Source organism: Trachurus trachurus, assembly GCF_905171665.1.
Source record: "Trachurus trachurus genome assembly, chromosome: 7".
Lineage (NCBI taxonomy): Eukaryota > Metazoa > Chordata > Actinopteri > Carangiformes > Carangidae > Trachurus > Trachurus trachurus.
The window spans coordinates 25,511,699-25,716,535 of NC_139901.1; the positions used below are offsets into that span (position 1 = coordinate 25,511,699).

The following is a 204,837-nucleotide window of genomic DNA, read 5'->3' on the forward strand; positions in this document are numbered from 1 at the left end:
ATAAAGTGCAATGTGGCATTCAGAGAGAAAGAAAGAAAAAACTACAGAAGGACTCAAAGGGTACGAGGCAAAAAAAAGTTTTGATATCTTGCAACATACTGTATAATGTTTAAATACGCATGGACACTTGATGATCAAAGTTAAGAGCAGTAACAGTCAAAACAAACCAACAAACTTGTGAATAAACTTCAGACACATTTATTTAAATAAAGATTTTAAAGATGAAAATAGCATATGACAATAACAAATACAGAATTCAGTCAATAATTTAAGCCACATTTGGCAACTTGACACAACCGTGTTGTTTCGCTTCAGTGACATTCTTCTGGGAGATTTCATATAAACAGTTTTAAAAGGGAAGGATATGTACAACACAACAGGTCTGTCTGCCAAAAAAAAAAAAAAAGAACAAGAGAAAAACAGTGAAACGCAGGTTTTGCATACCTATGAACTAAAAATGGGATTATTATGACTGTGGATCGGGGCTGCAGGAGGCTGTTCGGTCATTTGTGGTGGAGTTTCATTCAGCACCATCAGATCTGCACCAAACACGACAGAGCTTCTGACAAAAACTTTTTTCTTTTTTAAACTAATTTATCATTTTTCATTCATTAATTAATCCATCAAATCATTTCCTGTTGTTTACCTGGTCCCAGTCCACATTCAGTTCATTAGTTACGTAGATCTCCTACTGGGCAGTTCAGGAAAATGTGATATAATAATAAATAATTCTATTCTCATCTTCCTCACTTTAAACTTTTTTACATTAAGATCCAGGCTTTAAAGTCAATGTGAATGTGAAGAAGGTGAAATGTGTACTATGCTCTGTTTGGGATAGCACAATGCAGAGACATGTTTAATTTAGACGACATGTTGTCACCATCATCACACTCTTCCTCCTCCTCCTCCTCCTCCTCCTCCTCCTCCTCCTCTTCATCAGTGCGGGGTCTTTAAAACCACATCGAGCTCTTCAACACTTCACTGCTCCCCTCGAAACGTCCAGCCGTCACCTTCACTGTGGCTTCTGTCTAATGCTACAAATAAAAAGGTGAGGCGCCCTCCATCCCTCCATCCATCCATCCCTCCCTCTGGGAGACACCAGTCCTGCTCACACTGTTGCTAGGCAACGTGTTAAATTCCAGCGTTCGTCGGCGCATCCAGAGAAGTCCGGGGCTTCTCGGTGCAGACCTACAAATCATCAAGTCTTCCATTAGCCGAGCTGTCAACAGCCGCTAATGCCAGAGGACTCGGAGGAGCCGACACAAGAACAACATCTATAGCTACAAAAAGCAGCAGCGACGGCCACGAGCCGGAGGAAAAACATCAAGAACAAAAAGTGGAGAACGTCAAGAATACTTTGCAGGGAAGTTAAAAAATAAAACTAAAATATCTTTGAGAGAATTACAAGAAAAAAATGGATAAAAAAAAAAAAAAAGACAGGACCAGCCTGTGATTCAATTCATCCTCATCACTCCACCATCTTAGGGACAGATATGGTTGGTGTTGGAGTGGGAGTCGCATAATTAACGACTCTATGAGGTGCGTTCCACATCAATTTCATGTCAGACTGTTGTTTCCTGTTGTGTCTCCCGTGTGGTTTTGTTTAGGGCTAAGCTGTAGGATGTTCTCTCCATCGATACACCAATTCAATGATCAACAAGTAAATACTAAATAGCCTCAATCCAAAATGAACCCATCAATCAGACATTGATACATGTCATCATGCGCCTATGTTTTGAAATTCCCCCGGCAGGTCTGAGTGATGAGTATCACTGCTGCAATCTCATATTTCAGTTGCAATGACGTGTGCGAAGCTAATAACTAAAACTGTCTTGAAAAAAAATTTGGTTTGGGACACGAAAATCGTTTTCTTGTAAAACTCATTAAAGAAGAAAGTGGAACTGGGAAATAAACAGGAGGGTGGCCTACTCTTATTTAATAAAAAAAAAAAAATAGAGTGATTTTCATGTAAATGTCTGGTTGAGCTTGGAAATTAAAATATAAAATAACATTTTACTTTTGTTTTGTGATTTGAAATTAATGGAAGTGATTAGATATTGCCTCATATCGATCACTGATCCGTTAATCCATAATAATGGCAGACATTGATTTACACCCCTACTGAGCTTGGATTATGTTTGGGAATAGTCAGAGTTATAGGGTTAAGTGAAGGTTAGACCACGACCACTTGAAGGTTGGGTCCTTTGTTTAGAAGGCAGCAGCAGCAGCATGTGTGTGGGCCACATTGTAAGGAGCCTTCAAGGTGAAGGGCACAGATACTGTCTCAGTGATTGCATTGTGGGTAATGTCGTTTTGGACAAGAGAGAGAGAGAGTACCAGAATGTGGAATAAAACAAAATGTCAGATACTTTCATACGCTAAATCAGTGGAGCACCTGGACGGAGCGATTGAGGAAAACGCTCCGATGTTTGAGCAAAGAGAAATGCAAAAGAAATAACTTTTTTGGCTTGTATTTGAAGAAATATTAGTTTGATCTAATCTTGTGGTCCATAAAGCAGCTATACAGTCGACAAAGGGCGGATGGATGGATGGGAGGGTGAGATGATGGATAAACAACACTGAACAATTAGCGACTGCTGTGGTGACGGGTGATGAAACAGTGATGTGACAAAAACATCTCGGAGCGTCTTCACGGTTTGTTTCTGTCAGTCACAGCGTGTCCACACGCCCGCCCGCCTGGACCCGTTCCTGCAGCTCATGTGAGTGCTGAGTCACATTGCGCTCCTTCAGATGTGGATGGCGCTCTCAGCAGCTCGCCATCCTCCCACCGCCTCTGTCTTTTACTGGTCCAAGTCCTGCCCCACGCCTCTCTCTCTCTCTCTCTTCCCTGCCTGTTTTCTCCACTGCATTGCAAAAACTCAAAATCTTTCCAAGAATATTTGTCTTATTTCTTGTCAAAATATCAAATTTCTAGTCAAAACGAATCACGTTCCTCTTAAAATAAGGCTCATCACCTAAAAATGTACTTGTTTTTAGATAATTTTTTACATGTTTCAAACAAATTTTCACTTGAAATAAGTAGAAAAATCTGCCAGTGAAAGCAAGTTTTTTGTACTTGTAATAAGAAAGAAAAAATTGCTCCACTATCAGATTCTTCTACTTCATTTCAAGTGAAAATATGCTTGAAAAAAGTCGAAAAGTGTCAAAAACAACCTACTTTTTACATGACGAGTCTTATTTTAAGTATAATGAAATTTGTTTGGACAAGAAATGACATTTTGACGAGAAATAAGACAAATATTCTTGGTAAGATTTTCAGTTTTTGCAGTGTGTCAGCTTTAATCCCCTTGTATGAAATACTGTGAGGGGTCAGCAGAGGGGGGGGGGGTAATTTCCCTCAAGGAGCTGCACCCACACCGCTCGCTCCCTGCACTGTGTCAGGTTACACATTTTATCTAGTCAACTCTCTGCACATATCGTGACCTTGTAGGGGGGATAGGGGGGGGCGTTCAAATCAAGAGATGGATGGAAAAAGAGCGCCGCTATAGAATTTAAAACGGGTCTCATCAGGGTAATGCAGTCGTACGCAGCGTTTTCAACCACTTTCCCCGCAGAAAAGAGGAGGCACTGACCTTTATCTGAGCTGACTCGGTTACAGCAGCCTCTTCTGTGAGGAGGACACAGGTCCGCACCTTTAACAGCCCGTTTGAGTCCGTTTTTTTTTTTTTTTCTCTTTCTACAGGATTATTTAATGGATCTGAAATATTTTTAAACATCAAAACACGTTTCACTCTCTGTCTCTGCGCTGAGTGCTGGTGACAAGTTGCGATCAAAAGTTCAGAATCAGCGCTGAATACAGAGAGGGTGGTGATCTTTTTGAAGTGGTCGAGGGAGTTTAGGGGGCTGCAAAGGAAAGGAGGCTTTGTACACATCCACGTCGATGCTCTCTCTCCCTTGCTGCTGAACAGGCTACAGTATAAGTTCACTTGTCCTTGCTTTCTCTCTTTTCTTTTTCTTTTTTCTTTTTTCTTTTTTTTCGCCCAGCATGATCCCAGAGGTATTCACATGATGGAGCAGCTCCTGGACTTGTCCTTGCTGAAGGTGGAGGAGAGCAGCTCTGTCTTGCTGGGCAGGTTGAGGAGCCTCTTGGAGAGGCGGCGGACGGGGCTGGGTTTGTTGGCAGGCTGCAGTTTGTTCATGCAGGCCAACGCTGCGGTACGGAAAACACTGTGGATGCTCTTCTCTGACGTGAAGGCCGAGCACTCCAAGTAAGCCTCGGCTCCGAGCTGCTTGGCCATGGAGGAGCCCTAAAGTACCAGAGGAAGGATATGGGAAAGGAAAACTGAGTATAGATAAAAATCAAAGTGCCCAGTCTAGACAGAGGAGGAGAAGGAAACAGTAAAGGACAATTCCGGGCAAATTCAACTCGGGGCTGTATTTTCCTAACATTTTAGGTCTAAAAGAAGGAATCTGATACCAACTCTTGACTTGCTTCAAGTAAAAAAAACTTCTCGGTGCATGTTTGAGTCGCCACCTGACACTGTCCGTGGAAAAAAATGTACACCTCAAGCAAGTCAAGAGTTGGTATTCCTGTGTTTATGACACAAACGGTAGCTCCGACTGCACCTGAACACACCGAGCACGGCAACCTGGGTCTCGCACGAGACTCTGGGAGACTTTGAATTAGATCTAGTTTTACAAACATGTCGGCTTGCTTGCAGTAAATAAACTTCTCGGTGCATGTTTGAGTCGCCATCTGACGCTGTCTGTGGAAAAAAAATGCGGCTTTGAGGGATGTAAACAGCCTAAACGGCGGAACTTTCATCCACTCCCATTCATTGCTGCCATGGCGATGCGGGGACAGACACAACTACCGCAAAACAGGAGCAATTAAACTGAAAATCTTCAGATTGCTTCTTTTAGACCTAAAATGTTAGGAAAATACACCCCCGGGTTGAATTTGCCCGGAATTGTCCTTTAATGTCCTGTAACGAACCTGTTCATGGGAGATGGGACTCTGTTTCTGATTGGACAGCTCCATGCGCGTGCATACGTCCGTGCGCAGGTCGGTCTTACAGCCTATTAACAGGATCCGTGTGCTGGGGCAGAAATCCTGGATCTCTGCTTTCCACTGCAAAGGAAACAGAGCCGTCATAAGACTGTCACGTGAAAGATATAAAAAGGTAAAGTGGGGCAGCAGCAAGCACACATTATATGAATAAAGGAGGCCAACACCTGGAGGAAGTGTACATGTGTACTCTTAAATCTGTAAACACGTCTGTTTCAATCCACCATCCGGATTAAAACAATGTTTCTGTTAAAATGTGTGTAAATCTGAAAACACCATCTTATTTCAAAACTGTCCCTGTGGTTTTTGTCTTTCTAAAGGCAAAAAAAAGCCAAAAAAATAACCATTAGTCTGCCCTAACTTTCACTTTGATTATTATTTTCAAATCCATTATGGCTGAATACAAGGCTTTCTAGACTGTGACCTCAGTTTCACATTAAAAAACAAGTTTTATCAGTGCAGCACAGCAGCTCCTGATTGATTTCTGGTTAATATGTTGTGTCCTTAATCAATTAGAAACTGAAAAATATGTAAATGAGTACACAGAACTATTGTGAATTGAACTATTGTGGATTGTATTGTGGACAGAGGTGTTGAGCCGAGACTGGACTGTGTGGCAGCAGAGAGGATGCCTCTCTGTCATCTCCAGTTTTTCCATAACCATGCATTTTAAATATTGATAAGAGCAGCATTGATAAAGTGCATCGATGTTTTGATTGATATTGTCAGACATCCTCCTGACTATGAAATAAAGATTTCATCAGCCAGCTGTCTGTCCTACTGCTGTCCAGATGTTGGCTGTGATGACAATGAGATTTAACTACATTAATGTGTTTCACTGTGGACAGAGCTCTCCACAAAAACAAAAAAAACAAGCCAAACACTTAATGTGAATTCAAACAGATGATTTAGTCTAAAATAACAGATATAGTCTGAAATGAAGCCGTATTGCCGTGGTTGGGTTTGTCGTCCTGTCACGTTCATACCTTCTTCACTGCACTGTCCACTGTGTCTGGTCGGCTGATGTCAAAGCACAACAGCACGGCGTCTGAGTCGCTGTAGCAGAGCGGCCTGACGTTGTCGTAGTACGGAGAACCTAAAGGGACAGAAGTTCAAACCTTATGAACATGTTGTTTCAGAAGTTCAACTTGAAAAACAATGTGAAAAAACAAAACGGAACAAAAATAAAGTGAAAACCTTTAGTTGTCAGAAAGCCCAAATAAAAAAACAAAGTGTCTCTGTCTCTGGTCCAGATGACATGATTATATTTTGTTCTTTCACAGTCATCCTCCTCATATTCACACAGTACAAACACAGACACGTAAACTTCTGCCAAACTGATGAAAGAGCAAATAATTTATAATTTATAATTTAAGTTTAACGCCTTCACACTGAGAGGATGTTTCCAGAAAAGTAAACTAACACAGTGAATCACAGGCAGATTATTAGTATTAACTACCCAATGTCCTGAGAAGGGAAATAATCATCGTTTAAAACTCTGAAAGTAACAGAAGAAAGATGCTAAGTCTGGAGAAAGTAAAACATAATCAATCTAAGCCTCTAGCACAAAGTTTGTGTGGCTCTACCTTAAAGCAGAAGTAAGCGATCCGGTCGTTTTGGCTAATGCTGCGTTCCAGGCCGGCTTTTGAAATCGTAAATTACAGCTTCAAGTCACAACTTACGACTTTGTAGCGTTCCAGGCAACCCACTCGTGTTTTTCCGACCTGTTTTACCGGTGAAAGTCACTATAACGGCCACTCGTAACTTCCGACCGGTGAACTCGTACCAGATCGAACTGGTACGACTTCACGGTCGGAAAAATACGAGTTTCCTTGAACGCACCATAACAGTCCTCGTCCCTACGTCGCCACATTCACGGCGTTCCTTGGCTGCACACACAGCCCTGCATGCCGTTCTCTCTCCTCATTGGATAAAAACTGTAGGATACGATAAATGTTTTCTCCTCGGCTCAGAGCAGAGCAGAGGGACTGAGAGACCCGTGTTTCAGTCCAAACACTCTATGTAAGTGATTGCTGTCGGAAGATATAACTATTTAAGACTTATATTAACACAAATATATCACTCACTTCTGCTTTAATTTAACAAAATCAACAATGACAATTTGCCATTTTGCATTGCGCCACTGGATTTCTGACAACTACATTGGCCTGGTACAAGTTACAAGAGTCTCTTGCTGAATCTACTGCTCAAAGCCAATAAATAATAATAATAAACCATATATTACATGTTAATCAATTAGCTTTGACGGGGCTGGAAGCTGGACTTATAGGGAATTTCTGTTTCTGTTCATCTGTAACAATCTACCAAGCTAACTTAGGGTTAATTGACAAAATAATCCTTTTGTTAACTGGTTATAAATAAAGTAGAAGAAAATGATGATTTGTTTCATAGGTCAAATGCTGCTGCGTCCTGTTGGCCAGTCACTCCCAAACTTTACCCCAGCTGCTCATATCCTCTATTCACTTCACACTTGACAGCTATGATTTCTGCTCAGCCTCAGACAGTGTTGAACACTGCACAAAGATGACCTGTGCCAAGTTTGAAGTAAATCAATGCAATGACTGTAAACTTAGAGTCGATTAAAATGACATCTTGACTGTGCCGCATTGAATTCCTTTGGATATTCGTATGCGTCTATTAGTTTGCAGCCTGTAACAATAATCAGACACAAAGTTGTTGGTGTGTGCTGGCATGAAACCACCACTGCTCACAGAGGAACTATTACACTGATCCCTTGCATGGTAACATCCACAGATTCATCTCCTCACCCTGATTGTGACACATAAAAATGTCACCTTAGTTATGAGAATGTGAATTACAGTGGGAAGGAAACGTATTCTGCTTCCATTTCCATAAACAGCTTCAGTCTTTACAATACAAATAACTTTTTTCTTCTTTTTTTTCCTTCTTTTTTTTTACCTCTCAGGAAGGCTGCTGTGCTAAAAACAGACTGACAGGATGTCTGCTCTCTATTGTCCTCGCTCTGCCACCTAATCACTCCCCACACACCAACACCAAGATTTAATTTCCTATACTCCCATCCTCTGGGGCCCAAAATGTGCGCCAGAAGCTTTCCTTGCAAAATAAATAAGAGAATTTAATTACACGATGAAGGGAGACTTCACATTAACTCACAATTATGATGTGCTGAGACATTCACTGATACTTTTTTTCTAACACACTCATTAGTCAAAAAGCTTTTTCTGGTTTACTCGGTCTTTCTGAATCTTCGACTTCACTCTCCAAAGTAGGACGACTTACACAACTACAGTCTATCAATAACATTTTTTTTATTTTTTATTTATTTGGTGGGAATCAAAGCACCCATCACATAACTATCCAGGGTGATGTAAGGATGGAGAAAGAGGAAGCAGAGAGATTTTTAAAAGAGGACCAAACTTCAAGCACCAACCGACTCCCACTCTTTAGCAGCCCCCCTGCCTGAACACACAAACACACAGAGCACAAACACAAACACACACAAACAAACGCACTGAGCCCTTTAAATTGAGCAAACATGAGCTAATGTAGTGAATCAGTTTTCTCTTCTGCCAAAGAATGTGAATGGAGTGAGTCAAACGACTTTTTATACATTAAAATAAAGATAAAACAGTTCATGTCTTCATAAAAGATGTAACTGAAGTCTGCGCTTCTAAGTGGCTTTTAACTCAGCAACTCATCTTATCATTAATCTGCTCATTATTCGTTTATAGTTTGGTCTATCAAAAGTCAGATAAAGAAAGTTTCCTCAGACTTTTGAAGTGTTGAACTTTCTGTCAAATGACAAATCGTCTCAGCTTCGACTGAGGTGAAGCCTGAAGCCTTTTCTCTGTGGTCCGTAATGCTGAAGATCAATTTTAGAGCTAATTATTGAATTGATTAGTCACTTAAAAGAAACAAATCAGCAACTGACAACTGATTAATCATTTTGGACGTTTTTTCCATTCCTGCTTTTCCAAGGATATATGACAGTAAGTTAAATATCTTCTGGTCTCGAACTTGTGTCTTCAATTTGGACTCTGGGAGGAGAGGATTGATTAATAGACTACTCAATTATGAAGATGCTCATTAGTTGCAGCCTTAGTTGCAACCTTTAACGCCTGAAGCCATGTTATAGGAAGGGAATAAATAAAGGATGAAAGAGAAAACTAAAGAGTGAAGGCATCTGTGTGTGTGCTCGTGTTGCAAATGTAAATAGGTCTTATGCAATTTCTCCTCCTGGAAAAGGGTGACTGTCCAGAAAGTTTTTTTTTTTACTCCGTGGGAGATAAACAGCAGACAAACCTACATCAGTTCAGCTCTGGCTTCAGTTACATAAGACCTTTTTTTAGGCAGCACGCACCATAAGGCAGTGGGGAGGTCATGCATATCTCTTCTCTCAGTATCCCTCACTTGTGCCTTCTGTTCACAGCGACTGTACGGACGGCAAACACACACACACACACAGTCGACACACACACACACACACACACACACACACACACATAGTAAGACAGGACACACACACACACACACACACCTGCCCACTCTCTTCCACCCCCTGCCTGGACGAGGCATCCCCTCTCCCCTGTGAAACCTCCCCTCTGCAGGCCAACTGGCACCGCTCGACTTCCGCCCATAGCACAAAGCCTCAGATATAGGACTGTTATGAAAGAAATCTATAGCTCCTCTATTGATCACGTTTATATAATTTTCCTATATGATTAAGGTTATTATGTCAGTAGGCCACTGTCATTAACCTCTATACGCAGCTTCGAGACAGAAACTTCACACAGTCACAAGCATTTTTAGGCATTTTTGGATCCAAAACCTAAACAAAGGAGAGACACAGAAGTATTTCTGAAGCGTACTGATTATTGTCCTTATCAATTAAAGCAGAAGTAAGCGATCCGGTCGTTTTGGCTAACTTCCTGTCAGCCGATGGAGTTAGCAGTGCACGCGCATCCCTGGCTGCACACACAGAGAGGACCGCCCCTTTATGCCGTTCTCTCTCCTCATTGGATAAAGGTTGTAGGATACAAGGAAAGTTTTCTCCTCGGCTTACAGCAGAGCAGAGTGACTGACAGACCCGTGTTTCGGACCAAACACTCTATACAAGTGATTCCCGTCGGAAAATATAACTATTTAAGACTTATATTAACACAAATATTCCGCTTACTTCTGCTTTAAAGCCCCTGTACAGACTTTTCATTTAGTGTTGATTTTGGCGGCCCCTGTGGACGAAAGCGGCGGAATGAAGACTGCATTTCCCACTGTCATGAAGACGTTTGTCGTGTAGATTTATTTTGGAAAACGTCGGAAAGAAGACTGGACTTGCTTTTTTTTCTTTTTTTTTGCAGTGTAATGTATCTATTCGTATCGTTTCGTCACTGGTCCGACCCGACCATGCCTTCCAGAGGTGTAGACTACTTAGAAATAGCGTATCTTCACATTGATGGGCTCATTTGCTGTTGTAGGTAACAGAGACACATCAGCAGAAACCAGAGACTTTTGCGTATCCAGTTAAAAGCTCCGTACAGGGGCTTTAAAAGAAAGAAGTATTTCTGAAGTGTATGTAATGATTATTCTCCTTATCAATTAAAAGAAAAGTCAGTACAATGATTAATCAGCTAATCATTCCAGCAGTAGACTTATTTCCAGAGCTCCTAATCATTCACAGTGGATCTTTGTTTTAAAAATAACGTTGTTTCTTTGTTGTTTGATAACTCGACTACTTCCACACAGAGGTCAAAGCTCAGGGAGCATCAGACCATTCAATAGGTTGGTTCCTTGATCTGTTGGCATTAACTGAACAAAGAAACTAACACATGCTCTGTCTAAACTCTGTGAAATTAAACTTAAAGACCATTACACATTCAATCCCCACCCTCAACTCTCATCACAGACTATGACTGTTGAAAACTAGCTTTTTTTAGCTAACTCGGGTGCATTTACATTTTTTTTTTTTTTTACAATGTTTTATTAATGTACACTGTCCCTTGTCAAATAAATTAAACTGAAACTGAAACTGACAGTGGTTTTAAATCCATCCACAGCAACAATCAAAATCACTTTTTTTTCAATCCTGGTGGAGGATTTGCTGCTTTTCTCTATTTCAGGCTATATCATGAACTGAATATATTTATATCCAGGACAAGGAATCAGAAGACGCCACTTGAGACTTGAGCAAATTATAATGAGTATTTTTTCGGTAATTTTCGGGATATTTCATTAAGTTTCATCAAGTTAGATGCCAAATGAATGAATGAATGAATGAATGAATGAATGAACAAATACATCAAATAATCCAGTAATATTGTAACTTTTCATCCTAGAAATCTGAGATGTTTCAGAGCAACAAATGATGAAGTTGCTGTTATTGGTTAATTTCTTATGTCAGGGCTTAAATTAGCACTTATGTATTTAAACCTGTTTCCAATAGTGATGGTAATAACCTAACGTATGTTTATCAAACTGGGTCTGTATTTGTGTTTGACCACGCCATCTAGATTTGCCTAATTTAATCATTTAACCCCCAGTAGCCTACTAATCCAGAGAGGGTTTGTTATTCAGACCTCTCAACACTTCTCTCTCAGACTCAGTGAAAAGCTGCTTAACTGCATCAAAACAGGACCGACAGATAGTGACGCCTGAGTAAACAACCACAACACTTTCTGTAAAACAATGCTCATGAGGGGAGGGGTCTTCATTTACAGTTGCCACTCGACTCCGGGCCGACTGTGTTTACTGATGGGAAGGGGGGTAAACAAGTTTCACACATCAGCCCTGTGAATACAGACACTTCACATTGACTGTGACTGACTGGGTGGCTGGACTGTATAAACATTTAGTTTTTTATTATACAACTGTGGGCGAGTTTAATAAAATGAGAGCATCACGCTCACCTGATGTGTCCCAGAGACTGAGCTCCACCCGCTGGTCCTCAAGCTCCAGACAGGCTGTGTAGTTCTCAAACACAGTAGGGACATAAGTCTATAGAGACAGACAATTAAAGAAGCATTTTAATTAATACAAATCCACTTAAAAATGTCATTACATTCATAGAAAAGAGACTTTAGAAGACATTACTGAATCACACTAACAGTGAATATATGAGCTAATATCATATAAACAGACAGATCTTTACATTTGTGAAATACTGTGTTTTCTATAGCTATAAATGACAAAATAAATCAATAACAAACACCTATAAATTACACTATTACATATTAACATATAGGCCTACATAATCCTACAAATACATTATCACATAGGTTACACATTAATTTTCAGTCTGGATATTCTGTGCAGATCTTATGGATAATAAACTACAGTGTGATTGTCTACTGTCAATAATCTCTTGATCCAGTTCAATAATAGAGTTAGCAGTACATTGGTACTATGGCAGTTAATATAGGCTAGTATGAAAATGCCATGTAGCATATAAGACCAATTGGTTGTCAAAATTCAGATTAAGTAGCTATCACTGCCTATAAGATGTTTATAGCCTAATAATACTAATACAAATAGACTCATAAAGACGGAAACCATTGATGCTGTGGCAGCTGAAAGTCTCCTACCTCTGGATAACAGTCCTTGGCCAACACTTGTAACATCGCAGTTTTCCCGCATTGAACATCTCCGACCAGCACTAATTTACACCTCGCTACGAAAGGCGCGAGTCTTCTTTCCTTCATGGTTAAAAACACACACGGAACACAAACTATCAGGAACAGGAGTGGATAATAATAATATCGCCGGTAGCCTTGATTAGTCCCGGTGGGTTTCCAGCTGCGGTCTCTCCTCTCCTCTGCTCGGTCAGTCAGTCAGTGTGTGAGTCCGTGAATGAGGCAAAGCAGCAGCAGCAGCAGCTTCAGTCAATGACAGACTCGCTGCAGAACTTTATATAGACGAGCCAACCAATGAGAGAGGAGCACGAGGAGGAGAAGAGGGGCAGAGCTGCACCAGGTCTTGACTTACAGTAACAATCATGAGCCCCCTCCAGAAAACTGAACAACTTCTATAATGATAGCCTAATAATAATAACTAGAAAGAGAAACGGAAAATGCGTATGAATGCTGAAACCCATTGCTGAAGCCATGCTGAATTAGCAGAAGAAATTGACAAACAGGAGGATTACAGGAATGACAAGTTGCAACACACATTTGAGGCAGGAATTGAAGAACTCATGCCATTACCATACCAACTTTATTTATAAAGCACTTTAAAAACCCAGTGGACCAAAGTGCTGTAAAAATTAAACACAGCACATGAGTAAAAATTAGTCAATAAAATAAAAAATATTAGATTAAAAGACATCAATTTAAACGGAATCAAAGGCCATTGAGAACAGGTGGGTTTTGAGCCCAACATTAGTATTTGTTTTCGCATTGGATAATGCAGGCACACTGATTATACGCCAGCCTGCTCACGATTCATCAGCCACTGATATTGGATCCGTCATCCGTCAATCAAACGTCTGAGACAACACACACACACACCGAGCTCGGTCTCGCCCAAGGGGGCAGTTGTCGGTCTGAGAAGTGAAGCTCACTTCCGCATTCAAAAAGCTGCAATCCCCTCGGCTGTCGCTGGGGGCTGGCTCCAGAAGGGAGCAACTCCAATCGAGCCCCATGTTAAAATAGCCGATTTTACAGCTTAAAAAAACATATTTACAGCCTGGTACATTTTATTTTTTTGGTCTCAATCGATAGTTTCTACCCCCGCACACACTCTGAGGGGGGTGAATTTTTTTTAAACTCTACCGTTTTACTATTATTAGGGTTAAAGTTCTGGCCAATCAGGGCGCAGAACCGTTGAGTGACAGGTCCGGCGACCGCTGCTACGAGGCCAGTGGGCGGGCTCTCGGCCGGCCAACGGCCGCACCGCTCCAAATATGGCAAGTAGAATCCAACATGGCGCGGTTCAAACCCCCGTAGTAGCGGCACAAAACAGACTCCCCCAAACCAATGGGTGACGTCACGGACGCTACGTCCATTCTTTTTACAGTCTATGGTCTCGCCCCAAGCTTTGAATATCCCGCCCGCTCGATAACGACCAATCAAATTTGTTTTCCTTACTCGGGTAAACCAAGGGGGCAGTTGTCGGTCTGAGAAGTGAAGCGCACTTCCGCGTTAAAAAACTGCAATCCCCTCGGCTGCCACTAGGGGCTGGTGCCAGAAAGCAGCATTCTCCATAGACCCCCATGTAAAAATCGCAGATTTTACATCCTCAATAAACATGATCAAAGCCTCGTGCCATCACGTTTTTTGGTCTCAACCAATAGTTTCTACCCCCGCACACACTCTGAGGGGGGTGTTTTTTTTTTTTAACTCTACCATTTTACTATTATTAGGTTTAAAATATGGAAAGTACACTCCCACTAAAATCCAAGATGGCGCAGTTCAAATGCCCAGAGGCACAAAACAGACTCCCCCAAACCAATGGGTGACGTCACAGGTGCTACGTCCATTCTTTTTACAGTCTATGGGGTACACTCGTGCAGCAACTCGTGGAAACTCGGCGCGACAAACAGGACAAACGGCCATTTCTGTACATCTTTAAAAACATGCAGTGATGGTACTTGTCTGATGTCGAGATGCAGGTTGTTCATAGGCTATTATTTCTCATTCATCCTTCCTATAGCATTTACCAGTGAGGAGGACAGGTTATAGGATGAGCAACTTCACACTCATATTCCCAGTTAGAGTCACAGATTCTCCTCATGTGAATGTGGGAGGAAGCTGGAGGACCCGATGAAAACCCACGCAGTCACATGGGGGACACGCAGCTCCACCCATAAAGACTGCTGCTGGCCTGGGAATCGACCCCAGATCCTTCTTGCTGAGAGGCAACAGTGCCAACCAGGCCAGTCACACTGTACAGATAGCCTACCACCGTGCTGCCGTCCACATGACTTTAACACCAGGGCCAGTTCATGGCCAAGGTTAGAGTTAGGGTAGATTAGAAAACCGGTCAATCCAAACTAAGGAAATGTATTGTAGTTTTTAGTGTAACAACAATAATGCCTCTGAAAGAGAGAAAGAGGGTCTGAGAACATGCTCTTTGTTTAATCTCTCCCAGGGTCATTCAGGACAATGAAATACTTTTGATTTCCGATGCAGTCTGACTTGTTCTGATAACCCAAGCTTCACTGCAGGCAGATTTTCTTTACCTTTGAACAGAGATAGGACTGCTGTTTCCTTCTGTTTCCAGTCTGTTTACGAAGCTAAACTTCACATTTAATGAGAATATAGTAGCCTATGTAACACTTGATGACAGTGTGAAGAGAGTGAAAAACTAGATGTATCTTTGATTATCGGTTTTGAAACAAAGACATATAATCATCAACAACCTCACTGTTCATGTTGACATTATTGCTATTCCTCCTCTTTCTGCAGTTTGTGTTTGTGCAACATGCAGTGAAACCAAATCAGGAAGCAGCTCATGTTATCTGACTTGTGTCAATAGTACGGCAGGTGGTTGTGTTTGCTGGTGGTATCTTCGGCACGTGTTTTTAAAGTTTGATTACCTACCTCAAAGTTTTTGGAGTAGCCTATCTCAGTTCACAGGTCAGTTTGGTCAAATGATGAACTGACTGAAAATGACAGTGTCTACACTGCAAAAACTCATAATCTTACCAAGAATATTTGTCTTATTTCTAGTCAAAATGTCATTTCTAGTCAAAATAAATCTAATTATACTTCAAATAAGACTCATCACATTTAAAAAGTAGCTTGTTTTTAGAAACTTTTTACTTTTTTCAAGCAAATTTTCCACTTAAAATAAGTAGAAAAATATGATAGTGGAGCAACTTTTTCTTTCTTATTACAAGCACAAAAAACTTGCTTTCACTGGCAGATTTTTCTACTTATTTCAATTGAAAATTAGTTTGAAACAAGTGAAAACTGTCTAAAAACAAGTTAATTTTTAGGTGATGAGTCTTATTTTTAGTGGAAAGAGATTCGTTTTGAGTAAAATTGAGACATTTTGACAAGATTTTGAGTTTTTGCAGTGTATGCAAAGGGAAATCCATCTGACCAGGGGCCTCATTTATCATTGTGGATACACGTTTTTTTACACGCTCTTTCCCCCGTTTTGTGCGTACGCACTTTTCTCCGCCTAATTTGGGATCTATCAAACCAAAACCTGTCGGGTGAAAGTGCAGAAATTTACGACCAGTCCGACCATGGCGTACCGGCATTTACACGCTTTTTGAAGAACAGGAGGAATTGGCGACGCCGCTGCAGAGTCAGAGAACTGCAGTATGCGAGGGAGAGAGGAGCGCGGACACTGTTTGAAGTAGCAAGTGGTGGTGATGATGAGGATGAAGAGTGTAGATGTTTTGGTCGTACGCACATTTTGCCTTTCCGTTGTACTGAAAATTACAAAGGACTTTTACACCCTCTTTGATAAATGAGGCCCCAGGCTGTTCTCCAAATGTCTCTCTTTGTATTTTAGTGTTTAGCTATCTCTCTGACTAACTGTGGGATCAAGCCAAGTAAGAATTCATACAATTATTATTAATTTTTTTTTTTACATGAAACATATGACCGAGTTTACATGTTTATACAACACGTAGCGAGCAGCGTGCACGGCCTGCACAAGCGTTGCCTGCCAACCCCCAAACACATGACAGATGGCTTCATCAATCTGAAGTATATCGCAGAGAATGTGAGAGTGTGTCAGCCATTTGGAGAGGAAGTGGAGCATGGCGTGTTGTGCTGAACATAAATGGAAACAACTGCTCAACTGTCACAGAGGACCCTTTGATGCCATTAATGTATATCGTCAAACCCTGGTTGGGGAAATCAATTGCACCTGCTGTCTGGTGCAGAGATAAACAAGTAAACTGGGTCCTTCTGTCCTCTGCTTCATTGAAATTTTCTGTCTTTGTGCTGTCCACTCCACTTCACTCCTGTATACACCAATAAGATGCAAATAATCACACTCCCACATGTTCGGTCTTTTCCTCTTAGATAACTGTACATCTGACTTTCCAAATACTGAATACCAGATGATTTGTAACTCAGTCTGCACAGCGAATCCCTCGCTTCCCCCACTCCACTGTGAATAAATCCTCATCTTCCTGTTTGTTTTAATGAACACACACATTCAAACTCTTTGATAAGGTCCTTCAATCAGTTGCAAGAGAGTGGTATCAATAACCCTTTTATCTTGTTTTCAGAAATAACACAGTTGTACAGTTTTTTGGTCACGTGTTCAGAGTGGGGTTAGAGAGTTTTTCTACAGGCCTGTGGTGTTGCCGTTGTTTTCCTGATGAGAGGAGACAGCACTCTGAGATGGTGACACACTTTGGTCATCTGAACTTGCAGCTTTACACACAATCCCCAAACTGTAACTCCTCCTGCATAGAGACTCTGTGTGGAGCTTTAGTGCTGGATAGCCAACTCCGTGGGCACCTCACGACTATCTGACCCAGATTTATCATACACAGCACTTGGTTGAAAGTTGCATTTTCACACTGTGTTTCACTTTTACCCAACTAGCCATACTTATATTTAGCATGTTGGATTTTTTGATTTGTTATATTGGATGTGTGATTTCTACTTATATGTTTATGAGTCACAGGAAACCTCAAATATAACAACTCAGAAATGCTTCATCAATGCTTTAGGTTAAAGGAGCTACGATGTGCAATGTGCATTAATGTGCACCAGAATCATTAACATACATTGGGAATGTTGGCAGAGAGAGACAGAGAGTGGGCATTAATCCCAAGTCCATTTCAAATCATTTCTACGGAAGAACCCAAAAAGGAAAAACTCATCACATCCCCTATGCCTTGAAGCTACCTCATTTGCATAATTCAAGTATGGTCGTGGTTGAAAGCTCTTGCATTATGTAAATTGTAGTATGATTAAAGAATATTACCATAAACACAAGTGCAATCATAAAGTGGAAATGTATCTGTAATACCTGTCCGTTAATTGCTGTTGAACATGGCACAGTTCGGCATCAGTGATCATCAGCCTGCAAACTTGTTCATTATCATTACCATTAATTTAGTGCACTGGCAGGCCACTTCATATAGTAGCATATTATGCTAACAGTAGGGTAATTGCAACGCCTGCATCCACCAATCTAGTGAAAAAATAAATGGAGTGCATAAGAATGGAGGAATGTCAGATGTGCACAACATTGATACGCTAACAAATGATTTGATAGAATACACATGACAGAAACTGCATTGCAATCATATTTGTATGCAAAAACTGTGGAGAAGCCCGTAGGCATAGTGACAGAATGGAGATAAATTACAGAGAAAGCCTTCAATAACAACGAGGGATAACTCAGAAGATGAGACAGCTACAGCTAGTTAATGCTATCAAATGTCATGGAAAAACAGTGCAAAGGGTGAGTGCGTGTTATTTCATATCTGAAGTACAATAACTGAGAAGGGCTCTTAATGCTGCTCAGCTCTCAACCTTCAGTGTGAGCCGCACCACTTCAACGAGATGGTTTCAGACTGGCTGCCTCAATACATGAAAGCAACCGGTGGTAGCTAGTAGCTACCACTTAGTGGGGTTGGGGAGCAAGAAACACCAACAAAGCTGCTCCTTTTTGTCTTGAAAGCAAATGCTGCCCAAAGTTAAATGGCATAAATCTGACCAGGTTAACCAAAACGAGTCCTGCACCTCTACTCCTGTGTCACTGAAAACCTGGGAAGTGAAATATTTTGCTATTTATTTCATAATTTCAATTTGTTTCCTGGATGTAGCTTTTATAAGAAGAATGAACAAAGAGTGTCGTAACATATTATCATGGATGTATTATGCATATTATCCAAAAATTCCTGAAATGGAGCTCATTGTGACAATCATGCTGCAGTATTGTTATGAAACTGTGCTGCCCTCTAAAGGTGAAGAAAAGAAAGTGCAGTGCAAAAGAAGCCATGAAGTGAGAGAGCTCAAAGTACATGGGTGGGCAGTCTGGAAATGTTTTTGTTGGTGTAGCAGTCTATACATAAGAAACAAAAAAATGTAACAGAAACTGTAGAAGCAAACTTATTTGTTTTGCATGTACAAGATGTTAACTCTGCATTTCTACAAAATAAAGCATATTTCCCATAACCTTATATGACATCTGATTTTTGGGGATTTTTTTTGTATTATTATTGTGTATTAAATTAATGGAAATTCGTTTTTTTTTATTTGTTTGGTTTAATTCAATTGACGACTAAAAAAAAGAAAAATATATAGTAAAGTAGAAAAAATGACTACACCTCCCATGATCCTCTTCTCGCTCGGCGACACTTCCGCTTCATCCGTTATAGGACTAGTATTACAAGGTTAAGTAAAACTACGTGTACAAACAGCCGACGTGTTATTTTAATCTTTTAACAGCAACATGTACAGCGGATTAATCATTAAACTTCAGCTCACCTGTGGTTGTTTTGCGTTATTTTCCTCTCTGGTCCCTCAGACCGGGAAACACACAACACACATCTGACACAAAAGAACTTCCGCGTTTGTGTGACGACATTGTCCACACCTTGTCTCATTGGTCCTGTCCGCCGCTTAAGCGTTTTTCCCGCGCTGTAAAACACAGCACCGAGCCTGTTTGTCGCAGCCAACTCTAGCTTTATTTCTTTATTGTTTACACCGGTACCGGGGCTGTTACTTCACAACCAGGCGATGCCGTCTTCAGACTATGACTCGGCCTGTCTGCCGGACCTCCTGCCGCTGTATTACCGGCGGCTGTTCCCCTTCTCCCAGTACTACCGCTGGCTCAACTATGGAGGATGTGAGTATCACTGATCGCTCAGGTTAGGAAGGAGAGGCAGAGTTAATTTACTGAGCTAAGTGACTGAAGGTCTAAAAACATTATTGTGTTAATGGAGACGTAACTAACTGCTTGTTTCATATCAACACTGACTGGCAGTGTCAACAGTGGTTGTTTTGTTTTTCCTTTTGACACCATGTTGTTTTCAGTAATACCAGTTTATTAGGAACACCTAGCCAATACTAATACAATAGTCCTTTAATATGAATCCTGCCTTCATGGGGGAGTTTAACACCTAAAAAGAAGTCCCTTGCTTAGCTAGTTAGTTAGGTTTTATTTTCAAAATGTCATACACCAAAGGTACCCAGCTCTCATGGGCTTACAAGACACTTAAAACATGAATACATGCACGAGCCATACAACAAACAAAACAGAAAGTACAGGGAATGATGCCTCTAAATATGCTTCCATATATACACATGTACAAACATACATGCATAAACATATATGTACATATGTGCATACAAATCAGACAGTAATAGGTATTTGACTACTTCACACATATGATATACTCCTGCCCTGCTCGCAGGCCTTTAGGATGAACTTTGGTAGCAGGAATACCTTTTCTGTAAATAAATACAGACATTAAAAACAAATCTGGACCATCTTCAAGTAAAATTTTACAAAAAAGCCTTTGCCTATGGTCATGATATAAAGGACAGTACAACAGCCCCCATGTTAACGCCTTGTTTCTCCTTCTACCTCAGTGCAGAAGAACTATTTCCAGAACCGAGAGTTCTCCTTCACGCTCAAAGACGACATCTACGTCCGCTACCAGTCATTCAGCACGCAGAACGAGCTGGAGAAGGAAATGCAGAAGATGAACCCGTACAAGATTGATGTTGGAGCGGTATACAGCCACAGGGTGAGACTGCATGTTCCCCGTTATTTGTACTCTTCAGGTGTCACTGTAACAACTAATAGGATTGTATGAATAAAGTTTCATGTGTTTGTCTCCCACCACAGCCGAATCAACACAACACAGTGAAGTCAGGAACCTTCCAGGCGCTGGAGAAGGAGCTGGTGTTTGATATTGATATGACAGATTATGATGATGTCAGAAGCTGTTGCAGGTAAATATGGTTTATGCTGACTGTAAATAACCCATCTATTACACATTGCTTTGACCCAGTCATTTTTACACAGCTGTTACTGAGTTATGGCAAACTCTGATTTTAGTGCTGCAGACATCTGTTCCAAGTGTTGGACCCTGATGACGATCGCCATCCGTATCCTGGATAGAGCACTTAGAGGTTTGTATTGTTTGTCAACCATCTGTTCACCACATTTCAAGGTTTTTCTATTTATTTATTTTGGCAAAAACAGCATCAAACACTTGTTTTATGTGATATTCCAGAGGACTTTGGTTTCCAGCACCTGCTGTGGGTTTATTCTGGCAGAAGAGGAGTGCATTGCTGGGTGTGTGACGAAGCTGCCAGGAAGCTCTCTGTGGCTGCTCGCTCTGCTGTTGCAGAATACCTGAGCCTGGTGAAGGTGACAGATAAATTTTAGTTTTTATCATATCACATGTTGAACATATTTTACAGCTAATATTGCCTCTTTTGCCATTGATTATTCTGTTAATGACTTGAATGCAAGTTCATTTTTGAGATGTCACATACTACATTATTGTTAATTTACAGGGTGGTGAAGACACTGTGAAGAAAGTAGTGCTGACAGATCCAATCCATCCCTTTATCAAGTAAGAACCAGCAGATTTCAGTATGAAACTGTTACTGTATTTGTTGTGTTTTGATGTTTGCGTCTAATTTAACTGATTGTTATTGAGATCGTTGCCTCTGTTGGATGTTGTGGCTTCAGCTGTCTAAGAGCATCTATCTGTCATCCTAACAGGGAGTCTTTTGCATTGGTGGAGCGCTACTTTCCAGAGTACGCACTACACGAGCAGGAGATACTGAGCCGCAAGGAATCTGTAGACAAAGTGCTGGCACTCGTCCCTGAGGATATCCTTTCTACGGTTTCATGTGTATCTCAATAACCTATGCAGTACAACAGCATTTTCTTTCTTGACCTTAACTCAGCTCTTACATGTCAGGAAACAATTACAGCAGGACTTCCAACAAGAGAAGAAACCTGAGACTCGTTGGGCATTGATCAAGGATCAAGCCGCTAAGAAACAGGTTGGTGATTCTGTTAGCGTCCCATTATGACTTTTTTTTTTTGCAAATTACAGTAAGTGGGTTTATGATGGACTCTTTCTTCCTCCAGGCCACTGCCAAGAAGGGTCAGCACTTTGAGAAAGAAATCATGCTGCAGTACTGTTACCCACGACTCGACGTGAACGTCAGTAAAGGCGTGAACCATTTGCTAAAGAGCCCCTTCAGTGTCCATCCCAAAACAGGTAAAACATAGATCCAAGGAGATTAATTAAATCAAGTCCACATGGTAAAGACGTGACAATCGGGGTCTCACTGTGGTCTTCTCTCTTTGACTCTGGACAGGACGAATCTCTGTGCCCATTGACCTCAAAGAATTAGAGACGTTTGATCCTTTTGATGTTCCCACAATCAGGTAAGTGAGGATTCATCGTCTCACACTAGATTATCATATGTTGTATTTGATACTTGATAGATTTGTGTAACTTTTTTCTAGCCTGATCTGCGAGGAGCTGGATCGACCCAGAACAGCAGAGGAGGAGTCGGAAGAAACAAAGGATAAGGAAAATGAGATGGATGCAGCAGAGAGAAGAAAGATCAGAGGTGAAATTACAAATAAATAGCCTTTATTGATAAGTCTAGCAATAGATGTAAGTGTGAGTATGATTGAGTAGTAACTGAATATTTTGGTTCACGCATTACTTATCTTCACAGATTACAAAAGAACCAGTCTGGCAAAGTATGTGAAACACTTGGATCAGTTTCTGGATGGGATGGCTCGTACATGGAAAGGAGAACTTCTCAAAAAGAGTGGTACGTCGTAATTTTGATTGACTACGTGGAGCATTTCAGATTTTTAGACTTTCATTTAATCACATTTCTTTCGTCCTTGTTTCCTGTAGATCTCCAGAAAGACTTCTGAACTGGATCTCAACAGTGGGAGTGATAGTAGTTCACTTCTACCAACTGTAATATATGTCGGGGGCTACATGTTGTGATTGAATTCGTCCATCTTCTGGACCAATGAAAGTTTAATCCAAATTTCTTTTTTATGTAATTCAGTAATAATAAATTAAACATTTGTGAATCCTCTATTGAGGGAAGGATTTTCCTAATGTCAATTTCATTATCATTTGTCAACTTGTTGCCTACATTTTTCTACTGTACAGTCATTTATGAAAATAAATTTGGTATTTCTTCTCTTTAAAAATGTTGTTCTGTGATCCGGTTACTTTGAATACAGACATTTTGCTGGAAAAAATAGAGGGGAGGGTGAGTGCTGCAGAGGCCACAGGAAAAAAAGAGTATGAAAATGTAGAGTGGCTCAAGGTGCTCTTCAAGGGAAAAATAATCAAAATAAATTGAGAAAAAACTGACTGTCTGTGGAAGGGTGGTGGTGCAGTCAAAAAAGAGCTCCTGAGGCACTCTTGAGATGTAGCAGAGATTTTTAATAATTACAAAAGGACCCACCACGTTTTTACGCTGTCTTCATCAGGGGTGTGAAGCACAAGATACCTGGCAACCTTTTTTGAGATACATGGAAGAGCTGCATGAAACAATCTAATCAGGACAACCACTGGCTTTGGTTGAGTTGGACTCTCTATGTCCTGTATTTTTCTTTCTTTTCTTTTTTTAAAGGGATAGTTCAACATTTTGGAAAATTGGCCCATACCTTTAATTGTTGGTGCAAGCTATTTTTAGAACGGTCGAACGGAGCCGCGAGCTGCTCAGAGCTACGCTATGGAGGCTCATAGGGTTTCTTGGTTTCCCTCATCGAATACACAATCCAACAACTCCAAAACGCTCTTGTGGACAAGTTGTGACCTGCACATTCACCACGCTATGAGATAAAAACAGAACGTTACAAGACAGAGTTGTTGTTGTTTTCGAGGTAAATTCATGCAACACCACTGATGCGCGTTCCTGTCGGGGCAGTTTTTTGGCAAGTAGCCTCTGCATTTGTCTTGAAAACAACTCTGTTAATAGCGTGGTGACAGCTGTGCAGGTCAGGGAGGCAGAGAGAGGGGGACTGACACCCCATACTGTACGTTTTTAATGCAGTTTTTTTTGTAACATTGTCTTTCTCTTAATATATCCTCTTTTACAATATACAGTACTGTTTTGTCTTAGATCTACTCATTTATTAGTATTTTATTTGTTTTATTATCTATTTATAAATAAATATACAAAAAATATACAAAAAGTAAATTTACTTTTTGGGGTGGGAGATGGGGGTGGGATTCTGTTTTCTGAGTGTTTCTGTATGTCCATGTTCTGTTCAGTAAAAAGCTCAATAACCAAAGTTAAAACAACAACAACATATGGAGAAGAGAAATTAGTCCACTGTCCCTTTAAATAACCCGGAAGTAGAAACCGAGCTTCTAAAGCGGATATTACCGTGACGCCGGGGTTAGAAGTTCTCTCTCACAGCCATCTTGGATATAGCGTCCCAAGTCGGTGAGTGTCTCCTCTGACAATCCAACATCATCTAGTGGATTTTCATATATTTTCACAAGAATCAAACGCCTCGTGTGTTTGTTTAAAGTCCAGTTAACGAGTCGGTGCTGCTATTACGTCCGTATCGATCCTCTATTTGGTGATTTACGCTCCGTTATGCGTCCGATTACCGGCTCAAAATGGGGGAGGGAACATGATGACTTCCAGTTTCCACCAGCACAGCACAGCCTGTCAGGGGCCAGAGAAATACATGAGGGTTAAGTGGTGTATTAACAACACGTTGGTTGTTTCATGTAGGTCAAACCTGAGGATAAAGTGGTGGTTTAGTTTTGTTCCTGTCGAGACAAACAGCCGGTTAGCTTAGCATCGTGCTAACGGAGAGTTAACGTTATACGTTAGCAGCAGGAGCCTCACGAGCTAAAAGCAGCATGGGCTCCCGTCGTCCGCCGTTTAACTGGTTGTGACAACTACAACTCGTGGTGTGAGCTGTAACCAGTCCGCTAAGTTAGTGGGTCGTGGTGTGTCAAATAAGTTGTCCGTTTAATTCATTGATGTAACGTTACGACGACAACGACACCGGAGTTGGCCTCCACCAAAACGCAGGTTGCACTAATCTGAATCCGTGTTTTTAACCCTGTTTTAGCCTCTGTGGGTTCATGTAGTCAAAAACTGGACTTGTAGTCTTAATGTGGTGGATTTTTGGTCTATACTAGGTCCTTGTGTGGTTTGACTGTTGTTAGAAATAGTATTACATTGTCAGTGTCAGAAAAATGCAGTGAAACAACATTTTTCAGCTAAATTATACTGTTGCGTTGTATGTATTATGATGTTCAAACTTTGTTCAAAAAAATGACTATCTGGCTTGTTGCCACCTGTGTGTCTGTCAGATATTCAATGATTCAATATCTCTAGGTTAGGTTTCTGGCCTGTTGTGACAATATAACTACTACATACAATAGGAGCCCAATAATAACAGACTATGATCACAAAGGAAATCAAACTTTGCTTGTTCTAATGGTCTCTCACTAACTTTATTTTTTTTCCTTTTACAAGCAACCATGCCTGGTGAAGCCACAGAAACGGTCCCAGTTACCGAGCAGGAGATGCAGCAGCCCCAAGTGGAGACTGGTTCGTATATATTTTAACTTCACATGAACATGCATGATGCATTACCATAAAGGGGTCCTTGAACTCTCAGAACATATGATTTGGTCAACAAATAACTACTCAAAGCTGGTCATTTGCTTTTGAGTGAACTCGCAGTACTGGATTACTGGGTCATTATACTGTTCAATGAGTTGACTCAGCTGGCCCGACACTGAGTTGACATAACAGCTGACAGTTATTTCGACTGTCACTGGCCATGTGTTGACACTTGGAGTCAGTAGTTTTGTCACAGAAGAATTTGCTGTGGTGATATTGCTTGACTTCCCTTGAAAAGAGAAATCCAGGACCCCTCTTCTGTATCTGTATACTCACAATGGACTGTAGTGACTTGCACTGGAAACTGGATTTATCACACAATGCATGGTGTTCAGTGTGGATTACCCTGTGCACTATGAATGACTTGGAAAAAAAACACTAATAGGTTAGAAGGAGCCTTGTTGGTGATGGTGTAGATCTTTCTGGTTTTGGTTGGTGACTTTGCTTGCTTCATTTTCATTGTTTATTTAAACAAAGGTTTAATAATATTTGTGAAAAACACTTACATCACTTTATTTTTGTGTGTCACCTTTCACTAAATGGCCGGTAAGTGGGTGGAGGCCCTCTCTAAAGGGTGTGGCATCAGACATTCATACCGACTTATCCATTTGCTGCAGGCACCAGAGACTTGGTCTAACCTGTCACTTAGCAGTAGCTGTTCCTCTACAAGCAAAAAAAAAAAAAAAAATGATCAAGAGGTTTCAAAGATGCATACTACACTGTGTAGCGTGAAAGCACAATTTTGTTAAGAGGTTGTTTCTCAACTATAGTGCGTGCACTACAGCAGCTTTAGGGAAAAGATGCAAATTTCTTTATCTTCTTTAGATGCCTACCATGACAAACTGGTATTAACAGTATAATTACATCTTAAGCAGTACAATACATCCTGTCAGTTGTGGTTTGCATGCATCCATGTGGGAGGACACTAGTTAAAGAATTATACAAATAGTGGTAATTCTGCACATTTAATTCTTGCATTGCATAAACTGCAATTTGAAAGTCGAGTCAAGGTAGTATCAGTCCCTGACACTGATGGCAGATCTTGCTCTACAGGTCTCATTAGTTACTGACAAGTGTTTTCTTAATTCCCCCAATGGCTATGGTTGGGGCAAATATTTAGGCAGCTTCAATCCCGGATAGGTTCAGAAGAGGACATGAGAAGCGCAAGTTGTTTTATAGTAATGTATTTGTGTCGGCATGTCGACCAGCACTCTATTATGGTTTCCCACAGTGCTCTCCTCCATGAATAAAAGGCAGTTGAAATGGATTGCACTGTTTAAGTGTTTAACTACTAATAAAATAACTTAATTACTCCCCATGGTTTGCCAAGAAGTGCAGTGCAGTAACGCAGAGGTTCCCAACCTTTTTATCAGCGCGGACCGTTCACCGGTAGACAACTACACATATCCTAATCCGTCGCATGGTTTTCCATTTACGTTTTTAATTCAATTATTAGGCTACGTTCTTTGCTACAACTCACCATAATATAAAAATATATAGTCAGTCATCTAGGGGTGATGGTCCAGTCTACTCTGTAATCTCGTTTTGCTGCTCGCGCTGCAGAAAACTCAACAATGCTTCACAAAGATATGTTTGTAATGGAAGCAGGTTTTCAGTGCTTTTGTGGCAATCTCAAGATATTCTGCTGTAATCCAGAACGCAGGGAGATAAAAAAAAATTTCCGCAAAGTGATGAAACGGCGGAGAGCCGGACCACATTTATTACGCATGTGGGCTTGGACTATGTGAATCACCTGTTGCAATGAAACCGTAATTTACAGGACTCTTGTTTTTTCTTTTAAATCATCTTTCTTTTTGTTGGCAGTCGTCGGGTCTTTGATCGTCTCATTATTGAGTCTCTCCCTGTGTTTATGCTTGTGAACCTGCCTGTGCAGCGCTGGGAAGATGCACAAACGAAAGTGGCAAAATTTCCAAAATAAAACGACCATTAGTGTTAATTAAACAAAAACGATACCGTACCGGCCGCGGACCAAAGGTTGGGAACCACGGCAATAATGTATCCAGAATTATTAATTAGTGCAGTCTGTTGCAGTATTGATTAAACAGTAAAATGGAGTCATAGGTAATTTTCATGTAAAAGCTGCTGTTTTGGACCAAATCTCTTGGACACTGCATGGAGTTTGGAACGTGGGCACTTTTTTTTTCTTTGAGGGCACCTAACACCTCCTTTGGCATATCAAGAGCCATTTCACATCGTGGAATTTTCTCACAACGCATTGTTTTGTTCACGTGTGGGACACGGTTTCTTTTTCACTTCAGTGTTTTCATGAAGTGCTCCTCAAACACCCCTTCCTCCTGTTACTCCAGTTGCTCTTCCTCCATCAGCCACAGGAGTAGTGAGTTCTTCTCCTGAGACGGCTGTTCCCACAGTGAACAAGGCAGTCCCACTGGAGAATCCTCCAGAAACCTCTGTTCCTGCTCAAGAGATGAGCTCCCCAGAAGAAGCTAGCATTCAAACTAGTGGTGATCAACCAAATGGTGTCCCTGCAACCGCGGCGGATGTAAAATCCGTTACACAGCAAGAAGTGCCTGCTGACCCACCACAGGCTTCGGTTGATTCACCAGCTCCTGAAGAGTCCAAACCTTCTGCTGAGCCTCCAGTTACTGAAGAGTCCAAGCCTTCTGCTGAGCCTCCAGTTACCGAAGAGTCCAAGCCTTCTGCTGAGCCTCCAGTTACTGAAGAGTCCAAGCCTTCTGCTGAACCTCCACTTACTGAAGAGTCCAAACCTTCTACTGAGCCTCCAGTTACTGAAGAGTCCAAGCCTTCTGCTGAACCTCCACTTACTGAAGAGTCCAAGCCTTCTGCTGAACCTCCTGTTACTGAAGAGTCCAAGCCTTCTGCTGAGCCTCCAGTTACCGAAGAGTCCAAGCCCTCTGCTGAACCTCTGGTTAAAGAAGTAGAAAATCCAGAGTTGGTAATTGCTGCTGAAAAACCGGCCGCCAAAGAGGTGGAAGAGAAAATCGCTGTAGAAGAGAAAGTCTCAGCAGAGGAGCCAGTAACAGTGGCAGGGAAAATTCCTGATGATCCAAAACCATCTAGCCCTGAGGACATCAGTTCAAATAGTGAAGATAGTGGGATGGCAGACGGTCCAAAGAACCTCTGTCCGGATGCAGCAGAAGAGCTACTCCCTGGTGAAGCAAAGAGTGACTTGGAAGCTCTCAACAAAGATCTTGAGAAGAAGGAACCTCTTATACTTCTCTCCAAGGCCGTTCAATCAAAGGGGACCTCCAAATGTGAAGGCACACATATTTCCACTAGCCACCTGTCAGGTTTGTTTCAGCTCGGTCTATCCCTCTCCCCCCCACACACTTTGCATTTCTTTAATCCACCTTTTTGGTTGGATTGGGCACATTTTTCACATCAGTCCATGTTTTGAATTCAACATGGAGTCCCAGTACTGACTTTTATGGTTATTGTCTGCATCTAAAGCTTGGTTCATCATTGAAAGGACGAAATATTCATTGACAATGAATGATTTTGTCACCAAGTGTTTTTTTTTTTTTCTCTTTTCTTTCGGTATAAAAAAAAAAATACTTGTCCTGAAATAAAAGGCTGAATAGCTTTGCTCTGCAAGTTTTTCTCCTATGAACATTAGGTTGTTGGGTTAATGTTTTTGTAGCAGTAGCCTATTTTCTTATTGTATTCAAATTAATTTTAATCTGAAGTGCATCCTGACTAAAAATAGAATGGTTTTCTGTGTGGAAGTAGGTTGTGTTTTACTCTGCATTGTGAGTGGCGGTTTGCATCAAAGTCAAGTTTGACAGGTCCTTTTCCTAACCCTGAGAAAAAAAAATGGTTGCGTCTTGGTTTGAGATAATTTAACCCGCATGAGTAAGACCTAGACATTTCCTTCACTGAATTTAAAAGTCTTTCTCTATTCTGCCACACCTCCCGTCCCAGCTTCCTCCCAGCAACCTCAGGCAGCTTCTGGCCCTGCCAAGCCTAAAGGCAAAGGTGCCAAGAATGCACAGGGTTCTTCTGCCCCAAAGGCTGTCCCCGGCAGAAGAAAACGCTCCTCTATGTCTGCCTCTTCATCTTCTCCTACCTCACCAAAATCTACTCCCTCTACCCCCTTGACACCTGTGATATCTCCCCTGGCCTCCTCACCTGCTAGCTCCTCCGCTCAACAGGCTAACCGCTCAGCCCCAAAAGTAGTCAAGGCTGGCAAACAAGGAAAAACTAAGAAAGGAGAGGAATTTGTCCCTGCTCCCACCCCTCAGGAGTGCAAGGTTACTGTAGCTGCCGAGAAGCCAGTAGAGGCGAGCCCCAAGCAAACTGTAGTTGAAGCTAAACCTGCCCCAGCTGAGACAAAGAAACCCTCACCAGCTGCTTTCAAAGTTACCTCAAAGCCTGCAGTAGCAGCACCAGTCTCATTTTCAGAGACTCTTGCTACCAGTCCTCCCAAATCACATGTGGAAGTGAAAGTAGCTTCACCAAAAGCAGTAGCAGCAGATGATGAGCTTCCTCCTCTGATCCCACCTGAGAAGCCACTTAAAATGCCTGTAATTGTACCTCCTGCTACGGTGGAGGTTGCTGTTGAGGCCCCTAAACCAGCTGTAGAGGCCAAAGCTGCTCCCAAGGCCAAACAGGAGGCTGCTAAGCCAGCTGTTGAAGTTGCTAAGCCAGCTGTTGAAGTTGCTAAGCCAGCTGTTGAAGTTGCTAAACCAGCTGTTGAAGTTGCTAAGCCAGTTGTTGAGGCCAAACTTGCTCCTGTTGAGGCTCCCAAGGCCAAACAGGAGGCTGTTAAGCCAGCTGTTGAGGCCAAACCTGCTCCGGTGAAGGCTGCCAAGCCAGCTGTTGAGGCTAAGGTGGAACCTGTTAAAGCTGCTAAGCCAGTGGTTGAGACCAAAGCAGCACCCGTTGAGGCTCCCAAACCAGCTGTTGAGGCACCTAAACCAGCTGTTGAGGCCAAACCTGCCCCTGTTGAGGCTCCCAAACCAGCTGTTCAGGCACCTAAACCAGCTGTTGAGGCCAAACCTGCCCCTGTTGAGGCTCCCAAACCAGCTGTTGAGGCACCTAAACCAGCTGTTGAGGCCAAACCTGCCCCTGTTAAGGCTGCTAAGCCAGCTGTTGAGGCTAAAGTGGCACCTGTTGAGGCTGCTAAGCCAGCTGTTGAGGCTAAAGCAGCACCTGTTGAGGCTGCTAAGCCAGCTGTTGAGGCTAAAGCAGCACCCGTTGAGGCTGCTAAGCCAGCTGTTGAGGCTAAAGCAGCACCTGTTGAGGCTGCTAAGCCAGCTGTTGAGGCTAAAGCAGCACCTGTTGAGGCTGCTAAGCCAGCTGTTGAGGCTAAATCTATCCCCGAAAAGGCTCCTAAACAAGTTAAGGAAACTAAACCTGCTGCTCCTGAGATTGTTAAACCAGATGTCAAACCTGCCCCTGTTGAGGTTGTCAAGCCAGCTGCTGAAGTTAAACCAGCTGCTGCTGAAGCTGCCAAGCCTGCCAAAGCAGCACCTGAACCTGCTGCTCCTGCCCCAGCTCCCCGTAAACTTACATTTGCTGAGGCAGTTGCTAAACCTGCCCCTGCTAAACCTGAGGTTGAGGTAATTGAAACTGTCTCATCCAAACCTGCCCCCACACCTGCTAAAACATCAGCCAAAGTGGAGCCTGTGATCAAGAACGACAAGGGTATTTTCTTCTTTCTCTCCTGTGTGCCATCTGTTTTTCCAACTGCATTCAGGGACTTACTCCATTTTATGCTATTCTCAAGGTTGTTGATGTATCTAGTTGTCATGGATGCACCTGGTTTTTGAAAAAGTCTCTTCTGTGGTTAGATACTTATATGTACTTGTGTGATCACGTCTTAAATTAGTTGAATGTTTTGGTAAATTGGGTATTTAAAGGGAAGAGAGTACACAGTAATTTGGGATTTCAGATTAAAACGCTCTAATCACTATGATTTTGCAGCATTAACTTCAAGCAATACAAACATGATCTGTTCTTGTTCCCCAGGACTGATGCTTCATATTTACAAATATTTATTTTTCAGGAGTACACTTGAAAAGTGCTGTTGTGACTAAATATTGGTCTCTGTTGGTGTTGTGTAGGCTCTGGCACTGAGTCGGACAGCGATGACTCTGTCCCTGACCTGGAGGAACAGGACTCTGCACAGACACAGACACAGCAGGCTCAGGTGAGTGTTCAGTCTGGTCTTCCATATTGTGTTGACTGCTGATTTGAGCCCAAACAAACAAGACCATTGCAACATCTACCAGCTCTGTTAAACGTTTTCAGCAGATGCTGTTGGTCTGTTAACTCTTCTGTGATGATTAACACAGTGACTTTCGTTCTTCTGAGTATACTGAAGCCATCCTTTCTGTCCTGAGAAGAGAAACCTAAAGCAAACCAGTGACTAGCTTCACAAATTCTATCAGCTATGTGTCTCCCTGTTGACATTGAATTTGTTTGAATCTCCCACAGCTTGCCGCAGCTGCTGAGATCGATGAGGAACCTGTCAGCAAAGCCAAACAGAGCCGCAGTGAAAAGAAGGCGCGGAAGGTAACAAGTTTAACCTGATAACAATGTCTGTTTTTAACAACTGCTTTTCTGTGTAGTTGTCAATTAGCCACATTTTGTAACATTATTTCATTTTCTTGCAGGCAATGTCAAAGCTTGGTCTCAGGCAGGTAACAGGGGTCACCAGGGTCACCATTCGTAAGTCAAAGAACATCTTGTTTGTCATCACCAAGCCAGACGTGTACAAGAGCCCTGCATCAGACACATACATCGTCTTCGGTGAGGCTAAGGTATGTAGCCAGTAACAACACGAACCACGGCCACAGACACGTAATCTTTTAAGACCAGCAGAGTGGACTTATTGCGTCCATGGCTGAAATGTCAGTGCCAAATGTTGTATCGGTGTCTTCATTTTGCCATCTTTCTCTCACTCCAGATTGAAGATCTTTCCCAGCAAGCCCAGCTGGCTGCCGCAGAAAAATTCAAGGTACAGGGAGAAGCTGTATCAAACATCCAGGAAAACACACAGACGCCAACAGTACAGGAGGAAAGCGAAGAGGAAGAGGTAAGATACTGTTCTTAGTCCGTTCTGTTTTAATATTTATTATTTCATGAGATGAGATGTTAACACATTTTTTATTTTTATAGGTCGATGAGACCGGAGTCGAGGTTAAGGACATTGAACTCGTCATGTCACAAGCCAACGTGTCGCGGGCGAAGGCTGTACGCGCCCTGAAAAACAACAACAACGACATTGTCAATGCTATTATGGTAAGACCTTACAGACTTTACTCGGTGTTAGTGAAATTGTTTGAATCATTATCAATAAGCCGTCTTAAATGTGTGTGGATATCTCTTCAGTGATGATTAACACAGTGACTTTCGTTCTTCTGAGTTTCTTGAAGCCAACATTTCTGTCCTGAGAAGAGAAAAACTCTGTAAACTGGGTAAAATAATCCTTATAAACCTGCTCTAACAATCCTCTCTTGTTCTCTTTGCAGGAGTTGACAATGTAATGGGACCCTGTCAACGAAGAGTTGAAGAAAGGTTGCTGATTTAAACTAAACTCGTTTATACAATTTATACCCAAGATGGAAATAAAGTTGTGGCTTGATGAAATGAAATTTTGATTCCTGTGCTGTTCATTGGGGAAATGGGGGAGGGAGGTGGATCTGACCAGGGAATCTTGTCTCTAGCTCTTTGCCAACTCCAAGCTTGTATGTGTGCCTTTCTAAGGCGAGGATTACATCTGGCCACTGCCATAAAGCTCAGATCAGTGGGGTACTGTTGGAGTTATCCCATCTCCACATACAATTTATGAAATTCAGCCAGTGACCTCCGGTTCTCAGTCAGTTCTCTTACCAAGGTTCTTCTCCACTGGTTTCTCAGCTGGCTTAATATCCAGCACTAAGAAGAGACCAGGGCCCGTATTCACAAAGTAGCTCTTAGTGATGTAATTCTAAGAAACTTTGTAAAGTAAAAGTTATTCACAAAGCATCTTAGGCCTTGAGAGAGCTCCTAAGGTGACAAACTGTTAAGAGGAGGGAGGAGGACTTTTAAGAGGCCAAATAGTTTCTTAAGCAGAGGTGGAAATGGCAGAAAGACGGAGAGATGGGACAAATATTCTCCACTGAATGACAGCGATTTAATTAAACGCTACATATTAGACTGTGCAGTGATAATGCTTGTGGTCGACCTCCCACTTCGAAATACCGCAGTAACAGCAGAAATGAAGGTTATTGCACCATTATAATGTTTAACTGGAAACATGCACCGATGCAGCAGTGATGACTGTCAAATCCTGTCAGCACAGTTATCAATTACAGCGCTTTTTACAGCCTCATGCTGTTTGTTAATTTCCCACTGGATGTCCACACGTTGCAGGCTCACAACGGACAATCATGGACAAAATCATTATATGCAAAATGACCAGCATGGCGATTAAACATAAATTAATTAAATAATTATCGGCATGTGAACATTGCGCAAGTCTGAATGTTCAAAACAATTTGCAGCTTCCTTTAAATCTGACAGACAATTTATTGAGCTCTGTTGACATAAAATTCATAACATAAAATTATTAGTTCTGTGACCAGTGAATTTCACTGTCCATTAATCACTAGGAGTGCATCTGGATTTTTCCCCTCCTTTTTCTAACAACCAATCAGAGCTTAAAAAAGAATGAGTCATCCCTATCAACAAGGTCAACCACACCTCCTCACTAAGATGAAAGCTTCTATCCCCTCCTTGCACAGAGTTGCTCAGAAACTTCCTAAATCGCTAAGTTGGGAGCTCTCTGAGAGGACTGTGAGAATCTTTGTGAATGCGGGCCGAGGTTGTTGCTCTTGCAATGCATCAAATATTTCCCAGGTTTGTCTCCTGATAAAATCCTGTCTCTGAGCTCTGCAGAAAGCTCCCTCCTCTACAAGACTTGTTTTTTGCTCTAATGTGCAATTTTGGATTTCCCTTCCAAATCGTGTCCAATCAGCTGAAATGACCGTACCACAGATTTACTCCAATCAAGGTGTTCGAAACATTTCAAAGACAATCAACAGGCACAAGAGCCAGATTTCAAGTGTTTCATTTGTTGTAACGGGGCATTGATTGCAGCAACAAGGACTACACTTTGGTAATCTTCCCATACTCCCAGTGTAGCCTTTGATTGCTTCAGGCTTACTCTGCAACCCCAAGAGATAGTGAACACATGTGCAAGCCTGGATCAATTAAGATTAATGTTTTTAGGAAATCAAAAAAACACAACTTCATTGTAAAAGGAAACAGAACAATTGTGCAGGTTTTCCATTAATTAGAGACATAAACATCTTATTAAACATGGAAGTTTTACTTCTGTGCAGGATCATGTATCTGCAAAGTGCTGTTGCCACATCTGCTGATTTTTCCCAGAAATGACAGTATGTACAAGCATGAATTTATGACATCAAAACTAATTTTAAAACAAGTCATTCTTCAAATGTGTATGGTGCAATAAGATGTTAGTTGTGAAATCTTCTTAATGAATAGTATCTATAAATAAAAGCTTACATGCTCATGGAGTCTGGAAGTTTGACTCTTTCATAAGATAATCAGAATTGATTTGCTGAAAAACTAATCAAACAAACTTTAGAGGATTATTATTCCAAGCAAGGGAATTTTATGTGTTTAAAAGTCTGGAGGGGGCACATTGAACCATAGGAGGAATGTTATTTAATGCCAGATATATATTAATATTAATCAGAAAATCAGAAAGTGTATTATTTATATATAATTAATGTCCTATACATCAGTTATAATTGACAAAATTGATTTTCCACAACCTGGCAACCTCAAAATTGTCTCACAAATGTCTCACAACTCATCTATAGTTTGTAAATGGTCAATTTACCGGTAATCAAGACTGTTTGTGTGCCCTTTATAAATGGTATCTTATCAGACTAGATGCCCATATTGATTATTGTGATGAATTTTTATATGCTAACATGTGCACTGGCAAGGGCTTAAAAGGGAAACAAAAAAATTAAGAAAATCTATATAAATATTATTTTGATTGCATTATAATCACTTGTTGGGTCAGGAATACTGTTATCAGAGCTGGCCTAAGGCATAAGCAAATGACGCACCTGCTTAGGCCCCAAAGAGCAATTCGCCTTTTTAAATCTTGTGTAACGTCTCTCAATCCATAGAGAAATCCTTCGTAATTACAAAAAACCATTGTCATCGCACATTGCTATTGCAGTTTATTTAAAACCAAAAATAAAAAAGCAGATGATGTGCTTACAGAAAATGTTTATTTTGCTAGTTTTAGTAGTAAGCCTAGGCGACATTCAGTATCCCACTTAGTACTATATCATTTTGAATTTGAATATTAAGTGTAATCAACCCCAGCCAGGCTGCACCTTTAGCTGAATTTGGTACCATTTCAGATTAAAAACAATAGATGGGTGGCCAGGCTAGAATGATGATTCGTAATTCCAGATTAGGAAAATGAAATAATGTAGTAGGTGTGTAAATGATCAATAATCACTATTACTGGCAGTAATAGAGGGCCCCCGATATAAACATTTTTGCTCACAGATTGTCATCTTGGGTGATCATACTACTGTAGGTGGTGTATCTTTCGCAATTTATCTCATCTGCTACTATTTAGTGTTGTTTTGCTCTGCTTTGTTTTGTTTTTTCCCTCATGAATCCCTATAATGTTATGTTTTTGCACTTACTGCATTTAATTTTCACCTGTATTATTATTATTGTCCTATTTGAGAGTTTGTATTTTCAATTGCTCAATAAAATAAATAAATAATTAAAAAAAAAATAAAGATCATACTGGGTGGTACCAGTACCATAGAAAATCCTTCTCACGTCACCCGCAGCTGTGGCTGAAAAGCTCTAGAAACGTCTGTTACGCCGCCGCTGCGTCAGAACCGCCATTCTGATCCTGAGATACGCAAGAAGATCCGAAGTTTTATTACAGTCCACTGGGGGAGAGGCGGCGTTTGGTTTGCATTGGCTGTGTGGAGCTGTGTGTGTTGTGTGGTGGTGGGTTGTGTGTGGGCAGCATTCCTCTCTTTTTTTTGCACGCATTGCCATTCTTCTTCTCACTAAAGGCTGTCTTATCTGCGGGAAAAGAGGCTCACCTCGCGTCTAAACATGTAAGTGCTTGGACGCTAACGTAAGAAATACTAAGTAAGGGAAAGTGATAGTAAAAAAAAAACACGCTGAGCTAACGTTAGCCACCACCGGACAACATGCTTTCGCAAAGGCGGGAGGTTGGCCTTGCCTCAATGAATTGTAGGGTAGCGGTAACTCGCTAACTTAGGAGGGAAACAGGTTGCAGGACGTAGTTTAACACAGCAGTTATTACAGGCGGCTCTAGTTTTACCAGCATTAGCTATAAAAGCAGCTTACTTGTGCCTGTAGTTGGAGTCAGGTGCACCGCATGGCTTGACTAAACGTAGCGGCTAACGTCAGCGCTGCTAGCTCGACTTAGCACACTGTTCATTGACCATTTAGATTTAGCCACAAAGTCTGTGTCACAAGTCACGATGTCTTATCACAGCCGAAGAATTTAATCAATGATCGTGTGGAACAAACATTAACAAAAAGGTTTATCAGTCGCTAGTGGCTTGATCGCGAAGTTGTAGTGGTGATAAACATTTTTTGTGTCTAATGCTAGCTTCATAGTTGGTCCACCATCATTTGTAAGAGGATTTGGTTAATGAGGCCATCGCTTCAATGCTTAAAAGGAGAAAAGTGTCCATAAATATGCAGCTCACTAATTCACTTTTGCTTGCATAAGAGATCTAAAAGCATCTACATACAGTGAGCTGTTGCTGATTAGTTGCAGCAACAGAGATGTACTAGTACTTGGGTTGGGGAGGGGGGGGTCTATTTCCCGGTGAGGTACTTCAACAGTAATCACAAGACTGTTTATTAATCCCACACATGGTAAATTTGATGGTTGCAGTAGCATTTGTAATATACAAGTAGAGAAATATGTAAATATAGAAATATAAAAACGTTATAAGACAAATAGGCCTATATAGTTATGTACCAAAATGTTTCAAAAATATACAGTTATTTACAAGAACAGAATAAAAAATATATACACAGTGTTGGTAGTTGTAAGGCATAATAAAGTATTGCATAGATGGGGTGTGTAGTCAGTGTTTTCATTTTTGTAGAAAAGATTATGGGCTCTTCCTCGTTCTTCCCACATGTCTTGTTGCAGGAGGAGTTAGACTGATCACTTAATTTAATATACTAGCCATTGGTCTAATAATTAATTAGCAAATGGACAAGAGATACATGAGCAATTATATTTTGTATTTGAACTTTTTTTTGTTAATAACAATCCTGTGTGTTATACGGTACAGTTAATAACTGTCTGTGAAACATGCCCTGACATCACCTTGCTGCTGTATAAACAAAATGGATTTTAAGGAGAACTTGATCCGATCTAATCCAATACACCTTGTTAATTTGAAATCTAATGTTTTAGCACACTAGGATGTTTCACTTTCGAGGTCTATTGGTATAGGAGGACTTTGTGTAACTGGATGCTGTGTGCAACCTGATACATGGAGATGTCGTCGGTGGCAGGCTGTTGGACCTGAAAACTTCCATCTGTCAATAGCACTGATGTATTTTTCATGCAAGTTGTAGATCTCAGCTGTTATACTGTTTAACAATATATAGGAAAACTGTATGGACTGGATCCACCTAGTTTAAAGCCCTCTCTGTGAATATAGTCAGTACTAAATAGGCATATAGCAAATAACCTGTTTGATTCTCAGTTTGTTTTGAAAGCACTTTAGTATTACGTTCTTTAACACACTGTTTTTGTGTTTTCTGTCTTTTCACAGGCATCCAGCAACAGCTAAGTGGTACGACAGGAGGGACGCCGTTTTTATAGAGTTCTGTGTAGCAGACAGCAAAGATGTTAAAATCATTTTTGATAAAAAAAAGTGCGGTTTCAGGTATGTTTCCTCATGCTGGCTTTTAAAACTATAAATGTTTATCTAGTTATGAATTTCTTGTATGTTCAGTACTGTTAGTCTAATTTGTGTGAGTAAAGTTTAGTTTATGACCGAAAGACTTCCCATGATGTAGTATCTGTCCCTGTCAGAGGAGGGAAGCAGAGGATACAGACACAGCCAATTTAAAGAAGCAGCCATTAATCATTTTATCAATGCAATAGAAAACAAGCTTCATGAAAACTGAGAAAATATGAAATGCTGTGACATGCTGTTATATTTTTATTTCACTTCTCTTCTTGTAGTCTTCATCTAACACAGCTGTTGTTATATTGTTGTTCTTCCCCAAAGTAAGTTAATTCTGTCTTCTCCACAGTTGTCTTGGAGGAACTGACAATGCCAAACACGAGAATGAAATAGACCTTTTTGAAGCCATTGACGAAAATGTAAGTGCTGCTTATTGATATGGGCAATATTGCAATGCAGATTATACAATTGTGACTGGAAATTGATTGGACACCACCACTTTTTCTTTTTCCCTTAAATCAGGAGTCCAAACACAAACGTACAGATCGTTCAGTGTTGATCTATTTACGAAAAGCACAGCCAGGGAAGGCGTGGCCGAGGCTAACGAAAGAGAAGGCCAAGGTCAGTTGCACACAAACGATCATTAAAATGTAAAGGACGATGCCATTAATTGATGCACAACGCTACAAGAATATGAATGACATGAGTGAAATTCTCACGAAAAAAAACATTGGTTTTGTGTTTTCACAGCTGAGTTGGCTCAGTGTCGACTTCAACAACTGGAAAGACTGGGAGGACGACTCAGATGAGGAGATGGGCAACTTCGATCAATTCTCAGATGTAAGCACTAGTATAGATTAAAGAATTCATTATTATGTAGGAGGGGTGTCTCTTGAACATAATGGAGATCTTAGGCAAGTTGTTCTACTTACTAGGTGTGTGTGTGGAAAATTTAAATACCATTCTGCAAATAGGGAAAGTGTTGAACATAGTCTATGTCTACACCACACAAACTTAGAATTGCTTAATTTTACGAAACTTAAATGATGATGTGGAAGAGTTTTAGTTTTCTAAAGGAAAGTAAATAACTAGGATTTAACAGTATTGTTGTAATGTTACAGATGATGAACAACATGGGAGGCGAGGATGACCTACCTGATCTAGACGGTGCAGAAGATGTAAGAAAATTTCTTTTTTTTTTCTTCAAAAATAAAATATACACCTTGTGATTAACTCTTCTTAACCCATAACATCAAATGATGGTGTGTAACATTTTCCAACTTTATCTTGTACCTTTCTGTTTGTTTAGGATGAGTCTGCAGATAGCGATGACGAGAGTAAGTGTTTAAAAACAAATTAAAACTGCATGTGATGGTTTAAGTTGTTGGCAATCAGTGCTTGTTTGCATGCGGGGCTGAATGTTATTTCTGCTTTACTTTTACTTTCAGAAATGCCAGATTTGGAGTAGAAGACTGTAAGACTCTGGAAAGAAAATGGAAGAACAAGGGGGAAAGAGGAATCTTAACAAATGTATATCTTGAAATTGAAGGCAGTGACAAACAACTGTACATATGAGTCAGTAGTCATATTTAAATCCATAGCCTCAGCTCCAAAGTCTTGACTGATCAGTCCACTCAAGGTTGATATGCATGGTATTGTACAGAGCAGCTATCTCCACTTCCATTTGCTGTACTGCACCTTTTGGGTATCTTGTTTTACTGTTAAATATTACAACTAAGCACACATTATTTGTTGGAAAAGCTGTATAGTTGTCCTCAGCTGAGCAATACGTGTTATGAGATTTACAATCTGTTTTCAAATGAATTGTGGTTTCAAATGATAAGGCCAACCCATTCCAATGTTGTGGTTTTAAGTTAGTTAACCAGTGTAGTTTATCCCATGATTTAAAAAAAAAAAAAAAAAACACTAGCTATGTACATCAGAAGAATTAGACGCATTTACTGATTGGGTTCCTCCAAAGCCTTCCATGTGCTGTGAATTAGATATCCAGGAAGCCAGTCTTTGTTTCTGTAGCTTAACCTTCCAGCTTACATGTTTCCCTTTACTTCTTGTTTAATGTTCGTTTAAAAAAAAAAAAAAAAATTGGATAATCTGAAATCATCACAGAAACATTTGCATCTTCCCAGTGATCACCTACTTTGGTAAAAAATGAATGAATTCCACATATTTACTATCTTTACTTAACAGTTTCTCCCTGCATACCCACCTAACATGCACCCTCATGTTAGACAACAGACGCAAGGTGAAATGTTTTGCAGCTGACACAGAGGCTTGAAGCTTGGTTGGGGCCTCAGCATCATATGGTTTGTTGCTATCCTCCAGGTTCTTTCCGTTTGTTCATCTTAGAACAGATCCTCCCTCGTTGGTGAGGGAGCGTTGGACCGATACGGCGACGTGTAATGACCAAATTATATTTGCACTGTCAATAAAATGTAAGGGGAGACAAGTAATGTTGAATTACAGTGGAAATTCTTTTTTTATTGTCTACATCTTTCTAATAAACTGTTTAAGAATCATTTATTGCCTTCTTTTTCTAAAAGACAATTGACTTGTGTTTTATTTATTTGCCTCCCTGATATTTTCTTACAAAATATAAGGCGGGTCTAATACCATAACATTGAAGAAAGGATAATTTAGGAGACAAAACATTATTGTGAGAGGAAATTGGTGTAAGTGTAACTGTATCTTTCTCATTTATATCAGGACGACCTCAATCTGTGATTTCATCTGTACATAAATATACATTTAGTGGTTACTTTATTTATTACACCTGTACAATATATTTCAATTCAACAGGTCATCTAGAAACCATAGTTTTACATGGTTTATAGTTTGTGGTGGCGGTTTGCTGGATTAATATATTCACAGTTGTTCCTGACTTAATGTTCTCCCCATTTTCTTCCATGACGGTGGCAGAATAGTATCAAAATACAATATAATGCATCCAATTCATGGGACTATGAGCTTCAAACCCTTTCAGTAAAACAGCGAAACACACGGACTTAAAGCGTCCGTAGTTGTTTTGCATCTGAAAGTGGGTGTTTTGCATCGCTGTTCGTTTTGCATCTTTTTGTGAGTCTATTAACATTGCAGCATCGTGTTGAATTTCTTGAGGTGTTCCTAATAAAGTGGTCACTGTGTATTTTTAATCAATGCCTGTAATATTTCAGAAAACTGCATGGATTAGGACCTTTATAGATCTTCCATTACATTAAAGAGGAAATGTTTGATATAACTGTGGCATATTTATAATGAAATGGTTTTCAGGATCAGTACTGACACGTCCCTGTTGCTCAAACCCGAGAGCAGTTTAAAGCAGTCAAATCTGTTGTATTTAATATAAGTAATCAGATTTATAATGCAGTACTTTACTTGAGTACATTTTGGTGATAACGTAACTTTCAAACCTGCAATTTTAGGCACTAGGACCTAGAAACCTGCAGACTCCTTGGCCCAGAATATTAGCATACTTCCTCTTTGGGCCTGATTTCCTCACTGTCATTTCCGAGAAGATGACTGTAGTAAGCAACACCTATTTCCTGTTGTCAGATTAAGGCAGATTAAAATAAAAGTGTAGATTTGCCAGTAGGTCTGTTCCCATGAGCTGGATAATAGTTGGATGTTGTCCGTTGTTGTTTTGTAATATTAAAAAGATGCTTAAACTAATTAACCTAATCAGACTGGCGCTTTTTATGTTTCTCACACACCTGTTTGATTTGAAAACAGTACGCAAAAGAAAGACTTTTAGCAATACACTCACATCAGTATGAACACTGGCTATCAGTTTGTTAGGTTACTGATAAACCAGTAGGAGGAAATGTAATGTGTCCTGCATTGGAAATCTTATACTCAAGTACCTACTTACTGTGTAAATTGATTCATTATAATATTGATAATATTATAATATTTCATGTTGCAGTTTGTAAAGGTAAGGCAATTTTAAAACTACATCATACAAATGGCATAATTTAAAATGATAATAGTTTATTTGTCAATTGCAAACCCAAATATATAAATAATAATAATTTTTTTTTTTTTTTTTAAAAAGGTGGAAGTCTGGCAAGGGTACATTTCCAAATGTGAGGCGGGGGATGAAGAAAAGTCTTGTGGCACAGTATAGGCCTACATGTGTGAAGAATAAAGCCCACTAAATACATTTAAAAAAGAACAATAAGTAAATTCTGGATGCAGTTATTATTCAGTCAGTCACTAAAGTAAAACTGAAAAGAGGCCACAGGTTTCTATAACAGGACAATACTTCAAAGACCTCAAAAAAAGCCACCATGATCTATTTTATGAACACCAGCTGGTGCTTACTAAGAACTCACTCAGTGGTGCCCCCACATTTGTGAAACTGCCACACTTTATACTTTTTTTTTTCTTTAAAATATATATGTGACTTTTATGTTAGTGCCCAAACTTTTGCATATAATTGTATAGTAGGCTAATATAAATGTGACAGGGGACATTCTTCATGCATAATAAGAGATTTAACTTTTTATATTTTCAGAACATTTTACAAAGTTTTTTTTTTTTTTAGTTATAACTGCAAAAAGATCAACAATGACAAAAAATAATGTATGTATTATTGTTTATTTATTTATTTTTTTAATAATAATAATTATTGGGTGTTTTCTTGTGAAGTATCACGAAGTAATGTGACCGGATGTGTGCGTGGTTGTTGTTGGGAGATTTACTCCGATCGCGCTGTTCTGTGATCATGGCTGCACTGGACCACACCACCAGCCATGTTTGCTAATTTAAAAACCCAAAGGTTAGAGGGAATAGTTCTTTATTATTTATCGCTGTGTGCCCATCTTCACCCGCATATCCGTTTTTAAGACGAAGGTTTTACAAGCATCTGCGCCTCCGAAAACCAAGGAACTAAAAAAAAAGGTTGGGTTAGCTCTGTGAGGAGGAATATATCAGCGAAACTTTTGATGGTGTCAGTGGTGTGGGAGGACGACGATGATGATGATGATGCTCTGCAAAAAAAAGAAAAAAATTGTCTGTGCGTAAACAATGTAACTTCATCTGGCTGCTAGCTCACGTTAGCCCGTGAACAAAAGAGAGCGAGCACGCCTCCATCTGTTAATAAGCGAGTTAACGTAACGTCATTCACTCCCGGTTGATATTTATTTATTTTTTTCCACCCGCTGGACTCTCTTATTAATATTATCATCATCATTATTATTAATGCTAATGGTTATTATGGATCCAAACCAGCGTGGTTGGTTGCGGTTGCGGTACCTGCTGGCTGGCTATCGGCTAACATCGCAGCTTTAAGTGCCCGTACTCACTCACTCTTCTCCGGGTAACAAACGAAACGTTAACGATGCTATGCTATGCTATCGGTTAGCTATCTAGCTAAGTGTGCGTTAGCTAGGTTTCTATTGTGATGCTTTAGCTAAATAACCTTGGAAGTGAAGCGAGGGATGTTTTTTTATGTCTTGATGATGTTTTAACCACCAGTTCAACCTCATTCAAAATGGTTTATATTATTATTTATGTATATATTATCTCACGGTTATATTAACGGTGTCTGTAGTTAGCCGTTAGCACAGCGGAGGAGCAGCAAGCAGCTTTAAAGTGAATTGTTTGTTTGAGCAGCAAACAGCTAGCGCGACTTAGCGGCTGCTGTTTTTTTTTTTTTTTTTTTTTTAACGGCCTTCCTGGTTGAATTAGGAAAATCAAGTGCTATCCATTTAGCTGGCTACTTTGTGTGTGTTTGTTACGACGACGATATATGGAGGTGTTTTAAAACGCTGTGTGGTGTGTAAACGTTAGTGTTGGGGCCGTCGGAGTGACTGTAAATATTCTCACTAATCCTCTCTCCATTGTTAGGCCGGGTCTCTTCTTCCTTTTCTTGGCTTGGCTGCCTGGGCCGTGCGTGTATCATCATGGTAGATTTCATTGAGGAGGCTGTGTGGCTCACGTTAGCAGCAGCAGCAGCGCCTCATCAGCGGTGATGATGAGCTCCTATCGTAATATTCCGGTTGTCCATTAAGGGCTTGCCGGGGCCTGCGACATTTTGACGGTTTATGTCGGAGCGAAATGGGGCTGTCATGAGCTGCTGTTAAAAAATCACACTAGACAGACATTTTTGTTGTTTTTACGAGAGAAATTGTACGTGTTACGTAGCGTCGACTTGTCTTCACAGAATTTGGATGAAAATGAACGAAAATTAAATAAATAATAAATGTACAGTGTGCTTCATGTGGTGAAGCCGTGCACAAGCGTATTAAGCAATTGCAGAACTTGTGTAATAATATTGTTATTGGCTTTTTGGAAGAGTGATTTTTTAATTATTATTATTTTTTTTTAATTTGCGTTTTGTTTTTCAGATGGAGTCAAATAATCATTTCAACTATGGCACCCACTCCTCAGCAAACTCAGGACTGAAACTCTCCTCAGGGGATTCTCTTTATACTAACGGGTCCTCCATGAGTTTTCCTCAGCAGGGGAAGAGTAAGTGTTTCACTTCTTATATTGTGAAAAGTTCATACTTTTATAGAGCCAGGCTCGACTTCCTCCCTCCACCTGACTTATGGTTGTTCATGCTCGACTGAAACCAGTTTAACCCGACTGCTCTTTTTTTGTCTCTACCAGATATGAATGGCGAGATGAATGTGAATGGCGCCACTACTGTACACGGGTCCGGTGTGCCTGGTTCCCACCCAACAACAGCCGCTTACCCACACATGAGCAACCACCACCAGAGCAGCATGGGCTATGACTACTTGTGGGGGGGGCACCCTCAGTACGGTCCAGCCATGGGCGCCTCTCCTGGGCACGGGATGCACCAGAAGCAGCCGACGCCGGGGATGGTGCAGCCTCAGTCACAGCACCACTTCCAGAGTCACGGACAGTACCAACTGAACGGGGGCATTGAAAGCCCCCACCAGCCCGCCGTGGCAGGCCCAGCAAACATGCCTCTCACTGGGAGTCAGTACTGGAACAGGAGTAACCCTGGCCCACAGCAAATTGGTTACAACTCCCACAGCATGTACGGGAGCTACCAGAGTCAGGCGCACCCTGGGATTACACCGTCACAGCATCACCAGCAGCAGCAGCAGCAGTCCTTACAGCCTCCCCCACATCAACCATCACAGCAGCAGCACCTTTCCTCCGCCCACCGCCACCCACACCACCACCACCACCAGCAGCACCAGCAACCTCCACAGCATTATGGCATGATGCCTAATGGGATGCCATACTACCAGCATCAGCCACAGCACCCAACTCTCTCATCTCCTCAGCAGCAGCAGACACCACAGCAGTCGCAGCAGCAGCAGCAGCCTCAAGGCCCGGCTCAGCTGATGCCGCCAGCTGCCCAGAATTTCACTCCTCCACGTGGCAGCCCTCAGCATCACAGTCTGGGCAGAGGGGGCAGCGGCAGCCCTCTCCCCGTGGGGATGACTCCTGCACCCATGATGTCACCGTCAACCGTGCAGGACAGTGGATCACCCAAGAGCCACAGCAGGGATGGCAGCGTGGGGATGCCTTCTGTCATGCAAGGTGACCACTTCAAGTTTAACATTTTTGTAGATTGTTTTAGTCTCACTTGATTACATCTATGTAATGTTGCAGATGTGGGCATTTCTGGTTTTCTATCTACGTAAATCTTACTTCCACATGAGTCAAACTTACACATTTCCTCCTTCATTCAACGCCACCAGTTGAGTGAGTCTCTTTTAGCCCAACTGCCTTCTTCCTTCTTCCTCTTTGCTCAATCTTGACATGGTTGGCATGGCACCCTCTGGTTGCATGAGTTTCATATGGCATCTATGCAAAGTTGTTGTTGAAATACAGTTATTTTCATTCAGTTTTAAACAATGAGCTTTTCCCAACACAACTGCTCATATTTTGTTTTGTTTCGAGATGGACAGTCTGTCTGTATTGGTTACAAGTTGAGTAGTTGATAAATGATAAATCTTTGCTGGTTCCAGCTTCTTCAGGGTGGTTATCTGCTGTTTTGTTCTTACATGATAATTAACTGAATCTTGCTTGATTTTGCTGTTTGAGACAGATAAGAAAAGGCATTTTAATTTGTTAGTTTTGGCTCTGGTGAATTGTGAACTTTTACCTTTTCTGTGACACTGTATAGACTAAATATTGAGAATTGGCAGATTCATTGTTAAAGATATACATGTTGTTATTATACATTGCATGTGAATGTCTGGTATTAGTTCAGTCCTACTGCCTGTGGGATAGTGTCAAGTGTCATACTTTCACCAGCAGATGCCACTGTTAGACCGTGTACTACAGTGTGTGCGACCGGTGGTAGTAAACTGTTGCAGAGGGATAGCTATTTTCATTACATCAGTATTTCTGCATTAAAACTTTATCATGGAATTACCACCTCTGAAGTTATCATAGTATTGATTATTTTATTGATTCTCTTTCAGGCCATACAAGGGAAGCTGTCAAGGAAGTGGACACAAGCTACAACGGCAGTGAGAGGGCACCAGTTGGTCAGAGGCTTCCCAAAACGGACAGTTACCAGTCCAAACCTCCTGCAGCTCATGTCGGATCTACAAGTGATTATCGAAAGCATTCTGATCAATCAGCAGCGGCGCAGTGTCCAGAGATGGCATCTCCTGTCCGAGATCTTAATCCAGCTCCCCAGTTTGTGTCATCACAGCTCTCTCTGTCTCCATCACCTGCAGCGTCGGTGTCTCTCTCCAAGGCCTCTGCAGCTCCTGCTGTGTCTGGATCTCCCATTTCTGTCCCCGGGCCTCCGATTGTTTCATCCTCTGATGCAGAATCTACTCCACCGCACATCTCAGCACCTCCCGGCTTATCCTCGGCTCCATCTGCAGCTCCACCACATGGGCTTTCCTCACCTCCCCTCATGGTGCAAGGCCTCAGGCCTCCCCCCTCCGCTACAACTGAGATAACCCCGGCTGGATCCAAGCATTTGTCAGTGGGTTCCTCCTCCTCCTCCTACCTGCTGGCGTCACCTCCAAAGTTGTCTTCACCTCAAGTTTTAGCTAACAGTGAGCCTAGACTTGCAGCAGTTCCCTCCCTCCCCCCAGTCTCTTCTTCTCCAACAGCCTCCGGATCTCATACCACCATCTCTCCGCCTGCCGCAGTGTCCACGTCTTCTTCCATCTCATCTCTTCAGCAGATGGTTCATGGGTCTAAGTCATCGTGCTTTTCCGATCAATCTGGAGTTCAGCCTGAAAAGCCTGGACCCCCAAAATTGATGACCACCGCTTCATCCGTGGGTGCAAATTCCTCATCAGCTGGTCTGGTTCCACCTCTAATGCCGATATCATCCTCAACACCACCTGGCTCTTGTTTATCAACCTCTGCATCTTCCATGTCTGTGTCCGTTAAACCACCAGTTGGTAGTAAACCTTGTGAACCAGCGCCCACATCCCAGTATCAGACACGCGCTCCTTCAGCAGTCGACACTGGTCTTTCGAATGCCTCTACTGCACCGTCACCACCAGGAGAGGTGAATGTACCCTCTCTAGCAGCCCATGAAAGTCCTACTGTCCAACCTCTGTCTACCCTACCTCTTCTAACCACTCATGCCTCCAGGACTGCACCTGTGTCCGCCCCTCCTGCCTTGGTGTCTTTGCCTCCTGCAATGGGTACGTCTTCTGGAGCGGTCCAAAGTTCTCACTCTGAGCAGCATCCAACCCTCACCACTCCTCCTCGTGCACTAAAGCAGTCGTCTCCCAAGCCAGAACACCGCGGTGACAGCGAGGAAAGGAAAGCGTTCAGCAATGAAAGAAATGGAAAACCAGAGGAGCACCCGCCTCAGCTCGATTCAGGCACAGCGAGGACACCGCAGAAGGTGGAAGTGACCGAGTCTCATAAAACTGAAATTTGCTCTGATAAATCCTTCACTGATCTTCCAGGGAAACCTTTGCAGACCACAGTCGCTTCTGATCAAAAGGCAAAGAGTATGGACTTTGAAAAGCACCACATGCAAAACATCATCAGTGACATATGCGAGACGGACGACGACTCCATGGTGGAGAGCACTCCACTCAGGAAGTCCCCACAGCTTCACAGCACGAGGATCGACCACCTGACTGATGAAGAAAGTTTTGACACCTCGACATGCGACACCCCGTCTAGATTCGAAGTCAGCTCAGTCTTAGAAAAGACGTCTCTCTTAACTGGCGACAGCTCGTGCATGGATGACTCCACTCGGTTTGACAGCACCTCCCATGCTGAGGGGGAACCGTCATTTTACACCACTCGGGACAGCAGCTTCTCGGTGGACGACTCCAGAGATGATACGATGGACTCCACCAGGGAGGGGGAAACCTCTGAGGCAGAGGAGACCAAGAACAGCTGCCAGATGACCGGGGAATCCATGCTGGAGTCTTCCCTTAATGACACCGCAGAGATGGAGGAGCCCCCTGCTGACTCGAGTGATGTGACCAACTCTCAGTCTCAGGCTGATCAACGAGGTAAAGCTTTAAAATTAACGATCATCGAAAATACCATCATATTATTACAAGCAGTGATATGTAGGAAGGTTTATGACTCTCTTTCTTTATCTCTATATTTTTTTCTTTCGTTATCAGAAATAGAGTTAGTTACAGCTCTTCCTGTTTCTCTATGTCATTACCCTGTAGTTGTAATTCATCCTGGCACAGTTTAATGTCAGTCTTTTCATCTTTTAATTAGGACCCGAAGTCGAGTGGGAGCCCAGAGGGCAAGATACACCAGACTCAGCTGGACGGATCAGCATTAAGACCACTGTTAATGAAGCAATGACTCTGCCAAGTTTCAAGATGAGGGATGAGAACTTCATCGCCTTCAGCACCCCAGCAGAGAGCCCTGCTGTGCACCCACTCCAACCAGTTACTGATCAGATTGTGCCGGCTGCGGCAGAACCTCTGAAAACCCCAGGGAAACAACGCAAACCTCGGACTCCTAAGGCAATGTGGATTAAAACAGGTATTTAACATGATGGTTTCTGCAAAATAATATGCGGAATATACTATTTGTTTTTGCATTATAAGTCATTAAATACATTTAGCTGAAATGAAGGCCTTAAATGGCATTAAAAAGCATTAAATTCGATTCCCAGACGTGTTAAAAAAAACAAAAAAAAAACATTTGATGGAAAAATAATATTACCGATTTATTCTTAGTATATAAACATTAATTTTGCACAGAAATTAATGGTGTGATAAACATGCGGAACCAAGTAATTGAGTGTGTGTATGTGTGTATATAGGTTAGTATACGTACACACACATAGTATTTGCCGTTAGTCATGGGCATTAAAAATGTTTGAAATGGCATTAAAAAGCATTAAATTAGATTTGCTGGTACCTGCAGAAACCCTGTGTTTTTTTTTAATTTAAAATTATTTCTTCCCCCTTTTTATTTCTAAGCTCCAGAGAACCAGCGGAAGCCTCGTGCTCGAGCCCCTAAAGTGGAGAAAGTCAAGGCGGCTGAGGAGGTGCCCACGGGCAGAAAGAGGAAGAAGTCCCTCAAAACGGATGTCAAAGAACCATCAGATGTGTCTGGAGAGGCCGGGCCTCCTGCAGAAGAAGTCGACACCATCACAGCCACAATTGAAGCTGTTCTGGCCAGTGCTGCAGCATTCGAGAAACCCAAGAAGGCAAAAAGGGCCAAGAAACAAGACCAAGAAGGAAACGCTGCAAAAAAACCTAAACCAGATGCCGAAGCGGCTGCTGACGATGGTGATGAAAATGATGACGACAGCTCTACTGCAGGTAATGAGGAAGGTTAAGGGAGTCGTGTGTGTGTGGTGGGGGGAGGGAGGACTTGATGTGATGTTTTATGATTAGACGGTTAAGAGTCTAATGCTGAGTCTGGTTTTCTCAACAGGTGAAGCTAACAGGCGGAGGGTTGCCACGGAGGATCAAGTCCAGTTCCCTCTGACGCACGGGTAAATATTCCTTGTAGTTGCATTTTGAGACTAATTTATGAATGAATGATGTATTAAGAGATCCACTCACCTTTTGTAGAGTAGTTGACAGTAAATAAACAAATTTCAGTCTCTGTAAAGCCCTTTGAGACAAACTGTTTGTGAAAATGGGCTATACAAATAAAATTGCCTTGATAGCCTTGATAGCCAAAAGAAAAGGGCGTAATTGGCACATTTGATGAGTTCCCCTTCAGAGATTGAAAGGTTGTGATTATTGAGAATAAAAATGTTGTTACAGTTGAGAATAAGTGATTATCAATATTGAATTTATGAATCAGTTTTCAAAAAGTTTCAAATGTCTAAGTTGCTACTGTTTGACTGAATGTAAAAATGAACTCCACAGGTGGAGGAGGGAGATTCGTGTGAAGAAATTGGAAAATCGCATGAAGGGTGAAACCTGGTATTACACTCCTTGTGGAAGAAGAATGAAGCAGTTTCCAGAAATAGTCAAGGTAAATGATCGAAATGAAGAATAAGAAAAAAAAAAACTGAACCAGTCAATGTTTTTATTTATTTATTGCAAAATCAGTGCTTTTCGATGACGCATACATCAGATGATGCCCTGGTTGTCAAAACAATGACCATTATTTTCTTTGCTTCTCTTGTCTGTCCTGCCGTCCTCTAATTGCCGGGCTCAGTACTTGAAGAGACACACGGACAGCGTGGTCTCCAGAGAGCACTTCAGCTTCAGCCCACGTATGCCTGTTGGAGACTTCTATGAAGAGAGAGAAACTCCTGAGGTTTGTTTATTTTCCCAAAAATCTGCTCATTTAATTATTTAAACAATATTAACACACAATGATGAGCTTAATTGAATTGCTGTTAAGTGAAATTGTTCAGACTCAGACATCTTTATTAGTCCCCCAAGGGGGCAGTTCAGTTTAAGCAGCCGCCTCACATCATTACAGTAATACATTATGGGGATTCATGTTGCAGGGTATGAAGTGGGTCCTCTTGGCTAACGAGGAGGTTCCCTCTATGATCATGGCCATCACCGGCCGCCGAGGTCGACCGCCGAACCCCGATAAAGAGAAACCCCGCCGAGCTCGTGGCGTGAGGGGAGGGCAGGCCCGCCGACCCGGCAGACCTCCCAAACCCAAGATGATCGACCTCCTTAGCAAAGTCGACGCCAAGCTGTTGAAGCGTCTCGAGGCCAAGGGTGAGTGGATGTTGAGTTGGTGAAGTTATGTGTAGGCTATGTGATGTGCGGCTTCGTCTGTAGACAATCTTTTGAAATATATGACGTTGTGTGTAATGTTTGTAATCGTTTGTTTTTTGCTTTTCAGAAGCTCTTACGGAGGAGGAAAAGGAGAAACTTGCAAAAATCAAAAAGAAAATGAAGAGAAAGGTACGCAGTCGCGCCAAGTCTGAGATATTAATAATGCAGTTTGAGTCTTTTATTGATTATGTTGCTGCTGCTCGTTTTTATAGGCAAGAATGAAGAGAAGGGAGGATGCTAAGATTAAGAAGATTCGAGAGGAGAAAAAGAAAGCCAAGGTAAGGTGAAATACCACACACACAAAAAAAAAATGTAGCTGTATCCCCAGCAACATCTCTTCCAACCCTCAACCTTTTCTTCCTTCTTTTTCTGGATTCAGCTTGAGCAGCAGGAGGCAAAGAGCTCGGAAGTGAAGGCTGAACCAACAGACCCAGCTGCCCCACCCGTCCCACAGCCAGCATCAGAGCCCGCCGCCGCGGAGCCCAAGAAGCCCGGCCGCAGAAGGTCGGCCAAGGTTGCGGTTGCTCCACCTGTCCGGCAGACGGACGAGGAGAGGATAGCCCAGGGTAAGAGGGTACTGGGAGCTCGGAGTAAAGCGAAGGCTCTGGCCAAAGCTCAAGCAGAGGCGGAGGCGGCCGCTCAGGCTGCTCTGTCGGCCAAGAGGGCGGCAGAGAGGAGAGCGCAGGCCCAGAGACGTCTGGAGGAACGGAAGAGGCAGCAGCTCATTGCAGAGGAGCTGAAGAAGCCCACGGAGGACATGTGTCTTACAGACCTCAAAGTGAGTTTTAAAGGGATAGTTCAACATTTTGGGGATAGTTCAACATTTTGGCAAATTGGCCCATTGCCATAATCCCTATAGTCATAGCAGTAGGTTCGTTAACCTTTAATTGTCGGTGCAAGCTATTTTTAGAACGGCGGAGCAGAGCCGCGAGCTGCTCAGAGCTACGCTACGGAGGCTCATGGGATTTCTTGGTTTCCCTCATCAAACTCATCAAATACACAATCCAACAACTCCAAAACGCTCTCATGGACAAGTTGTGACCTGCACATTCACCACGCTATGAGATAATAACACAACGTTACGAGACAGAGTTGTTTTAGAGGTAAATGCAGAGACTGCTTGCCGAAAAACTGCCCTCGACAGGAACACGCATCAGCGGTTTTGCATGAATTTACCTCCAAAACAACTCCATCTCGTAACGTTCTGTTATTATCTCATAGCGTGGTGAATGTGCAGGTCACAACTTGTCCACGAGAGCGTTTTGGAGTTGTTGGATTGTGTATTTTATGAGTTTGATGAGGGAAACCAAGAAGGGATTATGGCAATGGGGCAATTTGCCAAAATGTTGAACTATCCCTTCTATTATAAACCCAATCTATTCAAATCATCACTGATGGCGACACTGAGCTTTTGTGAGTTTGATTATGACCTTGGGTATTTGTCTCCACCAGCCCCTGCCAGAGCTGTCCCGTATTCCTGGCGTGGTTCTCTCTGGCACGGCCTTCGCCCACTGCCTGGCCGTGGTCGAGTTCCTTCACGGCTACGGGAAGGTGATCGGCCTGAATATACCCAAGGACGTCCCCAGCCTTGCTACCCTGCAGGAGGGCCTGCTAGGTATGGGCGACAGCCAGGGAGAAGTGCAGGACTTGCTGATCAAGTTGGTGGAAGCAGCGCTCCATGATCCAGGCTTGCCGTCATATTATCAGGTGTGTGATTAGAGCTGAAACATTCAGTCATCAAACAAACATTCACTTGTTTCAGCTTCTCCAATGTGAGGATTTACCGCTTTCCAAGTAAATCTGATTATCTTCCTGACATTTTACTGACAAAACAATCAAGAAAATAATCTGCAGATTGATTCATTTGCAGCCCTGTGTGTCATTTTCTCCATTAATACTATTCCTGATGTATAATCTGGATTCTAATATACTGTACATTGCACTCTCCGTCTTTCTATTCCAACCTCCAGTCTGTGAAGATCCTCGGAGACAAGCTGGTTGAGTTGGAGCTGAACCGCAGCACGATTTCAGAAGTACTCCGCATCTTTCTGGAATCTCATGGTTATGAGACGGAGGTGTGCAACACGCTGAGGACCAAAACATTTCACGCGCTCTCTCCGGACATCAAAGCAGCCATCCTGGGTTTCGTGGTGGATGAGCTTAACAGCAGTAACATTGTGACAAGGTTAGGCCAATATTAAGTAGATTTTCATTCTTGAACCACTCTTGAACGGAAAAGTATATTTCCACATGTCTGTTACTTTGTTAACGTATGCATCTTTTTTTATTCCAGTGATATTGACAGCACGTTGGAAAACATGGCAACCTACAGGAAGAACAAGTGGATCATTGAGGGGAAATTGCGCAAGTAAGATCTCTTGTAAAGCAGACATGTTAAAGGGATAGTTCAACATTTTCGCAAATTGGCCCATTGTCATAATCGCTATAGTCATAGCAGGAGGTTTGTTACCTTTATTTGTCAATGCAAGCTATTTTTAGAACGGCGGAGCAGAGCCGCAAGCTGCTCAGAGCTACGCTACGGAGGCTAATGGGATTTCTTGGTTTCCCTCATCAAACTCATCAAATACACAATCCAACAACTCCAAAACGCTCTGGTGGACAAGTTGTGACCTGCACATTCACCACGCTATAAGATAATAACAGAACGTTACGAGACAGAGTTGTTTTCGGGGTAAATGCAGAGACTGCTTGCCGAAAAACTGCCCTCGACAGGAACGTGCATCGGCAGTTTTTCAGCAAGCAGTCTCTGCATTTGCCTCTAAAACAAGCTCCAATTTGCCAAAATGTTGAACTATCCCTTTAACAATATTACTCTGATCTATTATCAGTCAAAAACGAAGAGCTATGTGACTTGTTGATTGATCCTGATTGTTCCGATTGGTTGTGTGCCAGACTGAAGGTGATACTAGCACGTCGCACAGGACGCTCAGAGGAAGAGCTGTGTTTTGAGGAGAGAAGGCGCAGTGCCAGAGTGGCCGAGGAGGAGAACCTCAGTCTGGAGGACAATGTGGTCCTGGAGAGAGGCAACCGGCGTAACCGCAAAGAAGAGCCCAAACTCAGTGATGTACGTATACCTCCTCTGGTTTTTAGGTTTTTTATTTTTTTATTTTTTTGAATGAGAACTTCATCATTTCTGTGTTTGATTTAAATTCTTTCCCACCACAGAACGAGAGTCCTACGAATGCAAGCATTCCAGAGCTCGAAAGGCAGATAGATAAGCTAACCAAGGTAAGACCAAAACTATGCAGCCAGGGTGCTTCATACGTCCCGGGTTGTGTTGTTGTATTTAACGTTCCTCTGTCCTTGCATCTCCACAGCGCCAAGCATTTTTCCGTAAAAAGCTGCTACAGTCGTCTCATTCCATGCGGGCCATTTTACTGGGTCAGGACCGTTACCGCCGCCGATACATGGCCTTGCCTCACCTCGGAGGAGTTCTAGTCGAGGGTCCAGAAGATCTTTTAAGTGAGTCTAAGGCTACATCCACACAGCTTTTGTTTTCTTTTTTAAAAAGCATCTCTTTTGGTACGTTTCTGCCTCCCGTCCACATTACTGCAGAGTTTTCACGCACAGAAATTGGAGAAACGCTGCTGGCTCCATTTTTTTAGTTTCAAAACTCCAGGGCTGCATTGTAGTTTAGACAGACAACAACCTGCAGAAATGATGAGTATATGATGATGTAGACATCCACGGTCGCTCCCCGATTGGGCTCCCAGAGGTGTAAGCAACACAGATAATGCTCTACAAGTGTGACTGACCTTGTCGTCTTCTCCAGCGGCTGTTGTTAAAATCAACATTTTAACTCTGCAGTTCTTTTTACGTTCTTTGTTTGTCGTATTTTTCGCAACTAACCAACTACTGAGATAAGAAGATGATCTGCTTCCTGTTTACACCAGCTCACACATGCCCGATGTACAAGATTGTTTTCTTGTTTATGTGCTTTTTCAGTTGTGGTAGTTTGGACGGAGATAAATTGGTACTTGGAGTTCGAGAGTGAATGAAAATTTTGACATTGTGCAACCTTTGGCCTGTCGCCTTTAAACACATTTTCCTCCTGTTTCTATCTTGCAGCTTCAGGAGATGTCCTTGTAGCTGAGGTGCCCGTCACCTTCCTCAAAAAGGAACCCAAAGTTGAAGAGATCCCCATGCCTACCACTCCCCCGGCTACTCTTCCTTCCTCTCCCTCCTCTGCGACCCCCGCTCAGGGCCAGGTCTTGTCTCCAGAAGAGGACCCCCTCCCCGGCACTGCGTCCCTCATGAGCAGGCCGAGAGGAAGGGGTCGGCCCCGAAAAATAAAACCAGAAGTGGAGCTTCACCTCCGCACAGCAAAGATCCGCCGCAGGCGTCGAAGTAGCGTCAGGTCTGGAGGCGAAGACGGGCCGGGGTCGCCGAACGGTGCCACACAAGACCTCACTCAGGCGGCTTTCCAGAGCTGGCTCAGCCACTCGCAGGAAGCGGTGACCAACGGCACGTGTTCAGCAGCAGGTGACGCTCCAGAGGGCAACCGGCCGGAGGAGAGTGTGAAGGAGATGGCGGAGAAACAGGGACAGTGGTTCAACCTGCTTCCCAAACAACCGTGTGACGACAACTCTCTCACTGAGCCCCAGATCCCCGCCTCACCCAGCTCGCCCCCCAAACTCCTCCCTCAGATCCCAAGCACTCTGCCTGCGCTCGCTGCTCCACTCTTGCAGGTTTGCCCACCACAATCAATACAAATACGTTTAATTATGCTGTGTCAATACACTTGAAGTATTCTGTGATGAATATTAATTGAAACGATCTCTCACCCTTCAGCCTGACCCACTTTTGCCTGGCTTGGTGCCTGCTGAGCCTGTGACCGCAGCGACACCACAGGACGGTGACGTTCCTGCCGGTTCCCCGCCGCTGCTCCCTCAGCTTGTCCCAGCTCCCGTCCCTCCTGCTCCAGCTGTTCCAGCCGCTCCAGCTGCCCCCGCCACACCTGCCAGGCCAACTCGCCGGCGGAGGAGAGGCAGCAGAGGCAGCAGTCCCGCCCGCAGAGGGCCACGGGCGGCAGCGAAACGCCGCGGCCGCCCACCCAACTCTGTGTTCCAGGAGCTGGAGCAGCAGTATTTCACACAGATGGTGGTCAAACCCATTCCTGCATGTAAGTAGTTAAAAACAGCGACATGAGCAAACTGTCTTGAGATTTTATTTATTTATTTTGACTGCTGCGATTCCTAAACTATAACTTATCTCAGAGCTGATCCTGAGGTTTTATAAATTTCTGCTCTTGACATGTGGTGTAAAAAAAAATAATGCTTTCTTTTTTTAGCAATGGTGCGTGGATGGTGGTGGATCAAGGACCCAGAGGAGCTGTATCACACCTTACAGGCCCTTCATCCAAGAGGCATCAGGGAGAAGGTGCTTCATAAGCATTTGGCCAAACATATGGAGAGCTTAGCTGAGATGTGCACCAAACCTATCAACGGTGAGCGTTTGTTGTTGAACACCATCATCTCGGTTGTGTTTCTCCTGTCGCCCCTTGTTCTTCCTAAAACTGGTCCTGTGTTGTTTGTTTTCTGGCTAGACCCAATATTTGAGTTGAAGGTAGAGCAGAAAGACGTGCTGCTGGAGGCTCTGCAGCAGCCGTGGCAGGTGCAGGAGAAAGCCGTGGAGACGGACATCAGCGCCCTGCAGTGGGTGGAAGATTTGGAGCAGCGGGTCATCGCTGCCGACCTCCACATGAAGGTGAGAAATCACTATTGTGCATATGTATACAGGCGCATCTCAATAAATTAGAATATCATAGAAAAGCTCATTTATGTCAGTAATTCAATCCAAAAGGTGGAACTAATACATTGTATAGATCCATTACACACAGGATGAAATGTTTCATATCTTTATTTATTTAATTTCTTTTAATTATAATGATTATGGCTTATGTCTGTGAATATTCTCATTCATCCAGGTCATCGTTATCTCAAAGTCAACTGGACTTGTATGGCTTCACATTTAATGAAGACCTAAAATTCAATATCTCCAAAAATTTGAATATTACAAAAGACCAATTGAAAAAAGCATTTTTAATATGTAAATGTTGGCCTTCTGAAAAGTATGTCCATCTATATGCACTCAATACTTGACTTGAACGACTGAGTGAGACTTTTCCATGATATTCTAATTTATTGAGATGCATCTCCTGTACATGTAATCTGATCAAAACAAACAAAATGAAACAGAAAATCTGCTTCTTTTGGCAATAATATTATGAAGTGGAAATAAAAATCTCAAATATTTTTAAAAAGTTACTAAATTACAATTATGTTTCTTCAAGGCTCCTCCTCAGAGCGCAGTGAACGATGCTGAAACTAACGCAGAGACACCGCTGGCTGAATTCCAGGTAACCACTAAAACTTTAACACAAATCCTCTTGGGTAAAAAAAAACCCCAACATGAAGCATAATTCCTTTTGTAGTTCCCGTTGTGATTTATGTTTAATCTCCTCCTGTCTTCATTCATCCTGCCTGTTTTCCAGCCCTACACGATCCCAGATCCGGACTCCACACGGGACGACCTCCAGTACTACGAACACGACGCCGACCCGCGCGACGACTGGATCGTGCGGACGAAGAAGGAGTGGTCCGGCCTGCCTCGCATCGCCACGCACCCTCTGGACCTGGCCGTGCTGCGGCTGGCGAACCTCGAGCGAAACATCGAGAGGCGTTACCTGAAGGAGCCGCTGTGGAACCCGGCGGAGGTGATGCGCCTCGCTCCTCTCACCCCCACGCCGGGAGAAGAGCATCCCATGGACGTCATCAGGTGAGGAGAACGGCATGTGGTCTTCACATCCGAACATAGTGTGTATTTTGTTCTTATTTAATCTTATTTCCAATGATTTTCTCCACAGTCTGGAAAGCGAAATCACATCTCGCCTTCGAACATGGCGGCAGGCTCTGGACCGCGTTCGCAGCGCCCCTCAGCTCTGTCTGTGCATGGTTCAGCTGGAGAAGGCCATCGCCTGGGAGAGATCTGTGACTAAAGTGGTGAGGAACTTCATCTGACTTGACTGTGACTCTTTGGTGAAGACTCGGTTTTATGTGGGGTCGTAGGGTTTCTTGTTGTCATTTTCATTTGTTTTACCCTTTTATTTTATTTTATTTTATTTTATAACCACTGTACATTGGAGTATCTTTTCTGGGCAAATTGAATCGTAGGCAACTGGACTTGTATTTGTCTGGGAAGACGGTTTGTCTCTTATTCAAGGGGCTTCATCACTTTGTACGCACCAAGTCTCACTAGTCCGCACTAGTTGGACAAAGAGGAGTAAGTAAGACCCAGGTATTTACTTACTCCACAGTGTCTTTGTCCAACTAGTGCGAAATCCCAGACAAATACAAGTCCAGTTGCCTACGATTCAATTTGCCCAGAAAAGAACGATGACCTGGATGAATGAGAATATCCATAGACATTGGAGTATCTTACATACGTTCTTTGATGTAGAAGACAATCCGATTGTGCAGATTTTTTTTTTTTGTAATATATTTTATTGATTTTACAAAAACAAACAATACAGCACAGACACAGCCAAACTGCAAAACATAAATACACTAATTCACATACATGAATTGCACATCATACAAGATACAAAAATTGACATGGGGACTAGGTATATTGGGAAAAAGAAGAGAACGGAAATGAAAGTGTTCTATGACTTATTGATGAAGGCAAAATATGGTCGCCCTTTCTGAAGCAGGTCAACAAGGTCACCTGGAAGATAATTCAGGAAAGGTTGCCAGACACTATAAAACAAGTCATCGTTGCCCTTTAATGAGGCACTAATGTGTTCCATAGGAAAAACCTTGAAAATTTCCCTGTACCACTGTGTAACTGAAGGGGGATTGTCTTTAATCCATTGAAACAAAACACATCTCCTCGCCAAAAGAAGAAGCTTACCCAATAATGTAAGCTGTTCCGCAGGTATTGAAAGCTGCCTCTTATGTATATTCAGAAGAAATAAGATCGGTTCCACCTTTACTGTTTTGTGAAAGATTGAGCTGAGTTCCTTAGCGATATTTTTCCAATATCTGGCTATCAAGGGACACTGCCAAATACAGTGATAGTATGTCCCTACCTCTTTTTTACACTTCCCACACAAGGGGGAGATCTGGGGATTCATTTTGTTTAGAAGGTGAGGGGTACCGATTGTGCAGATTTAATGTTAAGTTTTTGTTGACTTGTCTTGTCTTTTTCATGTTGTGATTGTAGATGTATGTTTAAACGTACTGGTTTTATATGTGGACCCCAGGAAGACTAGCGGTGCTCTAAAGCGCAGCTAATGGGGATCCTAACAAATAAAACAAAATAAAACCCGGCACAAAGTAACGTAAAAGTTATTTTGACAATAAGCATGTCTTTCCTGTGATCTCCGTTTTTCTAGACTTGCCAGGTTTGCAGGAAAGGAGACAATGACGAGTGCCTGTTGCTATGTGACGGCTGTGATCGTGGCTGCCACATGTACTGCCTCAGGCCCAAAATCACCCAGGTGCCAGAGGGAGACTGGTTTTGTCCTACTTGCGTTGCCAGGGTAAGAACCAGACCTGTGATCCTCTATTTAGCAGCCACTTCAAAACTGAATAAAAACCCAGTGCTGTTGCGAATCTCCGCATTTTTGCAGCATCTGTTCCAGGTAATTTTGTTCTGCTCTACTTCGTTCCCTCATTAACTCACTCTCCGCTTCCTCCTTCACTCTCTCCGGTCTCTCAGGAGGAGGATGAGTCACCGCGCTTGTCGAAAACAAGGGTCAGGGTGAAAAAGAGGAGATACGAAGACGACAGCTCCGAAGACGAGGCATCGGCACGACGCAGCTCTGGCATGGCGACGCGGAACAAAGACGTCGTGGCAACCCCCTCGTCCTCCCGTAACTCCGGCGGCGAAAGTGGCAGCGCCAAACGCCGTCGCATGACAACCCGCAACCAGCCTGACCTCACGTTCTGCGAGTGAGAAAACTTACCCTCATAGCTGATGATGAGCAATTCACACGTAGAATGATCATTTTAGGGATTTAAAAGTCTGAAAAGAAAAACATGTCACTCTACAATAGATTCATGTTAATTGTTTTTTTATTTAATTTCCTGCCAGGATCATTCTCATGGAGATGGAGGCTCATGGAGACGCCTGGCCCTTCCTTGAACCCGTCAACCCACGGCTGGTGCCAGGATACCGCCGCATCATCAAGAACCCCATGGACTTCCTCACCATGAGAGAGAGACTGCTACAGGGAGGGTAAGCAGAACAGAAATAATATTAATAAATACATAAATTACAAATTGAATTATTTACTCTCTTGCACAATAAGTTCAGGGCTGCCTGAGGAAAGGTGAAAAACATCCGCTCTGGTACTTTTCATGACCTTTCTGAGAAATAAGTGGGGGGAAAAAAAACATTACGAAAATATTAGTCCCATGTGGGCGTCCATGTGATCAGTGTGTTTCAAAATCATCTTTTCTTTCACACATTTGTGTAAAAAATCTTGTATACAGAGGGAATATAAAGCAGTGGTTCAGAACAGAAAACAGCATTCATTCTCAAAAATGCAATAAACAAGGCAAAAATCCAGAGGTCAACTAAAATACACGAAACAAAAAGATGCAAAAATAACATCTATTTATGGTCACAGAGAGGTTACAGAACAAGAAACAAAGCTGTTTTCTACTTATTTTCTGTTTATTGCAACTATTTTCTTCCTCTGATAAATGTTTTACACTTTTCCCAGATATATGTCTTTGTATTACTTGTTTATTACTTAGTGATAATCCATACTTACACATTTATAAAACATATATACACCCCCACTTTGGAGAAGTGATTTTCTGTCTTGTTAAACCTTCCCAACTCGACAAGGATTGTTTCTCTCTCTCTGGTCATTTTTAAACATCCGCCTTCTCTCTCTCTCTCTCTCTCTCTCTCTTTCTCTCCGCCTCCTGTTTTCTCGCCTCAGGTATTGCAGCTGCGAGGAGTTTGCAGCAGACGCTCAGCTGGTCTTCAACAACTGCGAGCTGTTCAACGAGGACACGTCGGAGGTGGGGGTGGCCGGACACGCCATGAGGCGTTTCTTCGAGAACCGCTGGGCAGAGTTCTACGCAAACAAGGACAAATAGGAACCTGCGTCGTTCCCCCTGATGGTGGGGCTGTAGACTGTTGGTGCTGTCACCGTCCCAGTCACACACTCTCTCTCTCTCCATTTACTGCTAAGACTGTCTGGAGGTTCTTCCAGCCACGTGTATTCTCTCATGTATAGGTATATATGTATAGATTTTGGCTATTTGTCTGTTATTGTTTCCTCTACTGGCCGAATCTTTTCGAGGCCCACAGCTGAACTGGCTTGAACTTGTACCCATTCCCTCCCCCTCCCCCTCCCCCGAGCCCCCCGCCCCTCATCACAGAGAGTGAGAACATGTCTCTCCTCATTTCTCCTCCCTTCTTTCATGTCTCCTCATCTTCACCCCCCTCATCTGCCCCCCGATTGTGTTTTCCTGTCACGTCCTTTCACCAGCCCCACGTCGTAGCGAGGCCTTTGGTCAAGCCCTGCTGTGGGGTGACGACACGGTCTCAGGCCCTGAGTATTTTGGCTCTCAGACTCGTACCGAAGGTCAGGGACTGATCACACTATTGCAGCCAAACCGCTGCATACTGGACCTGCTTAGCACCGCTCAACGACAAAATGGATCAAAACTCTTCACAGAGCTTGGGCCATTTCTTACCTGTTCAATGGAAATGTAATGTAACGTGGTCTTATGCCTAGAAGTAATTTTTTTGCTCAATATATTTTTTATTATATATTCTATATATAAATATATATAAAGATTACAATAGCTGGGATTATTTAATAGCAATAGCTTGTAGTGAATGTGTACAGATTACCTTATAGAGATGTCTAGATGATTTATGAAAAGGCCAGTTAAACTAAAAGGAATCTGTTCTTGGACTGTCACAAGTAGACGTTGTATAACCTCCACTTAAAGTCTTGCACGCACACATACACTTTTCACCAACACACACACAACATGCACATGATTTCACACACATACCCACCTTTTGCTGCTGTGTGAAAGACACTGGTTTCTGAAACTGGAGGATTTTTAATGTTGGTCAGTCAGTCTGAGCTAAAGACTCTTAATGTTTCACTGTCCCTCCTGTCCAGAGTAAATAAATAATCAGCTAGATGCACCTGGTCTCTGTCACGACCTTGAGAGGATGCTACTGCGGTTTTAGCACCTAGATATTAAATAGTCTGTTTTGAGAACACGACACACACTGAAATTCAGCTCTTTATATACTATAAAAAAGAAATTTCCTCAAGACAAGACGGTGTTTTTGCAGCTTCAAAAAATTGCAGCTGAGTGATTGATCCACGTTTTGTCTGCAACTCGTCTGACCAGGCAAAATAATAATAATAATCGAAAGGTGGTTATATGTGAGGTATCAAATCCTCTCATTTTAAAGACTAGAATTGCAGAGGAGTTCAGATAATGAAGCACTGGGCGCATCATTGCCTAGTTACATTCCTTTTTATTGTTTGTTTTTTTGTTTGATTTTTGTTTTTTGCTGTTCAAGGGCCAATGTACGATGTTGCGCGGCAGGGTTGGTGTGCTATGAAGGCGACAGGTTGACTCCACAGTCCAGGTTTTATTTAAACTTGTTTCTTACACTGAACTCAAGTCCGTTGATAGGAAATAAACTTTGATGTTCCTTATTACACTTAAAGGGACGAGACGTTTTTTCAAAAAAGAAAAAAAAAAAGACATGAAAACCAAATGTGGTGTTAAGTGAATTTTTAATAATGTACAGTTTTGGTGACTTTAAATTTGTTCCTTTATATTTTTAGGACCAATTCATCATTTTTAAGAGGAGGTATTGCAAGACTCTGTTGTATTAAGGTGATGTAACACGTGTGCATCTGTAGAATGTACTGTGAGTTGAATAAAAACCACATCTAGTAGAGCGTATTGGTTTTCTCAGTGCTTGGTCTCTTCTCCGTTTTGATATATCCTCCCACAGCCTGAAGGCATTTAAGTCACCCCTGCCTCAGTGCATGCTGGGAGTGATCAGCTCCTCCTAATCACGGAGAGGTGGATCTCTTCAAGATGCAAATACAGTGTGCGGGCAGGTGTGTATGATTTGTATAAAGTCATTTTTAATATGTGAATATGATTTTTTTTTTTAAATAAAAAATACAGTCATTGTATTAATCAGAATGCATATGAATAGAACTACAATGATTAACTCATCTGAATGTCATTGGCAACTATATCGATAATCTTTAAACATTGTTCCCACGCATCTGGAAAACCTCATGGAAAATCATGGAAAATGAGAAGAAAAGTAAAATGTCCTGGAAAAGTTTGAGTTGTCCTGGAAAATTATTTATCACATTGTGGCATCAGCTACCAGAGCTCTGTTTGACTTTTCCAGACCCTACTAAGGGTTTCTTTTCCAAAAAAAAAAAAGCCTAGCGAGAAAACTAGAGACTTTGAGTTGATGAGTCTTTCCTGTACTAAAAACAAAAACAACGTGTTTGAGTCGTTCTATGATGAAGTTATCATCATTTCTAAGCATGTAAGAGATTATTTTATAGATAATTTTTAGAGCAATAGACTGCACATTTTTAAAGAGGAACTACAGTGTATAAATCTTAAAAATGTAGCATAGTTAAGCTACAAATCCTGCATAGTTTATGCAAAGAATGAGAAAAGAACTGTCGAAAAGAACCCTTCTTCAAACATGTGATAACATGTCTGTCAGACTGTTGCAGCTGAAAATGTCCTGGAAAAGTCCTGGAAAATGATTTCAAGAAAAGAGTGGGAATCCTGTTAAATCAGTTCTTTCATTTTTTCAGAGGCAAAAGTATCAAATATCACCTGCTTTCACACACAAAGTTTCCAGCTTCTTCTGTGGTGATGTGTAGCTGTTCTCTATCATATACATATAGAAGTGAATCAAGCAGCTTCTGATCTTTGACGGATGTTTGGTCAAACAAAACGTGCCATTTTGAAGCCTCTTCAAAATAAGACAGTTTAGTCAGTAATAACGCCCTCAGTTGCTGCACCAAATATGGATATGAATGAGATCTCAAAGCTTTATTTCAAACGATTCCAGTACAGTAGTGAATCATGTCAACTGGACTTCGTTTTTTTTGTCTTTGAAGACGTTTCGCCCCTTATCCAAGTGGCTTGATCAGTTCATAGACTAGACTGCCTAGTCTGAAAAAATGGTGGATGACTCAGGTATTTAAGCTCTGTGAGGTTTGATGTTATTGGCCCAATCCCTGTGAGGGCGCCACCCATGAGAGTCCACACACAAACCAATGAAGCCACTTGGTTAAGGGGCGAAACGTCTTCAAAGACGATGACTTTTGACCTGGACAAATGAGAATTTGCACAGGCAATTCACACTTTGACATATACTGTATGTACTGCTGCCTTGTGAGCAATGAACATCAGTGTAGTAATGAATGGTTATGGGTAAGTGACAAATAAAAATCGAAATAAAGCGAGAATTCTCTGTCATCTGCTCCAGACAAAAGCGTTACATTGATATTTAATACTTAGCACTTATATGTGAGTGTAATTAATCTTATTGGTCAACAACTGAGGGTCCAAGGCCGTAAATGAGATCATTAAAAACTCTTCTTCACAATGCTTCATTCAGCAGGCCTCTCATCCTCACCTCCCTTCGGCCTTGGAGATGTTTTCCTGTCACTGTGGCTCTGTGTGCCCTATGTGCCTTATTGCATTATGAATTAAGCTCAACACAAATCTATATGGTTTGCTTACAAGTTTCAGTTGTCTTTAAACTCAATGGGTTAGTCAAAAATATAAGACACAATATAGGTTAGTTAAAAACATGAGACTAAACTTTACTACTACCTAAAGTGAAAGCATAAACAGGTACATAAATCTTTCTATACGTATGTCCTGGCTCCTCTCTCTCCATGTGTTAACCCTTCGTACCACGGGGTTAATTCTATTGACTCCCTCTCATTCTTCAACAGGACACAACAGCTCAAATACAATTCAGAACATCTTACAGTACATAAAGACAAAAGTTTCACACCACTCAGGATGAACTTTTCCATGTTTCTCACATTCTCTGTTGTAAACTGTTTTCTTGTCTGTAACAACATCTATTGCACGTCTGTCCGTCCTAAAACAATAATTAGTGAGATATATCAAATGTTGATTAATAATCTCAAAGTGGAGAATATATGTTCAGTGTTAGTTCTGATGAGGTAACTGTGTGCAGCTTGTAGAGACACAGGTTCAGCTTTATCTCATCAGTCAGTAAAACATTGGTGTTCTGGTTTATTTGTTAATCAGTGAGGCACAATATTAACTTCAGTTAGTAAAGGTAAATATTCAGTGTTAAGACAGTTTTCTCCCTAACACTCCACTTACCAGCTTTCCACTGTTTAGGTCAAAGGTTAAGATTTGTTTTTTGTTTTTTTAAGTGTTTTTATACGAGAATATAGAAGAATTTCTGCTTATCTATCTATCTAAGATAAACTTTCATTCTCAATAAACTAAGGCACTCTATGTTTTTCCTCATGTTCAGAAATCTATGAGTTTTTCCTAAAGACTAATTGATGCCACAGGTCACCACATACCAGCAGCATACCCGCTTAATGACCTTGTACCTCACTATTTTATCTGATCACATTAAATAGTTGATTTCAGATGAATTTACTGATGTGAAACACTAGTATTTGTGAAAATAAACAGTGTAAGAGTCAGATGATGTGTTGACAGTGTGCTTTTTGTTTAATTGGACAGCACACCTGATAATAAAGTGACACTGCAGAAAACACCGTTGGTTTTATTGGCAGCTGGAACGTTTTCGTGAAAGTGTCACACGTTTTGCATGCAGCCAGTTTCCCCCTCACTCCTCCTCCTCAGGGTGCTACAAAATGTTGCGATTCAAGTAAAAAAAAAAAAGAGAGTTTGAAGCCGTGACGTAAATCATGGTGAAGGGTTTGTCGGAGGGCTCTGCAGCTCCCTGGAGAGTCCTGTCTGAGACACATGCTGCTGGGAACATCCTGCCATCACTTCCAGCTGCTCTATAGTGGTGCACACTCAAGTACAACACAAGCACACACTAATGTTCCACACTTTAATCTACATGCATCAAAAAAAAAAAAAAGTGGATATACTGTGGATTTAAAACAATAAAATGTGTGCACCGTGTCTCTCGGTGCATCTCTCTCTGTGCCCTCTGTCGCTCCCTTAAAACCCCTTAGCTGGCACTTTGTGTGAGTGTGTGTATATGTGTATATGTGCATGTGTGTGTGTGAAATAGTCGGTGTCAGCACTCTGGGTGGAGGGGGCTGAAAACTCCCCACGCCAGCGGGTTCCACCGTGCCCCCCGCCCGTCCCACTCCACACAGTTGGGCTTAGCCCCACAAAAGGGGGGATAACAGTTACACAGTTGCCGTGGAGAGGAGGGGGTAATCCATGGTATAATGGGGCACACCAACACGGCCCCCAACCCCTCCAAGCCCCCCAGTCCAACCAACCAGTTCATTCTGGACTTGGTCTGCCAGATTGAGGGCCCCCGATGCCCAGGAGAGTCAGCCTGAGCTCTAAACATCTCCATTTCACTGCGAGCATCACGTCAGCAGCATCCATTCTGCTGCTCAAATGTGCACATTGAAGTAAATAATAATAATAATAATAATAATATTAATAATAAAAACAACAACAACGACACTGAGATGATGCAAAGCAGCTACAACTTATTTTATTGCGCCCATTTTCAATCAGAGGAATCCTGTGTCCGTTTGCCAAACGTCTTCACAAGGTGTGTGCTCGTTCGATATCAAAGAGTGAAAATGAAAAGCTTGCACAGATGCAGCATCACAATAGGCTCTATGGCAACAGCATCATCAAAGAGTTTGTCCCCATGGTGATGAGAGCGGTACCTCACAAGTAGTTTATGGAGGGTGGGAGGACATCGTATTCTCTCTTTTGGGCAGAACGTCTACATAACAGTGCAGTTATGAGAGTGTTTTTTAACACACAAAGCTCATTGATCCCTCTGCATCCTTTAAAAAAAAAAAAAAAACCTGATTTACCTCCAGGAGATGAGGCAATTAGAGGGCGGAGGGAAGATTTGTGTTAATCTCATGTTTAATTCATGTTGAAATACACACTGTGACATGGTGGATAGTTTCAAGACAGGTGATGGATGATATGATCTGTTGTTGTTGCTGCGGTCGTCCCTCTCTCCTCTAAATGACGTGAGAATCAGGCTGAGCTGCAGTGATGGGTGCCAGGTGCTCAAAAGCAGTTCAGCCCATTATACGAAGGGACAAACATCATTATGTTGTGTTAATGTTATACTTCTATATATAGTGCATATGTATTTATTCTTACCACATGTCAGGAAAATATCAGAATAAACAACAGAAGTAGAAAATGTTGCTCAAAAAGAAGTCAGTTGTGCATTTAATAGGGACTACTTTCAGAGGTGGATTTGTACATGTTTGGATAAATAGTGAGCAGTTACAGCTGCAGGATAAGACGGGACAGAAGGAAATTAAACCACAGTACCCGCATTGATATTAACAGTGTAACTCATTTAAGTGTTTACAACAAATATCAACATCATAATCTATATAAATGTGGAATTTGTGGCAAATCTGTTGTATTTTATTCTACAAAACTGTGTAGTTGCACCTTAGAAATTCACATTTTTCATGTTTTTGTTGACCTATATTTCAGGGGTTATATCTGTTATCTGACTTATTGTCAGTGAACCTCAATGAAAAAAAACCCTTAATGTTTTGATTCTAAATATTTTTAATTATTGTGTGACAGCTTCTGTCTCCACTTGACGATCCCCAACTGTTGAGAGGATGTGATTTAGTTTTTATGTTCATTATTGAGGTGGTTAGGGGGATATAATGTGCTAATCATACTGTATTATATAAATTATTATGTAAAAAAAAAAAAATTCTAATGTGCTTCCCCTCAATAAAGAGACAGAGAAATGAATGCAATGAAAATTGAACACTGTAGACATAGAAATGATGGCTGAGCTGCCTGATTGTCTTTTTTGTCTTTGAAAAGATGACTCAGCCTCCTCTGAGCTCCATCAGAAACATAATTGACACATAACATTTGAAGCATTTGCCGATTGCCTCTGACTGGTTTTGTTACTTAAACTCTAAATGCCCATGTGCTCGTATACTTGTGATCAAATTATTTCAATCATATTCCACAAGTGGTTGTATTATTTTGTCTTTCAACCAGCTTGTGTATTGTGCATTGTTTGTTGTGAAGTGGCCACAATCACTTCAGTTTGGAGGTTAAGGGAAAAGCTCCTCTGATTTTTGTGAAGACGTAATTTATTAAATGGCTCAAGATCGTGGTTTTTTACACGTAGCTACTGTGGTGGAGAGGGATTCCTCGTCTTGGCTGTTAAGTTTGTGCAGAGGAAAGACCTGATGGGGCCTGAGGTGTGGGGTAAGGAGAGGGTGAGGAGGGAGAGAGACCGAGGGGGAGGAGGCTGCTCTCATCAAAGGCTCTTCAAGTTAATGAGGGATGTAGCAGACACCCTGAAGCCCTCAGACCCCGACACACAGCTACACACAAGACAGGAGGACGGACGGACGGACAGAAGGACGGAGCTGCAGAGAAAAAGACAAGAACAAACAAACACCTGAGGATAACACACTCACTTAGTTTTAAAATGACGTGGCGTGAGGTAAGCATCTTAATCTTGTTGTACTTCTGTTTAAATCCCTCACGATTTCAGTTTAGGACATGTGAAAGAAAAAGGGAGTGAATTAAATCAACGTCACTTTCACCATTTAAAGACAATCTGAACTGTTGCAGCAATTAATTATCTATTAGGTATCATTATTATTAGGTCATTTGGGGGTTAATCAATGCATTTGTGATCAGGAACACATGGAGCAGAATGAACTGAAGCACTGAATTCAAGGTTCAAGGTGTCTTTATTATCCCCAATGGGGCAATTTGTTGTGCAGCCAGCAGAGAGAAGAAGAACCACATCATACATAAAAACAACATGAAAACTCACCAAACAGTGGACATAATAAATACAGCACGAGAGTGTGAATTACATGCTAGTGATATGAAACTGACTTGTTTGTGCTCATATGCAGTGATGTCCATGTTTTTTTTTATTGTTTTAAAGGCAACCTGCATCATATCCTTGAAGTTTTTTTTAAGTTTCTGAAACCAATGTAGAGAAAAAGATATAACAACTTAACCATCAGCACATGATATTCAGTCTTTTTAAACCTCTGTGACAATAAGAAATGCATGAAGTATCACTTCCTTTTACATTTTCAATCATAAAAAACTCACAGGTTCTTCAGCTTTTATGTTTTTATTTCCCCTCATCTTTGAAAGTGCTTCGTGGACTAAATATAGGCCATCTTTGTTTATGCCCCCTCTTTTTTTTCCGATTAGCTACGGAGTCGGCAGTTCTGGCGAGCCATGCTGGCAGAGCTGCTCGGCACCCTGGTGTTAGTGAGTGCCGTGCTGGGCGCCTCCGTGCCAGGCCCTGGCGAGGCCCCTCGGGGACCCCTGTACCCAGCTGTGGCAGTGGGTGTGGTGATTGTTGCGCTGTGCCACTGTTTTGGAGAAATAAGTGGAGCACAGGTGAATGTCTCATAGTCACACATTGATTCTGAAATTTTACGTTGTGAACTGGTGGGAACGTTGTTTTTTTGTTTTTTGTTTGGTGGTAACACAACAGGTGTCAGTGGTGGAGGAAGCGCTCAGAGGCTTTATGTAAGGAGAAGGACCGATACCATAGAGTTAACATACTACATTAGATGTGAAAGTCCTGCATTAAAAGGATGTGATAGGGGTTTTATCAACTAAATGTACTTAGAGTATCAAAAATAAAAATAAATAGGCTACTAGCTTGTCATATTGTTTACTGTTAATAAAGTATTGTAGATCAGTTACTATGTCCGTGGTTCTCAACCTGTAGGGTCAGGTGACAGGTCCAGAGTCACTAAATGAATCTGAAAAAGGTTGTGAGATGATTCATAGACAGTAGAATAAAACTCTTTTCCTCATTTTTGTTCTTTTTTCTAATGTTTACCTTTTTTTTTTTAGACATGACATCAGTCCAAACAAAGGGGTGAAAATAAAAAATAATCTTAATAAACTTAATACCGAGAACATAAAATCTAAAATACGAGCAAACAAGATACAACAGATTTAAACTGAAACAAATAAAACAAACAGAAAATCGAAGGAAACTCAAAGTAAAACAGGAGAAACAGAAACACTAAGAAAGATGAGGGGTTTATGTACACAGGTGAAACATAGTATAAGGGGCAGGACAGACCACGATCCACAAGGGAAACGGGACAAGAGAAGAAGACAGGAAGTAAAAATATCCACATGACCCACAAGGAAAGTCTTTACAAAATAAAACAGGAAATTAAGTGCCCAAACTTAAGAAGTCATGAAGCTTAAAGGGATAGTTCAACATTTTGGCAAATTGGCCCATTGCCATAATCGCTATAGTCATAGCAGTAGGTTCATTACCTTTAATTGTAGGTGTAAGCTATTTTCAGTACGGCGGAGCGCAGCAGCTGGCTGCTCAGAGCTACGCTATGGAGGCTAATGGAATTTCTTGGTTTCCCTCATTAAACTCATCAAATTCAACATCCCAAAACTACACAGCGCCTTTGTAGACAAGTTGTGACCTGCACAACCACCACGCTATGAGATAATGACGGAACGATACGAAACGGAGCCGTTTTCGAGGTAAATACAGGGTAAATACGGGGACTGCTTGCTGAAAAACTGTCCCTGAACGCAACGCGCATCAGCGGTTTTGTATGAATTTACCTCGAAAACGGCTCCGTTTCGTATCGTTCCGTCATTATCTCATAGCGTGGTGGTTGTGCAGCTCACAACTTGTCTACAAAAGCGCTGTGGAGTTTTGGGATTTTGTATTTGATGAGTTTGATGAGGGAAACCAATAAATTCCCTTAGCCTCCATAGCGTAGCTCTGAGCAGCCTGCTGCTGCGCTCCGCTGTACTAAAAATAGCTTACACCGACAATTAAAGGTAACGAACCTACTGCTATGACTATAGCAATTATGGCAATGGGCCAATTTGCCAAAATGTTGAACTATCCCTTTAAATACATTTTTTGGGGGGGAGGCAAAAGATGACACATGGAACTTAAAAACTTTATCATCGTTTATCATCATGTTTTTGTCTCACAGATGGATGGAGTGGTGTAGATGTAATATCCTAAACTGTACTATTTGAATAGAAAACAACTACATGGACTTTATAATTGAGAACAGTTACCTGACTGTACCTGTACCTGTGTGATCAGGTGAACCCAGCGGTGACTCTGTCTCTGTTGGCCACTCGGAAGCTGGACGTCCTCAGGGCCTTCGTCTACATTGCTGCACAGTGTCTGGGGGCTTCTCTAGGAGCCGGGGCCCTCTACCTGGCCCTGCCGCTGAAAACCACCGCAGAGCACTTCATCAACAGGGTCGGTTCTCAGGATATTATTGTGAAGTTTGATAAGAGAAATTACATCATTCCTACATATCTTCCTTACTTTTTTAAATGCACTTCCTCCCTTCCTCCTCTCCGTCCCTCAGGTGCCCATAGAGCTGAACGCTGCCCAGGCGTTGGGCATAGAGGTGTTGTGCACCTTCCAGATGGTGTTCACTGTGTTTTCAGTGGAGGACCAGAGACGGAGGGAGAGCACCGAGCCAGGAAACATAGCCATCGGAGTAGCCCACACTGCCGGAGTGATGATAGGGGTAAAGATGAAATTTCCCAAGTTCAAGTTGTTATTTTCTGCCAGAAAAGCTTTGATGAGTCATTGATTTGCAGTAATTACTTATTTAAAATGTTTCCTCTTGTATTTATCTATTTTTTTCTCTGATTCCTTTGACTCAAGGATCTGAGTTTGGGCTGAGATTTTATTTGATGTGACTGTCACACTTGTCTTCATTGTGGTTTGCATTGTTTTGGTGGGAGAGAAGACTGTGATCTCTATATATGTTTAAAAAAGAGCCAGAACAAACATGCATCATAAATATCCTCACACAGTTTAACAGTTTCTGACCATCTGGATATGTTTAACTAACATCCAATGCATGCTGGGAAGAATTTAACTAACAATGTCTCAAAAAAAGGAGCTAGTTCAGTGAGTAAAGTGAACAGTTTACAGCACATTAAAGTCAACTAATGCACTGATAATGTTCACAGGTCAACAGAAGCATCACCTGACACATTTCAATGTGTTGTTTTTTTGTCAGGGCCGTTTCTCCGGTGCGAGTATGAATCCTGCTCGATCTCTGGGTCCCGCCATCATCACCGGCTTCTGGGAAAACCACTGGGTGAGCGAAATAGCCAAAACCTGTCCCCATGGTAACAACATCCAACTGGTCCAAGTGTCCAGTTGTTGTCAACAAAAACCTAATGAGCTTTAAAGGGATAGTTCAACATTTTGGCAAATTGGCCCATTGCCATAATCCCTATGGTCATAGCAGTAGGTTCATTACCTGTAATTGTCGGTGCAAGCTATTTTTAGAACGGCGGAGCAGAGCCGTGAGCTGCTCAGAGCTACGCTACGGAGGCTCATGGGATTTCTTGGTTTTCCTCATCAAACTCATCAAATACACAATCCAACAACTCCAAAACGCTCTGGTGGACAAGTTGTGACCTGCACATTCACCACGCTATGAGATAATAACACAACGTTACCAGACAGAGTTGTTTTAGAGGTAAATTCATGCAAAATCGTTGATGAGCGTTGCCGTCTGGGGCAGTTTTTCGGCAAGCAGTCTCTGCATTCACCTCTAAAACAACTCTGTCTCGTAACTTTCTGTTATTATCTCATAGCGTGGTGAATGTGCAGGTCACAACTTGTCCACGAGATTGTTTTGGAGTTGTTGGATTGTGTATTTGATGAGCTCTAAGCAGCTCGCGGCTCTGCTCCGCCGTTCTAAAAATAGCTTGCATCTACAATTAAAGGTAACGAACCTACTGCTATGACTATAGGGATTATGGCAATGGCCAAAATGTTGAACTATCCCTTTAACAACATGCTTTATTCATGTGTTTTAACAGTGGAGTCTAAGGCATTAAGGGAATTAAGGTATATCAGGTTTGGGCCACATAGGCGACACTGATTGGTTCAGTTCAGATCATTTAATTGTTGGTTTTGTTGGTAAAAAAAACAAACATTTAATATAGTAACCAAGCTATGACACTAATCAGCTGACAGCGTCTCTCTATCCACACACCTCTGTATCATTTTAACGTGCTTTTTTCTGTTGCTCTCCTGCAGGTGTACTGGATCGGACCGGTGCTCGGTGCTGTCCTGGGAGGAGTGTCTCACGAGTTCTTCTTTGCTCGCAGCGCCTCTCGCCAGAAGCTGGTGGCGTGTCTGACCTGTAAGGACATCGAGATCGTGGAGACGGCCAGTATGACGGGATCGTCGCTGTCCACGGTCACGCAGAACGCCATGAGAGCCAAACAGGCCAACAAACAGGAGAACAACTAAAGGACACAAAGAAACACATTCATTCTGCAACGTTATTATGATTTTTATGAAGATGCATAGTGAAGAGTTCATGTCACCGTTATGTAGATCAGGCTTGGCAGTGGTGGGGACCAAAGAATAGGGATATATGATAATAATATGGGCACAATGGCTGTCGATGATCGAAATGATCATACAGTGCCGAGAAAGAATAAATGAGCCCACTTGGAATTATCTGCATTTATGTTTGAATTTGTCCTAAAATACGTTCATATATTGATGAACAGATATATTTTGTCTAATAACCACTGTAATGCTCATGTCCATGTTAAAAAGATCCTTCAAACATTCACAGTGTAGTGGATAGGGTCAGGGTTAGGTTGGCAATCATCCACTGATGTGAAACATGCCTCAGATGTCTGAAGACAGAAATGTTTGATTTGCATGAAGCTGTAAAGGGTCACAAAGTCATCCCAGAGAGGTTCAGTATTCATTAATGGAGGCTTCATTGTACAGTCAACTTCACCCGGCAAAGACGACTCCAAAGACCCAACGCTGAATGCTCAGTGAGATAAACAGGAAATATCTAGCAATGGCTTAAAAGAATCAGTGAAGCTGGTTGAGAGTGAGCACAGTTCATGAAGCACAGTGACCATGGCTGGACGTCACAGAGGAATTACTGTGTTTGCCAAAGAGCAGCTTGACCCTGCACAGCAACACTGGGAGAGCTTTGTGTGGACTGATAAAACTAAGGTTATAGTATGTGGGAGGAACACGCAGCACCATGACTAATGGAGAAACAGCTCTGCATGTCAACACGAAGACATCAGGCCAGTGGATCATCATGCTGATCTGATCAGAAGCGACTGGATGTGTTGGTCTAAGGTTATTGAAGCCCAACAAGGTTCAACCAGTTATTAAGAATGTAGGTGTTTAATGGACATTTTCAATAAATACATGACATATTAGACTATTTCATTCTAAATCAGCTAAAATTCGACCATATTTTATGACAAATAATATAGAAAAGCAGGTAATTCCAGTGAGTTCACAGAGGCCGTAGTTTGACTTCACATTGTATGAATATTATCGGTCAGATATTTAAATGATGAAGTTGAAAGCTTGGTGAGGAAACAATTTAAATTTGATTCAGCTGTAGTGCATATAGCAAACATGATTTAATCCCTGACTCCCCCTGACTGACGTTGAGCAAAAGACTGAACACACATTTGTCCCCAATGTGTGTAGAAAAATGTGGGGCTCCAACTAATGCTGCAACTGCAACTCTTATTACTGCTATTTGTCTTTTTTTTCTCTCTATTTATCAGTTAATCAACATTTTCTATGAAATACAGAATTATAAATTTACTGTATAAAATATCAGGAAAGTATGATGATGATGATGATGATGATTGTAAAAATTCTCCAGAGGGTGAGATGATGCATTCAAATGTCTTGTTTTGTCCAAACAAAATCAGTCAATAACAATCACTAAACAATGAAAACAGAGAGAAAAGCAGCAAAAACTCACTTTTTAGAAGCAGGAACAGAGATGATCATGCTGTTTTGATAATCGTTATTCTTTGTTATTCATTATTGACCGACAGACTAATTGTTTCAGCACCAAAATAAACAAAAAATGTATCTTATACTAGTCTAAACTTACATTACTAAGAGTTAAAAAAGAAAAAAAGAAGGAAAGAAAAAAGATGCATGAACAACAATAATGAAAAACCCCAAAGTGAAAATAGTGTTGGAGACTATCCTACATTCTGCTAAAGTATCAGCAAATATTTTGGTAAAACAAGACTCAAACCTAGAAAAGACACATTTTACGAGTCAGAGCAGGTTAATTACAAACATCAACCACCTGAGAGCACAGGTGTCAATGATGAAACTAACGAGCTGCTGCAGTTTGAAGGTCCTTGTTGTTGATGCTACCTTGACTTTATTTATTAGTCGCACCTGCTTTTATTCTTGTGATTGTGTGAAAAGCCGGTTGAAGCAGAGAGACAGTCGCTCACTGAGCAGGAACATTTTTTTTTTTTTTTTTTTAGAGATTCTGAAGAAGTTGATGTTTTGTTAGAAGGTTTCTTCTCTAAAACAGATACTGTATATTTGACATGTTGTAGACTAACTACAGTAAATACAGAACATGTGACTGAGTGACTGAAATGTATCCATGGAAAATATAGTGGATAAAACATGGGAAGCAGCACAAAAAGGAATAAATGAAAGCAAGATGTCAATATTTTAGGATTTGTTTTCTTTTCTAGACATATGTATAGGCTAAATGTATATATACATATCTAAATGATTAACATGATTGTATACAATCAATATTTTAAAGTGATTTTTAAACCATGTTGGCCATCAAGCTACAATGTGAAAGATGTAATGCTGTATTGATGAGTTTCAGCTCATTGTTTCTCACTGTTTTCTGTACCAGCTCATGATGGAGGTTAATAATAATCTAGGATTTCCCAAACTTTTCCATTCCAAGGACCCCTAAACAGCACTAGGTTATGGTTGAAGGGGGCCCTTTTGCAAACCCCGGATCAATACAACAGCAAATGTGTAATAATCACGTCTTTACATCCATTTATGTAGCACTAACTGGCAACAATAATCATTTTACTTCATTTTTAAACAACCCATAGCCCCCACCCACTTTGAAAACCACAGAAACGTGGCTGATATGAGTTTGTTTCCCTGATGCTGCACATGTGGAGATGAATGTGACCTTCGTGGGCCCTCGCTGCCTGTCATCAGTGTCCGTAAATTGTGCAGCCAATATTGTGAGATTCGTTATTGTTGCTTTCGCATTTGCACATCATTAGAATACATATAATGGAGACTCATTGAAATCCTGCTGAAAAACACCCTTATGTCTCCACCATTTTCAGTTGCATCCCGTGTTTGTGAATGCTTTGAAATGCAAAAGAGGCCCTTGCTCCGTGCTGCAGGTTCAATGAGGCCCTCAATCAGCCCAGCATCTCTCTCATGTCTGTGCCTGTTAGCATCTGTCTCTTGTGCGAGGGCTCCTATTCACAATCAAATGGACCTTCATACCTCTGTAATGGCTCTACAGAAAGAACACCGTCGCTTGGAAATAAGCTTTGTAATTTGAAATGGATATAATGATTGTGTGTTTGTGTGTGTGTGTACGTGCATGTTGCAGCAAGTGAGAGAGAATACTTCTTGAATCCTTTATGAAACCTTTATTCATATTTGTTTTTTTTTTCTCTTCTCTTCTATACGATGTTATATTTGTCGTATATGTTAAAGGGTCAGTTCACTAAACTTACAGGAAAAATCCAACATATTTCCTCAGTGTCTTGTGGTAATAATTATTATTAAGGCATGTAGATCAATAGATGTGGTTGTGATATTCTCAATACACACATTGATGAGTGAGAGAAAACATGTTTTCTGTTTTAACACTGGAGCTGAAACACATTTATCACTGTGTTATCTGGATTTATCTGAAATAAAACCATGTTAGCAACCAGTACCACTCTAGAAGTATAATGCACAGTGCACAGTGCACACACACTCACACTCAAACATGCACACAGTAAACTATTTACACACACACACAGACACACACATAACATGCACAATAGCTATAACTGCCACAGTGCCGCCAGCATTTTGCATTGTGTGTGTTCTTTCTAACATGTATAAAAGGGAGTTAAAAGGGCAAGCTCAGCGTTCTGCTTTCATCACCCCACAGCAACCGCCCAACATACCCCCCCCAACCCCCCACATACCCCCCCACCTCCCTGAACAGTGATGGCTCTCGACTGGTCAGCGCGATGCCCCGGTGCATCTCAGTAACCCCCCCCCCCCCCCCCACACACACACACAACTCCCTCCCACCTGCATCCCTGCAGCACTACTGCACCTCTCTCTTCACACAGGGAACATTCAGGGCTTTGGTTTTACATCCTCCTGCAACACACACACATGCACACACACACACACACACACATATGCATGCACGCACATCACACATTGCAAACCTCGGCCAAGCACCTCCTAGAAGCCCCTGTCACAACAGACAACACAGTTCGCTGTGTTGTGTAAATTATTGTTGACTGGTTTGCTCGTGGCTCTCTGCTTTTTTTTCTTCCTTTCTTTCATTTTCACTGTTTTCTCTTTGCATTGTTGTTTCTCTCTCTTTCACACACATTGGCCAGATTTTCTCCTTCTTCTCCTTCTTCTTCTTCTTCTTCACCTTCTCATGTGTCCACCACCACACGGCGTTGGCAGCGGTGCAGTGAGGCCGGTCGGCCATGCAGCCGGCCAGCCAGCCAGCCAACGCTCGGAGCTCTGTCAAGTTCAGGTTTTAGTGCTCATGATTGCAGGCCTCAGTGATGATGACCCCTGCCCAAGAAACACTTTCCTCTGAGAGATATGATTATCATCAACCGTCTCCAGAGCAGTGAACAGAAGCAGTAAACATGATCCCATGACCTTAAGCCTTAGCGTTAGCATTCAGACGTAGCATTAGGGCAGTTCTTCGCTGGCTGCTGCTCCTGTGCTTTAGTTTAATATGTATTTTTCTGTCTTGTCTCTGTCCATAGGTATAACCCACATGCTTGTTACAGACAATGGTTTCACAGGGTCAGGCATTTCAGTGTATGGGTCAGTTCAGCGCTGTTAGCTTTGAGCACTTCCGTCCGGGGCCCCCAACTGTATTATCTTGCATGTGTGTATATGTGTGTGTGTATGCGTGTATGTATATGTGTGTGTGTGTGTGTGTGTGTTGTGTGCATGTCTTTGTGCATGCATGTGAGTTTTTCTGACCTTGTCCATCAGCATTTGTGTCCCCTGATTATGACAGTTATGATATGTCAACAGATTACATATGCCCCAAAGAAACCTCTCTCCTCTCAGCTGCAGCTGCTCATCTCTGTGGCTACCCCATCACCCCCACCCCAACCCAACCCCCACCCTCCACCTCCACCACCCCAGTTCCCCCACTCGCCCTCAGTGTAACACACAGTCCCTCCCGAGGTCCCTTTCTCTTTCCCTCCCATCACACGTCTTTTCATTTCATGCATGTTCACTCTTTCTTGCCTTTTTCCGTTTCTCCTCTCAGATAAACTGCCTCTTTTGGCCTCAGTTTGTTGTAGGGGGGCGACAGAGGGGTTAAGTTTGTTTGATTTAGGATGTCCCGCACTGCCGCCCCCCGCCCTTGGCCCTACGAGGGGATTATGGCGTCACCTGGGGCCCCTGGGGGGGTATTATAAAGCCCCTGTCTGGCCCTCTCCCCTCCGTCAGAGAGGCTAAAAGGTCCACCGGACACTCTGTCTATCCCCTTCTCTACTTTAGAAATACCCCTGTAGTGTTGATGCCCACCTCCTCTTGACAACTCATCCCACCTGAGATCTCCACCCACACTCCCACATCACCTCACACCTATGTCTTTGCGACAGGTGGACAGAGGTGGCAAGCGAACGCAGCTGAGTTGACTTTGACAACCCAGTTCACCCCGTTGAGTGGATTTCGTCTGTTGACGTTCTGAAATCCTGTTTTGTCTCTGAACCGAGTCTCTGAGTGGTTTTGGTCGGCCGAGTTAGCTGACCGCAACGAGGAGATCCATTTTTTTTTGTTATTTTTGGCATTTGAAGAGGACTGAAAAGGTTCACATTTGCCTTTTCTAGACTTATCCTGATTGATTTTTCTTAAACTTTCTTCATCTGGTGGAGAGCCTCAAGCGAACAGTCACCATGTGGGAGTTCCGGTCCATGAATTTTTGGCGGGCGGTCTTCGCAGAGTTCTTTGGGACCATGTTCTTTGTCTTTTTCGGCATGGGCGCTGCCCTGCGCTGGACCACCGGGCCTCACCATGTCCTTCATGTGGCCCTGTGCTTCGGCCTGGCAGCTGCCACCCTCATCCAGTCCATTGGCCACATCAGCGGCGGCCACATCAACCCTGCCGTCACCTTCGCCTACCTTGTTGGCTCGCAGATGTCTCTTTTCCGCGCCGTTTTCTACATGGCCGCCCAATGCCTGGGTGCTGTAGCTGGAGCCGCTGTGCTGTATGGAGTCACACCTGGTAACATGAGAGGCAACATGGCAATGAACACGGTAAGGGATGTGGATGCTTCATAAAACAAGAAGTGGAAGTCAATGGGGTGAAAAGGAATTTATTTAGGCCTATAGGAATATTTTGAATTTGGTAAAAGAAGATTTTTCCCCAGTGCTATCAGTTCAGGTTACCTTAAATAATCTGTGAGTTTTATGAGGCCAAATAGACAACTGAAAAAACAAAAAAAATGTGTTTTTATAGTTATTTTAATTATTTTTAAATATCTTTTTTCCCCATCTCCAGCTGCAGCCTGGCATCAGCCTGGGAATGGCCACCACTGTGGAGGTTTTCCTCACCATGCAGCTTGTGGTTTGCATCTTCGCCGTGACCGACGAGAGGAGAAACGGACGCCTGGGATCTGCTGCCCTGTCCATCGGATTCTCTGTCACCATTGGACATCTCATGGGGGTGAGACATGTTGGGGGGAGAAAAACACAAAAAAAACAGTGACAAATCAACAACAGACACATGCAACACAACACAGATATACATGCAAATATTCAAAACAGTAACGAGTGCTTTGTGTTTTGTTTTGTTTTGTTTTAGATGTACTACACCGGTGCTGGAATGAACCCCGCCAGGTCCTTTGCCCCTGCTGTGCTCTTCAGGAACTTCATCAACCACTGGGTAAGATCTGACACACACTCAGCAGGACTGACCCCTTCCTCATGTGTGTGTGCAACCAAAATGTTAACACAACCGGTGTTTGTGTCGCTGACAGGTGTACTGGGTCGGGCCTATGATTGGAGGAGCCATGGGCGCCCTTCTGTACGACTTCATGCTGTTCCCACGCATGAGGGGTCTGTCCGAGCGCCTGGCCACACTGAAGGGCAGCCGGCCCCCAGAGAGCGAGACCCAGCAGGACACCCGCGGCGAGCCCATCGAGCTCAAGACGCAAGCCCTATAAACCTGCCCCCTTGCCGCCCCCCGCTTCTTCTACCAACAACTGGGGGCTGAGGGATGAGGGACAAAGGCCCTGAGCTACGCCAACCCCACCTCCACTGCCCCCCCCACCACCACTACCGCCACCGCCACCCATGTCTTCACACACCATCGCACAAGACTAACCCAAATACTCACATCTAGACTAACACGTAATATGATTCTCCCAGTGCCACTGTAAAAAAAACGACACACACACTGCAAAAACTCTTACCAAGAAGAATATTTTGTCTTATTTCTAGTCAAAATGTCATTTCTAGTCAAAACAAATCTCATTATACTTAAAATAAGAAACATCACATTTAAAAAGTAGCTTGTATTTAGACAGTTTTTACTACTTTCAAGCATATTTCCACTTGAAATAAGTAGAAAAATCTGATAGTGGAGCAAGCACAAAAAAACTTGCTTTCACTGGCAGATTATTCTACTTATTTCAAGTGAATATTTGTTTGAAACAAGTGAAAATGATCTAAAGACAAGTTAATTTTTAGTTGATGAGTCTTATTTAAAGTGGAAAGAGATGAGTTTTGACTAGAAATTAGACATTTTCACAAGAAAAAGGACAAATATTCTTGGAAAGATTTTGAGTTTTTCCAGTGCACATACACACACACACACACACACACACACACATATATATATATACACACACACAAGCACACACACTTACAGGTTCGCAACCTTCAACCTCAGCACACAACAAGACTCCTCTTACCCCCGAGTCCTCACTCACTCTGTATTCTGAACTGGACATTGTGTTTTTTTTTTGATAAGTGGTCACCAGAACCTGAACCAGCGGCCGCCTCACCCCCACCTCTCCTCTCTCCTCCCCCCGCTCGCCTGCTTCCTTCCTTCCTTCCTTCCTCCTCCTCCTCCTCCTCCTCCCAGCCAGACCTTCATCATCATCATCATCATCATCTGTGACAACACAAGCAGCTCTGAAATCCAGCTCAGAGGTTTGGCGTTGGAAAGAGTTGGGGGGTTGGGGGTGGAGGGAGTTGGGAGGGAGAGGTGGGGGAGACCTTAAAAAAGAGAGCAGGATGAGGGTGAGACGGGGATGTGGGTATAAGGGTAAAGAGGGCATGGGGCAAGTGAGGGGGGAGTAGAGGGGTGGGGATTGGGGTTTGGGTATAGGGTAAAGAGGGCAACACTCTGGGTTTGTGGTCGTTTCAAGTTGGGTTAGACCAGTGAAGATGGGCATGCTTTTCATTATTCATCTGAATTTATCTCAATTTTATTCTTTTTTTTTTTTTTTTTTTAGGTTCATTTTGTTTTCTGCACTTCAGACACAAGACGTGGATGTATGATACCATTAGATTTTACCAGGGTTTCACTATTTTCAATCACTACATTTTATCTGTGGGTTTGTGTTTGTGTGTGTGGATACCTCTGCAGCACATGTGTGTGTGTGTGTGTGTGTGCAAGTGTGTGCAAGTGTGTGCAAGTGTGTGCGTGAGAGTGAGCGCGTGCATGTGCGTGTGCCTGCCCGTATGTATGAGTGTGTTTGCAAGTTGAGTGTGTGTGTATATGTGTGTATGTGCGTGATCAAGATTGCAGATACAGTACTTTTTATTTCGTTTTATTTTCATTACCGCTCTCCTGTTTCGTACCATTAACTGTGTTCATTTTGTCATCAATTTTTAAGACACGATCATTTCTCCTCCCCTTCACTGTGGTATTTGCTATGATATTCATTTTTACATAAACCATCTGCTTTTTTGTTCTGAACCAGCGCAATCCAAAGGAAATGTTGTATCCCAGGCTTTGATAGTAGGTCTGTTCACTGCAGATCGGCTGTGCAAGCTTTACATTGAGTCTCCTTTTATTATTTGATCCTTAGTGGGAGCACAAGGCGTTTCAATAAAATTTCAATGATAATAAACATAAAAAGTTGATATAAGGTCTGGGTGTTTTCTTTTTTCTTTTTTTTCTGGGTCTGTCTTTCTTTAACCTTTTCACTGTGTTGGGTTTGTGGATGTGTGTGAACACTTTTGGCCAGCAGATGGCGAAAAGAGCACATGACATGACAGACTCTCGCGTCTAAAATTAGGATTAATTGAACCTTAGTCGTAGATCACATTATTCTGAGGTATGTGGAGAGAGATGGAGAATCAAGGGAGGGGCTGTTTGGGTCACACACCCCACCACAGGACTATTGGTGGTGTCTGATAAGAAACACACATTTATCTTCCACTGTCTTCTGTTGTCCATCACAGCTGATAAACTATACAGAGTAACTCCACCTCCAGAGGTTTGAACCAAACAAAGGTCCAGAGTAAAAGGACGAGTCTGGTGATATTCTACGTTTTACTGACCATGAACAACTCCTATAAAAACACCAAAACAAAGAATGAATCAATCAACCTGGATGGTTAAAAAAAAGAGCTTTCTGTTTTGCCAAATCCACAAACACAAAGATTTAAACCTGTGGGATACAAACTACAAATAACACACATCAATAAGCCACATCCTGACATGTCTCTTCATCACCATGAACCTGGGCATTGTAATTTATTTTGACAAGCTGAAAACACTACCAACAAATACAATAAATACTCAATTCTAAAAACTACAGTAACCCAATTTTACACCATTATTTAGCCTTTTTATGTTCCCCTCTACTGCTGCTATAAGAGGAATGAATGAGCTTGAACAGGGGTGAGAGGAGGTGAAGCCAAAGTAATGAGTAACAGAATAATATATGATAATTTTGGTATTTTCATAGGATTTGTAGAGAATAACAGAAGCATAGAATATCACCAGACTAGTCCTTTAAATTTAACATTGAACATGTGGGCAGGAAATTTGTCCAACAATGCCGTCACATTATAGGATGTTGGACAATATAAGAATAAAAAACATTTGAAAAGATGAAATAAAGTAAACATACTGTATGTTGGTAAGGGTTTAGCATACGAACTAGAAACAGGGTAAACATGTGACAGAATACAAATAAACATAAATTGTAACTTACCTGACTCATATGCGCCTCTCCAGGCTCATTCAGCTGCAGTTTAAATACATACATAGATATATAGAGCACTTCATTAAACCTGCAGATAGTAACCACAATAACTGAAATTTAACAACACTCACTTTTTTTTTTTTTTTTTTTTTTAGAAATATTCCTTTTATTTTGCATATTTGTTTTAAATGTGATGTATGGCTTGGTTTATGACTACTAAGCACTGAGAGACTCCAGTACTATCTCTAAAGCGTATGTCTGTGCTCTGCAGCAGGACAAAAAACAAAACAAAGAAACAACTCTGACCAGTACAATGGGCTGGAGAAAAAAAAAAAAGGAGCTTGGTCCTCACTGGTGTATACTGCATCACTTGTGTTTCTCTGTCACACTCACTCACACACACACACACACACACATACAAACAGATACCAAATACACTCACACACATTCAGCAGCAACATATACTTTTCGACACCTACATCCAAACATATTGTACTTGATATGTATCGACACAGCTATGTAATTTAAGTATCATAAAAACCAGATCCAGGCTCCTTTGCCCCAAAAGTTACAGGTCACAAAATATCCTAATAAGCGACTGCAGGGATGTCATGTGATGACTATTATGTTGTAAGTGTTAACAAAGTCTCTCTCAGTAGCAGTATGAAAACAATATACCAGTGTTGTCGACCTTATTCGTGCTCGTTTCATCATCGTAATTGCATATTCTGTTAAACTGTGATTATCACCATTATAATAACTTGTCAGCAGTTGAACAAAAGGGAGTACAGTAACCATTTTGTTCATTTGAGATGAGAGACTAATAAAAATGACAAACTGAACCAGGTACAGAGAGAGAGAGAGAGAGAGAGAGAGAGAGAGAGAGAGAGAGAGAGAGAGAGATCTCTAAGGCCATAGACAGAAACATAACCTTGACGAGGAGGTAATTGGACCTGTGTTTCTGAAAGAGGAACAGGCTCCCAGCTTGGCTAATGTCCAGCATTCAGCTCAGTACCTTTGGAGAAACTGCAGCTGCAGCATCATGTCAAACAGACATATTTTTCATAGTCTCTGCCGATGCGTTCGCCAGCAGTCGGACTGCCTCCAACCTCTGCAATGAGGGTCAACGGTGAGAGACAAAAAGTCCAGTGGATTACCAGTCGTCTCTTTCTATAGTCCCTGACTTCTGTCCTTTTATGAAAAACATTCAGATCTTATGCTGATGACAATAGCAATAAAACATTTATTACAACAATAATATATATATAAAAAATCAGGAATGAGAGTGGTTTCTAAAAAGCCCTTTTTTTTGTTTTTATTAAATCACACCCTCTTCCTGGTGATCCAGTCTCATCCTGATGATGCCGCGTCTCGACAGCCTCTCTCCTCCTACTGAGTCGTCGCTTCATTGGCTCCAGCTCGGCTCACTGCATGCGGTCAGGCTGGTGCAGCGGGTAGTGGAGGAAGGCCTGTGGGGCGGCGGACACGGCGGTGAGCGCGGCCAGAGGGTTAGGGTGGATGGCAGCGGCCGGAGGGGTCGGGGATGCGGTGAGAGCCGGCGCCGGCGTCCCGGGGGAGAAGCTGTAGCTGAGGTAGCCAGCAGAGGGCGACGGTGAGGGGGTGTAGGGGTACTGCTCCAGTCCTGTGGGGGTGTAGTGGCTGTAGGCGGAGCTGTAGTCCAGGTAAGGGGAGGCGAGCGCTGCTGCTGCTGCTGCTGCAGGGCTGAGCTGGGACTGGAGGACCAGACTGGGCTGGAGGAACGCCTGTGGGTAGACGTACTGCTGGGTGAGCCTGCACACACACACAGAGGAGAGGAGAGGAGGAGAGGAGAGGAGAGGAGGGTTAGGGCAAAAAGAAAATTAACCAATTAAAAAAAGAACATCTGACATTTATTTTCATTATTGATTAATCTGCCAATTATTTTCTCAAAGTAATTGTTAGTCTGGAAAACACCAGTGCCCATGCAGCAAAATTAAAAATGCTCATCACAGTTAGAACAAGTTGTTGTCGTGCACAGTCCAAAACGCAAAGATATTCAACTTACTATGATTTAAGAGCAGGAAAAACTCCAACGTTTGAGAAAGTCAGAGCTCAAATGTTTGGTATTTTTGCCTTCTTTTTTTGATCTATTAATTGTTTGAGTACCTTTTGGTAAAGAAAAAACCAAATATGTTGATCACATAATCAACTACATGCTGCAATGACAAAAGCATTTTAGTGTAAGTTTTATTTGTTTAGTTTTTTTTTCTTTTTAATCAAATGCCCAGAGATTTTTCGGCACTCATTCTCAAAATGAATAAAATTAAAATGTTGATCTGACAAAATACTATAAAAACAAGAAAATTTAGATCTGCCATCTTGCACTCATGCAATGGATCTGCGGATTAATCAATAAAAGGAGATAGTCATTAAATGCAAAATGTTACAGATGTGGCTGATATTTTAACTAAGACCCAAGAGTGAGAGAAGTGTTTGATACTGGAGGAAACACACACACACACGCACACACAGGCCTGACCTCATTCATCCCCACGTCTGAATATCCAGTGGCAATGTCAGAGAAATCTGATTTATGTGTGTGTGCGTGTGTGAGATCTGCCCTGATTATTCTGTGTCATTCAAGCAACGACTGCAACCAGAGACACACACGTGTTGCACGTTAAACACTTACCACAAACAGTTTCATACGTGAGCCGTTCCCTTATCCACACATATCAAAAACCAGAGTTTTCCTTTAAGAGCAATTAGCAGCAGTGTTGCCTTTAAATAGACCTCCTCCTCCCTTGTGTTTAAGTTTAATTAGCACACTGCCTGAGAAATTTTCAAAAAGAAACACTTTGTTCCAAATGGAAAATCGATATAGGAAAAGTAAAAAGCTCGATAGGAATTGATTTTGATCACAATCAGTTGTATTTTTCTAAATAAAAAAAGTGATCTCTGAATACAACGGCTGAGCCCACTCACACACACACACATTGAAGCTGACACAACAGATGTAACGTATGAGCTCTTTGGTTCTGTGAGCAGTAATGAGGGGAAAAGGCGCTCCTCTGTCCTCCTGTATCCACTCATGCCCTTGCCTCAGGCTGCTCACTTAACCTGCAACCGCCTCCGTTACATCTGGCAACAGCAACAGTGATCATATCAGAGGAACTAGGTTACGTTGCTGCTGCTGCTTAAGTAAAAACAACAGAACATGACAGTATTTAACAGTTACGCTCTCATGATGGGGGCCGAACAGTGAAAGCCATTAGCCTGACCTGAGCAGAGCAGCGACAGGCGGCGGCTGCTGCTGCTGCTGTTTGGCCCCAAACAGAGTGGGGGCTGAGATCAGGTGTGATTACACAACAAACACTAAGTCTGGGCCTGTACACACCCACTGCTGCTGTGTACACAACACACACACACACACACACACACACACCAGCATGTATAGTACGCCTGCCATTGTATGTGAATACAGTTTAAACTTATTTGACCTTCTTTAAACTTATTTCTGCTGCGTGAAATAGAGCGGTGGTTCTGAAACTTTTACGTCAAGGACCATAAACTGACACAAATTGGACCACAGACCCTGATTGGACTAAATTTTGAGACAAACACCGTAAATACACAAATATTCGTTCTGAGACTGAATTATTACTTTCTTGGTCAATGCACGTTCAAATTAGGACCAATGGCGTGACATTTTGGAAACATTTTTGAGATATATCTGGAGAAAAAATGTAATATTTCTGGGAAAAAGTGGTAAAATGGTCAAGAAAAAAGTGATAAGATTTCAAGAAAATGTTGGGGACTGCAAAAAGGGAACCACCAAGTCTCAAATAGCCTACTTTTTGTTTGACTTTGTTTCTGTCTTTCTTTATCTCTACCAGCTCAAACAGTCCAGTCCAGTTCTACTGGAGGTTTCTGCCTCTTTACTTTAAGTGTTTCCTCAGTTCTGTCGCCAACTGTTATTGGAAATTGTTGGGTCTTGGTAAAGATAAGGAGGTCGGGACTTCATCGATTTGGAAAGCGCATTTATTTCTTCTAAGTTTCAGTTTCTGCACAAGCCCTGACTTTTCAAACAAAAATTGAATTTCCAAAAGTTTTCATATTCAGCAGCTTAAAACATCTGAGTGTGTGAATGTCAGCTGACGCAGAAGTGTGACTGTAGCCTCAGTTACTTCACCAATCTGCACAGAAATATATCATAACAAGCCCATTGATGATTTGGTTTGTTCAGTCATTTTTTTTTGACCCATTCGTTTTTTTAGGTGACATCTCATGGCCACATTATTTACGACAGGAGGGAGAAATGCAGTGATGTAGTATAGAGAGCTAACATCCTTACCAGGAGGTGGATGAGGTGGATCGATGGCTCGATCAGACTCAGGACTCTCATGCAGGAACATGAGGTTTGATTCTTACAAGTCGTATTCATGCAGGCATGATAACGTTGTGTTCATTAACCAAACTGCCTACTGTAAACCTAAAAAACAACAACAACAAAAAACAGCCTCTTTAGTTGTTTAGGTTGAAGAACCTGTTGCTTTTCTTACACGAGCCTCGTCCTAAACTCCAAACTGATGAAAACTAAAATGCATGAATCTCCCATTTGGTCAAACAACCAAAACATATCAAACTGTGGCAGAAGAAAACTTGCTCACACACGACACGTCTCCGTCATTCACAGTAAGAAGCTGATTGAGAAAATCAGTCTTGACTCAGCTGAGAACAAGGCAACAGCTAACCCCCACTAGAGATAAAATCTGCAGACTGATGACATACAACAACATAAAGTCAAAACAAAACTGAAGCTTGTGACACCCCCCTCCCTCTCTCCCCTCCCTCTCTCTCTTTAGTCCTCCATATCCCATCTCTCCTTGCTCCCTGTTAGGCTCTCCCAGAGCAGAAGTGCAGTGTCATTCCCACGGCTGTGTGCTGCTGCCTGCCTGCACCGGCCTGACTGATCCAATGTGACAGTGGCATCGTACGAGAGGGAGCTGCGCCTCGCCTCGCCTCGCCTCGCCTCTCTCCTCCCCGTGCCTAGCTGGCATCATCACTGGCTGTCAAAAACACATACAGTATACACACACACACACATACACACACAAAGTCAAACACACTCAGACATAAATTACAAAGCTCTCTGCAGAAGTGCAAAGCGAGCCTGAGTGAAACAAGTATAATACACACACTCAGTTAACAGGTTCTGTGTCGTCTGTTAAGCGGAGGAGGAGAGGAGATACGGATAAGTGTGTGTAAGTGTGTGTGTGAGAGAGAGAGAAAGAGAGGGAGAGAGAGAAAGAGGGAGAGTGGGGGGTTCAGACATGGCAAGGCTAATTGGCGCAGCTGCATCAGCGTACGCTCACTAACAGACCCATGAGAGCAGAATAACCTCCACTGACTCCCCTCGCCCTCCCCTCCCCTCCCTCCCGGCAGGGTTTACTCCCTCACAGCCAGCTTCCTCCAGCAGGATAAAAGACAGAGGATGTACTGAGTAAGAAGAATAAAATAAAAAAAAGTTGGAAAAAAAAAAACATCCGCTGATTCTTGTGTGTGTGTGTGTGTGTGTGTGTGTGTGTGAGGGTCGAGGTCAGGAGGAGGAGGAGGAGGACTGAGCGAGAGAAGGGAGAGATGCTGAGAGGTGAAGGATCAGCCATCATATCCTTCATGCCTTAGGACAGCCACGCTTTTAATAGTTCGGATGAGGGATGTGACGAGGGTGAGTCAGTCAAAGATACAAACACACACTCATGGACACGCACACGGATGACCCTCCGTCCTCTCTCCACGAACACACACACACACACACACACACAGACACACACAGCTGGAGGGAGGGTGAGTGATAGAAAGGCCAACATCAGCGCTGGACACTCAGCTCTCATATCAGCAAGCACAAGCTGCACTTTCACTTGATTAAGGCAAATGAGGCTGCGATAAGTTTACTGGATGTTATCATGTCAGTCAATATGTCTCTGATTGTCTGTGCTGAAAATGACTGTGTTAATAAAAAGTCCTTCACTTTTTTTCACTTTTTGTTTGTTTGTTATTCTTGAATGAGTGGAAACAAATATGTAAAAGTCAGATTATTATAAAGGTAACACTTTATTTGATGCCTTATCTCTATAACGCATTATATCATTTATAATGATAATTATAATATAAAATATAATTATATATCATAATGCTTTATAACAATAATCATAACACACTATAAAGCATTTTATCATGACTTATAAGGTCAGGTATTATAATACGTTATAATTGTTAGTAACTCGCTGACAATGCCCACATCGATAATGCATTATAAATATAGTTATAATGTGTTATAATTGGCTTATAAACGTGTATAACTATCATTATAAACACTCATAAATTATCATAAGGCTTTATAACAATAAGCATAACACATCATAGAGCATTATAACTCTATTGTAATACTTGACCTTATAAGCCATTATAAAATGCTCTATGATGAGCGTTTATAATGATTGTTAAACATGTTTATATGCCAATTATAACACATTATAACTATATTTGTAATGCATTATCAATGTGGGCATTGTCAGCGAGTTACTAACAATTATAACGTATTATAATACCTGACCTTATAAATCATGATACAATGCTTTATAGTGTGTTATGATTATTGTTATAAAGCATTATGATCATTTATGAGTGTTTCTAACTAGTTATACAATGCTATAACTGCATTATAACTCATTCTGGTTATAATGCATCATAGAGATAGGTGTCAAATAAAGTGTTACCATAAGGATTGTGTATATATAAGGATGCAACAAAACAAAATGTTCAAAGACCTTTTGAATGCACTGTATTGGCTATTTTTCTTCTGATTAGAGTGAGATTTCCCTCGATCAGTTAAAACTGAGAGAAACCACAAACCTTTGACCCATTAGATTGAGAAATGACTCTGTGTCAGTGTCCGGCTATGATCGTGCATATGATAAAACACATCATGTGCTTCAAATCTTGGCTCTTGATGAACTTTTATCCAGTTGTGACTCAGCAGCTGTTTGTTTAACATCGAGTGTTAAAACACTGAGTGTCTACAGTACCTCCCTGCTTCTTTTCTTCCTTTTCTCCCTGTCACATTCCTGGCAGATGAAACATTGTTGGTGTGATGATGATGATGAGGAGGCGCCTGCAGCCACCGAGTTAATCTGAAATGTTCAGTCATTTGTATATATTTTTTTTTAATGTATGTTCTTGTCAGTGTCTGTTTACAGCTCCATAAAGCTCAGTGAGCAGCGGGGGGGAAAGCAGGAGCTGAGGATAGTAAAAAAAAAAGACTGCAGATCAAAATGTGTGTCATCTTTTAACAGACAAATGAGCAAAATGGGTTATGATGAGCAGCTTCTAACATGATCTTCTTTTCTTTTCTTTTTTTTGGTTTATCCTTTTTATTTCAAATGAGGCTTTTCATGCGACAGAAGCGCCTCTCTCCTAATTGGGTCCCTGGGTAAGAGAAACCTACACCTGAGGGTTGGCCATCTACCTGCACCCCCCCCGACAGACAGAGAGGAACGACGACAGGCTGAGACAGAGGGAGGGGGAAAGAGAAATATACAGCTCTGGAAAAAAATTAAGAGACCACTTCAAAATGATCAGTTCCTCTGGTTTTACTATTCATGTGTTTGAGTAAAATGAACACTTTTGTTTAATTCTATAACCTACTGACACAATTTCTTCCAAATTGGAAACAAAAATATTGTCATTTAGAGCATTTATTTGCAGAAAATGGCAACAGGTCAAAATAACCAAAAAATTCTGGTGTTTTCAGACCTTGTATTGGCTAATGCAAAGAAAACAAGTTAATTCTCATTTAAAAACAACACAACACTACTTTTAAACTTAGGAAGAGTTTAGAAATCAACATTGGTGGAATAATCCCAATTTTTAATCGCAGCAGTGTTTCAAAAAAAAAAAAAAGTATTTATAATCTTTCTTCCTCATTAAATATGATTTGGTTCAGGTGATCAGCTAAGTAGAGTGAGGTACATTGAACACTGGAATCGATGGCTGCCATACATGTAGAGAAGTTGATTTATTAAGAACATTTTGGAGTGGTGGTCTCTTTATTTTTTTCCAGAGCTGTAATTCAGGAGGGCAGACAGAGAAACAACAAGAGACATAATGTAGAGAGAGAAAACACAACAGTCAGTGGGAAGGGGGGGGGTTGAGTGTAGTGTAGGAGTCGACATAATGGCGCCGAGACCATAAATGCATCTTGCAGACAAAAACAAAATGTGTGTGTGTGTGTGTGTGTGTGTCCACCGCTGAAAACTCCACGAGGCCACAGGTGTGCTGTTAGTCTGTGTCTCCCCCACCTCACCCAACACCCCCCTCCCCCTCCCCCTTCCCCTCCTCCTCCTCTCTGTCTCAACAGGAAGTGCTACTACCCCTGCTGCCACCACCCTGCTCCTCTCACCACCACACATCCATCCCCTCCCTCGACTTTTTTTCTCTCTCTCTCTCTCTCTCTCTCTCTCAAATAAAAAAAAAAACCCAACAAACCACAACATTAAAAAAAAAAAAGAAGAGAATTTCACTTCTCTCATTTCTGCCAAGCGAACACATTGGGCGCTAAAAAAGTCAGACCAGACAGCAGGCAGCCATAGGCGACAGACGCCCCCACCCCCCATCACCCACACCCCCCCTCCCTCATATGAGACCTTCCTCTGCCGACTTTAACTCTGAGCTACATTTGGCATCGGCTCGTCCTCTGTCATCTTTAAACTTAGAGCAAACACGACTGAGCTCTGCTGTGTTTGAGTTTGCCTTTTTATTTATTTGCAGTTGTTTACTCTGTAGTGTGTGTGTGTGTGTGTGTGTGTGTGTGTGTGTGTGTGTGTGTGTGTGTGTGTGTGTGTGTGTGTGTGTGCGAAGGTGGTGCCATGTGTGAGCGTCAGACACTGAAAGCCCCCCCCCCCCCCCCCCCCCCAGGAGCCCCACAGCGGTGAAGACGGAGAGTGACAGATGGATTTAGGGAGAGTTTTATGTTTAAAGGAACAGTCTGACATATTTTGGTAAACATGTATATTCACTTCCTGTAAATGAAGATGGGAAGACTGAAAAGCTTCGCCACTCACTGATGCAATTGTCAAAGCTGATTTAGTTCTGCAAATAAAACCCCCACATTAACACACAATGCGTTGTTTTAAAGGACAATTACAAAAACAAACAGCTTAGATGAGATATAACGTGAGAACTGGAGAGTTTCAGAGGTGTTATTGTGTTATTCATCCTGAATAAGGAGTTTATTTGAGGTTTAATGTGACAAAAGCACAATCAACTTTTATTCTACTATCATTATTTTTATTATGATTTCCTCCTTAAATTGTCAGATCAGTAGACTGGCAGCAGTAGCAGATGTTATTGATTCACCTCCTCAGTTACCTCAGATTTCCTTATTAAATGACCTTTGAGATGTTGTATGCTCTGTCTGTCATTACAAAGAACATCCTATCTTATAAAAGTCTATCTACGGGACATTTTTATTTGATTTGAGTAACATATTAAAGCCCCAGTACAGACTTTTCATTTAGTGTTGATTTTGGCGGCCCCTGTGGACGAAAACGGTGGCGTTTTGCCGGAATGAAGACTACATTTCCCACTGTAGTGAAGACGTTTGTCAGGCCGGAGCGTGTAGATTTGTTTTGGAAAGAAGACAGGACTTGCTTTGAAAACTTCTTCTTTTTTTTAGCAGCTATCTGCAGCGTGCGTAGTAATGTATCTATTCATATCGTTTCGTCAGTGGTCCGACCCGACCATGCCTTCCAGAGGTATAGAAGTACACTGTTAGCCTTTTTCCTGCTGTTTTACAATAACATACTGGCAGCACCGTTGCCTGCTTATTATTGTAAACGACTGTTACAGTAGTTACTGTAAACGGCTAATACAGTATGAAGCAGGCAACGGTGCTGCCAGTATGTTACTGTAAACAAAAACTACAATATGTTACTGTAAATGAAAACTACAGTATTAAGCAGGCAACGGTGCTGCCAATATGTTACTGTAAATGAAAACTACAGTATAAAGCAGGCAACGGTGCTGCCAATATGTTACTGTAAATGAAAACTACAGTATTAAGCAGGCAACGGTGCTGCCAGTAAATTATCCTTACTGTTATACCGTTTTACAGTAAGAAATGTATTACTGAAAATATTGATGTATATTATTGAACTGCAGTGGCCTGTAGATTACTGTAAAATAAAAAATACTTACAGCGATATGCAGTAAATTCAAATTCTTTATTTAAAAACATACACACAAAAACAGTACAAATTTTGCAATACATAAACTTTTTTAAAAATCAAAACAGTATCAAATTCAAGTATGAAATTCATAGTTTCACTAACAACAGTTGTAGAATTTCGTTACAATTAATTCAATACAACAATACAATTCATACAATATGAAAGTACAAAGTGCTTACAAATGTTTGAAACATAAACACTTTTCAAAGAGTTAAAGACTGAATCAAATTTTATGCCATGTACTAACTTAAAGGGACAATTAGGAGTTTTGGAAAGCGGAGTGTTTTCAGACTACATTTCCCATGAGCTTACGCGCGCACGGTGAAATTCTTGGACCGGCACAAGATGGAAAAAAGCGAAAACATTTGCTAAGAATGTTTTCATTGATCAAGAATAAAATTCGGAGGTTCAAAGACGATCAGATACCGTCGTAGTTTCGACCATAAACGGTGATTCGACAGCGTTATTCCCATGACCCGCCTGTTTGCGAAACCGAAAGTAGGAAATGCTGGGCGAGCCGACCACTAAATAATATCAAAATTACTATAAAGACAAAACAACATATTTATTGAAAATTGACCCATTAACAAGTGGTAACGTAGATTCATCCACATTAATATTTGACTCCTCGTTGTCCCTTTAAAAAAAAATAAAAAATTCCCAGGAAAGGTTGAACAATACCTCTAACGATGGGGCAAGGGGCCAGGGGAGGCCACAGACCACAGAGCTTCGTTTGGTGATGGGTGTGTCGATCAGTGGGATGTTGGAAGGACTTCAGTGGAGAGTATCTTTCTGAGGTAAATGAAGGAGATAGTTAGATGGAGAAGATGTGTTTAAAGATCACCTGCCAAGGGCTGGTAAACTACACTACACTGAACACACAGATGCCACACTATCCAGACCTTAATTTGTGTAAGATTTTATCTGGTTTGATTTAGACAGACATCTTTCCCCTGTTAACAAGGCCACATCACTGTATAGATGAAATTTGTTCTTTACAACCACAAATTTCAGAATGTGTGAGATGGTTGAAAGTTTTCCTACCTATGAAATTTATAGCTGGAATTCAAGTGTGTGTGCATGTGTGTGACTGTCTGAACATTTCAGGCTAACTAACATCATTCAGAGTAACGTCATGCTAAGCAAATGTTAATTCAAGTCAAGTTTAATCAAGATGTTTAATTTGTACAATACAACTTACCAGAATCTGACGCTCTGGTTAGACAGCCCAGTGCCAGAGGCCCCTGGCCAGTCTAAAGGTTCCTCTCTCCTGTCTGGATTTTTCTGGAGCCTGGTATTCACCTGCTTCTCTGGAAGGTCCCTTCCTGCCTCCTGATGCTACAACCAACACAAACAAACAGACACACACATTAAGCACATACACAATTGGCTGCGCCACTTATCAATAGCATTTCCAATTTATATTTTTCCTTACATAAAAACTCTCTGGTTAGACAGCCCAGCACTGGAGTTGCATGGCCAGCCTAAGGTTCCTCTCTCTTGCCTGGACTCTCTTGGAGCCTGGTACACACCCCCTTCCTTGGAATGTCGCTTCCTAATGCTACAAACAACAAATTAAACAGATGTATAAAGCAACGTATAGATTCAGCTGCACCACTTAATTTATATTCACAAACTACCATACAAAAATTCGATCACTTTCCCATATCTTTATATTTTTTCCAAAAATAAAACTTTCAATACTTTGATACTTTTGCCACAAATTCTGTCAAACTTTTAAGAATTTCAAAGACCTAAGGGAACCCTGGGAGTGTAGTGATCTTTTCGCTTTTAGGTGCTTTGTATCACCTAATCCAAACTACGGTACATTACTAGAAAATACACAAACTGTTGTTTACTGTAAATTATCTATAACAACTGTTATCAACAACGGTACCTTACTTGAAAATGTATTAGTGTAGTTAACTGTAAATAATCCAGTAGGTAACCATTTTTGCTTTGTGGGCCCATGATGCATTGTATAAGAGACCAGTATCATACCGTATTTTTGAAATTATACAGTTTTGTACTGTTTTCAATGTTTCTAAGATTTTTACTGGGCATTTTAGTTGACAGTCAAGGCTTTCACAATGGTATTGAATCAAATTAATATTACAGACGCACACACAAGATTATAAATCATAATCTTCTCGACAAGAAACGTGACTGGGCTGGCTGCCTGACTCTCTAAACAGAGTGAGCGCAAGGGACCACAATAGCAAGTAGGCTAAGGCTATCCTAGCATGCTACTAAAGCTAGGACATTAGGGACAAAAATAAAAATATATATATTTTAACGGACTCAAGTCTGCAGGACTCACACGGGAGGGCTTGGGTGTTACACCGAGCAGCATACAGCAGTTTGGCCGCATTCAAATGATCATATTGTATGAACATTTATCACCAGAGAGCACATAGCCTAACTAGCTACTTAACGTTACCTCCTGCCATGAAACACAGACACGCACGCACATAGACCCAGGCAAATTAATAATGTTTTGGTGTCTAGTGGTGTCTATCTAGATGTTAATCTTCTACATGACTTTAGCAGTTACATAATGTTAGCTAACCTTGGTCAGTAAGTAGCTATGTGTTTGTGACTGTCTGAACATCTCAGGCTAATAACATCATTCAGAGTAATGTTAGCATTATGCTAAGCAAAGGTTAAATCAGGTCAGGTTTAATCAAGACGTTTAATTTCTACATTTAAACTTACCGCAACGGTGTAGCCTCTCTCCACCAAGGTTGATGAATGAACTTTACTTGTCCACCGTCTTCTTCGTCCTCTTCTTTTGTTTAACGTAACTGGCAACTGGTAAATGGCTTTTAGATGCATTCCCGCCTAATCCAAACTACAGTACCTTACTAGAAAATACAAAAGTGTAGTTTACTGTAAGTAATCTAGTAAATAACTGTTTTTGTTTTGTGGACCCATGCTACAACAGTATACTACTGCATTTTTTAAATTATACAGTAATATACTCTAGTTTATAATAAAACTCCCATGATGCAATGCATGTTACAGTTTTATACTGTTCAATGTTTTTAAGTTATTTTACTGGACATTTTAAAGTAATTAACTGTAGGTTTTACAGCAAAGGCTAACAGTGTAGACTACTTAGAAATAGCGTATCTTCACACTGATGGGCTCATTTGCTGTTGTAGGTAACAGAGACACATCAGCAGAAACCAGAGACTTCTGCGTATCCAGTTAAAAGCTCCGTACAGGGGCTTTAAGTAAGAATAACCCCCAAAAAAGTGACTATCTTTAACAGCACATCACGTTACATATTAGTGATAAAGATCAAATGAGGAAGAGCAGCGGTGTCAGTATCATCATGAGAGGAAACTGATGCTGTACATCTGGTTCTTATAATCTTTATCAGGCCTGTTGAGACCTTGAGCTTTATCTTTCAGATGTCTCTTTAAAAAAAAAAGAAAAAAAAAGAAAAGAACTCCTTCACCTTGCCAAGAAATGTCTGAAAGTGACTGCAGTCATACTGATCATGTCAAAGCCACATCCAGCCTGGCAGCAGACTGATCTGATCCGGACAGATGTGCCCTTTGCATGTACTAAAGCTGAAAAGCAGAACAATTTAACACACTATAGGTTTGTTTATGCCTCGTTTGAATGTGTAGGTTTTTTGGATTTAGGAGGTTTTCCCACCTCAGCTCTCTCTCTCTCTCTCCTCTTATCATCATGATTTAATGCTGTTGTTGTTGTTGTTGGGTGCAAACTACAGACTGTGATTTCCTACATTCAACCAGAATGACAATGGCAAACCACAGACAGCTTGATTTACCGTGTGTTCATTTTACGTCGTCGTGCAAGCGGAGGGAGAGAGAGAGAGAGAGAGAGAGAGACGAATACCAGCGGTGACAGCAGCAGAAGCAGCAGTTTGAGTTTCCTGTTGTAAAGACGCGAAGCTGCCATTCACTCGGAGTAAAACACCTCGTGCAGCTGTGCTGTGCTGAAATCTCCTGAGGTTACGGTTGTTGGTATCGCTTCTTCTTCAACAACTGATTCCCCCCCCCCCCCCCCCCCCTTCAACGCAGCTTAATAATAAAAAAACAATGAAACTGACGCAGGTTTGTGAGAAACATTGTTGTTTTTGTTGGAAAGGAAAGTGAATGCGCCAAAAGGATTCAACAACACACTGAAGAAGAATCATTCCTCTCATTTCCAACATAACGATTGTCTTCTTTCCTCAGTTTTAGATCAATAGTCATAATTATCTTCATCATTTTCATTTTCCCCAATTAACAGATTAATTGTATGCATCACTTTATTTATTTAACTCAGCTTCTTGTTCCATTTATTTCCTCTTATTCACTAGGCATATGCAATACCCCTTCTCTTTTGTACCCAGAATTTCCAAAGAAAATGGTCGCAGGTCTTTTCAATACAAAGCGCCAACTGATTGGAATAACCTTCAGATCCATTACTTCCCTTCACTGTTTTAGGTCATCTTTATTTTCGTATGTGAGTACAACATGTTCATGTTTCTAATTTGAGTAATAATCTATGTACAATATTCAGTTCAATGTATTCTCTTTTCTCCGCATATTATTTGAGGACGAGGTTGTGGGTGGGAGGGGTGGGCAAAGAGCAAGCATCTGCTTCATTTGTTTTATTTAATTGTAATTTGCTTTTCTTTTTTGTTTTGTTCTGTTTGTTTTTTTGTCTTTTTATTTGTGTTTTCTGTACTGTCTGTTTTGTAATGTTGTTTTGTGGAATGTACCTATGTTTGTACACCTGGGACCCCTCGTAAATGACATGTTGCATCTCAAGGGGCTATCCCTTAATAATAAATTCAAAATATTTTTCTTATTCTATTCTCTTGTTTTGTCCTAAACCCCAAAACATTCACTTTACAAAGACAAAACCCTCCTGTGTAGACACTGACAGCTTAAACACACAACTGTTACACACATCTCAACGCTTAAATGTGTGTGTGTGTGTGTGTGTGTGTGTGTGTGTGTGTGTGTGTGTGTGTTTGCCTTTCAGGCGTGTTAGTTGGTGTTGCTGTTCCAGGTGTGATGCTTTTGCCTCTTTCTAGGTGTCGACGCTACATGTGATTCTCCCCGGGAGCGCAGATTAAAAAAAGAGTGTCGACGACTCCCTCGGCTTCTCTAACGTCCGCCCTCGCCGTGGTGGGAGTCTTTCAATCAGCCCATCATCACTCATTCATAGACTCATCTGGGTCAGCCTCAATTCCCCCATCACTCATTCAGAAATTGAGGACTGCAATATTAATAGCACTCAGAACAGTTGAGGTTTTTAATGGACTTTCCTGTAGCCGCAAGGATCAGAACTCGTTGTCCTGCAGCGAGTCAAGTTTTGAAGGGATCTTTTTCCAAAACCACCACCTCCCTCCCTCCCTGTGTGTGTGTGTGTGTGTGTGTTTCTTAAAATACCTCCAAAAAACAGAAGAACCCATCCGTAGAAAGTTACAACATGAGTTTCAGAGAAGCCGGGCACACCTATCCCAAAATAGCAGAGATTTCATTTCAAAATGACACTTGCAAAATCAACAGCAACTCCCACAGAGCAGCTGTGACACCGGTTGATAATATATAAACTCGTCTGCAAAAACCGCCTCAGCAACAGTGATACGCACAATAAGAGCAGTCAGTCAGTCGGTAGAGTTGGACATGCTCGGCTTATACAACAAGAAGCTGCTGGGTTTCGACCTGCAGAGTCTCTCTCTGTAGTCGTTCTCTCTCCCTGGGAGTGAATCACCCTCCATGCTTCACTCGGGGACTGAGTCATTAAGGCTTCGTACTGTGTTCATACTGAAACTCAGGGAGACAGGATGAAGAGGCAGACGCCCTTCACATGTGGATTACTGTGAGCCTCCGAGCAGCTCGAGTTTCTGAGCAGCTATACTGCCTCTGCTGCCAATCTGCTCTCCATGTACAATGGGAGTGGGTGATCTGGGCAAAATCCTTTATCACATTGAATATGATTTGATTTAGTTAAGAAAATCTGACACTAACCAGCGGATTTAATAACTGACAAATGAAGGTACTTCATATCTTTTAAGGCTCCTCGTTGTTATTGATTAATCTGCTGCATGAGAAAAACAAATAAACTATCCTACATGAAGCATCAGGCCGTGTCATACTTTAATTATACTTCCCATGTTAACTCTGTGTGCACTATGTGATATTTCATAGAGAGATGGTAGCTTCTTCACTGCTTTGTCTTGTTACTGACCGGGAGACTTACTAAGGTTTATGTTATGTTGCCTTCAGTGGGACAGAGAGCTGTGTTGCTGGTTTGCAGTAAAGATGCAGCATCAGTCTTTCCTCATCTTTTACAACTTCACCCTCACTATCAGCACAAGACAACTAAACTTCCCTGCAGCAGTTTTCACCGACGATGCTCCAGTGTAGCCATAATGTATTGACATATGTTATAGGAGAGGCCACAATCCCATCACTTGAGAGATATTAAAGAGGAACTATGCAAGATTTTTTTTACCTTGATTTAACATCTTCGGAGTAATTGTGATGGTTGAATGACTTGTTATATCGAGAATGGAGTCTCTCTGCCTTACACATCACGTCTCTTGGCCAAAAACCAAACTTGCAACTAAGATCAGCTCCTCTGACCCGTTGTCCTAGCTCTCGTCTCACGAGAGAAACACGGACTGCATTATGGGGTAACACTTTATGATAAACACACTATTAAGCATTAAATACTGAATTCATCATTTATAACACATGAATACACATTAGTATGTCATTTATAAACACAGTAAAACAGGTTTTACTCATCACTGATAAACACTAAACTGCATTAAACTACATAATAATGAGTATTCGTGCGTTATAAATGAAGAATTCAATATTTATTAATGCTTAACTAATGTTTAATAGTTTGTAATTATTATAAAGTGTTATTGTTTATGGCAGTCTCACACGCCCGGTAATCTGTAATCTCTTGTTAACGTTACAACGAATGAAACAAATGCACATGGGGGTTTGCGTTGAGTTTTTATGACAATAAAAAAATATGCACTCTGAAACTGTAGGGATGAGCTCTGCAGAGAAAAACAAGTGACCGAAACGGCGAGAAAGCGACAGACTTGCATAGTTCCCCCTTAAAAAGATGTAAATATATAACAACACCTACTGTATAGAACTGACAAATTCATGTTACATTGTGGTTTGTATTAGTGAAATCTCACAACCCTATGAATGATAAGGCAGACGGTTGATGCAACAGTCTCTGTATGAAGCTATGTGACAACAGCATTGTGTGTGTGTGTGTGTGAGTGCAGAGAGGAAAAACAAAAGAGATGGATGGAAGTTGAGGCTTGTTACACTTGCAGACAGTATAAAGTCCAAACCATGCGCGAGTGAAAATCAGAATTGAGCTCCTCATGTCTTAAACGGAGCAGAGCGACAGAGAGGCAACAGAAGACGAATCCAAAACACGACATACAGATAATAATAACGATGAAGAACGTGCATTTGGATCGTTGCAGAGTTTTTAAACAAGCATCATTAAGTGCTGTGCGACAACGGCAGAGTGGCACTTTACCCACCACCACAGCCCGAGTAAAGTGCTCACAGATGTCAAGGGCGGAGGAGTGAAATGTATTGTGTTGAAGAAGAAGAGGAGGAGGAGGAGGAGGAGGAGGAGGCAGGTGAGGGAGACAGGTGGAAATAGAGGTATTGATTCTTCTCCATCTTACCCATATTGCCTCTGAGCCCACGTAGGATGGACTTGCTGAACTCCGACAGAGAGACCTGCAGACAAAGACAAAGGGAAAGAGAGAGTGAGAGAGTGGTGATAGAGGGAGTTGGGATATTTTAGCTATCGGCAGCACACACACACACACACACATATACACACACACACACACACAACAAAAAGAGACGAGTAGACAAGGACAGAGCCGATTCTCTCTCCCTCTCTGTCTCTGCTGGTTTGTCTCAGATGTTAGCACGTATACCGGGGTATCAGAGGCGGACGGTTATTCCCTCGGCACACACACACACACACACACACACACACACACACACACACACACACACACACACACACATAAACACACATGCACACACACAAACATGCTCCAAACACTCACACAAATAATGATGCACTCTCTTCCTCACAAACATTTGTGACCTGGCTGCCTCCAGAGTTCACCAGGAATCAGCTGAGGCTGAGTAAGAAAGGAGCAACTTCTCCTCCTCCTCTTCCTGCTGCTGCCTTCCTCCTCCTCTGACTTTATTTGTCTTCATTCCTCCAGCTATTCACTCCTCTATTATTTCTCCCTTTCACTGTGCTGCCATGACTTCATCAACCCTCCTCTTTTGTTCAGACGTATATCTAAATGCACATTTTCTTTCTTTTCCAGGACAAAGACGAGACAGACGCTCTGTTATTCCTCGCTCTTAACAGTCCCGTCCCCTCTCGCTCTTCTTGTCCTCTCTCCTATTCCTATTCTCTCGCTCCTCTCAGACACAATAACAAAATACCAAGCGCTGCCATCTCCCATCAAGCTGCGCGCTCGGGGAGTTGCGTCGCAGGCCCAGGAATAGGGACACGCAGTCAGTTGTTGTTGGCGCTGCTGTTTGTCAATCACACCTGCACTCGGCGGTATTTCAGCGAGTGAGTCTTAAATAAAAAGCAGAGAGGGAGGGAGTGAGGGAGGGAGAGCTACTGTCAAGGTCTGATGTGCACCGAGACGTCAGAGCATGCACACTGGTGATGCACTGAAAAAAGAAACCCTGCAGCATGAACACTGTGCATTAACTGGAGTTTGTAAAGGGGTGAAATGTATGAATGTATGGTGGGGATGAGCAGAGACTGTTGGCTGAGTGACGAGCACAGCAGTGGTTTTTATATGTTTTTATCCCATCAACATCAAATTTGTGCATTTATTTGTCGGTTTATTGATTTTCTGCAGCTTTCAATTTGTTTCAGTGAAGCGGGAAAAGGCTTGAGATGCAGCAACAACACTTAGTTTCTGTTTTTAACACTTAAAGCAGAAGTAAGTGATATATTTGTGTTAATATAAGTCTTAAATAGTTATATCTTCCGACAGCAATCACTTACATAGAGTGTTTGGTCTGAATCACGGGTCTGTCAGTCACTCTGCTCTGCTCTGCGTCGAGGAGAAAACATTTATCGTATCCTACAGTTTTTATCCAATGAGGAGAGAGAACGGCATGCAGGGCTGTGTGTGCAGCCAAGGGACGCCGTGAATGTGGCGACGTAGGGACGAGGACTGTTATGGTGCGTTCAAGGAAACTCGTTTTTTTCCGACCTGTGAAGTTGTACCAGTTCGATCTGGTACATAGACTGTACAAAAAGACGTACTGGTACGATTTCACGGGTCGGAAGTTACGAGTGGCCGTTATAGTGACTTTCACCGGTAAAACAGGTCGGAAAAACACGAGTGGGTTGCCTGGAACGCTACAAAGTCGTAAGTTGTGACTTGAAGCTGTAATTTATGATTTCAAAAGCCTGCCTGGAACGCAGCATTAGCGAAAACGACCGGATCACTCACTTCTGCTTTAAACGCTGAGTTTGGCTTCACTGGTTACAGCGATACGATTTACCCAGTTTTGTTTTAGTGTGTTGATCATGTTTAAATAATTCACCATCACATTTGTTCTAATGAACACTAGCTGACTAACTTGAGCCGATAACACACCTGCAAGATAAAAGCACATAAACGTGGATAAAGCGTTTACATGTGGCACTATCGGAGGTTTCCACCGTCCATTATCCAGGCTTCCCAAATCAAGATGTTGAGTTTACACATAACAGAGGAATTCAAACACCTTGTCGACTAATGCACATGTAAACACAGCTAGTTTTATTGGCAGCAAGGAATATTATGATTTTACAGTTGGCGTGTGTCACTTCCTGTGCTGTGTGGGATGCTGGGACTTCCCAGATGTGAGAGACAGCTTCTGAACATCAGCCTTAAAAACACACATGGGAAAGATTCACACTATCTTCGTCATGACGTCCCTGCTGTTCATGAATGTCAGTGTCACGACTACAGCGAGATGAAAACTTGCAGCAGGAGGACACCATTTTGGATATGATGCCCCCCCCCTCCTCTCTCTCTATCTCCCTCTCTTCATCCATTTATTCAACCACTCTAAAATTAATTTGACAGCAGCAAAACTTTGACTCCGATCCAGAGGATGAAATATTCACTCCTCCTGCGTTAGAGAGCTCAAGCAAGTTTGACTTTAAACATGATGAAACATTTCCTCTCACTTTAAATGTGAAACATTGAACTCACCAAAGAACAAACATAATCATGATTCACACATCAGCATGCAAGAGGTTTTTATGACTCATAAACTTAACTGCAGTTTGACACTGGTTTGCTTAACTGCGTTCATGAGTTCAAGACTGCATAATGTAATAAAATTGTTGTGTGTGTGTTTATGTGTGTAGCGGCTAAATGATTTTGTTCTTAACCTCTTTTTTATCACCATCAACAGAGATTCTCTGCAACTATATCCTGGTATTTGCCTCTTGATCCAAACATCCATCCAAAACATCCAAGATAGAGAAAAAACATCAATGAATTCATCTGATCGCTGTTATTTCTACTGAACAAGTGTTGTCTAAGCAGTCAAAGCCTTTGTGCTTTAGAGTTTCATTTTAAACCAGAACGTATCAAGTCGGCCAGGGTTGACATGTTCCTTCACTTCCTTAAACATGGGTCCTGTAGTTTGTTTCTAGTTGATCCATAATACACATCATCCTGCTGTTACGAAGGCTTAACGGCAGACAAACTTTCAACAAATATACAATATTCACACACCTGTTGAGGAAAGGTTTGCTAAAACATAGTGCATGTCTGTGTTAGGGAATAGTTTAGTCTTACAAAGTGGAACAAATGCATGTGTGACCTGTTTTTAAAGATGTGCAGAAACCACAAAGAAACCAACAGGCTCTACTACCTACTATATGTTATTCTATAGATCCTCCTGTGTGATCGATCGACACTTACTTGTCTGCGAGCTGCGGGGCTTCGCTCCCAGATAAGCCAGGTTCACGTTGGCCTTCCTGCCGTCGATGATGGGGTTTGCGTCTTTGCACGCCCTCTCCGCCGCCCCTCTGTCCACCATGGTCACCTGTTGACAAGGAGGTCACAGCATCTCTGATTAGTATCACTCCTCCTCCATCATGTGAAAGCTGCTCTATCCGGTGTGAAGTGAAAGGGAGTGATGATCCCAACATGAACTCCCTGATGAAGCGCCGGGCTCAGAGCAGAGCAGAGCAGAGCAGAGCGGCCCCTCGGGGAGCTGCTGCCTTTGTTTCACCTCAGATGATTCAATCTCTGAGCTGAATGCAGGAGGAGACACTGACCCCCCCCCCTACCTCTCCCCCTCCCCAACACCAACACCACTACATGAAGGGAGCAATCAGTGTGTTTTACTGACTGGTAAAGTGGAGCACCGGCTGTGTGTGAGGTTGGATGTGGGCTGATATGTGGGAGGCAGACACAGACTGGACTGGCGAGGATGAGATACTGGAGTCTACCTCGAGGGAGTGAACTGAGGAGTGGGCAGAAAGCAGTGGGAAGGGGGGCAGTGAAGGTTAAGACACACACACAGACACACACAGCGCTGCCTGCCACATGCAGGCTGCAGACAGCACACAGCTCCACTCCAACAATAAATGGGCCATTGGAAATGAAACTGCAGAGCTTGCTTTCATTTCACAGCATCAGACTCTGGACTCTCATTGCAAACGGAGGCGAACGCATGGTTTGAAATCGCTGGTGTTGGGAGAAGCTGCTGCTGAGGGGGGGGATGAAACAAGCACGCCATCCCAAAGAGGAGAAAACAACTCACACACACACACACACATACACACACACACACAGTGGTCACCTCAGCTGATTGACTATGCAGAAGCAGCAGAGATAATTTGAGGTCAGTCCAGTACACATTAATCCGCTCTCTCTTCTTATCTCGCTGTCCTGTCGCTTTCTCTTTAACACACAAACTCACAGTCACACTTACACAAACAGCCAAAAACCATCCAAGCAGAGGGGGGGAGGAGGGGGAGGAGGGGGAGGGGGAGGGGGGCAGGGGCGAGGGGGGAAGGGCTGTGAGGGAGGAAGTCAAAATGAAACTACTGCAGCCTCTTATCTTGCAGAGCCAACTGACATGTCACACCTCTGTGACCAAAGACTCAACCCCCCCCCCTCTCTCTCTCTCTCTCACCCACAGCCCCCCTCCCCCCTTCTCTAACCCCCCCCTTCACACACACACACACACACACACCCACACACAGCAGAAAGAGAGAGCGAGAAAGAGAGAGACATCTGTCCACAGCTGCAGCAGCTTATTACCAACTCAAGTGTATCTGTGTGTGTGTGCTTGTTGCTGCACACAGAGCAGCACAGTGATCCCTTTACTGTGTGTGTGTGTGTGTGTGTGTGTGTGTGTGTGTGTGTGTGTGTGTGTGTGTGTGTGTGTGTGTGTGTGTGTGTGTGTGTGTGTGTGTGTGTGTTCATTTGTACTTTGGGGCAGCAGAGATAATTGATGACACACTTATATGAAATAACCTGCTACTCATGCTTGGAGCATGTGACTGCCACCACCAGACACACTGCACATGGCTGCTGCTGAAACAAAGTGCCAGTATGTGCTGCCACCAAGGCCCAGACACACACACACACTAACACACTTACACAAACACACTAACACACAATCCTGCAGGAGATTGAGATTGAGAACAGGAGATTTAAAGAGAAATACAATTAACCATACAGATAAGGTCGCTTTAAACTCATTACAGGCTGCAGCAGACATGATCTAGTGTGTTTTAAACCCTCTGACTATCTAATTGAGTCAGAGGAGCTGATAAGAGTTTAATTACAACCCACTTTTCACTCTGCATGTGTACAAGTCCTCGTTTTTTATTTTTTTATTTATCTCCTTCTAGAAAACACTTGATGAACTTACGAAGCCGTATCCTCTGGATTTTCCCGTCTGCTTGTCCGTGATCACCACCGCCTCGTCGATGTCCCCGAAAGTCTCGAAATATTTCCGAAGTGAAGCGTCGTTGGTGTGATAGGGCAGCCCGCCGACAAAGATCTTGGTGTAAGTTGTGTCTTTCTCCATGGTGGGGTGCATGATCTCTAACGGAACCCCGACGAGCTGACCCAGGAACAGCGGTGAACTCATGCGGCTTTGGAGAGGAGAAGAGAGAGAGAGAGAGAGTGACACAAAGAGAGAAAGAAGAGAAAGAGAAAGAGAAAGACAGAGAGAGAGAAAGAGAGGGAGAGCAGCAGAATAACTTTACGCTCCGCGGCCACCGATCGAGCGCCTATAGTGACGATAACTGAGCGTCCATGGCTTCAAACGCGCAGCCTCCAGATGCCTCACATGTAACAGCTGGATGTATAGTCCTCCTGACAGGTGTCTCGGACCCTCTTGTCTTCTGTCCCGGAAAAAAAGCAAAGTCTTTAAGCCTCGGTGGGCGCGTCTTGTGTGCGCTGCGTCCAATGGACGAGCGGTGCGTCTTTTCCATTGGCGCATCCCGCCTCCTGCTCCACCCTATCGCGCGCTCTCTCTCTCTCTTTCTCTCTCTCTCTCATACACACACACGCGCGCGCGCGCACACAGACACACAGGAAACCCCCACATGACAGCTGAAATACTCAACTGCCAGTGAAATGAAGAAACAGATGAATTATTTGAAATCTACTGCAGGAAAGATTAGATGTCACCAAAATATGATTCATAGGCAATGTCATCTAAAATATCAGTGATATATATATATATAATATAATATAAAATATATATGACGGGTTTAGTGGAGAAGGGGAGGAGGCTGTAAAACCACTGACTGAGACCAGGCTGATAAAATCACACAGCAAACTTTGTGAATTTTGTAAAAATTCACAGGCCTGGTTTGAACATGTTTCACCATTTGCCTCATTATTAATGTATGATTTCATGAAAACATTAATATCTTTTCATTTATTTATACATTTAACTGCTACTGTACAACTGCTGTTTTAGGAACAGGGAAATCTTCATCTGCTGAGGGGGTTTGCACAGGTGGGACGGAGCAAAGCTGATCCTGACATGGTCCGACACTCTCACCGTGTTCTGTCAAGTGTCAATCTCCAGAGTCAGAGCAGAATTAGATTAATAGGTTGTAAAGACTCTGTCCATCTATTCTTCCAAGCAGAGGACGACCTGCAATTTAAAAAAGCGACAAATTTAAGTCACTTTCAAAGAATCAAGAATGTGAGGATGTGATTGCTTCAACTTTCCTCTCTAACATCTGTTTGTGCAACATCTGCAGTTCTGTATCTGAGCAGTTTCAGAGTTTCTGGTTTTCAGGGTCTGAGCTCCACCACAAAAATAAAGATGATGGGTATACCGCTAAATCTCATTTTTAATTTGAGGAACTTTACATCAATATAAAAATAACAGTGTTAACACACAATGACATTTATGAGTAATGACTTGGTACTGAATTTAACTACTGAGTTTTATTAGGCAGATGTGTCGTTTCAACAAAGCTCAAACACGCCTCAGAGGTGAGAGAGAGTTTGCGTGTGAGGACAGGGATGAAAGACATGAGGAAAAGTCTGATTGATTTACAACCCACAGCAAAACAAAATGGAACAATGGAAAATAGGAAATGACAGAGAAATAGTTCCAGGCGATCTCATCTCAGTGGTCTTGTTTTCATCATCCTCCAAAACATTTATTGTGTGTCAGAAAGATGGACTTAAAGAAAACAATAAAAGAGAAGTACCATGCTCTGAACAGTGGAGGAAATTCCCCCAAGGACGTCAAAAGCAAAGGTTTATTTATTCAGTTGTGCATGAAAGTTAAAGCTATAGGGGGAAATCCAGACACACAGAGTTTGGACCTCTCTTTATCTCACTGTTTTGGCAGGTACACGTTTTAGAGACTTTTCTTCATCAGTGCCTGTCCCTGCACTTCAAAAGACTAGAGGGAGTCGTGAAGGTGATGGATGGCATTATTGTGTGGGTTGAAGAGACAGATTGAGGAAGATTGAGGAAGCTGAATAAAGACAAAAGGCAAAAACAAAACAGTGAAATAAGTTAAGGCAGGGCGAGTGCTGCAAAAAGGACAGAACGAAACTTGACATGGACACAGTCAGTGCAAACCATAGAAGACATGCCAGAGCCCAAGGACGAATCAGAAACAACAGAGCTTCACGGCGATGGTGCAGCAAAAAAATCATCCCAGTGTTTGTGCCACTCAGGAGGCGACTGGGAGAAAAACAATCTGACAACAACTGAAGAGCTTGAAGCAAGTGAAAGAGCCAGTGAGTAGTAACACAACAGTGTGTTTAAGGATTCAGGTGCTGTGAAGCCCGATGCAGTGTCAGATGAAGGCTAGAAAAACTCAAGGTCATGAACAGACTGTGAGCATAAATACACTCAGATGGAAAAAGAGCAACTAGTAATCACAGCTGCAGCAGATGTCAATGAAACGGGACACATAGAGTCTACAGGTGAGTCTGGTGAGGAAATACAGAAGTACAGTAGAGAAAAACTCACAAAGCTCGTATGAAACTGTGATGATTAAAGAATGAGACACCAGGAAGCTGTCAGCTCAGTGTCCAACAGACAAACAAAACAACAAGCCATTGATATTTCATCCAGCTCCTGGAAGAGCACAGAGATGTCAACAGATGGATTAGATATAATCAGTTTTAATAATGCATAATATTATTTCTGCATGAACTACTACTGTAAATTTGCAGAGATTTCAAGTTGTGCCGACTGCACGCAAGCTCATCATCATCACAGCACTGAAGTTGATACTTGCACGACATGGAGAACCTGATGAACTCCACTCAAACTACAGAACCACTTGGTGCAACGATGAAGGGCTTTCTAACTGCACAAGTCTCCTCAATCCAACACACGAATGAAAAGAGCTGCTCAAATGAATCAAGACTGGACAGTCTCAAGACACTACTCCTCTGCAATTAAGAGCTTGTTAAAACTAAGAGTGTAAAAACATTCAGAGAGCAGAATGATACACAGAGAAAACAAGAAGAAACACAACTTTGACAGAGAAACATGGACACTTTGTGACAGGAGGGAAGAGTTAAAGCTGCATTTATGGCAATCTACTGAAGAAACATGGACAGTGAATGTTCAGAGCAAATCTACAGAGCGAACAGGAGACACATGCAATCACAGGAAACCTGGATGTGTCTGATTGGCGACAGCTGATGGAGAAAGTGCGGCAGCCTGCAGGAACAGTGTGGAGTGGATAAACAAGAAAGACGACCACCTCCAAAACCACAACCAGGAGAACTGAGATCTCAAACACTCAGTAGTAAAGCAGTGTAAAAACTTCTAAACATCTGGATCTGAGCCTTTTACTCCTGATTCGTGTCTCCTCCACAACTACCACCAGCCGGATAACGATTAATTACAATAATGATGCAAATAGAACACCACCAAACTCATTAAAAAACCTTTATCTGTATCTCATCAGTTAATATCCATTTATATAAATTAATGTTGAGGTTTAAAAAAGCCATGCTGCAACTCTTTTATTTACAGATATAAAGTCTTAATTAGCTGCTTAGTCTTTTTGTGATTAAGCTGCAACGTAGTTCTGAATTATTCATAGCGTAACATTTGATCATAGGGTGAGTTATAGCTGACGACTGTCTGTAAACGTTGGAACAGTGATAATGAAACTAAAGTAGAAACTTGTGTATCGTAAGTGCATTTACATTTTATTACCAGTGACACTCAGGCCTGTAAAGGAAGAGATGACTTGAGGGAAGAAAGTGAGAGGATGAATAACAAAAGCTCACCTAAGCTCTCACTTCATGCAGACTGTCAGGCTCTGGTCATCATCATCATCACATTTCTTTAATACTCAGATGAGAAGATCTTGTTCTTGTGTACGTGCACTTGAAGCTCGGTTGCTGCAGTTAAACACACTTTCATCACAAAAAAGGCAGCAGACACAGTGTAATGTTTAAATATAAATTTGTATTTACATCAATATTAACATCAAGAAACAAGGTAAGAAAAAAATGCAATAGTATTTTACATCCTGTAATAATGACTGTTTGATTCCCAGATGTGTCTTCTCTTTTCTTTAGCTCTGGGTTTCTTTCCTTTAAAGCAAAACAAACAACAAACTTTTTTTTTTAATATCTGTAGATCAATCTTTCATATTCTTCATTGAGATCGGGATTTTTAAAAACAAAACGACAAAACCAAAAAAAACAGAAAAAAAAACAAAACAACAACTCCGAGCTATTATTCTTCTGAGACATAATGACATCGATCATGAATCCTCTAAAGAAAGTCTCGACATTCTCTGGTGAAATTAAAACCGTTTGCAGCACCACAATTCAACTGGCCGTGTAAATTCTACAGAAAGGAAGAAACAATCACAAACAAAAACTCAAAACCACCTCAGCAGAACCAGACTCGTCTCTACTCTAATGTCATACGGATGCGCATATAATATATGCAATTAAACATATTTTAGTTCAATGTATATTATAGGTTATGTGCAACAGTTAAAGCACACATGAGTACTTGCACGATCTATGTCAGGAACTGTTTTCTACTCACTGCAGGATGACGAAACAAAAATCTTTGGATTGAGCATGTGTTCAAAAAGGTACATTTTCTAAACAAACACCTCATAGGAAAATACGATGGAATAAAAAAATCAAAAGGCAAACTCAAAAAAATGTCGCAAACAAAAAAGAAAGACAGTTAAGTCAGGGATTTAAATGCTTTCTTATGTCGGATTAAACATCTGTGAAGAAACAAATAAGACTTATAGACAGGTATACAGCGGCACTGATTTCCAAAGTCTCATATCAGAGGATGAAATCAGCAGAAGCCGAAGCGCAGGAATCTCAGGAGTGAAACTTAAAAAGAAGTCACAAAGGGAGGCATGAGGTTCGGATCATAAAATATCAACCCCACATACTGGTAAGACATCTGGGCCCCTAGAAGCCAAACACAATCATGTGTCAACTCTTTTTTTTTTTGTATAGGCATTTTTTGTGTTTTCTTTTTGTTTTCTTTTTTTGTTTCTTTTAATTTTTTGTCAAAAGAAAAATAATTTATTTTAAAAAATGTACTCACTAGCACCTCTTCAGCTAAGACTACAGTATGTCCTCAGAAAATAAAGAGAAATTCATGATTTGAAGATCACAAATAAAAAAAGTGCTTTCTACACGTACTGCTTTTACAAAAAAAAAAGAAAAAAGAAAAAAAGAGGCCCTTCCTTTTCCAACCAAATGGTTTTTTAAAGTACTGAAAATAAAAGCTGACCTATGACGGAATAGGAAAATTACACTTTTAAATATCAAGCCTTACAATCTGTGCAAAAACAGTATGTGACCTACAAAAGCATATATATATTTATATATCGTACATTTGAAGCGTATTTACAATTCATATTCACAGACGAAAAAGGGAAAAAAGAAACAGCTCCAAACCAGACATCATGTCTAATACTGCAGTAACTGTCGCTTTGAGTAAATGATGCTTCAGCTTTGTCCTCAGAGGGAAAACCAGGAGGAAGGATTATTGCTAGAAATCTGCACACCTACTACCGAAATCTAACACTTTTCTCTTAGTGTGAGCTAACACAGACATCAGTTTTTATCATCGACAATCAATCAATCAATCAATTTCTGCACGTATAGTAGAACACTGTAAATCGGTGCAAGGTAACCAAAAATATCTGCAACATTTGGATTTAAAAATTACCTCTGGAATGATAAAATGACCTCCTCGTGAATCTGTATAAATATAGGTGGAGTTTTGAACATTAATCCAAGTCCTGTTAGTTTCACAAGAGAGATTTTTTTTTCTTTTTCAAATGATTTACAAACTATGAATTTTTTTATTTTTTTTAATCTCTTGTCGTAATAAATCGTTTTGCTGTAGAAGAGAAGATAAAATCTGTGCTTTCTGCCTTTCTACTGGTTCCCACTTTGGAACAAAGATCATCACCCATACCCATTTCCAATCCACAGCCCCTGTTTTCTCAGAGAGGAAAACTTGGAGAACACACACACACACACACTCTTACACACACACACACACAAAAATAAACAGTAAATGTCTGCTGCTATGCGTTATTTCTTGGGTAAAGGCCTCTATATTGCCACAATCCTTTTGATGTTGGCCTTTCCTTAAAGTGCAATCAGCCAACAAATAATTCAGTCGTACGTTAGCCCAGCGGCGCCCTGGAGGACGAAACAATGTGCTACTGCTTAATGACATTCATCTGAGTGTCACAATCTGTTGGCTCATCATCTGGAAAAAAAAAAACCTGTTTTACTTTTTTGCGTCGCAGAAATCTTCCAGGAGCAGCAGATAGACGACAGATAAAAAAAAAAAAAAAAGGAAAAAAAAAAATCCCACTTAGTTCAGAGACGAGAGAGAGAGAGGAATCCCACATGTTTAGATCTGCACACAGCTTCGTGGTACATTCGACGAAGGAGAGAGGGAAGTCTGCACACGTTTTGTTCAAGTCTGTGATGCACGTCAAAGGTCTGTCCACCACCGTCTGTTGTTTGGTCCAGCGAGCAGCGAGTGTGTTTACTGAGGCACACGCACCGCTCATGAAGAGAGGAATATTCAACTACAGTCTACGAGAGGAGCCACAGAGCTGTCGGCCGGACAGTCCGTAAGTGTGTTAATGAGTCACAGTGTGTCTAATTTCCACCAGCGTTGTACGTAAGCTGTCGTGTAACTCCATTATATATGTGTGTGTGTGTGACTGTCTTGTCTTTTCTCTCCTCAGGTTTGCCAGACTACTACTGCTGCTGCTGCTGCTGCTGCTGCTACTGGCCCAAAAAGGAAGTTCACTCCCCCTTCTGGTGGGAGTGCAGCACCACACACAGACACACACACCACCTGGTTGTCCACACACTCCAGTGCTGCAGCTGCGTCCTATCTCTGCACGGAGATCTCAGTGAGATAAACGAGTCTCTCACGATGTTCAGCAGTATTTCTAGACGGCAGAGAGGAGAGGAGGGGAAACAGGTGAGTCACAAACATACATGAAACATTTCAGTTTCACATTATCCACCTGTACGAGAGACTGCCAAAATGTTGAACTATCCCTTTAATGAACATATAAGTCAGTGCTGCTCAAATAGTCCCATTGCCATAATCCCGATAGTCATATCAGTAGGTTCATTACCTTTATTTGTCGGTGCAAGCTATTTTAGAACGGCGGAGCAGAGCCGCGAGCTGCTCAGAGCTACGCTATGGAGGCTAATGGGATTTCTTGGTTTCCCTCATCAAACTCATCAAATACACAATCCAACAACTCCAAAACGCTCTGGTGGACAAGTTGTGACCTGCACATTCACCACGCTATGAGATAATAATGGAACGAGACTGAGTTGTTTTAGTGGTAAATTCATGCAAAACAGCTGATGCGCGTTGCCTTCAGGATCAGTTTTTCGGAAAGCAGTCTCTGAATTTACCTCGAAAACAACTCTGTCTTGTAACGTTCCGTTATCATCTCATAGCGTGGTGAATGTGCAGGTCACAACTTGTCTACTAGAGCCTTTTGGAGTTGTTGGATTGTGTATTTGATGAGTTTGATGAGGAAAACCAAGAAATCCCATTAGCCTCCGTAGCGTAGCTCTGAGCAGCTCACGGCTCTGCTCCGCCGTTCTAAAAATAGCTTGCACTGACAATTAAAGGTAACGAACCTACTGCTATGACTATAGGGATTATGGCAATGGGCCAATTTGCCAAAATGTTGAACTATCCCTTTAAATGGGATACTGGCCGCTATAGTCGTTTCTATTTGTTCTAATTGTTTCTCAAAGCCAATGTCAACTGAGCATCGGACATTATTACCTTTCACGTCTTATTTCATGCGAAACTAGAGTTCATCTCAAGTTGACTTAACAATGAAAATATGGCAATAAAATGTTGTTATATTACACATTACATTCAATATTTTCAACTGCTGCTGCTCCTTTCTTTGTCTATTATTGCACAGAAAAGGCTTCAAGACTGTTAAATGCACACTGATTCGCCTCAGCTGAGCATAGAAAAATGTTTTTGCAGTATTTCTGTTGTTTTTTCCATACTGAGCCACAGCAGAGAGAGTGATACAAATTAGACATTTGGTATTAAAACACTCAGATTTAGGTGATGCTCACTTGTTTTACCAAACTCAAGACTAAATTTGTCTGTTACGTACATATATGATCAGTATTGTCGTAATATAAAATCCAAAACCTGAGCCTCTGCTCGTACCTGATCAGGTCCCATCGGCATACGTCCCATCACCATCGGGTTCATCCCCATCTGTCCTCCCATCTGTCCCATGTGTCCTCCTCCTCCACTGGCCGGTATGCCCCCGTTCATCATCATGCCTCCATACTGCCCTGCGTTACCCTGCTGCCCAAACTGCTGCTGCCCCGGAGGTCCTTGCTGCCCAAACTGCTGCTGAGGGTACGAACTGAGGAAGAAGACGGACAAAGAAGGAAGACGGGGAGGAAGAAGAGTTAAACTGTGAACACATTCGGGAAGATGAAAACCTGAAGCCAGACTCTCCACCGCTCGGCTACGTGAGGTGTGGAAGATGTTTCTCGTGGTACCTGCTGCGGCCCATGCCTCCCTGCGACCAGCCTTTCATTTCTGCGCCCTGGTACATGGGACCTCCCTGCGGGTGCTGTTGCATCATGGGGTTTTGCGGCCCCATGCGGCCCGGCATCATGGCGTTAGGAGGACTCCCGCCTGAGGGGCCAAACGAGGGGTCTCCTTGCTGTCCCATCCCTGTGGAGATCAATCATTCAGCCTGAGCTCACTCACAGGAAATAGCTAATAGATAATTGATACACATGTTAAGAGAATACATGACCATCCTAAAGCCTGGGAGTGTGTTCAGATACTTACTATCCATTTAAAAACAATATTTGGTCTGACTATAAAAAAAACAGAGACAAGAGAGATGTACACAGACAACCCTTTGATGATTTAAGTTTTTTTTCTTCTTTTTTTAACATAAACTTCATTTTTACATGAACCTGCAGCGCTCAAACTCACCACCAGGGTGCAGCATTATTCTACTGGGCACCCGGCTCTGTGAACTCACCATAGTTCCCACCATAGCCAAACTGCTGGGGGCCAGGCTGGCCCATGTTTGGCCCTCCCATAGGGTTGTCCATGCCGCCGGGGGCCGTGACGTTGGGCGGGGGGCTGAAGCCTCCTGCGGCTGCAGCGGCCGCCGCCGCCGCCTGCTGCTGCTGCTGCTGCTGCATCAGCATCATCATGCGCTGCCGCCTCATCTGCATGGTGACCATCTCCCGGCTGCGCTGAGCCATCATCTGAGCATTGAGGAAGCCCGGCTGCACAAAACAAACACACAAAATATTTAAAAGGTAAGATGATGTGGACACAGGGTGGGATGCATTTTGTGCATTTGTTCTAAATTTAACTCCACTACAGCAGTCAGAAGGATGAAAGTTGTATCAATGGCTTTAACCTTTAGGAGGAATTCACACATCTAAAGTTAACAGACACAACGTCAGCCGTCGGCCTCATCTGACACAGAGATGAATCTGCGAACAGACAGGAGGGTGAACCCCTTGTCCTCTGGTGTCGTCACAACTTGGAACCGATGCATTAAATGTTGAGATGGTGGCAGATTCCAGCAGGAGGTAACGCAAATCCTTTAACCATACTTTAGTAATTGTGGTTTCACGAGTGTGATGTCGTGTATAAAACCTGCAGTGTCCCTGGTTCAGATCTAACTGGATCTTTGTTACATGACATCCTCTCTTCTCTCTCTCTCTCTAGCTTCTGTCTGCATCTTGTCAGTATAGTTTTACCTAAGGCAAATATGCCAAACACATATAAGAATAAAAATAGGCCCCTTTCATAAAGGTTTAGTGCAGTGTCTTTCAACCTTGGGGTTGGGACCCCACGTGGGGTTGTCTGGAATTCAAATGGGGTCGTCTGTAATGTCTAGTAATTGATGAAAAAATTATCTTCTTTTTAAAATTATGATTAAAAACACAACACACCATCTTAAACAACTATATTCAATACTTTAAATTTCTCAAATATGAATCGAGTTCAAATAAAATGCAGCATATAAATATATCTGAGCTTGTGCATCTTGATTAACGGTCGCGATCACGTGACTGCACATGGTTGCTACAAATTTGTGATATCAAAATGGGGTCATGAGCCAAAAAAGGCTGAGAACCACTGGTTTAGTGTATAAGTTGAAACTAAAGACATTGATAATGGTGTAGATCACTGTGATTATCATGAATAAGAACAATGATTCTGGATGGGAAGATAAAGATGTTGGTAATACAGAAATAAATAATTGTGAGTTTCACAGTTTTCAAATAGAAAACCAAGTCTGCATTAAATGTTAGTTGTTATTTTGGGGACTGTGGTTGTGGTTCCTGCTAGAAAGGGACGTCCTGATTAATCAAAGACCTAAAAAGTGAAGTATCCTACATAACAGGAGGAGAAACCAGCAAACCCCACAGCTGTTCTCATTAATGGTCGATTTATTTAAATGAGATTTATTAACCATTATTAAAGCAATTAGTTTAGTTTAGTTCTTGCAAACCTTTCATAAAGAATGGCTTATTACAAAACTGCACTAAAGTACCATCGGTGACATCACCCCCATGGGTTTGGAGATGGTCGGGGGGGGGGGGGTTGCAGATTGTTCACACCTGGGCCGTAACCGATTTGATTTTCTTCTACAGGCGCTACGTTTCTTTACTTCGTTCCACAGGCCTTGAACACAAATCTAGTGATTCATCAGGTGGATAAAACTTAAGTGTTTTTGTCGCCTACCTGTGCTCCCATGCCCGGCTGCATGCCAGGCCTCATGCCAGGGTTTCCTCCTGGGTTCTCCATCTTCATGCCCATGCCCTGCCGCGTCTGATTCATGAACTGGGGATGGAGAAATAACATAAAATGTAGGATTTGACAAATATTACCCAAACAGTGTCCCACATTTATGACATATTCACAGATAAATCTAATACTAAAATTGATGGTGCACTATTTCTGCAGTTACAACAACATACAAGTCATCTACTGCAGGTGCATCTCAATAAATTAGAATATCATGGAAAAGTTTATTTATGTCAGTAATTCAATTCAAAAGGTGACATTATATAGATAGACACAGAATGAAACATTTAATCTCTTTTGATTGTAATGATTGTGGCTTACATTTAATGAAGACCTACTGTAATATTCAGCATTTAAAAAAAATTTGATTACAAAAGACCAATTAAAAAAAGCATTTTTAATATAGAAATGTTGGCTTTCTGAAAAGTATGTCCATCTATATGCACTCAATATTTGGTTGGGGCTAATGTTCTTTACCATGTTATTCTAGTTTATTGAGATGCAACTGTACAGAGGTTGTAAAATCTTTTGTAGTAACAGAAAATTACATCGCTGATTTGTTACAACTCTAGGGTGCAATCATCATTTAAGCAGATAAAATACATCTTTCTGAAGTTATACTGTAAATCTGTGTTATTTCTGACTGTATGTAAAACCTCCACTGATTTCCATCTGCATGTATCTGCAGATGTAAGTGCTCCAGTATGAACACATTAATACACTAAACATGGCATTAGTTTTACTGTATCCTCACCTGCTGTCCCTGCAGCCTCTGTTGCAGCTGGAGCCTCATGGGCTTGTTGGCACTCATCATCCTGGGCCTCATCATGTTCGCCCGAGGGTGCCCCATGCCCCCCATCCCACCCATACCAGGGAAACTGCCACCTTGGCCCATCTGTGAGAGCATGGGCCCAAACCCCCCCTGCTGGGCCTGACCCTGCATGGGGTTCCCTCCGTAGCCAGACTGCATCGGCATGGCGGGGGGTCCGGGATAGCCCTGTCCGTACAGAGGCTTCTGGTCGAGCACCATGGATGCGTCCTGTCCGGGGAAAGGCTCCATCTGCTGCTCTGGCCCCTGGGTCTGGAGTACATAGTATAGGACAAGAGGACAAAAAGAGAAGTTTGTCAAACTTCTCCATCTCATTGATTAATTTCCAATTGGGTGGCTCCGTAATTGTCTTTTTCTAAGCAGAACAGACGGATCCCTCTGGGCTCATCTATCTCCGCTCAGTGACAGAACAGTCTGAACAGAGTGAGTCATGACCGAAATATCTAATGCGAAGACGAACGCTCACTTCTGAGTCATGACGAGCGGACTGATCTTACCTACTTTCACGTCACTTCTAGAAGCATCTACAAGAGGACAGAGCTCCGCATGTTGTTTATCCGTCCTTTTCTCAGTTCTTCTGCTGTGACCTCACCTGACTGACGAGGTCGGGGATGCCGAGGGCTCGGTCGATCTCCTCCAGGGCGATGCCGTCCGTGTTGTTCAGCAGAGAGTCCAGCTGGTCCAGCAGAGCCCGCTCGTCGCTCTGACCCTCACTGGTGGTGGGAGGCACCAGGAGATCGTCCAGGGTGTTGCCAAACTGCCGTCTACATCGCATAGAAGCTCAGCATCAGTTTTGAGGAAAAATTACTTACTCAGGCCACTTTAAAGGGATAGTTCAACATTTTGGCAAATTGGCCCATTACCATAATCCCTATAGTTTTAGGAGCAGGTTCGTTACCTTTAATTGTCGGTCCAAGCTATTTTTAGAACGGTGGAGCAGAGCCGCGAGCTGCTCAGAGCTACGCTACGGAGGCTCATGGGATTTCTTGGTTTCTCTCATCAAACTCATCAAATACACAATCCAACAACTCCAAAACAGCATTTTGCTCTGCATTTGCCTCCAAAACAACTCTGTATCATAACGTTCCGTTATTATCTCATAGTGTGGTGAATGTGCAGGTCACAACTTGTCCACCAGAGCGTTTTGGAGTTGTTGGATTGTGTATTTGATGAGTTTGATGAGATAAACCAAGAAATCCCATTAGCCTCCATAGTGTAGCTCTGAGCAGCTCATGGCTCTGCTCCGCTGTTCTAAAAACAGCTTGCACCGACAATTAAAGGTAATGAACATATTCCTAAAACTACAGTACAGGGATTAAGGCAATGGGCCAATTTGCCAAAATGTTGAACTATCCCTTTAACTCATTAGTTATGAAAACAGACAATGAGGAAAGTTGGACTCACCTGTTGCCCTCCATGCCCATCATTGTATCTGGCCAGGACGGCGACTGGTTGGGCTGCCCCTGCTGGTTAAAGGGGCTCATACCCATACCCATGTCAGCTGAGCCTCCTACACCAAAAAGACAGAAGATTTTAATTTGCACAGAAAGAAAGCACAGGAATAAGCACATCACAAAGGTTTTCACACATTTTTAAACACAGACAGACAGAGGATAATGCAGTTTAGTCCACTGCTATTACATTTATTACAGATGTTCATGATTTCTAGATCTTTCTTAGATATTCAAACATAAATGTCTTGAAATACGTGGGGCTGACGACTTGTGTAACGACGTACCCATATCCATGAGCTGCTGCTGCAGCATGGACCTGGTGCCTGGCACGCTGTTGGAGCGGCTGACCATGGGTCCAGACATCATGGCCTTGCCGTTGTTGTACTCCATGCCCGGGCGCATCATGGCTGGGTGTCCTGCTGAGCCCACGGGACTGGCACTGGAGCGCGGCATGCCCCATTCCCCCGACCCCCCCATGGGAGACCTCTGGGGGACCATGCCCCTACTCATTGGTCCTGGTGTTGAATAAACATCAGATGCGCATATATCAGTACTATTATAGTGTTAAGGAAGAGCATGTGGCCCAGTCTTGGTCCTTAAAGGGATACTTCACCCAAAATCGATAATTCACCAATTTTCTACTCACCCTCATGCCAAGGAAGGGTTCGGAGAACTTTCTGAGTCATCAAAACGCTTTTGGAGTTCCAGGGGGGGTCCGGCTGGCAACGGATTTTCATATAATGGCGGCAGATAGAGTTTACTTTTGAATCATCGAAAACACACACTATGAAACATCCAGATACCTCCATACTACTCGTCCGTACTGACTCAAGTGTCCTGAAGCCGCCACATGAAAAAGTTAATTTGATCTCTGTTATTAGCCTTGTTGTAGTAGTAGCTCCCATGCAGTGGCTCTGTTGATGTTTGTGCGCATGCGCGAGATTTGCCGTGAGATGTTCGTTCATCGTTGTAAACCATTGGATGTTTGATGTAAACACGGAAGAACATCTCGCAGCACAACAAGGCTAAAAACAGCGGCTTCAGGACACGTGGGTCAGTACGGACGAGCAGTATGGAGGTATCTGGATGTTTCATAGTGTGTGTTTTGGACGATTGAAAAGTGAGCTCTATCCACCGCCATTATATGAAAATCTGTCGCCAGCCGGACCCCCCCTGGAACTCCAAAAGCGTTTTGATAACTCTCCAAACCCTTCCTTGGCATGACGGTGAGTAGACTGGTGAATTATCAATTTTGGGTGAAGTATCCCTTTAATATTTACCATGTCTAAAATTTGTGTTTTTTGTTACTTTATTTGATCAAAAATTTACCACAAATTCAAAAAATACTGTCAAGAACCTGAAGTGGGAAACACAAACTCTGACATTGGTGAGAAAATGTGCAGAAATTGAAAGTTGGGCCACTTGAGCACTCACCCATGTTTCCTGGGTAGCCGTCTGGGCTGCCCATCACGTTCTCCTGCTTGATGAGCATGGGGCGTCTACCTGCTCCCCCAGGCCCACCGGGGGGCTTCCCGTCCATGGACATGGCCCTCTGGAAGGGGCCCCGGGGTCCCGGACCCATTCCTGGATTCCCTGTAAACAAAAACATAAACTGATTGGTTAACTTCCTCAAAAGCAGGAGCAGCATTGTCTGTGTTATGTGTGAAATTAGGAACAGGTGATGTGGTAAACTAACACCTGAAATCTAACAAGATTATATTCTTTCCAGTTTTTTTATAATAATATATTCTTATTGATTCAGAAATTAATTAATACATGAACAATTGTCACAGTAAACAACCACAAATAATTAACACTGCTTTTGTAATGTGCCTGTCTGCGCACTTTGCACAAACAATATGCTAATACATTCATTCACCTTTTCAGCCTCAACAGTGAATCATCATTTAGAGAGTGAGGGTGTAAAGGAAAAAACACTTTTAAACCATCAAGGTTTATATTTGCAGACACATCCATAGATTTTCTACTTGTTGGTGTTGTTGTTCCCATGAGAGTGATTAGAAGCAGAAATGTTTTCATGCTGTAGCTGCAGCAGACACGTGGCCGTGGGACAGATTCAGATTCTGACAACCAACACTTTTATTGCCAAAAGCACTTTTCAAAACTAAAGTTTTACTTTTTTTTGCTGCTGCTTTGTCAGAGAATCTGTTAAAAAAAATGTTGCAATGTAGAAAAACAGACGTCATTCCAGCTCAGAGAAAAACTTCGGCTAGGGAGAGAAAATATTGAGGCTTACATGTGCAGTCAAACGCCACAGAGGCAGCACACAATGACGCCAGATGTTGTTTCACTGGCATTTTATATTGATATCATCACCTACCCTGCAGGCTGTCGTCAAGGCAACCCTGAGGTTTGGTCCCTGTGTCGTTCGCCCCTCCACCTCCAGCCTGATCTGGGTAAAAGTCAGAGCTTGAACCCCTCAGATCTCCCAGGATAGACTCCAGGTTGTGCAACTGAACGTTAAAGATAATGCAAATTAGTCTTTTATGTAAATGTCAGGTGGTGAATTCAAGGAAACAGCTCAGATATATATGTCATTATAATGATTATAAATGAACTAAGACATAATCTTACATCATCAGGTGGTTCTGATTTGATTTTGCTCTCAGGATGCTCGGGTGCAGGGCCCGTCCCGGAGCCGGCGCCGTTCCGTGGCGGACCGCCAGCGGCCCCCGGAGGCCCCTTCCCCTCCAGCTCTTCGAGTTTCGGCTTGACGTCCACCGGCTCTTTGGAGTCGTCCTTGTTTAGGAGGTAGTGGAGGAGGGCGTGGGTCTTCTCCTTCTTGGGGCTGTGCTGCTCCTGCTTGGGCTCCGTGGTGCCCCCAGGCCCGGTCCCGGCCCCCGCTCCCCCCGCCCCGGCCTCGCCACCCTCCTGGCCGCCGAGCGTCACCTTCCCCGTGGCCTCGGCCGTGATTTTAGCTACTTCGTCTGGCGTGTTTCCGTTCTGAAGAAGCTTGTGGAGGATCTTGTGCTTCTCTTGTAGCGAGCCCGAGTAGTGAGCCGACGATAACGACGTCGACACTCCCCCCGGCCCGGTCGCCTGGCCTGGATTGGCACCGGCTGAAGAGGAGGAGACCCCGGTAGACGAGGGGCTCGTCATGCCTCCGGTCGGGTCCTTGCTGTCCGATCCTGCAGGAGTGCTGCTGCTGGTCGATGGGGGCGGCACGGGGGGACCTGTTGGCCCACTGCCACCGATTCCCAGCTCCTCGGTGGGCGAAGTCAGCAGCTGCAGCAACTTCTTGTGCCCCTTACTGTCCGGCACTCTCCGGGGGGGCTCGGCACTCGCCACGCCCGCCTCGTTGCTCCCCTCCGCGGACTCTTTAGTCGCCGTAGCTGCCTGGCTGTCTGGTCGGTCTGCAGAGCTCTCGGCCTGCGGATGCTGCTGCTGATGATGGTGGTGATGGTGCATGGGGTGGTGGTGGTCACCGGGCCCGGGCCCTAAGCCGCCTGCCGGGCTTTTGGAGCCGTCCTGGCCCGGTTTGGCAGGTTGAGTGGGCTGAGCGGAGGAGGAGGAGGAGGAGTGGATGCTGGGAGAGCTGTCTGGTTTGTGGGCTGGAGAGGGGGATGTTAGGGTGGAGGGGAGCGAGCTGCCGACTCCTTCGCTGATGGCTTGTAGGGCGTTTAGGGAGCTGCTGGAGAAGGTGGTGGTGCTCCCTCCGCTTCCGCCGCCGCCGCCGCCGCCGATACCGCTCATTGGAGAGTGGATCCCTGGAGCAGAAACAAAGCGCATGAAATCAAATGAATCCAATCAAACAGGTAAATTATTCACTTCATGAAATCACACTGATGCTAAATCACGGTACCCCCAGGACTTTCCAACTCAAATTTAAGACTTTTTAAGACCTTTTTAAGACCACCCTCGCATCTATTCAGGTGTGCAAAAAAATCTGTCAGAATAACTATGAATAACAGAATAACATTAACTTTTTTTAATAAACAATACAGTGTTCATGTGCATGTCTATGTGCAAATGTATTACAATGGAGCAGACACCCTTCAAAACTCTGCTGCAATCTCTCAACACTGTATTAACACAATCAAAACCATAAGAGGAGTGTGTGTGTGCATACATCAGTCACTTAGCCACAACGGATTAAATCGGCACTTGGCCATGTCGAAGTTGCAGCGTGAGCAACGACCTGTACTGTAGATGTTGTTTTATTTAATATATACTTTATAAAACTTTTTTATTTATTTTCTCTCTCTGACAATGGAGATTTTGTTTCATGCATGTTCGAAATAAAGATTTTAATTCAATTTAATTAAAAAACAGTGCACTGGAACGCCACCTCATGTTGGAGATCGTTAAAATCACAACGTCCAATGATTTTCTTGTTTGTTTACTTAGTATACAGTTATGTTGTTGCACTGTATCATGCTGATAAGAAAGGGAAAAAATAAGACCTTTGAGAACTAAATTTAAGACTTGTAAACAAAATTTAAGACCTTTTCAAGGGCTTAATTTACGGTTATCAAATTTAAGACTGTTTCAAGTTTTTAAAGGAATAGTTCACCAAAAAATGAAAGGCCCCAACACAAAAACATCCATAAAACTACACAAAAACCATTTAATATTCCTCCATACTGCTCGTCCACTGCAATCCAAGTGTCCTGAAAGGATATAGTCCAGAGTTTACTCGAAAGGACGTAATTCAAGACATTTTTACAGCCTAAACAGTCCTGTATTGAATTTGCCTGGGGCACGCTCTCACTGCAGCGGACGAGGAATAAGGAGGAAGATTACAAGGTTTTTGTGTAGTTTTCTGGATATTTTTGTGTCGGGGCCTATTGACTCTCATATGAAGTTTTCGTTGGACTACGAACCGGCCTCCCGGGTCTCCAGATGCACTTTGAGGAATAAAAAACTACTCCGGAGTATTCATCAGACTGAGGGTGAGTCACTAATTAATGAATGAGTTTAATTTTTTGGTGAACTATTCCTTCAAGACCCCGCGGGTACCCTGTGAATGTCTGAACGCTGATCGACCTACCTCCAGGTGAGAACTGGTTGGCGCCCATTTTGGGGCTCCCTCGGTTCCGTGGCGACATCAGGAGACCCTGCTGGGGGCCGCCCATCCGGGGGCTCCCCGACGGGCTGTTCATGCCGCTGAGCCCGAAGCCGCCGCTGCTCTGGAACGGCGGCTGCTGAGGGTGCGGCTGCTGCATGCCTTGGCCCGGGTGATTCATGGGACCCATCTGATTCATGTGCCCCACCTGACTCATCGGGCCCATCTGATTCATCTGCATCATGCGGTTGCCCATGCCTCCCCCTCCTCCTCCTCCTCCTCCGCCGCCGCCCCCTCCTCCTCCTCCGTACATGGAGCCGCCTCCCATCGGACCCATGTGACCCATGTGGCCTTGCTCGCTCATGCCGAAGCCCCTGTTCATGCCGCCCATGCCCCCCATGCCCATCCCACCGCTGGCGTTCATGTTCATCTGGGCGTTGGGGTTGGGGCCTCCCATGCCCTGTTGTCTCATGGCGTTCGGCATCATGTTCCCACCCTGAGCGGAGCGGTAACCGTTTGGTTCTCTGCGTGGAGGAAGAACAAGTGCAGGGTTTGAAAACTGCAAAAACCTTGATACACTATGAAGCTAAAATAGCAGCTCCTGTGTGGAGTCTTTTCCCTGCTCACAGGACATCGGTGTATAAAAGCTACTTCAGCTCCTACTTCAGCGGTTTGTATGGTATGAATGCCTCGGGTGCCTCGCATACATACGGCCGTGCTTTTTGTTGTCAAGTGCATTTTGTTGTCAGTACAGTAAATGGCGTATGCTTTTCTGTGTTTGCATCGAGCGTGTGCATCGTCAGTTTTTTTTTTTTCTTACCTTTGTAGTAGGTGAGTGGAGATGAAGCCTTGCGGCTCGTTGCTCATGGGGTGGCGGTACAGTTTGCTCTTGGTCTGGGCCGTGACCGGAGTGCCGTCGGATAGCGAGAAGCGGTACAGGGGCGTCTCGGCGTGACCCTGCAGAAAGGCTGCGCGGAGCGATGAAACGACAGATTAACACCGTGAAACACTTAATCTGATAACAAAGGTCATCAATCACTGCCTTCATGTTAAAACCAACTCTATGATTACAATGAGGATCAATGTTGTAGAGGCTCCGACATTCATATTCATGAGATCAATACTGATGCACTAATGCATGAGGTGTGTGTTTATATATTAAACCAGGAGGTCTCATTGAGATTCAGAGTGTCTTTCTAAAGGGAGTGTCTGGCCAAGGTAGGTAGCAACAGTTAATTAAAAACAAATCATTTCAGTCAGAGAATACACTGCTCATAGCTGCGAGTATAGTTTGTAAGATAGAAGTCTGAATACACAGTTAATTAAATGCAACGACATCCTGATGCTTTTGCCTCCAGCTCTTTCATTGTGGATTGAACAGCTCTTAACAAGGTGAATTCACTAAGTTTGAGTGGTGTGTATGTGTGAGTGTGTGTGTGTGTGAGACTCACCCTCATGGTAGTGGCGTTTGTGTGACCATGGCTGCCCGTCGCTGTGTTGCAGAAACATCTGAATGCAACGCCTCAATAAATCCTCCCAACCGGGACGCATCGACGCTCGCAGAGAGTTCTGGTCGATTTGGATCAGTTTACCTGGGAGTGAAACAAACAAGGAAACAATCAAACTTGTTCATGGATAAAAAAAGAAAACTTTATGTCATGTGTTATGTATATAAGACCCCTCACCTGAGAGCTCATGCCGGGTGTTGAAACTCTCCGTTCTCTCCATCGCTGTCACCCGACGGGCCACACAGATCATACATGACTGCAGGTCTGAAGGTGAGAAGAGATGAGTGTCAGTCATTTTTCATGATCAGTGCAAACTGCTTTAAGGTTTTAACTATAAAATACACAGAGCAGACATGAATGTGAAGGTGGTTTGTGACCCTGAAGCCTCTGAACTGTGAATAATGGTCCCATGGCATAAATGTTCATAGTCATATTTTTCATATGTAGCAGGTTGAGACTGATTCATGTCAGTGTGTGTGGGTATTTTCTCTCTGACATGAATCCAGTTTTACACAGACTTTATGTGTCTGTGTCTCCAAAATGTCAAATGCCTTGCATGATAAAACATAGTTTACATTTGGCGAGTAAATGGGACATGAGGAGATAAAAAAAGGAAATAAAATACAAGTGAGTTTCTTGTAAGTCAGTGGAAATGAGAAATAAATGAGAAACCGTTCCTCTATAAAGTTGATGCTCTGAAAAATAATTTTCACTCATATTTAAATCTGACTTTCACTTTTTAACAATATCCTCTGGGTATGTTTTAGTTTTTATGTCTGATGTGTTTTTAACATTAAAAAAAACGTTTAAATACTTTGTTAAAATTACATTTACATTTCATACCAAAGTCAAGAATGAAATGTTTTACTGTTGGACACAAGACATCCTCTATTCCCAGTCGGTGTCCAGTGGAGTTTTCAGGTTTCCACATCACATTTACATAAATCTTAAGTTGTATCCTGGCCTATTATTTACCTCCAGACCAGCTGTGATGTCTAAAAACTCCTGCTTATTGATATGAAATGAAAAGGTAATTTGTTTTCAGTAATCATAAGAGAAATTTCCCACTTTAACTGATGAAGTAGAAGGAAAACACATATCTATGTGGAGTGGAGAGCTATTTCCTGCTAAAAAAAAAAAAAATGCCAGAAATACTTTATTTCAACCTATAAAATAATGTCTCCTTATCACAATTTTAAAGTGTGTACTGTAAGTGTGTGTGCCTGTGCCAGCGTACCTTCCCCCTCCTCAATCATGGCCTTGGGCTGGGTAAGAGCAAAACACTGCATGGTCTCGTAGCGGGGCCCCGCTGGCCCCTCCTCCATGGGGCCGTGGACATGGCCGAATTTGACCAGCATCCGGCAAGTGAAGGTGTGACTCTTCTGTCGGGCCGCCTCGCTTCCCCACGACACCCCATTTACTAAAAGGAAAACACGAGCACAAACAAACACATCACACATCTGCTGCTGCAGCTGCTGACAGAACTTTACACTGGAGAGTAAATTGGAAACGAGCTACGAAAAACTCCCAAGACTGAAAAAAACAAAAAACAAAAACCCACTGCAGCTATGAGCGGATAGCCTGTAATCAAAAAATCTGAAAATGCTCACACCCTATCCTGCCACTGATCCACACAAACACACATACAGTATAAAAGACAGCAAACAAACAAACAAACAAACCACAGAGCAACATGAATTTTCCCTCTTAAATTGAGAAGCAGAAGCCTCCCCTGCTGTTCGGATCCCCGGCTAAATGGACCATAGGATTAATGTAGCCAAGGTGTCGATTTCCAATATCTCTCCCTCTCAGTCTGCTCTGCAGTGGGCAGAGGCCAGGGACACTCAGCCATCTATCCTCATTTAGACCCTGACTCCTCATCACAGCACACAGCGCACACACACACACACACAGAGACACAGACACACACATACATTTCAGACAGGGTCACCTTCACAGGGGAGAGGGAGGAAGAGGAAAAAAAGAAAAAGAAAGAAAAAAAGGGGGGAGGCAAACTTCAGAGAGACATCCAACTGTCCTCCAAGGTCTGTGTGAAGCCTTATCAGGGCCTTGAGTTGGCTGGAGGTCTCTGTCTGGCAGGTGCAGGGAGGATACAAGAGAGAACCCAGGAGAGCGAGACATGTCGAGGGGGTAGGATGGGAGAGGAAGGGGAGGGAGGAGGGAGGAGGGAGGAGGGAGGAAGGAGGGAGGGAGGGAAGGAGGGGTGGGCCTAACTGATAGTGAGAGGTGATTTAACAAGGCCTTGGCTTTCTCTCCTCGACAGAGAAAATGCAGCAGCGCCCTCCCCGGGGCCGACATCTCCCCTCAGACACACTTAGCAAACAGCCAGGCAAGACAAGAAGGGTCAAAACACACACTGGCCAACAACAAAAGCTCACTCCATGTTTTGTGCACGAGTGTGTGTGTGTGTGTCTGTGTTATCTGTGCTTGTGTGTATGTGTGTGTGTGTGTGTTTAACAGTAGCTGGCGTGGTCAGCGGTCATCCCACAGGAATGTGCAGAGAGAGCATATTTCATTCATGGGTCCAAAAGATAATGAAGAGGCAGAGCAGCAGCAGCAGCAGCAGCAGCAAGCCGAGCCGAGCCGAGCCGAGAGAAGCAGGTTGAGAAACAGACAAGCACAATATTCATCTTAGTCGGCAGCCATATTAAGTATGAATGAAGCTGAGAAAGAGTGAGTTGAGAGAGTGGCACAAGGGACGCTCGGAGGAAAAGTAGATAAAAGATGAGTCTTGAAAGATAAAGGGAGTGAATGAATAAAGGAGTATGCATGCGGAGGGGAGGGGAGGGGGGGCACGAGGAGGAATAAGTGAGAGAATGTGTCAATGACATGTTGGAGCCGCCGCTGCTTAGGAACATTACGGCGAGTTAATCAAGTAGCAGGTTCAGTCGAGCACATATATCCATAATTAATCAGCTTTATAAATAGTGCTCTGTGCACATGCTCATGGGTTTACACACACACACACACAGAGGGAGACACACACACACACACAAATGCAGCACTATTACTGACACAGGCATGTAAATAGACGCGGCGAAACATACATATGCACATGCAAATACACAGCGAATTAAGTAGAGGAAAGTGTGGAGGTGCATTATTCAGCAGTAAGTAGTTTCCAGATGGCTGCCATGGGATCTGAATAGAGCTCCCGCCTGTTTTACACTGTCTGGACCACTGAGTGTGACTGACAGCTGCGCTACGCTCTGCCTGCTTAGCACCGAGTGGGTGGGTGGGTGGGTGCGTGCTTCTGTGCACGAGTGTTTTGTCAGGTGTGTGTGTGTGTGTGTGTGTGTGTGTGTATATATGTGTGTGTGTGTGTGTGTGTGTGTGTGTGTGTCTTTCTGGAAACCTCTCATGCACATGAACAGGCTTCCCAGGAGCTCCTCATTATAATAAGAGCAGGAGTTAAGAACGGAGGAGCATGAATAAATAAGTGAGTGAGTTTACACTGACGTACAAGCCGAGTTGTTGTAACCTCTCAAAGTTTGTTTTATACCTCGGCCCTGTGGAAGATGTCAAGCCGAGGTGCAGCTTCCCTGTGTGAGTGTGAGTGTATTCATGTGTGTGTGTGTGTGTGTGTGTGTGTGTGTGTGTGTGTCTCTCACTGTTGGTCTTGGGCAGGTTCTTGTGGAACTCCTCCCTGTCGTCCTCATGGAGGATGTTGTACACGCTGGTGTTGATGAGCTCCTCCTGTTTGTACTGCAGGTACTGTGTCACGTTGTCCGACACAAACACGATGCTGCCCTCCCGGTTCACCACGAACAGGAAGCCGTCCAGCGCCTGAGAGGAGGAGAGGAGGAGGAGGAGGAGGAGGAGGAGGGGAGGAGAGGAGAGGAGAGGAGAGGAGAGGAGAGGAGAGGAGAGGAGAGGAGAGGAGAGGAGAGGAGAGGAGAGGAGAGGAGAGAAGGAGATGAGAGGAGAGGTGAGGAGAGGAGAGGAGAGGTGAGGAGAGGATGGGAGAAGACAAGAGAGAAGAGGAGACGAGAGAGAAGACAAGAGAGAAGAGGAGAGGAGAGGAGAGGAGAGGAAAGGAGAGGAGAGGAGAGGAGAGGAGAGGAGAGGAGAGAGAAGAGGAGTGAAGAGAAGAGGACAGGCGGAGAGGAGAGGAGAGGAGAGGAGAGGAGAGGAGAGGAGAGGAGAGGAGAGGAGAGGAGAGGAGAGGAGAGGAGAAGAGAGGAGAGAAGAGAAGAGAAGAGAAGAGAAGAGAAGAGAAGAGGACAGGAGGAGAGGAGAGGAGAGGAGAGGAGAGGAGAGGATTTAAAACCTCTGAATAAATACTGTCCCATGCAGCAGCAGCAGCAGCAGCAGCGGCGGCGGTGTGGGGGAGCAGGACTCACCTGCAGCAGCAGCGGACCCAGGTGGTCCTTGTCGATGACCCCCTGACCTGTCGAGGACACGTCTGACTTCTGCACATCGTCGTCGTTGGATGAAGATTTTCCTGCAGGAGAAGAAAGAGAAGAGAGAGGCTTTGAAAAAAAAAGAAAGAAACAAACAAACAAAAAAAAACAGCCACTCGAAGCTCGGCTCGCAGCTGCAAAGAAGCTCCAAAAAACAGCAAAGTGAAAACGCAAGGTGAGAGCATCGATACCTGAAACCAGAGGAAAACAGTCAGTTATCCACTAATCCAGCTGCACCAGCAGGGGGCAGCGTTTCTCAATCTTCACTTTCCTTTCTTTCCTCTCTCGTTTTTTTTTTTTTTTTTTTTTTTTTCATTTAAAACTACAGGTGAGGAGGAGGGAGAGACGGACTGAGGCAGGTTTCTCTGAGGAGCCCATCAGGAGGAGTTGGAGGGCTGGGTGCATGTGGAGCAGGTAGCAGCCGTCCTCATGCTTTATATTCAGTGTCAGACTCTGAGGGACTGTCTGGTAGGCTGGGGCTGAGTGAGAGAGAGCGAAAGAGAGAGCGCGGGAGAGAGCTGGAGAGGCTCTGGATGGAAGCTGTAATGGTGCAGGGGCAGGAGCTGAGGCACCTGAATTAATGGAGGCGGCTGAAGGGAAAGAAAGACAGACAGACAGACGGATAAAAGTGAGAGAGAGAGAGACAGGATGGACCGAGGGTGAGACAGAGTGGTGATATTATGGACGGAGATGGAGCTTAAGAGAAAAAGGAAAAAGAAAAAAAACAACACGGCCGGTGTTTGGGCTGTTGTATTAATACAGGGTTTGGTCTGAGTAAGAGGCGGAGGCTGCTCAGCTACAGGAATCATTCTATCTGATTAGCTCCCAAGGGGCGCAGATACCCACACAAAGAAAAAAAAAAAAAAAAAGAGCCATTGCTGCCTACAACCAGGGCTCTGTGAAGTTAGGTAAAGAAGGACTGAACGAAAGAAAAGAGGGAAAGACAGAGGAGAGAGAAGGAGGCAGAGAGACAGATAGAGAGAGAGGCTGCACTCCATCAGTTCACTCAATATCTTAAGATGCTGGGGGCAAACCTGAGGATGCTGCAACTCATTGTGCTGCAATACAGATGAGACATGAGGGGAGAAAAAAACAGGGAAGCAGAGGAGGAGGAGGAGGAGGAGGAGGAGGAGGAGATACAAGAGCAGGGTACATTAAATCCAAGTGAGATGAAGAACGGGAATGGCTGTAGTAGAGAAAAGAACAGAATGAGGACTGGCAGAAAGCAAAACTGAAAGTGAGAAGAGGAGAGAAAAGGAACAGGTAGAAAGAGAGAGAGAGAGAGAGAGAGAGAGAGAGGGAGAGAGACGAGTCTAAACGCCCGTGTCATTATGTCTTCACTTCCTGTAACTATGGCAACCTGTCAGCAGCCAATCAGGGCCAGCTGTAGCCTCTTCCCCTTCCTGTCGAGATGGCAGACACTGACTGAGCCGAGCGAGAACAAAATCCACCGGCGGCTCTCTCACCCTCCGCCCCGCCGCCCGCCCACCCACCCACCCCTTGATCTCCCAGAAATTCACCTTGAACAGTGAAAATGTGAACTGACACCAGCGTGGACGCACTGTAGGGCTATACGAGTTGGAAATGAAATGTCCACTCTGCTCTGACGGAGCATCTGCAAAGCAAATGTCTCAGCCTGCAGCTTCTGAAAACTGTTCACTGCAGAAATGACCGCTGCATAATGGAGACAGGACTGTGACAACAGCAGCTGTAACAGAACTAATAATTTGGCAGTTCAGCAGAATGGATGGGCATGTGATTACCTGCAAACGTCCAATTAAACAGCCCCTGGCGAGGCCAGCACACAGCTGTGCATGCCCATAACACACACACACACACATGCACACACACGCACTTGCACACACTCACGAATGACAGGTTCACAAAGCATTGCCAATGTTTCCTCCCAAACATAAACAGTTGAGGCTGTGAAATTTGTGGGAGATGAATGACTGATTCGTCCTTGCACCTGGGCTCTGAGGCGTGTGTGTGTGTGTGTGTGTGTGTGTGTGTGTGTGTGCAAACCCCAAGCTGTCTCCTCACCCCTCTCTCTCTCTCTTCCTAACACCTCACCCCATGTTTCCCGTCTGACTCGCAGTGCAGCTGACTGGCTCCAGCCGTGAGTGGCCTTCAGGATCTCAGACAACTGTGTCCACTCACCCTGCTCTTTGATCTGGCGGATCTGGCGCACCGTCTCTTTGAGGATGGCACATTTGTCTGGTTTGACGTTGAAACTGTCGATGTCGCTGAGGTTGGCCGAGATCAGCTCCGCCAGCTCCTCGATGTATTTGCTCTCCTGCTCCCGACGCTTCCTCTCACACCTTCGGGGAACAACGTGCAGAGATTAGAGCTACGCTAACACTGCTACTCCGCTTTTCTCGAATTTACAGTGCTCCTTATTTATATATATATATTAATACAGGGAAGCCCTAAATATTAAGCTGCAGCAGGACATGATTAACTCAACCCAGTGTTTCTTGGTTCAGTCCAAATTGTCACTGTCATATCTTGGTTTTGATAGTATTTAAATATAGATATATAATGTATGTGGATATTCTCATTCATCCAGGTCATCGTTATCTCATCGTAATTGAATCAAAGGCAACTGGACTTGTATTTGTCTAGGAAGACGTTTCACCTCTTATCCAAGGGGCTTCATCAGTTCGTAACACATCGGTCTGACAAAACAGTAGAGAAAGACCCAAGTATTTAACCTCTTGGGTCTTTCTCCAATGTTTTTGTCAGACTAGTGAGGACTAGCCAGACCGATGCGTTACGAACTGATGAAGCCCCTTGGATAAGAGGCGAAACGTCTTCCTAGCCAAATACAAGTCCAGTTGCCTTCGATTCAATTGTTGCCCAGAGATAGATATATAATCTATAAGGTTTTTGATTAGTTGGTTGTAGAGTTTTCACTTAGACAGAGACAGGTTAGCTGTTTTCACCCAGGAGCTGACTTCTGGCTCTATAGCTTCATATTTAGTGTGCAAACATCAGTGGAATCAATAATCTTATCAATATTCTTATCTTATATTAACACCGAAGAAGTGAATCTATGTGCATTTCCCCCCCCAAAAATCAAACATGTTTTAAATGACTGCACAAATTGGACAAAAATTCATCTTAAAGTTGCTTTTTCTACCACAAGCTACACACAAAATCGTTCTGACTGTAAATTGTCACTGCACATATCAGCAAACTGACCCAGTAGCCCACTTTCCTGCGTTTACCCCCCTCTCTCTCGTTTTTTTTTTTTTTTTTTTTTTTATCATCTCGACACACTCACCCTAGACCAGGCGTGTCGCAAGTGGAGAGCTTGCGTTTCCGGTTTTCCGAGCTCAGAGGCTCCATGGAGTTCTCCCCCAATCCGCTCATCGTGTACACATATCAGCACCTGAGAGGAAGGAGCAAGATATACACACACAGGTCTGAATAAGGGGTTTAATACAGACAGAGGAGGGGGGATTACATAGTCCCTATTAGGCTTTTTGCTCTGATTATATTGGTAATTGTGAGGGGAAGAAGAAGAAGGCATGTGAATCTTCCCTTTTGAACTCAGCAAAAATAAGCAACACGAAGGCAAAGTGCAAAAGAGCAAACAGCAGAGTAAAATATGCTTACATCATGCAAATCATATTCTCCTGGCAGACTCTGACGAACATAAACATGTCTCGCCGGCCTCCTCCTCCTCCTCATTGGAGAAAATGAGAGTGAGTCTGTGAGGTTGTGTTTGTTTGTTTGTGTGTGTGTGTGTGTGTGTGTGTGTGTGTGTGTGTGTGTGTGTGTGTGTGTGTGTGGGCCCTGCATGTATGAGTTCATTAGCTCATATGGTGCACACACACACACTCACTCAGGATTAGCAGTGTCTCTGATGATAAGCCACGCTGCACAACTAACCCCGTTAGACAGCCGTCTGTCTCCCATAATGCATCACGTTTTCGTCTCCAGGAAGTGAGCTGATAAAGGTTGTGGGGAAGAGAGAGAGAGAGAGAGAGAGAGGCAGATGGGACAAAAGGAGGTGAAGAGGAGGAGGAAGAGAGGGAATGAACTGAGGGAATAAAAAGAGGGAGGGAGGGAGAAGCCGGTGTTGTGAAGAGAGCTCTGATTGGTCACTTTCTTTGCCACAGTGACAGCAGCTGACACTGGGGAAAGGTAGGAGGGAGGGAGGGAGGGAGAAGAGGATGGAAGGAGGGAGGGATGAGAGGAAAGTAAATGACAGGGAGAGAGAGAGAGAGGGAGCACAAATATAGTGGGAGACAGAGGATATAAAGAGAAAATGCAGAGAGGAGGGGGGGTTGATCAGAGCAAAAAGAGGTGCAGGCATAGAGATAGAGGCAAGATAAAGGCATGTCAAAGAAAGACGGGAGGGAAGAGGAACAGGTGAGAGAGGAGGAGGAATTAGAGGAGGAGATGTAACATTCAGACTTGTCTTGGTGCTGCTCTGGTGGTGTGTGTTTTGAATGCATGTGTGGCGGGCGGCACAGAGTGGGCTGAAAGCCTCCGGTACCCCTCTTAACCTTCACAGCCAGAGCAGCTTTTTCATTCCATTGATTACATGGTTATCCTCTGACCAGAGCACTGCCTCTCCTGCATAGCAAATCAGGCCGACGGCAGGGGAGAGATGCCGGCCTGTTATTTAATCATCATGCACCATCATCTCAGACTCCTTCTTGTGGGATCAGAGCAGTCCATGAAAAACGTCTGATTGCATTCGTTTTCTCTCTCTTTTCCTTTTTTTTTTTTTTTTTTTGAGGGTTTCAATATGTAGCTGCGTGCACGTGGCTCACAACAAGATCATATCCGGATAAAAACAAGAAGTAAACACACCTCCTTATTGAGGCAGGATCAATAAGAAGGGCTGCTCCTTTCATATATGTCTCCCCCGCCCCAACCCCCCCTCCCCAAAAAACAGGTGAAACACATGTGTATTCCCTTGCAAGACAACAGCGGGGAATACTCATGAGTCTTCTTCTAAAAGCAAGAGGTGCTCTGAAGATGCACCGATCCTCTTGCTCGGTGCCTCCTGCTTTGAGTTTCTTCCAAATTTCTCTTTAATCCCTCCCTTGAGTCCTTCCCATCTGACTGTCTGTCTGTCTGTCTGTCTTGTTGCCTTTACCTGCATCTCCTCTTGCCTTCCCTCCTGTCTGCCTCCCCATGTGCCCATCTATACCTGCCTCCCCGTCTGCTGCTCATCATTAGACAACCCCCCCCCCCCTCCCGCTTGCTGTTGTCTGATGAAACCTACCACAAGGGAAACGACGCAAAGAGCGCAGAGGGGGGATGTACAAAGTCTGATGGGTTCAGGATTCAAAGAGCCAAAGCAAAGTTGAGTGAAACTCCATCTTTGCTCTCTGCCGATCGAGCCCGCCCGCCCGCCCGCCTATTGATGGAGTTCTCAAAGGGGGAGTTGCTCTAATTGCGGAGTGAATGAGGTGGCCCCGGAGAATGGTTGATTAGGAGGCTGCTGAATGCCCCAGGGAAATGGGTCACCTCCAGCCTGGCGCGGGCCGCCCGCTTTTCCAGTGCAGGGAGAAAGTCAATTACACGCCACAGGCAATGGGGCCTGGTGGCACAGAGGCAGCGGGGCTGCGGTGGGTACAATACAGCAGCAGGGGGCGGCGGAATTGAGACGCGTAAAGGCAGAAATGGGAGACGGGAGACGGCAGCATGGAGGACATGCAGCAAGAGGGAGAGGAGAGAGAGAGACGGGCACTATGATGGCAATTTAAAGAAGAGAGACTGAGATGCAGGAGATGTGAAGTAGTAAACAGCATGCTGCTCATTTTTCTGCACATATAGTGTAGGCGAGGTCACGTTTTGAATTAGAGCGCAGGAGGAGCCTGAATAAAAAACGCTTGAAATTAAAACCTTGGCCGTCAATGATGAGAAGATGCAAATGATTTTATGATGAAAACACAAATATTGTCGGAGGATGGAGTGATTGAAAATGTCGACTGTTTCTTCTTGTGTGTGTGTGTGTGTGTGTGTGTGTGTGTTTGTGTGCTCTTTGTTTCCATTTCCCTTTGTCACAATTTCAGATTTGTCATTTCCATGATATACTGTAGGCTACATTTGTATAAACACGTAAGAGCAAGATCAATACAACACCTTTTCCACCTGAGCCATGCAGCACAACTTTGACATATTCAGAGACTTTGGGGGAATTGATCACTGCTCCGATGTGCACATTGAAAATGCCCATAAAAACAGGTAAATGGAAACACAGCAATATGATTGGATGACATGCAGTGCATTTATTCCCCTAAAACCACTCTTTTGACAGTCTTACTCCATCTACAGAATATTATAGTAGATAATGGAAACATACTTTGATTCTCATGCGCCGCAGCACAATTTGTTTTTGACATTTACTTATAATTTTCCTCAGCAGATTGAAACTTATGTGGCTTTTTCTCGTCTCCACGTCTCTACTGACATGGAAACACTGGAAAAGCAGCAAAGAAAGACGTCATTCGTGACACAGCAGCTTAGAGTCAACAGAAACGAACATATTCCCCCAGGCTATACGACGACGTCCACGCTCACTCCTGATTGGCTGCTGCGTGTTCACTTCAGTCTATAGACTAAAACATTTAGTTGAAGATGACTCAAAAGTATTACGCAAAGCCAACAGCGTCAGTGGGAAGCTGATAAACAGAGAGCGTCGGCTCAGCCAGGAAAAACAAACGAGAGCAGGACAGAGAAGTTTCAGCGAGGTCGACTGAGCCATCATGAGTCGACAGGTACAGGTGAGAGCAGCCATGCAGGTAAACACAGCACTGGATCTCCAAACTGAGCTGCATGGGCAAAGTTTTGACCTGTGTCTCAACCCTGACTTTGACCTGTGTGATTTTAAGGGGTCGGCACCTTCCCGCTGACAGTTGACCCACATATTTTCCGGGTCATTAGACAGGCGTGAAAGGAGGATCACTCGGGTCAAACTGCGCTGTGGCATCAACCTGGGGTGAAGCTGAACTCCCGAGGTCCGCTACAGGACAGCAACCTGCCGGTGACCCCGCGGGGCCCAGTGGGAGCACGGCTCACCAGGAACCACACCGGCTTTATGGCAAAACCAGAGGAAACGGCTCCGCTCATAAATGAGAAAGCATGCAATCCAACCCCAGTTAAGTTCACATGCTACAGGACGTGAGCAGAAGGAGATCTGATTCTCACACGCTGGCATCTAGAAAGGTTAAAGTCCAGGTTTCTATGAAATTCACTGTCGATAGATATTCATAATCCCCAGAGGACGGATCCAAATGTTTCTCCCTGAACCCCTGACTGTCCTGTTAGCCCCATAATCAGGCCAAAGTGACATCTTGCACACAATATCCCAATATATATTCAAACTGAAGTTCCTCCAACTCCTATTAACCCCCATGTTACAGCTGACGGGGTGAAAGTTGAGAGCTGAGGATCTGCCATGAGAGGAATCTCCTCCATACGTAAAATAAGCTCATTCACGGTCAATTAAACTGCTTTGAATTTCTTAAAATATTAGAGATAATTAAGAGTTGCATTAATTGCTGTAATCTTATTCCTCTTTGTGCATGTTTAACCTTGCTGCTGCTGCAGACTTCACATTAATCTGACACTCTTCACTCCAGCCTTGTGTTGACAGTGGAACAGAAATCTTTGTAACCACAGTCACAAGTTCCCCAGAGGATAGATCATCTCCACTCTGATGATCCACCAGCTCATCTTCTGTCTCCTTCACGCTGACTTTGACATTTCAGCCTCACCACTGGGTCCTGCTCAAAAGAACGGAAATTGTTAATACGTTGCCTGTTTTCGTATAAATGGGATGCGTGCAACTTTTTTTTTTCGAGCCTCCAGGCTTTCTTGTTTGGTTTCTTTTTTGCGAATAATCGCAAGGTGTTTTATTAAAGCAAAAGAAAATGAAATTTGCAAAGAGATTTTATTGTTTCTAACAATAGCAGTGAAAAGGCTGCAGAGCTTGTAAATTAAACATTGAAATATGAACTACTCATTTCATGGATATCAGTCAAATGATATTTATTTCATAAACTGTGGATTTAATTTTGAAGAGGTGGAAAAATGTTTTTGTGAGTTTAATTTTTCAAGTTGACTGACTGATGAGCATAAACCTATGTACAAATGGATGGACAGATCATTAAGGCCAAACAATATCAGAGCCGTAACATCTTTCACAATTGCGGCTTTGCACGGTTTCACTTTCCACTCAGTGAAATGTTTTCCAATAAACATGTTTGTTGAAACACTGAGTTCTGCTTCAAAGACGCTGGTGAGTTAAAGTCACAGACTCCAGGGGGAAACAACTTCAAATGGATGAAGAAGCAGTTAAAAACTGAAAGCAAAAAAAGAAAGAAGAGAAAATATATGTTTGGCAAGACAGAAAACATCGTGGAGAGGCGACAGACCTCCCACGACAGAGTGAGTCACAGCGGAGGGGGAAAAAGAAAATACACACACAATGTAACAAATAAGAACATGTCGGAAAGAGTTTCTGGGGGCTGATGATGAGCGCATGGGAAAAAATGAGCAAGAAAAAAAAATACTACCTCGACCTATCTTTAATCTGTTGTTGTTGTAAACAGGCACTTTTTTTTATTATTCCCATCTAAATATCATCAGAAACATTGAGGGATTCCCCAGAGTGGATTCAGTCAATGTCACAGCTGCAGTCAGGGTTGAGCTGAAGCTCTTACGGTTTGTTGCCGCTCAATAAAGAGCTTCAAGGTTAACACACAAAGTTTTGTAAATTTAAGTGAAAAGCTAAAACATAGTGTGTGTGTGTGTGTGTGGATGTGTGTGTTTTTAAAGCAGTGTTTTGTTGACGAGTGTTTTCATTAACCATCTCTCAAATGCTGAGATGACAAAACTGTGCCATCAAAATTCCTGTGTGTTTGTTTCCGTTCTTTTTTTTTTTCAGGGGGAGGATGGGCGGACTGGACCGGGAGCTGGTGACAAAAGGGAGGAGGGGGGGGAGTGACAGAGTTAGCAGGGCGGCTGTGCTCAGACTGGGTGATGCAAATAGCCCCGCTGTTGCCTTCCCCCGCTGCCCGCCCGCCTGCCAGCCAGCCAGCCGCTCTTTCATAATCTCTGTTGACAAAACAGAGGCACACGGCCCTGGTCTGGCCTTGTAAACTCACACCAGCGACATGACGAGAGCTGCAGCTGCTTCACTTCGACGACTCGCACACACACACACACACACACACACCAGCCTGCACTGGTTCACACTGGTAGAAACTGGCTCCCAGTTTGATGTCTGATGATCAGACTGGTGCACGATCTTACAACGTCTGCTGATTTAAGTCGGGTATAAAAACAACATCATTCATTGTCTAATGAATAATATACAGTAAGAGAGCCATCTGGGTGGGTTCATTTATTATTTTATCAGCCTGTGTTTTGACTGATTTTTATATTTAATCATTTTCCCATCTGATATGTTGGTGCTCATTTACCAACCATTAACCTTTAACCAACATGATTAAAATATAGTATATATAACAATTAGTGTCTGTATGCAAATACGTGGGGGTTAAAGTGGACAAGAACAATCTGTGTGTTTAAACACACATAGATTAGATGATGTTCCTTTTAATTTGATTGTTGAAGAAGAGTTTATCAGCTCCGTGTGTCGGATAAAAACAGCCGAGGAGCAGCAGAATCAGTTCTTGACCCGAGTCGGACTGGCATGAAACGTGAAAATGAAACAAACAGACCAGGTCGTCGACTACATCAGCCCACGTAATGGACATGGCATGTCCACTGGCTTTTTATTCTGGAGTCGCAGCGTGTCGACATGCAGTGGGATCAGTACGCTGTGCTGGCTATAAACTATCAGACCCCACGGCAGAGTGAATATCCACTCAGATGGTGCTGATATTATTTTTACTATTTCAAGTATCAATCAGTCTAAACTGTTAGTTAAGGAGTTAATTAAGAACAATCACTTATAATCAGTTATTTCATCTTTGTTTTTGAGTTAGTTTGACTTGGGGCCACAATGTCAACTTATCTTTTTGACATTTCTTACGTTTGAAGTCTCAAAGTTGTTGCAGATTGATTTCCTGCTGATAGACTAATTGATTAATCAAGTAATTGTTTCAAATCCATCCTGTGGTCTGGGCGAGGGTTTGGTCTGGTGCCTCAGCTTCCACTACCACATGAATTAGAGCTGAGTTTAAAAACACAACTGATTTCACATCCATCTCAAATCAACCAAATGGAAACAGAAGCCAAAAAAAAAAAAAAAAAAAATCACGTGATTTACTGAACATGTCATCACGTTTCATAATGACTACTACGACGGTAAGAGTCATAGCTTCTCTCTAACCGAGTGTGCACAGAATGGTGCCTTTGACTTTTTTATTCATGTACCAGATGTTTTCTAATGCAGTTGCTCAACTTTTGAACTGATGATTCAACCAGGAGAGTTTTACGCTGATTCAAGCTTAAGTGGCATCATCTCCGCAGAGAACTGGATGGGATTTAAAAAACGTTTTAGGATCCCCGAACAGCAGAAACATCTTCATACACTATGCAGATGTTTTCCTGTGGTTTCTCTGTCTGGACGGCACTTATACAATACAACAACAGCAGCAGCAGCAGCAGCAGCAGCACGTCTGCAGAGGCATGCATGTGAACGAAAGAGAGAGTGTGGTTTCGACTGGGTATATTTGTATTTGTGTGTGTGTGTGTGTGTGTGTGTGTGTTGTTGTTGTCGTCACCTGCGGACAGGGGTAAAAGATGAATGTTATCTCTCAGCCTCTGTGGCAGGTAGAGCATAAAGAATAATTTGACTTCTCCTCTTGTCCCCATCTTGTCTTCCCACTCTTCATTTTCTCATCTGCCTGCAAATCAGTCGCTCAACCCCCCCTCCTTCCCCTTTGTTTCCCTCCCCTCTTGTTGCTGCCACCTACCACCACACTCTCTCTCTCTCTCTCTCGTCTCCTTAAACTATTCCATCTCCTCAAAATCCAGAATCCAAAAACCTCAAATACAAAACACCTCCATAAAACATTTTGCTTTGGAAAACACACACACTGTTCTCTGCGTTCAGGTCAGGAGGATGTTGCAAGAATGTGGCAATAACAAGAAACTGTCTGTGGCAAACTGCTCAACCTAAACCCAGCAGGCCGTTACCATGCCAACCATATGGGATGGATGTTAGCCCACCTTGTTACGGAGCCTAGGTGATGGACGATCAGATCAGATCAGTTCAGATCAGACCCCCCCCACCTCCTCTTTCCCCCTTCACTCTGGGGGGCGTGGTCCTCTGTGGGATGGTCAACGGAGTCTGGAGAGGAGGAGAAGAGAAGAGAGAAAAAAAGAAAAAGTTTAACCATCATGCTCAACAGTGCACGTTCATTATGGTGTTATTAATGAATAACAAGCAGCATTATTAATCAGAGGCCTGAAGACACATGCACAGGAAGCTGCATTAACGGCTTAATGAGCAGCAGGAACTGTGAGGGGGCCGTGCAGCGTCGCTATATGAAAACCTTTGTCTTCATTACGGGTGCAGCGTGTACAGAGCAAACATATCGTGGCTCCTGTGCATTTGCATTAACACACAGATCACTGCCAGAGCCAGACCAGCCACACACACACACACACACACACACGCACACACACACACACATACACACTGTACAAAAAGGGATGTTGAGACACAAGTTTTACAGGAAACCAAACGGTTGTTACCAGAAAGTGACGACATGCAGCGTGAGATCCACGGTTCAGCCATTCATTCGCTCTATGTTTGGTAAAGTAAAACAAAAAGTGCTTTCACGTCTTTTTGCACTAAAATGTGCACTCCAGAGCCGTACGACGGAGATTTAAACGTCAAAGCCTTTATTGGCAAACATCTCTCAAGCTTTATAGACTCGGAGCAAGAGTACGAAAACAGACTATTAGGCTGAATCATCGCTCTAATCCCAAAAGCACATAATAGGCTAATTTGTGTCCATTTAGATACTGATAAGAAGCAATTTATGTGTGTGCGTGCGTGCGTGCTTGTGTGTGTGTGTGTGTGTGTGTGTGTGTGTGTGTGTGTTTTGGACACGCCGAGTTGTTGTAGTATAGTTCAAGTGTTCTGTCTGAACAATCATAAGAGAGTATCCTGTGGGGGGGGGGGTAAAGAGTGCGTAACCATGGAGAATGCTGGGCGTTACCATGACACCCTGTCATCAGTGAAGCACGCCGCCAGGATGTCTCATGTTCAGCTATCACTGTGCCTCATTGTGTGTGTGTATGTGTGTGTGTGCGTATGTGTGTGTGTGTGTGTGTGTGTGTGTGTGTGTGTGTGTGTGTGTGTGTGTGTGTGTGTGTGTGTGTGTGTGTGTGTGTGTGTGTGTGTGTGTGTGTAGAGGAGATAGAAAGTAGGTTTTCTTTCATTATTATAAAGAGGATGTGTGAGAGTGTCGTCGTGTCAGAGCGCACGTTTCTCAGCTCACAGATTTGAGTGTGTGGTTCACCTCATGCCTAGCGTGCCTCGGTTGTGTATATTTACACGTGTGTGTGAGTGTGTGTATGTGTGAGTATGTGTGTGTGTGTATGTGTATGAGCAGCGCGTACCTGTGCACTTTTCACCGTCAGCAACCTGACCGCTGGCTGCACCCATGATTGGGAGCAGATGGGGGCTGATGGTGTGTGTGTGTGTGTGTGTGTGTTTGTGTGTTAGGAGGAAGGGGAAGGAGGAGGAGGGGTGCATGCTCTAGTTTAGATGATGTATGGACTCTCACACACCAACAAAGACCCTCCTTCGACCAATGTGTTTCCTATTAATTGAAAGGGGAGAAAAATAGAGCCGGCGAGCGACTGCTTAAGCAGGAAGAATTAATAGCTCAGCTGTGACAAAGAGTCACAGACTCTGCGGCTTCGTGCACGAGTTGGTGAGAAAAAAACAAAACAAAGTCAAAGCTCTGCGGCGTCCACGAGCACGGACAAGAAGAGACCTTTCAGTGCGATCATTAGAGCTCCGTGTGCTCACTTTGACACGTCTGTGAAAACCTGGGTTCACACCGGCGCCGAAGCCTTAAAGGGATATATGGCAAATTGGCCCATTGCCATAATCGCTGTAGTCATAGCAGTAGGTTCGTTACCTTTATTTGACGGTGCAACGTATTTTTAGAACGGCGGAGCAGAGCTGCTAGCTGCTCAGAGCACCGCGCTATGAGATAATAACAGAACGTTATGAGACAGAGTTGTTTTAGAGGTAAATGCAGAGACTTCTTGCTGAAAAACTGCCCCTGACAGAACGCGCATCAGAATAGATACTTTTAGAATAGGTACTTTATTGTCATTCAAAATACACAGTGTGCATAGAACGAAATTTCGTTTCACTGACTCTCAGCGCCAAACATCAGCGGTTTTGCATGAATTTACCAACTCCGTCTCGTAACGTTCTGTTATTATCTCATAGCGTGGTGAATGTGCAGGTCACAACTTGTCCACAAGAGCGTTTTGGAGTTGTTGGATTGTGTATTTGATGAGTTTGATGAGGAAAACCAAGAAATCCCATGAGCCTCCCAAGCGTAGCTCTGAGCAGCTCGCAGCTCTGCTCTGCTGTTCTAAAAATAGCTTGCACCGACAATTAAAGGTAACAAATCTACTGCTATGACTATAGGGGTTATGGCAATGGACCAATTTGCCAAAATGTTGAACTATCCCTTTAAATATGAAAGCAAAGTAAATGGAGAAATCCTGAGCTCTCAGTCGCCGAGGTCCTTTTCACAGTCGGCTCTCCACCTCTCTCCTGCCACACACTCACGTCTGTTCATTCCCTCACACTACTCAACAACTCCTCATCTGAGATCTAAATAAGCCGTCGCCCCCTTCACCGTATGAAATGTTTGTGCTCTTGTATTTCATCAGGGCACTTGAGCAACACAATAAACATCTTAAATAGCAGCGTCCTCCACTTGTTGAAGCTACCAGGGCTAAAGATTCAATACAGACGCAGCCAGAGTTCGCAGAGACCTTTTAACATTGTGAATGCGTTATAGATACTAAATGATCTCAATGACGACGGTGTCAGATTCATCTCAAGGGTCGGTTTATTGTTTCCTCCTCCTTTCATGTGACATGAATCAAGGTTTGCTCGGCCTCTTTGTTCAAAATCACCTGAAAACTCATCATACCTTTGTTAAAGCTGCTCTTTTGTGTTTGTTTCTCTCATCAGTCGGGGCCTTGAACTGAAAAAAATACAAACTACACAGAGGAAGCTTTTTGCTCTGGTTTCAAACTAGTGACCTCAATCGATCTGTCCTCTTGACGACAGTGGACCGGCTCGCGTTGACCTCCACATATACAACTGCGCTGTATGTTCACGGCACTTTCACTGAGACCTCTGCTCCGTGTAGTCAGGTGTTTCTGTGAATCCCTACGAGCGGAGCCACGTGTTCACTCGGCGGAAACGTATGTAAGAGTACGAAGGACAGGGAAGTTTCTCAGGCTCTGATAGTGTTGCTGACTGTCACTGTGAGGTTGCACATGGAGCAATAAAGAGCAATAACACCATAAACATGATGCATCTTCTCTCTCACACACACGCACATCCTCATTCTTCACCTTCAGCTGAACCAGGAAAAAAAGAAAAAGAAACTGACGGCCACGTGCTGATTAACTGTGTAAATATGATTAAGTGAGTGTGAGAGAGAGGTGACTTTTTTTTTCTTTTGGGTAACAAAGTCCATTTCAGTCTGACCTGGTGTGACACTAATCAGTTGAGGATCTCAGACTGTAAACTCTGAACTACTTCCTGCACAGTAAACTAATCTGCACATGTATATGTTTAAATAATAATAATAAAAAAAGACCTGACCTACAAAGGAGGCCTGTTATCAGCTCTGATATGAAACCTGCTCAGATCCATTCAGGAGTTAGACTGACCCCAGTAGAACAGGACTATATCATGGACCTGTCACTGTGAATTCGAGCGCGGACATTCAGACTGAAAACAGCTCTGGTTTAAAACTCTTAAAGGGACTACGAGGAGTTTCGGAAAGTGGAAGTGTTTTCACAGTACACTACGTTTCCCATGAGCCTCTGCGCGCACGGTGAAATTCTTGGACCGGCGAAAGACGGACGAAAGCGAAAGCATTTTGCCAAGAATGTTTTCATTGATCAAGAACGAAAGTCGGAGGTTCGAAGACGATCAGATACCGTCGTAGTTCCGACCATAATGATGCCAACTAGCGATCCGGCGGCGTTACTCCCATGACCCGCCGGGCAGCGTCCGGGAAACCAAATGCTGAGCGAGTCGACCACTAAATATAATATTAAAAATAACAATATATTTATCGAAAATGGACCCATTAACAAGTGGGTAACGTATATTCATCCACATTAATATGAGACTCTTTTATAACCAAAAGCAAACTCCTCGGGGTCTCTTTAAAGGCAACAACAAGATGGTCGCTTTATCTATCATCCCTGCAGTTGTGAGGTCAATAGTTACAATAAATTGATGAGTCCATGCTGCATCCTTCATCAGATGACTGTGTTGCAAAATATGAGGTTCAGATTTTGTACCGGACAACCGTACAGGATTATCATGTCGAGTCGAGACTCTCGGGTCAGATTTAGGTTAGTATGCTCTGAGAAGACATCACAAAAATGAGCAAATAAAAAAATAAAAAGCAAACATTAGAGAGGACACGTGATTGGTTGATGACCATTTTTAAATCGTTTTTTGTTTGAATTTGAATATACAGGTCAGGTGAGAAGGTGACAGGTGAGAGCTGGACACACCCTCTGAAAAAAAAACACTCACACTGAGCCTTTAAAAGGATCTGTGCCTTTAAGAAACATCTCGAGGAGACTCATGGAGGGTCAAATGAAATTCAAGCAGATCCACAAGTTTGTTCTTTGTGAGCTTAATTCTTTTCGCTCTCTTCACTCCTGTCTCTTCTTTTCTATAACAGGATTTTTCTCTCTATGCGTCTGTCTTCTGTAAAGACTGTGAATAAGGGAAAATTGTGTGCGCTGGCCAGCATACACAACAGCACAGTGAAGAATGCATAAAAGTACACTGTGTGTGTCTGTGTGTGTCAGTGTGTGTGTGTGTTTCTTTGAGTGACTGCTTTAGTTTTGCTTTGCCCAGTCCCCTCCAACAAATCCAGCACTCACACTGGAGTAAAATGGGAGCCGGGGCCACATCTTGGCACCTTGCCTCCCCTTAAACAAATCAGACCACAGAGGCTAATAAAAAAAACTCTGCGTCCAAAGCTCGCCTCCACAGACAAGGGGGTACCAAAGAGGGGGGAAGCCATTCTCGGCTCGGCTACCCCCGCGCCGCCGCCGTCTGAAATGAACTTGTGCGAGACAGAGCGTTGCTTTTCAGCCAGGGGACAATAAGTACCAGTCTCTCCACTGTCTTCGTCAGTCAGGCACACACACACACACACATACACACACACACCCCTTTTCTTTGCTGTTAAATAGAGCTTTGATGATATATTGTTCTTAACTAACTCTGCCTTAAAAAAAAAAAACACTTATTGAAAACAAATTGCTTCTTAGTTCAGTGACAAGAGTGAGAGTGAACTTTCCATCTTTAGACCAATTACCGCTATCATAGCGCGCAGCCTGCTGCTTCAAACTTCACACTTCAGAGAGGGGATAAGAGGGGGTGGAGGATGAAGAAAAGCAGAGGGAAAGCAAAGCATCTGGCTCAGGGCAGAAATAGGCCAGGCAGGTCTAAAAAACTAAAACTCGTCCAGCCATCCAGGGTGTGTCTGCTGTGTAGGCTGCCATCAAACGTGCATTTACATATTCAAAAAAGGAAACAGGCGTTTGCATGAGTCATCCTTTCCAAGTAGGTAGAGGAAACCAAACTCACACAGCATCACACTATACACCGGGCGCGGACGCACAACAATGAATCTGCAGGGGCAAATTGAAGTCACAGGCAGCGCACACACACACAGACACGCACACACTGATAAAAAGTGACCATAAAAAGAAAATGAAAGAAAAATTATTGTATCAGGTTTTTTTTGTAATAACAGCTCGAGGCCACATTAAAATGACTTTACGGTGCAACATCTGCTTTGAGTACAGCCTGACACTCAATGTAATAAAACAGGCTATTCTCTTCTCTGAGGATTCACTGGGTTTGAATAACACTAATATAAGACCACACTTGACTATCAAAAAAAAAAAAGAGGAGCTCTCTCAGACACCATGAGTCCTCGACATTGCTTTATTTCTGTTCATATTTTTAATTCTCCTTTACAGGTGAACGGTGCCAGCTGAGACACTTGACTGGGGTCACCTCTCATACACACTATAGAAACAAAATAAAGATACATAAAGCCAAATAATAATTTATTCATATCCACTGCTGCTACTACACCAATTCATGAGGTGCTTATACTGAGTGTGTTAAAGAGTAGAAACAACTCACAACTATTGGACGCAATGACACGATAAAGTGTCTTGAAATTCATTTGCCCCTGAGGATCAATCCTACAGACTGGAATGAGCCTGAGTTCTCCTCTAGCGCCAGCATGAGGCAGCTTTCACTGAGATATCACCACATCTACCGGATATACAGATGTTATCTAAATGCAACTATATGACAGCATCATGGTAGTTTAAAAATCATTTTGACGTTTCATTGACCTGGTACTGGGATGTATCGCTTCACGGCAACACGTCTCACGCCAACATCAACACCTCTGGCCTCGCTATAAGAAGTTAGCTCAGTATTCTCAGTATGTTTGTCAGGGCAGAGGAAGAAGTGACCAAAAAAGAGATGAAGAGAGAAGCTACATCTAGCCATGTTGTTGCTGGACTGGTAGGCTGGTTAAAGCAGAAGTGAGTGATCCGGTCGTTTTCGCTAATGCTGCGTTCCAGGCAGGCTTTTGAAATCGTAAATTACAGCTTCAAGTCACAACTTACGACTTTGTAGCGTTCCAGGCAACCCACTCGTGTTTTTCCGACCTGTTTTACCGGTGAAAGTCACTATAACGGCCACTCGTAACTTCCGACCGGTGAACTCGTACCAGATCGAACTGGTACCACTTCACGGTCGGAAAAATATGAGTTTCCTTGAACGCACCATAACAGTCCTCGTCGCTACGTCACCACATTCACGGCGTCCCTTGGCTGCACACACAGCCCTGCATGCCGTTCTCTCTCCTCATTGGATAAAAACTGTAGGATACGATAAATGTTTTCTCTTCGGCTCAGAGCAGAGCAGAGGGACTGAGAGACCCGTGTTTCAGTCCAAACACTCTATAGAAGTGATTGCTGTCGGAAGATATAACTATTTAAGACTTATATTAACACAAATATATCACTCACTTCTGCTTTAAGTCAATGCACAAATACCACTGTTTGTGAGTGGGGCCAAATTCGTGACTTGTATTTACAACGGTACAGTTTGAGCATTATGATCTTAGCATTTGCCGAAGTACGGCCGTGCAGAGCGATCATGGCTGCAGACTGTTGACTTGTTTGAAATACAAATGTCAATCCATCAATCAATCTTTTATTATTGGATTGTGTTAAATAGGACTGAGTGATTATATCAGAACAATATTGTCATTAGATTTTATAGTTTAAATAGACATTTCCCAAGCAAAAATGACTTATCACAGTTACTGATTTTATCTATGAAGAGTTTTTTTTTCTTTTTCTTTTTTAAATCACTGTGAAACATCACCGTGATTGATTTTTCAACCACACATCTTTGGTGACAACTTGAAAATACATGTCATGCTATGGAAAGTCAGATCAAAGCAGATATTAAAAGCTAATGATATGAGTTTTGGATTGTTGGATGTTCAAATTATTACTGTCTGTAAACTGCAGCACCAGTTCTTCTTCACCATCTACTTACAAGTCACTCAGTGTTGTAAAGTGAGATAAAGTGAGTTAAACCGAGCAAAAACTTAAAATTAAAATCATATGAGGATTTCAAAACAGCTTCTATGTCTTCATTCGCTTGGTGGCCATGATATATAACTTATACTGTAGTATAACACAGTGTGAGTTGTTGTTAATAGAAATAAAGGACTTGCAGGAGGACACGCTGCTCATACGGAACAGATTGTGTTGTGCTAATGATGACATATGTACAGATGGATCACAAGAACTGAAACCATTCGGTGACCTCCTCTGTACCCTGTAGGGAAATATCTGCATTTGTTACATTTTTCCTCCCATTAAGTCAGAGTTTTCCTTAATTTGTCAGTACATGATGTATTGTATATATAAACACACTGCTTATTTTTCCTCTGTCAAAACTTCACGACCGACCCTGCAATAGAAGTGCAACCTGCACCCCGAACTGTTGACACTGGGTTTGTGTGTGCGGTAAAATATCGTGTGATAGTCTTACAGTACGTACAACAGATCTCCACTGTTGAGTCATGATGAGAAGGAGCATTAGAGGGAAAAAAAAACGTACTGGACTTTAATCTTATGTTTCAGTCAAACCCTGACAAGAATATCAACAACAGCTCCTGCTACTTTACTTGAACCCGCCACGTGCTGAACATGTGTGCAGAGAGGAAAGACAGGCGAGTGGAGGGGTGGAGGGGAGGAGGGGTTGGACTGTAAAGAAGGACGGGACACATTCTTGTGTATTAAGTGATGACAGCGAAGTCACAGAGGCAACAAACAAATCGGATAAGATAAGGACAGTAAACCGCACGTGTCCTCATTTCTCACCTTCAGCTGAACCGGGAAGGAAACCAACAGTCACATGTGAATTAACTTTGTCAGTGTGTGTTTGTGTGTGTGTGTGTGTTGTGAAGAAATCTCAGGGTCAGGGTCATGCATAAAGTGCGAGGTGCATCAACCCAACAATCGAAACATGTGCGCACACAGTCATGCAGAAAAGTAGGTTAAACAAATGCCTCTTCGGAAACAATCAATTATGTAGGAGATGTGCATTATCGGGGACATAGAGGAGGATTTCTGTGAAGTAATTAACAATAACGCAGAGATACGAGAGACTGTCATATCTCGGAATGAGTAAACCGTTAAAACAATGTCGTTACGTAGAAAATAAATACAGAAAAAAGGTGGAAAAATGCTGTGAAATTGTTGTCAACTGCTTGTAGTTACTGGTGAAATGAATCAAAATTTTCTTTTAAGGGGAGGGGGTGTCGCTCTAAAGTAATTTAGCACAGGCTCACTGAGGCCTTAGGCTGTGGAGGTGGATAGTTTTCCAGACTGTTCGGGCCTAATTAGTGGAACAGGTCAATCAATAAAACAACCCCCCTCTCCTTCTCTAACCACGCCTCTGACGTTATCCTGCTGCCGCTGCAACAAACTGGTTTTCCCTCTTTTCAAAGCAGAGACAATATGCAAGACAAATACAGCAGCAGCAGCAGCAGCAGCAGCAGCAGCAGCAGCAGCAGCAATGCACTGCACGAATCACCACCACCAGTGTCAACTAAAACTGAGCGTAGTTACATGGAGGAGGGATTAACCTCAGGACTGCTGTATTAGAGTGATTGGTTATTTAGCGAGGCGTACCTAATAAACTGGTCCAGGCTGCTCTGTAGTTCAGCGTGCAAACACAAAATACACAGAACCAGGAGAAGGAGACGTTTCCCTCCTCCTCCTCGTCCTCCTCCTCCTCCACACTCAAAATCTAAAAATTAACATCAGATTAATGAGCTGATTTAAAACTCACAGGTGAGGTTGCTGTCGTTTGAACTTCGCTGTGCAGTGATGATGTGCACAGTTTGTTTTCCAGTCAATCAGGATCCTCCTCTGGTGACTGAAATTCTATTAAATGTCATTTTTACTGAATCATTATCACTGACACGTTGATATTTAAACAGCATTTCACTAGCCGTTGCAGCTGGTTTTCATTATTTTATTGGACGATTTAATCTAAAACGCGCATCATATTTTATCGCCTCATCATCAATTTAATTTGTGTGTAAAATGTTAATATGTGAGGAAGACAATAATGATTAAAGCTGTCGAAAGTGTGTAAAAAAAATACAATATGAAGATGTAAAGCTGGTCAGATTTAACACTCGAGTACAGTACAGTGCATTTTAATTTACGATCACACGCAGTACTACGTAAGAGGGGAGGCAGGGGACGACACAGGTTGACACAGGTACGACAACGATGTTGTGAATGGTCAAACATCATTCACGCATGATGCAAAATGTGAGTTTGTGTGTGATTGAAAGGTTTAATATGAACAATGTGTATATTTCTTCATTATATATAACAACTTGCATGACAATCTGTGTATAACCCAATGTATAAGAGATAGAGAGACTTCATCAGCACACACACACATATGCATAGGGAATATAAATGTATAGTATATACCTTTTATTTTTATTCTATATATTTGATTCTGTGAGTTGTATTTGTATTGTTTCGTTGATTCTTGATGCTTTGGCAACATAGTTCTCGTAACATTCATGCCAATAAAGCAAATTTTAATTGAATTGCATTGAAAGGTTGAAATAAAGGTCAATACATTTAACTTATAGGAGTTGAGAAGAGGGAATTTAAAAGAAAGAAAGAAAGAAAGAAAGAAAGAAAGAAAGAAAGAAAGAAAGAAAGAAAGAAAGAAAGAAAGAAAGAGAGAGTGAGGTGAGTGTGAAAGAACAGTATGTCAGTGTAAAGGTGTTTTTCTCACATGAATAATTGCATGCAGATAAAACCTGAGCTCTTCACTGCTTGAGAAGGAGAGAGAGAGAAAGAGAGAGCACTTCTTCTGCTGCTGCTGCTGCTGCTGATGCTGATGCAAGTGTGTGACGATGAGTGAGTGTGTCTTGAGTGTGAGTGAATAAGCTGTGAGACTTTTCTTCAGTGGCGACGGGACATAATTGGCTCACAACAACCCATCGGTGTGGTCGTACAGCCAGAGAACACCATCTTCTCCTCCACCTCTATACTTCCCTCCTCCTCGCCTCCTTCCTCGCGCTCTCGTTCTCCGCGGTGACAGTGAGGGAGCAGATTCGACACATAAACACCACCTCTCCCTCCCTCCCTCCCCTTTTTTTCTCCTCCCCCCCTCCTCCCTCTGTTTATTTACTCAGAGTCCAAAAACTGCACAGCACAGGGGAAAAAAATTGATGGGGGGGATGGAGGGGTGGGGGGAGGTGTGGAAGAGAGAGAAAAAGAGGAGAGGAGGGAGGTAGATAGATAGACAAACATGCACTGCAGATTCAGCTGCACACACGTGGATGGGACACGTACACATGCACTGCGCACACACACACAAACACACACATATACACAAATACACACACTCTCCTGGTGGAGCATCTAAATCACATTAGATGCCTGCCTGCCATCCATCACTCCCACAGACAAAAGCACATGCCGGAGAGGCAGGGAAACTGCATGGCAACATGCATAACCACCCACAAACAAACACACAAACACACACACACACACATACACACTGGGTCACACAGAGCAGCCAACAACACACCTTGAAACCAGACGACAGCGTGCAGGAGAAACGCAATCCTCCCCTCTCCTCTCCTCTCCTTCCTTACACACAATATTCCCCCAATCAGGAATCAACTTGCATTCACTTGCACGCACATCACTGTCAGCACACATCAACTGTACGTTCAAGGATCCACTCATTTGCCTCCGTCGTGCCGCTGCTGCTGCTGCTGCTGCTGCTGCTCTGTGTGCTCAGCAAAGTTGCATTAACATCAGAGAAAACCAACAATCCTATGATAATGCAACAGAGAGAGAGAAAGAGGGAAAAAAAACATGGTTGCTTTAAATATTTAAAAAACAGAGGCAGGGGCAAAGCGACATCTTGAGAAATCTTTTTTTTTTTCTGTCGGTATCAATCTTCTTTCCCATTAGAGGGGGATGGGGCCCTTATCTAACTGTGTGTGTGTGTGTGTGTGTGTGTGTGTGTGTGTGTGTGTATATGTGTGTGTAGACAAAAATGTTTGTTGGGGGTGCCTCTTATCTTGAAGAAGTGCGGGTGCATGTCAGTGGGGAGCATCTTACCTAATGGGACGCATGGCGAGTGTGTGTGTATGTGTGTGTTTTTTATCTAATGGGCTGTCTCTTGGGTAATATAATTGGCTGGCAAGACGAAGAGGGAGAAGGAAAAGATGGAGAGGCTGGAGAAGAAGTGAAGTTTTTTTTTTTTTTTTTTTAGTTTTTTTTGGAGGAGGCAGGACAAAGTTGATGTCTGCTCCATACATTATGAGACCATATGGTTGTGCCCAGTGTGCAGCAGCAGCAGCAGGAGCAGAGCAGAGCAGAGCAGCAGCCCCTCATCCACTTGTCTATCGAGCCAGTCTCTCAGCTCGGCTCCCACTGTTCTCCCTCCCTCCCTCCCTCCCTCTGGCTCTGTCTGGTTAACTCAATAACATCTACAGCCTCCTCTCTTAGCTCACTGTTTTTTTTCACAGGCAGGGGAAGCAACATTTTTTTTTTTTTTTTTTTAAATCCAGCCCTTTTTCTCCTCCTGCTTCCTCTCATCCCAGACGAGGAGCGGCAGCTCTGGCTTTCGTCTCCTCCACACCTTTCTCCCCCCCACCTTCCCTCCCTCCTCCCCACCTCCCATCTTCCTGTAGACACCGTCGTAGCAACCCCTCGACTCATCGTTGAGCTTAATCCGAACCAAAAAGGATTACTTCAATCGCATTAAAATCTGACAACTGACGGTGCCTCTGTATGTGCCATCTCGTCGATGACAAGCAACGAGACTGTGTTTACACGTGCACGTGTGTGTGTGGAGGTGGGGGGGGGGGGGGGGGGGGGGGGTTGGAGACGCCGGGACAACTTCTGCATCCTGTACACTACATGGTCTGTGTTTGCAAAACAGCAGCGACAATTACAGCAGACAGTCCTCCACCGCACACTTCACTGTGTGGGTAAGAAATTGCTAATGACTGAATGCAGCTGCAAGCCGGCGTGTCTACGTGCATGCACGCGGCATCAAAGCAGCAACAGAGAGAGACAGAGAGAGAGGGCTGCTCTCTTAGTTGGTTCATGAAATCATTTAAAATCGGCCCCGTTCCCTACACACACACATACACACACACACACACACTCCCCTCAGCCGTTTGATGTGTAATGAGAGAAACCATTAGCAGTAAAAAATGGGCTCTCCCCGCCCTGCCGCTCAGCAGATCTTAGTCAGAGCCACAGTTACATGTCTATTTATACATTCACTCCTCTTTAGGTTTTCTTCTTGTGCAGTTTGCAGGGAGCAGTTTGTGCAGCACACAGTCAAGAAAGCTGCTTTTCCTCCTCCTGCCCCTCTGCTCTCTCCTCCTCATGTCTTCTCCCTCTTCTACTGCTTCTCTCCCTCTGTCTCTATTCCCATCCCCCCTCTCTGGCTGTCTCCTCCCTCTCTATACCCTTCCCCCAGCTCTTTCCTGCTCTCTCCCTCCCTCCCTTCTCTCCCTCCCTCTCTCATCAGGCTATATGCAGCAAGGCACAAATTCATCGGGGGGAAAGACAGACAGCAAAGGGAGAGCTGGAGATGAGGAGAGGAGGAGAGGAGAGGAGAGGAGAGGAGGAGGGGGGGTTTGAAATGGAGAGATGGTTTAGACTGAAAGAGAGCAAAACAACAGCGAACGACACACTAACAGGGAATGAAAGGAGGAGGAAGGCGTAAGCCAGATAGAAAGAGACAGAGAAAGTGAGAGAGAGAGACGAGAGGAGAGGAGAGGAGAGGAAAGAAGAGGAGGAGGGGTAGGTCGGTGGGAGACCAGCAGCGAAGAGGAGGAGGAGGGAGAAGAGGAGGGAGAAGAGGAGGAGGAGGGAGCAGCGATGGGCGTTCCTCTCCCAGTTCCTGCGAGGTCAAAAGTTTACCGTGGTTTTAATTTCACCTTTCCACAGCCAATCAGAGCTCGTATCCGGCTGCTGGGGGAACTTTGACCCACTCGGAGAATTTGACTGTAAAGATGTGACGTCGCCTCTGCTGCTCCACCAACTCTCACTTTATTCATTTCTCTATTTCTTCTTTTTTTTTTCCCCCCATTATTATTATTATGATAATTATTATCATTATCATAAATCCCACCCATCCTCTGCTTCATGATTATCTGAAAGTCCTTGATAAAAATAAAAAAAGGACAACAAAATACTAAACCCAGTTGTTGATCTAAAGAGATAGCAAAGAAAAGGGGGATGTACTTTTCCCTCTGCCACCTTCCACAGCGTGTGGGTCGAAAAAGAAAAACCACAGGATCAACAACAGCCTCTCGTCGAGGATGAACAATGCAACGCCTCACAGTCCAGAGTCCATGTTAACGCCACTTGATTAAAACATCATACACATAAATACTTGCAGAGAGACACACCCCGCGTGCTGCCAGTGTGCGTGTGTATGCATGTGTGTGTGTGCGTGAAATGTGTGTGTGTGTGCAGGCATGTGAGAGTGGAGCGAGAGTGTGAGTGTGTATCTGAAGGGGGAGGAGGCTGCAGTTAGATCATAGCATCAGAGAGGGGAGGGGCGGCTCTGCAAATAGAGCGAGCAGAGAGTCGGCATGGCTGGCGACGGGAAGTAGAAATGGCTACAAGCCTCTTGTAAGGAGACCAGGCCGTGCATGTGTGTGTGTGCATAGTGTGTATGTGTGTGTGTGTGTGTGTGTGTGTGTGTGTGTGTGTGTGTGTGTGTGTGTGTGTGTGTGTGTGTGTGTGTGTGTGTGTTTCTTCTATAGCCTCTTCATCACTGTCTGAGTGTGTATGTGCGTGTTTGATTAATTAACAGCCGCGGTCATTGAAGAAGCTCCCTGTTGTTCTATTCTCCCCACATCAGCTGCACAATTGCCCCCACCCTCCTCCTCCTCCTCCTCCTCCATCCACCTGACTGCGATAATAAGACACACACACACACATATATGAGCACACACATCCTCATGAGAGCAGCAGGCTGTAAATCTCGCGGGTGTGTGCAGATGAAGTGAAGACGGAGCAGAATGAGACGTGATTCGATGTATGGCCACCTTCCACCTGTGGCTGACTTCTCTCTTCACACAGACGCCGTGTTCCCATACAGCTCTAGATTAACTCTGTTTTTTTGACAGTAATAATATTGAAAATAATCAATAATGATAATAACAAACAAAAAAAAAATACAGTGAAAGTATCCTATTGTCGACTTGCATCCGGAGCCGGATGTTGTATCTATAAAAAAAAAAACTATTATCATCACAAAAATGAGCCGCGCTGTTGCACTGACTGACGTGTTACTTCATTACGACGAACATGGACACTGTAGTTTATTTTCAGTCAATCCCACGTTCACTGTTCTGCTACTGTCAACACACACTAAAGCACTAAATCCATGACTGAAAAAGACCTCAACAAAGGCACTATTCACTCATGTTTGAATGATGTTTGCCAAAACATTATTTTCTAGGATACTTAAAAAAAAAAAAAAAGGAGAGTGGGGTGAATATTTTTTTTTCTTGTCATCAGAAGAAGGAACCACAGACAAACTGGGAACGAACAGATGAATTGTTAGTTTTGGTATTTTCAGAGGATTTCATGCATCTCAAATACAAGAATATCATCAGCTTAATTCTGACAGTTTTGTGAATGTTCATTATATTTAGATGAGACGTTTGTGTGAGAAGTTTTTCAAGCTTTGATTTTAATTTTATCTAGTGTCTAACGATGCTCACATTTCACATAAAGTGGTGATGTAACATCTTCCGTATCCTCGATTTGGCCCCACGTTGGGGAACATTGCACAGAGAAGGGCTGAACTGCTGCTAAAGCTGAAACAGTAAGTCAATTAATCCAAGATGTGGCACTTAATCAACAACTGTTTTGATAATTGTTTATCATTAAAAGTCATTTTTCAAAACGAAACTTGTCAGACATCCACTGCAGCTTCTCAAACGTGTGGTGCTGTTTCCAGCAGAAATAAAGGTGTTTAAAGGTCTTTAAATGACCTGTTTTCTCCAACCAAACATGCAAACAAAAGCAGAAAGTCGTGACCTTTCAGTAGCTGGAACCAGGTGGTGACATCGACATTTATCCAGGAATTACTTCAATGATTAAAATTGTTGTCAATGGGCTAAATAACTTGTAAGGAGTGGTATCTTATATATATATCTAACAAAGACATAATAATTAATTACTGATATTATTGTGTAAATCTACTTATAATGTTTCAGCTAATTACAGTAATGAAGCCAGTGGTGAAGCCTGAGCAGCCTGTGATGCATTTTATGTTTTACAACTTCTGCATCATTTGGTTCAGAATGGTTAAATAAATTACAGTATATATTGCAGGGACAGAACAGCATTACTACAGTTTCTTTTTTCACTCTAGCGCTGAACTTCATTTATAAACCCATCATTTTTTATGACATCTTCTTTTAAGTGGCAAAACATGAACTCACGTTGGTTCGTCTTGGCTTTTAAGACAGTAATATGTCAGTGATTAGTAATTGGAGATTGATGGGTTTGACAAAAAAAATGGAAAATAAAAAATGAAAGAAATTAAAATCATTTTTTGGGGACTTTGAACTTGAACCAAGTTGTTTTCGTTTGTGTGAACTGGACTTTGAGCTTCCTCTTGTGAAACACAAACTGACACAAGACTATTTTATGTAGATAAAAATGCAAGCGTGGAATCTGCCATAACCACGTCTTCAGTGTTTCCATCTTTGCCTCAACACTTGTTCTGTCTTTCCACCTTCATTTTGGCTGTTTTATGGCAACACACACACACACACACACACACACACACAGGACCAGTGGGTTGTTCAGTGGCAGTGTGAAATTCAAGACGACTCGACGACTGCGAGAAGACGTTGAAAGCAACTGAAGGCGTTTTTCCTTCCATCAGTTAAACTTCGTCTAAAAGCCTGGAGTTAAAAGCTTCAATTCGCCGACGTTGTTGGATTTTCTTTCGGTGGATTTTTAACAACCGCTGGAACAACGGATCCATTAAATCTATACAAAAATGGTGCGAACCCACAAATATTGGGAGTTTTAAAAACAATCTTCAAACTCCGCACTCCAACCTGACTGAGCTGCTATCGTAAAAAAAAAAATGCTCTGTAACACCTTGCCTGAGGGAGAGAGGCCTCAGTGTTACCCCTGGGTTTAAGGTTACACAGTCAATGGACTGTTTGAAAAACACTTGAAATTTAACAATGTCAACTCCATTGCCCATTCTCCTGCTGCTTCAAATCCCCCAACCCCCCTGTGGCAGTAAAACCGAAAACCTTTCCCACTCTCCCCCGTCTTTCTCTCCTCCCTGGCTTCTTTCTTTCAGTCTGTCTGTCTGTCGTTCAAGCAGGAGACGCAAAGTGAAGCTGTGAAGCAGCCGAAAGCTTGTGGAAAAAAGCATTGAAAAAAACAGCATTTGTGTCCCTTACATTTATCCAGGACCTCGCTTTGTTTTGTCGGTAAATACAAACTCTAAAAGTGCTCCAAAAACAAACACACATTGCACAGTGTGTGTTTGTCATAGCACCGTAATCACACAGCAACAAGTTACCCAACCCCCTGAAACCACCTCTAACTCCTCCGGCTATATTTCTGCTCTTTTGTGCAGCTGAAGTGTGTCAGGACAGAGGTTAAATACAGAGCAGTCACAAATTAGTCCTAACTACTCAGGGCTGAATATATGTTTGCGTCTCTGAATAATGTCGTGTCAAAAGGCCACATAAAGCTAACAAAGATATACAGCGAGCAGAAACGCAAAAGAATAAAATCAAGGACAATGAGTACTCGTCGGCTTTGTAACCAGTCTCCTGGTTCACCGATCAAACGTTCTGCATGTGTTTGATTTATTTCGCAATAAGTCTGATGCAGCCAAACTTGTTCTGGAGGCAGGAAGTCTTCCGCCATAGAAACAGGAAGGATTGTAGGCTACATGTAAACACTGCTGTTGTTTTTGGACACTTCTTTAATTAAAACCACAATCCAGTGATTTAGATTCTGCTGCCTCACAGCTACAAGCTTTACCGTTTCCTGTTTCACACCCTTTTTTTGCTGCGTTTGGTCAGGACCAATAATTTCTCTCTCTGCTGTTTTAAAAATGCTGAAAAGTGTTTGTTTTTTTAAAAAAAAAAAAAAGCCTGACAAACTTTTAAGTTGTTAAGAGTTTGATGCATCTGAAACATTAATTTGCATTTGCGTGATACCAGTTTCAGCTGGTAAAAAGCTGTGGTCACAAGATGAGTGAGACGTGATGAACACTAGAAACTAGAAGTCGTCATATGTCATTACAAAACAGGAAGTAGTTGGGCTAAAAAATTTAATCTAAGATTTGTTACGTTGAAAATTTCAGCTTTTTCAAGTTTTGGTGACAGAATCACATGTAATAAAAATTGTTTGACACCACTGTTGCCGCCCGAGCAGGTCCAACCTCAGAAAGGTTTGGGTGGAGAGCTGATGATCCCAATGACAGACTCGATCCTTTAGCCACCTGTGGCTCAGTGCGACTGCTTACTCAACATGATCTGCAGCTGTTACATTGTATAGGTTTGCAGAAAAAGGAAAATGAATTGATACTATAACCTATTTCTACAGCAAAGAAGACAAACAATACAGTTCTTTAAGTAGGACGGAGTGATGATTAATGAACATCACAGGGTGAGGAAAGATGAAAAAAACAGTGAACCTCCTCCTGTCATGATACTTTAATAAATAGCCGTAACAAAATTGAAACCCCCTCCTTTGATTTTTATGAGTATCTCGTGGAGCTTTCACCTTTGGTCAATTTGGAAAAGTACATATGCGCCCTGCAGCTAAGTCCTTTATGAAGTTTTATTCTTCAAAAACACCTGCAGATTTTCCTAAAAGTTGAAACAGTCATTTGTAGAATTTATTGCCGCCTCTCCTCCATTTATTTCCTTTCAACCGGCGTAGTTGTCTGTGAAATTACAGTAAATTACATTGAACCAAAAAGAGTTAAAGAGGCTAACCTGGTTCAACTATTGGCCAACTGTGATACTGTATGTCACTTGGAAAAACAGACCAAACCGTCTCATAAACCAGTTCATGTTCCCTCTTCGTTTTTTTGTGTTTAACCCCAGTACTATTTTGGGTTCTGAATGTCCAGTAAGCACCTGAGCACATCTGTCCAGCTGCCGTAGGTTAGGACTTCCTGACTCTGCACAACAGTTAGATCATGTGAAAGAGTTTGCCAACAACACTACACCACAGTGTGCACAACACTTTGTTCTGTGCTCAACACCACTGACCAGAACTTAAGGTCGGACTAGAAGTGCCCTCCAGGTAAATTATTAATGGCTTGTTTTCTTTTTCCTCCCTGCTCCTCTGCCCTCCCTCTGTCCGTCTCTTCTCCTCTCCTCTTCTCTTCTCTCTCGCTTGGATTGTTGTTTTCTCACTCTGCTCCCTCTCATCCAGTTGTTCCCACCTTCTCTTTCCCTCTTTTCCTTCCACCCTCCCTGTCTTCTCCCTCCCTCCTTCTCTCTCTGTCTAAGTCTAGTGTGTGGAGATGGTGTTATTTTTAGCCTTGGTTAGATAGGGAGCGGGATCGTGCTGGGCTAACACGTACTCTCCACAAGGCCGTTACTGGAGACCTATCACCAACGTGTGACAGAAAAACACTGTTCACTTGACACATACAGTGTGTATGTGTTTCCACAGTGTGTGTGTGTGTGCATTTACTCTAGTATCACTTAAATATGACTAAGCTACTTTCCCTGTCGTAGAAAGGAAAGTCCTCGCAGTAACAGACATCACACTTAAAGGTGCTGTATGTAAGTATTTGCTGGCCGGCAGCAAAACACAGCCAGTTAAGCATCAAACTGTCTCCAACAGTGGAAAGCAACGCAATCTTAACGTGGTTATTTGCCCTTTGAGAAGTGTTACTCTCTCTCGCACTCATGTTTGAGCAGATTGAACGTTACGGTGACTCAGTGTTGCCTCCGAAGGTACAAAGAGGTATAACAAGAGGGGTCAGGTTGGGGATAGCTGGTTGGCATGCTAACTCTTTGCAACACATGACTTATTCCTTCACATTGTCTTATTTTTCTAATGTTTTACACTAAAACGGCTACATCTGGCACCTTTGAAGATACAATATGTGACACAAATGTTAATGAGGACGCCACTGCTGCGATATTGACATTTGGATAGACACTAAACAAACTGAACAGACTAAAATCAAGTTGCTTCTATTTTTTGGTGCCGTCAAAGATTTGTTCAGTCATCTGTACAGTTATAGATAATAAAAACGGGCCGATGTATCAAATGATCAGTTTCAGAGTTCAAATTGAGAAATTTGACAACAGTCCATGCCTATCCTTAATTCCTGTTTGCTTCAATATTTATGACTTTCATTGTCTTTCACTTTCGCTTATAAGGCTGCTAATAGTCTCAGAAGTTGTCTCTATATTACTTGTTATTTGTTGCTGTTTCAGATAAGCTCTCATTCATTTTAGCAACACTACACAGGTTGTTATCCTGGTTTTTACTCTACAGGTCTGAGCTGATGCATTAGTCAGATCAGTTGTGATCAGTTACCAGTTCTACTCCACTCTGCCTGTGCTCTTTGATATTACCCCATTAATACACCACCTAAAGGGGCTCTAATTAAACGCTGAGAGCTTTTCTGTCTAAATGAGTCAAAGTAGTATAATATTAAAATGAGATCAACAAAAACAAATGCATTCACAAAGCAAAGTACTAATTACACAAACAAAAAAAAGTTGTTATTGTAGCATCAATGGCGACATCCCACCGGGGTCTACCTTGTGACTTCTAATTGAAAAAATATATGTCAACATGAATTCACGATTACAAATCTATATCTATATACACACATATGATCCTGAAATGTTTGTCGGGAAAAATCGCTGACATAGACACAGGGGATAGTGAAGAAGCTGCCTTGCTCAGTGGCTTTGTGCCCTATTCAAGTCACAATGACTCAGCATTATGTGAACCTTAAGAGTCTCATGTCAAAACAGAGCATCACTGACACCAAACTGATCCTATCTAACAGGATATCCACGAGGTAGAAAGCTTCATAGACAGTCAAAAAAATCTGAGCGTTTTATTGCATGGATTTTTTTTTTCTATGCATACACATTCAGTGCATTGTTTCCCCAAGTAGCAAGTCAATAACTCATTGAATAAAATGAAAATAAGGCAAAACAATATCACTTTTGGTAATGTCTGTCTGTTAGTAGGTCCACCACTTTAATAGAGACTGAAATATATCAACATATGTTTGATGGATTATTCAAAAATATAAGTTTTTTGCGCTGTAAAATCACTGGCTTTGGTGATCAGGCCGACGTTTCCAAGCATTTTGTGACAAACTGAGCTGAGTTTTCCTCTTGTAACTTAAAGCAGATATCAGTGGAATGTTTTTGTTAATATAAGTCCTAAATAGTCCTATTTTCCGTCAGCAATCACTTACATGAAGTATTTCAGCCTAAACACGAGTCTCTCCGTCACTCTGCTCTGCTGTAACCCGAGGAGAAAATTTTCCTTGTGGGATACAAGTGTTATCCAATGAGGAGAGAGAACGGCATGAAGGGCTGTGTGTGCAGCCAAGGGATGCGCGTGAATGTGGTGACGTAGCACGAGGACCAATTGATGCCTGACAAGGGCGGGGGCTGCTAACTCATGGTGCGTTCAAAGAAACTCGTACTTTGTGTTTTTCCTTCCTGTGAAGTCATACCAGTTCGATCTGGTACGAGTTCACGGGTCGGAAGTTACGAGTGGCCGTTATAGGGAACTTTCACAGACAACAGGATGGTAAAAACACGAGCTACGGGTTACCTGGAACGCTACCAAGTCGTAGTTGTGACTTGAAGCTGTAACTTACGGTTTCAAAAGCCTGCCTTGAACGCAGCATTAGCCGAAACGGCCGTGAAGCTGATATCTGCTTTAACCGAAATCAGTTCAAATGGCTGAACAACACACATTTGTCCACACTAGGTTTATCACAGTAGATTCTGTCAAGTAGCAAATAGCTGTAGGGGTAAATGAAGCTTTTTTCCCCCCAGCGCATTACACCTGAATCTACCAGGGATGCCAACGGTCTGTCAGTCATCCATTAGTCGAGCTTGATCAGCTCAATAGACATCGCCAGCCGCCTTCTAGATCTGCAGGAAAGCCGAGGCTGCTCACCTGATGGTTACCTGAGTGGGCAGCCGAGTCCAACAGCAGATGATATTTCATCCATGGGCATCAAGTCTAACTGATGCCAAAACGGAGACACGGGAACACAACACAAGCCTCAACACAAGCCAAGCGAAGCCGTCTTTTTTGGGTAAAGTCGTATTTGGTGGACGACACCTAAAAATACACAACACAAGAGCTATAAAAAGCCCCAGAAACACAAGAGGAACAGGAATCTTTGTCTCACATTGCGTCAAATCAATATTTAAATTCTGGCCACTAACGAGAGCATGAGGGTGTCGCTGCCTGTTTACTACGACTCGGATCTCGCAGGGCTAACAGATTCATTTTGAGGGAGGGAGGGGGGGAGGCAGCAGGAGAAAACGAGAGGGGTGGGGTGGTGTTAGAAAAAAAAAGCTGATTCAACCAAAGACGCTGCTTCTGCCTGAGCTGAAGCAGATGCACGGAGGGTTTCTTTCCACTTCCCAGCTTGGCAAAAACAGATGGGTAAAAGGTAGTAACTCTGCTTAGTCCCTGTCCACAGCAGAATGTGAAATTCAGCAGTTTGACTAAAGCCTGAGCCTCCGCCGCATGTCATGTGCAGACTTTCAAAATCTCGTAAGTCAGACATTGACCAAGTCCTCTCTAAGCAAAACACCATACTAATACTAACAGCCCCAATTCTTCTTGGCATCAGTTCCACAAGTTGTAAGAGACTCTTTTTCGTCCCAAAGATGTTCTACTGGATTCAGATCTAGTGACTGAGGAGGAGGCCACTGAAGTTCAGATCTTTTGCTTTCTAATGTGTAATATTATCATGCACAAAGTCGCCATTAGAAGATGGTTGATTGTGGACTTGAATGGATGCACATGGTTACCAACAATACTCACGATAGCCTGCAGCTTTCAAACCAAGATCGATTGGTATGAATACACCCATAGTGCCTACTGCAGCCTCACATTTCTGTTCTTGGCTCTCAGGAAGTGGACCCTGATCTACACTTCTGCTGTTGTAGCTCATAAAAAAACTCAAGGTTCATTGTGTTGTGCTTGTGCACGCTCAGTGGAGTGGTTACCTGAGTAACCGTGGCTTCTCTGTCAGCTGCAACTGGTCTGGTCATTCACCAACGACCTCTCTCATCAACATATGTGTCCATCCATCCATGCACAGGATGATTTCTGGTTTTGTTGGATTATGTGGAGTTAAATCTATAGAGACCACACTGTGCAAAAAATATGCAAGTCTCATGCTGAAGTTCTCCAACTGAGTCATGAAACACAGTTTATGGGAAAAAAAAGGGTTTTCTTCCAGAAGCAGAGGCCAAAGTAGCAGCACAACTCTATTATTATCACTTATTTATTTTGTTTAAATGATACTATGAAATTTTAAATAGATTTTTTTTTTTTTTGTAAACCCCTGGAGGACTAGTGAGTGACCACATTGGTTGAAGCTAATTTGGATCCAAACACGCATGCACACACACAAAAAACGCAGTATTAAGCCATCACCACCAGTGCTTGTGCAAGGTGCTGTTGTGAGTAAGAGTATGTTGCAACTGAGCTTGACAGGAGGTAGAGATAAACAAGCCTCTGTGACATCACAGCACCAAGACTGCGGCCTTGGAAGGGAGGTGGAGGGACAGCCAATCGGAGGAGGCCGGCTGCTCCAGTCCACACCAAGGTGACGAGGTGACGGGAGGGGGGTGGGTGGCAGACCTTGGAGTATCCTGAGTTGAGTGATGCTGCTGCTGCTGGTGACACTGGAGAGAGGGAACTGGTGGATGGACGTGGCCGTGTGTGTTTGTGTGTGTGTGTGTGTATATATATTGGGGTATAGAGTGATATGGGACGTGTGGCTGCTGAGGGGAAGGCAGGACAGGAGTGAATTAAGTTGAGGAGGTGGTCACGTAACAGCCGGGTTCAGTCAGAGTTGAAACCACTTGCTGGCTGTGCTGCAGCTGGGAACATTTACCTTAACTCCTGCCCCATAAATGTTTGTGTGGGTATGTGCTCGTATGGGTCCATGTGTGTATGTGTGAGTGTGTGTGTGTGTGCACGGGCACGTTAAGGAGCTCTAAAAACACATAAACTCAGCCCGGATTTTTACAATGGAAAATAAGTAAAAAAACAGAACTCCCCTTCTTACACACTCGGAGGAACTCTTTAACAAGCATCTATTACCTTACAGCAAGAAGAAATGTGAAACTAACCCCCTCCTCCCCCTCAGATCCTGCTCTCCTCAGCTTGGGGTGCACAAAAAGGTGACGGATTGAGTTTTTTAACTCTATTTTAAACAATAACACACACACACACACATACACATACACACTGCTGCTGCTGCTTCTGCTCCTACACCCATGATGTCACCAACCACAGAAAGTGACATGATTCACGTAAATAACGACTCTGCGCTGGTTTGTGTGAAAATCCCGCTGAACTCTGCGTGCACCCTGCAGAAAAACAAGAAAAACGTCGTCCATGTTCGGCACCGGCACATGTCGTCGTTGTGTCTTCACTACGATTTTAAAGGAAATTCACTATAAGCCGAGAGCTTATCTGTTAACACATGCTGACAGTGGTCTTCTGCTATTTGACCTTAATGTGTTTGCAGAGCAACAAACATGTGAGTCAGGCTCCTTACGCCCCCCCACCTGCCCCCGACGCTGTGTGATTTCCACTGCTCCCAGATAGAAGTCGACAATCATGATAGAGATGAGGCCAAACCTTTTGTCATCAATCCAGAACAGTGGCTCGCTAAACAGCACTCAGACACAAAATAGACCAAAAACAGACTGCGTCATTAATTCTGGCAGTGTCTGAAATTTATCAAATAAACAGGCCGAGGTGACATTGTAGGTTTTTTTTTTTTTTAATGAAGTTAAAAAATATATAATAAAATGTGATGATGAATCACACAAATTAACTCACACACTTTATAGCCTTAAAAAATGTCATGATATTGCAATGTATCTTTATAATAGCTATTTATGGTGATAAAGAAACAAAAAAATATGTGAAATAATGTCAAACTGACCTGCCTGTATTGGTATTGGTCATGAATCAATAATGAACTTTAAACCAACTTGCACTCCACCGTGCCCTACATGTTGTCGTGTTGCGACGCTCACAGTTAAATGAGCCGATTCACTCCACTTTTCTAAACTTCCAAAACTTTCTTTTCATACTGTACCACTGTGATGTTGTTGCTTTGCTTTTCTGATAATTACTGCAATGCAAACAATATTTTCCGCACTGTCATGACATTTGGTGCATATATTCATAGTGCCACAGATTCCCCAAATTTTCCACTAGCACAAACCACAAAGTTGAATATGTGGCTTGAAATGAAACGTCTCCACAACTATTGGATGGAAAAAATCTGGTTCATGGCTCCATAATCACTTCCCAACTCGACATACTTTGGTTTATGACCAAATACCTACATTTTTGTGTTTAGTGCTAATTAGCAAACACATAACAACATGTGATTATAAGGTTGTTGCCATGCTAGCGTTAGCTTATAGTACTCTTGCCTTGAGTCTTGTTTCCTCTATTTATACCGATAAATAGAGGAAACAAGAGGCAAAACAATTTACCGTAGGTTTTTTTTTTCTTTGCACAATCTGACACGACTCGAAATAGGCGTCATCTGACACCAAGATTTTATTAGACGCAATTTCACACAGTGTAACATGCAATGAACCTGCAAGATGGTTGTTTCGACACGGTGTATTGGGGCCTTTAATGTAGGAGAGGAAGAGGAAGGGGAAGGGGAAGGGGAGAGGAGAGGAGAGGAGAGGAGAGGAGAGGAGAGGAGAGGAGAGGAGAGGAGAGGAGAGGAAGGGGAGAGGAGAGGAGAGGAGAGGAGCCCCAGGTAGCTTCACAGCAATGCACCATTAGAGAGAGGAAAACACAAAGCCGAGCTCTGCTGCTTGCTTCTTCTCCAGCCACTGTATCCCTCCCTCTCTCTCCCTCTTTCCCTCTATCTCTCCCTCTCCCTCTCACTGACCAGCTAAATATTTTATCAGCTGGCAAAAGAGCCTACAAGCCCCAAGGCCAGGGGTTCTTTTTTGTTTGTTACTATATTGAAGAAAGTAAGTGTGCATGTGTGCATGTGTGTGTTTGAGTGTGTGACAGAGTGGGGGGGTCAGGTGGGGTGGGGGTGGGGGGGGGTTTGTTCACCGACCACAACGTCATCAAAGTGCTTTTGATTGGTCACTTTGAAGTAGTTCTTCTGTCTCTCTCCCTTTCCCTCTCTCCCTCTCCCTCTCCCTCTCTCTCCGTGTGCATCCTCTGTGCAGCACGCTGCTCAGTTCAGAACTGGATGAACGACCTTGAGCAGGCGCGAAGGGCTGTGTTGCCATGGCAACGAAGCCTCGTGCAACCAGTAACAGCTGGATGCAACAGCACTCCCTGAATTTTAGCGGGAGTCGCCACGTTAATAAAACGACTCTCCATGTCTCCTTCCCCTCCTCCTCCTCCTCTACCTCCTCCTCTTCCTCCTCCCCCCTCTTCATCTCCCTCCACTCACACACACACACACACGGACCTGCACTAACACAAAAGACAGCGATGATTGCACACACTAATACAATATGTTTGATATTAACACAATAACTTAGTTCGCCTCCTGAGCACCGGCTAATTGCGACTGAGCGGCGAGAAAAGAAGCACAAAAGCAGCTAAGACAAAGACTGAGGTGAACGAGACGAGTGGAGGAGGGACAAGACAAGAAAACAAGAGTGAAGCGCAGTGAAGTAACAACACAGGGACAAATGCACCAGGATGGGCACTTGACATTCCTCTCACAGAAGAAATAGCTCTCAGAAAAGGATATGAGCTGCACTGAGGCATTCTGGGGGAAGAAAGGAAACAGAAAGCAAGGATATCCCGTCAACTGTCGATCTGACGGTGCATCAGCTCGTCCCTCTCTCTCTCTCCCTCTGTCTCTCTCCTCCTCCTCCTCTTCCTCTTCTCATCAGTTCATCCTAACAACACTCTGTCAGTGACTCCATTATCACAGACAAAGGAAAGAGAAACTTCTCAACTTTGCCAAAGTCATTCTCACCGTCAGTTATTCTCTGACTAATCTAATTCTTTTAAAAACATACAGTATATATCTTTAAATTAATAGTGCAAAACCAAAAACATACAATACAAAAGAATACACATATGTTCGGATATTTTGCAAGATAAACCGCGTTTAATCTGTTGGTTTATTAAATAGTTAATTGTGGCTTGCAGGGCGTCTTGCTTCGTCTGGTGTGATTTCAGAGGTGTTTGCTGACTGGTGAAACATCTGTCCAGGTTTCACTAGCTCTTACAGCTGTCATCGGTTGTTGTTGAAATTGTAACATGAATAAATTTAGGTCAGTGAGACATTTATTAAGTTTATAATTTAATTAATAGTGTTGATTGTTAAGTTTTCGGTATAAAATGACTTGGTTTTCGAAGGTCAACAGTGAGCGCTGGTTTCTATAGTAACTTTAAAGTCAACAAGGATTTAACTTTATAGTATAGTATTGTATTATATAGTATATATATATATATATATATATATATATATATATATATATATATATATATATATATATATATATATATATATATATATCATAGAGTATTGTATATAATCTCTTCGTTGACCATCTCATACAGGAATAAAATGATGAATTCCACAATTTCATATCTTACACCTTTATGATTACAGAAGTGAGTTTTTTAAATCAGTAAATGCACCGTTTCTCGTACACACAGACACTTGTAAACAGGGAAACCACTTTTAAAGAAGTGAAATCTGAGATACTTTTACAGCTCTGGTAAAAAAAAATCTACACAAAGGCAGCAATGTGTTTCTTGCAGGCCTGTGACATCATGTGCGAACGAACAACAACATCCGTGACAGAGACTCTGCTACATACGTCCTCAAAGGGGCTTTTAACGTCTGTTTTATTCTGCCGCATCAGTCAGTCTAGTGTCAGTCACAACTCACACTTTCACACATGGTCTTTCTTTTGGGATCTGCTATGTCACCACTGTGCTCAAGGCAGCCCAGGCTGTAGCTAATTCTCCTCTGTATTTTAATTTTTAGTGACATTTCTCTCATGAAATGTTTCACTTCATTTTTCTGCCGATTTCCTCAAATTGCATAAACCAATAAAAATGCAAATCAGTGCAGAGACCGCTTATTTATGCTTTTTAGTCCATGTTCTCCATTCTTAATAACTGTTTGGCGAGCCACTTAAGTGTCATCTCTCTGCTAGTGCATCAGCGATGGATGAGAAATGAGTCAATCCCCTCTTGGATTTTTTTTAAACGTTACTTCTTTTTTTTGTAATTATCCTTAAGGCCCCTGTTTTCTTTTCACATGGATGGTGACTGGTGCCTCCCTGGCAGTGAAAATTAGTTAGTTTTGAGTGAGTTTTGTTTCACAGTGTAACTTTCACCCTAACTATGGGAGGAAAAGATGTTGCACAAGGTAATTTTCACACTTAAGTAGGAAATTCAAAGAAAAATATAAAAAATAACATGTTTTTTTTTTATCAAGATACATAAATCCAAGAGATACCCCAGGAAATCAAAACTGTTTAGATCAGATTGAGCTCTTAATAAAAGAATGCAGTTTAAAAACATGTTGGTTTTCCTTTACAGTCTGTTTGGATGTGTGTGACACTGCAGGTGGAGTCAGCGCTGAGAAACTGTGGCTCTGCAGCTCCAACTTTTCTTCCTGTATCATCTTGACTCATGAGAGCAGCTTCCGGTACAACCACTAGAGCATTGACACCAGCGCAAACAGCACATTCATATCAGTCACACACACACACACACACACACACACACACACACACACACACACACACACACACACACACACACACACACACACACACACACACACACACACACACACACACACACACACACACACACACACACACACACACACACACACACACACACACACACACACACACACACACACACACACACACACACACACACACACACACACACACACACACACAACACTACTGACAAAAAGATCAGCAGCTCATAGAGGAATAAACAAAGGAAGTTACAGTTGTATTATTAAGAATAAATCTCTTTTTTTTCAGTTTATATGACTGTGAAATATGTATGAGAGGGAGAAAGAGACTTCTCTGTCACTAAAGTAATTAAAAAATCCCAACACTTGAGGATAGATTTACATCTCACATGTTAACAAATGAAAAATACAACTCTAAAGCTTTCAAATTCACATTACGAAGGACTTTCATTGATTAAGTGGAGAGTGGCATTATGAGCCTTTAAAGCAGACGAGAGGGTTTTTTAAACTGGATGTGGGATGGATTTCTGGTTTCAAACTGTTAGCTGTATAATAAAATAGTGCTAATTTGAGTGTCAAAGCTACAGCCAACATATAAATCCTGTCCATTTCCAATTCATTATTAAACGAGCAAGCTGCAAAGTGTTTCTCTTGATGCCTCTGCAGACAGGAATGCTGGTTCAGGAGAGCCACAAATGTTCGCAAATATTAACTTTATCCATGCAAATCATGGGAATAACACATTAAAATTAGTTTTTTTGTGTTTAGTCCCTCACCTTCAAGCTTCTACAGGACCGGATGAAGTATCCGGAAGCTGCTCATTTGTAGGACCAATATGATTTTTGACACTGATCAAATATTTCTGCAAACTCAGCCTCTCCAAAAAATGTAAGAAATAAATGAGTGAATGCATTTATCTGCTGCTTATCTGACGTGAGCTGTAATTAAGAGGTTGCTCATCATACGACAAGCAGAGAGAAAAGGTAGTCTTTCACTACAGCTATGCAATAGTCCAAAAAAAGTCTGACTAGCAATAAAGACAAGCCTCGAAAGATCCACCCGTTGAGTTTCAGGTCAGTCCACCAGTTAAAGGGGAAATACGTAAGTGCGGTCGCTTTTTTTCTCTACGGAGCTCCCCCTACAGTTTCAGAGTGCAAAACTGTCGTAAAAACTCACAGCTAACGCTCCTCCCTCCCCTCTCTGGCCATGTACATTTGTGCAGCCAGAAGGAAACCAATGGAGCGGAGTCTATCGGGGTCGGTAACATTAACAAGACATCACAGATTATCGGGCGTGTTTGCGTCGTAGTGCTGTTTAAGTAGTCCATGTTTCTCACGAGACGAAATCTGGGACAACGGGTCGGAGACGCTGATCGTGCAAGGTTGGTTCTTGGCCAAGAGACACTAGGGCAGTGATTTTCAACCTTGGGGTCGGGACCCCATGTGGGTACGCCTGGAATTCAAATGGGGTCCCCTGAAATGTCCAGTAATAGGCTTTATGCACAGCTCCACTACTTCCTGAACTTAAACAAGCTCCTTTATTTCCTGTCTTACATTATTGAACAAACTGATTAATCCAGGTGTGTCTGACCATTGTTGTGACTACTGAGGTACTGAGTCAAACACACCTGGATTAATCAGTTTGTCCAATAATGTAAGACAGGAAATAAAGGAGCTTGTTTAAGTTCAGGAAGTAGTGGAGCTGTGCATAAAGCCTATTGATAAAAAAAAAATCCTGTCATTATTATTCTTTAAAAAAAATACGAGTACAAACACCACACACAATCCTAAACAACTGTATCTATACTTTCACTCACTCAAATTTAAATCTAGTTCAAGTAAAATGCAGCATATAAAAATATCTAAGCTGGCGCATCTTGATTGACGGGGTAGCCAGAAATTTGTGATTTCAAAATGGGGTCACGCGCCAGAAAAGGTTGGGAACCATGCACTGCACTAGGGGGAAGGCAGAGAGCCTCCATTCTCAGTAACATGTCATTTAACCATCACAATTACTCCAAAGCTGTTTAATCAAGGTAAAAATCTTGCAAAGTACAGTATACCAGTCCAAACTAAGAGACTTAAAACAAAAGCCCTCAGTAGGACAGCCAGGTGTATTCAGTTCAGCCTTACGACTACCACAAAGGGACCACACCTGTACAACTGAAGTTGCAAAGTGAAAGTGTAAAGTCATTTTTGCATGTTTAAACACTACAACACCCATGAGCCTCGGGTGCTGCTGCTGCTGCTGTGAAGAAACCAGTCAGGAGGCACAAACAGGAACGAGAAGGAATTCAAAAAACTCTTTGCTGCATGTGCTGATTTGGTTTAGACAAGATAATGACAAAGTATTGGTTTGGGATGGGTGTAACTAACAATTATTTGCATCATCAATACGGCTGCTGATAAAGAGGTCAAAGGTAATTATTCAATAACATGTCGGAAATCCGTCCAGCACTCAACATGAGTGAGTGGCTGAAGATATTCAGTTTATCACAGAGTACACTATAGTAGATACATATAGGTTTATTAATCACTCAGAATGATTGATTAATTATCAAAATAATTTGCTGTGAGTTTCTATTGCTCAATTTACCAGCTAATCATCGCAACTCTAGTCGTGTCAGCTAGTGTGAAGAGATATGGAGTCCAACTGAGACAAACTTTGTGAGGTCACATGAAGGGGGCAGGGAGGAGGGGGGTGTTCACCACTGGACTGGAGATGCCCGAGTAAAGGACAGAGGACACAAATGAGTGAGATTAAAAAAGAGAGAGAGAGAGAGAGAGAGAGAGAGAGAGAGAGAGAGAAAGAAAGAGAAGAGGACGACCCCCTCCTCCACAAAGCCAAATCAATGAGAGCTGGTGAAGATTAATTCCTGTTTAACACATCGTGACACATGGGAGAGGGGCCCCAACAACAACAGGACAACAGTTCAGCTCACTATACACTGCAGCTGGGAGGAGGGAGGGGGTGGGGGGCGGGGGGGGGGGGGGGGGGGGTAGCGAAAGACATACCAGAGCAAAAGAGAGAGAAAGAGAAAGAGAGAGAGAGAGAGAGAGAGCATTGCAAAGAATGTGGATCGTTTTGAGTCAGAAAACTTCCTGACTGAACAGAAGAGGACACAAAGACAAGGACACAAAAGACAAGAATGCCAGGTAGAATTCCAGCAAGAGGCTCCACCTGAGCCCCTCCCCTCTCCACACACACACACACACACACACCCCCTCCTCGCCTCTCCACACACACACACACACACACACACACACTGAGCTTCCCATGCTCCACAGCCAGAGTGCGAGGTCCTCCCGCTCGGCCTCGTGAGCCCTGCCCCCAGCTCCTGACCCAGTCACCAGCATCCCCTGCTAACCTCTGTCCCCTTTTTTCCCATTCAGCAAACATCATGCATCACTGTCACACTCCTCCTCCTCCTCCTCCTCCTCCACCTCCTCTTCCTCCGCCTTAATGTCCACGCATTCATCCCGCCATCCGCTTATATAGCAAAGACCCCCTCCTCATGGCTGCCTACGGGTCCGAGCGGCTTTACACACCACACCACACCACACCACACCACACCACACCACACCACACCACACCCACTCCCTGACCACGTTGCCTGTGTGACTCCTTGTGTTGCAGGTTGTAGCAGGCGCGTGTGTGTCTGGCTGCACGTGTGCGGAGACCCGGGCCACGGAGCCGACTGTAAATCTGTCAGGGGGGAGAGAAGGGCCGAGGGGCCGAGGGGCCGAGAGACGAGACCATGCAGGGGCTCATTGCTGCCACACCCGTCCACTCGGGCCACAGACAGTTCAGCCACAGGAGCCACAGCAATTCATCACATAAATGATTAGTTGATGGACTGAACATGAACCGGCAACAATCTTGACGTATATAGGCCTGTATGTGTTATTATAATCATTATTATTCATTATATTAGTAGCAGTAACAATAATAGAGTCATTGTTTAAAACCTCTGAGCAGCAGCAGCAGCAGCTCAAATCCTCCTCAGTCTGAGCTGACAAACTGCACATCGACAAGAAGTGACATCTCTCTGCTTTCAAAAGACATAAAAACCTACAATCGCAGCAACAATATTTTTTTAATATAATGTATTTAAGCTTCATATACTCAATGATTAAGAGAGAATCTAGTCAGCAGATTAATCAATAATGAAAATAATCACTATAATCTCAGCCCTATGGGAATATACTGTAGGCAGAAGTAGAATAAACAGAATGGGAAAGCAGGGCAGCAAATGATGATTATTTGCATTATGTTAATTTACATGATGGCTTTATCTACTGATATATAGGAAATTATTAAGGTCCTGTCTTCTTATGTCTTTCTTTCCCCAACAAACAGAATAAAACCAAGTTTGATATTGATCATAAACAACATAAGAAAGAGAATTGACTGAGTTTGTGGGCGACTCAATACATTTTCATAATGTTCTCACTATACCGCTTTACTATAACAGCTGGAATACACAGTGTATTATATCATTGTTCTATCTATCTATCTATCTATCTATCTATCTATCTATCTATCTATGGAATCACTTCTGACTAATGCTGACTGAGTGTAAACCTTTCTGATCAAAATAGTACAATGTGACTAAAAAAAGGGGATCAAGAACAACAACCGTTTTATTTTGGGTATGTCACTGTCAGCCGTGTGTGTGTGCACAAAGATTGATGTCATTTTATCAATCATAAAACTCGTAACCATCCCCTGGTTCTTAAATATAACGCCGCTGTGCTGCTCTTCACTGATTTGTGGCTCTGTACACTGAAAATCTCTGGACAAAACCAGACATTTGAGGGATGCCGACCTGAATTCTTGGGGAAACTGGGATGGACGTTTCTCCCATTCAGAGGAAATAATCACATCTTATGAATCAATAATGAAAATAATCCTCAGCTGTGAGACCCTATATTTAGTCTGCGAATAATGAAAGCTGGCAAATGTAGGTGAAGTTAAATATCGACAGTGATGATATGATAAATTGACACCCCTCACCTGTCACCACACAAACCATCTGCATCACTTCCATTCACCTTATGTTTACACACACTGAAGGGTACGCTGCTATTATTCAGTGTGTGAGCAGGTACTGTAATAGGGTGCTGGTGACATGCTCAAGGACATAGTGCTGCTTTCCAATGTACACACACATATACACACACATGCACACAGAGAGAGGCTGGCTGCTTCAGGGATCAAACCCAGGACGTTCAGGGTTACAGGGCAGCGTATATGCACAGGGCCACGTTGCTGCCCCCTGCAGATACACAGTGATTACTGAGGATGAGGCAGATGACAGGAGGGGTTATGAAGGCAGACCAAGAAGGGAAAACACAACAAGCACGACGGAACATTCACTGCTTCTGCTCAAACAACACACAACAAACACACACACATTTACAGGCAACACATGCCTCGTTTAATGCACTGACTTGCACGTTGAGGACATACAGGAGAGTCGGTGCACTTTTTTATTTATTTTTTATATCGCTCAGCACACGGGACCCAGGCAGCAGGCAGCAGGCTGGGTGACTGACATGCAGCCAGTCAGTCCGTCAGTCAGTCAGTCAGTCAGCATCTCAACACTCAAACACACCCCTGGCCTCCTAAAAACATGATGCATGTGATGCATAGTTGAGTCTGTTTGCATGCCCCTCATCGACAAACATTTCAGGTCCAAATTCCCTCATGTGGAGAGACAAGCGTCGGGCACAGATAATGCACAGTTTCCTCCACCGACCACCGACACACACATTACTAGTCAACTATCACCATGTTTCAGTGTCTACGTGTGTTTGCATGTAAAGTGTGTCTGCGTGTGTTGTAACGCTGCTAAAATAAAAACTTCCCGTGGTTGTGTATCTACTGGAGACACTTCTGTGATCCAGCAGCCTGTGCGTAAACTGGCTTTTGCATGATCGCCAAGTTATCAAACGCGCTGAACAGTAATTGCTCCTGCACGAGAGGGTGGCAAATAAACAGCACGCCCCGCGTGCACTTCCATCAGCGCCGTGAACAGGTTAGTAAACCTTGGCTGTCATGTACTAAATGACCATGCACTGTGCCCTCCGCACTGTGCCGATGCCAATATTGTGTGTGCACCGCCGCTGGGAGCCGAAGTCACTACGTTTCCGTCCTTCTATCGAAATGCAAACCAAATGCAAAGTCGCTCTCGGATCAGCTGAACGTCGTCAAATGCGCACCGGCGGTCTTACCTGGTGGACGTATCTCTCTGCCGGATCGATAATTTCTTCTTTACACCATTAACTCTCCGCCATCTTCGGCACTGTTTGTTTAAATGGGAAACACTCCCGAAGCCCAAGAAGCCAGTTCTGTAAGTTGAGGCGTCGCGGGGGTTTCTGGGTAAAGGAGTCCGCCCGGGTGGAGCGCCGCGCTTCCTGCCACCGCCTCCGATCCGGATGCGGACTACAGGCAGACTCCACCACCGCACGCGAGGGGGGGTAGGGGGTGGGGTAGAGGGGACGGCACTGTCTGTCTAGCTGCCTACAGACGGATGTCAGCGACGATACCAGAGCAGAGAGAGAGAGAGAGAGAGAGATGCCACGGTGTGTATTTTCAGTTTAACCCCAACACGCCACGAAAAAGCAAACACTGGCTGTGTTTTTCTTAAAGAGGCCCAGAGGCATAAAAAGCACAATTTGCAGAGTTTCTATTCAAAGTAGGCGTTTGGCTGGAGGGGTTGACACAGAGAAGTAGACAGACTAAACTTGGGAGCAAATTAGGACAGGAAGGTCTTATCCTTGTCTGGAGATGAGGAGCTGGTCCATTTGGACGAGTAAAAGTTGTTTATCTTCCAGTGACCTCGTCTTCAAAGAAAGCTGGGATTAGTTAACACTTTAAAGGACCGCTGCAAAAAAAAAAAAAAATGAAAAGGGTAGGCCTATTTAATTTTTATTCATGATTAAAGTCTTTTAGCTGTCTTTTTAAGTTGTTATGTCACTGATATAGTTGCTTTTTATATGGTCATTGGGTCACATGGCACCTCACCTTGTGCACCTGGACTGTTAACAATATGTCCACTAGGGAGCAGATCTGGGCTCTTTCAGGTTTGGGTTTCGCCTTTTCAGAACAAATCGTAGCCTATGCCAAGTCTTTAACAGCACACCACCCTTAAATTCAGGTCAGAGTCCATGCTAATCATTTTCTGTTGGCTTTATTTTTCAGGAGTTATCACAATGCAAAATGTTCTAATCATTTCGTACCATCCAAAAATAATGTGCTACTGACAAGATTTAATGCAAACTTAAGACTTTTCAAACAAGGTTCGATAGTCTGTTAATTGACTTCAGTCGCTTTTGGCCAACATTATCAGAAAACATGGCGAGTCTTGAGTAGGCCAAAATGTTGATGATATAGAAAACAGCAATGGCAACATCATAAATAACACGTCAGGAGGACAAGCATTGGACGACATTGTTGTGTTGACTGAAAACTTCTGATAGCCTTACTCTCTGATACTGCCCCCACTGGAAAAATGCTGAATCCTCATGTTAATTGTTCATTTATCAATTGATATTTGCCAAATTAATGTAAAAAATTATCGGAGATTTTTTGCATTCCCGTCACTTTTTCGCTGTTTTGGTCGCTTTTTTTCTCTGCGGAGCTCCCCTTACAGTTTCAGTGCATATTTTCACTGTCATGAAAACTTACAGCTAACCTTCCTCCCTATTTTATGTCTATTTTCAACAAAGCTGGCAAGGAGGCAATAGGTGGAGCGATGTCTACCGAGGTGAGTAACGTTAACAAGAGATTATTATTGCGTCGCAGTGCTTTAAAGCTGTCCATGTTTCTTATAGGACGAGATCTAGGACGAGAACACCGGGTCGGAGGCGTTGGTTTTGCAAGGTTGGTTTTCTCCCAGTAGACCCTAGGACCTATAGTGTCTTGGAGCCCGCATTCTCCCCGTAACAATTAAGGTAAACATTTTGCATAGTTCCTCCTTAAAATTGATGTATTTTTCTTCCTGGAAAAAGAAAAGTTTGATGACGCATCCGGCATCTGAGGACATTCCCAACTTTGCATCCAATTAAAGATTGTTTCTTGAATTCTACGCTCCTCCCCTATCCTGCTAGTCACCATCACAACCCCTGTGTTGTAGTTTGCAGAGATAACTTTCTAGAGTTTTTGAAATCCTGTCACTGAGTGGTAAAAACTGTTGTGAAGCATTTTGGCGTCTGATAAGCATTAAAGCACAACCAGACCGCCTGGATCATATTTCATTGTCTCGCTGGTCCTTGAACAGCACACCAAAGTTTAAATGCAGGTCTGAGTCTCTGCTGATCCATTAATGTGAGCGTCAAGTCTGCATTATTTTTCATGAGGTATCACAGAGTACAGTTTTCAAATGAATTTGTGCTTAATGTTCATTGCTATCCAAATATAATGTGGTACTGATTTGACCAAATGCAGTACAAACTCAAGCTCCATCAAACTCAACCAAGTTGGATACTGAAAAAGCTCCATTAAGGTCCTTTACAGTGATTTTCTTGTAGGGCTGAATTATTTCTATATTACTCTTTAAATATATGTATTAAATATGTATGTGTATTTTCTTTTTGTAATTCTTTTGATATTTCTTTATGGTGCATCAGCCATTATCTACAACAGTGGTTACCAATCATTATGACTCTTTTTATGACTTGTGCCTCTTTAAAATGAAACAAAACTAACTTGCAACTCCTCATCAAAGATTATATTGTATGTTTTTATGAGCTTTTTTATGAGTATTTTATGAGCAGAGAAAGCAACGCTACTACCAATATTCACAAAAAGAAGTAAGGCAGGAGGGTAAGCTAATTTTACGTTGCTGATATAGTTTTTCTTTTCTTCTCTTATTAATCATCTCATGATTGTTTATGTGGGTTTTCAAACATATATTACAGGACTTTTACAGTTGTTTCTCAGTCACACTGATTTCTGCACCAGCTTCTAATATCTTCTCTCACCTAAACGCTTTCAAAAAAATCACTTATATAAAAAAAAATGGTGGCCGTAGAGCAGGTCAGATGGTCGACTGTTCAATTCCAAGTCCATAAGTATTATGGGCAAGATACTGAACCCTATCATTGCCCCTGATGTGTCATCTGAACATAAATATATATTGAAAAGCTGTGTGAACCCAGGGGTAAATGGGCAGATATGTCTTGTACAGTCTATTTACCAAATACTATCTCACTGCAATCACACAGCGTGTTACCACAGGTTATATAGCACAAGAAACTAGATAGATAGATAGATAGATAGATAGATAGATAGATAGATAGATAGATAGATAGATAGATAGATAGATAGATAGATAGATAGATAGATAGATAGATAGATAGATAGATAGATAGATAGATAGATAGATAGATAGATATTTTGTACATCCTCATTTACACATGGAGAAAAAAAAAGTGTTAATTGGATTTGTATTTGGACAAGTTGTGACCCACAGCTTCACTGAAGGGTTTAGTTTAAAGGCAACAACCGATACACATGATTATAAGGGTATACATTTTCCTAAAATTGTATTTATGGCAGGGTAATAATATGTAGGACCCAGTACATTTTATGTTATTCAATTTATCTGACCGATCAACATGCCACGGCTTGTCGATAAGAAGAAACTACAAAAACTTGAATTATAATCCATAGATGGATATCGATAGATAGATAGATAGATAGATAGATAGATAGATAGATAGATAGATAGATAGATAGATAGATAGATAGATAGATAGATAGATAGATAGATAGATAGATAGATAGATAGATAGATGAAAAGGATTGTTCTGGTATCAAAGCCCAGTTGCTCCTCCTCATCAAACAGAGAAATACTGAAATGTCACTTCACATCCCTGCAGCCTTTTTGCAGGAGCCAGCCTTCTGTGAGCTGGTTTGTTTCACTGGAGGGACTGTGGCTCCTCCAGGCCACCAATCTCTTATAGATGAGGCCCATATGTGGGCTCCATATGCGAGCTGGCAGGGTCAGCGCGGAGCAGTGACGTCGCAGCCGGGTGGCCTCTGAACTGGGCCACGTCGACACAGTGCCCCGACCGCTGCCAAGATATACACGGCAAGGGACAGACAGCACCAAAACCCGTCACCATGGTGATTCCAGGCAGACAAGAACACAGATAGATAGATAGATGGATACACACACACACACTCACACTCACACACAACATGAGTCAGGATCCTATTGTGTCAATGACAGTGGGAATGAAAGAAGATGGAAAGAGGAAGGTGAGAGAGAAGTGAGACAAGATGATGATGAGATAGTGGAGTTTAGTTTAAGGCAGTTTAAGAAGACACAGAGACAAGATCACAGATGATGATAAATGGTGCCTATTGCCTGAAGAGAGGGGTAGCTGGGAAAACCTATGGGTGTTAAAGAAACACAAAGTAGAGAAAAGGGGAGAGAAGAAGAGAGTGTGGAGTTGTCAGCGTGATAGAGGAGGAGAGGAAGTGTTGGAGCTCGAGAGGACATAGAGGGAGTGAGAATAAGGTAGAGCTGCGCCAGGTTTAGCGGGAAAGTAAGGCAGGGTGCGAGGGCAAGCAAGAAGGAGAAAACTGTTAGAGACTAAGGCGAGTAAGAAAATGTTGAAATAAGGTTGTGGAGAAGGTTTAAAGCAATTAGCCTCATGGGTCACGCATAATTCCTCAGGCAAAACTAAAAGAACGGCTAAGGAGAGGAAAATGTGATTTGAATATAACTCACTGAGTGAAAAATGTGAATGTTCTTGGAAAGCGAAAATTACATCTCAAAAGATCCTTAAGAATTGTATTTCAAGAGCTCCACTGTTTCAGAGAAACTGTTAAAACACGTTGGCCTGAGCGTAACCTAAAAACATTTTATTAAAGTTCATCACTATTTTAGCATGTCGTACACAGAGAAAAAATGCGAGAACAAAATGCTCATTTCACAAAAAAATAAAAAACAAAGCCTGTGTGCTACATGTTACACTGTAAAACACACACTTACAGACACACATATAGGGGGTAAATCCAAGCCAAAGGATTTAGAGACTTTTTAAGCCTTCTTTAAAAAAAGAAAAGAAAAGAAAAAAGATAGACTTGGAGCTCACTTCAGGTCGACTGGCAGACTGTACTGAACCAATAAACGAAAGTGTAAAAGCTTAATGCTTTTAATGCTTTTACTTAGGGCTGTAAAGAGAGAGACTGTTAATGACTCCATAGAGTATCACAGAGTCATAGTCAATTTACACATTATCAGACAACATACAGATCATTGCCGGTGACCTTCGAGATGAAATATAGTTTCTGTACCAACCACTTTGCACTGTGTGTGTGTTTTATAAGTAAAGTAAAGATTAATGTTGAAATTATACGTCAGCACAGGAGAAAATATGACCACAACACACAAAAACAAACAGTATAGCGGAGAGTTGATGCTCATTTCTCTACTGGTGGACACAATACTGGTGTTATACCACCCAGGATCTTTGTAGTTAATGCGTTTTACGTTAGGTCGTAGGTCTTTTTGAGCTTGTTTTACATCTATTCATGCACATTTATCTTTAATTGTTATTATTTTGTGTCTTTCTGTCATTGTTTGATCAAAAAATTTATAAAAGATATAAGATCCCTTAATACACAGGCTCTGGTGCAGCAGCCCCCTTGGCCTTTAGGGCCCCTGGACCTGTGCCCAGTATACCTGTTCAGTAATTCATCCATGCATGTGCAACAGAGCATACGTCTGACCACATCTAACCACGCCCCACTGATGACTGTGGCTCTACCAGACAGGTTTGTGCTGCAGGCTGCTTTTCAGTTTATAAGATTTGATATCAATAATTCACACACAATGGGCACACATTGAACAAGCCATCACTACTTATGTCTTGTAAACTATTCATCGACTAAATCATCAAAAAAAATCTAGACACAGTAAGATTCATTTTATTGTCTTTGATAAAGCATCATGAGGATTTTTTTTTTTTTTTTACCAAGCACAAGTTGATATTCAAAGATGGGGATGAGTGGAAACTAATGGCTGCCTGGAAGGTAGGAAAAAGACACTCAGAATTGTTAAAACCGGACTGTACACTTTGGACAATGGTTGGCAGTAATGTTTGTAATAAATGGGCTGCAGCAGGCAAAACCACTGGTATGATTCCTCAACAGACATCCGTTTATTTACAGGTGGGGAGCAGCCAGAATAATTGGAGTTTTTTTTCTTCTTTTTTCTACTTAAAAACAGGTCATTATTTCAGATTATATTGACGAATAATTTATTTAAATATAGCTTTGGAAAACGTAAAGCGCCTCTGAGAATATCTGCCACCACTGCATTTTGGAGAGAAACACTTGAATTCATTAGCCCTGTTCTTGATGGAGCAAAACAATGGAGAGAATTGTTTTCGATGGCCAGCTGGCTTCAGGTTGCTATTCCACAATATTTAAAGCCACATTATTATGGTACTTATTGTCCCATCATTTGGAAAATTCCATAGTGCTGCCGAAGGCTAAAAGAAAATGAAATGTAACGTGAAGAAAACACACAGCACAACCACCACCACCACCACCACTACTACCACTACTACAGTACAAGGCACCTCGGCATCGTCTTCACAATTCAACTTGACCGTAATCCTCAAAGATACAATAAAGCACACTTACTGCCTAATATGTGTCCATTAGATGGTTAGAGATTGGACAGTGGATGATGATGCTTTATTTAGCAGCGTACAGTTTATTGTTGAGCCAGTCCCTCGGCGAGAATTTAGGGGACTGCAGAGAGAGTTGTGGGAAGGTGAGAGGAACAGGGAAGCTGTTTAAAATTCTAAACAGGTAGGAACGAGGCTTCAGGAGGGTAGTGAAACCGCTACCAGCATGCACACACACACACACACACACACAGATGTGAGACATGGACAGAGAAAAGAAGCAACCCACATGCAGAAAAAAAATGCTTTAACATTGGTATGTAGAGCTGGAATGATCAACAGAGAAACGGTAATCTTACTGTATCCATCAATCACTCAAGTAATTATTAAAATATAAATGCCAAGTAATTCCCAGTTGCATTTTATATGTAAATGAATCATTATAGTATGACAATAAGTTTTTTTTTTTTTCTTGCTGTCATCTTTTATTGTTTTGTGACATTTCATAAACCAAATGATTAATAAAGACAATAACTGGAAGATCAGTCACAGCCTTTTTTGTATGTTGTAGTTACTATAGGCCTACAGTATACACTAATATAAACCAGGTGAACAAATGTATTTTATACCTTGAGGTCATTAGTCATAGTCATTAGCCAAGGATCTGTTTTTTTAATACTAGTCTCTACAATTAAAACTTAACACTACCTCTTGCAGAAGCTGATGTGAAAAACACATTGGAGACACATGACTAAAATGTGAAAAAACAACAACACACACACACACACACACACACACACACACACACACACACACACACACACACACACACACACACACACACACACACACACACACACACACACACACATGAGGTGACTAACTGAAATAATCTCCTTTATTTCATCAACACATATCAGCAAGGGCCTTCATCAGGGCGATTTTCTTTTTAAATTAGAGTTGGCTGGTGACGAAGCGACACCTCTCTCTCTCACACACACACACACACACACACACTCACTTAGAGACGTATTGCCTGGAAGCCGTCATTCTTATGCACCATATCCAATCAGAATGGCGGTAAACCGGAGACACGGGAAGGTTAAGAGGCAGCCTCGACTATATAGACAGAGTTTGAAGTGGGCTTATCAGCACTCAAATGGATGTACAGTATAATGTAATCAAAAGGGGAAGGGGGGGATTACACAGAGGTCACTAATGAGAAAAAAGGAGAAGATCTGCCCACAAAGACAGATTGAAAGATGAAGGTGGAGCTGTGGGAAACAATTAGTTTGTCATACATTTATGAATCCACCATATGTTACAGTCCCGTCGTGTAGTCATTACCCTCTGTCTCTGTTTTGTGTTTGTGAAACCTACCTCAGCACCATCCAATGCAAAATCAATACAGCATGATTGAATAGATAAAGCAAAAAGGAAAGAAAAAAAAAACGGGGGCAGTTGTTGAATCACTGGCTGGGAAGCCTCAGGGGACGATGAAGTCGCTGTTTGGCAAAACAAAACCCAAAGCAGAGGCTGAGTAATAAGTGAGAAAGGAAGATGGAGCCCGGGACTGCGTGTTTACCGACACAGTGGAAGAGTGCATAAACTGAGCGTTACCGAGAGAGAGCAGGCGGTGAAGGAACAGATGAGACTGTATAAACACACGTGACCTTGCTAGTGCTGTCAGCTGTCCCAGTTGCCAGTTAGGGCCATGTATGTATGCATGTATGTATGTGTGTGTGTATGTGTGTGTACGTGCATGCACATGTATATAGGTATGTAAAGATTCATGTTCCAGATGCACAAGCTTGTTGGTGCACAGCTGTATCCCCACACACAGTAACATTCCTCACAGCGTAGAGGACATGCATAAATCATATTCTTATTCCCTCTACATTTTTTTTTGATTTGTGTGTGGCTCAGTGTGAAGGCTTCAGGCAAAAAGGACACGTGCTGCAGACTCCATGACTGAGGTCTTCAGCGCCAGGAAGTTCACATCCTTGAGCAACGAGGACTGAGCGAAGGAGACACACAAAACCTCTTTAAAAAACACAAGAGTCCATATGTAGAACAGTTGATTAACTGCAAATCTACTAAGTCAGCATAGAACAAACTCAAGATGCAATCAATCTCAATTCGAGAGCACATGGTGACAGATTTATAGCCATGAAACCAGTCTTAAGTACAAAACCCTGGTTTTGTATGTACGCAGTTCAACATGTGCTTTCATAATTTTGTGCAGTGGTTTTGGCATGCTCCTAAAGGACAAGCTTTAATGCTGACATGTATTCCACATATCTGTCTGGGGGCAAATGACAAAGCCAGTGGACCATGATGGAGTTACTGAGGGTGGGGTCACATAGAAAAAGGCACGATTGACCGCACCTTAAAATGCTAAATTCACTGGAGCGTCGTCACAAAATGTTGGTTCTTATTGATGCTGAGACTTCTGACAAGGCTAGCTGCTGCTGGTGGACCCCTGGAGGTAAAGTGAACTAACATTTAGCAGCCTCGCAGTCCAGGAACATGCTAGATTTAGAGCGTTTATTGTCCCACAGAGGGGAAATTTGTTTTACAGTGGAAATAAAAACACACCAAGACATAAAAAAAAGATATGATACATAAAATGAGAACATAAGAACATAAAACCACCAAACTTGAGTTATAAACAATAAGAACAGTTTTGCAACATGTGAAAGTGCAGATTTAGACTTGTACAAATTGATTGCACCGATGTGCTGAAGAAGCATTTGTTTTAGTTCTGGCCCTGAGGAGGCAAAGGAAACAAGGTAACAGGAGGGTGATCAGGACCGGACAGGACTAACTGATCTTTCTGCAAAACTTGTTTGTCAGACATTTTTGTGAGAGCGTGCTGCCAAATGCCAATTATTTTTGCTGGCATCGTTTACAATTTGGGCCAAATACGATTTTTTGTTTTGTGCAGACAGGGCAGAATAAAAGGAGATTAAACAGACTTGATAAAAGATCTGTAAAGCAAAACCATCAGAGTCACAGTAGCTACGAGAGACCCTGAAAAGAAGAAGAAGAAAAAAAAAAAGCACTCTGAGCTAGCTAACCCTTCAAATGGGTCACAAGGTTTATTCGGCAACGGCATTTATATTTGTATCACTGATTCCTGTCTCCGAAGAGTCTGCAAACCATTCCTCCTCAGTGCATACCCGGTGACAGGAGGTTAAACAAAACTGGATGGTGCAACACAGCTAATAAGCTCTGATAGCTTCCTGCGTTTTAGGACTAGGCTATAGCTATCTGGCTCTCTGCCTCCATGGAGGTCAGCTGCTCTGTCAGGACTGCTTGGACAACAACAACAAGGGAATTCACCGATTCCTGCAGCACCAATGAAATCAGCTAATTTCACTGCAGAATTTCCCCTGAAATTAAACGCTGGTGTGACAGAGACTTAACTCTTCATGTGCAGGACGGAGACGGAGTCATTGGATTTTTTTAAAACTCTGCTGTCAGTCTGAGTTTGTTTGCAAACTTGTTAGAGTCTAAAGTGTAAAGTGTGCAACAGGATCCTGAACAAATGTGTCGGTGCGCTTGCTTCAGTCTTGACTTGGAGAATGATTTCCATTTAAATTTGTTTGACGGCCTTTCAATGGTTTTGTCATTAACAAACTTCCACACACTCACCAGTGTTTAGTCTTTTAACTTCCTCGTCTCCTTCTGTTTCCTATTGTTGCTCTACTTTCTGTTTTTCCCTCAATTTTGCATCAAGTTTTTTATTTATTTATTTATTTTTTACAAAGCTATTACCAAATAAATTGACTGACCTTGATTAAAACAGTACACACACAATGAACACCATTTACTGAAGGGTGATGCTGGATGAAAATAAACCGACTGAGATCTCTTTCTCCGCCTTTTCTTTCATCACTCTGTCTTTTCCCTCTCATCCAGTCATTTAGTCTCTCTCTTTTATCTCACTCTTCTTCTGTACAGGCTCTTTTATTTCACCTTTCCTCTTTTTATCTGTGCCGTTTAGGAGTCTGGTTTAATTTGCATCTACTGGCTCTGATGGACACTGATAGGGCACCGCTCTCCTCCTCTCTCTCTCTCTCTCTCTCCACAACACACACACACTGCGCTCCATTATTCTCCTTAGTCCTACTGTTAATCATAGCACTCTGCTTGACATTGCTCCCCGTCTGCCTCTCCTCTTCTCACTTTCTTCACCATTGTGTCTTCACTCCCGTCTGCTTCTCATTCCCCGTGCCTCTGATCCCCCCAGATGTTTCCACCCCTTCCACACTCTGTCCTTCATCGGTCTACACCTGCTCTATTGCTCACCTCACACACACACACACGCACTCCCCTCCCGTCAGCTCGCTCTCTCAAATAGTGGTGAGGTCATGAACGTCTTAGATCTCCATCCAGCTTCAGGGATCACTGCGAGTAAACCTGGCTGGGAGAGCAGCTGCTGCCCAATTTGCTCATTTGAGACAATCAATGGAAATAACATTGAAGGACTACAATACTTCCAGGAGATTACACAGGCACACACATACACAACACACAAAGGCGCACACAGACACACACACACACACAGACACACACATGCTCCAGTCCTGCTAATTGTTGGCTATTAGTCTGCAAGTCTGGGATTACATGTCTTATTAAATACAGAATTTCAAATGAGCTTCGTTAAATAAGAAAGTACTCCCCTTTTAATGAAGCTAATTTATATGGAAATTACACATAATACTGACGATTCAGTGGGAGATTTATCCTCATTGGTTGAAGGGGAGGAGTGGGGTGGCAATTCTTTTTTTCTCCCTCGCCTTAGCCGATCCCTGCTTTTTTTTTGGGACTCTTTCTGCAAATTTGCTTTTGAAGTGCATGCACCCTACAGGGTTCAGGTCATGTACGCCCAAGTTGGGGATACAGCCATCCGTGTGCATTTGTTTCTGTGTGTGTGTGTGTGTGTGATGGAGAGCGTGTGTGTGAACTCTTGTCCTTGTGCTGACCCTGCGGAGCTCCAGCCTGCCTCCCTGGTTCCCACTGATCCATCATGCTGTCTGATTGCCCAGAGAAAACCCATTACTCTGAAACAACACAACACATTAGCAATGAGCTGCAGGTGTCTCTTTTCTGTGCCGTGCTCGTCCCTCGCCATCCATCCACAGGCACAGATGTCATGTTTACAGTGCCCCTGGTAAATCAAATTGCCCAACAGTGACGCCGAGATGCATCTCCTATCTAGGACACTCTTCTGGATTTGGATGAATACATATTGTCAGCTATCGGTTGATTCATTTTGTCTACTAACTGCATGGTAAAGACAGTTTTAGGAGAGCTGAGCTGCACGCTGTGTGATAAGACAATGTTTCCGTCTTTCTCATTCTGACTAGTGATTTATTAATGCAGGTCTGTATGCAGCTATGCCCCTGCAGACTGCTTCTGTCCCTCAGGCAAAAGAAGCTCAGTGTTGCCCCCTGGTGGTAATTAGCTGAAAAGTACTTTTTTCCTCCCCTCGCGTCTCCCGACACCAATCCCAGTGGGTAGCATAAATGAGAAATGTTTAAAATTGAAGCCTCAGAATATATCCTGAAGAGGAATAAGTGGAAAGATGTAATGAGCATGAGATGAGAGACAGAGAATCCTCAAAAGCCAATATATGAAGAATATCCCGGCCTTATTAAATGACATTTTCCTTGCTGGTTCATGTCAGAAATGGAAAACTGGGCTTTGAAACTGCAGTGATTTTGCATGTTTTTTTGTACCCCTATATGGGCAGATCCACTGTTAAACCCTGTGGGCCATATGTAAAAAAAATAATAAAATAAAATAAAAATGTTCAACAAGGCTGTGTAATGATCAAAAGCTTTATTCAAACATGAAATAAAAAAATAGTGACAAAGAAAAATGATCAGAACTCACAAGAATTTGCATAAATATATACCATCAGAGTAGTTCAGAGACAACATATTTGTAAAGGAAATATATCGCAACATCTATAGATAAGCAGCAAAATAAAAACAAATCAAGGACAATGCAGAATGAATTAATAGAATACAATAAACATGTGTCTCTGCTGTGCAGGTCTTTTTTTTTTAAATTATTATTATTTAGAGATCTCATGTTCAAATGCATTAATGATTGTTGCCACCTAGAGGTTGCTCATAAAGTTAATTCACTGCAGCCTTTTTTTTCTTCTTCTTTTTTTTTTTTAAGTTTTCAACAATTACACAATGCACAGTTCGTTTTAATTGAGAAACTTCAATTTGTATTTCATTGAGAATCGATGCAAAAACAGCCCAAAGTGAGCAGTGTTATGGTGCTCTCACATAATGCATACTACGCAGAAAAGAAAAGAAAAAAGTGCATTCCTGTGGGATTATACAGGCTATTGTGTCTATAAGCGAGGGGAACTACAGTGTGGCTCGTGTTTCAGAGCCTCAACATCTGCTGATTGTTGTACAGTGTGTTATCTGATAAAGCAATAAAAGCTTACAGATGTTTTCACTCTGCAACATATAGATAGTTAGTTCTACACCCGGGCCTGTAATCACAGGTAAGATAAAATAAAACAAAACAAAAAAACACACCTGCTGGAGTGGAACAAAGAAAACACTATACTGACCACTTGCTCCTCTGATCATGTCACTAAACTGATGTGTAGATGTTTTGTGTAATTATGACGGTGCGTTTCCCTATCATAAAACATGTAGTGGTGTGTGAAAGCTGCTGCAGTGTGCACCTGCAGCGTGGTGTTAACTGAGCACTGTTATACAACTGAGTTCACTTTGCTCTAATAAGGCCATGAAGTTAAATAAACCATTAGGCTAAGTAAAGTTGTTTTTTTTTTACACTCATACCACAATGTATACCCACGCTACCAGTTCAGCAAGCTTCATTCTTATATATATATATATATAAAAACAAAAACAATTCATATCAATATGGATGCAAAACAAATATTCACACATGTGTACTGAACAACAGTGAATTTAACAGTTTCCCCTCTATAAAAATAGCTTAAAAATCTGACACATATTTTAGTACAGTGTTGGGTTAAGTCTTTTTTTTTCTTCTCTTTTACATCTGAGACAGTTTAACAACAGGCTGGTACATAAGTCCTCTGCTACTCCTTTCCTCCTATGACACTGCCACACACACCAGACATAGGGGCCAATAAGACCGCTATAACGTCCTGTTAGAGGCGCACTAAAGGGAGCAAAAAAAAATGAACGGCGTCCTCCTCCTCCGGACTAAGACTCCACACTCCAACTGTTTGCAGACAAAGCAGTAATAGTCTTTTCTGTACAGACGTTCACATGCACAGTGGTGTAGCAGTGGAGCAGGGACTTCTGTCCGGGTCCATGAGAGGAGGAAAGAGCACGGCGCAACAATACAATACGTGTGTGCTCCATAGCAATGTCAGGATCATTGAAAAGGTGAAGCAAGAGGGACAAACAAAAAAAAATGCCACATTTGGCAACAGAAATCACAAAATCTCTCTCACACAGGATAGGGCATCTGAGGGGCAAAGACAAAACACAGAAGCATTTAGTAACCGATATCCTATAGAACATACACCTATCCACAACTCAGTGTTTTTACACATACAGTATAGAAGCGATGTTGGGAACTGAGACGGGCCCAACGAAAGTGAACTGAAGGACAGGATGTGATTGTAAAATACAACCAACAGGGCAGGAGTCAATGAACAAGATTGTCACATTTCATGCTCTGCACACAGGCAATCATTTTTTTTTTTAACAAGACAAGCAATAAACATCGTTGTCATCATCATCGCTGCCATCATCATCATTCAGGCCCCGTTAAGTCTCAAACACACACACAGTAGGCAGAACAATACTGTACACACACATACACATACACACACACTCACGAGTAAGTGCACAGGCATACAAACAACAGTCCCTCACAAACACACTTCCCATCTCAATATGGGATGTAACTTAGTGTATTAAGTGGTGAATAGCTTGTCCCCTGATACCCAAGAATAAAAAACAGAAGGCAAACAGAACGCAACACAAGCAGAACGAGTGATACAAACCACCGACGTTATAAGGACACTTGAAGAAAGATTGTATTGTTTGGATTAACTGAACGCAGTTGCTATGTACCGCTGTGTTTGCTGGTTATAGCTTCTCAAAGCATATAAAATAATAATCATCTGTAGTATTATGACAAAAATAAATAACTCAAACCTCTTGCAGCAGTTGTAAAAAGGCCACTGAATGCTTGTGTGTGTGTGTATGTGTATGTGTATGTGTGTGTGTGTGTGTGTGTGTGTGTGTGTGTGAGAGAGAGAAAGAGATGCAAACTCAACAGCACAGGTAGGAACTAGCCATAAAGTCTTTAGCCTTAAACCATCATGCATTGACATTACCATATAAAAGACTGAAGTGCAGCCTCAAACACAGTTTTTCTTGCTCAGGTTTCCAATCATGCCATTATAAAGATTTAACTGTATGCATACAGTACAGCATCACAGGTTACAGTACAGCTTCCTCTTGGTAAGTCACCTGGACCTGGATGAACCCCCGTCACGGGCTGGTTACCAGGCTAGTGATAAAAGCAAACAAAAATATATTTAAAAATAAAAAAAAGGTGCCTCAATCCTGTAGCATATTGGATTTCAAAGGCAGAGGCTGTCAAACAATGGCAGTAAATGATCAAGGAGTTAAGTACAAGCTTCAGTTTCCCAGGCCGCAGCCATGTCAAATACCTAAATAGCACAAATCTTCCTCTGGAGCGATTCATGTCGGATCTTTTTCCTGACAACAACAGAATATCGTCGTCGTGTTGCCACGCAGAGCAAGAAAGGCTTTTTTTATTTTTTATTTTAGGACATGAACTGATGGCCTGTTCTGTAAGTTTAAGTGAAAAAGGCCTTAACTTAAAATGACACTCTGTACAGTTAACTGCACGTTAACACTTTATATTAAGTTGCCCTGAAGTCACAATTCACTTTTTTTTTTTAAGGTACTGTGATATCAACTGATTTGATGTCAAATTACTGAAGAGCAACTCAGTTTAAAATACCCGACGAGTGATCATTGTTTTACACAAAAGGACACTTTGAAGAGCTAAATCCATCCTGTTAAAGCATCAAAACCAGCTCTGCCCTGCCAACGTCCCATCTGCAGAGAAAACCAAATGAATAATAAACTCTTCTAGCAGACGGTAACACTAAACTTTTTCAAACGGGGAGTTTCAACCCCAAAGGGACAGCTATGTAAGGTTTCTTAGTGCGCTTAAACATTTGTTTTGGAGAGCAGTAGACAAAATTTGAAGTTGTGTAAAGACATAATGTCACGTTGTCAGAACTCCCTCACTCAGTTTTTTTTTTCTTCTTCCAGTTCTTCCATCTCTATGAAGCTTTGGCTTTTCTCGCCCGTGGTGATGTTTTATCCTCAGACTTAACGACTCCATTGGAAGCACCTCCTGACAAGACAAGTGAACACAAACCTTGATTAAAGGATTGTACCGTAGAGCAACTGCAAATCTTACACATCAAGTTATTAAAACACAGGATCTCCATTGTGTCTGTTTGGGTGAATACTCACCCCTTGTAGGTTCCCTTTTGTGAGGCTTGCTCTTCGGGCTGACCGCCTTCTTCTTTGAGGCCTGGTTCTGGCTGTGCTCCCTCCACTTTTTCAACTGGAAGTTGATGAATTTCCACATCATCCAGGCCTGCGTCAGGCAGATCGCTGCCAGACAAGTCATCCTGAGGAGGGTGGAGAAGACACATTTTAGCTTGTGAACCGGAAAACTGTTTTTGTCACTTTATCCGTACCACCATTTGCTATGAGACATTAAAGGGATACTTCACCCAAAATCAATAACTCACCAATTTTCTACTCACCGCCATGCCAACAAAGGGTTTGGAGAACTTTCGGAGTTATCAAAACGCTTTTGGAGTTGCAGGGGGGGTCCGGCTGGCAACAGATTTTCATATAATGGCGGTGGATAGAGTTCACTTTTGAATCGTCGAAAACACACACTATGAAACATCCAGATACCTCCATACTGCTGTCTGTACTGACCCAAGTGTCCTGAAGCCGCCACATGAAAAAGTTTTTCGGGAAAAATTAATTTGATCTCTGTTTTTAGCCTTGTTGATGTAGTAGCTCCAAGTGGCTCTGTTGATGTTTGTGCACATGCGCGAGATTCACTGCGAGATGTTCTTCCGTGTTTACATCATACATCCAATGGTTTACGACGACGAACGAACATCTCACAGCAAATCTCGCACATGCGCACAAACATCAACAGAGCCACTGGGAGCTACTACTACAACAAGGCTAAAAACAGAGATCAAATTATTTTTTTACGAAGCAGTATGGAGGTATTTGGATGTTTCATAGTGCATAGTGTGTTTTGGATGATTAAAAAGTGAGCTCTATCCGACGCCATTATCAAAATCTGTTGCCAGCCGGACCCCCCCTGGAAAAGCGTTTTGATGACTCTGAAAGTTCTCCAAACCCTTCCTTAGCATGACGGTGAGTAGAAAATTGGTGAATTATCGATTTTGAGTGAAGCATCCCTTTAGGTGAGACATTCAGTCAGTTGCGGTCTGTACTTGCCTTATGGTGAGCACATTGAAGTTGCCTTCTGCTAGAGAAAAGCCCTGGTTTTCTGTTCGGGGAAGCCCAAAGCCAAACGTCAGAACTGAGAGTGTGAGGGTGAGGAGGCGAGCGATGACAAAAAGTAGTGCCCACAGAGTGAAACTGTAAAAGGGGAAATAAAAAAAAATGTTGTTGGATCAGGTTGTTCAGACAGAGAAAGTGCTTCCATTCACCAAACACTAAATAATGCAGTAATACCCTTTCTGCTTGTTCTCATCACTGAAGTAGAAGAGGCGTGAAGCGTGGAACAGGAGCTCCACCAGGTAGTGAGGGACCAGCAACACCAGGCCCAGTCGGTGGAGGCTGAACAGGCAGGAGATGGGGAGGATAAACACACAGTTTTCCACATTACATTTTGATTTTCTTACAGTAAACAGACCAATGATACTATTATAAAGTATCAGCATCAGTTTTCAGTGAGTGGAGAAGTCAGTTGACCTGTTTTAGAGTTTAAATATGATCTTTAAGGAGTCATTCACAATCAATAAAGTGACCCAGCCATCAGTCCACCACTCAGAGAACAAAAAGTTCAGCCACTCTATAAACTTCAGTTATACTTTTGGCTGTGGTGAAGTGTAGTTTGCTTTCACACACTTTCCCTAAGCAAACACAGCTTTAGGCAGCAAGAAAAGTTGATGCAATGTCATCTCACACTGGTCCATCAGGTCGCTCTGAGATATTTCCCTGTGAGAATGTGAAACACACACACAGAGAGAAAAAAACACACATCATTTTTCACTCACTTTAAGACATAGGCACCAGTGATGTGGACAACATAAAGGCAAATGTAATAGAGCTGGCGGGGGATGTCCTCCTGTAGAGAGAAATAAAAACACAAAGCAGGTGTTTGTGTTAGTAAGAGCAGACGCTCTGTGGCAGCTACAAACAGTTTGCATGACGAGGCAGTTTTATGTCGGCTTACAGTTTGGACATTAAGTATTTAAGTGAACGTTTTAAGTGATTCTATTTACTTTATAGTGAAAGATACCTGAAGGGCATTAAGTGTTTTCTTTCAATTAAGCGTACTTTATTTCAACAGTATCATCCATTCAGTGGTATTAATACGCACATAAGCAGAAGATGGATGTACTGTATAAGTACATCTAAATACACTTAAATGATATGTGATATCCTTTTCAAATAACACTGAGCAGGAAGCTGAAACCAAAGCTTATAATGCAAATTCTTCTACAGTCACCATATACACACACTGCTTCAATATACTCCACACTTTAAATTCAAGGCAAATATATAAATAAATAACTGGAAAATGAGCAAAAGGAATAAACAAGAACTGGACAATTTACTGTCGGATTAAAAAGACATATTATATTATTGTACTTGATTTAGTACATTATTTTGAGATCATACTTGCTTTATATGTTTTTAATGCATTAGGCATTTTCAGCTGAGTTTGTTTCATGAATTCACATCCTGAACAAAAAAAACATCTGCTTTTTTAAATTTTGTTTTGGCTCTGGTTTTCTTGAACATACAATATTACTCTCTTGTTTTATACATTTTTTGTAATTTATTGCAAGCTTCATAAAATCCATTTAAGAAGCATACTGTCTGGGTGTTGTCAATACAAACATCTGTTACTGAAAATATGCTTTCTATCACTTTTTACTTGTATTTTCCCAAACCTGCACATGATAGGAGATAAATTGAACAATTAATTTGCAGCACAGAAAATGCAGTGTTTAGAGAGTTTAACACAAAAGCGAAATTGTGTTTGATTTTTTATTTACCTGTGGTTTCCAGTTTAGTTTGTAATTTAATCGAATTTAATTTACTGTTTCAGTTTTAATACTATTCATTTCTATTTTAATCTCTTTAACAATCACTCCTAATGTCGTGTATTTTATTCTATCATAGATTTTCTTGTAATGTCTGCAAACACAGCCCATTAACCACTCATTAGCCACCTTTAAGCTTTGAAAGCGATGATACATTTTCTCTGCATTACGCCCTGACATCTACTTGGCTCCAGTCTGAAATAGCGTATGTACATAATCAATATCATACCCACGTGCATGATGCTTGCTCACTGAACTAGAAGAAGGAACAATAATAAATAATGGTTTCTCATTCAATATCAGTGTAAAAACACCATTAGTCTTCCCTGCTTGTCTTTCTGTACTGCAAAGAGAAGTGTGACTGTTGAACGTGAGTAGGTGTCTGGGCGCTGTACTGTAAATTTGAGCAACCCTCCTCTGATTCCTCATGAAGACTCAGAGAAGGCCAGCAGGGATTAGCAGTGGTTAGCGGACCACTGACTTACTGAGGTATGAACACCACTGGGCTCATCAAGTTACAGGCTGCAAAGGCCATTGCATGAAAAAACATTTTCTATTTTGACAGCAACGAATGTAATTAAGTTTATCTGAATCCAGTGATGTTACTTCTGATCTATAGAAAAGCAAGATGTTAAGAATTTATAAGTGACCAAAATCCAAATTTAGTTCAACAGCTTCCTTTTTCACTTATGTGCCATCTCATTGATGCATTACCACTCGGTTACATAAATAAGCTGCTGCGCTGCTAACCTAGGGCAACATACCAGAATCTGAAACATTTTTCAAAAGCATCATTTTTAATTGATTCTTACCTTCCGTACTTTTTGGAAGTACAGCTCAGGAAGTGCATGGAGCCAATAGGCAATTTGGCAAATGTAGAAGAACTTCACCTGAAAACTAGACAAGAGGACAAATTGTGCTGTGGTGAGAGACTCGCTGTTATTTCTGCATGGACACAAGTTTTTTTATCATATTGAAGCATAGGCATTCAAAATGTTCAAATTACAGAGACATGTACAACATGATTCAAAGTCAAATTACCACCTAGCAGCTGTAAATCCAAGCTGGAGAGAGACTTTGCAGGAATTTAATAAAAGATATTAAGAATATTTTTATTGTATCATAATTAGCACATGAATTCCTGAGTTATGGTCAAAAATGTGTTTTGTGACTTTTAACTTTCAATAACCAAATTATTATCAACTCCATCCTTCCCTCCAGGCATTCCTGATATACCACGCTCACAGGAATGGGACACATGTGAGATCACAGTGACCTTTGACCACCAAAATCTAATCAGTTCATCCTTAAGATCAAACAAACTGTTCGTGCCAAATTTGAAGAAAATTCCCTAAAGACATTCCTGAGATATTTTGTTCACAAGAGAGGGACGGACGGAAGCAAACACAATGCAGAGGCTTAACTACAGAGACATGCTAAACCAATCAAACCAGAGAGAAAAAAGAGAAGGAGACACAGTGTGATCCAGAATCTAAAACATCATGTGTGTGTAGCTTGAAAGTTGAGATAAAAAGTTCAAAACAAGTGCATTTTCCGTTTATGAATCAGAGAGGAAACCGTTTAAAACTAGTCATGAAGAGTTTAGGATTTTCCTGGGATTAATCACCATGAAAAAATATGATTTAATGATGAGTAAGAGTCTGTAAATCTTTACTTACACCATGTGAGTATGTGGGTAACCCTCCCATAAGAAAGTAGGATTTGTTGCAAAGTCCTCCTGTCAGAGAAGAGGAGAAACTGCATGAGATAAAGCGTAACGCAGGCTGAGATGGTTTTGTCTGTGTGACTCCTGACCCTCATACCGCTGTCAGGATGCTGCAGCCCCAGATGAAGGAGAACAGGTAAAACGCTGCCAGCTGTCCAGACTCGTTGAACTTGCTGTGTTTGGTTTTTGACAGGTGCAACCTTCTGTTCATTTTCTGAAAACAAACAAAATTTTCAAATTAGATGAACACATCAATACTGTATGTCATGTGTTGTCATGGAGGATATATTCTCTGTTACTGGCATCTCATATAAACACTGAGATATTTGAAGATTTGCTTTCATTAATTAATTTATATTAAAAGTAGAGTAGCCGTGCAAGTTTTCCACTTTTTACGTCCTTAAAGGAGACATATTATGCCGTTACATTTTTAGAACATTCTTACAATGCTATGATGTTATATTTCCACGCTGAACCTCTGCAAAGTTGCACAACATGAGCTATAGGGGTCCTGCCTTCATCCACCAACAAGGTTTTACATGGTTTCCAGTCTCTCTGAATGCTTGGTAACAAGATGTCTGTGAGATTTGCGCAAAACCTGACCGTCAAAACGGAGCGTTTCACGAAGTGGCTGCATAGTGGTTGAAGTTGGGATTTATCTTGACATCCGAACGAGTCAACCAAGGAGGTTTTATAGCAGAAAATCATGCAAAACTCTGTAGAATAGTAATACAATAGTATGTCAAAAACTGTAAAATATGCATAATATGTCTCCTTTAGGTTCACATTTTTCCTGTCATGACTTTGTCTTCAGTCTGGACAGCTCAGGAGGAAGAGTAGGTTGTCTGTTAATCACAGGGTTGGTGGTTTGAGCGTCTACTTCACAGACTCGAGTGTCCTCGAGCAAGACACTGACCCCTGAATTGAATGCACCTCTCCATAGAAACAAGCACTGTGGTTTTTAGCTGGAGTCTAGTGTGGTGTTCACTAGGTGACAGGAAAAAATGTGAACCTGCCTTTTATGCAAGAGACTGATATTTTAAAAAGAATCTTTGTACATTGTTGAATGTAGTCCAAAAAAGATTTTTATTTTTGGAATAAAGAAATATCAAAAATATTTTATTTCTCTTAATGATAATGGGGCCTGCTGTCAAAGCCAGAAGCTGTCAGTAGGAACATGGGCACTGTTTCAGTCATTATGTTTTGGTGTTTTAGGTGGAAAGATGGGATGTGATCACTAACAAAAAGCTCTCCAAGAAGAACAGACAGACCATAACAGAGTCAAGACGACAAATTAGATAATGCAGCCTTTGATATTTCTGATCCTTTTGAAATCAAACTATACACAAAGGCTGTTGCCTCGAGTACACAGATTGGGTAGAGCAACATGATTTATTTTAAGCTAAAACTCAAGCATAGCAAAGTATCTTCACATCCCCATCCCTTTTGGATTCTACTGCACATATATATACATTAACAGATAATAAATGCAACCAGTGTTACAAAGTGAGATCATGTGAACAAGTGTGATGTCTGTTGCGCTTGGGTACTCACGTCGAGGATATATTCTTGAATCAAGGCATGAAGGATGACGGCAATAAGCAGGTAAAAAAACACAGTGGCAACATCCTTGGGACCGTACTGGTAAAGGTTAACAGGCTCACTCTTCTCATCTACAGAAAACACAGAAATACAAAATTTAAACCTTAAAACCTAAACAATGATGAAGGGAAATGTTGAATAAAATCAAAATAATGAAATGATTATTGGCCCTATGAACTTAAGACTCACCGAGAACTTGTGTTACGTTGTACTGCACTGTGATGAACATGATGGCAAACTTAGCTGTGACCTGGAAGGCAAAGAAAGAAACAGGATTAATGGACAAACTCTGAGTCTGATTCTGTCAGATGCTATTCATGGGAAGCCAAGCACTGTGTGTATTAGTCCCCTTGAAATGTCCCGTGTTAGTAAACGTTACACTGAGTCATGATATCTTTTTTTCCCAACAGGGGCACAGAAACAGATTGTTTTTCTCACTGCATCCATATGTCTATATCTTATGGCATTAAACTGTAAAACAGTTTTGGAAAACTGTCATTATTTCATGTTATAAGAGAGGACTGCTGTGTCACTGGAAGATCCTGAATTCACTGAGTCTCATACTTTGGGTCTGGGGACCTCTAGAGACTGCCTGCAGGGGCTTCCAGGGCTCTCCAACAAGGTGAGCTATCATCACTGTGTCAGGGATGAGTGTGTTACATTGTCATCACCCACTCCCCACCCCTGAATACAGACATTTAGATTTCTGTACCAAGCTACAATGCAGATTTATCATCACAAAGTCTGAAGAAGTGGGTGTTTATATATATATATTCAGTGTTTTCACAAAGTCAGGTGGCTGGGTTTGGGGACAGGTGAGCTCTCTTGTTTTATTCAAGCTATAGTGAGCTGTACCAAAGCCAAAAAAAAAGAGAGCTGGTGATCAAATATGTAGCATGCAGCCAAACAACATTTAGCCTGCTCATCTAAATGCTAAGAGCTAGATACATGCATTATTATTTTTAGCTATGCAGGGAATGAATTAGTTAGCCTGCTATTGAAATAACCTGATAGCTTTGCCATTGGGCCTCCTCACCATCTTCTTTGGCAACCACTGAGACACACGAGAAGACAGGGAGGCAGACATGCTAGCGCCCTGCCCCTAGTGTGTTGCTGTCATCATATCAGCTAACGGTGGCTAGCTGGCAGCTAACTAGCAGCAGCAGCAGCAGCTAACAGCAGTTTGTTAACTAAAAACAGCAGCTCTTATCACAGTTACCTCGAACATCAGGCCGAGGAGGATGATCATAGCCAAGCACGACACCATATCGGCGTGATTCTGGATCACAAACTCGTGGCTCAGCACCGGGGGGCTCTTGTTCTTCTTGCGGAACCCCATGGCTCTGCTGGTCTCCAACACCGCTCTCTCCCTCCCGTCTCTGGGTCCGAGGTTCAGCCGTCACTGAGCGGCTCTAGCTCCGCTGCACGTCCGTCTCAACTGGCGGTGGTGGTGGTGGTGGTGGTGGATGGTAACGGTCGCTCCGCTGCTGTAGCTGTCCGTAAGCACAGTGACAACAACTCGTGTTGCTTAAAAACAGTCATGAAGATAACATCGTACGTACGGGAGCCAGCCAGCAAACACCACCACCACAGCACAGCACAAGCACAACACCCACTTTATTCCTCCCTCTCCCTCTCTAGTCCCAGCCTTGTAAAGTCAGTCAGATCAGATGATGACGGACCGACCGGCCTCCCACACTTCAAAACCCCATTCATGAACCGCCCAGAGAACGTTGACGTAGAAGGAGAACCCAGGACCGTGGTGGTGCCTTCACGTACCTCACGTAAGAACCGGGAGTTCGTGTAGCTACAATTTTTTTTTTTTTACAGAAAGTCACCTTGTATATTGTCTGAGTCGTGAGTAATTAATTGTTGGGAGTGTGTAATATTTTAAGACTGAGAGAAAAGGCAGCAAATGCCCAGTTAGGGCCCCAAGAATCCCAGTGACAAAAAAACATGACTGGATTAGGAGCCCCCAGGATGAAAATAATGGGCTCTATGCACAGCTCCACTACTTCCTGAAATAAGCCAGCTCCTTTATGTCCTTTCTTACATTATTGGACCAACTGATTAATCCAGGTGTGTCTGACCTCACAACAATGGTCAGACACACCTGGATTAATCAGTTGGTCCAATAATAATTTAAGACAGGAAATAAAGGAGCTGTCTTATTTCAGGAAGTAGTGGAGCTGTGCATAAAGCCCATTTAAGGCAGCTCCTTTATTTCCTGTTTTACATTATTGGACAAACTGATTAATCCAGGTGTGTCTGACCATTGTGACTACTCAGACACACCTGGATTAATCAGTTTGTCCAATAATGTAGGCCTAAAACAGGAAATAAAGGAGCTGCCTTAAATTCAGGAAGTAGTGGAGCTGTGCATAGAGCCCATTGCCCCCTAAAGTTGTCATTGTGTCATCGTGTGAATGGGCAATAATGTCAGAAAAATAGTGAAAATGTCCGTCTGACCACCAGTCAAAAAAAAAAAAAGTCAAACTTGAGGCACCCTGGTTGACCTGGTGCTGGTGAGTGGATTGGGTCCCGAGTGCATGCAGCGGCTATGGGTTCGAATCCGACCTGTGGCCTTTTGCTCAGTCTTGCTCCCTCTCTCCCAGACTTTCCTGTCCATCTAAACCAGTGGTTCCCAACCTTTTCTGGCTCGTGACCCCTTTTTGACATCACAAATTTCTGGCGACCCCGTCGATCAAGATGCACCAGCTCAGATATTTCTATATGCTGCAACTCGATTTAAATTCGAGAAAGTGAAAGTATAGAATACAGTTGTTTAGGATTGAGTGTGGTGTTTTAATCATAATTTTAAAAAGAATAATAATTAGTTTAAAACATATTTTTTATCAATTACTAGACATTTCAGGCGACCCCATTTGAATTCCAGGCGACCCCACATGGTGTCCCGACCCCAAGGTTGAAAAACACTGATCTACTGTAAACTGTCCTGGAGACATAACATGCCCGATAAGTCAAACATATAACATCACAGAATGGCATTCAATGGACAGGCATCACAAATGAGTATTAATCCATTATCAGTAAGTATCAGCATTTATAGGGTTAGGGTACCCTATAAATGCTGTAGCATTAGTCCATATAGCCTACTAATAAACATCACCATAAATGCCAACTGTGTCAGGTCCCTCAAAGTCTAAATTATGACCCTTATCATATTGTTTGGCATTAAAAAAACACATGTATTTTCTTATTTAGGGATAGTGTCAGTCCTTGCCCTGGGTGCTTAACAGGTTAATCCAGCCATACCAAATAACAGAAATTTACTACATTATTTCTTAGTATCTCATCATAATCAGAAGTGCTTTGATATATGAACATTTTTCTTTTCTTACAAAATTTCACTGAGCAGCCAAAACTGCTGAACAAAATACTGTAGCCTAGTCTATAACAACTCTCTCTCTTTTTTTTTTCTTTCTTTCTTTTTTTTTTTGCTGTGTATTTTCTACTTCCAGTATTGATCCAGGTAAGGTTGGGCAGACTGATTGTAGAAGTGAATTGCCTTTTTGGGACCAATAAGGAATCTGAATCTGAATCTTTCATCAATCGTCGTGATATTAGAAACAAAAACCACTCCCTCGTTCTGGCATTAAAAAAAGACTTTACTTGCACGTGGTTTACCATTTTATTTTGAAAAATAAATAACAGCGGAAGTAACAATTTTATTTTTTTAAAGTTGCGAGAGCAAACCAAACGCTCCTTGAGTAGCTTTCAAGCGTTTTATCCATCTTTTCCCATTTCTGGATGTATGTGATTACGATGATAGTATCCAAACGAAGAAACTCAACAGTCAGGTAATGAACGTTTAATTGATCCAAAAGTCACAATTTTACAGCTCCAGCTAACGTTTTATTACCATGACCCAATACATGATTAATTGAGCGTTAAGTTAATCGACCGCTTTGAGGCTCTAACAAACAAACCCCTACAACAACGCTCGTCAGATTTAGGCATTTTTAGTTTTTTTTATTGTTCGAACCGTTAAATACTTTTAAAAGTAAATAAATAAAAATAAAAAGACAAAAGGCTGAACCTAAATGCTGAGGAAACTTACAGGTGAGTCACCTAAAATATTCCCGTTGGACGCTAGAGGGCAGTAGGCGACAAACTGGAATACGTGACCCCCGTTCTCTGCTTAATGGCCCACACCATGCAACGTGTATTTTGGCATTACATAAGGTCATAACAGTCAGGAAACAGTTATGACAAAATACAAAAAATGTTATGTAAATGCTAGCATTGTAGCCCGGCTAGCTCAGTCGGTAGAGCATGAGACTCTTAATCTCAGGGTCGTGGGTTCGAGCCCCACGTTGGGCGCACATCGTTTTTTCTTTTTCCCTTCTGTTGCCCGCACCATTGTAGAGCAGCACACACAGCGACGCTGTGTCCACGATAAAAGAAAAGGCTCTAAGGATTTAGCAGTGCCTTGTGACAATGGATATTCATGGTCGTATTTCATGTTAGTGTTACATTTCATTACAAGATAGATAGATAGATAGATAGATAGATAGTGTTTTGTAGGCTACATCCCCATTTACATGTGGGGAAAATAAAAAAGGGTTAATTTTGGTGATGTTTTGTATTTTTATTTGGACAAGTTGTGACTCACAGCTTCACTGAAGGGTTTAGTTTAAAGGCAACAACAGATAGACATGATCAGAAGGGTATACATTTTCCTAACATTGCATTTATGGCAGGGTAATAATATGTAGGACTCACTACATTTTATGTCATTCAATTTTTCTGACCAATCAACATGCCACTGCCTGTTGATAAGCTGCTTTAAAATTGAAATAAAAGGATGAGAAACAAACT

The 204,837-nt window shown here is 42.5% G+C and overlaps 10 protein-coding genes across 24 annotated transcripts; 6 read left to right on the plus strand and 4 right to left on the minus strand.

The window, feature by feature from the left end:
• Positions 1-822: 822 nt before the first annotated feature.
• Positions 823-12,890, minus strand: LOC310989328 (rho-related GTP-binding protein Rho6-like). The gene is made up of 5 exons (XM_083976357.1): positions 12,610-12,890; positions 11,935-12,022; positions 6,016-6,125; positions 4,958-5,092; positions 823-4,268 (listed from the first exon to the last, which is right to left on the minus strand). The coding sequence occupies exons 1-5, from the start codon at positions 12,724-12,726 to the stop codon at positions 4,023-4,025; spliced, it is 696 nt and encodes a 231-aa protein (XP_083832483.1). The 5' UTR covers positions 12,727-12,890; the 3' UTR covers positions 823-4,022.
• A 6,731-nt stretch (positions 12,891-19,621) lies between these two features.
• On the plus strand, positions 19,622-23,138 carry prim1 (DNA primase subunit 1). The gene is made up of 13 exons (XM_083974803.1): positions 19,622-19,795; positions 20,542-20,699; positions 20,801-20,907; positions 21,014-21,087; positions 21,192-21,328; positions 21,478-21,536; positions 21,689-21,798; positions 21,884-21,975; positions 22,064-22,196; positions 22,297-22,366; positions 22,448-22,554; positions 22,666-22,764; positions 22,854-23,138. The coding sequence occupies exons 1-13, from the start codon at positions 19,687-19,689 to the stop codon at positions 22,871-22,873; spliced, it is 1,275 nt and encodes a 424-aa protein (XP_083830929.1). The 5' UTR covers positions 19,622-19,686; the 3' UTR covers positions 22,874-23,138.
• Positions 23,139-24,335: 1,197 nt separating this feature from the next.
• Positions 24,336-33,209, plus strand: naca (nascent polypeptide associated complex subunit alpha). Of its 12 annotated transcripts, none has more exons than XM_083975913.1 (11): positions 24,336-24,408; positions 25,462-25,536; positions 29,533-30,287; positions 30,330-30,371; positions 30,414-31,257; positions 31,677-31,762; positions 32,050-32,127; positions 32,229-32,375; positions 32,522-32,650; positions 32,734-32,856; positions 33,087-33,209. In XM_083975913.1, the coding sequence occupies exons 2-11, from the start codon at positions 25,467-25,469 to the stop codon at positions 33,099-33,101; spliced, it is 2,289 nt and encodes a 762-aa protein (XP_083832039.1). In that variant the 5' UTR covers positions 24,336-24,408; positions 25,462-25,466; the 3' UTR covers positions 33,102-33,209. The 12 variants fall into 12 exon arrangements, with proteins under 12 accessions (XP_083832039.1, XP_083832031.1, XP_083832033.1 ...); XM_083975905.1 differs by having other exon boundaries at positions 29,533-30,266; positions 30,687-31,257; XM_083975907.1 differs by having other exon boundaries at positions 29,533-30,602; positions 30,645-31,257.
• Positions 33,210-36,576: 3,367 nt separating this feature from the next.
• On the plus strand, positions 36,577-41,053 carry LOC310988400 (prostaglandin E synthase 3-like). The gene is made up of 8 exons (XM_083974980.1): positions 36,577-36,731; positions 38,445-38,558; positions 38,932-39,001; positions 39,105-39,203; positions 39,333-39,422; positions 39,704-39,760; positions 39,892-39,919; positions 40,031-41,053. Coding segments are annotated over exons 1-8 (480 nt in total). The 5' UTR covers positions 36,577-36,729; the 3' UTR covers positions 40,051-41,053.
• Positions 41,054-43,295: 2,242 nt separating this feature from the next.
• On the plus strand, positions 43,296-63,722 carry baz2a (bromodomain adjacent to zinc finger domain, 2A). 4 transcript variants are annotated; one of them, XM_083975921.1, is made up of 31 exons: positions 43,296-43,377; positions 44,948-45,071; positions 45,213-46,121; positions 47,012-47,143; positions 47,273-49,036; positions 49,257-49,529; positions 49,973-50,317; positions 50,433-50,493; positions 50,876-50,984; positions 51,171-51,272; positions 51,469-51,691; positions 51,819-51,880; positions 51,964-52,029; positions 52,131-52,529; positions 53,204-53,458; positions 53,722-53,936; positions 54,045-54,119; positions 54,665-54,836; positions 54,938-55,000; positions 55,090-55,234; positions 55,841-56,460; positions 56,564-56,894; positions 57,063-57,218; positions 57,318-57,478; positions 58,065-58,130; positions 58,266-58,549; positions 58,638-58,773; positions 60,168-60,314; positions 60,494-60,726; positions 60,869-61,012; positions 61,728-63,722. In XM_083975921.1, exons 2-31 carry the CDS (start codon positions 44,948-44,950, stop codon positions 61,885-61,887), a joined length of 7,932 nt encoding a protein of 2,643 aa, XP_083832047.1. In that variant the 5' UTR covers positions 43,296-43,377; the 3' UTR covers positions 61,888-63,722. The 4 variants fall into 4 exon arrangements, with proteins under 4 accessions (XP_083832047.1, XP_083832044.1, XP_083832045.1 ...); XM_083975918.1 differs by having other exon boundaries at positions 47,012-49,036; XM_083975919.1 differs by having other exon boundaries at positions 43,363-43,499; positions 47,012-49,036.
• Positions 63,723-69,475: 5,753 nt separating this feature from the next.
• LOC310988521 (aquaporin-4) lies at positions 69,476-74,314 on the plus strand (the record flags this gene model as incomplete). The annotated part of the gene is made up of 6 exons (XM_083975160.1): positions 69,476-69,490; positions 70,225-70,416; positions 72,125-72,286; positions 72,399-72,563; positions 73,065-73,145; positions 74,099-74,314. 6 exons carry the CDS (start codon positions 69,476-69,478, stop codon positions 74,312-74,314), a joined length of 831 nt encoding a protein of 276 aa, XP_083831286.1.
• A 5,717-nt stretch (positions 74,315-80,031) lies between these two features.
• On the plus strand, positions 80,032-81,299 carry mipb (major intrinsic protein of lens fiber b; the record flags this gene model as incomplete). The annotated part of the gene is made up of 4 exons (XM_083975161.1): positions 80,032-80,391; positions 80,636-80,800; positions 80,939-81,019; positions 81,114-81,299. 4 exons carry the CDS (start codon positions 80,032-80,034, stop codon positions 81,297-81,299), a joined length of 792 nt encoding a protein of 263 aa, XP_083831287.1.
• Positions 81,300-84,486: 3,187 nt separating this feature from the next.
• On the minus strand, positions 84,487-108,013 carry rbm38 (RNA binding motif protein 38). Its single transcript, XM_083975584.1, has 5 exons — positions 107,956-108,013; positions 107,533-107,758; positions 105,567-105,690; positions 102,273-102,327; positions 84,487-86,090 (listed from the first exon to the last, which is right to left on the minus strand). Exons 2-5 carry the CDS (start codon positions 107,752-107,754, stop codon positions 85,724-85,726), a joined length of 768 nt encoding a protein of 255 aa, XP_083831710.1. The 5' UTR covers positions 107,755-107,758; positions 107,956-108,013; the 3' UTR covers positions 84,487-85,723.
• A 3,545-nt stretch (positions 108,014-111,558) lies between these two features.
• Positions 111,559-178,024, minus strand: LOC310989193 (nuclear receptor coactivator 3-like). The gene is made up of 23 exons (XM_083976166.1): positions 177,827-178,024; positions 142,889-143,009; positions 135,006-135,113; positions 133,880-134,040; positions 131,660-131,760; positions 130,928-131,102; positions 128,533-128,715; positions 127,473-127,559; positions 127,239-127,379; positions 126,608-126,755; positions 125,773-126,311; positions 123,357-124,489; positions 123,103-123,235; positions 122,196-122,354; positions 121,046-121,276; positions 120,712-120,817; positions 119,900-120,071; positions 119,233-119,559; positions 118,416-118,514; positions 116,689-116,941; positions 116,192-116,369; positions 115,848-116,052; positions 111,559-114,579 (listed from the first exon to the last, which is right to left on the minus strand). Exons 3-23 carry the CDS (start codon positions 135,092-135,094, stop codon positions 114,568-114,570), a joined length of 4,632 nt encoding a protein of 1,543 aa, XP_083832292.1. The 5' UTR covers positions 135,095-135,113; positions 142,889-143,009; positions 177,827-178,024; the 3' UTR covers positions 111,559-114,567.
• A 12,128-nt stretch (positions 178,025-190,152) lies between these two features.
• Positions 190,153-201,726, minus strand: LOC310989196 (translocating chain-associated membrane protein 1-like 1). The gene is made up of 11 exons (XM_083976172.1): positions 201,215-201,726; positions 200,185-200,245; positions 199,948-200,066; positions 198,491-198,607; positions 198,347-198,405; positions 197,480-197,564; positions 195,612-195,682; positions 195,067-195,171; positions 194,827-194,970; positions 193,807-193,967; positions 190,153-193,684 (listed from the first exon to the last, which is right to left on the minus strand). Exons 1-11 carry the CDS (start codon positions 201,332-201,334, stop codon positions 193,611-193,613), a joined length of 1,116 nt encoding a protein of 371 aa, XP_083832298.1. The 5' UTR covers positions 201,335-201,726; the 3' UTR covers positions 190,153-193,610.
• Positions 201,727-204,837: the final 3,111 nt, after the last annotated feature.

Bases quoted from the DNA above. Each gene is read 5' to 3' on its own strand.
- LOC310989328 (XM_083976357.1), bottom strand. From the start codon at position 12,726: ATGAAGGAAAGAAGACTCGCGCCTTTCGTAGCGAGGTGTAAATTAGTG. The intron at 12,023-12,609 runs GTAGGAGACTTT...CTGTCTCTATAG, and splicing joins CCAAGGACTGTTATCCAGAG to ACTTATGTCCCTACTGTGTT. The intron at 6,126-11,934 runs GTGAGCGTGATG...CTGTCCCTTTAG, and splicing joins CAGTCTCTGGGACACATCAG to GTTCTCCGTACTACGACAAC.
- prim1 (XM_083974803.1), top strand. From the start codon at position 19,687: ATGCCGTCTTCAGACTATGACTCGGCCTGTCTGCCGGACCTCCTGCCG. The intron at 20,700-20,800 runs GTGAGACTGCAT...CTCCCACCACAG, and splicing joins GAGCGGTATACAGCCACAGG to CCGAATCAACACAACACAGT. The intron at 21,088-21,191 runs GTTTGTATTGTT...GTGATATTCCAG, and splicing joins CCTGGATAGAGCACTTAGAG to AGGACTTTGGTTTCCAGCAC.
- naca (XM_083975903.1), top strand. From the start codon at position 25,467: ATGCCTGGTGAAGCCACAGAAACGGTCCCAGTTACCGAGCAGGAGATG. The intron at 25,537-29,532 runs GTTCGTATATAT...CTCCCGTCCCAG, and splicing joins GCAGCCCCAAGTGGAGACTG to CTTCCTCCCAGCAACCTCAG. The intron at 32,128-32,228 runs GTAACAAGTTTA...ATTTTCTTGCAG, and splicing joins GTGAAAAGAAGGCGCGGAAG to GCAATGTCAAAGCTTGGTCT.
- LOC310988400 (XM_083974980.1), top strand. The intron at 39,002-39,104 runs GTAAGTGCTGCT...CCCTTAAATCAG, and splicing joins TTGAAGCCATTGACGAAAAT to GAGTCCAAACACAAACGTAC. The intron at 39,920-40,030 runs GTAAGTGTTTAA...TTTTACTTTCAG, and splicing joins TGCAGATAGCGATGACGAGA to AAATGCCAGATTTGGAGTAG.
- baz2a (XM_083975918.1), top strand. From the start codon at position 44,948: ATGGAGTCAAATAATCATTTCAACTATGGCACCCACTCCTCAGCAAAC. The intron at 53,937-54,044 runs GTTAGGCCAATA...TTTTTATTCCAG, and splicing joins AGCAGTAACATTGTGACAAG to TGATATTGACAGCACGTTGG. The intron at 58,550-58,637 runs GTGAGGAGAACG...TTTTCTCCACAG, and splicing joins CATCCCATGGACGTCATCAG to TCTGGAAAGCGAAATCACAT.
- rbm38 (XM_083975584.1), bottom strand. From the start codon at position 107,754: ATGAGTTCACCGCTGTTCCTGGGTCAGCTCGTCGGGGTTCCGTTAGAG. The intron at 105,691-107,532 runs GTAAGTTCATCA...CCTTGTCAACAG, and splicing joins AATCCAGAGGATACGGCTTC to GTGACCATGGTGGACAGAGG. The intron at 102,328-105,566 runs GTAAGTGTCGAT...CTTTGTCTGCAG, and splicing joins GCCCCGCAGCTCGCAGACAA to GTCTCTCTGTCGGAGTTCAG.
- LOC310989193 (XM_083976166.1), bottom strand. From the start codon at position 135,094: ATGAGCGGATTGGGGGAGAACTCCATGGAGCCTCTGAGCTCGGAAAAC. The intron at 134,041-135,005 runs GTGAGTGTGTCG...TGTTCCCCGAAG, and splicing joins TGCGACACGCCTGGTCTAGG to GTGTGAGAGGAAGCGTCGGG. The intron at 128,716-130,927 runs GTGAGAGACACA...TTTTCCTTTTAG, and splicing joins GAACCTGCCCAAGACCAACA to TAAATGGGGTGTCGTGGGGA.
- LOC310989196 (XM_083976172.1), bottom strand. From the start codon at position 201,334: ATGGGGTTCCGCAAGAAGAACAAGAGCCCCCCGGTGCTGAGCCACGAG. The intron at 200,246-201,214 runs GTAACTGTGATA...TTTGCCTTCCAG, and splicing joins TCCTCGGCCTGATGTTCGAG to GTCACAGCTAAGTTTGCCAT. The intron at 198,406-198,490 runs GTATGAGGGTCA...CTTCTCTGACAG, and splicing joins GCTGCAGCATCCTGACAGCG to GAGGACTTTGCAACAAATCC.